At 44.4% G+C, this 288358-nt stretch overlaps 1 protein-coding gene, 2 long non-coding RNA genes and 1 pseudogene across 6 annotated transcripts; 2 read left to right on the top strand and 2 right to left on the bottom strand.

Annotated features, from left to right (window-relative positions):
- Window positions 1-104459: 104459 nt before the first annotated feature.
- LOC306643615 lies at window positions 104460-156197 on the bottom strand. Of its 2 annotated transcripts, XR_013759010.1 has the most exons (6): window positions 155744-156197; window positions 125375-126965; window positions 111618-111876; window positions 111125-111258; window positions 106352-106433; window positions 104460-104766 (listed from the first exon to the last, which is right to left on the bottom strand). It is a non-coding gene; the product is annotated as an uncharacterized lncRNA (long non-coding RNA). The 2 variants fall into 2 exon arrangements; XR_013759011.1 differs by lacking the exons at window positions 106352-106433; window positions 111125-111258; window positions 111618-111876.
- On the top strand, window positions 126962-128394 carry LOC306643614 (small ribosomal subunit protein uS3-like; annotated as a pseudogene). The gene has a single exon. The product of its transcript is annotated as a small ribosomal subunit protein uS3-like (transcript).
- On the bottom strand, window positions 135155-137367 carry LOC306643616. The gene is made up of 2 exons (XR_013759012.1): window positions 135634-137367; window positions 135155-135601 (listed from the first exon to the last, which is right to left on the bottom strand). It is a non-coding gene; the product is annotated as an uncharacterized lncRNA (long non-coding RNA).
- Window positions 156198-156732: 535 nt separating the features above from the next.
- SPRED2 (sprouty related EVH1 domain containing 2) lies at window positions 156733-281057 on the top strand. 2 transcript variants are annotated; one of them, XM_079109826.1, is made up of 7 exons: window positions 156733-156867; window positions 160773-161409; window positions 248390-248567; window positions 256966-257134; window positions 259612-259676; window positions 275253-275390; window positions 277786-281057. In XM_079109826.1, the coding sequence occupies exons 2-7, from the start codon at window positions 161384-161386 to the stop codon at window positions 278449-278451; spliced, it is 1242 nt and encodes a 413-aa protein (XP_078965952.1). In that variant the 5' UTR covers window positions 156733-156867; window positions 160773-161383; the 3' UTR covers window positions 278452-281057. The 2 variants fall into 2 exon arrangements, with proteins under 2 accessions (XP_078965952.1, XP_078965953.1); XM_079109827.1 differs by lacking the exons at window positions 156733-156867; window positions 160773-161409 and adding an exon at window positions 227161-227324.
- Window positions 281058-288358: the final 7301 nt, after the last annotated feature.

Genomic DNA, 288358 nt, shown 5'->3' with positions numbered 1-288358 from the left:
GCTCAGCCAGGCAGTACTTCCAGGGGGGGGTACTTTGGATTTTTTTTTTTTTTTTTTTTTTTTTTTTTTTTTGGTAATGCAAGGTCTTGAAGGTGTCCTGCATGCCAGGCAAGTGCTCTACCACTGAGTTACATCTACAGTCCCAAAATAGGAAAATTGGAAAAATACCATAAAAGTCAAAAATAAGTTGAAATATTAGTCCTACAAGTAATTATCATTATCATTCTAGTGTGTTTCCTGCCCATATTTTTTTCTATGTATATGCTTAGATAATAAATTTTCAATTTAGACCATACTCTCTATGTAATTATGTAGTCAGGATTTTCCATTTATACTACATTACAGTTTCTTTTCTGAGTCTTTAAAAGAGTCTTGATAAATATTAAGATGCCTCAATTTTTAAATTGCTATTATATATAATCAGAAAAAAAATTAAGAGTCAACTTGGAGTTTGTTTAGCAAATTGTTACATATCCTACTAGGAATCAAGGGGAGAGAAAATGTGGGATGTAATCCCTTCCCTCAAACATTTTAGTTTCACAGATGAATCTGGAGTTAAAACATCTGTACATACAGAGGAGTTGGAGGTGTACCCCAGTGGTCTAGCCCTTGCCAAGCATGCCTAAGGCCCTGGGTTCAATCCCCAGAGAAAAGAAAAGAACACAATCAGTCAGACTCAACGGAAAATAAAGAAGAAATGCTGGTCCAAATCAGCATCTCCCTAACCAGAATAACAGCCTTGAGAAATAACACGAACTATGGACTCTCTCTTGCCCATAGAGAGAGTGAGAACTCTATATATATGCCTGATTCTGGGCATCCAGATTCACTTCCACAAAACAAAGCTTTCTCCACACACCAATACCTGAGATTTTACTGTCAAAGATTAATCTCCTTATTTCATATTCTCTATTCCTCTTACAAAGCAAATGGACCCGGAAGTGCCAACACATAACATTGGATGGCACCCTTCCCGTCTGCCTGTGCCAATGACAGACATCACTAATCAATCTCAGCACTGCTGCCTTCAGAGATAATCTCAGAGTCCTCAACACAACTCTCTAGGCAGCTACTGCCCAGTGAGCAACATTGGACTGTGAGTAGAAAACTATTTGCCATCCTCTATTAAAGTGATGGTAATAATAAACATATATCTAAACAGGACTTGAGAGTCTGTTACAGAGTTCTGTCACATCCATAATCTCATTTGAGCAGATGTTTTTTTCTATTTTTTGCATGCCAACATGCAGGATTGAAGATTTTCACAGATCATTCAATGGCCGCTCTTAGAAGGCAGCTCTCAGGTTGCAATCTGGATCCCCACACCTCTGCTTTCTCGAAACACTGCCTTCGCACATCAGTATGAAAGAGCTGCCCTGTCCTGTTCTGAGAGTCAGTATGGAAAGGGGAAATTATGCAGATCCTAGAAAACACTGAGGATCAGAAAAGAGCATTCCCTACAAACACAGGATGTCAGAACACAGAGACTGTGGGCAAAAGAGGCACATAATTGTGCAAAAACCCAGCTCTTTCCCCTGGAGGGACCAAGAAATAAATTCACATTCTACCCACTGGGTAGAACTGGTATCTGACTGGAATTCCACCAAGAATCCCATTGTGGGTGAGACCAGCCCCACCACAAGAAAGCCCTGCGAGGACCGAGCTGGGCATGAGCCTCAGTGCCTTAGGCTGACTAGTGACTGGGGCTGCTCGTGCCAGTAGCCAAGCGGCCTGCTTCCTCTGTCTAGGCTGGGAAGGAACAGAGCCAGCCGTACAGTACTCCCAAGATCTTCCCCAATTTCCAAATACCCAGTGGAAAGCCACATCCACCAAGCCACTTTCTCCTTTGGTGTCTCTGACTCGACGCTCAGACACCCCTGGGCTGCTCCATGAGCTACAGGTCCCGGCGTCTGGCTCCATTTGTCAGTATACAAGGGGCTCTCCTGTGGATGTGTGCTCACACATGTGTCCAAGGACACCCATCTACTCTCCCCCAATCTAATCCGATCCAATATTGAAAGTGCAATGGTCCTAAAAGTGTTTTAAAACACGAATTAGATAGCGTGTTGAATTCGAGGTTAACATACGGATTTTTGACTTTAAAAGGCTAGATTTTCACAACAAACACGCGTTGCTATAGAGACAGCATAAGCCTATGTAAACTTTCAGGCATTCATATTCATAGAAACTCCTGAAGCAAGACCAAATGTTGGCCCTAACATTCTTGTTCTTGCCAACTTCCAAATAGTGCGCAAATTATGCCAAAAATAAATGGGTGTGACTAATACAAGCTTAGAACATTTTTTTTTTTAATTTACCTTGAGGGCAGCATTTGTTGATATAGGAGCTGGGTGTGTAAAGCATACTTCCCCCTCTATAAATCCATCTGTTTTATTTACACTTCCTAAAAGACCTGCGTGCACATTTTTTCCGTAAATTGTGCAACTGCTAGTAATCACGTATCATTTCAATCTGTGCCCGAGTTCTGTTTTAACGTTGCATCTCTTCCTTTTTGTTTGTGTTCTGTGAAGCACATACTACGAGCAAAGCAGTTAAGACTTCACTCTTCTGGTCCCAAATACACACGCCAGGGTTACAGAATTGTCAACCAGTTTCTGCAGAGGTGGCACCTCCAAGGTCTGCAAGCCCAGGGTAAATCCTATCACAAGCTCAGAGATAGATGTCAAATTGGTTTCTGCTGTTGACCTCCTTTCTTGTGACCTCTGCCCCAACCTTCCAGGGCCCCAATCCCAAATCCCTCATTTCTCCCGCACCAAGGTCAACCTGTATGACGACTGTGCTCAGCCCTGAATCTACTCTATCTGGTGCTGGGTACTTGCTGCTAATTATTGTAGTCACACTTCTTAATTCAACAAGCGCCAGGCGGCTGGTTGCCATCTCCCCAGTGGGATGGGTCACCAGCTATCTCATGCAGGTCACTAAGTCGGCATTTATTTCCTGATAGGAGATGGCATTACGAGGTAGCTGTTCCAACATGAATGGTAATCAACAATAATTAAAAGTGATACACCCATTCTGACTCATAAGATAGTGATAAAAAATAATCCAAGAAGGTTGGGGGAAGGAAGGGGGAGAGAGAGAGAGAGAGAGAGAGAGAGAGAGAGAGAGAGAGAGAGAGAGAGAGAGAAACTGCTTGGCCATGGCAGGTAGACTTTTCATTTCCATGTAGAATTTCTGGGCCTTTGTTTCCTTTCCACTGACACAGAAAGAGTATGTCCCACAGTGACCACAGTGCAAAGTAGTGAGTTTGGATTTCCCATAAAGAAATGTTCTCTCTTGCCAGGTGTAGTGGTACACACCTGTAATCCCAGTGACTGGGGAGGCTGAGGCAGGAGGATGGAAAGTTCAAAGTCAGTCTCAGCCAAAGCATGGTGCTAAGCAACTCAGTGAGACTCTGACTCTAAATAAAATACAAAATAGGGCTGGGGATGTGACTCAGTGGTTGAGTGCCCCTGAGTTCAATTCCTGGTACTCAAAAAAAAAAGAAAGAAAAAGAAAAGTAAAGAAATGTCCCCTCTCCCAGGGTGAACCCTGTTGTGTCACATCAGGGAAGCAGCTGATCAGAGACTAGGCTGCACTTAGAACCTCTGTGCCTTCAGAGACCATAATGACTGTTTCATGCATGATGCCAACTTCCAATCTTGGAAACAGAAATCAACAATGGCCAGCCTCTGTCACCAGGAGTGGTCTGGCCTCATTCACATGGACTGACTGTTGCCCACCCAGATTCTCAGCACCCACCTCCAGCCCTCCTTCCTCTAGAGAGGACTGGCAGCCCCAGTCCCACACTGAGTTACCGAGCCATGCTGGTAAGCAGATACTCAGTCACCCCCACTCTGCCCTCTGCACAAGTCGGAGGTCACCTGCCTGCAGATCCACCCTATGCAGCTCTGTTTGACCATGGTTGGGTATTGTCCCAATCCACACCCTCTTGCTGCTGCTGCTGCCCTTCTGTGACCCATATCTAAAGCCAGACTCCCCAAAGTCAAATCCTGGGACGAAGATTCACTGGACACTAACATAGCAATGAGGCTTCTCAGCAGAAACTGGAAGGAAGCAGGGGAAACCGAGTAGGGATGGGACACAGGGAGCCAAGCACGGGTGTGATTCCAGGTCAAGCCCAGCCACAGCCTGATTCCATACAGAGCTCTGGAGCATAGTGTCGCATGGCAGCAAGGGGATCAACGTTTACTCCTCCTACACAAGCAGTTATTTGCTACTGGCCACCTCAGGACGGACAGAAACACCCAGTACTTCTGGCTTCTGTGCCATGACCGAAGCAGCTCCTCTGAAGGCAGCTTTGGGTGCCGTTCAGAATCCCAGTGAAGCTGGGTGATGGACTCACGGAACTGATTAAGAGTCCTGAGGGCACAGGCAGGGTCTGTTACAAACCTGGAGAAATGAACACTGATATTTTAACCTTCATTTCCTAAAGCACTTCTTAATCTGAAAATCTTAGTGGAGGTAAAAAATCAGGGGAGAGATTAGAACTTCTATACAGGAAAACATCACAATGGAAAGTCTACTTATCTGATGCCACATCTGGACCAGGGAGTAAATGTGAGACCTGGACCTCCTACATATTAGTGCCATGTCTTGAAGCATCTGTGCAACCTTAAAAGTGCCATTTGACCCCTGCTCCCACCATCTGAGCATGATTCTCCAACTCCTCCTGGTAGCAAAATGTAAGGGACTGCCTCCTATGCTCAAGACAGCCTCTTGCCCTCTGACTAGCCTGCCTTCCACCTCTTACTTACTTTGGCCATTTCAGGGGATATAGAGAAACAGAGGGCAAGAAATTCAAAGGGGCCCACATGCTCCGCATGTTTGCCTTGATTGACTCTAGTGTCCTTGTTGAAAAGGGTCATCAGACTGGGAAGAGCATGTGATATTACTGACGCCTCTGCAGATGCAGGATGAGGAAGTTAAGACCATTCCTGCAGGACGGATTATACCAGAACCTTCTCTACCCTTGCCTTCCAAGGTCTGCCCCATATCGCATACATTTTTCACGGAGAAAAAGGAAAAAAGTAAGAGTTTTAAAATGTTTACAATGTTCCGTATAAAATTTGGAATCAAAAATTCCCTGGGCTGGGGTTGTGGCTCAGTGGTAGAGCATTCGCCTAGCACGTGTGAGGCACTGGGTTCAATTCTCAGCACTGTATATAAATAAGTAAAAATAAAAAGGTCCACCAATAACTAAAACAAACTTTTTTTAGTTCCATAAAAATAAGGCATATTGTTTACCCTAAAGAAATTAATCTTAAGAAGAACCTAAGACATAAAGAGAGCAATTCTTTTTCTTTTTTGCCAACTATGACAGAAAATTTATTCATACATTGCTGTAGTTTTATTAATTATTACTTTATGCATTTTTTTATTTTTTATTTGTTCTAATTAGTCATACATGACAGTAGAATGCATTTATGCATTTTGATAAATCACACAGAGTATAATTTCTCATTTTTCTGATTGTACATATTGTAGGATCACATCAGTCATGCAGTCATATATGTACATGAGGTAATAATATCTGTTTCACACTACTAGAGCAATTCTTAACACACACACAATGAACTGGCAAGATAAAAATGAATTTCCTATGTTCAACCACAAGAATGGGATCCTAATAAGAATAAATTATACTCTGTGTGTATGTCAAAATATACTCTATTGTCATGTCTAAAAAGAACAAATAAAAAAATTAAATTATAAAATTTATAATTTATATAAATTAAAGGATATAGTTCAGTTGGTAGAGTGCTTGCCTTAAAAGCACAAAGCCCTGGGTTCAATCCCCAACACCCACAAAAAAATAAAATAAAATAAAAAATGAATTTCCAAACACTAATCTCATGAATTTCAGGTATCCAAGCACTTAATCTCATGATATGTATAAACTAAGTTCTGTGTGTTCATGAAGTAAAGAGAAGATTGTTCTAGAAGTATAGGATGTGGAATTTGAACTAAGCCCTGGAGGGTAAGTTGGATTTGCCTCCGAGAAACAAGAGAGGAAGGACTTGTGACTCAGTGGGGAGAATTAGAGAAAAGGAGCCACCTTCTCGGAATGCCCAGTGAAGCCCTTGAAGGTTCCAAAGTAAAGAAAATTATCCTGGGGTGCTACACTCAGAAACAAAGCCATTTCCTCACCTGCCCGCCTCCCGAGCAGCTGCCAGGGAGAACTTTCACACAAAGAGCTGCTCACAAAGAATGATGGAGCTCAATTTGCCAGCTGCTGGTAAGAACCAACTGTGAAATTTCAATGTCCCTGTGCTGCCCAGCCCAGACCTGGGAAGCCCAGCCAGGATGTAGCCTCTAGCTAACACCTGAGAATATCCAAGCATCCCCCAAGGATAAGAATGGACTGGGATGTATCTCAGTGGTGCTTGCCTTGCATGCACGAAGCCCTGGGTTTAATACAAAAAAAGAAAAGACAAAAAACAAAAAACAAAAAAACAAGGATAAAAATAAACAGCAAGAAGGGAAAGGAAACAGGGTCTTTTCTCTTATGCTTCAAAGAGTAGTAGAAATAGCCCCTGCCCTATAGGACGAGTCACCCCCATAAACACCCACCAACCTCCTCTTGCTCCCTTCATGATTTATTTTCCAGCAATTGGCCCATAGTTAATGAACTCTCACCAGAGTAAGGACACTAATCAGACCCAGGACCTAAGCACCTGGAAGCCTCCTTCCTGCCTGCCCACCCACGCCCAGGACTGACAAAGGTGTGAGCAAACAGAAGCAGACCAGGAAGGGAGGGCCCAGGCCTGGACTTTGGCCTCCTGTTTCCTCCTAGGTCGATTCCCCCAGATGCTTCCTCCATCTCTCCCCCCAGGAGCCTTTCTCCCCAAACTCAGCCTAGGCAAATGCCAGGAACCCCTTCAGCTTCCAGAAGGTTAAGATCAGGTCCAAGCAGAGACTTGTCCTAAAGTAATGGGGATGGGGGAAACAGAAAGTTAAAACCATTGGCTCCCTGTCATTCGACCATGAACCTGCCAAAACAAAGTGTGCCATTTTTAGAGGATTGGAAGGATCTGGAGTGGGACAGGAGGCGGTTGGGCGGGAGGAGCCCTTAACCATTGGGATTTTTAAGAACAACTTTTCATTCCATTCATTCACAGTGTACACTGATGAGGATTTTTTTTTTTTTCTTTAAAGCAGAAAAACCAATAAATGATACCTCTTTCCAGATTGCCCCCAGTCTCCTCAGCGATGGCTCTGTTTTCCAGAGGAGTGCCTCTCTGACAGCTGTGGATTAACAACAATAACAGTTTGCATTTGTGAGGAGCTTTTAACTTTTCAGAGTCCTCCTCCATCCATCATCCCACTTTATCCTCCTGACAGCCTGGTGATGCAGGTGAAGCAGGGATTACCAGGGCCAGCCTCTAGTGTAAGCAAAGTAGCTTATGTACTCAGTGGATCTAGGGGCCCAGGAAAGGCCTGGGAGAATCCCTCCCAACAAATTGCACCTGAAAATTCCCTTAACCAAAACAACCCTTCCATTTCACAATGCAGATGAGGCTTAAGAAGCAAATACCCTTTGGAAAGATAGCTCGTCGACCAGTGTGTGATGGGGGCAAAGCGCCAGCAAGCCTTTCCTGAGAGCAAGTTTAAAAGAAAAGAAATGGGACACTCAAAGGGAGCATAAGGTAATCCTGGAAGAATTAACTCAGGTGGCAGTGTACCTGTGATGGCCCCAATCATTGACCCTACTTCCCAGTTATTAAGACACAAAGAGGGCAAGTCACCCACTCATTCACTCCCTCATTCCTTGATTTACACAATTTTATAGTAGCTCCTGTTATACCAGCGAAACCTGGAGGTACAAGATAAAGACTCTGCCTTCAAGGAGCTGGCTGTGGGGTGAAGGGGCAGTAGGAGCATCAACATGGTATTGGAGATCCTCCCCTTGCTCTGGGCAACAGGGATGGCCTTCTATACTCACCGTCTAGGACAACCCAGTCCAGGACAAACATGAAATTAATTTCAGAATAGGTGTTTTACACACATAATAAAGGTGTTTTTTTTTGTGTGTGTGTTTATTTTTTTAAAGAGAGACTTTGGAATTCTAAAATCTTGATTTTTATATCAAAACTGACTTCTAGCCAGATGTGGTGGCACATGCCTATAATCCCAGTGGCTCAGGAGGCTGAAACAGGAGGATCCTGAGTTCAAAGGCAGCCTCGGCAACTTAATGAGGCCCTAAGAAAGTCAATGAGACCCTGACTGTAAATAAAATATAAAAAGGGCTGGGGATGGGGCTCAGTGGTTAAGTGCCCCTGGGTTCAATCCCTAGTACCAAAAAAAAAAAAAAAAAAAAAAGTGACTTCAGGCCATCTGTCTCAGAGCATAGAAACAGGGTCATAAATAACAGAGCAGAGAAGAATGCATGACAGTGGAAGTCTTCCTCGTGCTAGGAATGGGGCCATCCCACCAGCCAGCCGTTCAGAGCAGGTGAGTTCCTTGTGACCCCATAACATGAGAACACTGACCCCAAGGGGTTTGGGTGAACAGAAACCCTCATTCACGGTCCTTCAAATTTTGATCATGTGTCATTTGGTAACAGTACTAGTGACTTAAATATTTTTCTCCCCTTCATGCAGAGGAAACTGTGATATGGGTCTTTATAAGTGACACATTTTCTATAGTTGGTTTTGTGTTTGTCTTTCAAAACTGCCTTGGTATAATTTATTCCAAATATGATGAGATTAGAATTTCTGATTGACTTTTTATAAATTGTAGCAAAAAAAAAAAAAGTACCACCTATGACATAAAATTGCCATCATAACCATTCTTGGCTACAGGCCAAATTTATGGAGCTGCCAATCTTGGACATTCAGCCTCCAAAACTGTAAGGGAAATATACCTCTTTTCTTTAAAAGATACCAGTCTCTGGTATCTTGTTATAGTGGCAAAAAATGGACCAAAACATACCCAGAAATAGAATTGTTGGTTCATATGGTAGTTCCTTTTCAATATTTTGAGGTATTACCATACTCTCTTCCATAGTAATTGCATCATTTTACAGTCCCACCAACAGTGCACAAAGTTTCAACTTCTCAACATACCCACAAAACCAGCACTTCTCTTCTTTTTTCTTTTTTTTATAGTAGCTGTCCTAAAGTTTATAAGAGTATATCTTAGCGTGTGTTTGACTTACTTTTCTCTGATGACGTCGTATTGAGCATCTTTTCATATGCTTGTTGACCATTTGCAACTCAGTAACCACATTTAAAAAGTATGATTTTCAAAGTTCTGAAATCTAGTTTCCTGTTTGGGAGCAGATCTCAGTTCCATCTTTCAAGCTGAATGTCCCCATGAAAAAGAGGCAGTATCTAACACAAAGCAGAATTTTTCAACGTTATCACGGTTGGTATCTTGGTTCTCGAAGTTCTGTGTTTTGGGGAATGCCCGGGCATCCCCAAAATGCAAACCCTGGCCTCGGGGTGCCCATAGCACTCCCTACTCCACTTGAAACAACAAATGAGGTCTCCTAAGGAGGGCGGGTAATGCTCCTGGATTGAGAACCACTGGATTACAGTTTGCAAAGTAGCATGTCTAAATCAGCAGACATAATCATTTTAAATCTCTGAATCGGCATTAAATGTTTTTGAGATAGCCTGGCTTCCCTTGAGAACGGAAAGGATTAGGCCATCCTGGGCCTGCGCTGCCCCATGGTAAAAATCGGCTGGACTGAGCAGCTATTGCTTCACCCAGGTTTGAGTTCCTGCTCTTAATAGAGTCCATAAAACAAGCCCTGTTCGAATGCTAGCTAGATAAAGCTGCTTCCAATTTCTCGAGTGAAATAACTCTAATTTGCCTGACTTTTCCTACAAGTACGTGATTACATAAAATCTCAGATCACCTGACCAAAACCATTTGAACTCTCTCTCTCTCTCTCTCTCTCTCTCTCTCACACACACACACACACACACACACACACACTCACACACACTCACACTCACACACAAGGCAACACAGGTCACAGAGAAAAAGCACTGAACTAAAAGTCAGAATAACAAATTCTAATCCTTAACCTATGACCTTCATTGAAAGCCTAGTATATGCATACTATGTGAAAGATTTCAAGTGCAGGCCCAGACTTTTCTGCTTCTTTATCTAACCCAACTTTCTACTGAACACATGAGTTCTAAGAGCTGTTTAAACTCTAAACATCTATGATCCACACACAAACATAACTCAGTGAAACCGTGCCACTCCATGAGAACCGAAGCAAGACTGGAGAAAGAGGACCAGAGTAGATTAGTGGACAGATAGAGAACCTTTTTAAATCTTTACATTTTTTCACCTTTAGGCAATTGTGCACACTGATCGGTGGTGGACACTGGGTGGTGTGGTACACAAGGGGGTATACCACCCAGATCCCCCCAGGTGGGCAGGACCTACTACCCGCCTGTCGGGCATGTGCACTTCCAGGTCTGCCTCGGCTGCAGAGAGCTGCCTTGCCCTGTTTGAATGCTAACTAGATAAAGCTGCTTCCAAGCTGCCCACATCTGATGAGTGGGTTCATGGGTCTAAAGTCCTGGCCATTGCTGCCCCATGCACAGATGGGCAGTACTCACCCCAGAACTTTCCTCCCATCGCCCAGGACCTTATGACACCTGCAGTACTGTTCAGCTTTTCCTCTGCCCGGTCCTGCTTCCTCCATTTTCCCTTCACTGCAATTGAACCCTAATAACATTTTGTACCCCGATCTTTGTCTCAGCATTTTCTGCTGGAGAGCACACACTTCAGCTGTTGGCTATTATTGGATAGCCGCACACATATAAACACATGTGCATGATTTGTGTCAGGGACCCATTTCTCCCCCACTTGACCTAGGAGTAAATCCTGATTGGGCTGCAATTCTAAATAGTCCAGGTGAGCACAGTCACCTCACTACGGGCTGACTCAGGAAGGGATGGTGACCCAATCCTGGACAACGATATGTGACAAGAAGTGTGCAGAGGGACTTCTGGGGAATGTTTCTTCAATGACTAAAAACAACATATTGGGAGAATTTCTTCTGCTGGACATAGTCATAGTCTGTTTTAATGTCCAAACTCTGGCAACCATCTTGGTAAAAGGAGAAGTCACCAAACTCAATGAGAAGGAAAAAAATAGAAAAAATGGGAGACACTTGGGACCTCTTTGAGGTGCAAATTTTGAAATTCATCCTGGAAGTTTGGCCTTCTTATTATGCAAGATGACAAATTATTGATATTGTTTAAACCATCCTCACCTGGGCTTTCTGCAACTTGCAGTCAAAAGCATCCTACCCTATGTTCTGGCAAATCAAGTAGAGCCTCGTAGAGATTTTTGTAGGGACTTTTTAATGAATACATTAAAAATCATAAATGCTATTCCAATATTTTCTATGTGAGGTAATCAAAAATTTGTCAAGAGCAATATAAACATGCCTTTGAAATCCCATTGTGCTTATCATACCTTAAAAGAACTTGCCAAACAGAAACAAATCTCACCCCAATTCCTGCTCATTGTTGTTGATGGTTAAATTATTCTAAGTCCAAGGTAACAGCTTTATGCTTAGGGCTTCCTAACACAATCCATCTAAAGTCACTGACCCAGCCAGTGTGTCCAAGTTATGTCCTGAAATTCCAGAGGGACCTTGTGGTAGCTCCTAACTCAGATGTCCAGGGAAGTATTTCTGGGTCCAAAGCCAGAATTTACTGAATGATTCCCTAACTAACTACATTGAATGGGCTTCTTCTCCAAACAAGGAGTAGCTTGCCCCCAGAGAGATTCTATTTCTGTTGTGTTTTCCAAAAATATAACTCGTTAATGACAAGCCATTAAACTTCTAGTGGGCTAACCAAAAGCAAAACTCTAAATGGAAAGAAATGCAAATTTCTACACACAGGCCATGTGCACAGGTCAGTGGGGCAGTTCACTCTCAGGCTGACTGAGTCAGCCGGCTCCGGCTCCCCAGCTGGACATGGGCAATCTGTCTCCTGTCTCCACCAGCTTGAGGCTTCCAGGATTTGGGCTCAGCGACTATTCCCTATGCCAATTCCCTTTGGCAGGAAAGACACCTTCTGGCATCACCAGTGCTATTCCCAGTCCTTCAACCCTGCCAACCTCCTCATGTTTTATCTATTTTTATTTGAATTGGTGATCAAGGGATTAACCCAGCTTATACAAATCCCATCTTCCAAAAGCCATTATGGCAGAGTTGCCATTGTGATATTTCACTCTCCAAATGAATCGAATTGGATTTTAATGATAGGAGACTCCATTAAGCAACACCTGATTGTGTTATTTCCTGGAAATTTCATCTGCATGTTTTCTCCTTTCCCTGTTATCCAAAAAACACAGCAGGAGAGCTATCGGGGCTGTTGCCAACCCATATTGGATTATCCTTGAAATTGTAGTCACATTTTCTTCTGTTTCTAACAAGTAAAATGTCCATTTCATTCATTCATTCTACAGGATACCCTCAATACAGTGTTGACTTCCATTGAAAAAGGAAAAAAAAAAAAACTTAAAAAATTGTTGCAGGTTACCTAGTCATTGTAGGGGACTATAATTCTTCACCAGAAACTCCTATTATGGGGTGTATCATATACATGTCATTTTCTATACTTATCGGAATTTATTTTGAACTATCTTAAAGCACTTTTATCCTTAGAATAGAAAAGCCAATTTGATTTTATATTTATTTATATAACCCAACTTCTGTCTGTGTGGGTCAAATGAAGAACAAAACGATTACTCGGTGGAGTCTGTCTGAAGACATCCATTTTTCTTCTGACACCAACAGATGTTATAGCAGTTCACTAGCCTCTCTACCAAGAAGTGTATTTAGGATTTAGCAGAGCCTAATACTACAAGTCCCCAAGAGCCACAGTATGTTTATCTTGTCCCCACTATAACTCTGGGGCTTGCAATGCCTACTACACAATAGGTAATCAAACATACTATTTGGAAAAATGAAAACAGCTAAGAAGTGTCCACACTATGGATAAACTACCTTGACAGTGTCTCCAACCAATCTGCCATCCATTTCACCCTGGTAAGAAAGGGAAAAATGATAAAAACTGTCCTGCATAAATGGTTATATGAGTACACCATAGGGGAGAGATGAGAAAGATATAAAAGAAATAGTAACTTTGTCTTTTACCCCTAAATACTCTGATGTGGTTTTCACTTCACCAAATAAAATCTTCATAAAATGAAACCCAATAAATGAGCTTCTTTCTTTCTTTTTTAAACCAGAGATTGAACCCAAGGGTGCTTAACCACTGAGCCACATCCCCATCCTTTTTTATATTTTATTTAGAGACAGGGTCTCCCTGAGTTGCTTAATGCCTTGCTTCGGCTGAGGCTGGCTTTGAACTCTCCATCTTCCTGCCTCAGCCTCCTGGGATTACAGGAGTTCACCACAACCAGCATAAACATTTTCAATTAATCAGAAGTTTTTTAACCTTTCATAATAAACAGTCCAACCACAACTGAATAGGAGACAGCAAAGATTTACATCACCCCCCAAAAACAACATTTGGGCCAGATCTCAGTGTAGCAGATTTGAACTAATCTAATGTCAATCTTCACTTTTAACAAGGGAATGTATTTATTTATCACCTACTATGTACTATCCTACCAATGATACAGAACACAGAAAGTACAGGCTGCAGACTGACATTCTTCAGTGAACTTACAAAGAAGCTGGGGAGATAAGACATGTGGAAATAACCAAAAAACACCACAGTGATTGATTCAATAAGACAAAGCATAAAACAGATAGGGTAATGGGCAAAAAATAAGTGCTACATTTGAGAACTTTGCACAATAAATCTCCCTCTTACTGAAGAAAGCAGACCAAAATGCAAAATGTTTTAAAGCAAATCCTAAATGATAAATTATATATTTTATTATAAAAATGCTAAATTAAGAGTATTAGCCATGAAAAGAAAGATTCCCAAATTTCTCACAGGAGGAGGATTTTTTACCTCATGCTGGTAAGTACTGCAGAAGAAATTATTTGCTTTCTACATTAATTAACTGTGGATTATTTCTATAACTTATGTGAATATTTTTAAATATTTAGGGACAAAGCCTAATTTAGGTTTCTAACCTTCTCCTGAAGTCTATTCTTTCTCAGCATTTTTCATGTTAATAGGACATATTAAACTGAATTTGAACAAATGTTCAGCATGGAATATTTGAATAATAACCTTCTCATGTTTTGATAAGTGCTCATTCACATACCGTAAGACAAAGCACAACAAGTTGGAAAATAAATGAATTCTGACACATCAAAAGCATTTTCCTTCCTCTGATATTTTATCTGTTTGTGGTCTGGATTTTGAAATACTGGAGAATGTTATCATGAATTCCAAATATAATTATGTGTTTCTAGAAAAGAGACATCATTATTTGATAGCATAAATGGCTCTGGTATGATATCCAATGTCATTTCCCCCACTTTGTTCTCGTAAGTTATCCTAATTGAACACTTGGAGGAGACTCAGGCTCTGTCCACACAGGCAAAATCAGAAATGGCATTAAAGCTATGATAGAACATCCTACTAAAAGATTACTCCTACAGGCTAATTGAATCAGAAGCCAGACTTAAAGGTGGGGGACAAGTACTAATCTCATATTCTTCTCCCATAAAGAAAATGACATCACCCCAAAACACAGGAGGTTTGTCTTCTATAGGTATTAAAAAAAAGAAAAAGAAAAAAGAATCAGGCTCACATTCTAATCTTGATTTCATTCCAAATGGAAAATAGGCCCAGAGAACTCTGAGCAGGGCATCATATCAGGTTAATACCAATTCACTCTTTCAACTACAAGATTAATACATGCACACTGGGCAAAATATCACATACATATAAATATCCCTGGGCACTGGTTTTTGTTTAAACAACTATTCTGCTTGGCTACTTACTAGCATCCTAAACAGTTTGTGGAGGTTTTTTTTGTATTTGCTCACATACATGCTGGCCTCCATGGAGGTGGTACAAACAGCTGGAACACAGGTGCCTCAGAAAGTTGCCATCTGCCTGGGCCGATGACCAGCATACAAATGCTCCTGCTTGAGCTAACTGCTCAGAAATAATAAGAAGGGAAATTCTTCTGTACCTGTTCCTGCCTTCCTGAACAGAAACCACCCGCTCCTTGGAAAATAGCCAGTGGCTAACTATTTCTAAAAGGGGTTGAAATAGTTCCTCTCTGAGTTTGTGACTGTGTCCTCCTACTTCTCTCTCCATGACAGTCTGTGAGGAATCCTGGACTGGAGGAGAAGGCTAATTGGAATCTATGTCTTGATGCAAATTGTCTCTTTTTTTTTTTAATTTATTTTTATTGTAAACAAATGGGATACATATTGTTTTTGTTTGTACAAGGAGTAACAGCATACCATTTGCATATTCATATATTTACATAGAGTAATGATATTTGATTCATTCCATTATTTTTTTCCTTCCCCCCACCCCTCCCAACCTCTCTTTTCCCTCTATACAGTCCCTCCTTCCTCCATTCTTGTCCCACGCCCACCCCCCATTAAGTGTCATCATCCGCTTATCAGTGAGATCATTCCTCTTTCGGATTGTTGAGATTGGCTTATCTCACTTAACATGATATTCTCCAATTTCATCCATTTGCCTGCAAATGCCATAATTTTATTATTCTTTATAGCCGAGTAATATTCCATTATATATATATACCACAGTTTCTTTATCCATTCATCAATTGAAGGGCATCTAGGTTGGTTCCATAGTCTGGCTATTGTGAATTGAGCTGCTATGAACATTGATGTGGCTGTATCTCTGTAGTGTGCTGATCTTAAGTCCTTTGGGTATAGGCCAAGGAGTGGGATAGCTGGGTCAAATGGTGGTTCCATTCCAAGTTTTCTAAGGAATCTCCACACTGCTTTCCAGAGTGGCTGCACTAATTTGCAGCCCCACCAGCAATGTATGAGTGCATCTTTCCCCCACATCCTCTCCAACACCTATTGTTGCTTGTATTCTTGATAATCACCATTCTAATTGGGGTGAGATGGAATCTTAGTGTAGTTTTGATTTGCATTTCTCTTATTACTAGAGATGTTGAACATTTTTTTCATATATCTGTTGATTGCTGCAAATTGTCTCTTGTGTGGAGGGATAGACTCAACTCCTCCCCACGCACTTGGATTCTAAGACATCAGCGTAATAAGAACTCCACATCCTCTGGGAAATGGGGATCACACACAAATAGAGATAGGGAAACCAGGTCAAAAAGATCTTTCACAAGCAACAAAAGTACCAAGATGAAAATAAAATTCTACATGGTGCAATTCATATAACTATAGATCAGAGGGTCTTAGGCCACCACGCATACCCACTTCAGGAACTAGAGGGGTTTCATGAAAGATATCTGGTACCCTGTTTACATAAAGGCCTCTGAGTCTCTTTGGACCTACATGATGTGGGGATTTTCTGTTAGAAAGCTAGACATTGAAAAGTGAGACACTTCATTATCAGCAGATATGCTGATAACGACTGCCTTAAATGACCCAAGGGGAAGAGAATCTGGGAATCTGGGTTTAGCTTCTGTGTCAAAGTCTGTGGAAGAAACACAGCAGAGAACTGGGTGTAGCACAAAATTCATTGCCCATGCCCAAGAGAAGCCAACGTTTTCTCCATAAGGGAAGCTATAGAGAGAGAAAAGGAGGCAGCAATGGAAAATCCAGGGCTAATAAGGCAAATGAAAACAGCCATCAACTTCAAGAAGCAGCTCCTTCCTACTTGGACTAAAGAGAAGAAAAGAGAGTATGTCATTGGGGTCAAAAAAAGTTTGGTGACTTTCAAAGCCAATCAAGATGGAGTAAATTAGGGCTGGGGGTATGGTTCAGTGGTAATCCATTTGCCGAGCAGGCATAAGATTCTGGGTTCAATCCATAGCACCAAAAAAAAAAAAAAAAAAAAAAGGAGTAAATTGAATCATAGCCTCCTCTTTCTCTTACTACAATTTAAAATCTTCATGGAACACAAAGAACAACAACCCAAGGGTTCTGAAAAGTAAACAGCAGAAGGAAACTCAGAAAGGGAAGTCAAAACTTGGAGAACATTTAGTACATACATGAATTTTGTCCATCTTTGTCTTCCAGCTTTGACCCAAAGGGGCCCAAGTTGTAAAAGTGTAAAGCAAGAGTGAATCGCAAAACCCCAAGAGAAGTCATTTTCTGGTCAGATGACAGAAAAAAAAAAAAAAGACTCTCCTGGAGTCCTGAGAGTGTAGAAAGAAAAAAACATTTGTTTATATTTATATTCGTATCTATCTTTGTCTCCCGGGCCTGACCAAGGCCAGTTTTTGAGATGCACTACCATCAACACACAGAAATCTAAAGCCCTCTCTCTCCCCACAGGAAAAACCATCCCTGGGGTCCAAAGAACGTGGAGGGAATCCTTGTTACAATTTCTCCCACCACTTTAAGCTTGAAAGCAGCCCCAGTGATGCAGAATTGCATGAGAGAATGAGGAAGAATGGGTTAATTCCAAGGAAGCCCTCTTTCTGGCTAGAAGAACAGAAAAGAAGAGGTCCTCAGTCGAAGGGTTGGATAAAGGGATCCCCTAATTCTGTGTCTGAACCAACACAAATCTGAGCTGCACATGTATGAAACCAACCCAGAGGAGCCTGTCAAAGGCTTTGAGAGCTGGCCAAGCCCCAGACTAATCCCTAAGTGGCACAACTTCAGGGAAGACCGAAAAGCATAGGAAAGTGTTGAAAACTGAATCAATAATGAATTCTCTGCCCACAGGATGTGGGCCAGAACTCCCACTCTGAACCTAACAGGGTTGACTGCCTGCTTTAAAAAAAAAAAAGTAATCAACATCCCCCATAGGGCTCAGATTCATGCAATATCCATGCAATATTCAAAATATCCAGGAAGCAATCCAAAACTGTTTGACACAATAAAAATAGGAAAATCTCACCAACTCTCAAGGGAAAAAAATCAACAGATGCCAGTCCCATGAGGCCTCTGGATAGAATTCTAAGATGATGACTTTTAACCAGGTGCTATGGCCATGCTACATAACCACACTGTAAAAGTAAACACTACTATTTAAACTAATTAAAAGATAGACATGCTCAGAAGAGAGCCACACATTTTTACTGAAAAGAACCAAGTAGAAATTTTAGATCTGAAAAATACAGTATGTGAAGTAAAAAGTGCATTGAATGAGCTCAATGGCAGAATGGAGATAACATAGGGAAGAATCAATAAACTTGTAGATAGGTCAACAGAAATTATCCAGTCTGAAGCATAGAAAGAAAACAAGATCAGAAAGAAAAAAGAACAAAGTCTCAGGAACTTTCAGAAAAATATCAAAAAGCCTAATACCTTAGGATTAGCACCTTAGGATCTCAGAAGAGGAAGAAAAAAAAAGATTGATGAAGAAAAAACTATATTTGAGGGCTGGGGAGATAGCTTAGTTGGTAGAGTGTTAAGGAAAATGGGCTAAGGAAATGAACAGACGAAGATCTACAAGCAATCAGCAGATGTATGAAAAAATGTTCAACATCTCTAGTAATAAGAGAAATGCAAATCAAAACTACCCTAAGATTCCATCTCACCCCAATTAGAATGGCAATTATCAAGAATACAAGCAATAATAGGTGTTGGAGAGGATGTAGGGGGAAAGGAACACTCATACATTGCCGGTGGGGTTGCAAATTAGTGCAGCCACTCTGGAAAGCAGTGTGGAGATTCCTTAGAAAACGTGGAATGGAACCACCATTTGACCCAGCTATTCCACTCCTAGGCCTATACCCAAAGGACTTAAAATTAGCATACTACAGTGAAGCAGCCACAACAATGTTCATAGCTGCTCAATTCACAATAGCCAGATTGTGGAACCAACCTAGATGTCCTTCAATTGATGAATGGATAAAGAAACTGTGATATATATATATACAATGGAATATTACTCAGTCATAAAGAAGAATAATATTATGGCATTTGCAGGCAAATGGATGAAATTGGAGAATATCATGCTAAGTGAGATAAGCCAATCTCAAAAAAACCAAAGGGTGAATGATCTCCCTGATAAGCAGATGATGATACATAATGGGGGGTGGGGGGGGTGGGAGGGAGGTAAGAATGGAGGAAGGCGGAACTGTATAGAGGGACAAGAGGGGTGGGGGGAATAACAGAATGAATCAAACACCATAAAAAAAAAAGACCCTAGATTCAATCCCCCCAGCACTGAAAAAAAAAAAAAAGTATATATATATATATATATATATATATATATATATATATATATATATATATTTGAATAAATATATATATATTTTTTTTGAGCAGCTCAGGATTCCAAACAGGATTAACTAGACACACACACACACACACACACACACACACACACACCAAAAATAAAGAAATGTGTATATATATATATATATATTTGAATAAATAAATATATATATATTTGAATAAATAATGGCAGAAATCTTTCCAAATTTGTTGTGGAAAATTACAAGAAAACAACATTAAAAGAACATTCTCAAAATGGAGCAAGAAGGCCACCATGGAAACAGAATTTATACACAATTGCAGCTGCTGCCTAGAATATGCACTTTTTTCTTTATCTTCTGTTGGTCATGTAGTCCCTATTCCTTCCCAACATGTGAGCTCCCACTTTTCCTTTCTTCCTCACAACACTGATTCAGAACTCTATGAATCCATGTCTCACAAATTGCAATTCCTAAGACCTCAAAGTCCTTCTGTGTCTGTAGCTTTTGAGTTTGAAATGTTCATTCAATAAGTGAAAAGATACGAATTTAAAAATTTGAGCAGCTCAGGATTCCAAACAGGATTAACTAGACACACACACACACACACACACACACACACACACACATACACACCAAAAATAAAGAAAATGTCTTGAAAGCGGACAGTCAGAAAAAAACAACAATTTACATTTAGGGAACAGATCACTGCAGATTTCTCCACAGAAGCAGGAGAGGCCATAAAGCAGTGGAACAACAGCATTAAAGTGCTGAAAGAAAAGAATTTAATACTGAATTCCATAGCAAAAATATCTTCAGAAAAGAAAGGAAATAAAGATGTTATGGTTTTAATGTTCCCTCCAAAGGTCATGAGGGCAGAGGGCTCATGATTGTATCAATGTCAATATCATGGGTGTGGGTTAGTAGTCTTCTGATAAAGGATGAGTTCAACCCCAACATATCTCTCTCTCTCTCTCTCTCTCTCTCTCTCTCTCTCTCTCCCCCCTTCCCTATCTCCCACCCCACCCCACACTCTATCATGATCTCTTGCCCTTCTACCTTCCACCATGGAGTAATGCAGCTTAAGGTGTTTGCCAGATGCTGACATCAACAGACTGTTGATCTTTCAACTTCCATAACCATGAACCAAATAAATCTCTGTTGTTTATAAACTACCCCATCTAAGGTATTTTGTTATAGAAGCAGAAAACAGAATAAGACAAAAAATATTTGTGGATTAAAAGCATACGTACACACACAAAATTCATTGTCTGAAGATCTGCTCTAAAAGAAACAGAAAAGGCTGAAGAGAAGTGATATCAGATGAGTCATGGAACTAAGCAAATAAAAGAAAAGCAACAGAAATGGTAAATGTCTGGGTAGACATTTCCTTTTAAAATATTTATGGCTGTTGACTGCAAAAAAATAATAACATTGGGTAGAATTTTTGATATGTGTAGATACAATGAATATGGCAATTGTAATGTTCAGGTGGGCTGGTAAAGGGAACAGATAACAAAGGAGAGCAACAGAGAACAAATAAGAAAATGCTAAACATTAAAACAACCATATAAAATACAAATGGTTTAAACATGCCACATAAAAGATAAAGATTGTCACAGAGGATTTTTTTAAAGCCTCAATCATGCTAATACCAAAAAAAGCTTATTTAAATGCAATTATCTAGATGAATCAGAGGTAAAATTATGGAAAAAATATACCATGCAAGTATCAATTTTAAAAACCTGCTGTGGTTATATGAATATCCAAAAAATCAACTTCAAAAACTCAAACGAGAAATTTACCATGGATAAACAAAATTTGACAGGATAAAAGAGTCAACTCACTAAGAAGACTTAATTCTAAATGTGTAGGTACATAACAATTGAGCATAAAATACATAAAGCAAAAACTGATACATTTAAATAGATGGAAGAAGATACTAGGATGGCAAATAAACACATGAAAATGTGCTAGACATCATCAGTCAGCAAGAAAATGCAAATTAAAACCACATTGAGATATTAAACATCTATTGGAAGGCTCCTCTCCTCTAAAATATGCCAATATCAAGTACTGACAAGGATAGGCAGCAACTGGAACTCATATATTGCTGGCAGAAATGCGAAAGGGTACAGCCACTTTGGAAAACAAAGTTTGGCATTTATTTATAAAATCAAACATTTACTTGTTATGATTCATCAGTCCTGTTCCTAGGTATTTAGCTTGAAGAATTAATGTTTACAGTCACACAAAAATCTTTACATGAAAGTTTATTCATAATCGCCAAAAAACTCTAAACAACCCAAATATCTTTTAGCTGGTATATTCAAACAAACCTTGGTAGATCCATGCAATAGAGTACTACTTAACAATAAAAAGAAATGAACTATTGATGAATCTCAAATGTTTTGAGTCTGAATGGGCCAGACTCCAAAAGCAACATCCTTTATAATTCCATTTAGACACAGACATTCTTGAAAAGGTAAAACGACACCGTGAAAGAACAGATCTCTGGTTGCCAGAGTGAAGTGAGTGAAGAACAGATCACTGGTGGACAGAGAATTGACTTCAAAGGGACAGAATGGAACCGTATTTTGATCTCAATGGTGGTTCCATGACTGTATGCATTTGACAAAACGCATTGAGCTGAAAACCACAAGGAATTGATTGGAGACTACATGTAAATTTAGAGCAAATTTTATAAGGGAAAAAAGTGTGGTCAGTGTCTATCGGGGTCTAAAGTAGTAGCTTTAAAGTCTGGAACCACCTGGAATCAACCCCCAATCAATTAAATCGGAATCTCTGAAGAAAGGATTCAGGCATCCATAATTTTTAAAGCTTCCCAGTTGATTCAAATATATAATAAAGGCAGAGAAACTCCATAATCAGGACCAGCAGCAGCAGCATTACTTAGAAACATGTTGGAAATATAAATTCCTGGGGTTGGGGGTGGCTCAGTGGTAGAGCATTTACCTAGAATACAGGAGGCCCTGGGTTCAACTCCCATGCACCGTGGTGGCAGGGGAAGAGCAGCAAGTTCTTGGATTCCCAGCCCTAACCAAAACTCGAGATGGGGCTCTGAAATCTGCTTTTTTTTTTTTTTTTTTTTTTCTTTTCTATTTTGTTTTTGTTTTGTTTTGGTTTGGTTTTGGTTTTGGTTTTAGTGACACATAACATTAGGATTTGTTGTGACATAATTATAAAAGCATGAAATATAATTTGCTCTAATTCAGTCCCCAGTACTTCCCCTTTCCCTGCCTCCTTCCCTCTACTCTACTGAAATCTGCATTTTAACATACCTTCCAGATGATTCTGTTTCTTTCTAAGTTCAAGACCATCATCTATATTCATCCTCTATGTTTCCTACAGTGTTAGGAGAATCTACCACGTGGGTGGCCCTGGCTCCAGGCTCTTCCTCCCCACTGGGGCTCTAAAGGGTCAGTGTACATCAGTACCCTACTCTGAGCTTATCTTAGACTCAAGGGGCAACATGGTGGACACTTGACCAGCAGTCCTACTGTGGTTGTGACCTTGAACCTCCTGGTTGTGTTTTGTTCACTCTCTGTACCCTCTATTGGTAATGTGAATTCTCTGGGCTGCTTTTTCTAGCCCAAAGTCTACAATCCTATTTTTAACTCAGTCCAGTAATGGACCTCCAGGTACACTCTGCCACTATATTATTCTGTCCTTCTGTCAGCACTCCCATGCCATCCACTACATGCCACCATGAGTTTTGGAAACTTTTGTGTGTGTGTGTGTGTGTGTGTGTGTGTGACCAAGGATTGAACCCAGGGGTGCTTTACCACTGAGCCACATCCCAGTCCTTTTTATTTTTCATTTTGAGACAGGGTCTTACTAAGTTTCTTAGGGCCTCATTAAGTTGCTGAGGCTGGCTTTGAACTTGGATCCTCCTGCCTTAGCCTCCCAAGTCGCTGGGATTATAGGCATGTGCTACCTGTTCTGCAAGCTCAGTTGGATTTCCCTCTGCCAGTAAGGCCACCTGAGCTATTTCCTTGTTCCTATTCTAACCCACCTTAGAACTTCCTGCTGCTGATAACACATCTCACATAGGTCCAACATCCTCAGGTCACATTCATAGCAAGAGTGATCATCTTTTAAATTTTCCTCACTCCTACTGCTTTTTGGTTTTTTGTTCTTGTTTTTGTTTGTTTGTTTGTTTGTTTGTTTGGTACTGGGGATTGAATCCAGGGCCTTGTGCTTGCAAGGCAAGCACTCTACCAACTGAGCTATCTCCCCAGCCCCTGCTTTTTGTTTTAATGAAGCATCGGAAACTTCAGTTGTTATAAACTCAAAAAGACACAAGTCAACATAACTCACCTTTAGTGGTTACCTTCCATCAAAGAATAGGAGAATTGTCCCCTGGCCATTTCTATTCTTAACATAAATGACATTGAGTTTTTAGGTCTAAGAGGAAAGAGAGAGGAGAGGAATGGGCTGCAGACTAGATCTATCAAATCAGCCCATACTGGGAGGGAGCCAATCTATGCACAAGGAACACCATCTTCACAAGAGTCATTTAACAACAGCATGGTAAACATCTCCGGGCCATGCGACAACCAAAACTGATTGAACACATTCCAACTCTTCTATTTGGCAGGAAGGAATGAAAGACATTTATTCTTTGGGATGAGTAATTGCACATGACTGTTCTGTTCTTTTCTTTCCATTTCCCTTACCACTAGCCTGGTACAGACTCTGCATACTACCCATTAAGGAATGTTGTTGCAGCCCCTGGCTGGGTGCTCTCCCATTTGAAGCCCCCCTCCTCTAATCTAGAACAACTCTCCTAAAGGGAAGCTGGGATTGAATTACTCCTGTGCCAGCAGTCACCCCACCACCCCCAAATGCTTCCTGATTGGGGCCCTCAACAAAAAAAGGTCAGCCCACCTCCTCCAGCAAGACCCATCTCCAGCCAGCCTGGCTCTCTCCTCCACAGGTATTACCTCCACCATAGCTTGAGGACTCTCTCAGTCTCCTCCACTCCCTCCTGATATCCACACCCCCAACACAAATTATTTTCCCCAGTAAATCTGTTGTCTCCTCCCATCTCCGTGTCTGCTTCTTTGAGCTAACATAAATGGAGACTGAAAAACAGAACAAAATCAAAAATTTCTGGACGAGTTTGTAAATTCATCCCAGACTTCGAAGAGTTGGAAAGCACATGGAAATTCTCACAAAAACACTCCATTCTCAATTTACCCATAATCTAGCTCATTCTTCCTATTGATGGCTACATTCTCCCACTTTACAGACACAAATCCTAAACCTCAAGAGGTTGAATGAACTGTCTGAAGGTCACAGAACTCGGTGATAAAATCAGGGGTCTTGTCTCAAAGTCCCGTTGTCCGTCCAACTACACTTTAGTGAACTTGAAATCAGCCGCAGGTGTTTGGATAACAGTATGCCACCATCTAATGTAAGGTAGTGTGAGCCATTACCCTCATCACCACCGTGCTAATATCTCCCTGAGGCTCTATGCAGTAAAGTGAAAAGCAGGATGGCTCTGTCAAACCAAATATGGAAGACAGAGTAATGGCCCCCAAAAACATCCCTGTCCTCACACCCCGAACCTGGGGTTATGATAGCTTGGATGGAAAATGGAGCTTCACAGACATGATGAAATTAAGGATCTCAAAAGAGGAAAGTTATCCTGGATTATCCCCTGGGCCCTGTGTCATCACAAGGGTCTACAACGCAGGAGGACCAGAGGCAGATGTGAGGACAGAAGTCAGAGAGTCAGTGGGAGCTTGAGCAGGGATGCTCCTTTGCTGGCTCTGAAAATGGAAGGGACTACAACCAAGGAATACCAGCAGCCTCTAACAGCTGGAAAAGGCTAGGAAACATTCTCCCCTACAGCCACCAGAGGGAACATGGCACAAATGACACCTTGATGTTAGAATTTTTGATTTCCGGAACTGTAAGAAAATAATCGATGGTTGTTTTCGTGGTCATTTGTTACAGCAGCAATAGGAAACTAATACACTGAACACCACTCACCCAGGAGACACATGCATGCACACAGGCATATGCACACATACACACTGTCACACTTTAGCCTCAACCTGCACTTCCAGTCTCATCGGGTTGTTTGTTTGTTTGGTACAGGGGAGTAAACCCAAGGGTGCTCTATCACTGAGCTGCATCCCCAGTCCCTTTTATTTTTTACTTTGAGACAGGGTCTCACTAAGATACTGATGTTGGCCTGGAACCTGCTATCCTCCTGCCTCAGCCACCTGAGTCACTGGGATCACAGGCATGTGCCACTGCACCTGGCAAGACTTGTGGTTCTTTCAGTTCCCCACCCTCTCCTTCCCTCCCAGGACTGTCCAGGATACCCTTAAGGACCCTCCATTTCCAGTCCTCAATTTCTTCAGCTCTAATTCATTTACCAGTGGAGTTGTGCTTTTGATTAAACAAAAGGAAAATATCAGATTTCCCTAGTTCATGCCCAGGAGTGGTTGTTCCACAGAAGGAAGATATAAAAGGCCTTATATCAAAGACTGGAAAAAACTCAAGCTTCCTTAAAAAAAAATACAGAAGCCAGGTGCAGCAGCCCACACCTGAAATTCCATCAACTCAGGAGTCTGAGACAAAGGATTTCAAGTTCAAGACCTGCCTCAGCAATTTAGCAAGACCCTAAGCAATTTAGTGAGAGCCTGTCTCAACATAAAAAATTTAAAAATAAAAGAGTTGGGAATGTAGCTCAATGGTAGAGCACCCCTGAGTACTTCCTCCCAAAAAGGTCAAAAATAAATACACAATAAGTATGAACTTCCTCCCGGGAAGCTTTATATAAAAGTAGATCACCCACAGTAACTTTCTGAGCTGTTTGGAGAGCCCCCCCAAAAGAAAAAAAAAGTATTCCTGGCCTGCCTTGGAATTCTACCCCCTGCACTTGGGAAACTTTGGGACTTCAAGTTCAGCAGGACTCTGTGTGGTGGCTTCTCTGGAACTTAATGAGGAGGAGGGAAGCATCGATACAGGATACCCTGTAGAGTAACCTTGAAGCCTGTAGATAGATGAGGGACAGCTGACAAAATCCCAAGGACATTTCACAGGACCCGGTTTGAAGGCTCCAGTGACAATGCAGTTCAATGACAGGATCCCTGGAATTAACAGCAACTGTTCTGTGACACTGTTAGCAAGGCGTCCATTGCTCCCTTTCCATTGATTTCTGCGTGGTTAGTGCTGATTATTGTCAGGAAAAGTAGGAAAGAACCACATGATAGCTCTGGCAGTTTCCAGCCTGGGGTCTGATGACATAATTCTCCCCTGAGTAGGGGTCATAGAATCTATTGCATTAGATAGCTTAGCAAATGAATTTATAAACTGCCTGAGCACAGGATGCTTTAGTTAATACCTCATTGGAGAATTAACATTTAAACGCCTATCTCATCCTAGTGTATGATCAACTTTCAATCAGGGATAGAGAGAATTGAGAAGGAGGACTATACAAATAGTCTTTATATAGTCAGTGCTAGCTTAGGGATTTCCAAGATTTTTTATTCAGCCTAAGGAAAATAATAATGTTTGTGAAAGCTCTGGAAGAGAAATTATTTGGTGAGCAAAGGTACAGAGTATTTAGAAAAAGTATTTAGAAAAAAAATCTTGCCTCATATGTAATGCTGCACATACAGGTCTGATATCCTCCTTTAAAAAAAAAAACTGGGTGAGGGGTCGCACCTATAACCCCAGTAGTTCCAGAGGCTGAATCAGGAGGAATGCAAGTTCAAGACTAGCCGCAGCAACTTAGTGAAACCCTAAGCAACTTAGCAAGAACCTGTCTTAAAATTAAAAGTTTAAAAAGCGTTAGGGATGTGGCTCAGTGGTTGAGCGCCCCAGAGTTCAATCCCTGGTACAAAAAAAAATTAAAGCCCTCACAGACACAATATCAAAGATAAGAAGCATGAACCATGAAAGATAAAATTGATACACATCATCATACAATTTTTTTTTCATTTTGCAGGTCAAAGAAATTATATAAAATTAAAATATAAACCACAACTAGGAGAAATCATTACAACATAAAGGCAAATGTTCTTAACATACAAAGACCTCTTTACTCAAGAAAAGACATGTCCCAGAGAAGTAAGCAAACAAGATGTGATGGTTTGAATGTGGAATGTCCCCCAGAGACTCCAGTGTTAAAGGCTCGGTCCCAATACATCAGTGTTCAGAGGGAAAGGATTAACTCATGAGGGCTCTGACTTCTTCAGTGGACCAATCCACTGGATTGAAGATGTGATGGCATTATTGGGAGGTGGTGGATACTGCAGGAGGTTGGGCCTAGTTGGACGAAGCAGGTTACTAAGGCTCTCTCTCATTTGCTGCCACTCATTCTCTCTCTCTCTGCTTCCTGACCGCCATGAGCTAAGTAGCTTTCCTCCGCCATGTCCTTCTGCCATGTTGTCCTACCTTTCCTCAGGCCACAGCCCTGGAGCCAGGTGACCATGGACTGAAACTGCAACCATGAGCCAAAATAAACCTTTCCTCCTCGAAGTTATTTTGTTGTATTGTTGTTGTTTTGCCGTGGATGTTGTCGTTATTGTTGTTGGGGGGGCTTTTTTGGTTCCAGGGATGGAACGCTGGAGTGCTTAACCACTGAGCAACACCCCCAGCCCTTTTTATTTTTTTTATTTTGAGACAGGGTCTTTCTAAGTTGCAATTTAGCAAGAACCTAGGGCCTCCATAAGTTGCCGAGGCTGACCTTGAACTTGTATTCCTCCTGCTTCTGCTTCCTGAGCCACTGGGATTACAGATGAACACCACCACTCCCAGCCCCTAAGTTGTTTTTCTCAGGCATTTTGTTCCAGCAACATAAAGCTGACTGACACATGAGGCAAAAGAAGGAAAATGAATGATCTATGAATATATAAGTTATAGCTAACTTTATTAATCAAGAAGCACACCTTAAAACAATAAGTTTTCCCATTGGGTAGACTTTTAAAATGGATGGACACCTTCTCACATATCACTGGTAAAAATAAAATTTCACACATTTCTGAACAGAAATTTGGAAAAATACATTTAAAAACCTTAAAATATGCATTCTCTTCTGAGCCAATAATCACTTCTAACACTGATCATCTCAGTTCCATGACTATTCTAAGAAAATCATTGAGGATGGGAGTGTAAGACGTGTTTATAATGGTGAAAAATTGAAAAGTACTTAAATATTTAAAATTTGGAATTTAATACGTTATGATACATCAAACAATAGAATTCCATGTAATTACTTAGAGAAATGTGTTTTATATATTGATTACAGAGAAATAGTCATGACATGCTGATAGGCAAGAAAAGGAGTTATATACAGTATAAGTCCAGTTAGTATATACAGTATAAGTACAAATAGTATATACAGTATAAGTCCATTTTTGTAAGATAGATTAGATAGATAGGTAGGCAGATAGATAGATAGATAGATAGATAGATAGATAGATAGATGATAGATGATAGATAGAGAAAGAAGCTGGGCACAGCAGCCCATGCCTATAATCTCAGCTGTTCAGGAGGCTAAGGCAGGAGGATCACAAGTTAAAGGCCAGCCTGGGCAACTCAGCAAGAACGTGTCTCAAGACTTAAAAAGGGGATGAGGATATATGTAGCTCAGTGGTAGAGTGGCCCTGGGTTCAATCCAGAAAAGGAAAAAAGGAAGGAGAAAGGGATGTCCAAATGACCAAAGGATGTCTGCCCAGCAGCCATTCCCCACTCCCAGGTTCCCAAGAGAATCCAGGTTCCCATGTTTCCACTGGTCCTCCACTTACCATTTAAGTGAATCCCACCAGGGGACACTGACTTAGGCCCACTGGCTTATTCCATTCCCCTGATCTCGAGCCATTGCTTCATGAATGATCAGGCCACCTGGGCTGGACCAATTGGGCGATGACTTAGAATCCTGGGGGTTAACTTCTTTTGATATCTGACCTCAGACACAGGGCTGGGTAGCTTATAGCTCTGGGGGTCACTGGTCAACTTAAAATGCAGCTGACACTAGGGAAGTTTAAATAGAGAAAGCAAAAGAAAGACAATCAATCTAACCAACCCAAAGCCAGAATGGATGCTGGGCAAACCCAAATAATAAAGATAATGACATGGCAGAAGGCATTCAGACAGCTTGGATTCAGATCCTGGACCTGCCATTGCATAACTGGGTCATTTGGTAAATGTAGCCTTTCTGAACCTCACTCTCCTAACATTCAAGATGCAGATAATAGCCAGGCACAGTGGTGCACACCTATAATCCCAGCAACTCAGGAGGCTAAGGCAAGAAGATGGCAATTTTGAGGCCAACTCCTGCAACTCAACAAGACCCTGTCTCAAAACAAAATATAAAAAGGGATAGGGGACATGATTTAGTAACTAAAAATCAATAAAAAATAAATAAAATGGGGATAGTACTTCCTCCTTGGGTGACTGAGGAAGAGATGAGATTATAAGTGTAATGCCTGGCACTGTGTTTGGCTCCAGGAACTGCTGGGCATGGCTGCTTTGATATAACAAAACACCTCTTGCACACTGCTTCAGAGTCTTGGCCCCACATATCTCTTTGTTCACTCCAATCAGTTCCTACAGCACCAAACTCAGGCCCACACTAGTCTTTCTTATCTATTTTCTCTATGATGTTCTTACTCAGACCCAAAAACGCAGGTTTGAACAGCCTGCGGATAAGTACCTCCCCACCCCTCCCACTGAAAAGTCCCCATACATGGCACAGGCCTCTGTGTTGACTGGGGATTAAAACAAGCACTTTGGCCAGGCATGGTGGTGGCACATGTCCGTAATCCCAGCAACTCAGGAGGCTGAGGCAGGAGGATCGGGAGTTCAAAGCCAGCCTCAGCAACTTAGGCCCTAAGGGACTTAGTGAGAACCTGCCTCTAAATAAAATATAAAATGGGCTGGGGATGTGGCTCAGCAATTAAGCACCCCTGTGTTCAATCCCTGGTACAAAAAAAAACAGTACTTTGGGCACGCTATACTTTGAGGGGTCAACCAGTTGCCCTCAGCAGTGGTTAAATCAGGGGTCAACCAGTTGCCCTCAGCAGTGGTTAAATCAAATATACATCATATCCATCTTTTCAGATTCCCCTCCTAGGCCCCTGTCCCTCACCTCACCTCTCTTTCAGTTTCTTCTTTCTGGGAAACCCAGCCAGGCACATTGTTACGGTTGGTTCTTCTTTTTTTCCTTTCTCCCTATCCCTCTCCCTCTCCCCCTCCCCCTCCCCCTCCCCCTCCCCCTCCCCCTCTCCCTCTCCCTCTCTCTCAATGCAGTACCAGGGATTGAACCCAGGGCCTCGTGCAGGCTAGCAAGCTCTCCAGCACTGAGCTACAAGCCCAGACCTCCCTGGGCCCTACTTTCTAATTAGTCTTACAAAGCACACATCTGCATCTCATGATTTTTAAGTCTTTTTTCCCTCGAGCCTATAATCACATCTTCAAAGTAAGTTGACCTTTGTTATAAAAGTAACATGAAATGAGGGTTAGGTTAGAGAGAAAGTGTGGAAATGTGATATTAATCATTGCTAGCCAAAATTAAAATATCCAACGTGCAGTCCTTGCAGGAAATGGACGGAAAATAGGAGAGAAGGAGCCGAGTCACTCTCCCTGGTTGTCCTGGACGCTCCGCAGCCAGCTCAGATGGCTGTCTCTCAGAGGAGGGCGGAAGGAGGGAGGCGAGAAGGGCGTCCAGCTTTCTCCTTTGTTCTGCAGACTGGCTCCCGAGGTGGGAATGAGGAGCAGGGCCCCTTCTGCTCCAGGCCTTCTGTTCCGCAGAGGTGCTAACTGGTTGACAGGCCCAGGTAAAGGCGGGCTCAGAAGGGGGAAGGGGAGTGACAAACTGGGTGTGAAGGCCCCTGGCAGAGCAGGAGCGGAGCGAGCCATTTGCCTGTGGCTCCGAGGGCGCTTGGAAGACACTGAGGGGCAGCTCTGTGCTCAGGAGCAGGGAGTCACCCCAGGGGGCTCATAATTAAAAAGCAGGGTGCTGATTGTGGGTGTGCTGAATGGAACTTGGGTCCTGCTGCTTTAGTGTCCGCCCACTCGCCGAGAACCAAAGCACTCCCATCCTCCCGCGTCTGTGTGTCTGAGTGGCAGAGAGGAGCCCGCACCCGAGGCTGGAACTGGGCTGGAGGTTCCGACGGCATAGGAACTGGACCGGATGCCCCAGAACTTCATGGCAAGATTGCCCTCTAAATCAACCACGTAGAGCGTCATAAATCAAAAATGACGCGAGAAGCCGCAGGAGCCCTGCCTCGTTGGGCATGACCCACACGGAGGACTTTTTGTCATTCTCACTAATGGCATTTTAAAATTATGATTAAGGTGTTGGTGAGGATGTGGGGGAAAGGTGCACTCATACATTGCTGGTGGGGCTGCAAATTAGTGCAGCCACTCTGGAAAGCAGTGTGGAGGTTCCTTAGAAAACTTGGAATGGACCCACCATTTGACCCAACTATCCCACTCCTCGGCCTATACCCAAAGGACTTAAAATCAGCATACTACAGAGATGCAGCCACATCAATGTTCATAGCTGCTCAATTCACAATAGCCAGACTATGGAACCAACCTAGATGCCCTTCAATTGATGAATGGATAAAGAAACTGTGGCATATATAGACAATGGAATATTACTCCGCCATGAAGAATAATAAAATTATGGCATTTGCAGGCAAATGGATGAAATTGGAGAATATCATGCTAAGTGAGATAAGCCAATCTAAAAAATCCAAAAGACCAATGATCTCACTGATAAGCAGATGATGACCTGTAATGGGGGGTGGGAGGGGGACAAGAATGGAGGAAGGAGGGACTGTATAGAGGGAAAAGAGAGTTTGGGAGGGGTGGGGGGAAGGAAAAACATAACGGAATGAATCAAACATCATTACTCTATGTAAATGTATGAATATGCAAATGGTATGCTGTTACTCCATGTACAAACAGAAACAACATGTATCCCATTTGTTTACAATAAAAATAAATAAATAAATAAAAATTATGATTAAGAGGGCTGGGGATATAGCTCAGTTGGTAGAGGGCTAGTCTTGCAAGCACAAGGCCCTGGGTCAATCTCCAGTACCGGAAAAAAAAAAAAAAAATTATGATTAAGAACACAATACATAAGATTTATCATCGTAGCTACTGTTGAGTGTGCAGTCGTGTTATCTCTACATACATTGTTGTGCAAATCCTCTAGAACTTCTTCAACCTGCAAAACTGAATCTGTAGACCCATTAAACAACACCCATTTCCCTCCTCCCCTGGTCCCTGGCAAGTACCATTCAACGTTCTGCTTCTAAGAGTGGCTTCTTTAGGCACCTCATTCAAGTAGAATCGCACAGTATTTGTCTTTCCATGACTGCCTTGTTTCATTTAGCATAATGCCTTCCAGGTTCATCCATGGTGTAGCCCATGACAGGATTTTTTTTTTTCATTTTCAAGGCTGAATACTATTCCCTTGTATATGTAGCAAAAAAATTTGCTGCACTTTATACTGGTGAAGCATGGGAAAGAATGGCCTTTCCAAAATACAGTTGTATGGATTCGTGTCTGCCCGCAAAGAGGGAGACATCACCTCTGGGGAGCCGAACATGAGAGTTGTGGGTCATACATTTGTCCTTGACCTGTTTATATATCAAGTATGTTCTGAAGCCTATAGTGTCTCACTGTCCTGATACATGAGAGAAGACAGAGCACCTGCCTTCAAAGTACTTCGAGACCCACAGGGGCCAAAGTCACACCAGTGAGCCCAGAGAGGCCCAGTCTAATGTCACAGTGAGCAGAGGCCCAGGTGTGGACAGAGCGGGAGTGAGAGGTGGCCCCTGGGTTGGGAAAGAGAGTGGGGAGCCTTTCACGGGGATGAAGGAGGATAGGTGTGGGAAGAGGAGCAGCTGCGGATACAAAAGACTGAAGAGCCCAAGAGCAGGCCTGTTGTCACGTGGCACACAGTGCCGCCTGCAAAGTCTCCTTGCCAAACCCAACTCGAACCTAACTGAACCTCTAAGTCATGGTTTCCCAACCTCAGCAGGATACACATTTGGGACCAGATAATTCTTTATTGCAGGGGAGGGTGCGTTCCTACATGTTGTAGAATGTCCGGCAGTGTCCTTGGCCTCTCTCCATGAGATGTCAGGAGGTCCTGCCCAGCTGTGACAACCAAAAGTGCTTTCAGATACTGCTAAACTTCCTTTCAGAAGCAAAATTGTCCCCTGTGAAGAACTACTGTTATACCTGAGGTAATGAGGTCTTCAGGAATGGTTGGATCAGGGTTCTGTTTCCCTCCATTCCCCCCCCCCGCCCCCATCAGTTACCCTGTCCCTGTGTCAGCATCATTCCAAGTCTGGCTTTGTTCAAATATATCAGAATGGTTGCTGCAGCTCCAGATCTCACATCCACATCCATTGATCAGAAAAAACACGAGTTCTCCTCCCAACCACTAAGCACAGGTCTGACTTTGTTCTTGTTAGGCTAACTTCAATCCTGCCTCCTTTCCTATCTGAATCTCTGTTGCCAGGGGAAAGGCTGCACTCACTGACTTGAGCTCACGTTAGATGTCTATCTGAATCAATGCATCATTTCCTTTTGAAGGCAGGACTGGGGATGTGTATGCCTAGCATATACAAGACCCTGGTTCAGTCCCCAGCACAACAACAAATATAAACACACAGAATGCCTACTGTTACAACCCCGTGTTTTCTTCCAGTAAATTCTCTTTTCTGTTTAACTTAGTTGGAAGAGGATTCAGTTATTAGCAACCAATAAAAAGATCTTGAGATAGTCTCTATCTGCAGCATTTTGAGAGGGAGCTCCAACAATCAGGTAATCCTAAAATCAGTCCTTGTGTTAGAGTTCTCTAAAGGAACAGAATCTATAGAATGTATATGTAATCATAAATGGAGATTTATTAAAATGGCTTACATGATCCAGAGGCTGGATAATCCCACAGTGACTGTCTGTAGGCTAGAGAATTAGAGAAGTCAGTAGCTACTCAGTCCAAGAAGCTGGAAATCGCAGAACAAGAGGGACCAAGGATGCAGCCCCAATCTGAGACTGAAGGCCCGGAGTCTCCCCAGACGTCGCTGGTGTAAGTCGGAGTTCTTTGGTTTGTTTTATTTTTCCTTCGTGGTTCTAGGAGTTCAACCCAGGGATGCTCTACCACTGAGCTACATCCCAGCCATTTTTATTTTTTATTTTGAGACAGGGTTGCCAAACATTGCTCAATCTGGCCTTGAATTGCAATCCTCCTGCCTGGGCCTCTCCAGTAGCTAAGATTCCAGCACTGCGCCCAGCCATGAGTCCAAGTTCAAAGACTTGAAGGGGTGGGAGTCTGATATCCAGCAGGGATGGCGCTACAGCAGCTGAAAGAAAAAAAGAGAGAGGGAACCTGCTTGAGAGGAATCCAGCTTGCAGGCCTGGGCGGCTTCCCCCAGCCTATTGGATGGTGCCGCCCACATTTAGGATGGGTCTTCCCCACTCAGTTGGCTGACCCCCATCACCCGCTCACAGACACACTCAGTAGTGTGCTTTTCCAATTTTCTCTCAATCCAGTCAAGTTGACAGTCAAGGTGAACCAACACAGTCCTAAAATAACCAATATACTGAATAATCACGACACCTGAAGAAATGCTCAAAACAGGCTCACTTGTCTCCCACATCCCTTGAAATTTTATTCACAAAGGAATTAGCTCCTTCTCAGATGAAAATATCACCAGTTCTTTTTTTGCCCACTCACAGGTCAGGGATAATCCTGAGGTCACTGTAAATCCCAAACATGGTCTTGGCTCCAAATTAAGAATGCTAAGTCAGTATAATATGGGGGACATACTTATAAACTGTTTATTCTTGGTCAACAAATACATGAAAAAATGTTCAACATCTCTAGCAATTAGAGAAATGCAAAGCAAAACCACACTGAGAGTCCATCTTACTCCAGTAAGAACGGCAATTATCAAGAATACAAGCAACAATAAATGTTGGCGAGGATGCGGGGGGAAAAGGTATACTCATACATTCTGGTGGAACTTTCCACTCTGGAAAGGTGTATGGAGATTCCTCAGAAAACTTGGAAGGGAACCACCTTTTGACCCAGCTATCCCACTCTTCAGTTTATACCCAAAGGACTTAAAATCAGCATCCTACAGTGATGCAGCCACATCAATGTTCATAGCAGCTCAATTCACAATAGCTTAATTATGAAACCAATGTAGGTGCCCTTCAACAGATGAATGAATAAAGAAAGTGTGGTATATATATGAAATGGAGTATTAATCAGACATAAGGAAGAAATAAATTATGGCATTTGCCAGTAAATGGATGAAACTAGAGAATACCATGCTCAGTGAAATAATCCAATCCCAAAAACCCAAAAGCTGAATGTTCTTTCTGATATGCAGATGCTAACATGCAATAAGGTGGGAAGGAAGGAAAAATAGAAGCACTTTGGATTAGACAAAGGGGAATGAAGGGAAGGGAGGGGGGATGGACATAAGACAGTTGAATGAATAGGACATCACTTTCCTATATTCATATATGAATACACAACCAGTGTGGCTCCACATCATGTACAACCACAACAATGGGATCCTAATTAGAATAAGTTATACTCCATGTATATATAAAATGTCAAAATACACTCTACTGTCATGTATATCTAAAAAGAACAAATAATAAAAAAGATTAGTTCTTAGATTGGAGAAAATGAAAATATTGGATACTCACTATGTACCTATAAACAGGAAAAAAATTAATTCCAGATGTGTTCCACCACTAAATATTTTAAATACATAATTTTAAAACAAGGAAGGCTTTAAGATTGTAATAGAGAACTTTCTAAGCCTAAAGGTAATGAGTTGGGGGCAGGGACAGAATAGGTTAAACTTCTCTTTTTACCAAAAACACTTAGATATTAAGAAACTGCTATTCAGCTGGGTGCACAGCTGTAATCCCAGCAACTCAGGAGGCTGAGGCACGAGGATCACAAGTTCAAGGCCAGCCTCAGAAAATTAATGAGACGCTATCTCAAATTTTTTAATAAATAATAAAACAGGGTGGAGACATAGCTCAGTGGTAAAGCAACCCTGGATGGAGTCAATCTCCAGTACAAAAAATAATAATAATAAGCCGCTGCTTGATTGAGCCTTAGGAAAATCTTCTAGGATCAGAGGCAGTAAAGACCATAAAAAATGAACCCACACCACAGAATAAGAAACATCTTTCTTTAAAAGTCCACAAGTCACTTTGAACTGAATCTGCTGTATTCTAAACTCTTTCCTGAGATGTGTGGATATCATGTATCTAATTAACACAGCCCAAGAGTGGACTATTGTCTTACATTCATTCATTCCACAAAAACTAGTATGAGCCCAGACTCCAGCAGAATAGATTTCATTGAACACGTTATTCACCATTGACGTGTGGTTTTCGACTTTGTATTTTGAAGTAATAGAGAAAGCTTTTTTAAATGCCTGGTTCCCAGTCTCAAAAAGTCTGTCGCAATATGGGGTGAAGTCTTTTTTCTTTTAATCTCATTAAATAATTCTAAAGTGCAGTCTGAGAACCAAAGAAATTACCACTAGATGTCGCTGTCCCCAAAGGTTTGTTGAGAGTCCTCAGGTAGCCGAAGGATAATTTCCCACAGTTTTAATATGGCCAGATTTGGGATCCAAAGAAAAACTCAATTTTTAAAAATTTCTCCATCTCTCTTTGGCCTGAATGAAGCAAGTGACACAAAACCCATGTATATTTGTTTTAGGGCTGCCATAATAAAATACCACAGACATTAAAAATAATTTTTTTATTTATTTATTAAATAAATAAAAATAAATTAAAATACACATTAAAAATAAATGTATTAAATAGATATTTATTTTTTTTACATTTCTGGAGGCTTGCTTGTCATGGTGTTGCAGGCCTGTAGTCTTAGAAGGCTGAGGCAGGAGGATCGCAAGTTCAAAGTCAACCTCAGCAACTTAGTGAGGCCCTGTCTGGAAAATTTTAAAAAGGAAAAAATAAAAAGGGTTGGGGATGTGGCTCAGTGGTAAAGTGTCCCTGGTTCGATCCCCAGTACCAAAAACAAAAACAAAAATACAATTCTGGAGGCTAGAAGTCCAAAGTCAAGCTGTTGGTCGAGTTGGTTTTTGCAGAATCCTCCATCCTGGGCTTGCAGATGGCCACCATCTTGTGGCTCCTTCTCATGGTCCTAACCTCCACTTTGTGTAAGAACACCAGTTATATAGGATCAGCACCCACCCCATGTTAATGGAATCACCTCTTGAAAGGCCCTATCTCCAAATAATAGTCACATTCTAAGACATGGAGGGTTAGAGTTTCAACACAAAATATGGAGGGTCAGAAAACAATAAAGGACTTAAGACCAAGAAGTCAAAACCCAAACCAATCCAGTTAGTGAACTGCAAATGTCATTTCCCATCCATTCACAGGTCCAAAGGTCTTTCAACATGGCAACTATTGAGAGAATAGCTACATTCCCCCCCACCCCACCAAAGGTCACACCTGTTATTCAGTTTTAATTCAAACTTGTCCAAACAGCCCATTGGAACTCAGAATTAAAGTATTCCTATTGTTATTGAACTCTTATTTCCTGACCAGAACTCTTGAACTTAAAAAAAAATCCAGAGAGAAAGGGATCAGAGTGTGTTGAAGTGATAGGTTTTATTCTCATTATTTTTACAGTATAAGTGATTGTATCTTCATTGAAGGAAATTTAGAAAGTACAATACAAAAAAAATTGCTTAAAACAATCCAAAACTCCATTACCAAGTAATACTTAGAATAACATCCATCAGGATATGTCCTCACTGTGTATAACTGTGTGTCCTCAAAAAAGGGACTATGTGGCTGTGTTTGTAACCTGATTTTTTTCACATAACAAAATATTCTGAGCAATAGTCAACAGTAATACACTAAAGGCTTGAGAGAAGAGGTCTGTAATCATTTTGTGCATTTAAATAATAGTTACACGGGTTCACCTTCAAATTTTCAAACCATGCTGGAGAATATAAATATGAAAACTCCCCTTCTCCTTTCCATTCCCACTCCCAACCCCCAAATGCTTCTTTCCAAGAAAAAAACATAAAAAATTAGGACTGTCCAAGAACCCCATAGGCTACTCCTTAACTCCATAGGACATTGATCCCCATGCCCTATAACCAGGCCACAATGTGAGACATGTGTGCTGAAGAGCTGAAAGTTACAGGTTGCCAAAAGTCCCCACCCACAGCAAACATGCCTACAGCTGCCTGCTAGGGTGACTGAGGATCCCATTGCCACCCTTTCCCTGTTGCCTAGAAACTACCTCGGAGTTAAGTTTGATTGACCTTGGAGACCTTGCTCATGGTGGCACATGAGCCACAGTCTGTCTGCTGAAAGCATATTCCTATCCTTCGCACACGACCTAAAAGGACCCCTTAGGTCTCCCCAAGACACTAGCCACCAATGCACATGGCTGTTGCAATTTAAATTAGTTAAAATTTAAAATTCTACAAACAGGAAGTCCTTTTCTGCACCCTGCCTCCTGGCTCTTACTAAGTACCACGACCCCTGTGCATGGGGTCCACCCAGCTGGAAAGAGGCAGAGCGAGAAAGGAAGTGGGAGTCAACAATCTTACCACCATGCCTGGAGCTGATTCGGCCTCCAGGACCCCTTTTAAAGCTCTCTGCCCTGTGTCAGTTTGCATTTTGGTAGAAAAGGAACCAAATAGGACCTCCCCAGGAATCCCGAGCTGTGTGAACACAACCAAGCAAGGCTGACAAGAAGGGACCTCTTGGAGGAGAAACTCCCACCTGCAAAACCCAAACCCCAGTTCCCTCCCCATCCTGAGCCACACGCAAACTTGCAAGGGCCTGAGCTAACGTGCTGGGGAGGCTCTTCAAGTCAGAAGTCAGAGCTGAGACAGTCTCAGTCCCAAATCAGAGCTGGAGTCACATGTCCAGACCAGTACTGAACAGCCTGGCTGTTGGCAGAACAAAGAACACCTTGCTCAGGGTGCAAAATCCATCTGCACAAGCGGCACCGGAGGAATTCCAGCTCTGTCGGAAATTCACGCTGAGCCCCCAGGAAGGGATTCACTCAAAAGAGAGGCTGACACACACGCAAATACCAAACCAAATTAGCTTCAGGACTCGGGGCGGGGGGGGGGGGGGGGGGGGGGGGGGGGGGGGGGATTACCTAGAACTTCTCCTGGCAGGAATGTGTCTAAATTGCCACCACTCCCCGCCCCCCCCCAAAAAAATCCTGCCAAACACCGACAAGAGAGCAAATTAACTTGAACTTCAAGTTGCCGCATGCCTGGTGAGCATTCAGAGGAACCAAAGACCTTTTGCCAACTCTAAAGCACGCCTGACACTCTCTCCTTCCCACACCGTGCACACTCACATGCACACACTCACTCGGTTGAGTGTTTTCACGGCAAGTGAAACACACCCTGCAGAAAGCTCCTCTTCTTACATTTTCCTTTCAAGTTTCAGTACAAGCCACGCACATTTCATAGACACCGAGAAATCACAGTAGCACATTTGTATCTCTTCTCTGTCCTGCTTCCCCACCTTTCTTCTTTCAGGTCCTCCTACCTCCTGCCCAAATCAGCTGTACCAAAGATAGCAGCTTGAGCATCCTGTGAAGCCCAGAATCCACTAACTTCACGAACTCACGGCCACCTGGACCAAGGAGGAAAGGGAGCACGTTTAATCATGCTGAACAGCAACACAGGGGCTAAGAGCACCTTCACCAGGGTGCAGGAGGAAGTAGCAAGTAAACCCCATCTGAGAGCCAGGCTGTGGTCCTCCCGACTCAAGAGGGCAGCTTGTGAGCTTCCATGGCTACTGTCCAGGAGGAGGGAGAAGGCCTGGCAAGTTTCAGAACATTCTACGCTGCTAAAACATGCTATGGACCAAATGGCACAATTGTGGGGAACAGAAATCAACCTGCCTGGCCCCTCTCAGTACTGAAACCTGAGCTTTCAGCCATTAATTTCTTTAATAATCTTTGGCCTTAAGAGGCCCTCAATTACAAAGCAAATGGCCACGAAAGGGAAAACCTTCAGGTTTATCCAGGGTTATGAGGAAATAGGAAACGGGCTACCAGAGACCTGAGGACCAACCAGGGGTTCAAAGAAAACCTCAAGAAAAAGCCAGGAGAAAACTGGAGCAAGCAGAAGCATCTCTGACTGAGGCTGACCCTGGATCTCCAAGATGACTAAAAGCTACCCAGTTCCCCTCAAGTCCAAGTTCAGGGCTCTAACATCTAAGACCACACATGGGTTGGCAAGGCTTTAGCCATTTCATCATGCTGGAAACAATGCCTTTTGATGGACAATTGGGGAAACAAGACCCAAAAGAACCAGAAAAGTCAGCTCTTGGCCTAGCAGGAGCCCTTGCCAAGGAGGCTAGATACGGAAGCCTGGGGTGAATGTAACTTGCAGATGCAATGGGTTTGTCTGATACAGTTATTGGCCCATGCACAGTTTTTAAAATTTGAAATAGATGCCAACATTTTAAAGATTGAAAGATTTCACCTTTTAAAAAAAAATTCATCCCAATACAAAACCAACAAAAGTTCAGATTATTGAATCAGCTCTCAGGCTCCTTTAGATTCACTCTCCAACCACAGCCGGAACATGTCTGTCCCTTTACAGCTGAGCACGTGCCCTCCACAGTCCCCCACTTGCTGCTGTCTCCCCAATCCTGGAGCTGGTTGCCACCGGTCATTCATCTCAGCTACAGCTGTGGCTTCACTGCTGACTCCCAACCAGCTTCAAATGTGTGTGATCTCTCTGGTTGGTCAGTAATGGGCTGTGGCCACGCCCTGTTGGTGTGAATAGTGGCCACACCTTGGGGGTACAAAGAGGCCATGGAGGTTTCAATGGCCCCTGACTGGGTTTCTGGGTTCCTCAGAATTTCACCTAAGGAGTCTCAGCTGCCGTCACCCAAATAGAGGAGTCTGCAGCATTGGTGTCAATATCAGCATTAGCCTTGGTCCGGCTGGGGTGTAGCTCAGTCATATAGTGCTTGCCTAGGACACTTGAGGCCCTGGGTTCAATGCCCCAGCACTTGAAGTAAGCAGGACTTCACTCTCATCCCCTGGCTCAGGAAGAACCAGGTACCCCTAAGAGGCCATCTTGGCCGACCCTGCTGATGGTACTGCCCAGCAATCCTCAGGGTGCAAACACGGCTCAACAAGGCCACAGCACCCCTGGAGAGGCAGGAGTTGCTAAGAGGTGGGTGAAAAGACCCAGTGGTATTGGGGTCCCAGGGACACCAGAGGATCACCCTTATGGGATAGGGTGTTCTCCATGAAGCCCCCACTTTGTGTGAAAAGAAGTGAATGGAACCCTCAGAGGCAGGGAGAAAGCTAAGGGTGCTCGTCACAAGAGGATTCACAAGATCTGCTCGCCCTGAGGGAGCGCGCCTGCCTCCCTTCCTGGGGAAGGAACGCAGCCCTAGCTCGATCTTCAGGTGTTCGTAACACGCGAGAGTCAGTGGCAACATCCCTGCCTGATGCTTGACCCCATCAAGGCTTACGGCAGGATGGCCTTCAGAATCATCTGATGGCGTCTCCTCTATCAAGAAGAAAACTGGCCAGGTGTGGTAGTGCTGTAATCCCAGCAGCTGGGAAGGCTGAGGCAGGAGGACAGCCAGTTCAAAGCCAGCCTCAGCAACTTAGAGAGGCCCTGCCTCAAAATTAAAAATAAAAAGGACTGGAGATATGGCCCAGTGGTTAGCATCCCTGGGTTTAACCCCCGGTTCAAAAAGAGAGAGAAAGGGAGAGAGAGAGAGAAGAGAGAGAACTGAGGCACAGGCGATCAAGGAAACCCCCCTGGAGATCGACCTAGTTTCTGGCAGAGCCATAACCCAGGAGCCCTGGCTTCTGACTCAACTGCTCCTACTCCCCCACACTGCTCCGATCACCTGGAAAGGAAATGGAGCAAGGTTGCAGTTTTAAATTCTTACTCCACTGAGCCCAGATTTCTTTCAAACTAGCTTTATTTATTTATTTTTTTTTCCTAAAACTTGAGCTGTCCAGAATCCTCCCACACAAGCTTCCTGGAAGCCTTGAGGGCCCAGCCATGATTTTGATCCAAGTTAGGGCTGGGTGACCAGTAACCAAATGGGGTGAGTTATCCTGCCAAGGGAAATCTACAGCCAGCAGGAAAGCAGAGTTTATATGATTACAGAGGCTGAGACATCTCCCACCACAGGCTGGCAGCAGGCTGGGGACCCTGGGATGCCTATAGTATGGCTCAGTCCAAGTCCAAGGGCCTGAGAACCTGGGGGGCTGCTGGTGTAAGTCCTGGACACTAAGGTGGGAGACGGGAATTCTGGGGAACAGCAAAAGAAGAATAACCCAGCTCCAGGAGAGAGACTAAGTCACCGCTCCTGTTTTTCTTCTGTCCTGGCTTCCAGCCAATTAGATGGTACATGTTGATTTTGAGGGCAAATCTTCCCCACTTAGTTCACTCAGATTCACATGCCAATCTTCTGGAAAAACCTTCACAGACACATCTAAAAACAATGCTTTAGGCCAGGGTGTTGGTGCATACCTGTAATACCAGCAACCCAGGAGGCTGATGCAAGAGGATCTCAAGTTCAAGGTCAGCCTGGGCAACTTGGTGAGATTTTGCCTCAAAAATAAAAAAGGACTGGGGATATAGCTCCATGGTAAAGTACCCCGGGTTCAATTCCCAGTGTTAAAACAAAGACAGGAGGGAGGGAGGGAGGGAGGGAGGGAGGGAGGGAAGGAGGGAGGGAGGAAAGAAAGGGCAGGAAGGAAGGAAAGGGCAGGTGTAAAATAGTTATGATGAGACTGGGGTCTGGGTATCTGAGAAGAAGTAAGCAACCCATGGAGGGCAAGTCCACCATGCCCAGGTTGGTGACGGGTGCATTCAGGATGGCCTGGGAATGGGGGAGGCTATGGCAGAGAACCAGCAGTGCAGAGCCTCTTGGTAAGCAGGACAGACAGAGGCTCCTGAGTTCACAGTCAGAACTCAGCAGGGCAGAAAGAACCAGTAGGCACAGTTGTATATGAGGGGTCCCCCAAAAATTCAAGTGCAAGACAATGCAGAAATGTTCAGAGGCAAAATGATTAGATTACAAGAGCTGTGATCCAATCAGTGGATTAGTCCACTGGATGGATTAAGAACTCGAATGGATTAATGGGTGGTAACTGTAAGCAGGTAGGGGATGGCTGGAGGAAGTAGGTCACCAGGGGCATCACCAAGTAGGTCACCTTGGGGATTATATTATTGCTGGCTCCTTCCACTCCAGTTCTCTCTGCTTCCCAGCTGCCACATCCTGAGCTGCTTTCCTCCACCACTCCCTCCCACCATGTTCTGCCTCACCTTGGGCCCAGAGCAATGGAGTTGGCCAAATGTGGACTGAACCTCTGAAACCATGAGCCAAAATAAACTTTTCCTCCTCTAAGTGGTTCTTGTCAGGTATACTGGTCACAGTGTTGAAAAGCTAACTGACATTCAGCATATGAGAACATCATGGTAGAAACAAGATTGGATCAAGAGCAGCAGCAGCAAACAGGCCCAGCCCTGGGCAGAGGGCCACCTGGTTACCACCAAGTCACAGTCAGGGTACAACAGCCACAGCCAAGGACTGGATGACCCACAAGACCAAAGGAGCCCTGTCTCCTGGCCACAGCCCAGAGAGAAGAAATCTCTAGCAGGAAATGGAGAGAAAGCCAAAAGGAGATTGATTTCAATCAAAAGAGACCAAGTTTTAAACCAAACACCAGAATGAATTTGACTGGCAAGATAAGGGTTTCTTCCGAAAGAGGAATCATAGTTGGAGAGGAGACAAAATCTGTTATTGAAAGTGGTTATCTATTTCCCTTACCGGGACTATACTAAGTAAATTGCAAAGCTGCTACAGTTTTATCACGGAAATGGATGAGGCAATGTAACTGTCATCGAATATCCTTCCCAGTGGCTTTTTGGAAATAGCCCAGCTGTTAAGTGTTGCACTCTGTTCTCGAGAGAGCAAGGTGTGCATTTGACGTTCCTGTCCTGGTCTAGTTTCTCAGCCTGGGAAGGACGGTCACCAACCACATCCAGGTCACTGCTGCAGGAGGAGCTGGCAGAGCTCAAAGAGGGGTGTCCCAGGCAGGCGCCACATCCACTCCTGCCTGCTCCTTCACAAAGGGCTCTGAGTTACAGTTACTCCCCAGCCACCAGGCAAATGTCCAAAGCCTGTGGAGTAGCCCAAACATTGGTCCTGTAACATGAGCAGGAAGAGAGCAGGCCTGGGGAGGGGAAGAGCGGACCCCCCTCATTCTGTGAAAACATAAAGCAGCCTTCCAGCCAGAGGATTCCAGGGCAGAGGGCACCCTTCAAATGTTCACAGCAAGCTTGAGTAAAAGCCCCTGGGCTGCCAGTCTGCAAGGATTTTGAGGATTACCTAGAATGTTCCATAAATGCTGGTTGATTGATGCTTTTCATGTTCTCTGAGCTTTTAAGAGGAAACTGCCATTTCAAGATAAATCATCTTGTTTCCCGTCTCTTGGGATGGCTGTGTAGGGACCAGAGATTGACAAGTTCTTACATGTTTTCCTCTGACTTCACAAGTGTTGCTGTTCAGATTATATAGATGTATACAGGCGTCTTCTCAGACACCTGCTACTCAGGGATATTTGTTCTGGACAGGTTGTGTTTTCTTTCCCTGCTGGGAGAAGGGGGACAGGACACAGGCTGCTGCCTGCAGAGAGGGGACGACCTGAGGGGGGAGGTGCTGAGAGAAGCCACCTGGAGCAGGGTTCTTCAAGGTCCCAACTCCTGAGGAGAAAGAGAGGAAGGAGAAAGCACTAAATAGGAAAGTAATGGGGTATGAAGATCTTCCTCTTCCAATGTGTACAATGTGGGGTCCTCTCTTCCACATCCCTTGTGGAGGAGGAAAGGGTTAACTGCCGGAGGAGGATGTTGGTAGTTTCTCTATTACCCAAAAAACTTATCTACTCAATGAACACACAAGAGCCAATACTCTTTTACTGAGAGGTCTGGCCACATCAGCTCTGGCCTCTTACAACCACATGGAGTTGCCCAACTGTCTTTTATTAATCACATACAGGTAAAGGGGGTCAGGACCAGGAGGAGCTTCTTCTGTGATGGACAGGATGGGGTGGAGTTAGGGAAGCCATTATCTTAGGGGGAAAATTCCAGAAGGAGACAGGGATTCACTCCCACGCAGTGCCACGTGCTTCCCAGCAGTTCCTAGAAGACAGGCCTCTGCAGCCCATGGCTCAACCTAGTCTGATTCTGCTAAATAAGGACGGCTTCCCACAGTACATACGTACCATCTTGTTTCTCAGGGCTGAGTGTGGTACGTAGACTATTCCACAGCTCCCAAGTCCTGCCCAGCCCAGACCCATCAGTGAGGAAACCACAGAATTTATCTCCTGGCTTTGACAGAGCAGGACAGATAGGTCTTCCCCATATTACTCTGAAATCCATCTCTGCAGTCCACGTCCACGTAACAGAGTCCATGATCTCTCTCTTCCACATTTCAGGACTTGAGATAATGAGTGATTTTTTTTTCCCCAAAGTTCCTTAATAAAGCCATTGTTCACGGAATTCATCACCATCCAGCATGGTCTGGGTCACCTTCTGAGACATGGTGCTTAAGATCTCAACATCTTGTCAGGGGAAACTGCACTTCCATCAAGCTTGCTAGGTGCTTCAGCTCTGCCTACCTAACCTAAGAGTCTGCCAGCCTCCTCACCTTCGTACTTTTAAAAATCCATTTTACTAACCCTAGAGTCTAGCTCATGGAATTTGACCAATAAATGAGTCCTAATTAAATGCATGACTGGAATGAATGATGGGCACATGTTGAGCTTTCTGTAGACCCATTTTAAAACATCTGCACGTTTTAGGATAGATAGTGGTAACGGTCGCACAACAATGTCTATGTAATTAATGCTACTGTGCGATACATTTAGAAGTGGTAAAATGGAAAATTTTATGGTGTGCTTTTTTAACCACAATAAAAATATTGCAAAAAATATGTTGCATAAATGTTTCCCCTAAAGCATACCTCCTCGGGCTAGGAATATAGCTCAGAGGTAGAGTGCTAGCCAAGCATGTGCACAGTCCTGAGTTCAATTCCCAGCACCACAAAAAAAAAAATTTTTTTTCATTTTTAAATGACTCACCTCTTCCACCCAGCCCCTCCCCCAGTGTAACTAAGGATTAGCAGAACTGCACAAGGACCTGACATCCCCAGAAAATGCCATCTTGCTACACATTCAGAATATCAAACATTTATTCTGATTTCTGTCATCCATCCCTTCTGTTCTGTGTCATTCACAACTTGATGACAGTTGTTTCAGTCAGCTCTCTCACTACTGTGACTAAATAACCCGACCAGAACGATTATAGAGAGGAAAGGTTTATTTGAGGGTTAATGGTTTCAGAGGTCTTAGTCCATAGAAGGCCGGCTCCATTCCTCAGGGCTCCAGGTGAGGCAGAACATCATGGTGGAAGAGCGTGGCAGAGGGAAGCAGCTTACATCATCAGGAAGCAGAGAAAGAGAGAGAGAGAGACTCCATTCTCCAGATACAAAACATATACCCCAAAGTCACGCCCCAATTCCTAGCTCCTCCAGCCACACCTACCACTTCAATTAATCCCATCAGGGATTAATTCACTGATTAGGTTAAGATTCTTACAACCCAATCATTTCTCCTCTGAACCTGCCTGCATTGTCTCACACGTGAGCTTTAGGGGACACCTCACATCCAAACCATAACAACAGTGCCTTCAGTACTGGCAGAGGGCAAAAGAGCAAGCCAGCACAAGACTGCACAAAGTCTCTTCTATGAGGACCTTAATCCCACTTCGGAGGGAGGAAGCCCTGATGGCCTAGGCCTCTTACAGACCCCACCCTTCAATATCATCCGTTATCCCTCAGGATTCTACGCCTGTGTTTTGGAGGAGACACATTCAAACAATGGCATGCAGCGCCCAGGAATCTGCATTTCCAACAAGTCCCCTGGTGATGCTCACGCTGCTGATTCAGGGACCACGATTTGAGACCAACCAGAGTAAGAAGTTCATAGCAACCTGCAGGAGGATGTCTGGGTTCTTAGGTTTCCAGAGCCCAATTTCTGGTGGGTTCTCAGCACCTCCCAGATGCCTCCAGGAGAATCTGCCTTTCTCACAAACTCTGAAATCACTCCAAACCTCCATTTTGTGACTGGGTGACAGAATACCTCTGAGGAGAGGTGGCAGGACAGCAGATCAGAATGACAGAAGAAGAAAGAAACTACCACCCACAGGACCTCAGTGTCTACAACGAACACACAGCCAAGGAAGCCGATGTTCCCCCTCTTCTCCTTCCAAGAAGAGTACAGGCAGGTGTCAGGTTGACCTTCTGGCGTTTCTTACCCATCCTCGGGCCGAATGTTCTCCCTTTGGAGTTCCAGGCTGAACCTGGTGCCCATTTAAAGCTGACTCCCTCTGTAGAGTGGCCAAACCGAGCTTGGCCTGCAGCGGTTCCTTGTGGCACTGGCCCGGGTCTCTTGAAAGTGCCAACCTAAGTAGGTGGGTCCAGGAAGGTGATTGAGAGAAAAGGGTCATGGTCTTCACTGTTCTACTGTTCATGGGTCCACAGACCAAGGGAGGAATCTACATAAAACACCCACAAGGTGCCAGACACCTCTCACTCCATCTTTACTACCATATAGTACCCTTGGTCCTGCCAGGATCATCAGGTAAACGCCAAGACAACTAACCAAGGCCAAGAATGACTCTGTTCTTGCCAAATGGATGAATTGGGTCCCATCACAATTCATATGCTGAAGTCCTAACCTGGGTACCTCAAAATGCACTCTTTGGAAATAGGGTCTTTATAGAAGTAAAGAAGTGAACCTAAGGTCAAGAGGGTCACCCTCCTCCAATAAGACTCGTGTCCTTACTAAAAGGTGAAAGGTGAAGGCAGACACATAAAGGGAAGATGATAAGAAAAGACAGAGGGAGAAGATGGCCATCCAGAAGCCAAGGAGGGAGGCCCAAAACACATTCCTCCTTCATGGTCCTCAAAAGAAACGAACCCAACATACACTGTGATGTTGGACTCCGGAATTGAAATAATAGATTTCTCTCATTTAAGGCACCCAGGCTGTGTGGTACTTCATTAAGGAAGTCCTTGAAAACTAATACAACTCCCAGGTTGTGTTCAAACCCAGGTATGAAGCCCAGCCTCATGGTGCACACCTATAATCCCAGTGTCTCAGGAGGCTGAGGCAGGAGATGGCAAATTTGAGGCCAGCCTCAGCAACTTATCAAGGCCCTAAGCAACTTAGTGAGACCCTGTAACAAAATAAAAAATTAAAGGAGCTGGGGATGTGACTCATTGGTTAAGCACCCCTGGGATCAATCCCTGGTACAGAAAAAAATAAAATAAAATAAAAACCTGATATGACTCACATCATGGATGGGCCCTGTGACGATCCATTCAGATTCTGCCCAGACCTGACTGGGTCTGGCAGTCCATTTTCATATCAAAACCAAAACCATTGAAATCATCAAAAATGGAAGCACGGAGGCCTGTCCCTTCAACCATGTTCCTCCCACCCATCTTATCCACCCGCCTCACCCCTTCTTTTCCCCTAGCTGGTTCCTTGGGCCACTGACAGCCGCCCCAACCCTTCTCGTGGAACAAGGACTCCAGAGCGTTCTCCCCACCCAGAACTTGAAGACAACCTCCCTGCTTCTCAGCCTTGCTGTGGGGCATGTCATCCCCCTCCTGCGTCCCCAGGTGGGGAGCTGTGCATTCTCCCACATTCCCAGGACCCAAGGCAGGAAGACAGTGGGTAGGCTTCCTGTTCGCAGGCGCTGCTCCCAGGACATCGGCCTTCCTCCTCAAACATGCTTTTCCTCCTCTGACACTCCCAGCCGTTACCACGACCATCATCCCTCTTTCTGGCCCACACCTCACATCCAGTGAGAACCTCAGCCCACATCACCCCAAGAGATTCCAACATCCTGGGAAGGACCCGGCAATCCCCGGGCGCAAAGTTCCTCAATTACCAGGACTTTCACCTCCACTCTGTCTGCCTACCTTTGCGGCCTCGCCCTGACCTGTGCCACCCCCTGAATTGCTCTACCTCTGGACACCGTGAACTGTGGCCTGGTGCCCTTTGACCCCTGTCACTTCCTGTTTTTGGGTAGCCCTGCCCTCTGGTTCCAGCAGGAGTCTTGTGCTTCTGCCTGGCTCCCCCGGACTCCATCCCTGCCCTGGGCGTGATGGCTGTTGGCCAGTTGTCTCCCACCAGCCCTCTGTCTGTCTTTGCCTTTTCCTCCGAGTGGCCTTTGCTCATCTGTATTTAAACAGCCAACTCCTTCTCATCTTTAAAGAGAGAATTCTGTAGATATAAAATGTTTCTGAAAGAATATGTACGAAACCGACCAGCCTAGTCATGTAGCTCAGGGGTAGCGCACAGGCCTCGCATGTGTGAGATCCTGGGTTTGATTTCCACCAGCTCCATAAAAAAAGAAGAAATCTTCATAACTATAATCTTCAGAGAGAGAGAGTAGTAACCAAAAAAATTTTTTTCTTTCCTTTTTGTGCTAGGATTACAGTTCAGTGTTAGAACACCTACTTAGCATGGACAAGGCCTGGGTTTGACTCCCAGCATATATATATATATGTATATGTATAAAAGACAAATGTATATATATCCTTTTTTAATTGAGATATAATTTACATATTGGAAAAATATACTAGTTTATAGTTTATGATACAGCGATTTCTAGCATATACTCAGAGTTGTCTAACCATAATCACTATCTAATTCCAGAATATTTTCATAACTTCAAAAAGAAACACCAAATCCATTAATAATCTCTACCCATTCCCTTTCTTCCAATCCCTTGCAATCACAAGTCTTTCTGTCTCTATGGATTTGCCTATCTGAACTTTTTTTTTTTTTTTTTTTTTTTTGCAGTGCTGAGGATTGAACCCAGGGCCTTGTACTTACAAGTGAAGTACTCTACCAACTGAGCTATCTCCCCAGCCCTATTCTGAACATTTTATATGAATAAAACTACACAATTTGCAATCTTAGGATCTGACTTCTCTCATTTACCAGAGTGTTTTCAGAGTGTATCCATGTCGTAGCATCCTCGTTCCTTTTCATAGCTACATAATATGCCATTGCACAGTTCTAGCCCCTTTTATTTATATATGCACCAATGGTCAGCATTTCCACTATTTCTACCTTTGGGCTATTATGATTAATGCTGCTATGAAGATCCCTATACAAGATTTTATGTGGTCATGTGTATTCAATTCTCTTGAGTGCATTCCCAGGAGGAGCACTACAGGTCAGATGGTAACTCTAGGTGACCTTTCCACAAGGTCAACTTCAAATCCTCCCCAACACCTACTCTGTTCTTGCCCACATGTGCTTTTGCTCATCTTTTGTAGTATGGTCATTCTTGTGGCTTAAAATGTTTTCCTCCTACCTTGACATGTGCCTTGACCATGACGAGGAAGACCAGGTCTGTATTTAGAACCACGGTTCTTCTTGGTCTCTATATTTGAATGTGGGGTGTGGGGAAAACATACCACCTGCCCTCTTCTCTATCCACCCTGGACATGTCCTCTACCTCAAGGGCCCCTGCATGTGTGTGGACAGCCCAGCACCACCACCCAAGCTCTATCCATACACTCGCCAAACAACCAGCCTCAGGCCTGGGGTCTGCACACAGCAGCACAGCTGGACGCTGGGAGGAAGAACCCAGGGAGGAGGCCCCTCGGCCCCTGGGCCAAACTTCTCAGGGTCTGGGGTCAGGGGTGTGGGCTTTCCGTGAGCACATCCCCTGGCCCCACAGACCTCTGGCCAGGGGGGCCTCTTGCTCACATCTGAGAAGGTACTTCCCATGCCCACACTATCCCTTCTTTGTAGAATGCTCCATGTCCCTGGAAGCATCTCATTTTTAAAACACAGACCAGAAGTTCCATCACATGGGAAACCTTCCCTGACAGTCCTTACCGTGTGCCAGGGCCTGGGGACACGAGGGGAATAAGGCACAGTTAACTGCTGCCCAGGGGAGCTTGCAATGGTGACAGACAAGTAAACTGGCATCGACAGAGTGATCAGTGAAATGCTAGGGTGCGGCCAAGGCGCTGGGGCTGGGGGAGGGGAGCATGGCAGAATCAGCTTAGCGGCCTGGGCCCAAGGAGGGCCTCCTGGAGTAGCCCACCCGACCCGGAAGGCAAGCCAGATTTAGCCAACCCACTAGCAGGGACATCCCCAGTGCCCAGACCTTGCTGCCCGTCTGCCATCAAGATCGAGGACCCTCCTGGTTCAAACACAGAGGGCGAACGTGCTGGATGCTGGCGCACCCGCCCTCACATGGCGGGCTGGATGGACACAGGGATCGCTGCCCATCCTGCTCCACCCGCTGCTGGGCAGGCAAACCATGACCCAGGCCCCTGGCTTCTGACCCTCCGCAGTTACATAACTCATTTCTGCTTGGGACAAGGGGGCCTCAGGGCCAGTGTGTGCGCTGTGAGGAACCTGGGCCAGACCCAGGGGCCTCCAGGGTTGCTGGGCGCGGACAGCAAGGGAACTGGAGAGGCAGATCCCGCGTGGAGGCCCTGGCCGCTGCAGGACCCAGGAAGCCTGGCCAGCCTGTGGGGAGGGCGTCCAAGCCCAGGCCTGCCGGAAAAGGAATCCTGCCCGGGCCGTTTGAATCATTCCGTTTCTGCTCCCACTATGGAGAAAGGAAGAAGGGACAGGAGCTCTCCCCAAGGGTACATTCCTTGTAAATAGCCTGGGCAGGGAGGTTAGCCATGCGCACACTGAAACCACTGGCTGAACTTCCGTTGGTTCATCTTCTGCACATTCCAGTTATTTATGCTCCCCCATCACCCTCCACCGGCCTCCACCCCCCTGTTTTTGTAAAATACAGCAAAATACAATTCCATCTCAGCCCCTCTCTCTCTCTCTCTCTCTCTCTTTTTTTTTTTTTTTTTTTTTTTTTTTTTGGCGGGGTCGGGTGCGGCGGCGGGGACAGAGTTAGCCCAGGAGCACTTAACCACTGAGCCACATCCCCAGCCCTTTTATATTTTATTTAGAGACAGGGTCTCACCGAGTTGATGAAGCTAACTGAACTCGCGATCCTCCTGCCTCAGCCTCCCGAGCCACTGGGATTACTGGCATGCGCCACTGTGCCAGGCTCAGACCATGTTTTGCAGACTGAGTTTCCTGGGGCTGTTGCAGTGAAACAGGATTTGCCAGTACCACCCAGACCCTTCTCCCTGTGTGTCTTCCCCCCGCTTTCCACCAGAGGGAGCCAGCAGGTCCCCTCTACATGCCCTGTCAGAGCCTGCTGCTGGTCAACCAAGCCAGCGCTCCCGATCTGGTGAAAGACACCACGTAGGGCCCTGGGATTTTTTTTTTTTTTTTTTTTTTTTTTTTTTTTTTTTTGGCAAGTTATTTAAAAGAGAGTAAGAGGCAAAACGCTATTCTTTCGTTTTCAATTTATTTTTATTTTATTTATTTATTCATTTTTGCAGTACTGGGATGAACCCAGGGGCACTCTGGTACTGACCTCCAACTCCAGCTTCCCCTATACTCTTTTTTTTTGGCCGGGGTTCACTCAACCACTGAGCCACATCCCAGCCCTATTTTGTATTTTATTTAGAGACAGGTTCACTGAGTTGCTTAGCACCTCACTTTTGCTGAGGCTGGCTTTGAACTCTCCTCAATTCTCCTGACTCAGCCTCCCAAGTTGCTGAGATTCCAGGCATGAGACACCCCACCCACCCCTCCACACACACACACCTTTTTTGAGACAGTGTTTTGCTAAATTGCTGAGGTTCTTGTAAATTGCTGGCCTCAAATTTATAATCCTCCTACTTTAGCCTTCTGTAGCTGGGATTACAGGTGTGTGCCACCATGCCTGGCTCATTTATTCTTTTTTTGAAAAATGAGGGTTGGGGATGTAGATCAGTGGTAGAGTGATTGCTTAGCATGCATGAGTCCCTGGGTTCAATCCCCAGCATGGGGGGGAAAACAAATGTGATCCTGGAGCAGTGGCACCCACCTATAATCCCAGTGACTCAGGAGGCTGAGGCAGGAGGATCACAAATTCAAGGCCAGCCTCAGCATGATTTAGCATTACCCCGTCCCAAAGTAAGTGAAAAAAAAATTTTAAGGGCTACGGATGTGGTTCAGTGGTAAAGCACTCCTAGGTTCAACCCCTGATACAAAAAGAAAAGAAAAAGAAAGAAGAAAGAAAGAAAGAAAGAAAGAAAGAAAGAAAGAAAGAAAGAAAGAAAGAAAGAAAGAAAGAAAGAAAGAAAGAAGGGAGGGAGGGAGGGAGGGAGGGAGGGAGGGAGGGAGGGAAGGAAGGAAGGAAGATAGATCTGGCAAAAATGAACATTAGCCTCTGTTCATTATAGTCCTTCATACTGCTGTATGTTTACTGGTGCTTTTTATTCTGAAGAATATGAGAAAATAATTCTACATGGTGACTATAAATTAACTGATATTTTAATGGGATGCAACCCTGAATTTTAAAGTAATTTTTTAAATATTAGGGAATGTAAAAGGTGACTCTCATTTTGTGATCGAGGGCTGTTTCTCGATGCCACAGTGAAACGTTTTGAATAGCACGTGAAGGAGATGGGGAGTCTCAAATACTTGCAGACAAGGAATTGTGTGGGCCAGGAGGAAGATTTACTTGGTGGCAGTGAACTAAATGATCTAGGATTGGGCCTCAGAGACCAGGTAACGGCCCTGGTCATCTATGAGCAGAGGAGCAGGAAGAACAGACGTGGGTGACAAACATGGTGAAGAAAAAAAACAGATGTGAGATTCTGAAGGAGTAATAGGGGGGAAAACTGAAATTAAAGTAAGTATCAAAAATTCTGAAAAAAAATAAATTGACAGACCTGGCTCCTGATTGAAGAGGTAAAAGTGGAAGGAACTGGAAGCTAGCTAGGAGACAGATCCAAAACTGGTGTGGAAATAATAGAACATGCGTTTGTGAGGTATAAGAAAACCTGTCACACAGGTCACAGAGTCTCCCAGTATCTCTGCAGGACCTTCTACCCCAGCCTGGGCTTTACAGTGTAGCACGTATGTGACAGTAAAAGGGATTTGTTATGTGGTAAGTGTCAGCACAGGGATTGTCCTGGTATTCTTGTTCCAGTGGAGCAGAAACAGGGAGGCATCTCCAGAGGGGCTAGGCTGGGGTTGGGGGAGACCCAGGCAGCCTTCAGCTCTTATGCCTGGGGTGGACTCCATCCTCTATGGCCTCTCCATCTCCTCAAGTCAGAATTCCCTCTGTTGAAATGAACCTTTGCAGTCTTCTGGGCTCTGGTGGCGATCAAGGGTGGCGAGAATGACTGAGTCGCCATGACCAGATGCATTTCCTCCTTCTCCACAGCTCCCTTGGCAGGACACCCTCGCCCCAGAACTGCCCCCTGAGCCGGGCTTCCTGAGGCCGGATGCGGAGGCTCTCCTAGAGAAATCTTCAGGTCAGCCATGAATAATCACGATTGAGCAAGAGGCCAGTCCATCCTAGTCACTGAAGTGAGTCTGTCTGTGGAGGGGGAGGCAGCACCCGAGAAGCCAGGACAACTGAACGCGCCATGAGAGGAAGGTGGACAGACCCATGGGGACATTTACCTCTCCCCAGACCTGCTCCCCGTGGACAGGGGCAGTTGTCGAGGACCGAGGCCGGCATCCAGCACGGCAGCTGAAGCCGTGGTTGTCTAAGAGCTCCAGCGTCTCCTGGGGAGCTTCCCGCCCAGGACAGGAGAGAGTGGCTGCAACCCGTGGTGTGCCCACCGGCTGGATGGGAGCCGCCTGCTGCCCCCAGCGGCTCCAGCCAGCCTTGGCTCCCACTGTGCCCGGCACACAGAGGTGCTCTCCAGAGGTCTGGTGACAGTTTCACACAAAGGCAGTCCACAGGAGGAAGAGAGTGTGCATGTGCCACTGCTGTGCTCTGGGGTCCATTCATAGCAGGGCTAGCGTGACACTAGTGGCACTTAAGGCTGGATGATCAGGGTGGACCTGTGTATGGAGGCTCTTTAGCAGTGTCCCAGCCTCCACCCATTAGAGACCAGTCCTGCCTCCCTTTCAGCTTCACAGCCAAAGCTGTCTCCAGCCATAGGTAAATGTTCCCAGGGAAAAGGTCACACCCCCCCACCGAGACTCACAGGGTTCCAGCCTTTGTGACATTCGACTGTCCCATCCTCCCGCCAGGGCCCTGTGCTCTGGGATGTTTCCTCTGTTTCCTAGAAAATTATTCTTCCCAAAATCCATGACCTCAGAATCTTATTCTTTTCAAAATATTGATCAATTAACATGAGCGAATTCAAATTAAATTTTTTAAATACTTCTTTAGTTACCGAGGAACCTTTATTTTATTTATTTATATGTGGTGCTGAGAATCGAACCCAGTGCCCCACACATGCTAGCTAGGCAAGTGCTCCACCACTGAGCCACAGCCCCAGCCCCTCAAATTAAATTAGTAATGGAAAAAGATACCAGCAACTTCCTCGCCCACACTGACCTCCACAACCCTCTATTTGTTACTGAAACAACTTACTAGGACTACTTGGAAGCAGTCCTGTGACATAGTGTGCGTCTGGTGACATCAACATCCAGGGTGGCACACAGGAGACACCCAGGACAAGATCTGATAAGACCTGCTCCAACAGGCCACCAAGCACCCGAGCTTCAGCTCAAGAGAGTGTGCTGGATCCCACCTGCCAGAAGCACAGAGCATGGCTGAGGGGCCCATGACACATTCGAAAGACCCGGAAACCATGACTTAAAATGATAGAATTTTAAACAGCATCCAGGTCTGGCCCTGAATTCAGTTTCCAAATTTCTGAGTGTCCTGCTACAAAGAGCTGACCTCAAGGTGGGATGAGGGTCACATGCTCTCAAGGACCCCTTGAGACCTTGATTTTCAAGCATTTCTCACAAAGATCCACTGGTGGGATCTTCTGGAGAGAAGGCCAGGTACCCCAGGTCAGCTGCAGAAGTGACCCCTCAGGAAAGTGCTGGATGGATTCCCCCTCAGGCATTTTCTGCTTCTTCCCTCTTGCTGGAGTCGCCTCTGACATAAAGACATTCCTGTCCCAGTCCTTTACCGGCAGTGAGTCAGCTCAGCCCAACAACACTAATTCAATGCTTATTCACAAATTATAATTTTAGTACAATAGGGCACAGCTTTAAATAAGAGCTCTGAGAAACCCACCCACCTATGACACGCCAGCGAGCTGCTCATCTCCCATCTTTGGGTGGACGTTCTGTTAGTCATGGAGAGTATCTGGACCAACTCACTTGTCTCCCGCCCCCTACCCCCTTTTTGTATCTCCAGACATTTTACCAAATAGACACTGAGTCAGAGTAAGTAGCTTCAGCAATTAAAATCTGTGTGGAGGCTGCCTTGAGAAGCATTTGGTGGACTTGGAAATATTCCTCCACTGCAAACCAAGCATGCATTCCGAAAACCTGAGTGTGATAGGCGTGAAGACACACAGGGATGAAATCTCATGATGTGATCTCTTCTCCCTCACCAAGGAACATAAAGGACTTCCATTCACCTGCGGGATAAGCGGAGGGATTTGGAGTGGAATTGTCTCTAGGTACAAAGAGTAGTGAGATCCTGTCAAAGGAAGCATCTAGCTGGTTCTGAATAAGCAGGTTTCTAGCAGAAGCTAGTTCAGGTGAGGAATACCCCAGACAACACCCCAGTGCACTGAACCCAGAGAGTTCAACCAAGACAGGAGGTTTGCACACCCACAATTTCCAGCCAGTACTCCCCTTCAGCCTCTGGAAAGTCAGGGCTGGGTGGTTATGTGTTGGGAATGACCCTGTATGGGATCTGGGAGACCCCAGCAGCACCTTCTCCTTGCATGAGGTAGGAGCAAAAGCTGCCAGTGATACAGCCTACACCTGCCAGTCTGCCACCATGCCTAGGAGATGGTCCTCAGGATGCACAACCTTCCTCCTGTGCAGGTGTGCGGTGAGAGCTACTTGCTCCTGCTGGATTTGGCTGGAGCCCTGGCTTAGTAAGGCCAAGGCTGGTCTTCATTTACATGAGGATCACAGAATGTCTCTTTTATAAAGTTCCTGGATTACAGACTGCACCTCCTACCCCCGGCAGCTGGTGCAAACATCTGCCACCCAGGATCCAGGCAGATCTGTTCTCACACTCATACACACACACACACACACACACACACACACACACAGCAGAAGCATTTCCAGAGTCTGCCACAGTCTCTGACCGGCACTACAGCCCCTGTCCAAGTGTAGGGCTTGGAGCCTCTGGTAGAACTGGCCCTGTCATGAGGGCATGAGCCACCATAAAGTCAAATTGTCTCACGTTCCAGGCTCCCCGAAAGAGCTCTTGTTTTTCTGTCTAGATGTCCAAAGCCACCTTGCAGCTGGCATGGCACCTAGGCTAGGTTGGACTTCCACTCTCAGTATAAAGTACCGTGTGTGTCACACCTTATGAGATATCAAGGCAATACGCGTTCAAATGTCTCAGTTCATAGGATTCATTGCTGATGGTGCTTAACAATTTTAAGTCGTAGGCTCTTCTGAGGAGCTGAGAAAAACCAAACACTTTTTGCCTCCCAAATTCCACTTTCCCACAAAATTGATAGTAAAATTTCAGGGAGGTTCAGAGAAGCCCTGAAAACCATCTGTGAAAACCTCTTCCCTGGTCACTGAATTTTAAAGCAAGAGGACATTTCCTGCATATGAGACCACCCCACACTGCCTGCTTCAGCAGGTAACTGCAGATAAACCTGTGCTTGCTTTGGGGTAAAGCAGCAATATTTCCTAGACTGATCAAAGGTATAGCAGGAACTTTCTGGCTCGCTCAGCTCTGTGTCTGCAGTGGACAAGACCCGCAGCTGCTGCAGAGATGACTGCATGCTGGCCCCAAGCAGGGCTCTTGTGCATGTGGCCCTTTAACTCTCACAACCCTAGTATGACACTGAGGTTCAGTACCGTCCCCACCAGGGCCACAAGTTTCCAGGGGGACTGCCGACAGGCTTAGGTCCTACAGATTGCACCAGGCATGGTCAGCCAGAGAAAATGTCTTTCTCTAAACCAATAAAAACAGGCTGAAACCCCAAAGTACTTGGTGAGGGAGTTGCCAAAAATTCTGTTGAACTTTGTTTGCAAACTTGAACTGCCTTCATTTTCATTTGCCTTTTGACTTCGTGTTTGGAGATGAAAACAAACTCATAACTTTCAGGAGGCCCACTCTTCCTGAATTTGTAATGGAACCACAGAAAAGCTCTGACTTCATGGAGGAAGCCTCCATAGCCTCATATAGATCAGATGTGTGTTGACGAGCAACCAGGATGAAGATTTAGCTCAGTATGGAACCTGATCGTGGGTACATTGGCTTAGCTATAGTCATATAGTCACAAACACTAAGAAAACTAGGAGTTTTGAAAGGGAAAAGAGGAAAACAACTCCATTTGCAATAGCCTCGAAAAAAATAAAATACTTGGGAATCAATCTCACAAAAGAGGTGAAAGACCTCTACAATGAAAACTTTAAAACATTGAAGAAAGAAATTGAGGAAGACCTTAGAAGATGGAAAGATCTCCCATGTTCTTGGATAGGAAGAATTAATATTGTCAAAATGGCCATACTACCTAAAGTGCTATACAGATTCAATGCAATTCCAATTAAAATCCCAATGACATAGTTCACAGAAATAGAGCAAGCAATCATGAAATTCCTCTGGAAGAATAAGAAACTCAGAATAGCTAAAGCAATCCTTAGCAGGAATAATGAAACAGGGGGTATTGCAATATCAGAATTTCAACTATACTACAAAGCAACAGTAACAAAAACGGTATGGTATTGGCACCAAAATAGACAGGAAGATCAATGGTACAGAATAGAGGACACGGACACAAACCCAAATAAATACAATTTTCTCATACTAGACATAGGTGCCAAAAATACGCTATGGAGAAAAGATAGCTTGTTCAACAAATGGTGCTTGGGAATGAACCTGTGTGGGATGGTGCTGGGAAAACTGGAAATCCATATGCAACAGAATGAAACTAAACCCCTATCTCTCACCCTGCACAAAAAGCAACTCACAATGGATCAAGGACCTTGAAATCAGACCAGAGACCCTGCATCTTATAGAAGAAAAAGTAGGTCCAAATCTTCACCTTGTTGGCTTAGGATCAGACTTCCTTAACAGGACTCCCATAGCACAAGAAATAAAAGCAAGAATCAATAACTGGGATCGATTCAAACTAAATAGCTTTCTCTCAGCAAAGGAAACTATCAGCAATGTGAAGAGAGAGCCTACAGAGTGGGAGATTATCTTTGCCACTCATACTTCAGATAGAGCACTCATTTTCAGAATATATAAAGAACTCAAAAAACTCTACACGAAGAATACAAATAACCCAATCAACAAATGTGCTAAGGATATGAACAGACGCTTCACAGAAGATTTACAAGCAGTCAACAAACATATGAAAAAATGTTCACCATCTTTAGTAATAAGAGAAATGCAAATCAAAACTACACTAAGATTCCAACTCACCCCAATTAGAATGGCGATTATCAAGAATACAAGCAACAATAGGTGTTGGAGAGGATATGGGGAAAAAGGTACACTCATACATTGCTGGTGGGGCTGCAAATTGGTGCAGCCACTCTGGAAAGCAGTGTGGAGATTCCTTAGAAAACGTGGAATGGACCCACCATTTGACCCAGCTATCCCACTCCTCGGCCTATACCCAAAGGACTTAAAATCAGCATACTACAGAGATACAGCCACATCAATGTTCATAGCTGCTCAATTAACAATAGCCAGACTGTGGAACCAACCTAGATGCCCTTCAATTGATGAATGGATAAAGAAACTGTGGTATATGTATACAATGGAATATTACTCAGCTATAAAGAATAATAAAATTATGGCATTTGCAGGCAAATGGATGAAATTGGAGAATATCATGCTAAGTGAGCCAATCTCAAAAATCCAAAAGACGAATGATCTCGCTGATAAGCGGATGATGACACTTAATGGGGGGTGGGAGGGGGGCAAGAATGGAGGAAGGAAGGACTGTATAGAGGGAAAAGAGGGGGGGGGGGGGGGGGAGGGGAAGGAAAAAATAACAGAATGAATCAAACATCATTACCCTATGTAAATGTATGATTACACAAATGGTATGCTGTTACTCCATGTACAAACAGAAACAACATGTATCCCATTTGATTACAATAAAAATAAATTAAAATAAAAAAAATAAAACTAGGAGTTTAACATGCTTTCTCTCTCTCTCTCTCTCTCTCTCTCTCTCTCTCTCTCTCTCTCTCTCTCTTTCTCTCTCTCTCTCTCTCTTTTTCTTGGTGATACTGGGGATGGAACCCAGGGGCTTCTCCACTGAGCTTCATCCCAACTCTTTTTATTTTTTACTTTGTATTTTGAGACAGGGTCTGACTCAGTTGCTTAGGGCCTCACTCAGTAGCTGAGGCTGGCCTCAAATTTGCAGTCCTCCTGTCTTAGCCTCCTGAGTCACTGGGATTACAGGTGTGCACCACCACACCTGGCTTCCAGGTCTTTTAAAATTTTATTTTAAGACAGGGACTCACTAAATTTTCCAGGCTGCCCTGGAACTGATAATCTTTCTGCCTTAGCCCCCTGAGTAGCTGGGATTACAAGTGAGGGCCATCATGCATTATTTGACATTGGCATTTTTAAATATTGTTACCAATTTGGGGGAAGTCATTTCACAAACAAACATTTAGACAGCACCTTCTTTGTGCCTGACACATGCTGAGCCCTAGAGATATGGAGGAGAGAACTCATCATCCAGCAGGGAAAGGAGGGGAAGGCATGTGATTAACTGGACTATCAAGGTGATAACCACTCACTGGGGATCTGAGCCGGAGGCCAAGGGCCAGAGAACAGGAAGTGAGTAATACTGGGGAAAGGACAGGCAGGGTCTCAGAGGTTCAGGGAAGGTCTCAGAGGTTCAGGGAAGTCCTGGGAGGTTCAGGGAAAGTCTGTGGGAAGAAATCAAGAGTTTCTGGGAATTTGGAAGGGCACTATGAACACAGGACTTGATGTGAGTTGAGACCCAGAGGGTGACCCACCAGGGATGAGGACTGGCTGAGGTGCAGGCCCAGGGTAGGCAGCGGGGTGTGCAAGATGCAAGTCAAAAAACAAAAGCAGGAGCCAGATGGTGAAAACCTTTGAAATTTATGAGGAGACATCAAAGAGAATTTTTTGCAGTGGAGAAAGGGTTCAATGACTTGTGTATTCAGGAAGACAGCTATGGCAGCCACAGGAAAGGAGAAACAGGAAGCAGGCGATGGGATAGACATTCCCCGCACCACTTAGGCCAAGGATGAGGAGGGCTGCCAGCCCTGCAGGACCTTCATCACTAAGCATTCACATAGGAACCAGCAGGGTCTGATGGGGACAGGCAAGGCAGACAGCAGGGGGGAAACGCCTCAGGTTCGGAAGTTGAGCGGTGGTCGGTGGTCGATGGGATGCTGTTCAGAGAGAGGGAAACGGTGCAGAGCGGGGAGACATTGAGGCAATGAGCTGCATTTGGGACAGGTTGGTTTAGAATAGGTCAGTTAATATCAGACCTGCAGATGAAAGCTCAGGGGGTGATAAGCATCCATAATGGTGGCACAAATTGAGGAGAGACCCTGAGGCATATTACTTTTTAAGGGCGTGCAAGGAGCCAAGGGCCAGGAAAGGAGGTGGTCATGGGCATCTGAGGGGAGGAGTGGCTGAGACACCTTCCGAGGAGTGGCTAAACACCAAGAGTCGCGGAGGGGGCAGATGACAAGACCCAAAAAAAAGTGCCTGGATTGGGCAGTTAGAAATTCTGAACTGGCCCAGCATGGTGGCACACGCCTGTATTCTGAGTGGTTTGGAAGGCTAAGGCAGGAGGATTGCAAGTTCAAAGTCAGCCTCAGCAACTTAACAAGCAACTTAGTGAGATCCTGTCTCTAAATAAAAATATAGGAAGGACTGGGGATATGATTCAGTGGTTAAGTGCCTCTGGGTTCAATTCCTGGTACCAAAAAAGAAGAAAGAAATTCTGAACTGACTTCAACCTCAGCAGAACCTCATGGGACTGGGAGTGGTAACAGAAAGTTCATATTACTCAAGAACTTTGGCCAAGGCCAGGAGGAGAGAGGTCATCCACCCTTACCATAAATCTTTCTCCTTCCTGGAGTGAGTGACCTATGATGGGGACATGAACCCCACCGGCCTGGTCACTGATGACTTGAGTTTGAGCAGGATTCATATGCACTGGCTAATGCAGATGGGGCTGGTGTTGACTCTAGTACTGCTGACTGCTTCAGTGGTCCCGGAACACGTGGGGTAACTATTGCTCAACACTCCAGAGAGGTTGAGGCTTAAATGGCCAATAGGAACAGAAGTCGCATTTTTTCAGAAAACACAAAACTAACAGTAAAAGGGGCAAAGGTACCCTCGTTGCTAATTGTGATAGTTACTACTTGACGTTTCTAGAAAGCAGCACTTTCAGACAGCACCATTGATCAATGGCATGACCTTATCAACAGTAATCAGGGTTTGGGAGTGTAGCTCAGTGGTAGAGCACCTGCCTAGTGTTTTAGCTTTTTCACTGCTGCTTTTTCACTGAAGGATCTGACCAGAACAATTTTAGGGAAGGAAAAGTTCATTAGAGGGCTCATGATTTCGGAGGTCTTAGTCCATAGAAGGCCAGCTCCATTCCTCGGGACTCAAGGTGTGAGACGGCAGAGGGAAGCAGCTCACATGATGATCACACAATAGAGAAAAAGACTCCACTTGCCAGATACAAATATGTACCCCATAGCCACGTCCCTAATGAACCACTTCCTCCAGCCACACCCCACCTGCCTCCAGTTACCACTCAGTTAGTCCCATCAGGGATTAATTCAGTGATTAGGTTAAGGCTATACCCCAGTCATTTCTTTTCCAAACCTTCTTGCATTGTCTCACACATGAGTTTTTGGAAGACACCACATCTAAACCATAACCCTGGGCTCTATCTCCAGGACAGAAAAAAAACAAAACAAAAAAGCCCACCAAGTAACAGAAAAAGGAGAGGAAAAGCCTAAAACCCAGCATACACTTTAACCCAAAATCATCCTATAAAAGTCAATAATAGGCCAAACATAGTGGCATACACCTGTAATCCCAGCAATTCCATAGGCTGCAGCAGGAGAATGGCAAGTTCAAAACCAGCCTCAGCAACTTAGCAAGACCCTGTCTCAAAAAAAAAAAAAAAAAAAAAAAAAAAAAGAGCCAGGGATGTGGCTCAATAATTAGCACCCCCTGGATTCAATCTTGGGTACCAAAAAAAAAAAAAAAAAAAAAAAAAAAAAGTCAACAATAGATATCTGTAAAAGATTTATCTACAAAAATGTTCCCCATAGCTGTGTTTATAAGAGTGGAAAACTGGTAAAAATGTAAATTTCCAACAACAAGGAACTGGTCAAGCACATTATCATACATCTCCATAGGATACAATACAAGGCAACCTTGTAAAATATTGGGGGGACAATATATTATTGGGGGACCATGACATATTATTAAAATTTAGTAATTGTTCACAAAAGATAGAGTACATTAAAAGTTTATATATATATATATATACACACACACACACACACACACACACACATACATATATATGCACTTTTATATACTCAAACAAGACTAGAAGTCTGAACACCAAAACAGCAACTGTATCAAAATCTCTGGATGTCATAACTATGGGTGGTTTTAATTTGCTTTTTTTTGCTTTTCTGTATTTTCCAAAATATTTATAATAAATATGCATAGCTTTTATAATTAAAAATAGTCACTTATTTCTAAAAAAATAAAATAAAATAAAACAGTTCTTTAACATGAAAATTGAGACAAGAACCAAGAAAACCAGGATAGATAAAACCATTCTTTCCTCCTCTTCCACTCAAACTAGAACCTGGTATTTCAAAGAACAAAATCTGGATTGGGAATGTAACACAGTGGCAGAGGAGTTGTTCAGCAGGCACGAGATCCTGGGTCCAGTCCCCACTACCAAAGGAAAAAAAGTCAAATGACAAAATCTGAAGGAACAGAGAACCCTCTGGAAGATGCAGCCTAGATTTGTTCTCCCAGGGTTTTATTATAGAGAAGTAAGTGGTCCCAGGCTTCCTGATCTGGAAGGCCAAGACTCCTTGGGTCAGGCGGATGCCTGTTAGCGCTCAGAAGGTTCTCTGCACTGCTGGGAGAGATGCCAGGTGCAGATTCCCAAAGGAAAAGGAACCAGAGGCAGCCCAGAAAGCAGGGATCCAGGCACAAGTCTAGGGACAGATGGGCCACATGTGGGAAACATATGGGAGGTTGTCTCTGACAAGGACAGGCACCCTTAGCGCTTAGGACACTCAGCACAGGCCAGACGACAATTTCCAGATCCACACATTAGTGGGAGAGGAGCTAACAGACTGCCATGCCAGGGGCTCCTGAATGGCAGCCTGGCCCCGATCGAGCCTGCCATGGATAATTATTGCTGACAGCTGGGTGGAGCCGTGACTGGCAGGGACTGATGCAGAAGCCATCAGGTAATGCCGAGTTGAATCCTACTAGTCCATTTCAAGATTACTACATAAAATAAGAAGCCCAGTTTAAGAGCAGCATGGCCAATTGAAACAGCCAAGCCTGCAACATTTCCTCCCCCTGGTGGAAAATGACCAGGTTGCTGGATGGACTGAGTCCTTGGAACCCCAGTAGTCAAGCTCCTCAGAATTTGCATCTCAGCCAGGCAATGAGGCCCAGGCCTTGGCTGGAGAGCCAGGAAATCCTGACCTTAGGTCTCTTCGCAGACCCCCGGCACAGCCAAGTCCTCCCCTTCGGCCGCCGCTGACAACCCATTCTACTTCTCAGCCCACATCTTCGGAGCAGGCTGTGTTTACTCAGCTCTCAGATCATTTTCCTTTGGTTGCACTTTAAGGTGGATGATTCCTAATGACCTAAGTAGTGTTCTTTAATTTCACCAGTAAACTGCCCTGAAAGGACATTAACACCCAGGAAGTTGTATGTAAACACCCCGCCCCCAATCAGCTATAATTTGTGGGCCCTTCTGATCCTTGTTGAGTCAATAAATATCTCGATTAAGCATCCATTTAATTCCTTACACAATACCAGGCACAGGGAATACAAATACAAATAGTGGATTCCTATTTCTTTCCCAAGTAGGGGGTCCTGGTGGGCTGGGAAGACAATATAGATAATGTAGAGTATGGAACAATTAGAGATAATGCTGATAACATTGTAGAGGTAGTGAATGGGGTTCTGTCCAAGGCACCATGGGGTTAGAGTGGTCCAAATAATGAGATCTGAGTAAGGGCTGAGTTATGGGAAATGTAGCAACATTGGGGTTGGAGCTAGAAAGAAAATTCCCAAGTTCAATGATTTATTTTTTCCTGGAACTGGGGAGTTAATCTCAGGGGCACTTGGCCAATGAGCTACACCCCCCAGCCCTGTGTATTTTGAGACAGGGTCTTGATAAGTCGCTGAGGCCGATCTCAAACTAGTGAACCTCCTGCCTCAGCCTCCTGAGTCACTGGTATTACAGGCATGTGCCACAGCACCCAGCTGAGTTCGTCAATAAGACACACGTTCTTCACATTTTCACAGGTCTGAGTAAGTGTGCGTCATGCAGTGGTTGTTGGTTGGGTAGGTGGGTGATCACACCGGAGTCATCACTGCCTGACACCACAGGACACAACCGGGAACGTGTCAGCACCTAAACTTGCAAAATGGGTGTCAGTTATCTAGGAGAAAAAGTGGGGGACAACAATGGGGAATGCTTTGAAGAACATTGGGACTGGGGTTGTGGCTCAGCGGTAGAGCACTTGCCTAGCAGATCTGAGGCACAGGGTTTGATCCTCAGCACCACATAAAAATTATTTTTTTTTTTTTTTTTTTTTTGCGGGGGGAGAACAGCCACATCATCTGACAGCAAAGAGGATGGTAGAGTGATAAAGTGATAGAACAAAAAAATGTTCTGTTAGGCAACAGCCACAGACCCTATGAGTAAACCCCCAAACCACAGAATGGAACACTAGAAAAAGAGTATCTCTGATGGTACGTGAGTTGTAGCTCGGTTTTTTTTTTTTTAAGTAGGAAAACAATTTAGGGGGATTAGGAAAGTTCTAGAGACAAATGCTGGTAATAGCTGCACAGCAATGGTGAATGTCCTTCATGTCACTGAAATGTACACTTAATTGTTTTTAAATAATGTTTTAGTCATAGGTGGACACAATACCTTTTTTTTTTAATGTGGTGCCAAGGATCGGACCCAGGGCCTTCGCACATGCTAGGTGAGCATACTACCACTGAGCCACAACCCCAGCCCATACACACTTCTTAAATGGCTAAAAAGGTATATTTTGTGTTATTTTATATTTTACCACAATATTAAAAAAATGTGGGGTAAGAATCTCCTCCAATGCTTTTCCCCACCTACTTACCAAACCATGTGACGACTCAGACTGTTTCAAGAACTCCGTGGGAGAAGTGTTTGTAGCTGAGGACCCTCATGTATGACAGGTACAGGTGATTTAATAATAAAAGCAGGAAGTTGTAAAGTTGATAAAATATAATTTGATCGTTGCCACCCTCCAAAATAGCAACGGGAGGAGTAGAGACAGATGCCAACCGTCTGTGAGGACGAAACCTTACCGTTCTGAATCGACCCCCAGACTTCTTAGGGTTAAGATCTCATCACCAGCATGAAAATAGCAGAGTCCCCTCCGTCCAGCGTGGCCTCGCCCATGCTGTGGGCTGCCTGCCAGCGTAAAAGCCCAGGTGAGAAGACACAGCACACCCCAAGGTCTTGCCTTCTGAATGCCCGAGATGAGAACGTTTTTAACAAATAGCTGGCCAAGAGCAGAGCTCTCTGTGCAAGTGACCTGTGGGTGATGACTCAGTGGCCCCACCCTGAGACTAAACCGCAGGGCCCATACTGACCGGGACCTGGGCGTCTACACACTGACCACACAGGGCTGGGGCCACTGTTAAGAACCTCAACTCCCCGAAGCTTCATTAACACCCTAGAAACCATCCAGGGAGAAGGAGCTCGTTGCTGCCCTTCAAACTCAGCACTCTGATCTTTGGAGAAATCTGGGCTCAGGTTTGACTCAGTCAGTTTTGTCATTATCACTTGTAGCCATTTTGCCATTCAGCCCTAAAGATTCTGTTCTGACCAAATGTTCACCAGTTGGAGATGAATGCCATCTTTGTTCAGGGCCCACAACAGCACCCAAACTCAGATGCTGCCTCCCAAAGCCAGGGCTGGCAGCTGCCTGCTGACAGGCATTCCCATCCTTGGGGAGACTAGGTTCTTCTCGCTTCCAGAGCAGGCCGCGTCTTTGGAAGCTCTGAGAGGGTTAGAGGCAGAATGACAAAATAATTAAGAGCTTCAATTTCGGAGTGCAGGGGACCTCAATCTCTATTCTGTGCACCCTTGGGCCATCAATTTAATATCTCTAAGACTCAGTTTGTAGAATAGAGATAGGAGTAATATCCACTTCACAAGGGGGTTTTTTTCGTTTGGTTGGTTTTGTTTGTTTGGTTTTTTGTGTGTGTGTTTTTGAGTACCAGGGACTGAACTCAGGATCACTCAACCACTGAGCCACATCCCTAGCCCTATTTTGTATTTTATTTAGAGTCGGGGTCTCACTGAGTGGCTTAGCGCCTCGCTTTTGCTGAGGCTGGCTTTGAACTTTCCATCCTCCTGCCTCAGCCTCCCAAGTCACTGGGATTACAGGCATGAGCCATCACACCCGGCTTCACAAGGGTTCTGGTGAAGGTTAAATAAGATAATACTTATAAACTGCTTAGCACAGTGCATGGCACATTATAAATATAAAATAAGATTATAATACCGTCATGGATGTGTTGAAAGTGGGTGAAGTTTAATGGGCTTCTCTATCTCGGCCATACCAACTACAGCCAAAGGATATGGATTAAGCCACATTTTTCAATGTTTTGCACACAATCCCAGTAACAATACTTTTATATTGCAACCCAGTACAGATAAACATAGATAGAGGATTATAGCAAAACAAGTTCACCAAATAATAATTATGTTTACTATGATAATATGTGATGCACTTTGGAACTTTTAATTCTTTTATGAGTCTACTTTGTTTCCTTTATTTACTTCTGAAGTTTTTCAAACCTAACCTACAGAATAGTTGCAAGAAAGATCGGAAGATACCCCCTAGAACAGAATTTTTCCATCTCAGCACTGTTGATATTTTGGGTCAGAGAATTCTTTGACATGGGAATTTTTTCTGTGCATTGTAGGGTATATCTAGCAGAATCTCTGGCCTTTACCCACAAGATACCATGAGTACCCCATACACATACCAGTTGTTACAGGCAAAAAATGTCTCTGGACATTGCCAAATGTCCCCTGGTAGGTAAAATCATCCCCCATTGAGAACCACTGACCTTCACCTACCAGTGGTTAACATTTTGCCCTATCACTTCATCTTTCTGTCAATACACACCCGTGGACACACAGAGGCACAGCTTTTGGTTGAACTATTTGAAAGTAAATTACATGGTTTATGATACTGGTCATGGAAATAGTTCGTCATGCAACTCCTGAGAAGAAAGACATTCTCTTATGCAACCACAGTGTAAAATTTTAACATTGATTCACTATCTCTCCTCCTTGTTCTGGGTTGTTTGGAACCTTTGAGATTAAAAGAGAAGGTGACAGAAGAAATAGCGCTGGCTTCACCTGGAGATCTTTAAAAGGCAGAAAAGAAGCCCGTCCTTACCAGCCGGAAGGGAACATGCGTGAAGCCTCAGCGCTGAGCGCACTTTTACAGGAGTCTTAGCGACACACCCTGCTGCTCTCCCTTCCTTCCTGGATCACACACACACAGCTGCTGCCCTGGGAGCGGACGACCCAGCCAGTCCCACCCTGCAGGGGACCGGGGAGCTCCTCCAGGCGCCGGCGGGCACCGTGCAGTGTGTGCTCTGGCCTGTCTGCCCAGGGCTGGTGGGTCCTGCCGAGCTGGGTGCACAGCAGCCTGACCACATCACAGGCCCGGGCTCGGGCTCAGGCTCAGGCAGGCCGCCCGCCCCGTCCCTCTTTGCTAAGCGCCTTTCCTTTACCTGCACTGGCTCCAGGAAAGTGGTTACAAGTTGGTCCAGAAACTGCCAACAGACCAGGGCCGAGAAACATGAAAGCGTGTGAGTCACTGGCCGTCTTTGATTCCCCTGACCTTATAAATCTGGCCTTTGAATCTAGCATCAGGTTCCAAAGAGCAGAGAAACTTGAAAACGAACATGACCAAAAACGAGTGGGGAACGAGCCACCAGCCCCACCCCCACCCTGCTACCAGGTCCCCATGGTGGCCTGGACCGGTCAGTGAGGGTCAAGAAGAGGCAAGAGGGAGACTCCAGGCCCTGGCCAGCACTTCCATTATCCAGGCAAGGAGGCCCATGGTGGCACTCTGACTTTTGTTTTCTTGCAAAGGCCTGAAACCTGTGTAGGCCAGACTCCTCGAAGCCAGGGGCTTCTCCAGCTTCTCAGCAGCAGGGGAGTTAGATCCACTCCCATGTTCCAGGAGAAAGAATCGACTCAGGAAAGATCCCCTGGAAATGACAGCCGCTGCAACAGCACCCCATGGCCCTAAGAAGAGCCCAGAACGCAGGTTCCACACCCCCACACCAAGAGTGTGGGAGAGATGTGCCACCAGAGTGGAGGTTGCAAGGATGGGGCCACGCGGGGGGATGAAGTACCCCAGAAAGGAAGAAATGCCATCTCCATGACTTCCCCCACCCTGTCCCTGGGAATCAGGACAGAAGGGAAGAAGCTCTTCTCAAAGCTGGTGATGAGCTGGGACTGTTGACAGGAGGGCAGGGGGACACCCCCCATATTCCCTGACTGCAAACTGCTCCACCCACCGTCAAGCCCCCAGTAAGCTCCAGGCCATGACCACCAACCGACACTGTCTCCTCTATTTACTTTGTCTTTTGTCGTCTCCACTGAATGACAGGGGCCTGGGAGCCTTGTCTACTCCGTTCATCATCGCGTCCTCACGCTGAGAACAATGCCTAGAACACAGAAGCCGCGCTCAGAAGGGAGCCAATCCACGAGTGAGTGAGTGAACCCGGAGTCTTGGTCTGCCTGAGCTTCAGTCACAAAACACCACTTATTCCTCACCATTCCGGAATGTGAGGATTCAAAGTCAAGGGGCTGTCAGAGTTGGTTCCAGGTGAGGGCTCTTTTCCTGTCCTGCGTATGCTTTCTTCTCAGTTTCACACAGCTGGGGTGGGAGGGTCTTCAGACATCCCCTCGGCTAACGCCACGACAACACCTCCCTCGCGACCACATCTAGATCTAATTATATCTCAAAGGCCCCCATCTGCAAATGGGGGCTGTGTTCAAAGTATTAATTTGCAGGAAAAGAGGGACACGAATCAATTGATTGCACCATCGCTTCTCTTCAACTAAGCAAGTCAAGTTCAGTTTTCCTCTCAGAAAATAGTAAAGCTCAGGGTCATAGTTTGGATCCTAAGTGTCCCCCAAGGTCCGTGTGGTAAAGTCTTGCTCCCCGGGGGTGCTGCTATTGTAGTGGAGGCTTTAGGAGTGGAGCCTGGTAGGAGGACTTTAGGTCATCAGAGGTGCACTTGAAGGGGACTGTGGGACCCCAGTTCCTCCTCCGTCTTCCTCTTTGGAACCACCACCCTAGGTGACTAGTTTTGCTCTGCCACATTCTCTCACTACAGGTCTAAAAGCAACAGAGACGAGTAATTATGAACTGAACCCTCTGAAAATGAGTCAAATAAACCTTTTCTCTTTATAAGTTGATCATCTCAGGTGCATTATAGTAACAGAAAACTGATTAATACACCCAGAGATGTCAAGATCATCTAGCTAATCAGTGGTAAGCCAGGGCCCCAAAACCCAAACTCTTTATCTCTGGTTCCTACACTGGAACCAATAGAGATACAAAACCAATAAAGATACAAAAGTCATTTTTATCACTTCTTTCATCCCCATGGGTCCTACTCAAGGATTCGCAGGACAATCCAGGCAAGATGGCTTCGCTTGCCTCAGCTAAAATCAACAAGATACTTTCTCAAACTCTGAGAGGCATTCTTGGGCCCTTTCTCCTAAAGGCACCCACAGGGAGCTCAGGCCTGCCTGAGAAGTGAGTCTAACTTGTCTTCAGCATCAGTACAACCCTTCCCTGGCCCTAAAAATGCTGAATGCTGAAGGTTCTCCCTCCAGAAGACAATATCCTGTCGATTACAGTCTTTTACATTCAAAGTGTGGTGGACTGATGCTGGAGGAGATTAATTACATAAGGACTTAACTTTCAAGAGACCCAGAGAGATAAAGTGATTCAAACAATGTCAACTAGCCAGGCACCACGGTACATGCTTGTAATCCCTGCTTTGGGGAGAGGCAATCTCAAGTTCAAGGCCAATCTGGGCAATTTAGAGAGACCCTGTCCCAAAAGAAAAAAGAAAAAAGGGCTGGGAAAGTAGCAGAGTGTAGACCCCTCCATCCCCGGGTTCCATCCCCAGTACCACACAAATAAATAAATAAATAAGATCACATAAAGTCACAAGGGGGTCAAATCTCTCCAAACGAGTTCCCGACACAGCACTGTTTCCAAGGGAACCACCTAGATAGGCCAAAGGGGACACAAAAAGGAAACAAACACACAAGAATCCTAGAAAGAGAAACAATATATATCCTGTAGTGTTTCCAATATTTCGGATTAGGACGTGGGAGAAGCAGCATTTCAGGGCATTTGGGGACAGGGGGACTTTCCTAGAGCCTTCCTACGGTTGACACAGCATCCATTTCCTCCCTCCCGCATCCCACCCCCTTTCTAGTTAAGGCACAAAGTGCTGAGAACCCAAGACTTGATGTCACAGGGATGTTGTATAAAATCAAGCTGAACATCGAAATCCCCTAAAACCGGGCAGTCACACGCGCACACTTTGCTGTTCTCCTTGTCCCCATCCCTATCACCACCACCGCCATCAAGAACTCCCAAAGCTCAGCCTAGAAAAGGCAGTGGCTGTGCTGTCACTCTCAGGCAGGGCTCTCTGAGGATTTCAGAAGTCCCTAGGCATCTGAAGCTAATCCTTGCCCTGCTCTGAGGCAACCCCACCCTACAGAGAAGGAGAGAAGGGACCCTCTGTCTTAGCCTCTCTCTTGGGCCCTGGCCGCTGCTTTAACGAATGGTGTTTGATTCTTTCCCAGATCCCTTTGTAACAGACGAGTAGATCGCCACTCAGAAAGATCAAGTTCCATGTCAGGAACACAGCTAAGAATCTGTCTCTGAAGCTAGCTTTGTTTCATTCAACCACGTTCTTCCCCAGCGCATCACTCTAATACATTCCAAGTTGAAAACACAGAGCTTCCTATTCCCCAAAATAAAACCGACTATACTTACTTGCAACTAGAGAGTAAAAAGCTTTAAAAAAAATTAACCACCGATAATACTAAAACGGCAAATTCAGACAAAATGTCAAAGGCAAATGCTAAGATCTTTATGTCAATGTAGAATGAACTTACATAGGACTGAAATACTTAGTAGCCGAAACCTTATTCTTTCCCCAACTAACAGCGTCCCTGGCTCTTAGGAGAGAGAGAGCAGACCAAAGCAAAAACAGGTCCCCCGAGGGTAACACCGGCCTCCTCACCAGGCTGGGCAAAGGTTGACCTTTCTGACCTTTCTCATTACGAATTAGAGAAGAGTCAACATTTTGTCCTGAATGGAAAGCAGCCTTGCACCCTAATAGGCTGCTTTGAGAGGAAGGGGAAAGGACAGGTAGCTGATTATCAAAGAAAAGGAAATGGGTAGGTAACACTTTCCATCAACCGTGGCTAACACCTCCAGGGCAGGAGAAGGATCCGGCTTTCCACACAAGCAATCCCCCGCGGCTCTTCCTGCCTTTTGGTCCCGAAGGCAAGATAGGAAAAAACCTGAGATCTACAGAAATGCAAGACACCCCCACTCCCATGGGCCTCAGCTCTGAGTCCCTGACTAGGCTCCTCTCTAGAGGAGGAGTCTCTCTCCCTCTCTCTCTCTCTTCTGCCTTGTAAATAAAGTTTGTGGACTGGGGCTGTAGCTCAGTAGTAGAGCACTTGCCTAGCAGAGTGAAGCTCCTACTTTCTTGAAATAAGCCGATCCCAAAGAAATAAAGGCCGAATGTTTTCTCTGATATGTGGATGCTAATTCATAATGGGGGGGGGGGGCAGGGAAGAGAGGGGAGGGGGGATGGGAGTAGGAAGGGCAGTGGAATGAATCGGACATTATCACCCTATGTGCACATATGCTTACCAGACCGGTGTAACTCTGCATCATGTACAACCAGAAGAAAGAGGAGTTACACTCCATTTATGTATGATATGTCAAAGTGCATTCTACTATCATGTACAACTAATTAGAACAAATTTAAAAATCATTTAAAATGTTGAAAAAAAAATTTTTTTTTTTGCTTTCTACTCTTGCTTTGGCATTTCTCAGGTGTTTAATCCTCAACACCTGGGGAACAAAGACCTGATTCTGATTTTCAAGACCGGTATCAATAAGGACCAGCGTCCTTCAGTTGAATATAATTCAGGGAACAAGTATGGGGGTGAAGTGGCTCACACAACAACTCACTCATTAAAAAACAAGCAGGGATGGTAAGTTCAGAGCTAGTCTCAGCAACTTAGCGAGGCCCTGACTCTAAATAAAAAATAGAATGGACTGGAGATGTGGCTCAGGGGTGAAGCGCCCCTGGGTTTAATCCCTGGTACCAAAAATAAAATTAAATAAATAAAAAACAGACAGTCAATGGTCCAAGAGATTCCTGCCAGATCAGGGCAGGCCCTTCAGGTGAATTTTTCATCTATCAGTGGCCCCAGAGGTTCACAGAAGAGTTACCAGGGCTGAAAGAAGGTCTCATGCTATTGAAATGCACCCAATCCAAGGTCAACATCAAAATGTGACTCTGTGAAGTTACAAAGAGAAACAGAACTCCACCTGAGCCCAAATCACCTGTGCCAGCATGATCGGCATTATTCACTCTGCTCCAGCAGCTGGGGAAGCCAAATCCTGACCCGGGGCTACTCTATTTGCCAAGAACAATCCACATCACAAAGACCAGAAACGCTTAAAATCTCTACGATCAGCAATTTCATTGTCAGGGATCCAAGTGTGAAAACAAATTGCAGCTGAAGGTGGCTTGGTGAAGGGGGGGTACATCAGAGCAAAGGTGATTCAATAAATCAAAAGTTTAATGGCCTCAGCCTAAGAGCCTGGTGAAGGTTGCCCATACGGAGCTGCCTTGCTGCAGACTGGCCGCCCTTTCTCCTTGAAGTTCTGGGGTGAGAGCTCAGTGTTCCCCTGGACAAAGCCATGACACACCATGTGGCTGCCCAGCACTGCGCTGAGAACCACTTTGCCTTCAGATGCATCCGTCCATTTGATCAGGCTACACACAAGAATCCGGTGGGCCTGGAATCTTCTTGTCTTTGTCCTTCTAGTAGTTCGTGGCCTTCCTCTCATCCAGCACTGGTGGCTCTCCCAAAGATAGTCTAGCTTTTTAGGTCCAGGGTTCAGCCCCTCGAGTACTCTCACGAAATGAGAATTTGAAGCAACTTTGGGGAAATGCACTTCGGTCTTGATCCGTTCAGATAAGGCAAAAATTACCATACAGCATAGCATGTCAGCAAAGAGGTTTATGTAATGAAATTCTGCAGGGATGACAAATGAAATGATGGTGGCATATGCCTGGAATCTACTGGCTTGGGAGGCTGAGGCAGGAGGATCACAAGTTCAAGGCCAGCCTCAGCAATTTAGCAAGACCTTATCTCAAATTTAAAAAAAAAAAAAAAAAAAAGAGGCTAGGGATGTGGCTCACTGGTTAACCGCCCCTGGGTTCAATCCCTGGTACCAAAAAAAAAAAAAAAAAAAGAGTGAAACGAAATTCTTCAGTGTAAGACCCAGATTTCCCAAAGCTATCCAACCACAGTCCAAATAAGATGGAATGTAACTCTCCTTTTTCATTAGTCTGAGGATAAACAATTCTAGAACTGACTCAATGGCACCTTGGTTTAGGACCCAGGCTCTTTCGATTTTGTTTATCTACCATCCAGGGACAGAACTATTACCAAATCGGGCCTCTTTTGCCCAATGTACAGTAACACAATTACTGAAAAGACACATTTGTGAAAGAGAGAGTTTATTCATGAAGTGATCATGTGTGGCTATGGAACCAAGTCTCAAATCTGCCTCCCCAGGAACAGCGTTTGTGGCTATGTATGGACTGAAGTGTGGGAGAAGGTGAGTGGAGGTAACTGAGAGCAGGCGAATCAGGTTACGTCGAGAAGGCGTACTGGGCTTTTCCCTTGGTTTCGGAGTCCCCATTTCCATGGACCAAGATGTCTCATGTGAAGTCCAGGCTTTGGTCACTAACAGCAGAGTCGAGGAAAGGGGAGGTGCAGCACAATCTCCCTCCCTTTAAAGGCAGGACCCGGAAGTACACAGTTTACTTCTGTCTGTCCCCTTGACCAGAACCGAGACCTGACCTGAGACAGATAGACTTCAGCTGGGCCCCTTATCCTCAGCTAAAAATTCTGTTTTTTCCTCCATAAAAATGGAAGAGTAGATATGGTCTCTGCCCAGGTTTTATCTCTCCTCTCCCTATTTCCCAGTTTTCCCTTTTCCTATTCCCAGTAAAGGACACGGGGAAAGTCAGGTTGAGAACAATAATTACCCACTACATAAAATCAGATTAGGAATATGCTGAATTATTGAGAATAAAGATGCCACATGGATTCAAATATGCAACATTCACACAATATCCTTCTCAAATTCCAGACTAAGCGTATTCTTCGATTGATACACCAGTGGGGAGCAAGTCCACTTGAGAAATGGTTACGTGAAGGAGAAAAGTGGCAAGCAGGACAGGAAAAGGAGTTGGAGGTCCCATTGGGGAGGTCCCCATGGACAGATAGGAGGAGAATGTTCTTTCTCTCTTCATGCAGGCTTTATTTTTTGTTTACGTGTTCAGGTTTAAAGAAATTATTGTGTTTCTAACCAGGTACATACTGGCTAGAAACATACTGGAGGCTGAGACAGGAGGATTGCAACTTCAAGTCCAGCCTCAGCAATTTAGCAAAAACTGTCTCAAAATTAAAAAAATAAAAAATAAAAAAGGACTGGGGATGTAGCTCAGTGGTAGGGCACCCCTGGGTTCAATCCCTAATACCATAATTTAAAAAAAAAAAAAAGAAAGAAAGAAAGAAAGGAAATTATTGTGTTCTTTATAAATAGCTAAGGGGTACGTGATATTGGGTTTTCCTGGCTCTTCAGATTGCATCTGTTTCTGAGCAAGGGTCAGTTGTATGCTCAGCTGTCATGAACTAAGGTGTACATCCTGATTGGCTGTGACCAAGGCAATTCCATTGTCATTCATCCTCTGGCCCCGCCCCAGTCATCCATGAAATGCCCTGCACTGTTTTTAGCTGAAAGGGAAATCACGGAGCTCTTTAAAAATAAATGAAATGAAAATGAGGCATAATTATGTACAGTTGCAACCATAACCATAGGGTTGGTTGGTATAAATGTTGCAATATTTTATTGGTCAGCTTCTGATCTACCACATGAAACATTTTTTTTTTTTTAAATGTCAAACCCTTCTCTTCACTCTCATTGACTCCATAATCTGTTCAACCACTGTTGCCAATGGATGAAAGGGGGTTTCTGGCACTATACAGGTAGCATGGGGTGGGGGAGGTGAGCAGCAGATCGTTGTCTTTTGCTGAAGAGGGGAAGAGACCTTTAGAGTTGATTATTTTAATATTAGTTCCAGCTCATCTTTCCTGATTAGAATAGCTCAGTTAATATAGCTCAACTCTCTGTGGCTTTGGGCATGAACACACCAGATTTCAAAACACACGAAACAGAGGGAGCAAAGTGTCTATTTAGTTTGAGGAAATTGAATTCCCAAATTTTATTCCTTTGGTCTGAGTGTATGCCATCAACCTGAGATGTTCTTTCAACAAAAGAAAGTATTCATCCTTCTCCATTGTAAAATCTATCCAATAAAAATGTTTAACCAAGGAACAGAAGAAACTAGAAGAAAGAAAAAAAGGCAGAGCAGGGAGAGGGAGGGAAGAAGGAAGGAAATACACACAGTTCCCCACAAAAACCCAGAGTGTAGACTGAGCCTGCTGAAGCAAAGGTCACCCCTCCCCTCCCTAGAATCTTCTGAAAATATACTCCTCTCTTCCAAATGGAAACTGTGTACTCCTTCTTTAAAAAAATATCCCACCAGGGAAGACCATATGTGCTTGGAGTTGGTCAACAAAGAAGACCCTTTCTGGGTTAGTCAGCCCTTGTTGAAGACTACAAGCTGGAAAGATCCTGGAGGCTGAAGGGGGAACTTCTGCCCCCAAGGAAAGACTGAATTCAATCCAGGGATTCTTTGGCCCTGTTTTAATAGCATGTAGAAACCTCAGGAAGGGGGGAAAAAAAAAAAAAAACCAGCTGAAAAATCAGTTTTTTCTTTCTCCCTCAGACTTTTTGGAGTTACAAAAGCAAAAAAGGAAAAAAAAAGAAAACAAAAACTCCTCCAGCACTTTGTAAGGTATTTAAACCTCCACGCATACCAATTAATAACATTACAAGCAAATCAACTTGTTTGTCACACAGTAATATATATTCCTAAATTAACAATGACATTTTGGAGCTATAAAGATAAGTCATCAGCTTTTTGAAAATTGTTTTTCATGTTGTACACATTCAGATTTTCCCAACATTGACACATCTAGCAATATCCAACATTGTCTTCGTATGTCAAATTCATTAAAAAAAAAAAAATCACTGAGTTTCTTTTAGGTGCCAGACACCACCCTAGAGCCCAGATATAAAACAGGGATCAGATAAAGACACAGCCTCCACCCTGGTAAAGCCCAGAGTCAAGTAGAAGAGATGAGTTTTTAGGCAATAGTTATTCAAATTCATTTTTTAAAATTCTCACATTGATCTTAAACCTGGAATCAATTTGGATCTACCCTGATACAAACATGTCACTGCTATGTGACATCTCCCTGATAGAAGGGGTGCCGGGCACAGGCTTGCATTCAGAAAAGGTGTAATAAGTGATTTGGCAGAAGCTCTCCAAGCCACGCCCAGTTCCCTCTCCCTCACCATTCCCGGGCAGCTTCCCAACTTCCAACTGCCAACCTGCCTCTCTTTGCCTGAGGGCTTTCATTGCCTACTGGACCCACTCTTCCAGATAATTAACACCCACCAGCAGCAGCCCTCAAAGAATGGGCAATGGGAGTGTGCTCCCTCACCTCTTGGGCAGCATAGGAATATGTTTTCTATTAGACTCTCTTTTTCTATTACGAGATGTTTTCTATGATACTCTGCAAAACTTCCAAGTGAGAATAAGCTCCAGTCACACATCCTAGTAACTTGCTTGATAAAGCACCCTTCATTGGCCACCCCCGCTCCCTCTCTCTCTTCCTTATTATTCCATAGTTGTTTTCCTGAAATGATTTTATTAAATCAATCATCATTTAACAGCTGCTACTGAGCCCTAACAAATGGAGCTGGGAGTGGGGGATTAAAAATACCCTTAACCCTTACCTCACACCATATACCAAAAGTAAAACACACTGGATCAGAGCCCTCCGTGTACGAGATAAAACTACAAAACTACTAGAAGAAAACATAGGAGATAATCTTAGAGTCTTGGGTCAGGTGAAGACACTAAATAGGACACCCACAAAAATCGCAAATCAATTGTCATCAAAATTTTTAATTTCACTTTCAAAAAGACACAGTTTAGAAACAAACCAACAAAGACAATCAAGGAATCTAGAAGGAAAGCTAGAAACCTGCAGAAAATATTTGCAAAATAAATATCTGACAAAAAAAAAAAAAAGCTTGTATCCAGGGCACATCAAGATCTCTTACAATACAATAAGAAAAAAACAACAGGCAAATATTTTGAAGAAATTCTTCATAAAAGATATAAATGAAAATTAAACACATGGAAGATGCTCAAAACCATTAGCCATTAGGGAAATGCAAATAAAAGCAATAATAAGATACCACTGTACACATCTATTAAAATGGCTAAAATTAAAAAGACTGATAACACCAAACACCAATGAGGATGGGGAGTGACTAGAACTCTCCTACTTGCTGGTGGAGACCTTAAAAAATCAATAAGGTTGTTTCTTTTGTTTCTTTTTTCCTGGTTTTTTTTTTTTTTTTTTTTTTTTTTTTCTGGTTTGGTTTGGTTGTCTTTTTTATTTTTTTTTTGTGGTGCTGAGGATCGAACCCAGGGCCTTACACATGCTAGGCCTACCTAGCATGTGTGGTTGTGACTCTACCACAGAGTCACAACCCCAGCCCAAGGCTATTTCTTATCAATTTAAATATACACTTATCATATGTCCTAGTGATTCTACTCCTAAATATTAACCCAAGGAAAAAAAAAGCATATATCCATTTAAAATGTCCATATTCATAACTGGAAAGAACCCACCTATCAGCTAGCAAAGCACTAAAAATACTGTCCATCAGTGAGTCACTACTCAACAGTAAAAAGGAGTGAACTCAAATCTCAAATCCATTGCCAAGTCAAAGAAGCCAGACTCAAAAGGTTACAAACTGTATGATTTGTTTGTAGGAAATTCTTTTTAAAAAGCAAAAAACTAGGATGATAGAACCAGATCAGTGGTGGTCAGGGACCTGGAGGGGAGGGGTGAGGAAGGACCGAATGGGAAGAAAAACTTATGTGGGTAACAGGGCATCTTCTGCCTCTGGATCATGGTTACACACACACACATCTGTCAAGGCTCATCAAACTGTGGACATGACACCAGGGAGTTCCAGACCTCAATAAAGCTGACAAAAATAAAGGGGGAAAAAGAAAATAAATAAAACCCTGCCAATCCTTTCTGCCCTTCCTGGAGTCATTCAGTTCTTACTTTTGTATTGTATACAGCCTGGGTGGCCTTCTTGGAGGTGTGAAGTTTTTTTTTTCCAATTGTAATTCTAGCTGTTAATCTTTCTAGATAAACTGCAGATTCTCTGAATGGAAGAGTTGTTGCAGATGAACTTGAGGCCGTTCTGGTTTACACAACATTGGCTCTGATTGGTGCAAACAAGAGCCTCTGAAGAAGCTGGAAGGAGGTGAGGATCAGCCACGTCCCACACACTCCCTGTCCCATTACATAGAAGGGAACTCCCAAGCCAAATCTTGCCTCCTATACAAACATGTACTAAAGAACAGCTTATTAACAAGCAAACCAGGACAGTATATAAAGCCTGGTCTACATGCTCCATGAAGTTCAAGCTCTCTACCCTTTGACGTATCTTGACCATACCTTGTAAGGAGGGCTGATTAAAGACACAATCGACAACATTCCAGAAATGAGATACTGTTACCCTGATGAGTGGCATCAGGCAACCAGACATGGTCCTAAACCAGTGGCCTGATTCAGAGTGGTCTATTTAGAGATCAAGCCTCTGTGTCTTTCCTAAGGGTATAGGCCACAGACTTCCTAAATTCTTCTACTGTGTAGGCAAGTGGCTCTAAAATATTTTCTCACATCCACACCTTTCCAGTGCCTTCAGTTACACCCAATGGAGAGCCTATGTTCATCATACAGGCTACTAACTGCTATGTTCAGTAATAAACCCTTTCGGCATTCATACTGCTAAGCAAACATACGGCACTGATCAGGATGGATGGGGATGTGGCTAGCACTGGTGCTTACAGTAGCTGCCTGAACTTCCTGATTGGAATGGAGCTGGCCTCACCCTGACTGTACATTTTTGGCAAAATCTACTGCCCTTAAAGTTATTGCTGAAACCAAATAGCACAAACTTTATTTTCTCTATCTATCCCAAAGTTTTGGAAAGTAAATTATAAACATCTTACTGAGAACATACCCTCTCTTCTTTTAAACCCGTCACAACATTTTTGACTTCTAATAGATGCTTACAAACTGGTGATGACTATAAGCCAAACAAATTCAGAATGGAGAGCTTTGCCAGGCGCTGTGGCACGCGCCTGTAATCCCAGGGGCTCGGGAGGCTGAGCCAGGAGGATCTTGAGTTCAAAACCAGCCTCAGCAAAAGCAAGGTGCTAAGCAACTCAGTGTCTCTAAATAAAATACAAATAGGGCTGGGGATGTGGCTCAGTGGTCGAGTGCCCTTGAGTTCAATCCCTGGTATCAAAAATACAGAAGGAGGAGGAGCAGGAAGAGGAGGAAGGAAGACAGGCAGATTGGTTTAAACCCCTTCATATTGTTGCTACGTAGCTTCCAACCCCCAGATCCTCCCCAGATGTGGACACTCCACCCTGAGCTATGTCTTGGCTTCCAGTCCAGCTTTCTGGGAAGCCTTGGGGTCTGGTGGGGTTTTTCAACAAATCCAAAAATAAGGAAATGACCTGCCTGTGAAAAGCCTAAATCACTCTGTAAATAGAGCTGGGAAATTTCTGGAGTGAGAAATAATTGCCAGAAGCTGAGGAACAGCCTCAAATTAGCCTGACTGGTCCCAAGAAGCAAGACTCCTGTAGGTCTGAGTTGGCCATTTCAAGGAAGCTCCACACCCCAACCAGCCACCTCCTGGATCTTTTCTTCTGCAAGTGCAGTCTGAGTGGTCCTGGGCTTGGAGTTTCTCAGTGTTGAACTCAAAGGCAGGAAGGGAGGTGATGTGAACAGGCAGAGCACCAGACTCCAAAATTACTCTGCCACCTGACCTTAGGGTCATTTTGACTTGATCTGTTTATGGCAGCGTGGCACAAGCTTTGGAATTCAAATCCTGGTTCTGTTGCTGTGTAGGTCTGTGATCTCAGGCAGATTATTCGGTCTTCATGAACACTAGGTTCCTCATTTGTTTAAAAAAAAAAAAATAACAGCAAGAACAAAACATCAGCAAATCAAATAGGCAGCACCTACCTACTGCGGCCATTTAAAATTGTTCTCTGTCCAATATCCATCTTCCATCTGCCTATGATAATAGCACCCCATTAATTTTAAGTGGTGGTTTTAAAGTGATTCAAAAATAAGGAAACGACGCCATCTGGAAAAAGGTTAAGTCACTCAGTGTAAATGGGAAGTTTATTTGCACAGTTCTGGTGAGGCAAACTCAACCCCATCCCCCCACCCTTAGCTGGACAGGTTGCCACGTGACCGAGATCTGCTCATCAGCACCTCTTATCCTGACACCACAGTGAAACGTTCAGGTGTAAGCCCATCACCCAACTGAGCTCACGGAGACTCAGCCCTGAACACCTGTGCTAGAACTATCAGAAGATTCTCTCTCTTTGAACTTGAAGCTGATAATGACATGGATCTAGTGTTGCCAGACTCACCACATAAAAAGAAATTGCCTGAGAATGAAACTGATGAAACTGAGATGAGGAGAAGCACCAAATCCTGATCCTCGAGCACTTGGACAAAGCCAGGCCTGAAGCGAGATTCACCAGGGACAGGCGGTTTGACATAAGCTGGTTTGAGATGAATTTGTTATTGTTGTTTTTTCAATCATCTAAAAATGCAAATATTATGGACTCTGGAATCATAATAACTGAGTTTAAATTGTGGCTTCATCATTTATTAGCTATGAGAACTTGGGCAGTTTACCTTAGATCTTTGTGCTCCCGTTTCCTCATCTGAAAAATTAGATAACAATAGCACTGACTTCCTAGCACTGTTGTGAGGTTTATAGAAATGCTGTGCACATGGGCTAGGGATATAGCTCAATTGGTAGAGAGCTTGCCTCGCAAGCAAAGAAAGAAAGAAAGAAAGAGAGAAAGAAAGAAAGAAATGCCGTGCACATAGAAAACTGTCTTTGGTCTGGTCACATGTGCACATACCGGTAATCCTGGCAAATTGGGAGGCTGAGACAGGAGGATCACAAGTTCAAAGCCAGCCGCAGCAAATTTGCAAGGCACTTAGCAACTCAGCTAGACCCTGTCTCCAAATAATATATAAAAAAGGGCTGGGGATATTGCTCTGTGCTTAAGCACCCTTGAGTTTAATCCCTGGTAAAGATAAAGAAAGAGAGGAGGGGGGGGAGGGAAGGAAAGAAGGAAGAGAGAGAGGGAAGAAAGAAAGAGCTCTTTGGTATTAGCTGTTGTATTGTTATCATCAGACCATTAGTATTAATATATAATAACGGTAGTTATTATTATTATTTCTACCTCATAGGTTTATATGATTTGGGGAAATACAGCCAATGAGCTTGAGTGAGACTAAGAACTGTGCAGGATAGAGTACAATGTTTAATTTTCACAGAAGGAGGAAATCTCAAATTCTACCTCGTCCAACCTAAGGCCCGATTAGGCTTATTGTCTTTTCTGATATTGATCAGATTTGCTGGACAAGGTCGTGCACAGATGCGTTTAGGATGTATCGTAATAAAAGGCAGAACTTCCTTAAGATCTTGATAACGTCTACCTGGTTGCCATCAAGAACTGAGGTTAGCATATTTGGCTAACCAATAAATCAAGCCTCAACTGAAAAGGTAAGATCTGAGTCTGATGTGGAGGAATAGAGGGCGTTAATCTTTAAGATACCTGGGAGAAGAGTATAGCGCCATGGAACAGCCAGGGCAAGCCTCGGCCAGGCACTGTGGAGGAACAGCTGGATCAGAGAGCAAGTGGGTGGACAGCAGGAGGAGGAAAGCCTGGAGGGAGAAGGGACCTTGCTACCTGGGGGATCTGCCCCAGGGTGAAGACGTCCATTTTCACTCTGCATGAGACAGGCATGCAAAGCTCAGTTTTGAACAAAGGGGTAACACTGACTTTTGTTTTTAAAGATCGTTTCAGTCCCAGCCTTGAAAGTAGCAGGCATAGAAGCAGGAAAACAAAGGAGAACGGGAGAGAGAGAATGCCTCTTTCCCAGCACGTTGCCTTTACTGAGTTTTCTCCTGATAAATTTAGGAACCGCATCAGCTGGTTGCTCCTACCATGCTTATGACCTGAGGGCAAAGTCCTTCTTCCCTTTCATTCAAATTTTAAAAACAAGTCGAGAGTGTGGTCCAAAGGAAGTCTCCCACCCACTCTGCACCTCCCTACCACAGGCCTGCACGCATGGAAGGTGAACGAGTCGCAGCTAAACACGCAGATGACTACTTGATGGATTGATTCTATGGAACTATCGCAGGACCTCATTTCATCCTTTTGTCTTTTGTACTTTATTTTTATTCATTTATTTATTCCTTTCTTTCTTTCTTTCCTTATTTATTTATTTATTTATGTCAGCATCAGGGATTGAACCCAGAGGCACTTAACCACTGAGCCACATTCCCAGGGTCTCCCTGAGTTGCTTAGGGCGTCTCTAAGTTGCTGAAGCTGGTTTTGAACTCGAGATCCTCCTGCCTCAGCCTCCCAAGCCGCTGGGATTATAGGCGTGCCCACCACGTGGGCCCAGCTGCCTTTTCAACTTTATGACCAATGATCATAAGTGCAAGGTAACTAGATGAATTCCACAGGAGTGGCCAGTAGCTGCAAGGAAAGCATAGGGTCATACCCAAAGAATTGAGTTCCCTGCCTCAATATGATCATCTTCTTGACTTAGAGGTTTCTAGACAATGAGAAGATATGTATTGCTTGAATTTTAGGCAATATATTTGCAATCAAAAGCAATGGTATAGCAATGAATGGTAAAGCAATGAAAGAAGTCTTATTTCAATTACTTTATCAACATTTTTACCCCAAAAATCCCAGCAACTCAGGAGGCTGAGGCAGCCTCACAAGCTCAAAGTCAGCCTCAGCAACTTAGCAAGGCCCTAAGCAACTTCGAGAGACCCTGTCTCTAAATAAAATATAAAAATGTTTGGGAATGTGGCCCCCGGGTTCAATCCCAAGTACAAAAATAAATAAGTGGGACCTTTGACCATACCGAATCAGAGAGATAAATTCAGACATATTTAAAGTCATTATAATTATTAGCTCCCACATAATACAAGCAGGATTAATAAAATCCTGTCACCTCAGTTCTTTACCTCAAGTCTGCGCTTCTAAACCTTAATTGGGGGGCTGGGGATACAGCTCAGTCAGTAGAGTGCTTGCCTTGCAAGCATGAGGCCCTGGGTTCGATCCCCAGCACCACAAAAAAAAAAAAAAAAAAAAAAAAAAAAAAAAAAAACCTTAATTGGAAAATGCCTGTGTGAATACATCAGAACCAGGAACTGGAGTTCACCCAAACTCTGAACAAAAAATTGGAAAAGATCACACTCATTTGGGAAATGCAGTACTGAACTGAAACAAAACACTGTTTTTTCCTAAATTGTGGATTCACCCAAAAAGATTTCTATGAAAATTAATAAGATCCTGAACTCATCTGAACTATAATTGAACCAATGTTTTCTAAAATGACTAAACCAAAACATTAAAATATTATCTGAATAAACCAATACTTTTTTCTATTTGCACCTCTTTAAAGGCCTTCATATTTTTGTTCTGGTGACTGCATATCAAAATGCAAAAAATATCAATTATTAATTCTTAAATTTCCATCAATTATTAACTTTAAAATTCTGACAGTTACTGCTAATTGCCTATTAAATAACCATTTCATCCTATTTAAAAAAAAAAAAACCCCTCAGATTCATTTAAGGAAAGAATATATCCAACTTTCATTTTCTAAGATTCCTTGGAACCAAGTGTGACTGTGTGGTGTACAAAGCTGCTCCCACGCCCTTTCTGTTGCAGCCATTTCCCCACCTCCCAACCACTTGTCAATCTGTGAACATCCTGGCTAGCTATTGGTTCATCAGTCAGCTTGCAAGTATCCTTCTCCGTTATTGGTCCCCTGTTAGCCCAGCGGAATTCAACTGCTGCTGTAGCTACCCCGCCATCTTTTCTCATCCTTCTGTCTCTCCTCCTCACTTTCTCTATCCTCCTGGCTTTCCACTCTCTCTAGCGGCGCCCTTTCTTTTCCTTTCTCTTTTCCTCTCATTTTCACTCTTACCCTGCAAGGAGACACTCTGTTTGCTTAATAAACTCCCTTATGTGACTTCCCGAGTCCGGTGTGGTTCCGTGGGATTCCTTACCACATGTCTAAATTTCAAAGTATGAGATTTAAGTGAAAGTGGGGAAGAACTTGCAGGAAATATTTTTGCCACGGACTCATTCTATACTCTTCCATCTTGGAATTCAGACATATGACTAGAGAGTTACAGTATCATAAGATCAATCTAAGGATGGAAGCCATGCACCAAGAATGGCAAAACAGAAACGCAGGCGATGAGAACATGTTGACATCTTAAAGGTCCCTTCCAGTTCCAAACTCCTTTCACATGAGAGGTGAATAAAACTTGATTGCATGTGAGTCATGATTTTGGAGGTTTTCTATTATATGTAGCCACATGTTTCCAAACTGCTTTAAAAAAAAAAAAGGTACATAGAACCTAGGTACATGGATGTTTTATAGAAAACAACTCGCTGCCTGTAATCCCAGCAATTCAGGAGGCTGAGGCAGGAAAATCACAAGGGAAAAGGCCAACCTGGGCAATTTAAGGAGACCCTGTCTCAAAATTTAAAAAATAGGGGCTGGGGAGATAGCTCAGTCGGTAGAGTGCTTGCCTTGTAAGCACAAGGCCCTGGGTTCGCTCACCAGCACCAAAAAAAAAAAAAAAAAATTAAAAATAAAAAGGACTGGGGGATGTAGCTCTGTGGGAAAGCACACCTGGGTTCAATCCCCAAGAGAAAGAAAGAAAGAAAGAAAAAGAAAGAAAGAGAGCCAGGAGAGAGGGAAGGAAAGGAAGAAAAGAGAATTTCAGCTTTTTACTTATATCTTATATCGCACATATGCATATATATACACACATTTTACTTTTTATATTTTTAATTTTATATTAACAATATGAATGTGGTTTTTTAGTTGATAAGCTAATTCTATAATTTATTTGGAAATATAAAAGGCCTAGAACAGCCAATTTAGCTTTACAAAAGAGAAATAAATCTGAAAATCTGGTGTGGTGCCACAGCGCGTGCCTGTAATCCCAGTAATGAGGAGACTGAGGCAGAAGAATTGCAAATTCAAGATCAAAAACAAATAATTAAAGAACTAAAAAGAGCTAGGAACATAGCTTTGTGCACAAGACCCTGGATTCAATTCCCAGTAACACCCCCCACCAACACACACACACACACACACACACACACACACGCTTCCATGTATTGAAAGCTGAAACTCAGCCCTTTTTCCCCGCTTGTCTCCCAGAACCTTGGCAGCAAATTCTATCTCCTCTAGACAGAAGACTCTTCTCTGTAGGCAATCTTACTGGCCCAAGAGGAAAGACTTAAGCTTTTTTTTTGTACAAGGCATTGAACCCAAGGTGCTCAACCACTAAAGTCACATTCCCCAACCCCTTTTCCTTTTTATTTTTTGTTTTGAGACAGGGCCTTGCTAAGTTGCTGAGGCTGGCCTCAAACTTGTGATCCTCCTGCCTCAGCCTCCCAAGCTACTGGGATTACAGGTATGCACCTCTGTACCTAAGGAAATATTTAAACATTCTGCCATGGGGGTTAGCATTGCCAGATAACTGTGGTGAAGACGGCCATCAACAAGCTCCACTTATGAAACCAGAACTTCTAACTGGTGTTTAAATACCCCACTGTTAAATATGAGCAGACACCTGAAATGAGTATTAAACTAGTCTGAGACCATGCAAGGACAAGGAAGGTGCTTATACAGGGGGCTGGGGGCATAACTGGAAAGATAAGTCAGCATATTCTTTAGAGAGCAGTCCTTAGAAGATGACACAAACAGGAAAACCAAGAAATAGCAACTTATGCATATTCGTTCAGATATGCAAAGATACATCTTAAAGAGCCAATGGAAAGAATTGAAAGTGGCTTCCTCCTGGGAAGGGAAAGTGAGCAGGGACGAGGAAACTGCTGTAGAACAGGACGAGGAGAATCATGTGACTGAATCATGTGCCTGTGCAAGGAGATGAAAACTGAAAAGAAAAAGTGAAAGAAAATCAGAGATAAAGACAGCTCCCAAAGACTCAATGGAGAGGGGGACACGGTGGCTCATTTCTGTCATCCCAGAGATTTGGGAGGCTGAGGCAGGAGGATCACAAGTTCAAGGCCAGCCTCCGTAACTTAGTGAGACTCTGTCTCGAGATAAAAAAAATAAAAAGGGCTGGGGGTGTTGGTAAATGGTTAAGTGCTTCTGAATTAAATTCTCAGTACCAAAAAAAAAAAAAAAAAAAAAAGTCAGTGGATAAGATGACCACATGCCCCTGTTTGCCAGATATCCCCCACTTTCCTCCATTAATAGCATTCCCTTTTACTCTCCAAATGTCCCAGTTTGACTGACTTCACAATAAATATGTCAGGCCAGCTCTTCCAAATCCTTAACATCACCTCTTCTTCTGACACGGTGTCCTCCTGAGGTGACATGATCGGAAAGACACAGTGCCACCTGTGGAACATTCTTGCAAAAAATGACAACAAAAAAGGAATTTGAATCTAATCAAGTCTCCCCTTGAGGTTTCTCAACCTCAGTCCTATTGACATTTGAAGACATAATTCTCCCAGTAGGGGGCTGGTCTGTGTTGTGAGATGTTTAGCAGCCTCTCTGGCCTCCACCGGGTAGAGGCCAGTAGAACCTCCAACTGGCAATTGTGAGGACCAAAAATGTCTTCAAGAAATTGCCAAATGTCCCCTCAGAGGTGAGGGGAACAAAACTGCCCCCAGATGAGATCCATTGCTCCACATCTTAACGACAGGAAGCAGGATGCAGGATGGAGGAAAAGGTTCAAGGACACTAGTAAGGTACATCAGTCAAACTGGGAATGAAGGACAGATGGACCGGTTTCTTTAACAAGCGTATGGCATGGGGAAAGTATGGGAGGAGGGAGTGCTCGTTTTAAAAGCCTTTAAAAAATCAACAAATAATAGTCAAGCATGGGTGGCCCACACCTGTAGTCCCAGCGAGTAGATAATCTGAAGAGGGTTATACATTTGGGGCCAACCTCAGCAACTTAGTGAGACCCTATCTCAAAAAAATAAAAATAAAAAATCAGCAAATGTCATGTGTGGACCTTCTCTGGATCCTGATTTAAACCAATTGCAAAAGACTTCTTTTTTTTTCTTTCCTTTTTTTTTTTTTTTAAACCCTCCAGGATAGGGGATGGAACCCAGGGGTACCCTACCACTGAGCTATCTGCCCAACCCTTTTTATTTTTTTATTTTGAGACAAGGTCTTACTAAGTTACCCAGATTGGCCTCGAATTTGGGATCCTCCTGTCTCCGCCTCCCGGGTCCCTGGGATTACACCGGGCTAACACACCAGGTTGCAAAAGATATTTTGACACAATTGGAGAAAATCAGGTATGAACTGAGTATTAGAACACTAAGAACTATCATCAGTTTTGTGTGTGTGATAATGGTACTGTGGTGACATTATTTTTTAAAGCTTTCTGTTGGAAACACATATATACTATGTTGGGGATAAAGTAGTATGAAATCTCTCTGGTTCAGAGGGAAAAGGTGAAGAATCAAACATTAAAGCGGCAATGAGGGCTGGACTGTGGCTCAGTGGTGGAGCGCCTGCCTAGCCCGTGTGAGGCACTGGGTTCCACCCTCAGCGCCACACAAAGATAAATCAATAAAATACAGGTCTACCAACATCAAAAAAATTTTTTCAAAAAAAAACAATGATTGTTGAGATTGACTAATGGGACAAACCAAGGTCCTTCACTATAGTCTTCTCTACATTTTTGTGCATGTTTGAAATTTTTTAATAATAAAAATTTAACCAAAGAAATAAAATTTAAGAATTTAACAAATCATGGCTTAATGGGGACCCCAGGGACTTCCAGAATTTGGGATTATGATTTCAGGTCCTGAATCCTCTAGTCATTTTAAGCAAAAAAAAAAAAAAAAAAAGTCACTTCTCTGATCCAAAAGAAGAAAGATATTGAATTAACAGATTTCCATGGTCTCATCTAGGTGAGGTTTTCAATGACTGTACAGCATCATCTGGAAAGTCCCCAGCAACCGGGCAAGGTGGAGCACGCTGGTAATCCCAGAGGCTCTGGAGGCTGAGGCAGGAGGATAGCGAGTTCAAAGCCAGCCTCAGCGATTCAGTGAGGCCCTGTCTCTAAACAAAATACAAAAAAGGGCTGGGGATGTGGCTCGGTGGCAATGTGCCCCTGGGTTCAACCCCTAATGGATAAAAAAAAAGAAGGTCCCCAGCAGCCCTGGGGGTTTCAAAAGCCTGGGTTTGTGCTGGAGAGCCTCGTGGTAAATTCAAATTCTGGCCCAGATTAAACAAATGTGCCTCCTCCTTGGCCCCTCAATGAGTTTAGAAGTCACAAGACCAACTACATCGGGACATTCCGAATTAGGAAGCCAAGCCAGCATCTGCAGACAAGGCTTGCGTCAAACTCCTCTTTAAGCGGCTGTGACTTTCAGTAACTCCTCAGGAAAGTGTGAATTACAAGTCAGAGGAAAAAGAAAAGTGTTTCTCTTCAGCCTCCCAAAACCAGCCGAGCAGGAGGGAAGCTCTGCATAATAAAGCAGCCAGGCATCTGAGGCAAAAGTTTGCTGGCCCTAATCCTCTCCCTCCGCCTCCCACCTAAGTCCCTTTCCTGGGAAACCAGATGCAGCCTCCCACAGGTTCAGCAGGAAGACAGCAGGAAGGGGGCAGGTGCAAAGGGACAGAGCAGCGGATTGCCACACGTAGGTGAGGGTGCAGAGCCTGACCAGGAGTGACGAAGTCCTGGGCCCCCACACCCCTGCTGAGTCCCCTCGCTGCAGGAAGGGAAGATTGGACCCACTGCCAAATGCCACCAAGTAACCCTTATTACAGAGAGCTCCCTGGAATGTTCCCCTCCGCCCCATCCACATCCAGAAGATCTCGGCCCTTGATTCCGAGAAGGCAGAAAAGTGGCTTTGCCACCAGATGTGGATCATGGCCCAGGGGGAAGGAAAGGGGAAACCCCTTCACTCCCACCCTTGGGCCCTCCTGAGAACTCAGGTTCACAAAGGGCTCCCAAGGATCCTCCCGCCTGGCCAAGGGTGACCTTCACAGAGACCAACCTGCCCAGGCCACTGGCTCTCTTTAAGGTAGCGCCGTGGCTGTGGGGATAAAATTCTGGGTACAGGACTTCTAGGAGAGGCAGTAAGGACTCGTGGTCGAAAAGCACCCTCAGAAATCCCAGGAGATACAAGACACCCCCAACCGCCAACTGATAATTCTAGAATGGGTTTCTTTACAATCCTGGTGTCAGAACCAGAGGAATCTGGCCTGGGCCCTGGGGTTTAGCTTTAGGCCTGCTCCACCTCACCTCCCCCACTCCCTACCTGTCCAGTCCTCCCAGACCTCTTTTGTTACCAAATGGCAGGTGTCTCCCTGCAAAAAAAGAAAAGAAAAGAAAAGAAAAGTGGGGTGAAAAAGGCAGATCCAAATAGCGGGTCCCCTGCTTCTCAAGAAGGGGATGGAACAGCCCCGGAAGGGACAGAGGGTGCGTTCCAAAAATCCTGTTCACCTGAGTCGTCAATTAAAGCAGTTCAGAGGTTAGAGGAAGAGGCCAAAGAAGAGTCTGGGTGGACGAGAGTCTCAGGGAGTCTGCATCAGGTGGATAGGGTCTATTCTGGAGATAAACTTCAAGTGTCTGAGGCCTTAACACACGAGGGCTGGCAGTGTAGCTCAGTGGCAGAGTGCTGAGCATGTGCAAAGCCCTGTGTTCAGTCCCCAGCACCCCCCCACTTACCCAGTGTCTAATTATACATGCAACTAGTTCACGAATAAATTCCCCTGAGATCATATGTATGTCATATTATCAGATTAAGCTATGATAGGGCGTATTTAATTGTAACAGAAGGACTGGCTAACTATGGTTTAAGTGATAAAGGCATTTAAGCAGCTCAGGTAACAAGAAGCTTGGAGAAGAGTTTCTGTTTTGAAACAGCAGGCTGTCTCTGCAGTACGCCTGGCCTTTCCTTCATGACCTCAACGGGTTCCCGTATCTCCAAGGGTCACATTTTCAAATGTCACAATCCCAAGGCACGAAGGAAAGGGACAGGCAGAACTCTTTTGTTTTGGTGTACTCTTTGGTTAGTAGAGCAAAAATGTACTTCCCAAGAGTCACCAGCCGGCTGGGTCACTTGCCTACTCCTAGACCAATCGCAAGCAAGGAGGAGTGACACAAGCACATTTGCTTCCACCTGTGGTGACGTGACACCTGACCTACTCCACCTGAGCACAGAGCTGCTCTTCAATAGCTGAACAAAGTTGGGATTGTGAGCCCTGAAGAAGGGAGAGGGTGGGAAATGGACACCCTCTTAGGCGGTCAGTAGTACCTTCCACAACTGAAGTCTCCTGGGATCACCACCCCGTCACCTCCCCAGAGCAAGCTACTATTATCAATTGGAGATATATCATGCCAGACTTTATATAGTATACCTACACATGTACACCAAAGGCCATTATAGACTTGGGATATTTCGTAGATTCGTGTAGCTGGGGGTGGTGGCACTCTTCTGTAATTCCAGCAACTCAGGAGGCTGAGGCAGGAGGATCACAAGTTTGAGGTCAGTCTGGACAATTTGGCAAAACCCTATCACAAAATAAAATTTAAAAATTAAAAGAGTTGGGGCTGTAACTCAGTGCTAGAACTCCTTTGGCTTCAATCCCCAGTACCACAAAAAAAATAAAATAAAATTTAATTTAAAAAGATTCATGAGATAGATGAATGGTTAAAGAAACTGTGGTATGTATACACAATGGAATATTATTTAAACATAAAGAAGATTAAAATTGTGGCATTTGTGGGTAAATGGATGGAGTTGGAGAATATAGTGCTAAGTGAGATAAGCCAATCCCAAAAAACCGAAGTCCAAATGACTTCTCTGATAAGCAGATGATGATACATAAGGGGGGTGGAAGGGAGGCAAGAGTGGAGGAAGAATGGATTGTATAGAGGAAAAAGAGGGTGGGGAGGGGTGGGGGAAGGAAAAATAGCAGAATGAAACAAACATCGTTACCCTATTTACATGTATGATTACGCAAATGGTGCAACTCTAGTTCATGTACAACCAGAGAAACAATAGTTGTATCCCACTTGTGTACAATGAATCAAAATTTAAAAAGATTCACAAGAGTTCGTGTGTGCACACGCATGTGTTATAGGCATGCCCTCATCCTCTAGCCTTTGTTCTGTAATTTGCTTCTTCACTCAACAAACAATAGTTCTCAGCAATCTTTCCACATCAGTACTTAGAGATCTATCCTGTGTGTGTGTGTGTGTGTGTGTGTGTGTGTGTAACTGGGGATTGAACCCAGGGGCACTCTGCCGCTGAGCTACATCTTTAGCCCCATCCTTCCCTCTTTCCTTCCTTTCTTTCCTCTTTCCCTTTTTAAAGTTTTGAAACAGGGCCTCACTAAGCTGCCCAGGCTGGCCTTGAACTTAAGATCCTCCTGCCTCAGTCCTCCAGGTTGCTGGGATTACAGGCATGCATCACCTATTCCATTTTCTACTGCTGCGTGGTATTCCCTCGCATGACCACATCACAGTGTATTTAGATACTACCCTCTTGATAGTCTCGTGGATTGTGTTCACAGGAGTTTCTAGGCTCTTCCCTTTGTCCCTCCAGCTCCATCTTTCTTCGCTCTGTCTCAATGGCTAATGGTTACAGATAAACATTATACCATCTATGACAGGGTTGTTTCAAAAAATCATGTAAGATAACACATCTGAAGATCTTAAACCCAAGCCTGTTCCATACAGTCCTCCATAAGTGATAATAGATAAAATTTTCTCAATTCCATACAAGTCACTATGGGAGGAAAAAAAGACATAGCTCCTACTCTCAAGGACCCTGCAATCTACTTTGGAAGATGGTGAGAACATTTTTGTAATAATGAGCAACACAAATGGCCCCATATGGTTAAATGGTAAGTTATACAACATCAGTCCCAGTGCAGCGGCATTGAAATTATCCCTTCAAATAGCTGTCTTTTCGAATTGCCTGTGAATTTCTTGAGGCTAAGCAGCAAGCATTATTTTGTAGAATAATCATGTTCTCATTTGTATAATAATTAATCACTTCGTGTAGCTGGGGTGTGTGCGCGTGCGTGTGTGTGTTTTACTGGGGATTGAACCCAAGGGCATTTTACCACTGAGCTGTCTCCAGTCCTTTTTTATTTTGAGACAGGGTTCCGCCAAATCACCCAGGCTGTCCTTGAACTTGCAATCCTCCTGTCTCAGCCTCCAGAACAGCTGGGATTACAGGTGTGTGCCACCATGCTTGGCTTTAGCTGTGGCTCTTTGTATACGGTTGCTTAGCTCACAGCAGGCATGCAATCACAATTTCTCAAAATACTCTCAGAATACTTCTATAGTATGTTAGATCAAGTTCTTAGTTATTTGCAAAGCACTGTGAAAGTCAAGCATCATTTAATTTTCCCTACAACCTTGTGAGAGAGTTATTATTTTCTTGATATCCCACTGTGGCTCAAAAAAACAATGTTAAATTTCTTATTCAAGACACAGGCCAGGTGCACTGGTGACACACACCTGTAATCCTAGCTATTCCAGAGCTGAGTTCAAGGTCAAGGTCAGTCTCAGCAACTTAGTGAGACCCTGTCTCAAAATAAAAAAGAAGTGGAAATGTAGCTCAGTGATAGAAAGATCCTGGGTTCTATCCCAGTACCAAAAAAAAAAAAAAAAAAATTACCCACAGTCAGGTTATGGTGGGGTTGGCCTGAGACCCAAGACCTTGGACCGTAAGAGTGGAGCCTCTTCCTATGAGGGCCACAGAAGCCCATAAGCCGAAGAAGAAGCTTCTTCTTCTTCGACATTCTTGCCAAATGTCTTTTTCTGGCCCCAATTATATTCTTTTTTAACCCTCTCTTTGTTTTCCCCAACTGAGACCATTGGCTCCAGTGTTTTCTTTCGGCCAAAGGGAATCCAATTCATTAGGATTTCTCTGGAGGAAGGCAGAGGCTCTCCTGTTTATCCTAGCCTCTATCAGACGTATAAATGTATAATATAGTCATTAAGCCCAGAAATACTTGATACAGTCATAACCACACACCAGCTATTAAAAAGTTCGTTACCTCCAGTGGGAGACAGTCACTGTTCTTTGTATTCTCTCCTCTTGGCAGGACCAGCAGAGAACATGAGCTCTCTAGTTGGAGGAGATCTTTTATTTTCGTTAGGAATCCTCATAAAAGCAGCTATATTGCTGATAAATCCTAGTATATTTGTATGCTTCTGAATGTGCTGGAAGGTAATCACAAGAAGTACTGCTTGCTGTTTGGGGTGAGGGGGATTAAGCAATTCTGAAACACGTAAAGTAAAAACTGAATGTTCTCCAGAGAAGGAGAAGATAGGATAGACTGGGAGAAATTATTTGCAAAAGACATATCTGATAAAGGACTGTTACCCAAAACACACAATGAACTCTTAAAAGTCACCAATAAGAAAGTGACACCTCAGCAAAGAAGAGGCGTAAGATGGAAAATGAGCATATGAAAACATATTCAACATCAAGTGTCATTAGGGAATTGCAAATTTAAAAGACAGTGAGAACACTGATGTGGCTACATCTTTGTAGAATTCTGCTTTTAAGTCCTTTGGGTAGAGGCCGAGGAGTGGGATAGCTGGGTCAAATGGTGGTTCCATTCCAAGCTTTCTGAGGAATCTCCACACTGCTTTCCATTTCCCACCAGCAATGTATGAGTGTACCTTTTTCCCCACATCCTCGCCAACACCTATTGTTGCTTGTATTCTTGATAATTGCCATTCTAATTGGGATGAGATGGAATCTTAGGATAGTTTTGAGATGCCCTTCAATTGATGAATGGATAAAGAAACTGTGGTATATTTATACAATGGAATATTACTCAGCCATAAAGAATAATAAAATTATGGCATTTGCAGGCAAATGGATGAAACTGGAGAATATCTTGCTAAGTGAGATAAGCCAATCTTAAAAAAACAAAGGAAGAATGATTTCACTGATAAGTGGATGATGACACATAATGGATGGGGGGAGGGGGCAAGAATGGAGGAAGGGTAGGAAAAAAATAACAGAATGAATCAAACACCATTACCCTATGTAAATGTATGATTACACAAATGGTATGCTGTTACTCCATGTACAAACAGAGAATCAACATGTATCCCATTTGTTTACAATAAGAATTAATTAAAAAAAAAAAAAAGACAATGAGATACCAGGACAAGCTGATCAGAATGGTGAAACCCTGTAATACCAACACCACCAAATACCAGACAGGACGGTGAAGCCACAGAAGCTGTCTGTCACTCCTTGCTTGTGACGCGTGCAAATGCGAAATGGTACAGCTACTTTGAAAGCCAGTGTGGAACTTGGCTGCAAAATTCATCATATTTTTAACATCCGATCCAGCAATTGCATTCCTTGGTATTTACCCAAATGAGTTGAAAACATGTCCATGCAAAAACCTACACATGAAAGTTTATAATGGTTTTATTCATAATTGCCAAAACTTGGGAACAACTAAAATGCCCTTCAGTAGATGAGTGGATAAATAAACTGTGCCAACACATTGCTCCATACTAAAAAGAAATGAGCTGGAGGGTGCAGTGGTGTACACCGTAATCCCAGCTACTGGGGAGGTTGAGGGAGGAGGATCGCAAGTTCAAGGCCAGCCTCAGCAACTTATGGAAACCCAAAAAATAAAAAATAAAAACGTTGGGGGATGTAGCTCAGTGATAAAGCTCCCCTAGGTGTAATTCCCAGTCCTGGGAAGAAAAAAAAAAAACAAACTGGTTTTATTTCCTTTAAGTCTTTTCCTATGCCTGCCTACGTTTACCTTACATACGCCATACTTAAGAAATGTTATGGATGTACTTATGTTTTCTCTGCATGATATCCTTTTATCATGTCAATAAACAGTCATCCATGACATCATTTTTAATGGCTGAACAGAATTCCAGTGTCTGGCTAAACCATACTTTATCTAACCAATCATCTATTGTCAGGCATTTGGGCCCTTTCCAAAGTCTTGCTACTATAAACAGAGCTGCCAGGAACTTCCGTAGAGTCATGCCCTGAACTTCTGATCCTCTTTCACAGAAGGGTGAAAGAGAACAATGAGCTATTTGGTCAAGTCCACTTTCACCCCAAACAGCCACCCCCTCCTCCCCAGCCCTGGCGATATTTGGTCTTCTGGAGCCCAGCAGGAGGAATCCACGGTCAGGACTTTGGATTCTTGAGGATTCGCCCCAGTCCCAGAAGGAGCTCCTGAGTCTTTTTGAACCCACATAATAAGACGTGAGGGCCTAGAAAGCAGGCAAGTTCTAGCCAAAACTGGGAGGAAACTCCGCAGGTCTGGGCTCCCTGCTGGGTGTTTCTCTTCCCCAGTCCTGTCCTCCATGGAGGAACCGCCCAGTGCCCCAAGTCCCTTGGCTCTGCTGTCAGTTCAGGGGCCCTAATTTCTGCTGTGGTCATGTCAGGCTTGAAAAGGCAAACCTTCCAGTAACACAGACTTTCTTCTCTTCTTCCTCCTCCTCCTCCTCCTCCTCCTTCTCTTCCTCTTCTTCTTCTTCTGGTTACTGGGGACTGAACCCAGGAGTTATCTACCACTAGGCTACTTAGTGAGACCCTGTTTCAAAACAAAAAAGCGCTGGGACTGTAGCTCAGTGATAGAGCACCCCTGAACGCCAGGGGGTGGGGAAAAGAAGGAAAGAAAGAAAGAAATTGCTATTAGGGCTTCGCATGAATATGGGGAGGGGGACTTTTGAGCCTGAGGTGTCCCATCGGCATCCTGAAGTCACTGTGTCTTACACCTCCTAGCCTGGCTATGCCTACAAGTCAAACTATTAACGTGAGGCCCCTAAAAGTTCCTGTGGCATAAGGAATACGCCTTGAATCCTCTGCAGCTCCACTTGCAACCCTGTTCCCTTTCAAATGTAGGTTCTGGAGAAAATCATGGCGGCGACGAGGCGGACCTCGATGAAGTCTAGCCAGGACAAGTGCAGCCTTCCCTCTGACTGGCTGCTCTTCACACTCTTCTTTCCCTTTGTCATTGCTCTTTCAGGTTTTAGAAGGTGGGATGTTGCAGGAAGTAGCACTACCCTTTTTGAATCCATGAGGTTGCTCTTTCCTGCCCCAGCTGTGCCCCGCCCCTAACACAGCAGGTGACAAACTCCAATAGGGGTGAAGTCTCTCTCCTTGGGGCACGTGCAACGGTCTGCATTTGCAGAGCTGAACTCTGGAACTGGAGAGCCTGGCAGGGGCTGAGATTTGAGAGCCAAAGCATCACAACCAACCTTTACAGAGGCAGCAGAGTCCCCATATTGTCCCTTGAGCAACCTTAAGAATGTTTTTTACCCCCTCCACCGGGTCTTATGAATGACAGGAGCAACTTGTGAAAAGTGCTTTCACATAATGTCCCACACATAGGCCCCCAGCGCATTGTCTGTGGGGACTAGGACCTTGACTCCCTGGCTTTCTTCTGCAAGTGTCTTAGGCTCTTGGCCTAGGGACATTCTTGAGTTGCCTATAGAGAATGTGCTGTCACACAGGGAGGGTTTGGGGAACAGCCTTCTAGCAAGGGATACAGGAGGAGGTGAAAAGGATTCCAGTCTTTGCACCCTTCTGGCAAGGGGACAACTCTGAAGGTGGCTCTGCACAGCCTCCTAGAGGTCGCCAGCAGGACTGAACTCCATTCATCTAAGCCGCTCATGAGTGTATCCTGATTGTCTCACTGCCCTCCTCCTTACCTGGGCTTCCTGGGGTCACCTCCCAAATAATCTTTTTGGACTCAAATCTGTGCTTTTAAGTCAGCCTTCGGGGCCACCAAAGTTAAGTAGCACACTTATTATGCTCATGTGCATGTTGGTCGTGAGCCTCCCCAGGGAGAGGCACCCAGCGGTGTTACTCCCAGTACTGCCCACTGGCAAAGTGCTGGAGACCTAGTACCTCATCTCACCTGCATGGCAGCCCGAGAGGCCACCATCGCTGTAACTATTCCCATTTTACAAATGAGGAAAATGAGGCTTAAGTTGTTTGCCCAAGGTCACATAGCCTAGAAGAAGCAGAGTTTTGAAGCAAGGTGGCTTTTCTGGAATCTATACTATCAATGACTACAGCTATGGTCTGGATGTGAGGTGTCTCCTGAAAGCTCTTGCTAATACAAGACCATTCAGAGGTGAAAAGATTAGACTCTGAGAGATGTAACCTAGTCAGTCCATCCTAGTTTGAATGGCGGTAACTGTTGACAGGTGGGGCATGGCTGGAGGAGGCAGGCCACTGGGGGTATCCCCTGAAAGGGAGCATCGCCCCTTCCCCCACCTCTCTCTCTCTCTCTCTTTCTCTCTCTCTCTCTCTCTCTCTCTCTCTCTCTCTCTCTCTCACTTGCTCGCTCTCGCTCTCACTCTCTCTCCTGGCTACCACAAGCTGAGCACTCTTCCTCTGCTAGGCCCTTCCACCATGATGCATTGCTGCACTTTGGGCCCAGAGCAAAGGAGTCAGCCATCTATGGACTGAGGCCTCTGAGTCCCAAATAAACTTTTCCTACTCTAAGTTATTCTTTTTGGGTGTTTTGGTCACAGTGACACAAAAACTGACTAAAACAGTCTATACTGTCATAATTACTATCGTCAATTAATATTTGTGGAAGGAAAGGAGATGACAGCAAGCATTGGCACACAGTGCTCATTATGTGGATGGAAAGGTGTCAGTAGCCTTCCCCAGAGTCTCATGAGTCCTTTTTTCTATTCACTTATTGATTCAAGAGGAGTTATCTACCCTTATTATGTCTAAGGATACTAGAGCAGGCTCTAAGGAAACTACAAAGAAATTTGAAGCAAATTCAAGGTGCTTATAGCTGGGCATGGTAGCATATGCTTGTAATCTAGCTATTCAGGAAGCTGAGGCAAGAGCATCACAAGTTTGAGACCAGTGAGACCAGTCTGGGCAACCTAAATAAAGTAAAAAGGGTTGGGCATGTAGCTCAGCGGTAGAGCACTTGCCTAACATGTGTAAGACCCTGAGTTCAGTCCCAATACTGGGGCCAAGGGAGGAGTTTACAGTCCACGGAGGGTGTGTGGGAGAGGCATAAGGATAAGATGGAAGAACCTGAAAAAATAAATTAGAGGACCAGAGCTGTCATCAGGCAAAACTGATTCATGGCCAAGTGAGTTGAACAGAAGAGTAACATGTTTTCAGAAGACAAAGTGACCTTTGGGGACTAGAGTGGACAGCTGCCCCGGAGGCAGAGAGGCTGACAGAATGGGGGAGTGTGCTGTCTGAAAGCAGGGACAAGGGAGAATGACAGACAAGAAGCAGGAAACAAAGCCAGGAAGCTCGGGATACCAGGTGATTCCCTTCACCGGCTCTTTCCCTCCTGTCCTAGAGTCAAAAGGAATGGGAAGAAAAAGTGAGCCATTGAAAAAGGTGTTGACCAGGAGCAAACCAAGTTTAAAGAGACCATGGCCGGGGATCATAATACCTGGTCATTCAAGACATGCAGGGGACACAAACCGCATGCTGAGCAGGTGGCCTTTCCTTCAGCTCAGAGAGGGCTGATTGAGTAAGATTACACACGTGGCCACCACGGCTCCCCACTCAGAAAACTTGGCAACAGAAGACACTGAGTAACCGCCAGCTCCCACCATTGCTCCTGGATCCCACCGCCGGGAATAGGAGCCCCACACTCTGGGGGTTGAAGACCCTTCACTGAAGGTTGGGCGGGGGAGACCTCGCTCACCGCCCCCGTGCTGGGAGAGGGTTTCCTCTTCCCTCGCCTTCTCTCTTCTCGCACGTGAGGGAGTGAACAGGCCAGACGGGTACATTTCATCAGAAGGGGACAAGGCCAGCGGAGGAGCACTTGGCCAGCGGCACCAGGGAGTGAGTCTGGAAAGCCCTGAGGTCTCTGGGCTTCATGAGAAGAACTTGCTCAAGAAGAGCCTCACTCTAAGTGACAGCATCAGAGATAACAGCGGGACTGGGAGCAGAAGGCTAGATGCTGCCCCGTTTCCTCTCCCCCTACCTGAGGATGTTCCTGAGATGTATTTTGTAAAGCTCCTCAGAAGGTCCTGCACAGTGGTGGCCAACTCAGTAACTCATTCCTACATTGAACTCATTGGAAAGGCGACCCTGAAATACGGTAGCTTAGCATTTGAGAAACAGCAGAAGCAGGAGGTCTCTCCAAACTTCTTCCCTTCTCCCTCCAAACAGGCCATAAAAGAATTCTCTGACATTCCCAAAACAGGCCATCAGACCATCATTCCAGAGGTGCCTTCCTTATGCCCATTGAAAAGGAATGTCCTTATCTCTGAAGACACAGGGACACAGGAGAATCTGAACATGCGGCCTTGCCATGATTATGACCATTAGATTGTAGTCCCTTTGTCTAATCACCCTTCTCCATGACTGTCACTCTTCATTAAACCGTAGCATAAAAATATACAGGTGCCCCTATTTCTTTTGGTCTTCATTTCTAAAAGCTCCCAAGTCACATAAAACTTTTTATTTTCTTTTTCACAGTACTAGGGAATGAACCCAAGGCCTTGTGCATGTTATCCACATGTTCTACCACTGAGCGACATCCCAGACCTTTTCATTTTTTATCTTGAGACAGGATCTTGCTAAATTTCTGAGGCTGGCCTCAAATTTGCAATCCTTCTGCCTCAGCCTCCCCAGTCATTGGGATTACAGGTGTGTATCACCATACACCAGAGACATAAAACTTATACTAAATTAGTTTGTATGTTTTTCTCTTGTTAATCTGTCCTTCATTATGGGTGCCTTGGCCATGAATCTAGCTATGGATAAGAAATCTCTTCTCCCCTATAATTGGCTCTTCGTTCTTCACCCTTTCACTCATAAATATACCACTCAAGAGTAGCCTTCTTATCAGACTCTGCTTCCAGGAGATCCCAGGCTAAGGCACTCAGGAATCTCAAAAATTTTTTCTTAGCCCAGGCATGGTGGTGCATGCCTATAACCCCAGCAGCTCTGGAGGCTGAGACAGGAGGATCATGAATTCAAAGCCAGCCTCAGCAACTTAGCGAGGTCTTAAAGCAACTCACGAGAGATGCTGTCTCTAAATAAAATATAAATATGGGCTAGGGATGTGGCTCATTGGTTAAGAATCCCTGGGTTCAATCCCTGGTACCAAAAAAAAAAAAAAAAAAAAAAAAAAAAGTTTTTCTTGGATCCTTGCAGGACATGAACGATTCCGTTGTGACCAGGCATTAACCCTGAGGTTCTCAGTACACTCAGACCAGAGGAGAAGATGATCCCTTTACCTAGAGTGGACAGACCTGGCAGGTGGTTCTCTCCACCAAGTCCTGTTCCATCTGTTGACTCACTAGATCCCCACCTGTGGGAGGGCCCCTGACTCACCAGGCAAAAATGGGAAGAACAGTTTCATTAGAAGTGGGATGTTTCACACTCTTCTCACACCCCAGGGCACCGAGCAGGGTGACGTGGTTTGGCTGATGTCTAAGTACCCTCAACTCAATATGGAGATCTTAAACCAAATATAGCTGGAGGTTTCAATAGGAGGCTTCGTCTCCCTCTTCTGAGGCAGATGGCAGGTGAGAATAAGAGAGGGGGTCAGACAAGCAGGGGAGGCTACGACCCAAGTTAAAATAAACCTGAGAGGAACGAACAGCAATCTACACAGGGAAAGGGAAGAACCTCACCTGCACCTTCTTCTGATTGAGGGTCTGGGTCTGACCATAAATGGCTTTCAAAGTGACATAGAAAACATCCAGAAAAATACACATCATGAGAGGGAAAGTTGGGCTTTGTTTGCAGTAGAAGAACTAAGATTACAAATAGAAAGAGAGAGAGAGAGAGAGAGAGAGAGAGAGAGAGAGAGAGAGAGAGAAGTGTTTATTTTTTAGCATGTCACAGATAAAAATAACATTTTAAGATTTTAAACTGATTACAAAATTATTAATATCTCTCTCTCTCTCTCTCTCCTCTCTCTCTCTCTCTCTCTCTCTCTCTCTCTCTCTCTCTCTCTCTCTCTCTCTCTCCCTTTTCTGGTGGTGGTACTGAGAATCAAATCTGGAGTCTCAAACATGCTAGGCAGACTGAGCTGCATCCCCAGTTCTTTTTATTTTATTTGGGCATGGGGGCCTCGCTAAGTTGTTGAGGCTGGCCTAGAACTTGTGATCCTCCTGCTTCAGCCTCCCAAGTAGCTGGGACTATAGGTGTGCACCAGGACACCTGGCAAAATTGTCATTTTTGGTATGTTATAAATGTAAGAACTAGCCAGGCATGGTGGTGCACACCTGTAATCCCAGCTGCTTGGGAGACTGAGGCAAGAGGATTGCAAGTTCAAAGCCAGCCTCAGCAACAGCAAGGTGCTAAGCAACTCAGTAAGACCCTTTTTTTTTTTTTTTTTTCCGGTGCTAGGGATCGAACCCAGGGCCTTGTGCTTGCAAAGCAAGCACTCTACCGACTGAGCCATCTCCCCAGCCCAAGATCCTATTTCTAAATAAAATACAAAATAGGGCTGGGAATGCGCCTCAGTGGTTGAGTGCCCCTGAGTTAAAAAAAAAAAAAAAAGTAAGAACTAGCTGGGCCTTGAGGTCACATCCCAGGAAGGAACTTGCATAGCTGAGACTTGCAAGTTCGAGACCAGCCTCAGCAACTTAGCAAGACCCTCGGCAACTTAGAGAAACCTGCCTCCAAATAAAAAATAAGCCTGGCTCAGTGGCACACGCCTGTAATCCCAGCCACTCGGGAGGTGGAGTTGGGAGGATGGCAAGTTCACGACCAGCCCCGGCAAATTAGCTAGCCCCTAAGCAACTTTGCAAAACTCTGTCTCAAATAAAAAATAAAAAGGACTTGGGATAGCTCAGTGGTTAAGCACTTCTGGGTTCAATCCCTGATACCTAAATAAATAAATAATAAAAATTAAAAATAAGAATTAGGGATGTAACTAAGTGGTAAACTACCCCTGAGTTCAATCTCCAGAATTGTCCCCACCAAAAATAAAGTGAAAACTAAAAAAAAAAAAAAAAAAAAATTATTTTTGAGTTTTTTGAAGTATGTAAACTAAAAATCTTCCTTTTCTCCTGCTCTCTCCTGGCAGTATGGTGCCATTGATGTCCATCTGAGCATACAGCTAACATCTTGATGTGTGTCCAGTTATACAGCATCTTGGAACCTGGTCAGAAGCATAAGCTATGTAATCCTAAGAAATGAAATCTTACATTCACACAAAAGCCTGTACACAATGTTTATGAACCTTTATTCACAATCCCCCCAAACTGGATACAACCCAATGTCCTTCGAATGATGAATGGATAAATAAACAGCGGTACATTCATGTGCTGTTTCTCTGCGCAGACGATTTGAGAATGAATCTCAGATGCAGTTTGCTACGTGAAGGAAGTCTCCAAAGGCCATCTGATTTCATTTATATGACATTCTTGAAAGACAAAACAAACCAAAAATGAACCACTGGATGACAAGGGCCAGTGACAAACCTAAGGAGAGGATCGAGGGAAAGGGGTGTGAGGGAATTTTTGAGGGTGATGGAGTGCTCTATAACTGGACTGTGGTACAGGTTACACACCTGTATGCGCTCATCCATGCTCATAGAATCACACACCACGAAAAGGGTTGGATTCTACTGCACACAAATTACGCTTCAACTTAAAAAAACAGACATGGGCTGTGGAGTGATCAACCTCAGTCCCCCGCCCCATTTCCTTAGCTATGTGACTTTGGATAAGTGACTTAAGCTTTCTGAGCTTTTGTTTCCTCATCTGGCCCCAGGACAGTATCTCCTACTCCACGGGTTTGTTACAGGATTTAGTGAGTAAAGTACGTAGCACAGCCTGGCACCCACCGGGCATTTGATCTCATTGTGACCATCCATTCAAGGGGCACAGCATGAAATCCTTCCCCAGGAGGGACTGACATCTGTCTGCCTGTGCGCTACCAACCCAGGTCTCCTCCCTCCACTAGCCATCTGCTCAGACTGGTTTCCTGGGGAGAAACTGATGCCATCCCCTGAGGACTCTGGGAAGTAGTCTGGGATTGGAACTTGGTGTTACCAAAACCCGATTTAGAGGCCTGATTGTCTCAGAGTAGGGGACCTACATCTCTCTTCCATAGTCAGCGGCTGTGCCCCACAGCCAAGCCAGTAAGTTCCCAAGTGCTATTCCAAGCAAAAGGTATGCTTCCACAAACCTATGATTTTATATTATTATTCTCTATTTACTGGCACATAGTAGATCTTAATAAAGGAATAGGAGGTACCACCCTTGGGCAAATAGTCTCCTGGCATTTTATTGGACTTTGCTAAATATTGATCGCAGGTTCCAATACTTTCTTTCTTTAGTTTTGGGTGTGCAGATCACATACACTGGCTAACATTTCCTCTTAAAAGCCATCTGCCCAAATGAACTGTTTTGTTTTATTATTTATTTGTTTATTTACTGCAGTACTGGGGATAGAACCAAGGGGCATCCTACCACTCAGCTACATCCCCAGCACTTTTTTTTTTTTTTTTTCTCTTTGAGACAGGGTCTCACTAGGCTGCTGAGGCTGGACTTGAACTTGCCATCCTCCTGCCTCATCCTCCAGAGTGGATGAGATCCACATCCACAAGCATGCACCAAATGAACTGCTTAAACCTCTCCAGTCGGCTTTTCTGTCTTTAAGAAGTTATGTGGAATATTCCATTGATTATATTAAATAACCAGACAAAACCTGTCCTAAGAGATTTTCGTGAATGAGGATGAAGTTCAAGGCATGAACCATAGGTACACTGTAAGACTCGACCGCACATCCATTCACTAGCAGGGTCTAGTGTGCAGCAAGCATTTCCAGAGCCCCTCGGCTGTGCCTGGGTCTGTGCCTGGGGTACTTGGTGTCTAGGGAGGGTCATGCAACTCCATCACGCCCATGAGCTTGAGTTTACAAAGCACGGACATGTCTCCCCCTCGGGGTGCCATTTTCTCAACTAAACCCAGACCCATCCATTTCAGGACCAGCAACCTATGAACCTGGAAATTAAATTGCAAACTGCGGTAAATAGAGATGTGCTTCACGGGGACTGATGATAGTGGTGGCAAAGATGACAACTGGCTGACCCGAAGAGGAAGGAGTTAAAGGAATGTTTTCAAAGGAGGTAGCTAATGTACAACAGATTTCCATTTCTTTTGCTACTTTGAGACCGTGAGGGAGTAAAAAGCTTCAGGGCCCCTGGATAGAGCAGGGAAATGGGGGAGGAGCTCCAATGATATTTGTAATGATTTAGTCCTTAAATTTTCTTTAAAAATGGAATTCAATAGAATTAAAAGTTAAACCAGGGAGTTAGAAGTTCCTATTCATGAGTTATATTGTACTTTTTTGTATATATTCCAAACATATGAAATGTTTACTGATTAGCTTTTGGTTTTTGTTTTTTTTTTTTTTTTAACTGGGGATTGAACCCAGGGGTGCTCTATCACTGAGCTACAGCCCCAACCTTTTTATTTTTTATTTTGAGACAGGGTCTTACTAAGTGGCCCAGGCTGGCCTCAAGCTTGCGATCCTCCTGCCTCGGCCTCCTGCAAGGTTGGGATTACAGGTGTCCACCACCATGCCTGGCTCTCTCCTTTCTTTTTTAAGTAAACTAAACCCTGGTGTGGGCATTTTGCATCCTAGAAAGGGTCTTTCTGTGTTTGCCTGAGTGACTGGGTTTGCCCTTGGAAATGACACCCTGCTGCTTCATCCTCAGGGACGCTGCCTATCCTGACTCTCGAGTGAACAAGTGGCCTGACGGTGAAATCGCGACAGGCTGAGCAGCGGTACTGAAGCCGCTCCAGACCTTTCCTGTTGGTAGGTCAGCTCCACCTCCACACCCCTGACAGAGGGCCGGACGTCCTGCTGATGAAGCAGCTTTGAGCGAGTCTTACTCAAGGACAGCTCCCAAGAGCACGTGAGTGAGTGCCGGCGGGCTGAGGAATAAAAAGGACTCCACATTTCAAAGGAAGGGTGAGGGGAGGGGTGAATCAGCCTCGCCTCAAGGGCTAAAAATAATCCGGCTTTGTAGATTTCTTCGTCCAACCAGTCTAGGCCGGAAAAAGGGAGGAGGGATGAGAGATGGGAGGTTATTTGCCTCAGTCCTGACAGTTAAGTATGTGTGGTCAAAACAGAGTTAATGGGGGCCTCCACCCCAGGCTCTCTCCCAAGTCAACTTTTATTTTTTTCTTTTTTGGTACTGGGGATTGAGCCCAGGGGTTCCTTACCACTGAGCTACATCCTCAGCCCTTTTCATTTTTATTTTGAGACAGGGTTTTGCTAAATTGCTGAGGCTGGCCTCAAACTTGTGATCCTCCTGCCTCAGCCTCCCCCTAGTTACTGGGATTACAGGTATGTAATCCCATCACACTTCTCTCCTAAATTCAACTTATAACTAGGTCTCATCATTCATTTTTTAAAATAATAAGTGCAATAATAAGTTTCTCCTTTTCTGTCCCATAGTTTAGAGAAAAATCCCAGCAACACAGGGGTCAAGATATCCTCAAGCGCACCTGAGTCTGGGCACGTGGCCTCTCTGAGTGCAGAGTGTGTTTGCTAAGGTGGTGGGGAGCCATTGAATAATCCCCTCTTCCCCTAGAAGATTTCATAACAAAGAAGATAATGGCAGGAGGTCCTCTTGGCCTCCCTGAAGATATCCAAGTGATGTTGCAGGCTCTTGTGGTCAGATGCAAGCTGTCCTGCACACCAGGGATGGATTTTTCTCCTCCCTGGGTCTCTTATTCCTAGCCTGCAAATTCTCTTAGTAAGTCAAAGACTCCTTGCTGCCAGGATGCTTCTCCTATAAACACTCCTATTGAAAGTTCTGGAGGAATGATTTCTCTTACAAATAAGACAGAGCAGTCCAGGAAGCCTGCTCATTGGCCAGCACTTGAGCATGATGTTGGAGCTACAGGCTCCCCGTGGGTCCCTCAGTTGGACATTCTTCCCTGGAGCAGTAAGAAAAATGGTGGATCTGGTCCTTAGATCTAGTGATTAAAAATTTTCCTTACAAACTAGCTCTTCCTATGTGTGGAACCCCACACCGTGACTGGCTCTGGTACGTTCACCCTGCAACATGGAACTCTTGGCGCACAAAACTGCCACATAGCCAATTTCCCTTTTCTTGGAGCATATTCCACCCCCACTGGGTTTAAAGGAATATCAGGGTCTCCAGCCTTCTTACCCTAAACTGCTACTGTGAAGTATTTACCCAGACCTAGTATGTGGCAGAAACACTTCAGCTTTTACACAGGGGAGTTTTGAGTCAGGAATGTTCCACGCAGGTTCCACATGAGGGACGAAGGCACTCAGTCCCCAAATGTGGACCCGGAAAGGCTTCAGGTTCCATACCCATAAATCTCAAAATTCACTTCTTTGAATTGCAAAAAAGAACATGAGGCCAGGTGTGGTGGCCCACACCTGTAATCCCAGCAGCTCAGGAGGCTGTGACAGGAGGATTGTGAGTTCAAAGCCAGACTCAGCAATGGTGAGGTGCTAAGCGACTCAGTGAGACCCTGTCTCTAAATAAAATACAAAATAGGGCTGGGGATGTGGCTCAGTGGTCGAGTGCCAAAAAAAAAAAAAAAAAAAAAAAAAAGAAGAAGAACATGAACAGTGAATATCTCCTGAACACTTACTCTGCAAGGCCCCGTGCTAAAACTTTACAGTATAGTCCCCTATAATGTAAAGTTTAGGGGACAGTAAAACCTCAGTTTTACTTTCCTCAGTTTTCATTACCCATGGTCAACTGAGGTCCAAAAATATTAAGTGGAAAACTCCAGAAACAAACAATCCATAATTTTTAAATTGCATGAAAACTCATGTGTACTGCTCTGTCCTGCCCAAGATGTGAATCATCCATTTGTCCAGTGTATCCATGTGTTATATGCTACCTACCCATTAGGCACCTAAGCCATCTCAGTTACCAGTCAACTGTCTGGTATTGTATCAAGGGCTCAGACTCTTTGCTTTTGCCTGCAAATGTCTGTTGGGTGGCTAAAAGTAAGATTAAAGACTTGGCATCTTTGCCTTCATTTTGCATCTGCTTCCTTTGCCCTTGAGTTACCTTGGTTTCCGGGAACAACAGATCTGATCAGTAAGCATCTTGTGAGGAGTTGAAGCTACCCCTCCCCCCCAGGCAACGGCAACTTTCTTAGGGAACAAGGCCTCGCCTAACCACTCCTGAGACAGTGATGGATCAGACCATACCTGATCAAGATCACCTGCTTTGGGCTGGGGAGATAGCTCAGCTGGTAGAGTGCTTGCCTTGCAAGCACATAGGCCCTGAGTTCAATCCCCAGTACCTATCACCTGCTTTGGCAACTGTGAAAAGCTTCCAGCTATGTAAACCCCCAGCCCTTGCTATCATTCCCTTTCTATAAAATCTCAAAGCTATTGTCAACCCTGAAAGACAGGGCCAAGGACATGAGTTCTCTTGTCTTCCTGATGTAACTCTACCCATTAAGGCTCCTCATGCTTTTCAGTGTTAATTTTTTTTTGGGGGGGGGGGGGTACTGGAGATTGAACCCAGAGGTGTTGAACCACTGAGCCACATCCCCAGCTCTTTTTTGTATTTTTTTGTAGAGACGGGATCTCACTGAGTCGCTTGGGACCTCCCTAAGGTACTGAGGCTAGCTTTGAACTAGTGATCCTCCTGCCTCAGCCTCTCGAGCTGCTGGGGTTATAGGCGTGCACCACCATGCCTGGCCCCCTGTGACCTTTTTTGTTTGGTTTTTTGAGGTGAGTGGCCAGACTTGATTGGTTGGACCTCAGAGTCAGGTCTCTGACCTAGAACTCTGGTACTAATGTGACAGCGTTTGTGTTCACATAACCCTTATTTGACTTAATAATGATTCCAAAGTCATTATGAAGAGGAAAAGGCTGCCAGAATCCCCCAGCCTTAGAAAGCATCCTGGGCAGGAGAAGGCCCTTTCTAGATCGTACCTGCAAGGCAGGCCCCACCCCCAGCCTCCCCCCACCCTTCCAGTAGACACAGTCAACCCAGGAATCAACAGACTTGAAACAGGCCTAGTTACGTTCCCAGCCTTCAAGGGCTCCATTGAGGAAAGCATAACTCTTTTCTAGTTGGTGGAGGCTTTAAATCCAGAAAGGGATATTTAAGGCCTGGCAACTTAGGCGGGTCTTGAAGAAACATCTTCTAGAAATATTGCCATCAAGATATCCCCAGGCCGGGTGTGATGGTGCACGTCTGTAATCCCAGTGCGGAGGATCACAAGTTCAAAGACAGGCTCAGCAACTCAGTGAGGTCCTAAGCAACTCAGGGAGACCCTGTCTCTAAATAAAATATTTTAAAAAGGCTAGGGATAGGGCTAGTGGTCAAGTGCCCCTGAGTTCCATCCCCGGTACCAAAAAAAAAAAAATCCCCCAAAAAAAGAGAGAGCGAGAGAGAGAGAGAGAGAGAGAGAGAGAGAGAGAGAGACAGAGAGAGACAGAGAGAGACAGAGAGAGAGGTGGGACAGGCAGACCCTGAAGAGGCCCCACAACAGGCATCATGTGTCTTCAAGTTTGATTCATATCTTTAAAGATACATGCAAAGTTTGCATTTCAGAGTTTCCCATACCCATTTGTTCTAATAATCTTTTTTTTCTTTTTAATTACTTAGGCAATGTGCTTATTGTTTTCCCTAAATCTCTGAATAATCAGTAGTATTTAGTGAACACAGTGCAGGAACTTTACAGGCCTCATCTCGTTTTACCCACTTGACCCTAACAGGTAGGTGCTGCGGCTCCTCCGTTTATAGTTGAGGAACTCACCATCCACTTCGCTGCCACCTCTCCTTTTCCTGTCCAGAGGGATGTACTGGGTTTAGTGGTGGCTTCTCCACCTGGGGCATTATGGCCGAGTGCCTTACCTGAATTAGGGTTGGATGAAAGAGCCTTATTGTCACCTTTAAATACAAAATAAATGTCATGGTAAACATAATTTCCTCAAACTACACACTTCTGTAAGACTGAGATGGGGGAGGGAAGAGGGGAAGAAAGGAGAAATAGGGAATGATATTGGCCAAACTATATTGTTACATTGTGTGCATGGATGCATATGTAATTACAAATCCCACCATTATGTGCACCTATAATGCAACTATCAATTTTTATATTATTCAGAAAAGAATAAAAAAGACTCAGATGCCTCTCCTACCCTTGAGTATTGTGTTGTTTCTGATTAAAACGCCATTTTCCCCCATTTTTTATTTGCTCTTTTTAGATATACGTGACAGTAGAGTGTATTTTGACATATTATACATACACGGAGTATGACTTATTCTAATCGGGATCCCATTCTTGTGGTTGTACACGACGTGGAGTTTCACAGGCGGTATATTCATCGATGAACATAGGAAAGTGATGTCCAGTTCATTCTACTGTCTTTCCTGTTCCCATAAAGATGCTATTTGATGTGGTGATTAAGCTGCTAGGACTGAAAGCATGCACTCAGGAGTTAGGAACCCCGACTCGGCCCCTTCCTGGTTATGTGATGTTAGGTTAGTCATTCACTGTCTTGGCCTCTGTTACCCACGTGTAAAATGGGAATAATGTTAGTATCTATCCCACAGGGATGTTGGGAGAATTAAGTGAGCTAATGCACAATACATAGTGGCTGTCACAGAGGAAGTGACCCATATACACCAGCTGCTTTTCTTTAAAGAGACGGTAGAACTGGGTGGGGTGGTGCATGACTATAATCCCAGCTATTCAGAGGCTGAGGCAGGAGGACTGCAAATTCAAGGCCAGCCTGGTGAACGTAGTGAGACCCTGTCTTAAAATAATTTTTTTTTAAAGGGGGTGTAGCTCAGTGATAGAACACTTGCCCAATGTGTGCAAGACCTTGTGTTCAATCCTCAGAACCATCAAAATTTAAAAATAAATAAATAAATAAAAGTGGCAAAATTTTAAGAGGTGGAACCTAGTTGGAAACATTAGGTCAGTAGAGAAATTCCCTTCAAGAAATTACTGGGGGGTTGGGGAGATAGCTCAGTTGGTAGAGTGCCCGCCTTGCAAGCACAAGGCCCTGGGTTCAATCCCCAGCACCGAAAAAAAAAAAAAAAAAAAGTTACTGGGACCCTTCCCCTTCCCTTCTTCCTCTCTCCTTCATACCCAGCCATGAGTTGAACAGGTTTCCTCTCTCCCGCCATGATGGGCGGCCTTGCCATAGCCCCCAAAGCAAAGGGGCCAACCAACCCTGCACTGAAACCTCCAAACCTTTGAGCCAAAAGAAACCTTTGCTCTTGCAATACTGATTACCTTCTGTAATTGTTATGGTAATGGGAAGTTGACTGTCATAGAGCGGTCCCCTTGGTGCCATGTGGAACTGAACCTTGCTGCCTACAGATAGTATAATGAGAACCCAGCGACCGTTTCTGGGGAGAGGCCCTAATCACCCTCAACCCTAGATGACAATGCCTACTCTGACCTGGGCTGCACCGCCCCTCCAGCTCCCAAATTCTTGTCTCTTTGCTGCACTGAGAACTCAGAGACCAGGCCATGAGGCTTTGCTCGTGTCTGGACACCCGCCCCTGGCACACAGTACATGTCCTGTAAACATTTGCAGAACTAATTTATGTGAGGCTGTAAAATGCTTTCCTCTCTTCTCCAGGGTATACCTGAGTAACTAGTGCCAGTCCTGTGGCCTAGATGTTTGGGTTGAAAATAGTACCTTCCAGCTGAGTGTAGTGGAGCAAGTCTATAATCCCAGAGACTGGGAAGGCTGAGGCAGGAGGATCGCAAATTCGAGAACAGTCTCAGCAATTTGGCAAGACCCTAACTTAGTGAGACTCTGTCTCAAAATTAAAATATAAAATGGAGTTGGATATGGTGGCACACGGCTGGAACCCCAGCAACTCAGGAGGCTAAGGCAGGCGACTGCAAATTCAAAGCCAGGCTAGATTATTTATTTATTAATTTATTTATTACTGGGGATTAAATCCAGGGGCGTTCTACCACTGAGCTACATCCCCAGTCCTTTTTTATTTTTTATTATTAAGACAGGGTCTCTCACTAGGTTTGCTGAGGGCCTTGCTAAGTTGTTGAGGCTGGCTGGGCACAATTTAGTGAGACCCCATTTCAAAATAAAAAATAAAAAAGACTGGGAATGTAGCTCAGTGGTACAGCACCCCTGGGGGTTCAATCCCCAGTACCAAATACACATACCCCAAAACAACAACAAAATGCCTTCCAGCTCTTAAATACCCTTCTTTTTCCACATTGGTGCTAACCAAGATTCTACACTTGACCAAACTTTAACCAGGCTCCCAGGCCCTCTCCTAGGCCTGTCTCTGTATTTTCTTATAAAACCCAGTCTGAGACTCTGGTAGATGGCTTCACCCAGAACCCCCACTCCTCTGATCACCATTAATACCTGTTAGGACTCCTCATCCTCCAGCTGTCACAGGTGATGTCCCATCACTCAGTAAGAATTCTGTTGGGTCAGTTTAGCCAGAATCCCTCCTTACACCTGACTTTTCCTCCTACTAATTTCCCATGTACCAATCCCATTCTGCTCCTTAGTCATAAACTCCCACTAGTCCACACAGCATTCTGAGTGGAGTCCCATTCTCGCCGAGGTCTCTTTCTTCCCCCATCCCTATTGCACTAGGCCTGAATGAAAGTTCTTTTTACCACTTTACCATCCAGCTCTGGATTTTCTTTGTCAGTACGTACAGATAAGGTGACCCTTATCTAAGACTCACCTCAAAGAGTCAGGTCATTCAGTCACAATCATGATATTCTTTATATTTTAATTGCATAAGTAGGTTATCTCCCTGGTATCTTCTTTCCCAAACATTTCTTCAGCTGGACTGCTTAAGCCAATAAAAGAGCTAATCTATTTTGTGTTGATTATATTAGCGTTGGTTTCTTGATCCAGTTTCTGCATTGGGGGGAAAATGGGAAAGGGGGCACCTCTCCATAGCCAGGTCAGCTCTGCCTAAGGAGAGGTCTTAGGAACTGTGATTGTTCTCTGACTCTCATGTGAGCATGTCCTTCTCTCCTCATCCCAATTCTATACATGGAGATAGCAGAGAAGTAACACACCTGCATAAACTTAGTAAGAGCTAGTAAGAGCTTCTCTCTGCGGACCTAAGAGGCCTGGGTCTCCTATCCATAAGAAGATTAGTCTGGCATCCTGGCAAGGACCCTGGATTCTTCATCATGAGCCCTGCCTCTCGTTGTGACATTTTGGATGGGTAATTGCTTAACCACCCTAGGCCTCAGTTCTTCATTTATAAAAACAGAATCAGCCTAGAATATTCTTTATCTTCTCTGTCATGCTGAAGACTAAAAAGCATTATACCAACATGAAGAATGATTCGTCTTCCTGCAAAATGCCTTCCTTCTCCCTGAGAACACAAGCTGGCAGGAGGATCTGAGAGCAAAGGTCCGTAGGGAGAGACAACAGGCCAGATGATCACAGATCAAGTTCAGAATAAGAGAGGCTGCAGAACTCTCCAGACACATTTATGTAGGCAGAATTTTCTCCCAGAATCTTGTGGAGATGTGAGAATCACCCAAAGTTATCTTCCCATGGGACTGAGCTTTAAGTATCAATTGCCCTCAGGTCATATAAATGGAAATCTTTGTCTCAAACTAGAAGCTTCTAATATATTAACTGATTTCTCAACAGACTCTTTAAGAGGGCAGAATATGTCAAATGTTGCCTAAAGAACTAATAGTGCAATTCTATTGTCTGAAGTTATTTTGGATCTTTTAAACCATAAGTGCAATTAAAAAAAAAATCAATGCTCTCAACAAATGAAAGTCAATCAAGTTACTTAAGCCTTCCTCTGACATGTAGGACCATGGACTCTCTGGGAGTCTGGCTTCAACATTGGGGCTTTAGGCAGCAGATGAAAAAAATTGGTAGCTCCAATGGTCCAATCAAGAGACTATTAAAATGTGGGTCATAAATCTTTAGTTCTGCCACAGTTTCCCGAGGACAATCTGGTGATCTTCCAGCCTCACTGGGAGGCAGCTCTGTGGAGTCAGGCTGGCTAGGGTCTGTCTTCTCCTCTTAGTTGTAGCCTGAGATCACAATACACAAGTATCATCACAGGTCTCTTGCTTTCTTACCTGAAAAGGAGTCTGTTTCCACCCAAAGTACCTGGGAAGTGTTTGCCCGTGTAGCCTCTTAGCCTCAGCCTCCATCCTAAGTACGTTCCCCCTCTGGAATTCCTGTGCCATTGGTCAAAAGTAGGCTTCTAAGGTCTCTTCTGTGAATCCTGTCCCTGCTCTCCCAAGCTGGAGAGTCAGAGGACAGAGGAACAGTGTCCACCTTTGGACCTGAGCTCACTGAGGATCTGTCCTGTTGCCAGGGTACCTGGGAGTAAAGTGACAGGGGGTCTTCTGAGGAGGTGACTGACAGGGCTGTCCAGGATACTGGGTCCCATCCCAGCACCACTAATGCTGAGGGGATCCATAGCTCAGCATATGTCACCTACTCAGAGACCCAGTGGGAAACTTTGCTGCCAACGCTTGGTCCTCTAAGTACAGTTGATCTCTCTGCAAAATGGGAGACTAATATCAACTTCACTGGGTGGTTGACTCCGTGAGACAATTATGGAGGCCAAGGGCCCAGTACAGTGACTGTCACACAGCAGGTTCTTGCCCATGGTGATGCTTTTAGCTTCCATCTTCCTCTAAAGTTCAACTGCTGAGTGAGGCTCACACAAACGGTCTGACAGTCAGGCGTAGTGGTGCACACCAGTAATCCCAGCAACCTGGGAGGCTGAGGTAGGAGGATGGCAAGTTGGAGGATAGCTCGGGCAACTTAGCGAGACCCAGTCTCAAAAGTAAAAGAAAGAAAAGGGCTGAGGAGGTAGCTCAGTGGTAAAGGGCCCCCAGATTCAATCCCCAGTACCAAAAAAAAAAAAAAAAAAAAAAAAAAAAAAAACCATGGTATGACCCATAAATATCCACTCCTTGATGGAGACTAGAATAAAGGGTTCATTTCAGCCTTTCATATATAAGAAAAGTTATTCAACTGGAAAATAAAGCCAAAAAGATTACAGCTGGCACTCCATATCCTTGGTTCTGCCTCCATAGATTCAACCAATTGCAGCTCAAAAATGGTTTTTTTTAAGCCAGGCATAGTGGCACATGCCTACAATCCCAGCAGCTTGGGAGTTGGAAGCAGGACGATCCTGAGTTCAAAACCAGTCTCAGCAACTTAGTGAGGACCTAAGTAACTCAATGAGACCCTGTCTCTAAATAAAATATAAAAATGGGCTGGGGATGGGGCTCAGTGGTTAAGTGCCCCTGACTTCACTCCCTGGTACTAAAAAAAGAGTTTTTTTTAAACTGGGTGTGGTGATGCATGCTTGTAATCAGAGCCACTCGGGAGGTTGAGGTGGGAGGATCACAAGTTCAAGGCCAGCCTAGGCAGTTTAGCAAGACCCTATCAAAATTAAAAAGAATTAAAAAATCTTTAGCTCAGTGGTAAAGAACCCTGGGTTCAATCCCTAATACCAGAAAAAATATTTTTTAATGTTTCTGTACTAAATACATACAGACTTTTCTTGCCATTAGTCCCTAAACAATTCAGTAAAACAACTATTTACCTTGTGTGAAGTATTATAAATAATCTGAGATGAATTAAAGCATACAGGAGGATGTGCATAGGTTTTACACAAGTAAAAGACTTTTTACAAGTAAGGTTTTACACAAGTAACAGGCTTGAGCATTTGCAGATTTTGTTATCAGCAGGGGTGTCCAGCAACCAATCCTCTGCAGGCACCATGAGACAGGTGCACTGCATGCCCTTCCAAAGTCATCCTGGAACATTTTCTAACAAACTCACCTAAAGGTTCTACGACAGAAATTCTCAAAGCATAGTGTCTGGATCAGAAACATCAGCATTTGTTAGAAATGGTAATTCCACCCTAGACCTACTGAATCAGAAATTCTGGGGCTGGGCCCTCCAATCTGTTTCACTGGCCACCCAGGACTGATGCACTGGGCACAAGGAAGCATGATTCTGTGTTTGCAAAAGTGTCTATTGCAAAGTAAATGCCATATCAGTATTTGGCGGTAAATACTGATGGATATGCATTGGATCAAAGGCACAGTCTGAAGACTGGAGAACTCTCAGACCTGACCAAGAGCAGACACTGCTACAGAAGAGGCAGGCAGAAATCAGGGAGGCAGGGGGCAGTGTAGTCATGTGGTTGACCAGAAGAGGGACATTAGCGTCAAGGTCTGGATGGAACAGACTGAGCTGGGATGAAGCCCTCTCAGCATACCTGCGATGGCTCCAAGCTGTTTGGGGACAACTCAGGCTTTTAGCTGAGAAGACTCTGGTCTCCATGGGCTGACACTCCCAAGTCGTAAAGGTTCCAGGCCCAGCTGTCTGTCCTCTCTCTCCCAAGTTACTAGCTGTATTCCTTTTCTCACAGCTAAGAGCCTCCAATGGTGGCACTGTTATCTCTGGAGGCAGGAGGACAGCCCAGAACATTGAGGTCCCATCCTGGATCCTACACATCTTAATTTTTTCAGGCTGCTGTAACAAAATACCACCCTGGGTGACTTATAAATAAATAATGAAAGTCAATTTCTCAGAATTTTGGAGACTTTCAAGATAAAGGCACCAGCAGATTCAATGACTGACCGACCCCATTTCCTGGTTCTGTGTCCTCGCGTGGCCGTAGGGATGAGTGGACTCTCTGGGATCTTTTTCATTTTTTTTTTTTTTTAATTTATTTTTATTGTAAACAAATGTATACATGTTGTTTCTGTTTGTACATGGAGTAACAGCATACCATTTGCATATTCATACATTTACATAGAGTAATGATGTTTGATTCATTTCATTATTTTTTTCTCCCCCCCCACCCCTCCCACCCCTCTTTTCACTCTATACAGTCCCTCCTTCCTCCATTCTTGTCCCACTCCCACCCCCCATTAAGTGTCATCATCCGCTTATCAGTGAGATCATTCCTCTTTTGGATTTTTGAGATTGGCTTATCTCACTTAACATGATATTCTCCAATTTCATCCACTTGCCTGCAAATGCCATAATTTTATTATTCTTTATAGCTGAGTAATATTCCATTGTGTATATATATACCACAGTTTCTTTATCCATTCATCAATTGAAGGGCATCTAGGTTGGTTCCACAATCTGGCTATGGTGAATTGAGCAGCTATGAACATTGATGTGGCTGTATCTCTGTAGTGTGCTGATTTTAAGTCCTTCGGGTATAGGCCGAGGAGTGGGATAGCTGGGTCAAATGGTAGGTCCATTCCAAGTTTTCTAAGGAATCTCCACACTGCTTTCCAGAGTGGCTGCACTAATTTGCAGTCCCACCAGCAATGTATGAGTGTACCTTTTTCCCCACATCCTCTCCAACACCTATTGTTGCTTGTGTTCTTGATAATCGCCATTCTAATTGGGGTGAGATGAAATCTTAGGGTAGTATATTGATTTGCATTTCTCTTATTACTAAAGATGTTGAACATTTTTTCATATATCTGTTGATTGCTTGTACATCTTCTTCTGTGAAGTGTCTGTTCATATCCTTAGCCCATTTGTTGATTGGGTTATTTGTATTCTTGGTGTAGAGTTTTCTGAGTTCTTTATATATTCTGGAAATTAGTGCTCTATGAGAAGAGCACTATATATTCTGGAAATTAGTGCTCTATGAGAAGTATGAGAGGCAAAGATATTCTCCCACTCTGTAGGCTCTCTCTTCACATTGCTGATAGTTTCCTTTGCTGAGAGAAAGCTATTTAGTTAGAATCTATCTGGGATCTTTTTCATAGGTCCCTTCAGGAGGGCTCTACCCCTTGTGAACTGATTGCCTTCCAGAGGGCCGATCTTCTAAAACCAACACCTTAGGGGTTAGGATTTCAACATAGGAATTTGGGGGGTACACAAACATTCACACCATAGCATCACCCACCGTCCTTCCCAGATGAATCTTCCCAGCTCTCATAGCTTCATGGAAGTGAAGTCAGTTTCTTCTTGGGGCCAGAGGCCAAAGAACAGAGTTTTCAATCAGAGCACTGATATTTACATAAAAGATGACTAATTAAAAATTTTTATCCCAAACTAAACAGGTGGCCAGTGCCTATAATCCCAGCTACTCAGGAGGTTGAGCTAGGAAGATTTCAAGTTCAAGGCCACCTTTAGGCAACTTCACGAGATCCTCTCAAAATAAAATTTTTAAAATGCTGGTGATGTAGCTTAGTGATAGAGTACTTGCCTAGCATGTGTAAGGCCCTGGGTTCAATTCTCTATACTACAAAACAAAAAGCAAAAACTGTCTTGGCCCCAATTTCTGGTGCTTACTACCTTTGTGATGCTAAATAAGTAATTTAAGCTCTCTGTGCCTTAGTCTGTATAATGAGGTGGTATTGCTACAATTGTTAATTGCTGAATTAACAATATAATAATAATAATAATAAATGTAATAATAATAATAATAATAAAAATCCTTTGAAGAAATCTTGACACATAATAATAAGCATTATTTATGTTTCCTGTTGTGATTTTTATTTAATACCTTCTCATGGACTTGAGAGGATATTTCATTCATTCCTAATTGATGGAATAACAACATAGCAAAAAAAATGGAAACAGGAAGAAAATAGATTTGCAAGGTCTTTTGGTCAATTCCTTTAAAAGAATACAGTCTTAAGGATCCTCCAGCATCATTTCTTAGTGAGTCAATAGAAATTGGTCTTGGCTAGCACCATTAACAAGCTTCTATTCCAACATGGCTCTTACATCTTTACCCCTAGGTGGTCTAACACCCCAGAGAGCAATAGATGGACGCCATTATCAGGGCCAACCAAACCAGCTCACCGCCATGAGAGGGATATACACACACACCCCCTGATGGGGGAGATCTGCAAACAGAACTTTTGACCTTGAGAGCCATCCAGGGTAAGTGAGTTTCATGGCTGGAAGCCATCAGTCCATCTGTCTGATAAGCCATTCAGAACAGTTTGCCATCTTCAGGTCTTTAAAGATGAATGCTTCATGGCCTAATGGCTGGAGCTATGTGCGGAAGCCAGGAGTCCCTGACTTCCCTCCTTGGCTCAGATGCCCCTGCTAAAAAGCCATCCAAGGAAGTCACTTAACTACTCAGTTTCCTTATCTGCAAAAAGGAAAAAGCATTTGGTGCCCTTTGTTCCTACTTATCTCCCTAGAGGTTCCTGCTATCTGTGTAACTAGCGCTCAGAGGATGTAAAGAATCCTATCTAAAGCATCCGAGAGTGCAGAGACTTGCAAAATGCCTGGTGAATTTATTTTGGATTCATTGATGTTTCCGAAATTTGAATGACTGAGTGATGTGGAAATAGATGTCAGGTCTGGCCCTGTATAGCAGGTCTCTGGAAATCTGGTAGTTTAAAGAAGAAAGAACATCCTGAACACACCCTTTCTAGAAAACACTTTCCTCAAGCATGGGCTTATACCTGGCCTATTCTTGCTCACTCACATATTAAAATAATTTATTTCATCTTCTTTGCCCCTGGTGCATAATAAGCTTAAAGTGGTGCTGCTGCTGAAAGTATTGCTTAGAGACTACTGCATTATAAATGGGTCTTCCAAACTGGGTTTGGGGTGGGGGTTGTTTTGTTTTTTGGTTTTCTGTTTTTGTTTTGCAGTACTGGGGGTTGAACCCTGGGGTACTCTATTACTGAGCTACATCCCCAGCCCTTTTTATTTTTATTTTGAGGCAGGTTCTTACTAAATTGCTGAGACTGGCCTTAAACTTGAGATCCTCTGCCTCAGCCTCCTGAGTACCTGGATTACAGACATGTGTCACCAGGCCTGAGTACCTGGATTACAGACATGAAGTCACAGGGTGTGTTAGGGGTGTCCCACCCCAGCCTTCTTCAGCATTTCAATTGGAACAACTAGGCCGAAATCAGAGGACTTAAGGTCACCAAATAAAGCTAAGGAAGAGGTGAAATGAGATCATCGTAGGGGTCTGCATTTGGAATTTGTTATGGTTTGGATTTGAGGTGTCCCCCAAAGCTCACGTGTGAGATAATGCAGGAAGATTCAGAGGAGAAATGATTGGGTTGTGAGAGTCTTAACCCAATCAGTGAATTAATCCTGATAGGGATTAACTGAGTGGTAATTGAAGGCAGGTGGGGTGTGACTGGAGGGGCTGGGAATTGGGGCGTGGCTTTGGGGTATATGTGTTGTATCTGGAGAATGGAGTCTCTCCCTCTCCCCTCTCCCTCCCCTCTCTCTCCCCCTCCTCCCTCTCTCTCTCTCTCTCTCCTCTCTCTCTCCTCCTCTCTCTCTCTCTCTCTCTCTCTCTCTCTCTCTCCTCTCTCCTCTCTCTCCTCTTTCCCTCCTCTCTCCCCCTCCTCTCCCCCCCTTCTCTCTCCTCTCTCCCCCCTCTCTCTCCTCTCTCTTCCTCTTGCTCTCCCTCTCCTCTCTCCTCTCTCTATCTCTCTCTCTCTCTCTCTCTCCCTCTTCTCTCTCTCTCCCCTCTCTCTCTCTCCCCTCTCCCTCCCTCTCCATCTCTCTCTCTCTCTCTCTCCCTCTCTCTCTCTCTCTCTCCCCTCTCTCTCCTCTCTCTCTCTCCCCCCTCTCTCTCTCCTGTCTCTCTCCTCTCTTTCTCTTCCCTCTCTCTCCTCTCCCCCCCCCCCATCCTGATGTTGTGAGCTGTTTCCCTCTGCCACGATCTTCCACCATGATGTTCTGCCCCCAGGAGCAGAGCTGGCCTTCTATGGACTAAGATCTTTGAGATCTTTGGAACCGTGAGCCCTCAAATAAACCTTTCCTCCTCTATAACTGTGCTGGTTGGGTCATTTAGTCACAGAGGCAAAGTAGCTGACTAAAACAGGATTTATGGATTCACTTCCTGTGTATCAAACAATGCCCAGGTTGACCACAATTCTGACCTTATCATGCATCATTTATGTGTACTGCCAGGTCTGCCTTGGTAACTGGGTGCACGTATGTGCAGGCATGCTAGGGACACGAGATGTCCAGCTGAATCACGTCATCTGCTATAAACAACTTCGTGGTTTCCCCAGCTCCCAGAATATGAAGTAGATAAGCCTCAGCTAATGATTCTCAACCTGGTTGATTTACCTGGAGAACATTTTAAAAACACCTATCTCTAGTTCTTCCAAATGAATCAGAATCTTTCAGTGTGGGGCCGAAGTAATAAGTTTTGTAAAAGTGTCATGGTCCAGCACTTCTTGACTCTCTAACCTCTCCTCCACTACTGTTTCAGTCAACTTTTTTGCTACTGTGACTTAAGAACCTGACCAGAACCATTGTAGAGGAGGAAAAGTTTATTTGGGAGCTCACAGATTCAGAGGTCTCAATTCATAGGCAGGAGGCTCCATTCCTCAGAGTTTAAGGTGAGACAGAACATCATGGCAGAAGAGGGTGGTAGAGGGAAGCAGCTCACATGGTGATCAGGAAGCAGAGAGACTCCACTCGCCAGATACAAAATATATACCCCAAAGCCATGCCCCAAGTCCCACCTCCTCCAGCCACACCTACCCCTTCAGTTACATTCAGTTAATCCCTATCAGGGGATTATCAGGGGATTAAAAACTGATTGGGTTAAGGCTCTTGCAGTCCAATCATTTCTCCTCTGAACCTTCTTGCATTGTCTCACATGTGAGCTTTTGGGGGACATCTCACCTCCAAACCATAACAACCACTCTCTCATCCCTCATCCCTCACTGGCCAAGTCTCTGATACCAGACCTGGCTCAGGACATGTGCACAGGCTGCTCCCCTGTTGGCTTAAGCATTCCTTCCTTCCCTGACATATGGAATTGGAGAGTGCTCCAGCGCACACCCTCCTGGCACCAGCCCCCACCTCCTTAGCATATCTCACAGCTGCATTGTACGTTTATTTGTGAGAGCCTTCAATTAATATCTGCCTCCCTATGGGGCAGAGAATTTTTTTTTTTTTTTTTTTTTTTTTAATTTGCAGTTCTGGGCATTGAACCCAGGGCCTTAAGAATGCTTAACAAGTACTCTACTGCTAAGCTACATCCCTAGGACACCTGCCTTTTTATTTGGACAGGATCTTGTTAAGTTGCCCAGGCTGGACTGAAATGTGATTCTTCTGCCTTAGCCACCTAAATTGCTGGGATTACAGGTGCATACCAGTGATTTTTTTTTTTTTTATTTCTATTTTTTGTTCATTTTTTTTTTTGTTGTTGTTGTTTGGTACCAGGAATTGAACCCAGGAGCTCTTAACCAGTGAATCATATCCCTTTTTATTTTTTATTTTCTGACAGGGTCTTGCTAAGTTGCTTAGGGTCTCACTAAATTGCTGAGGTTGGCTTTGAACTTGTGATCCTCCTGCCTCAGCCTCCTGAGCTGCTGGGATTACAGGCGTGAGCCACCTTGCCCAGTTAGGCCATGAGTTGTTTAGGATCAGAGACCAGCTGTTTTCTGTTCGCTATTATGTCTTCCCCAACCCCAGTGAAGGGCCCGACAAATAAGATGCTCAACACTGGTATCGAATGTGGGAAGTGAATGGTAGGATAGAAGATGATCCAATATTCTTTGTCACAGGTTTTAAGAGATTCAAAAATGTATTTTTTTAAAACCATGTGTCACTAGGAAGGACTGTCACAAAACACTGAACCCCATTTAATCTTAGCTACAGCTCCCCCAGCCAAGCTTCAAAGACAAGCATCATTTGGAAAATAAAATGACAGAACTAATATAACAAGCCATATCCTGTTGAGAGTTATTTTGGGAGGTGCCTACAAAAGGAGAGTTGTATGCTGCCTTCTCAAAGCTGGGACAGGGATCCACAGTTTGAGGCCTCTCCTCCAGAGCAAGAATGTTCTGAAAGAAGAGTTAGGTCAAATGGTACCAGCGACTCTGCCTGACTGGGGCCTCTCTGTCAGTTAGTTAGTTCATAACTAATATCTGTTTCTAAATTCAGAAAGGGGCATCAACCATGAGTTTGGTTCACATTGTAGGCCTACTGGAGCCACCCCTCCTCCAGGCTTCTGACAAAAGTCAAAGCTGGTGATCCTGAGCACAGAGGCTTCCAGACCAAGCTGCAATGCACAGCAGAAGTGGATTCGTAAAACAAAGAATAGTCTGTGCAGGGCATGGTGGGTCTTAGATTTCAGATTCGAGATGAATACAAATGGATGTATCTGGGGTATTTGTATTTGAAAAACTGGAGGCAAATATTTTAAAGCTATAAACTACCTCTAGTTCTCTCTTGTCTGCCCTCGGCTATTAAGACGTTCCTGCTTGAGAGGTGGGGGTTCAGATGGCCTGAGCACTAAATTGTCATTACGGAATATGTTGTGATGTGCCCATCTCTCATCCTGGCACAAAAGCCCCTGGGGAGGTACTGGCCTGACCCAATTATTATCACTCAGTAAACCAGCTGTGTTTCCTAGACCCAAAGCTGCATAGAACTTTGATGTTTGGCTTTAAGCATCCTTCCTCTCCCCTCCAGAAAACTTCATGTTCATTCCAGCCAGCTGGAAGTGTCCCTAGACACCTTGTGGCCACTACAAACACCCAGGGATGAGACCTGAGCCCTGGGATCCCCACTTTACCCAAACGGAAAAGACAAGAGGACCACTGGGAAAGCTTTATAAAACATGGCAAATCCCACTTGATGTCCAGTAAATGTTAATTCCATGTGTGGAAGACTTCCTCCACAATGTCAAAACTTCTAGTGCTCGGGTGATTTGCTCTCAAGTGAGCAGGAAATCATCTGAGAATGTAATTTACACAGCAGTGAATAACTAAAATGGATTTCCTATCAGTTTCTCAGTATATATGGAGGCACTTTCATATACCTTTTTTTTTTCAGTACTGGGGATCAAACCCAGGGACTCACATGTACTAGGCAAGGACTGTACACTGAGCTACATTCCCAGAACTTTTTATTTTTTATTCTACTATTTTGTGCATGCATGTGCGTGTGTGCGTGTGTTACTGGGGATCAAACCCAGGCAGGTTTTACCACTGAACTACACCCTCAGCCCTTTTTATTTTTCATGTTGAGCCTTGCTAAATTGCTGAGGATGGCTTCAAACTTACCATCCTCCTGCTTTGACCTCCCAAGTAGCAAGGATTACAGGCAAGCATCTATAGCTGCAAGAAAAAAAAGGAAAGAAAAGACAAAAAATGATGAACACAGAATTATTAGTAGCTACCAAGGGAGAAAAAGGGGTGTTAGTAGGAGTGAAGGGGGTTTGATGATATAACGGCAGCATGAAGACTCCCTGTAGTGATGGCAATGACTTTGTGGTAAGACTGGATATGTGACTGGTTGTGATATTTTACTATTGTTTTAGTTGCCACTGAGGGAAATGGATAGAGTACATACGATGACTTTGGATTTTCTTTTATAACCGCATGTGAATATACACTCATATAAAAAAGTAAAAAATAAAACACATTCAAAGGGTGAGAGACATTTAGAAAAGTAAACCCCAGCACAGTGTCTAAATACCAGTGACAGGTTGTGTAGTAAACACCAGCCTGAGCCCAGATTCAGACTGTCTGGGTTCAGACTCTGCTTTCCTCCCCTGATTATCAACAAGAGACCTTAGGAGAGCACTTAACTTTTCTGCACCTAGTTTTCCTTATCCTTAAGAAGAGTTTGATACTATTAGTATCATATCTCATGGAATGGTTGGTGGTCTGAGCAAATTACCATAAAACATGTGATGTATTTAGAACAGTGCCTGCCCCATAGTAAGTGCTCAATAAATATTAGCTGTTATCAATTTGAGCATAAGGTGGGATTCCTAGGTGGTTGATTCCTTCCCCAAGCCCAAGCCCAGTGCTCCCTCATCAGATGGCCTCATGCTTACAGGGAGGGAGAACCATCTACTTTGCTTGGAGTGGCAGTGCCAAACTACATGAGAAGGCCCCCCACCGTTTAACAAGGAGAGAGTAGGTGCCAGGAGAAAAAGTATTATTGCCATCAGAAAGAAGTTAAGAATTTAGAAGAAAAGTAGGAAATCATTTTCTAAAGCTCCTCATGCCATTGATACCTGGTGCTTGCATCTGACACCACACAGAACAGAGCACTTTTATATCCTTTACTTCTTTTAGGTTGGGTTCACTTTACCACCAACTCCTATTTTCCACAAAAGACCCCTATCCTGCCACCCTGTCTGCTCTAATGGCTAAGGACCAAATTGTGCAGGAAGAGAGGAGAAGCAAAGGGAAAAGAAGCAGCTTATTTAAAGGGCTCTTTTTTGTTTTTTGTACTGGGGATTAAACCCCAAAATGTTCTACCACTGATCCTCATCTCCAGCCCTTTTTATGTTTTAATTTTGAGACAGGGTCACACTAAGTTGCTGAGGCTGGCCTCAAACTTGTGATCCTCCTGCCTCAGTCTCCTGAGTCACTCGAATTACAGGCATGCATTACCATGAATTCTACAAGTTCTATCAAAAGAAGTTTTGTATATTCTTGGCGTATTAGTTTGCTAGGGATATAATAACAAAGTACCACAGGCTGGGTGGCTTAAAGAATATAAAATTATTTTCTCACCATATGGAGCCTGGAAATCCAGGATCATGGTGTCATCAGGGTTGGTTTCTTCTGAGGCCTCTCTCCTTGGCTGGTATATGGCTGACCTCTCCCTGGCTTCACGTGGTCTTCCCTACATGTCTGTCTGTGTCAAGAAGGGACAACTCCTCATAAGGACACCAGTCACATTGGATTAGGAACTATCCCGATGACCTCACATTAACTTAATCACCTCTGTAAAGACTCTTGTCTTTGCCTTCCTTTTGGGGCACACAGCAGCAAGATGGCGGTGCAAGTTTCCAAGAAAAGGAGCTTTGTCACTGATAGAATCTTCAAGGCTGAATGAAATGAGCTTCTCACTTGGGAGCTGGCTGAAGATGGCTCCTCTGGAGTTGAGGGCTGAGTTACACCAACCAGGTCAGAAATCTTTATCTTAGCCACCAGGACACAGAATGTTCCTGGTGAGAAGGGGCGGTGGATCCGGGAATTGACTGTGGTCATCCAGAAGAGGTCTGGCTTCCCTGAGGGCAGGGTAGAGCTTTATGCTGAAATGGTGGCCACAAGAGGTCTGTGTGCCATTGTCCAGGCTGAGTCACTGCGATCCCAACTCCGAGGAGGGCTCACTGTGCCCCTTATGGTGTTCCGGTTCATCATGGGGAGTGGAGCCAAAGGGCTGTGAGGGCGTGGTGTCTGGACAACTCCGAGGACAGAGAACTAAATCCGTGGAGCTCGTGGATGGCCTGATGATCCACAGTGGGGACCCTGTAAACCACTATGTTGATACCGCCCTGGCACCAGGTGCTGCTCAGACAGGGTGTGCTGGGCATCAAAGTGGAGAGCATGCTGCCCTGGGCCCCACGGGGTAAGATTGGCCCTAAGAAGCCTGGGCCAGACCATGTGAGCATCATGGAACCCAAAGATGAGATCCTGCCCACCACCATCTCAGAATAGAAGGGTGGGAAGCCAGAGCTGCCTGCCATGCCCAGGCAATCCTGCAGCATAACAGGGTCTCCTTGGCAGGTGTATCTGGAGTCTGCCTGTTGCTCTGTAAAGCCATTTAATAAAATCTTGTACAAAGACATAATGCCTGACGGGCTCTCTGTTCACTGTTCAAGCTGAGTTATGTCGGCCTGTGGAACATGACTTATGCCTTTGGTTTCGGCCATATTTGCAGTATTTGCAGGGCCAGGACTGGAGGAACCAAGCAGAGCTCACCAGAGAAGTATCCTGTGGGATTGTGAAGACCGCAGCTGGCAGGGCAGAACCTAGGTTAGTCATCTACTGTTCAGGATTACAGGTTTAGAAGAATTTGGTTTGGATGGTGGGGAATGAGCCTAGGGCCTTGCACATGCTAGGCATGCACTCCACCACTGAGCTATGGGGGTTAGGATGATTTTTTTCCCGATGTATAAGGAAATCCATATTGCACATAAACACAGGTACATGTTTTTGTGTCCTACTTAAAAAAAAAAAAAAAGACTCCCATCTTCTTCAAATACAGTCACATTCTGAGGTACAAGAGGTAGGTCAACTTTCAAACTTCAGAGGGACACAATTCAGCAGGCAACAATTGGTTAGGTGACTTTTATGGTTTTTGATGATTATTTTTAATGCTCTCCCATATTCTTTTTTGCTTTAATTATATATGACAGTAAAATGCACTTTGATACATCATATATAATGGAGTATAATTTCTCATTTTTCTGGTTATACATGATGTAGACTCTCACTGGTCGTATAGTTATATATGTACATGGGTAATATTGTGGGTTTTTTTTGTTTGTTTTTTGTTTTTGCTGGTGCTGGGAATTGAACCCAGGGCCTTATCCATGCTAGGCAAGCACTCTACCAACTGAGCTATATCCTCAGCCCCATAATACTGTCTGATTCATTCTATTATCCTTCCTATCCTCATACCCACTCCCCTCCTTTCACTCACCTCTACCTAAAGTAACTCTATTCTTCCCTAGCCCACCCCACTCATTGTGAATTAGCATCCACATATCAGAGAAAACATTCAAACCCCTGTACCAAAAAAAAAAAAACCACACAACTATGTAAGCAATAACCCACTTTAGAATGCAATTAAAAATACAAGAGAATTAGCATCTGCATAATTCACCTGTATTTTAATTGTATTTAATTCTCCTGTATTTTTAAGAAGAGTTAGGTTTAGGGTTAGGGTTAGGATCGCATTCTAAAGTGGGTTATCACTAACATAGTGTGGGGTTTTGTTGGTTTGTTGGTGTGTGTGTGTGTGTGTGTGTGTGTGTGTTGGTACTGGGGGTTTGAACCCAAGGGTGCTTAACTACTAAGCTACATCCCCAGCCATTTTTGCCCTTTTGTTTTTTTCACAGGGTCTCACTAAGTTGCTTAATTCTCACTAAATTGCTGAGGCTGGCTTTAAATTTGCAATCCTTAGGAATGGGGAGATAGCTCACTTGGTAGAGTGCTTGCCTTGCAAGCACAAGGCCTGGGGTTCAATCCCCAGCACTGCAAAAAAGAATGAATAAATAAATTTGCAGTCCTCCTGCCTCAGCCTCCCAAGCCGCTGGGATTATAGGCATGTGCCACCGTGCCTGGCAACATAGTTGTTTTAATCACATAGTTGTTTTAATCAGCATTTGTATCACTGTGACCAAAATACCCAGCAAGAACAACTTATAGGAGCAAAAGTTTATTTGGGGCTCATGGTTTCAGACGTTTCAGTTCACAGACGGTGGACTCCATTGCTCTGGGCCCAAGGTGAGGCAGCATATCATCGGGAAGGGCCCAGCGCAGGAAAGCTGCCCAGCCAGAGAGAGAAGAGGGAAGGAGCCACAGGGAAGTTGTACCCTTCCAAGGCATGCCCCTCCCTGAAGTTACCAGCCGGGCAGTCCATGCAGACTAGAATGGACTGATGAGTTCACAGCTCTCAGGATCTAATTGTTTTACCCCTGAATATTCCTGGAGCCTCTGCAGGACACTTCAGATCCAAATTGTGACAACAGTCAAATGTCATTGATTTTTATGCATTGATCGGCCATCTTCCTGAACTCATTTATTAGATCTAATTCTTTGTTCATTGTTTCCTTTGTCATCCAACAATGACACATTTAACTGATTCATGTCACATGCTATCCCCTTTCTTCACTAGCTTTGTTTCCCAAGGACCACCATTTCCCACAGGAGTCCTTTTCCCTTTTTTAGTTAGATTTTATAGACACCTATATATGGCAGAATCTAGAGAGAAATACAAAGTCAACCATGGGATATTCTGCTTTTTAAGATGAAAGACGCTTAAATGGCTATCAGAAAAAGGCATTGGGTAAGAAAGTAACTGAGGATAGGAGACGGCAAAGGAAGTGATTTGGGTACACTGGAAATCTGAACGAGATTATAGCTGAGACGGCAGGAGTAGTCTTGGACAGGAATATGGAAGAAAGCAAAAGTGGGAGGGCATATGGATAAGACAGCAGGTGGGTACAGAGACAGGTCATGGGATCTGTCTGAGGGTTTCACCTGCAGATATCTGTGGTAAGGCACAGGAGTGTGGGCGAAGGGAAAGGTTGGAATACGGATGGAGAACTGAGAGAACCATAGAGGTTTGTTGGAGTCCCTTGTATTTCTGTCACCCTGTCATGATTAGTGATACGTGTTTAACTTAAGGAATACACTACACCCTGATTTTACCTCCATGAAAACTGAGAATGAAAGATCTTGGCCAAGAATTTAGTCAAGTCCCTTCCAGAAAGTTCAGGAGTTAAAGACAGTGTCCAGGAACAGATCCATAGTACCTTTCTTTCTCCTGATAGCTCGTGCTGCCTCTGGGAGATTGAGCTTATCTTTGGGAGGTGAATGTGAAGTTGGGGTATTTGCAGGTCCCAAACCCACCCAGTGAGATAGACAGGAGAATGACTCTTCATGCTGCAGCTGATGGGAAAACCTAAAAGTCAAGCCAGCTTAGAGAGACGATGCCAACACCCACACACCCATTCCCTTCACCTTGGACCCAGAAGGAGACGAGGGGAACAAATCACATGGCACTGTTGCAAGGAGAACGAGAGATGCACGCATCACAACTAGATCCAACCCGAAGTTCAGAGCTCAGGACCAAGGGCCAGCCTCGTTCAGTCCAAGTTGTGCTCCATCTGTAGACCCATGAGTACGAAAATGAAGAACTGTTGTTTTAAGCACTGACCGTCTGGATAATTTGTTAGCCTACCTATAATAGTAGATGACAAAGACACCACTTTATGTCAAAGGAAGCACACTCTAGAAAAGGAAGTGAAGAGCACAGGCTGATAAATTTTAGTTACATAATGGTGAGTTTCTCTGTTTTATCAGGTAAAATTTAGTCATTCACTTGTTTATTTATTCATTCACTTGAAGGCATCGAATAAGCTGTGTTTTGGATCTTGGCAATAAAATGTTGAATGAATCAGAAGTTCTGCCCCATGGAGCTCAGATTCCAGTATGTGAGAAACATTAGCTACAGGCTTATGTGAGCCAAGAAATGGTTTTAGAGTTTCTTGACCTTGCCAAGCATGGTGATACATGCCTGCAATCCCAGCGGCTGGGGAAGCCGAGGCAGGAGGATCTCAAGTTCAAACCAGCCTCAGCAATTTAGTGAGATCCTAAGCAACTCAGTGAGACCCTGTCTCAAAATAAAATATAAAAAGGGCTGGGGATGTGGCTCAATGGTTAAGTGCCCCTAGGTTCGATCCTCAGTACCCAGGGCAGGGGTAGGGTAGGGGACATCTTGATTTTGCTTAGATGGCCCACGTGCCTTGGTTTAGCTCCTACAACACACGCTGTTAATCATGTATACAATTCTCTTCCCCATGTCCCTTTCAAAAGGGGTCACTTGCCCTGAGTGCCTATTTGACAAGCACTAAAACCACATTATGCTTAACAATTACCCAGTCTTTAGAGTGGATAACAGCATTCCTATTGTAGGCATGAGGAAACTGGAGCAATTTGTCCATGGTCATATAGCTGGGATAGACCTGGGTTTGAACCCAGTTGTATATAGTGACAAAGCCCTCATTCTATAAACCGTATTGCTTCTCACAAGCTTGGCATTGCCCTAGAAGGTTCTAGGCTAAAAGAAAGTATTCTTGCTGAATGTGGTGGCTCATTCCTATAATGCCAGTTACTTGGGAGACTGAGGCAGGAGGATCGTCTGAGCCCAGGAGTTTGAAGCCACCCTCAGAAATTAGATAAGACCCTCACCCACCTCCCAAAAAAAGAAAAAAAAAAAAAAAAGTCTCTAAGGTCAGCTAACTTTATGCTGCATTTTAAATGGTGGTCTCTAGGACTTCATCTTTTCCTACTAAATAAATCTGTTTTTTTTTTTTTTCTTTTTCTTTTTTTCCTGAATCATTCCATAAGCATTTATAGCTTAAGCCAACTAGAAATTCCTCAAATAGCTACACATGTCAGAACATATAATCCTGGTTAGTTCTTCAAATTTCTTATCCAAAATCTAGTTTCAAAACCACTCCAAAAAAATAAAATAGCCAGACACAGTGGCACATGGCTGTAATCTCAGCAATTTGGGAGGCTGAGGGAGGAGGATAGCAAGTTCAAAGCCAGTCTCAGCAATTTATCAAGGTCCAGCAATTTAGAGAGAACCAGTCTCAAAATATAAAGTAAAAACAGGGGCTGGGGATGTAGCTCAGTGGTAAAAGTGCCCCTGGATTCAATTTCCAGTACCAAAAAAAGTTTTAAATTAAAAATATATAAATAAATTAAATAAAATACAGTTGTCTTACCCACAGCACAAAACAACTGTTTACATGAGAATAACAATTCTAGCTGTTGAGTTGTGAGAGGTGGCATACACCTGTAATCTCAGTCACTGGGTAGGATGAGAGGAGAATTGCAAATTTGAGTTCAGTCTCAGCAATTCAGCAAAACCCTATCTCAAAATAAAAAGGAAAAAGAACCAGGTATATAGCTCAGTGGTAAAACATCCCTGGGTTCAATCCCTATTATCAATAATAGTAGTAACAACAACAATACTATTTTTTAATAAAATAAAATGGGCTGGATATATGGCTCAGTGGTAAAATCACCCTGGGTTCAATTCCCGACACACCCATCAACATTCCCTTAGAAGTCAACACAAATAATCAAAAGTTAAAGGTGGCACACACCTGTAGTCTCAGCGACTCTGGAGGCTAAGGCAGGAAGATTGCAAGTTTGAACCAACTGGACAATAGAGTAACACCTTATCTCAAAAATAAAATAAAAAGGGGCTGGGGTTGTAGCTCAGTGGTGAAGCATTTGCCTCTCGTACACAAGTCCTTGGATTCAATCCCAAGTACTACCCAAAACGGAAAAAAAAAAAATTGTTTTGAAACCATTGATACAATAAATGCTTTGAACAATGATCATCAATAGTTTTTAAACCATAGGGTGAAAGATTTTTAAATAATGGGATAATTCCCAGACTCAAAGTGTTACCACCTTTTATCCCATACTAATTGTAAAGGGTGAAATATATATACATACATGTGTGTGTGTGTGTGTGTGTGTGTACTTTTTTTTTTTTTTTTTTTTGAGATAGGGGCTTACTGAATTGCTCAGGGTATCACTAAGTTGCTGAGGCTGGCTTTGAACTTGTGATCCTCCTGCCTCAGTCTCCTGAGTCACTGGGATTACAGGAGCACACCACCAGGCCTGGCTTGAAAGAAGTAATTTTACAGATAGCACCTGACCAAGTAGTAAAATGTCACATCACTAATCATGGGATGAATTAACATTGTATACCTCCTGATGACTGGCAAGAGGAAATACACCAAATCTCCCATGTAATATTCTTGCCAAAAAATGTTTAGCCAGTGTCTGAGCACAAAGCAACAAACTGCCCAGTCATGGTAGCACATGCCTGTAATTCCAGCTATTTGGGAGGCTAAGTCAGGAGGATCATAAGTTCAAGGCCAGCCTGGGCAACTCAGTGAGACCCTGTCTCAAAATAGAAAATAAAAAGTACTGGGGATGTAGCTCATTGGTAGAGCACCCCTGGGTTCAGTTCCCAGTACTGCAAACAAAGAAAATAAAAGTGATACTTGATTGGATTTGAGTGTGTGTTGTGGGGGCGGTGTGGGTCTTTAAAAGACATATTTTGGATAACTGGAAACACTTGGGCTATATTTAATTAAAATTAATTAATATTAAACTAACATTAAATTTAGATTCAATATTAATGCATTATTATTATAATGATGTTAAATCTTGTGGAAGTGATAATGACATTGTGGTGGGTAGGAAAATGTCCTTATTCTTAAAAGATCAAAGAAGCCAAGTGATGAAGCTGGGTGTGATGGCTCATACTTGTAATCCCAGCGGCTCAGGAGGCTGAGGCAGGAGGATCGAGAGTTCAAAGCCAGCCTCAGCAACTTAGCAAGGCCCTAAGCAACTCAGCAAGACCCTGTCTTTAAATAAAATTTTAAAAAGGGCTGAGGATATGTCTCAGTGGTTAGTGCTCTGGGTCCAATCCCTGATACCAGGGGAAAAAAAAAAAAAAAAAAATGATGAAATATTTAGGGTAAGCTGTCAAGTTGTCTGCTATCTACTTTCAAAAGGTTTGTCACAAACATCTATAAGTGTAAGGATGGATGGAAACAAATACAACAGAGATAGACAGGCAGGTAGACATCTTGAAAATAAGAGAAAAATAAAAAGAAATGGAGAGGGACTCAGGGTGTAGCTCAGTGGTAGAGCATATGCTTAGCATGTGGGAGGCCCTGGGTTCAACTCTAAACAAAGTGGGATCATGGGGCCAAAGAACAAAGACTTTTAAGAGCTGGAATGTGGAGGTGTGGAGTAGGTCCCACATAGGAGGGTGGAGTAGGTCGGGTGGGGGTGTGTGTGTTAGAACTGCTGGGCCTAGGTGAAGATTATATGGCTATTGTTGGAAGAGATGCTGTCTCTAGCCCTTACCTTGCTGGAATTTGAAAAATGCTAAGATCTGAAACAGATCATCCTTGTAGCCACCGACCTGCCTGACGCCTGAAGTCAGGTTAACGCACCACAAAACCACAGAGTCCACTCGCCATGCTCAGGAGCTCATGGAAAGGGGCTCCAACTCCCTGCCACTTCTTCCAGGTTGGAGCATTAGATGCTGATGTGAAAGATGGCTTTGACAGACAAGAGGATATCTGTGCAGTACTGGGGAAGACTGGGGAGTGTGATTCAGAGACTAGGGAGGAGACGAGGCGGCAGAGATGGCATGTTTGCAGCCTGGAGACAGCTCAGGGAAGGTCCGGGAAATGCAGAGGAGGAGAGACTGGGAAGGGGTGGAGCATAGGGGCTTACCTGAAAACCCTTTAATACAAAACAACAGGGGAAGACTTATTTGGTTTTATTTACTTAACACCAGTTGATTCCGTGCAGTTGGTGAACAGCACCTGCCCACGTCTTCTCATCTTTCAAGGGATGCAAAAAGCTTCCTTACAAGCTCTCATCCAAGCGCTCCTGACCTTGAAAACCAGTGGCTTTCTTCACTGTAATGTGCCCAGGACGTGGACAAAGAATTTTAAGAGCTAGAATGTGGTAGAGGCGTAGGAGGGAAGGGTAGACATAGTTCTGGAGGTTTTTGGAGGTCATCCATTGACTGATGAAAGCGGTCTGGACTGGGGGTTACAAAGGAGGTGGTGAGGATATCTGGATTCTGGTAGAAGTTAATTGCATTCCACTGCTGCCTTGTTTAGAAATATAACTGGCCTCTCAGATTTCCCTTCAGTATTCCTTATCTCTGTGGCCTTTGTTCTTCTTTAACTCAAGGGCTGGTTTCTTAGAGCAACAAGGCGAACTGGAGAATAGACAGATGAAGCAAATCGATCCCTGATCTTGGAAACACTATTCATTTACAGGCATGCCCTCCAGAGGGAGGTTGGTCAGTCAATCAAAGGAAGTGGTGTCAGGCTCAACAGTCCATGTTTCCAGGAAGCTTTACTCCCCATGGTGTGATGTCTTCCTCCTGTGGACTCAAGGGCAGTCTCCTCTGTTGTGATAACAAACCACCTGACATGAGTATAGATAACACTTGTGTCATGGTTTAGATAGGAGGTGTACCCCCAAAGTTCATGTGTTAGACAATGTAAGGATTTTCAGAAGTGAAACGAGGTTACAAGAGCTTAACCTAATCAGTGGGGTAATTCACAGATACGGATTAACTGGGTAGTGATCGAAGGCAGGCTGGAGGAGATAGGTCACTGGGGTTGTCCTTTGGGGTTTCTGTTTTGTCCCTGGTTAGCAGAGCTCTCTGCTTCCCGCCCTGAGCTGCCTTCCTCTGCCACACACTTCTGCCATGACGTTCTGCCCTCCCTTGGGCCCAGAGCAACAGATTCAACCATCTGTGAACTGAGACCTCTGAAATCATGAGCTCCAAATAGACTTTCCTTCCTCTAAAATTGCTCTTGTCCAACATTTTGGTCACAGCAGCAATAAAAGCTGACTAAAACAACTTTATAACTGTTTCACAACCTCTGGGGAGGTCTTTCCCAACCCCAGCCTAGGCCGTGCCCCAGCTTCTATGTTCCCATTCACCTTGTTCTTCATCTATTAAAAATTTTCATCATATTTTATTGTAAATGCTTAATTATCTTTCCTCTAGATTGAAAACGTTATGAGGAAAAGATATTATATTCTTGGTATCTAACAGTGCCGAGCTCATGAGAGACATTCAGTAGAGCTATCAAATGGACCATTAACTCCTTCAATCTTCAAAACAATTCTTCTAAGATGGGTGGTGTTTTCTCCACTTTTTTGAAGAGGTTGTCGAGAGACTGCAGTCACAAAACTAGTTAGCAAAGGAACTAACTGGGAATGGTACCCAGGTTAGGTTCTTTCCACTCTTTCTACTCCAGACCTAGAAGAAACATCCATTCATTTAATTCATTAACAGACACCTACTGGTTATCCTATACATCAGACTCCACTCTATGCTGAGTGGAGGGACATATACAAAAGCGTAAGGTTTACGTTCAGATACTGGAAACCAAAGGCAGGGAAATGGACACACAAATACACAATTGCATTCTAGTGTGATAGTATCATGGGAGCTTCTTGGAGGAATGTCTAAATCTGCTTGGCTGGAGGAAGGTCTTAATTGATTTCATTTGCTCTGGGTTTTAAAAGACGGTATGCTGCTAGCAAGAGGAGAGAGAAGGTTATTAAAGGAAAATGCTAACTGGGCCCTGCAGTGCATATCCGTAAGCCCAGACACTCAGGAGGCTGAGGCAGGAGGACTGTAAGTTCAAGGACAGCCTCAGCAATTCAGTGAGACCCCTCTCAAGATAAAATGAAAAAGGAAGCTGGGCATCGTGGCGCATGCCTGTAATCCCAGTGGCTCGGGAGGCTGAGGCAGGAAGATCAAGAATTCAAAGCCAGCTTCAGCAACTTAGCAAGGCCCTAAGCAACTCGGTGAGAACTTGTCTCTAAATAAAATACAAAATCGGGCTGGGAATGTGGCTCAGTGGTTAAGTGCCCCTGAGTTCAATCCCCAGTACCAAAAAAAAGGAAAAACGATGGGGATGTAACTCACTGGTAGAGCATACCTGGGTTCACACCCCAAAACTGAAAAAAGAAAGAAAGAAAGAAAGAAAGAAAGAAAGAAAGAAAGAAAGAAAGAAAGAAAGAAAGAAAGAAAGAAAGAAAGAAAGAAAGAAAGAAAGAAAGAAAGAAGAAAAGGTAAATGCTAATAATGGCTGGTGCCTGAAAAGCTGGGTCACCTTGCTTTCTACTCTTTGCTTAGGCTCTCAGCAACCTACTCCAGCAGCTGGCATTGGGATATGGAAGAATCAGTCCTAGGAGCCCAGGTTTGATGAACTTGAAAACATCCAAGAGGACGTAGCTTAGTGGCGGATCACTTGCCTAGCATGTGCAAGACGCTGGGCTCAAACCCCAGCATCACAGAAATAAAGAAAAAAAGCAGCCAAAACAAGAGACGCACAGTGCAGAGCTGGGCTGAATGCAGAGGGTCCCTGGAGGTGACCCACCTAGACAACACGGACAGGAGACAGGGCGGGCTGGGTGAATGGTGTGTGTTGCTGTCAAGCAGTGACCAGCCATCACCATCGCCCACAGTGGCCCCGAGGCCTCATTTTGATCAGTGAACAAAATCTATCTTTGTAACAAGTGAAAGAACACTGAGGGTTACTTGCCAGTAAAGTGAAACACAACTTGTTGGAAAGAGAGGATTAGAACCAAAGAAGATCACTGGCTTTGGGAGATGTTGCCCTAGAATAGACTAGAAGAGGGTAAACCAGTCGCAGTATCAATAGCCCTTCTCTCATGGAGACAGGGCCCCTCAGGACAGTCAAGACAAGACGAGCGGAGCTGGGGTGGTAGCTCAGTGGTAGAGCGTTTGCCTAGCACATGTGAGGCACTGGGTTCGACCCTCAGCACTGGGTAAAAGGAAAAAATAAAATAAAGGTGTTAAAAAATGGAATATGAAACGGTCTCAAAAAAAAGAGAAGGAAAAATCCTGTGAGCATTATATACCAGAGTAGTAACTGTGAGGAAAAAACAAAACTATTACCATAAGAAGTTGAAGTGATGACCTGGGAGGCTGAGGTGAGAGTCCCAAGTTCAAAACCAGCCTCAGCAACTTAGTGAGGCCCTAAGCAACTTAGTGAGACCCTGTCTCATAATAAAAAATAAAAAGGACTGGGGGGTGAGGCTCAGTGATTAAGCACCCCTGGGTTCAATTCTGGATACAGAAAAAAAAAAAAGTTGAAATGATAGGAAATTGTTGGGTAAGAGAATATGGTGATATCTATATTTTAGAAAGACAATTAGTATGTGTTAGAGGAAGAGAAGACAGAGACAGAGGGATTGCTTAGGAGGTTAATGTAAAGAAACACCAGTGACAGATGATGAAGCATTGACCTGGGTAATGGGAACGAGGAGGAGGAGAGGGATTCAGAAACTATTTAGGAGACAGAGTCATCAAGATCTGGATGACTAATTGCATGGAGGGGGTGAGAAAGTAGGAAGAGGAGAGCATGATGACTCCTGAGCTTCTGGTTTGGGGGAAGTGCCTGGGTAATGGCTGGAAGAACTGTGTGTGTGTGTGTATGTGTGACTGAAAAGACAGTTAAGCCTTGTAACTGTTTGTGTTGACTGTAGTTTGAGGGCATTTAGGTATCTAGTAGGTAAGCAGGATACATGGTTTGTAAATCAGGAAAATTTTCAGGCTGGAGATAGTAATTGAGAGCCATCAGCTTCAGTGGTAAGTGGGAATGGGTAGTGTAGCCCGAGGTGATCATACAGGAGGATGTGAACTTGGGGAACATCGACAGGTAAGGCAGGGGTTGTGGCTCGGTGGTAGAGCACTTGCCTAGCATGTGTGAGACACTGGGTTTGATTCCCAGCACCACATATGAATAAATTAAATAAAGGCCCACTGACAACTAAAAAAAAATTTTTTTTTAATTTTTAAGGGCAGGTGGAAGCATTTATTCATAAAGAAGATTGAGGGAGCAAACCGTATACTTTAAACTATAAACACCACTGGGAGTCATGGATGCTTTAGCCTAGTTGGAATTGCATTTGGTTATACATAACAGAAACCTGACTTTAGGGAGTTATTTAATTTCTTATCTAGAGGAAAGTAATCTGAGGCTGATGTTCTATGAAGTCATTACGATCCATGCTACTTCCTGGTCCTTCTGTCCTCCCTTTTTATCAGAAAAACAATAGTTTTCTGACAAGTTCCATCCATCAGACTAAAAACTACAACCCACTGGCCAGAATTCAGTACGTGGATATCTCACTGAATGTCTACATGGCCAAAAAAAAAAAAAAAAAAAAAAAAAAGTTTTTCTTTTTTAACTCATTGTTTTTGAAGTAATTTTAAACTAAAAAAAATCTGAAAAAGTAGTACAAAGAATTCCTGTATACCCTTCACTCAAACTTTCTGATTACTGCCAGGCACAGTAGACCCTACCGATAATTCCAGTGACTTGGGAGGCTGAGGCAGGAGGATCAAAAGTTCAAGGCCAGCCTCAGCAACTTAGTGAGACTCTCAGCAACCTAGCAAGACACTGTGTCAAACTTAATAAACAAAAAGGTCTTGGAATGTAGCTCAGTGACAAAGCAACCCTGGATTTGATCCCCAGTACCAAAATAAAAAAGTCTTTCCAATTAACATTCACCACATAGACTTTATCATTTTCTCTAGCTTTCTCATGCACACATGATGTCCATTTACTTCTAAATAGTTCAATGTGTACTTCCTAAAAATAAGGACTTCCTCTTACATAACCACAGAACAATGATCAAAATCAGAATACTAATATTGATTAGATGCTATTATTTCATGTACAGCTTTTGCTAATTATCCCACTAATGTCCTTTATAGCAAAGAAATTTTTTTTTTCTATTCCAGGAACAAATCCAGGACCATATATTACTTTATTAATTTATTTATTGAATTTATTTTTTAGGTACTGGGCTTTGAACTCAAGGGCACTTACTATTGAGTAACATCCCCAGTCCTTTTTAGCTTTTTTTTTTTTTTTTAAATTTTGAGACAGGGCCTCATTAAGTTGCTGAGGCTGGCCTCAAATTGGCAATCCTCCTGCCTCAGCCTCCCAGCTGCTGGGATTACAGGCATGTACCAACACATCCAACTACATTTCTCTCTCTCTCTGTTTTATTGGTACTGGGGATTGAACCCAGGAGTCCTTAAACACTGAGCCAAATCCTCAGCACTTTTTTTATATTTTATTGAGAGGCAGGGTCTTCCTGAGTTGCTTAGAGCCTCACTAAATTGCTGAGGCTGGCTTTGAACTCACAATCCTCCTACCTCAGCCTCCCCAAGTAGCTGGTATTACAGGCATGTGCCACCATGCCCCACCCTACTTCTCTTTTGAAATGATTATTTTTAACAGGGTACATTGCTACATTGATAAAAATCAGGCTCTGTTAGTGAAGAACAAAAGGAGAAATAAAGATTATGTGGGCCATCAGCAGTGTTTACTGCCTACTTTCTCACCAGCCAAGAGGTGGTGGCTTGAATCCAGACTAACAAACTTGCTTTGTTCTAACAAAACAACTTTGTGCCACATTCCAAAAAGAGCCCAAGGCCATTGAATTCTATCCATTCCTCTACTAGCTGTAATTCTGTATCACCATCCAAAGTGAGTGCTTTGAGGGCCAGGTCCCTGAGTCACACGACTCCAGGGGCACCCCTACTCACATTGTGGACTATGAATGGTGTGCTAAGGCAGGGGCCGGCCAAGTTTTTTTTATAAAGAATCGGATAGCAACATGTTTGGTTTTGTGAACCAGATAGTCTCTGCTGACAGAACTCCACTCTGTGGATACAATGTGAAAGCAGCAGTAGACAGTGTTAATTAATGGATATGGCTGTGACCCAATAAAAATCCACTTATGGATACTGACACTGAATTTCACATCAGCTTCATGTATCATGAAATATTCTATTGGGGGGTGGGTACCAGGGATTGAACTCAACCACTCAACCAGTGAGCCACATCCCCAGCCCTATTTTGAATTTTATTTAGAGACAGGGTCTCACTGAGTTGCTTAGCATCTTGCTTTTGCTGAGGCTGGCTTTAAACTCTCCAACCTCCTACCTCAGCCTCCTGAGGTGCACGCTCTTATTTTCATTTTTAAAAAAACATTCTTAGTTGATGGGCTATACAAAAATAGGCAGTTGGCTGGATAGGTCCCTAATCCACCAGGCCCCGCTCTGCTCTGTCTGTCATAGGTAGTGTCTCTGCCTCCAGCAGGTCTCGTCTACTTGACCCTGATCTCCAATCTACCATCCTGCTCTGGGCTTCCTCTCTATCTTCTGTCCTCTTCCTTCCTAGGTCTTTTGTTCTATACTAGGGAACCTTCATTCAATTGCAAAGCAATTTCTTTCCACTTCTAATCTGCTAACTCCTTCCTTATTTCCTAAGGAACATTCTTCCTCGAGTGAATTCTAGAAAGGATGCTACTTATTTTCCCAGGTCCCAAGGGCATGGGAAGTGCTACTGGCCTTCTCCACATTCCTTGGTCTGACTTCTAGCCCTTTACTCTCCCACCCTCCTGCAAAACGCCCTCCCACCTTTGAAGTTCTTATCTGACTCTTTGCACGATAGCTAACCACATTGAGCAATATCCTCACAACCACCAGGAGACAGGACCATTATTATCCCCGTTCTGCAGAGAGACAGAGGTTTAGGTCAGGTGCTAGTAAATGGCAGACCCGGGACTCTTCCCAGCAGTTCATGCTTATCCCCAGAATGCTATGCTGCCTGCCTTTCCCCTGTGATCACTTAGCTTTCGTCAGAGGGTCTGGATTCCAAGACCTCCTGCCTCCATTAGGTATCAGGGCATGCTCGACCTGGTTCATCTGAAGGTCATTTGATGGAAACTACTTATAAAGTGTTTCATAACTTTTTTTTAAAAATTGCCATTCACACGAAGGAGAACATTTTAATTTATATTAAATTTTCCCTAACAAGATTTTGTAGAATAGGGTTGAGTCTTGGGAAACAAAACATTTTAATACCTAGAAGTGTTTTCCCCTAAAGAATCATGTTTTGTCTCCCTCAGAAGGCTCAGCGTGGGAAAACCTCCTGCACAGTGCCACCCTCTGCCACTAGACGCTGACATACCACCTTGAGGCCTGAAGTGTCCAAGGAGGACAGGATTACTGGAAGTCAGAGACGGTGAGTGCAGAGGACTGCAGGACAGGAATTGTGACTTCCTGTCAACAGATGGGTGTGGCCAGAACTGAGGAGACGTCCAGCCCACCTGACCTAAGCCATTTTCCCCACTATGGTGAAAGTCATCTCTCTAACTGGAAATAGTGGGTATCTCTGGGACAGGGAAGTGGGTGGCTGAAAACGGGCTGGGGAGGGGGAGACCTTTTCAGCTTTTGACTATTGTACAATATGCAGGCAACATCTAATTTTAAAAGAAAAATGTAATTTTAAAAATTGACCTAAAATGCAAATATGGTCATTCTTTCCCATGCTCAAAATGCTTCAGTGGCCCATCTGCCACCAAGTTAAAATCCAAATTTGTTCGCATGTCACACAAAGCCCCCGGCATACTTCTTTTGCTTCATCTCTACCACTATCCACCTCAAACTCTGTGTCAAGATGCTGAAGTTCTGACAAGCGAAGGCACCGCGGAAGGAACTCTTCCTTTGCTGCCAGTATGCTCATCAGGCCGTTCAGTGTTAGGTTTTCGTACCTGACATTTCAGGTTCTAGAACTTCTCCCTTCCCTCTCCTTTTTTTGTTCATGGTGAATTTTTTATTCCATTATTCCATTTTTTTAAATTCCATTATTCCATTTTTTTGGGTGGGGGTACTGGAATTTGAACCTACACCTAGGGGCACTTTATTTTAAGATAGGGTCTCAATAAGTTGCTGAGGGTCTCCTTAAGTTACTGAGGCTGGCCTGGAACTTTTGATCCTTCTGCCTCCGTTTTCCAAGTCACTGGGATTACAGGCATGTGCCACTCTGAAAACAAATTCTTCATTCATTTATTTATTTTGGGTACCATGGTCGCTTAACCACTGAGCCACATCTCCAGCCCTTTTTATTTTTTATTTTTGAGACAGGCGTTGCTGAAGCTGGCTTTGAGGCTGAGATCCTCTTGCCTCAGCCTCTCAAGCCACTGAGATTATAGGAATGTGCCCACTACCAGGCAAATTCTTCTTCTTTTTTATTTTTTCTTGGTACCAGAGCTTGAACTTGGGCACTCGACCACTGAGCCACATCCCCAGCCCTATTTTGTATTTTATTTAGAGACAGGGTCTCACCGAATTGCTTAGCACCTCACTTTTGCTGAGGCTGGCTTTGAACTTACAGTCCTCCTGCCTCAGCCTCCCGAGCCGCTGGGATTACAGGCGTGCACGATGGTGCCTGGCCAAATTCTTCATTCTTAAAGATGCATTTAAAATCTGGGTGGGGTGCAGAGGCACATGCCTATAATCCCAGCAACTCCAAAGGCTGATGCAGGAAGACTGGAAGTTTGCAGCCAGCCTCAACAATTTGGCAAGACCTTGTCTCAAAATAAAAACTAATTTAAAAAGGACTAGGGATGTGGCTCAGTGGTTAGAAGTCCCTGGGTTCAATTCCCCCAACCTCATACCAAAAAAAAAAAAAAAAAAAAAAAAAGCCTGGCAAGGTGGTGCATGCCTGTAATCCCCACAACTGAGGAGGCTGAAGTAGGGTAATGGCCCGTTTGAAGCCAGCCTCATCAATTTATTGAGATCCCCGTCTCCATATAAAAAATAAAAAGGCCCGGAGTATAGATCAGTGGTAGAGTGCTTGCTTAAAGGAAGCCTTGGGTTCAATCTTCACTACTGAAAAAAAAAAAAAAAAAATCGACTGAAAGTAACCTCTCCCAACTTCTGTAAGAGCTGGTAACCTTTTCTCAGTCACCACTGTAGAGGGTAGTGATGAAGAATACTACCCTGATGCCAGACCATGTGATTTTTAGATACTACATTTGTCACTAACCAATTGGTAACCTTGGGAACAGAAGGTTCTGTACTTTGATTTCCTTTCTTATAAAACAGGGATTGAAATAGTTCCTATCTTGGGAGAATATTTGTTCATTGAATATCTGCTGAGTATTTATTTTAATATATCAAAACAGACTAAAATTCCTGCCCTGGTGGAACTCAGATTAGACTTCAGGGGCATAAGTTTTCATTAAGCTTGTTCCAGGCCACATTTAGCCACTTATTTTGTAAGTAAAATTTTACTGAACCATAGCCACATCCTTTCATCTGTGTATTGTATATTGCTGCTTTTGTCCTACAAAGGTCAAGGTGAATGATTGAGACATAGGCCATTTGGCCTGCAGAATTGAAAATATTTACTATCTAGCCCTTTAAGAAAATGGTCACTGCCCCCATTCTAGTAAGATAGAGAAGATTCGTTCATGCAGACACGTAAAGGGCGTAAAAACTTAAAACTTTCCCTGCCAGCTTTAATTTCACTGCATACCTTTACTGTAAGCCTTATCGCAGGGTCTTAATAAAATTCTGGATGAATACATGAATAAACAGAGAAGTAAAGAGGAACCAGAAGTCAGAGTCTGGAAGTCACAGAAGGAAGAGTTTCAAGAAGGTGGAAGTGGTCAGCTATGTTAAGTGACAAGTCAGGCACCGAACAAAGGCGGTCAGATTTGGTAATCAGATGAAGTGACATGACCAAGGAGCAGCTGTGGGAAGTGGTGGGGACCAGAGCTAGACTGTGGTGGGGTTTAGCTGGGAACTGAAATGAGAAAGACCTGGGAAAGTAGATTAGACAGCTGAGAGTCAGTAAGTATCAAGACACAAACGAACACCTTCGGCCTCCTACCTGAATTTCAAGAATCTGCTTACCAAAAACATCAGGTTTGTTGAAATAACTGGGATATAGAATGACTCTTCCATTTATCTTTGAGCTGTTCGGTGGTTGGGTAAAACTTTGAAGCTAAGATTCAAGTCTAGAACTAGCAGGCAAAACTGTATGCAGCACTTCCAAGTCTACCATTAAAAGATTGATGATGATGATGAAGTAGATGATATCGTTGATGATGATAAAGCAGTTTCATCTTAATCTTAGAGTGATTTTTTTGGGGGGGCTACTAGAGATTGAACCCAGGGGTGCTCTACCACTGAGCTACATCCCCAGACCTTTAGATACTTAATTTTCAAACAGGGACTTGATAAGTTGCTGAGGCTGGCCTTGAACTTGCCATCTTCCTGCCTCAGCCTCCCCAATCTAGGATTATAGGCCTGAGCCACTTCCCCTGTCCAGTGGTGTGATTCTATTTTTATTTATTTATTTTCGGCTCCAATGGCAACTATTTTATACCTACACCATCCCAACGGTGGCCTCAGTCAGCTGGTATCTGACTCAAGTCTGGATATTCATGGTATCCCATCTCCCTGACCACACACAGACCCCAGTCCCAAACTGTGCCAGTGAAAGTTCTTTTTTTTTTTTTTTTTTTTTTTTGGTACTGAGGATTAATCCTAGGGGCTTTTAACCACTGAGCCATTTCCCCAGACCTTTTTATTTTTTATTTTAAGGCAGGGTCTCACTAAGTTGCGTTAGGGCCTCAGTAAGTTGCTGAGGTTGGCTTTGAATTTGCAATCCTCCTGCCTCGGTCTCCCAATTTGCTGGGTGTGTGCCAGCACCTTCTACTCAGTGAAAGTTCTTCACCAAAACATTCTTAGCTGGAATTGGGAACAAGAGCCACTCCCCCTGTGGCAGAAAGCTGTGAGGTCCAAGCTGTCAGCAGCCATGTTTCCTGCCATGTGAAGGAGAAGGAAGTTGACACTGAGTAGGAGAGGTGAGGGCCACGGGTCCTGAGGGCTTTCAGGTACCTTGTTGCAGATGTCCCAAGGTCCAGTTTTGTCTCTGGTCTTCTTGCAGGTTAGCATTTCTAACTTTCTTTGGAATCCTGCTTTCAGTTTTGTTTTTAATTAAATTTCATTTTCTTTCTCTTACTCTTGCATTCCCTCCCTCCCTCCCTCCCTCCCTTCCTTCCTTCTTTTTCTTTCTTTCGGTACCAGGGAGTGAACCCAGGGGCACTTAATCACCAAGCCACATTCCAAGCCCTTTTTCATATTTTATTAGAGATAGGGTCTTGCTGATTTGCTCAGGACCTCGCTAAATTGCTGAGGCGGGTTTTGAATTTACAATCTTCCTGCCTCAGCCTCCCGAGTCGCTGGGATTATAGGTGTGCACCACCATGCCCAACTCTTGCTTTCCTTCTTGTCTAGATCTTTTGGAATTTTCCATAGTGTGATTCTAATCAGTTTGAAATAAGAATTTCAATGGAGACAACAGTGTAAATCTCCCTATAGAGAGTAATCCTAGTGTGGTGGTGCATGTCTGAAATTCTAGCAATTTGTGAGGCTAATCACGAGGATTGCAAGTTGGAGGTCAGCTTCAGCAACTTAGCAAGGCCCTAAGAAACATATCATTTAAAAATAAAAAGGACAGGCTGGGGATATGGCTCAGTTGGTAGAGTGCCTGCCTGGCATGCACAAGGCCCTGGGTTCAATCCCCAGCACCGCAAAACAAACAAACAAACAAAAAAGGACACGAAATGTAGCTCAGTGGTCAAGTGTCCCTGAGTTTAATCCCCAGTACCAAAAAAACTTAAAAACTATATAAGCATGCTGCAGGTATAGCTCAGTAGTACAGGGCTTTCCTAGAATGCACAAGGCCCTGGGTTCAATCCCCAGCACCACAAACAAAACAAAAAACTATATATTTTTTTGTTCATTCTATAAACATTTACTGAACACTCTGTATGTACTAGGCATTCTGGTAAATATAAATACATTGGTATAGGGCTAGGGTGTGACTGTGGTAGAGTGCTCCCCTGACATGCGTGAGGCCCTGGGTTCGATCCTGAGCACCACATAAAAATAAAATAAAGGTATTGTGTCTACCTATAACTAAAAAATATTTTTAAAAATATGTGGGTATAGACCTTAATTTGATCATTCCTTTCTCCACCACTTTCAGAAATTTATGATTTAATTGGTGAAGAAAGTTAGTTAAGCAAATAGGTTCAATATTTATTATAGATGCTAAGGTAGAAATTTAGATGGGTTACATGGGGGCACCAAAGAATAAAATAGCATTAATCTATTTCTCCATCTTTCAAGAGCTGTATACATATGTGTCATTAAAATGAAAAAGTATAGTATTAACTCATAGATACCATCTTGAAAACATGCAAATGACATTTAGGATTTTGGACACATGCATATTTTCACTGGTTGTTTGCTTCTTGTTTTGTGGTACTAGGGAATGAACTTGGGGCTTCCTACATGCTAGGCAAACATTCTTCCACCTGCTACATCCCCGGCCCTTCCACTGAGAATTTTTTTTGCGGGGAGGGGTGCTACTGGAAGTTAAACCCAGGGTGTTTTACCACTGACCTATTTCCCCAGTCGTTTTTGAGACCGTCTTGCTAAATCACGAAGGGCTTTGCTAAATTGTCGAGACTGGCCTTGAAATTACAGTCCTCCAGCTTCGGCCTCCCAAGTTGCTGTGATCATAGGCACGCCACTGTGCCCAGGGCCTTGTGCTTGCAAGGCAAGCACTTTATCAACTGAGCTTTCTCCCCAGCCCCACTGAATTTTTTAAAAGTGTTATAGAAGAGTATGTTTAGGGTTGGGCACCATGGCACATGCCTGAAATCACATGAGGCAGGAGGATCATGAGTTCAAAGCCAGTGAAACGACTCAGTGAAACCCTGTCAGTGAGAATCCTATTCTCAGTGAGAATAGGGCTGGGGATGTGGCTGGGTGGTTAAGTAAGTGCCCTGCTTGGTACCAAGAAAAAAAAAAAAAACTTTAATATGATAGAAAAATCTATAAAGGTACATACATAAAATATTATCAGGGTTATATCTGGGTGGTAGGATTAGTGGGATATTATTTTCTTCTCTATACTTTTTTTAGGGGTTGTTGGGAATAAGGAAGGAAGAAAGAGAGGGAGGGAAGGAAGAAGGAGAGAGAAGAGAAAGGGAAGGAAGGGGAGGGGAGGGATCAGCAGTGTCCAGGAGAAATTAACATGGGCCATAGGTGCAAGCTGTATACTTATCAGAGTCAGTTTGGGAAAGCTAAAAGCACATCTTCATTTCTCCTTCAGAAATGAGTTACAACCTTGGCCAGCAACATTGCCTTTCATTGGCATAACCGAAATGCGTGCCAAGGGTGCCACCAGGGCTACAGCAACAAAGGCACCTTGGCTAGAATCTGGACCTGGAGCTCCTGAGTGATGGTTCCGGATGGACCCTTACTCTGTGTGGTCTTAACTGAGTCGCTTTGCTTATCTAGGCCTATTTCCTCATTTTAAAACAGGTAAGTTCCTTAACGTCCTCTTGAACTTTAGTGCTGTACCACTTTATATTACTGTTGTAATGGGACCTGCCCAGCCTGTTATCTGACACCAGTAGGCCCAAAGAGCTTGGGGCAGAGACAATGAGAAGTCATTCTGGACAATTTCTCTGATGTCATGGAGCAAAATAAACATTTATTTTAATTAGCAATACTGGGAACTGAACTCAGGAGCGCTCTACCACTGAGTTACATCCCCAGTCCTTTTTTTTATTTCGAGAAAGGGTCTCACCAAGTTGTTGGGAATGGCCAAAACTGGCCAAACTGGGGTTCTTCCTGCCTCAGCCTCTGCAGACATTGGGATTACAGGCATGTGCCACGGTGCCTGGTGAAATGCACTTTCAGGGAGAAAGAAAAAATTTCAGCATGGTGGCTTGCCCATCATTTACTCAGTATTACAGGGTGCCCACTGTGTGCCAGAGTGAATTGGGATTGAAGAAAGGGGGGAGAGGATATGGTCTCTAAACTGCCCTGAGTGAGTTTATAATCCAGTTGGAAAAAAAATAAAGAGAAGTAGATAAGCAATTACCAAAAGGTCTGCAGAGGTCTAAGATAAAGGAAGGAGAGGGTATAGCACCTAGCCCAGCTGAGGGGAAGTGAGAGAAGCCTTCTGGAAGGAAGTGATACCCAAGTGAGGTCTGAAGGAACAGCACTTGGTTCTGTCTTCTAATGCTATGGAAAGTGACCTAGAGGGCATCTCATGTTACACTACCTGCTTTCCTTCTCTGATTCGTTGTTTTTCTGTTCCTTTCTCCAATGCACTTACCCAGTTTTCTATGCAGCCTGGAGTCTGGTGGGAGGACCATGTCCTCGGTAATGCTGCATCGGTAAACTCAGTTTTGCATCAGTGAACGGAAGGCTTCTGTTTCAGATCCTTCCACCATGTCCGGAACCGTCACTTTCACAACCACCCTTACAGTCCTCCAGCACCGTCACCTCTACCACCACGAGCACTAGCACCACACCTCTGCTACCATCACAAAAAGGTACAAACCGAGCCTTGTTTTAACTACTCCCAAAATTAGGTTTAAAATCTGAGTTGATCTAATGAACAAATTAAGGGATGATTATTCAAATTATTCAATCTAGAGCAACTTTAAATAATTAGACTTCCCCAGTGTTTTTTAAATGTGCTTTGGTTTACAAACATTTTAATTGCCCAGATCTCTTTGGGAACATACCTACTTTAAAGAAGTCCACATCAGAGACAGGATTTTCATGCTGAGAGAGAAATGCAAGCATAACAAGTTCATAGGCCTCTTTCTTTATTCACTGAGCTAATTGAGAGGAGTTTTGTAGCATGCACAAATCTAAACAGTAAGCAGTTTAGTTGGCCATAAATCAGTAATTATGAAGGCAGAAGTTAATTGTATCAGTACAACTCATATAAAAATAGTATACTTATGTAAATATATAGGTATCATCTTTATATGTTCATACTTTATATTTTCATAAATATACTCTGTAGTATATACTTCAGTGTTTTCAGAAGCATACTGTTATTACAGATGTCTTCTAGATTGTGAAATTTAGGTTAGGGGTCTAAGTAGATTATAAAAATGGCTATAAATTCTCCTCATCATTTTTTTTTTTTCTTTTTTGTGGGGCTGAGGACTAAACCCAGGGCCTCACACATGCTAGGCAAGTGCTCTATCACCGAGCTGAATCCACAGCCTTTTTGACTTTTTTATTTTGAGACAGGGTTTCACTAAATTGCCCAGGTCGACCTCAAACTTGTGGGCCTCCTGACTCAGCCTCCCTCAGTAGCTGGTATTGTAGACATGCACCACCACACTGGCTAAAGTCCTTTCATCTTGCATGCGTATCCCTTGCAATATGACTTTACGTTCTTTTCACCAAGGAGAAAAGTCTATTCCACTCCTGGACTCTGACTCCGGGTTGGCCACGTAGGAGTTCAAGGATGCCAAGATGGCAGAGACAGTATAAGAAAGATACCGCTGGAGGACAAGAGTCATGTCTGGACTAAACCCAGGGCCTCATACATGCTAGTCAAGTGCTCCATCACTGTGTTTAGTCATGTCTGTGTTTAGGATGAATTCCATTACTGTGACAACTCCCACCACTGAGGGCTTAATCACCATGTCAAACTCCTGCCACAGGTTAGACATTTTAAAAAGACCAATGAAGGTAAAGTGGGCAGTATTCTAATTAGTTATTCTAAAGTAGCCAATGGGGGGAATGCTGGACATATTCTCATCAGGTATTATAAGGTAAACCAATGGGAGCAAATGGGCTAAGGTATTCAATTTGGTCCATATAGGGAAGAGAATATCTGTGTATGAGACACTAATTTCCAGACATTGGGGCCTTGAGCCTCTCTGGCACATTCCATTCTACCTAAGGGAGTGCTACTCTTACCTTCAATAAATCTGTACTTTGTTACTTGTGTGCATCTTGTTCAGTTCTTTGTTTGGGACACCATGGACCTGGGCCCCAACTGGACACTCCAATGATAACAATGTCTTTGGCTAGTGGGGTATTAACACACATGATGAAAACAGAGCCTTAAAAAATGCATACATATTAGAGTTTTACCTCTCGATGGCCTGGTAACCCTGCCATGTCACTGTGATTCCATCTGGGCTGGCTAGCTGGAAGATGACAGATCATGTGGAGTAGCCCAGCTCCAGCCATAGTAGGTCAATCAGCTTGACAATCATCACATCTGCCAGTGAGACCATTCTACACCTTTTGGCCTCAGCTGAGGCCGGGGCCAAAAGAGTCACAACAAGCTGACTGAACAAAGACTCATAAGAAATAGTAAAATATCTGTCCTTTTTTTCCAGTACTAGGGATTGAACCCAGGGCCTCATGCACGTTAGGCAAGCACCCTTCCACTGAGTTATACTCCCAGCCCTTCTTATTTATTTTGAGACAGGGTTGCCCAAGCTGGCCTTGAATTTGGGATCTTCCTGTCCTTCCTGTCTTAGTCTCTGAGTAGCTGGGATTGCCACTACCCCTGGCAAATGCTTGCTATTTTAAGCCTCAATATTTTATCATGGTGGTTTGTGATATGGCAAAAGTGAACTGATATACAGAACATATTTTTTTTTTCCTTTTTTAATCTTTATCCATTCCAAAAAAAAAAGACATTTGGTTTGGGCTGGGAAGGTAGCTCAGTTATGTGAGTTCAGGGTTCAATTCCCTGTACCCCGCCCCCCCCAAATGTTTACTGAACCTACAGTTGCCACAAATATGTGGTCTGTCATTTCTTTCAATCCTAAAAGCACTGATTCTCAGCTGTTGTTTTCATGGAAGAAAAAAAATGGAGAGTAAAGGCAAAAATGAGACATGATATAATGAGAAGATAGGACCCAAGTTCAAGGCCAGCCTGGGTGACACAGGTGTCTAAAAAAAACAAAAAAGTAAGAGAGTTGGAGATGTGATTTAAGGTGATAATGGCAGGATACTATGAATAAAATGATTGATCATTACAACCCATGAATTGTTGATTAACTCCAAAGATAAGTTTGTTCTATTAAATCAGAATTTCTGTGAAACTCCCTGGTACTGACCACAGATGGCCCTATGTTAAATTGCAAACTCACATTCTAAAATTCCCCTTCTGCTCCATTCCTTAGTTTCCTCAATCTATCTTGCTATTCAAGCTACGGATTTCTATTTTAGTAGGTAAAATTTTTTGACTATAAGTGACAGAAATCAGACCTAACCTAGCTCAAGGAAAAAAAATGGAAGTAGCTGGGCACCATGGCACTTGCCTGTAATCCCAGTGGCTTGGAAGACTGTGGCAGGAGTTCAAAGCCAGCCTCAGCAAGCAACTTCGAAGAGAGGCCTTAAGCAATTTAGCAAGACCCTGTCTTAAAATAAAATATAAAAAAAGGGCTGGGATGTGGCTCAGTGGTTAAATGCCCCAGGGTTTAATCCATGGTACCCCCCCACCAAAGAAAATGGATATGTGTGTGTGTGTATATATATATATATATATATATATATATATATATATATATATTTTTTTTTTTTTTTTTTTTTTTTTTTTTTTTTTTTTTTTTTTTGGTACTGAGGATTGAATCCAGGGGTACTCTACCACTGAACTACATCCTTCCTGGTCTTTTTTTTTTTTAATTTGCTACCAGAGATTGAACCCGGCGGTGCTTAACCACTCAGCCACATCCCCAGAATTTTCTATTTTGAGATTAAGTTGCTCAGGGCCTCATTAAATTGCTGAGGCTGGCTTTGAACTTGGGAAAGGATCCCAAATCATGAGGATCCCAAATGACTAGGATTACTATAATCCCAAATCACCAGGATCACAGGTGTGTGCCACCACACCTGTCTTTATATTTTATTTTGAGACAGGGTCTCACAAAGTTGCTGAAGCAGACCTCAGATTCGAGATGTTCCTTTCTAGAATAGCTAGGATTACAAGCATGTGCCACTGAGTCTGGCTTATATTTTACATTTTAAAAAGTCCAGATCATCCCTAAGCTTCCAAAACAACTAAATCCAGCTGCTTAAATCATGTCCCTAGGGAACTGTCTCCTCGTCTCCATCTCTGGGTCTGGCTTTCTTCAGTCTTGGCCCATCTGTATCCCTCAATTCCTGACTTATTTTCTGGGTCTCAGATTTGAGTGGTAGCAATTGCCAGTGGTGCGTTTCCATCTTCAGTGCCAAAGCCCTCCTCCTCACCAATTTCCCTAATCATGTTAAAGGCACCAAAGAGGTACCGAATTTTCCAAGTCAGAAACTTGGAAATTATCCCAGACCTCTTCATTAGTCCTTATATCTAACAGATCAAAAGGCCGAGTCATTTTCTACCCCATTTGTGTCTTTGGAATTGGTTACCTCTCTCCATGGCCACTGCCACTGTGCTTTGTCACAGTAGAAAACTTCTAATTAGTTTTTGCTTGGCTCCCTAAAAACCATCCTCCATGCCTGTAGTAATCAATTTATTAAAAAGTATAAAATCTGAGTCTAGCATTGCCTGCTTTAAAAGTTTGGTAGTGTGACTTGCTATGTTCCACAAATTTGGGGTACAAGCATGATCCTGTTTGGGGACTTTTCCAGCTGATCACTTGAATGCCCAACTCCCCATGTGGCAGATAGCCTACTATTTTAGGTGAGTTTCCCTAGAAACAGAGCCTGAGCTGGGATAAGCCTCAGTTGTTATTTAGGAGCCTTACTCTTCCTGTCACTGGGCTGTGATTAGGCCCGTTCTATTGCACCCTGCCTGGGCTGCCCACCTAATACAGAATTTGTGGGAAGGAGACTTAAATTGATGTCTTTCCTCCCAAGAGGCCCAGGGCTCCTCATGCAAACTGTTTTACCCAGTGACAAGCTCTACCTACCTGGGGGTCTCAGAGTGGGGCTTGATCCAGTCACAAAACTTTCTTTCATACCAGGGGTCAAAAACTCAAATGCCTCTAGGAGCCAGAAGCTGGAGCAGCTGCCTCTTAGCAACAATCAGTTACTACCAAGCAAGAATTTGGCACTCACAGTTGCCAGATCTTTCATTTTTTCCCCCCTCAGGAGGAACCACAAATCTTAAAATATTCTAGTTTTAAACTGTTAGCTTAAGAAAAAAAAAAAAAAAGGCAGGCAAAATCAAACTTGTCTAGGGCCTTATCTGGCTTAAGAGCTGTCAGTGTTTGAATGTGGTTTGATTCCCTAATCCCAGAACAATGGATGCCCACTTGCCCTACATTTGCATAACTATGGAGGCCACAGCAATGATCTGGGACTGAATAAAGATCAGCTGTGAACCTACCACAAAAGGTTCCTGACTTAAAAGTCTAGCCTCCTTTAGTGCAGACTGTCTGGCCTTCCCAGTCCAGCTCTTCGCCTTCTCCCCTTTCTGTTGCCTCTTTCCTCTCGCTCCTGATACCAGCTCATGCCTCCGGGCCTTTGTGTCCACTGGGCTCTCCATCCTGGAGCCCTCTCTTCCAGTTATCAAGGGCACTCCTACCATCATGCTATCCCTGTGTGGAGGTGCACACCTGTAATCCCAGCCACCCGGAGTCTGTGGCAGGAGGTTCCAGGTGCAAGCTCCAGACCTGCCTCAAAATAATAATAATTAAAAGGGCTGGGCATGTAGCTCACTGTGAGAGTGCTTTGGGTTCAATCGCCAGTGACATGTGTGTGTGTGTGTGTAAATTGGCTCAAATATCCCTTCCTCTAGGCAGCCTTCCTTTGACTTCTGCTGTCTCTTCTGTTTACCCCAATTTTCAGTTACTCTGCTGTCCACTTGGGTTCTTCACATGCCTGTGGCCCCACCTGACACTGTCCCTACAGGACAGAAACCTCTTTTCTTTCCTTCACCTTGGTATCTCCGTGACCTTATAGGATACCTGGCACTTTAAATGGAAATTGGAGGACTGTGTACCCAACATGAAAAATAATGACCTTGACCACTGCCTTTCACAGGATGGAAATCCGTTAAAAAAAAAAAAAAAAAAAAAACACACACACACAAAACCTGACAATCTTAAGAAATGAAGTTGCAATTTGGTGTTTGGCAGAGGGGAAACCCCTCTGCATACTTTAGCTTTTAAAAAGATCACATGAAATGGAGTTGGAAAGAATACGTTCTTAACCTCAAGCTTTGACGTAACTGAGGCTTCTGGGCAGAGTTCTAGAACTAGCATAGGTACAGTGACTCTCACTCGCTTTGGAGTCTCTCAAGGTCCCCAGGGCTCTCTAAAAGTCGGCGGGGGACGGCGTGGGGGTTTGCTGCCCCAAGGGGTGGTCAGGAGAGGTCGGGGCGGGGGTAGGAACCAGCTCCTCCGGATGAAACAGCACTTCCTACAGAAGCAGCGGCCTGCGGCAGGAGGGCGGCCAGCCACAGAGGAAAGACCCTTTTGCATAATCCATTCTTAAATTGACTGAGGCTAGTACAGTTGTAAACTGAAACTCCAGAGGCAAACCCCGAGCGGTTACATTTTCTTAAAAAGAATGTTTCCTTCCCAGCCCTATCAATCATTTCTTACTTTCTGTCCCCACCCCAACGCGCGCGCACACCCAACTTTTGCTGGGGCCGCTGGGTCGACATTGAGCCTCTCTCCTACCTGAAGTGGAGACCTCGGGACGCGGCGGGGTTGGCGTTTCATTCATAATACATGAACTCAGGGGAGGAGGGAGGCGGGGGCGGGGGCTGGGGCCTTTCATCTCAGCTATTTTAAATCGCGGGATTGCAGCCCAAAGGGAAAATGACCTGGGAGTGAACGGCACCGGCGCTGAAGCATTTTTGCACGATAACGGTACAACCGAGCGCGTCAGCAGCCCGCCCGCTGGCTATTTATACCGCGCAGATTATGCAATCGCGCTCCAGCCATTCATGCCCAACAGGGACGCCGCGCGCCCGGCTGGGGGGGCACATTCCCGGGAGCCGGGTCAGCTTCTAAGTTTGCATCATCCCCTTTCTCGCCAGAGTAGCTTGGGTTTCCACTGCTGCCAGCGGGAAGCCGTCTTGGGGGAGACAGCTGGGCCACAAACGCACTTGGCACACACTGGCACACACGGCTGCTTATTTAAAAACCTAACAATAAAGACAGCCGAGCGCCCGAGGCGCGGCCAGGCAGGGCGCAGGGCTGGGCCGGGGCAGACCGGAAGGAACTGATAAACCGAGCGCTAATGACACCCCTCCCTCCCGCGTCGGAAGTGTCCTCGCAGCGCGGGTCATTGAGAAATTCCGAAGGGGCAGGGTGGGGGTGAGGCCAGGACAGGCCCCGGCGCCGCTGCGCGCGCCTCGCGCGGCCCGGAGCAGGGTGCCGCGGCGGTGGGCGGCTGCTGCCGGCAGCGCGGCGCGCATCGCAGGCCCGGCGGAGTCCTGCCCGCGTCGCCCCCTCCGCGGGAGCTTTATCAGATCCCACCTCCACTCCGCGGCTGGGGGGACCTACGCACCCAGCGCTCCCCGACCCCGGCGGGCGACAAGGGGCGAAGGACACCCGCGAGAAGGCGGACGGCACAGGAAGCTAAAATGTCCGCTTCTCCCAGCACCCGTGCGGGCCGGGAGGGGGCGGGGGCCGCGGCCCGCTTCCGAGAGCAACACGACCTGCGGGGCTACTGAGCATGCCCGTCCCTCCGCCGCCGAGGGTCGCTCCGGCTCCGCGCTCCGGGCTTTCCCGGCCGCCCTCGGGAAGGACGCGGCCGAGGGTGCTTCCCCCGCCCGGCGCTCGGGATTGAGAGGCTGGTAGGTGGGGTCCGGCGGGGGGCTCCGCTGGCTTGGCGTGGAAGTTGTGAGCCGTTCGATGTCACCTTTAAAGCTTTACGAGGCGACACTCTTGATGAGAGTGTTTTCAGAGCTGCCTGCTCCCTGTTTTCCTGGATGCGGGGAGGGACAGGGAGGGATATGGGTCCTTAACTCGTTTCATCGGTGTCTTTAAAGCTCTTAATCCGTGCTATTCCGTTTTCCCAGTTACGATTCAGTGGACTTTGCTAAGACTCTGATGTTCAATTCAATAAACATATCCGAGTTATTCACCCAGGATACGCATGCATTGTGTGAAGATGCAGAAATCAGATTCACCTCAACCACAGTTAATCACTGATGGGAAAGACTAAGACGTGATCTGCTAGAATCCGTTTGTACCAAAAGTCCCCTCTGAGTAACTAACAAAGCAAGAAAAGAACTGGAAGGCTTTCTTTCTTTATTGGAACTGGGGATTGAACCTAGGGGTGCTTAAATCACTGAGCTACATCCCCAGCCCTTGCCCTTTTTTTATTTTGAGAAAGGACTCACTAAATTGCACAGGCTGGCCTTGAACCTACAGTCCTGTCTCAGCCTCCCCAGTAGCTGGGATTACAGGCATGCTCCACTTCACCCAGCTGTAAGGCTTTATTTAAAGGAACAAAAAGAGGCTGGGGATCTAATGCAGTGGGCACTTGCCTAGCAAGTGCAAGACTTTGGGTTCCGTCCCTGCCACTGGGAAAGAAAAGAAACAAGAAGGACAAGGAATCAACTGAAGAGAAGGAAAGGTTGTCAGGAATTTTTTTTTTTTTGGTACAAGGGGTTGAACCCAGGGAACCTTAACCAATGAGCCACATCCAGCCCTTTCTTATATTTTAGAGTTTTAGACACAGGTTCTCATGAGTTTGCTTAGGGCCTTGCTAAATTGCTGAGGCTGGCTTTGGACTCTTGATCCTTCTACTTCAGCCTCTACCACTGCGCCTGGCAAAGGAGTGTCTTATCTACAGTACCTTCACTGTATATAGCTCATTTCATCTTCCAGCAACCATATGTTGGGGTTATTATTCTGACACAAAGAGTCTGAACCCAAGGCTAAAAAGAATCTAAGCACCTTCTCAAGATGCTCCTGGCTGAGTCTAGCACCAGGATATCTCAATAGGGACTTTGTCACTCCTGGATTTTAGAATGATTTTTTTGTCCACCTGGCTGCCTAGCCCACGAGCTCGACCAGTCTTTCACCATAGACAGCTGGCTGAGTGAGTAGGGTTAAACCCATCCATGTTTCTCATAGTTTGTCAACCTGCAGGCACTAATAATCACCACAACTGCCATGGTGCTCTACTGTGCACTCTGAAACTAGAGAGATGCCTGTTGGGTGGGTGATTTTGGTGTGAATAAATGCCTGTGTTCCTGGAAGTTCAGGAATGATTGAGAGTAGGATTTCTTTCAACACACCCAGGGAGAAGATGAGAACTTCTTGAAGGTGAGAACTGGGTATGTACAGGATTTAGAGAACATTGAGATCTTGCCTTTGTCTAGTTAGTGCTTTGTCTTAGACTTTTAAAAATATTTTTTTTAGTTGTAGATGGACACAATACCTTTATTTTATGTGGTGCTGAGGATTGAACCCAGTGCTTCTCACGTGCTAGGCAAGCGCTCTACCACTGAACCACAACACTCTCTCTTTCTCTCTCTCTCTCACCCTCCCTCCCTCCCTCCCTTTTTTTGGTACTGGGGATTCAACCCAGGGGTGCTCTAACACTGAGCTATATTCCCAGCCCTTTTTATTTTGAGACAGGTTTTCACTAACCTCACTAACTTTCCCAGGATGACCTGAAACTTGTGAACCTCCTGCCTTAGTCTCCCCAGTACTTGGTAGTGCAGGTGAGCACCACCGGGCCTGGTTTCTCTTAAGACTCTTGACCTGAAAACAGAAAAACTCCATTGGCTTTGTTATCCTTGTGAAACTGAAGAATTGATAAAAGCCTCACTCAGGGTCTCAGGTGGGCCAGGAGAAAACCAGAACCCAGGTGTTCCACCCAGTCTAGGGCCCTTCTCACCACTATACATCACCAGAACTCAGTATCAAAGGGATTGAACCTCAGTCTATGTCCACAAAGATCATGGATGTGATAAACAGGAAGCTGAGTATAAGCTGTCAGTTTCTCTTGACTCAAGGTGAAACTTACCATCTTTGGAGCACATAGGGCTCTCCATTTGCATATACCTTTTAGGTATATCATACCTGAGGCACATGCTTATCTTCTAATTTAATAGTTCCTGTTTTACTAAAATCTCTGTGGATTGTCTCATGGCACATTCACAAGTACAGAAAAATTCTACTGTGCTTGTGGAGCAGCAAGGGACAGAGACTAAGTCTCTTGCTCCCTGGCAGGATCCCAGAGTGAAATACTCCATAACTATGTAATTTGTGGGACCCAGTGCAAAGTGAAAAATGCAGAGTCCCCTTATTAAAAAATTATAAAGGAGTCCAGTCCAGTGGTACACAATGGTAATCCCAGGAACCCAGGAAGCTGAGGTGGGAGGATGGCAAGTCTGAGGCCAGCCTCAGGAACTCGGTGAGGCCCTGTCTCAATACAAAAAATAAATAAATAAAAAGGGCTGGGGCTGTAATTCAGGGCTAGAGCACCCCTGGGTGTGCTCCCCAGTACTATATATATAATTTATATATACATATAAATATGTATTTATATATATAGTGGGGGAGGGAGCTGGGGATGGAATCCAGGACCTCATGCAAGCTACCACTGAGCTACATCTCCAGTCTTACTTAGTTTCATCTTGAAGCAGAGTCTCCCCTAGTTGCTAAGGCTGGCCTTGAACTTTTCTGCCTTCTACGTAGACTCAGCCTCCACAGTAGTTGGGATCACCAGCGTGGGCCGCTGCGCCCTGGTTTATAAAGGATTTCAGGATTGCAACAACAGAGTATGAAACCAAGGACGGACCCTCTGTGCAACTACACCAGCTGCACACCCAGGAAGCCAGTCCTGCCCATTGCCCTGAGATGATGCTTTGTAGACTCTGGGCCCACCCAGAAAACCTCCAGCAGGTCCCAAGCCAAGGCAGGAAAAATAAAACCGGGGGTGTGGTGGGATGGGGTGGGGAGTTGATGAGCTCCTCACCTCCCTAAGCCGAAGTCCATACGACCGGTAACCTCTGGCCCGTAATTATGGTCTTCAAGGGCCTAACAAAATCCATCCTTCACCAGCAGAGAAATTCACTAGATAGTTTCAGAAATATATTTGGGATTATCTTTTAACTCTATCATTTCTACAAAAATGCAAACGTTTCTGGGTTGTTCGGGGGCCTTTTATTTTTCTATGCACAAATAACGACTCCTTTAAAATGCCTGCTCATCAAGACGAAAAAAATTACAAGACTCCCGTGAAACCGAAAAGCGTCTGCCATTCAGAACCTTGGCAAAGTCTGAACTCCCTCTTTCTGGCTGGCTTGGGGTGGAGGAGCCAGCCGCTGCCACCTGCGCCGCCTCCGCCCTCGCCGTGCGGGTGGTGGTTCCTCTGAGCACGACCACCCCTCCTGCTGTTTAACTCCAGTCCCTCCCTCGAGCTTTCCCATCTTCGCCCCCCTCCCTCCCTCGATTTTCAACCCTAGGGTTTGGATAGAGGGAGGGGACAAAACGGGAGCCAGATGTGTTCGAGTCCCCTGCTCCCGCCTCCTTCGTCCTCTTGGGCTTCCTAAAACCCGGAGCCATAGTCGAGGAGGATTCGGAGCCAGGCAGACACGGCGCAAACAACTCCGCTCCGCGGCTCCTTGGGGACTGGAAGCCAGGAGGGAGGGGGAAAGGAAGCTGGGCATGCTCAGTAGGCGGGACAAAGTTTTTTTTTTTTTTTTTTCTCCTTTTTTTTTTTTTTTTCGGTCGCAAGTAGGAAGCTTTTTGCACTCCACCACCTCTGGCCGCTGGGAAGACGTCATCGCTTCCGCCCTACTTCCTCCTCCTGTTGGCGGCGGTGAGAATCCAATATGGAGTAAATCGGTGGAGTCGAGAGATGGGGCTCGGACGGGGCGCCCTGCACCGCCTCCCAGGCGCACCTCCCCCGGCCGCCGACCGCTCCCCGGAACCGTGATTGGCCCGGCCCCCGGGGCGACCCCGGGCCCAGCCCCCGCCCGCCGCCGGACCTTTCCTCCTCCGAGCAGTCCCGCTGCTCCGGGCGCGCTTGTTTTTCTTCTGCTCTCCCCCACCGCGGTCCCCTGCCCAAAGCTCGCCCTGCGCCCGCTCCGAGCCCCCGACCTCCACCCGCCTGGCGCGCGGCGCCGCTCGCTCCCCCGGCCGCTGGCCGGTGCACCCCTTCCCCAAGCCTCACCCCGCGCTCGGGTCGCCCAGCTTCCCCTTCTGCCTCCGGCGCCCCCTTCATCTCTAGCCCCCTCCCCCCAACCAAATCAGGCGATCTCCGGAGATGTGAAGAGGGGGGTGAGCGGACAGGAAGATGAAGGGAGCGGAGCTGCCCGCCGCGGGACAGGCGTCTAGGTGAACAAGAAAATGACCGAAGAAACACACCCGGACGAGTAAGTTCGGTCGTGGGGTGGGACGAGGGTGCCCCACGGGACAGCACGGGGGCCGGGGCCGAGGACGCCGGCGGGGACTCGTTGGGTGAACTTGGCGTGGGATGCAGCAACTCGCTGACCTGTCAGGATTGGGGCGCGAGATTTCCCTCCTTGCTGAATCGAGAAGGGGGCAGAAACTGTCGCGGGCAGGCAGGGGCACGCTTAGGGTCGGCGGGCTGGTGGCCGCTGCGGGGTCCAAGGGCGCGCGGGTGACCTCGGGGCGGTCCCCGCTCCCTCTCCAGGGACCTCCCCCCTTCCTTGGCGGCCGAAGCTTCAGATCGGACACCCCCACTCAGGCTTCCCGGGGTCGAGGGGCTATTACGTGGTGGTTTTGTGACTCGTGCGCTGCCGGCGGCCCCGCGGTCCCCTCGCTAGCCCACTGGGGCCCAGGCTCCGCCATTTCGTTTTCTTGAATCGCTCTCATTTGCATACCACATTTTCATTCATAAAAAACACGGTGCAGTCAGGGGAGGACGGGCGCGGGCAGCGCGGAGGTCTGGTGCGCCGCGGTCCCTGCACGAGCTGGCACACTGGAGCCGCCCGAAGGGTCCCGCCGCTCACGCTTGCGTGTGTGTGTGTGTGTGTGTGTGTGTGTGTGTGTGTGTGTATGTGCGTTTGCGTGTGTGTGTGTGTGTGTACACGCGCTTGTGGGCCGGCACGCGCGCCCCGCAGGGTCGGGGTAGCTGGAGGGGCGGATCCGGAGCGTGTGCAGCGGGGGCGGGCGGGAGCGTGCGGGGCAGTGCGCTGCCGGGATGGTGGGGAGAGAGAAAGAGAGTGTGCGTGTGTGTGTGCGCTGTCGCTCGCGTGCACGCGCGTGTGCCCGGCCCGCGGGCTGGAGGGGAACAATGCTCCGGGCACTGCGCCGGAGGGGCTCGCGAGCCTCCCTGCGTGGGACCGGTGCCCGTCTCCATCCCCGGCCAAGGTGCAGCTCCCTCCCGCCTCGCAGTGGCGGGGTCGGGCTCGGCTTTCCTCTCCCGGGCCGGAGGCGTTTCCCCTCTGGAGTGCGCCGGGGGCGGGGCGGCTGGGCCCCGCGCCTCGAGTCTGGAGCCTGGGGTCCCAGCGGTCACCCCACGGCAGCCGCTGTCGTTGCTCAGTGGCTGTGCCCGCCACCAGCCACTTTTTCTTCTTTTTTTCTTTTTTTGTGAATAAGACGCTCTCCTTTATTGTCACATGATATCCCTCCTCCCTTGCACATTCATAAATCCGGAGCCAACCTCGGCTTCTTTCATTCAGTGCTGCCATTAGCTAAGGTAGCCTTGGCGCCGGCTTGGGCGCTAAGAGCCGGTCTGCAGCCGCGGGGGCGCGTCCCAGAGGGAGACTCTGCACCGGTCAGCGCCTGGGAGTAGGGACTGCGGGCTGGGAGCTCGAGAGGCCCTGAGTCTCCCCGCCTCACACCGCCACCCCCTCCTCTGAGAGCACTGAGACTCAGGCGTGCAGGGAGGGGAAGTGACTCAGGGCCGGGCGACTGGGAGACTTGAAGGTCTTGCAGCAGGTGACGGGATGCTGTGCTCTAAGAAATCTCACTTCTTTTTAAGTGCTTCTTTATCCTTTGGTGTCTTGCCTGGCTGGGTTGGGGAATGGGAATTTCCTTCCTGTGGATCCCCAGGGATCTTAAACTGTAGTAACCCTTGATATGCCGGACACCAGTCACTGGGGAGGATCCTGCCTGGTGTGCAAGTCAGGGAGGCTTCACCGCATCTGTTGGTATTTCTATTTTAGACATTTTTACTTTGCCTTCACATACCTATCTTTAAATGGTAAAGTGAAAAAAAGTTGTGCTTTTAGTGCTGAAATATAGAGGAGAAGGAATATGCTGCCTAGTCTTTTCGGTGTTTGAACTTGGCCAGTACACAGTCCTTCTTTGGGTCCTCACGTGTGCCTCAAGTAGCAGTAGGAGTAGTGAGGGACCGGCAACATGCTCTGGCCTTGAGGGTTCTTGGAGAGGTTTGACCATTCTACATTAAGTTCCTTGACTTCATCCCTTCACAACAGCATGTCAGCCTTGCATCCTTCCCCATCAGCTATCCAAAGCAAAAGGTGGGATCACCAGCAATAAGTAAATATCTCCAGTTCCAGATTTTCAGAGCAAGTTCAGAATCCACTGCTCCACTGCTGTCAGAAACCCAGTTGAGATGTGGATATTTGAGGACAGGTTCTGGTTTCAGTTAGAATCAGAAGACCTTGGCGCCTTCACCACTGCAAAATGGCCTTCTGGGGTTTGTATTTAATGTGGTGCCCTTGGCATGAGATATTAAATGCCTGGGAAGAAAGCAACCTCATGGGCAGTAAACTGCCATTGTAGTCATCGTCCATTATGTTGTTCAGAGTTCTTATGTAATGACCCATCTGAAAAATTCCTTTTAAACCCTACTGCCAGGAAGAAGATTTCTCTTTCTGAGTTACAAAGCTTGCCATAATTGCTTTTTTGTTGTTGCCTTTTTTTTTTTTTTTTTTTTTTGTCACCCTGCCTGGAAGTTCAGAGCTTAAATTATTGCTTGATTATGGTAACTACATTAGCCTAGATTTTTGCTAGATTTATTTACTCTTCCTCTATGTGAATTTTGATCTTCTGTTTTCTAATTTTTTTTGTTGAGCTTTCCATACTTTTTGGAAGGAGGCCGGGTATGTTACTTAAAAGGAGAATTAGTGACAAACTGGAGACTTGGGGAGATCCATGTACTTGTACCTTAGGTAAAAGAAATTTTTTAATAAAGGAAATGGTCCGGATGTTTACATATATCTAGCATCAATGCAGAAAATAAAAAATCTCTTATCATCTTGTCTTTTTGTTTTGTTTTGTATGTGTGTTACCAAGGATTGAACCTGGGGGCACTTTTAGCCCAGAGCTACATCCCCAGCACTTTTTACTTTTGTTTTTCAGTCCTACTTGGAGCATTTCAGTAACTGGGGTTACGGGCATAGTCCACCCGTCCCAGTCCAGTGTTCTTCACATCAGTTTAAAACTCCTCTTTACAGATATGGTCATTGAGGAAAGCGTGTCTGTTCTTGTTGAAGATGATCCCAAAAGATTGTGGAAGATGGTTCCATGTAGAAAATACACTGATGGTTCATTCTCCTTTGATCTCTCTCCAGACAGAACGCATCTTTTTGTTATTTTGCGGTGCTGGGGATTAAACCCAGAACCTGCAGCATGCTAGTCAAGGGAGGGCTCTACCACTGAGCTGCATTTCCAGCCCCACTGACATCTTAAGATTTACATTTTCAGATTTTTAAAAAATAATTTTAAAAGTGGGAATGGGGAGGTACCTCCGTGGTAGAGCTCTTGCTTTGGCTGCAGGCTTTGGGTTCGATTCCTAGCACCTTGCTAAAAAAATAAATTAAATAAAAAATAAATAAAGCACATCAAACTTTTGAAAAGTGATCATTTGTACATAGTAGTGGGGGACAAAATTAAAAATCATGCAATTCTGTCTGGGGTTTTTTTTGTTGCTTGTTTTGTGTGTGCTTTTTTTTTGTTTTGTTTTTGTTTGTGTTTTTTTGTTGATGAACCCTGAGCTTCATGTATGCTAGGCAAGTGCTCTATTACTGAGCTACATCTCTAACCCTTCGCATTTATTTAATTTTTAAAATTGAGACAAGTTTTTTCCAGTTTGCCCAGGCTGGACTTGAATTTGTGGTCGTCCTGCTACTTCAGCAGCTGGAATTACAGGTGTGGCCCACCACTGCGGGCTGTATCTTTTTTTTTTTTTTTTTTTTTTTGGTCTGTATCTTTAAGGCATTTGATCATGGCTACAAATGACTTGAAAATTTGTAGACAAAAAGATAAAGCAGGCCTCCTGAAATAAGATCTAATTCTGGAGACATGGGTCTGCTATCTAGTTTTTTTGTTCTTATGAACTCTTCTCTGTAACGAAATGAATGAATTTGTAGCTTTGCCCTCAGTCGTATTTTTCCTATTGCCGAAGGTTCTCCATTAAAGAGGAAAAAAAGGCTTAAATATTTTTTGCTAAACCTGTGTCAAAGATGTTGCAGGCGTTAAGACTCTTAGAACTAAATACTTGAGCTTACTTCTCAATAGATAAGAATACTTTCCTGTGAAATCGCAGTACCATTATCATACTTTACAAAATTTAGGAATTCAGAATTTAAGAATTATTCCCTGATGTGTTTCACACCCAGCCTGAAATATATAAAAATATCTTTTATAACTAGTTATTCAGCCAGAGACCAATCAACCCTGAGTTAAATGCAGTTGTAACATACACTTAAGGCTCACTGCTTTGCCATTTCCTCACTTCGTGATCTAAGACAAGCTATTTACACATCTCACCTTGGTTTTATGTAAGTGAACAGAACAGTAATAAATACTACCTTTTTCTGGGTATTATTTATAGGGAGGTGCTATGAGGATTAAATGGGATAGCTTATGTGAAGCTTACAGTACCAAACATAAAATAGGGTGTCCTGTATGGTGTTCTGTAGGGCTGTGAGATAGGTGTCTTACAGGCTTAGCTTGTTACATTCAGGTAGCCTGGTGAATTAGTTGTTAACCCATTTAACTGATGAGGAAGCTTAAATAAAGTTCCTTGCCCAAGACAGCAAATATTTTATTTTATTTTACTTTTTATTTTTGAGACAGGATCTCTTTTAATTGTGGAGGGTCTTGCTAAATTGCTGAGGCTGGCCTCTAACTTGCAGTCCTCCTTTCTCAGCCTCCTGAGTTGCTGGGATTATGTGCTACCATGCCCAGCTGCAAATCTTTTTTATAGCACTTTATTCATTTAGTTTTCTCAGCAGTCCTGTGAAATACATAATATTATTGTCCCCATTTATAGATAACGAAATTGAAGTGAAGAGAGGATAAGTAGTTTGCCCAAGGTCATGTCATTAGTAATTGAAAGAACTGGCAGTTGAGTACCCCAGTAGCCTGCTTCAGGAAGGACTGTGTTCCTAACTGACCACCATGAATTGGGGTGTCCAGCCTTCATAAACCCAGGGCCTCACACATACTAACTAGGCAAGTGTTCTAGCACTAAACTACATTCCCCGCCCCCAGCCTTAGTCATTCTGACCTGAGTTTTCATCTCATTTCCACCAGTCATGCCGTTGGTCCATAATTCTGATTTGGTGACAATCTTGTCATTGCCATGATTTTTCTAACTTCAAATCTTTCTTGAAAATGCTGCGAGGCACGAGGGGCATACCGAATTAAGATGAATTTAAGTAAATTGGGCGTTGAGAATTCTGTGATTCACCTCAAGATGATAGGGGATATGTATATATCTATGTGTGAATTCAGAATTGGATATTAGATCTGTGTTAATTGAAATAACAATTGTGAAAATTAAGCCCATATAAGTATTGATCCATTTTCTTTGCATTCAGGGGTATGTTTCTACTCTGTGTAATTGGTGTTTGTTTGTTTGTTTGTTTTGATGCGTGGGATCAAACCCACAGGTACCTTACCACTGTGTTGCATCCCCATTCCTTCTTATGCTTTTGAGACAGGGTCTCACTCAATTGCTTAGGGCCTCTCTAAGTTGTTGAGGCTGGCCTTGAACTTGACATTCTCCTGCCTCAGCCTCCCCTGTGTTTGGGCGCCCAGCATAAGTAGAATCCTCTAATGTTAAGAATATGGAGTTAGACTGGGGTTGTAGCTCAGTGGTAGAGCACTTTTGACTTCAGAATTGGAACCTTGGTTCATTCATCAGAAAATCCTAAAAGCAAGACAAAATCAAAAATCTTAGGAAGACCTTAGTTAGCCAGGACCTGTCATTGTATAAATTTTTGTCAGCTGCCAGGCTGCCCAGCTAGTTAGGTAGTGGGCCCAGACTAACCTCCATCTGTTGGTGGCTGTATGGATTTGTTTCCATAGGGATATTAGCAAATGCTACCTCCTTTCTGACTATAGTAGATGCCCTTTAGCTTTCAGTTCCTTTAACCAATAAAATATAATTAAAATGAAGCAATGAAAATACCAAAAACATTTTCCTTAGCAGTTCTTTGCTCTTTTTTGGGTGTTTTCTTTTCATTCTTTCTTTCTTTTTTTTTTTTTTTTTTTTTTTTTGGTATCAGGAATTGAACCCAAAGGGCTTAACCACTGAGCCACATCCACAGCCCTTTGTTATTTTTTATTTTGAGAGGGTCCTCGCTAAGTCACTGAGGCTGGCTTTGAACTTACACCCTCCTGCTTCAGCCTCCTGAGTTGCTAGGATTACAAATGTGCACCACCCCACGTGACTCTTTTTGTGGAATTCTTTTCTTCCTTCTTTTTTTTCCTACAGGTACGTTCCACTCCTTCACCCAGCCAGCTGTGAGCCATTCCTTTTGGGAATTCCTCCTTGCTTTTCCCATCTCATATCCACTCTCCAAATAAAAATTGATGAGTCTACTATTTTTGCCCCCTGAACTGTGTGGCAGTTATCACCATTTACAGTTGGGCTTATGCCCAGCTAGATTCTGCATCAAAATATGGGATTTGTGGATTCGGGGTTACTGATCAACTGCTTAGTTTTCTAGTTGTTGGCCCAATACCGTTGAGTATGTCATGGTTGCTTAGTAAGTATCTATTGAAGAAAATAATGGATTTTAATTATTTTTAAATGCTCTTTCATTCCTGCAAGCTAATGCCGTGATTATAATTGTGGAATTTGGTTAACTTAGGGTATATGTAAGCCTCCTTCTTAGAAGCCCTGGATGTGTTTTGTGAATTGGGTGCAGAACTATCTGGTGGTGGTGATCTGCCTTTGGCGACTCAGACTGTTTTGATTCTAGTCATTGTTGTGGAAACTGAGAAATAGAAGATCTTGAGCACAGTAAGACAGGGCCTGTGTTTCTGCCTCTGCAGGGGAATCTGCAGAAATCACAATATTAACAATTTGTAGTAGCTGCAGGGTTCTGGTGGAGTCTTAACACTTGAAGTTGGAGACAGCTGTGCTGATGAACTCCGGTATTGGCATAGTTCCTGTATTTCAGACTGAACACAAATACACAATCTAGCAGCAGAATCCTCAGAAATTGAACAAGATGATAATAGAGGCAGAGCAGGAAGTTTTGGTGTGTTTGGTTGTTGGTTTTGGCTCATTTTCTCTTAAGTAAATTGGGCTGACTTTTTTAAAGACACAGTCATGTTGATAAACCTGATACTTTACTCTTAGAAGTGTATCTCTTTTTCTTTGATCGATTTTTAAGGTTAGAACATGGATAGTTTTCAGACATTTTCTGAATAGAAGCAATATTTTGCATTGATGGAGCAAACCGGCTTTCTGTATGCTTGCTCTGGGTAGGTGGGAAGGATGCACGGCCTGACCTGTGTCCCATGTCAGAGAAAGGACATCAGGCCAGGACTGGTAAAATACATGGTATTGACTGGCATAGGACTTCATTAAATCAAGTATCAGCTGTTTCATTACTACTGATTTCCCTTTCTTGGGTCACCCTTTATTAAAAGTATGTTTACATGTGGCTCACTGCACACATGCTGTCAAATTACACTTATGTTTTTCATGGTACTCTCAAGGTAGGGGACTATTTAAAAACAAAATTTCTCTGTTTACTTGCACTTAGAGGATAGAGGTAAAGAAATAGATTTTTACTTCCTCTAGCATTTAGCACTTGTGATTGAAGAACTCAGAACAACTTTGCAAATGTACCACTGCGGCCCTTCCATGTACTGAAATAATGATGTTTTTCAAAACTGGATCTTTTCTTTTCTTTTCCTTTTTTTTTCTTTCACTTTGGTATTGAGGACTTGGTACAGGGACACTTTACCACTGAGCTATATCCCCAACCCCTTTTATTTTTTTATTTTAAGACAAAGGCGTCACTAAGCTGCCCAGATTGACCTTGAACTTGAGACCCTCCTGCCTCAGACTCGGTAGTAGCTGGGATTACAGGTGTGTGCCACTGTGCCCAGTTTAGACATAGTGGTTTTTGTTCTTGGGTATGTGGTCCATTCATAAATGCCCAAAACTTAAAATATCAGGTGAAGTTTTCAGATTCTTTCCTTTGTTCATCTTGTAATAACATCTTTGTCTTTTCGTTATTTCTTCCTCTTATTTCTTTTTCCCACTGCATTGCTGTGGCTCTGGCCTCCAGTGCTGATTTTTCAGATAAGCACTGAATGTTTTGCATTTACATCCTACCCTGAGAATGCACAGGGAAGCTAGCTTTCTGCCCTTCTAGGTGTGGGAAGAACTAACCCTTATACCAATGGCCTGGCAGAGTGCTGAGCACATAGTAGGCTTTCTGCAAACATTTTTCCCCCCACAGTACTGAGGGAGGATTGAATCCAGGGGTGCTCTCCCATTGAGTTATACCCCCAGCCCTTTTTATTTTTTTTTATTTTGACACAGGGTCTTGCTAAGTTGCCCTGGGTGGCCTTGAACTTACCATCCCCCAGTCCTTCTGATCAACAACCTCCTGAGTCTCTGGGATTACAGGTGTGTGCCACTGTGCATGGTCCCCCAAAGATTTCGAGGTTGCTTTTTCAAACCACCAAAGGGAATGTTGCCATGACAGTAGTAGAAATGGGCTTTGTGGTCATACTTTGCCTTTGCTCCCTTGTTGACCAAGTGTTCTGAGAATCCTGAGTTAGGAAAACGAGGTTCAGTCTGCTGATTTGGTCATAGGCTGTTGAAAAGTGGAAATGAAGCAAACTGGTTAAAGCATTTTAACGCATGCATGCTAAATTGGGACTTCAGTGGCCCCCACCTCTGGTATGTCTCGCATGGTATAACAAAGTACTATTTCTTTTTTAAGAAATATATATTTTTTAGTTGTAGGTGGACACAATACCTTTATTTTATTTTTACGTGGTGCTGAGGACCGAACCAAGTGTCTCATGTGTGCTAAGTGAGTGTTCTACCACTGAGCTACAACCCTAGTCCCACAGGTACTATTTCTTGTCAGAATTTACAAGGCAGAGAATATCCAGGAACCATGTTAGCCTCCCTTGACCTTTTGAGGCAGAAAACAAGATTCCCACTTTATACCTAAGAGTGGAAGTGTGACTTGCTCAAGGCTCCTTGGGAAGTTTGTGGGAGGACAGTCAGAGCCTAGAGGTCATGTTCTGCTGTTGTTTTGCTGTTCTGTTTGCTTTTCAGTACTGTCTGGTAGATCCCTCTAGATTAGCGCCCTTTCTTGTGGGGGTGGGTACTGGAGATTGAGCCCGGGGGCACTGAACCACTGAGCCACATCCACAGCCCTTTTTGTATTTAATTTAGAGACAGGATCTCACTGAGTTGCTTAGGGCCTCACTAAGTTGCTGAGGCTGGCTTTGAACTTGCAATCCTCCTGCCTCCAGTCTCCTGACACACCACTGGGATTACAGGCATGTGCCGTGGTGCCCAGCCTAGCACCTTCATTTTTGAAGTCAATGATGCCCAGTTACCGGGTACCGTGCTGCACGACTGTAATCCCAGCAACTCAGGAGGCTGAGACAGGAGAATCTCAAGTTCAAAACCAGCCTCAGCAACTTACTGAGGCGCTATGCAACTCAGTGAGACCCTGTTTCTAAATAAAATACAAAAAAGGGCTGGAGATGTGGCTCAGTGGTTAAGTGCCCCTGAGTTTAATTCCCAGTACCAAAAAGTAAATAAATAAATAAATATTGCCCTGCTGACTACTGACCCCTTTGCCCTATGATCCTAGTTGGTGGTTTTTTGGGTTTTTTTTTTTTTTTTTGTGTTTTTTTTTTTTTTCTTTTTTTTAAGATTCTGACTCTTATTGCTATCTGTTGTTACTGTCCTCACTGTAATATCATCCTTGGCTCCCTTGCCATCTATGCCCCATTCATCTATGGCCTAGAAATGTGATTACCAGTAGCTTTCAAATTGTTTCTAAAACAAACCAGGTATGGTGGTGCACACCTGTAATTCCAGCTACTCAGGAGACTGAGGTAGGAGATCACAAGTTTGAGGACAGCCTGCGTAGCTTAGTGAGAACCAGTCTTATAATAATAATAATAATAATAATTTTTAAAGGGCTGGGCTGGTGATGTAGTTCAGTGGTAGAGCACCCTTGGGTTCATTCTGCCAGTACTGGGGGGTGGGGGTAAAAAGTTTCTAAAACAAAAGTCAGTAGGCTTGGTGGGGCTGAAGGTTCCCTCAGGAGCAAGCTGGCTTATGACATGTTTTGTCTACTTGCATGCTATGTTGGTGTTTCATTTTATATTTTAAGCCAAGGAATAAAGTAAATGAGGGTGTGGGAATACCGACGTAGTGCTGGGCCTGTTTAGTTTAATCAACATGCAAGTAACTTTATTCGTGTTGCAGACCTTTTAAAGCTGTGTAAACGTAAATAGTCTTAATATAATTATTAAATCTCTCTCCGTTACTTAAGATTAAGACAAATCTGTTTTTTCTCAGGCTCAAAATTCCAAAGCAAATCTGCCCCACCAGGATGGTGTGCCCTGGTTCCCCAGCACCCTCTGCCTTGAATGGTCATATTTCATTCATCTGCCTGGGAATGGATTTCAGAATAGGAGTCTTCTGTTTGTCAACCCACTTTGAGGCCCTCACTGTCCATTCTTAGATGTCTTAAGTACTAAAGAAAATTAGGATATTCTAGATAATGGGTTGATTTGTTGGAGTGTGGTAGACTTTGAATCTTAAGAACTTGAATTTTAGAATGTACTTAGACCTCAGTTGCAAAACAATGTATAAATTATTGGATTGGACTAAGTAAATCACAGTGAGGGCGAAACCAGAAAAAGAGTGACTAGCTTCTTAGTGAGTGCCTCCCACTTACTACAAATGCAGACCCTGTGATCCACCCAGCTGTGGTAGAGCTGTGACTCAGGAAGTCCCTGGCCTTGGGGAGCTTAGGTTTTAGGGCATTAGACACTCATCTGCCTTAAATGTATGAGGGCAGTGTTATTTATCTATTTATCTGTTTAGTCCTGGGGGTTGAACCCAGGCTAATGAGCTATATTCCCAGCCCTTTTTATGTTTTCTTTGGAGACAGGGTCTCACCAAGTTGCTGAACTTGGCCTCCAACTTGCAATCCTCCTGCCTCAGCCTCCAGAGTCACTGGGGCCACAGCTTGCTCCACCACACCCAGCTGGCAATATTGTCTTGATGAGTGACTGATTGATCACTAGCATGTTATCTTTCTTCCCCACCCTCCTGCTGGCCTCTTCCTGAAATTGCAGCCCAGGAAGGCCACCAGCACGGGGCTCCCTACACTTGAGTGGGGCTGCTCTTCGTGTAGGCACTGAAGGACCTGCACACCCTTGCCATGATCCCCTAGGGGCACGTTCTTCCAATTGTTCTTAGGGTGTGAGAGTAAAGAGTTTGTGTGTCTTGTGCACAGGCATGTGCTCGTTTACCTGTGGGTGGAATATGTCTGATACTCAAGTGTCCACATCCTACAGGTGAGGAAGAAATTCCGAAAGGTTGAGTATCTTGCCTGAGGTTACAGAGCAGTTACTATTTTTTTTTTTTGCCTTTTTTTTTTTTTTTTTTAAACAAATGGGATACATGTTGTTTCTGTTTGTACATGGCATAAAGGCATAACATTTGTGTAATCATAAATTTACATAGAGTAATGTTTGATTCATTGTTATTTTTTCCCTTCCCCCACCCCTCCCACCCCTCTTTTCCCTCTATACAGTCCTTCCTTCCTCCATTCTTGCCCCCCTTCCTAACCCTAACTCTAACCCTAACACTAACCCCTCCCTCCCCCCACTATGTGTCCTCATCCACTTATTAGCGATATCATTCAACCTTTGGTTTTTTGAGATTGGCTTATCTCACTTAGCATGATATTCTCCAATTTCATCCATTTGCCTGCAAATGCCATAATTTTATCATTCTTTATGGCTGAGTAATATTCCATTATATATATATACCACAGTTTCTTTATCCATTCATCAATTGAAGGACATCTAGGTTGGTTCCACAATCTGGCTATTGTGAATTGAGCAGCTATGAACATCAGAGCAGTTATTTTTAACCCAGGTCCTTGACTTCAGATCCCTATCTGTGGAAGGACTCAGTTTTCCTATGTGAAAAAGAGTGTGTGTGTGGTTTGATTTCTATCATTATGAAGGAAATGCAGTTAACACTGCCCTTAGAATCCTGTAAATACTTCAGAACCATGAGGTGATGTTCCTCCCTCAGATTCCCACTCAGCTCTGTGGAGTAAGGAGCCAGCGCTCGTTAAGATGGCCTTTGCTGCGTTGAGATATGAACAGCAGATACTGGTTTTGGCAAGAGAACGAGCCCCCTCCCCCCTGATGGAGAGCACATGTGAGCAGCATGACTGATTAACTGGGACCTGTATTGTGGCCCAGCTGTTTAAGCGGAGGATCTTGAAAAGGTTTCTTAAACTTGAACTTGCATGGGGCCGGGGGTCTGGTAAAATGAGGATCCTAATTCAGTAAGGTCTGAGAGTGTCTAACTCCCTGGTAATGATGGTGCTGCTGGTTGAGAGCTTACCTAGGATTGTGACGATGGTTTGTGTCTTCATTGTTCAGGTCTTAATGTGAAGGTGACCAAACACACTTGGGGTTAGGAACTCATTTGTTGAAGCTCACTGGACAAGAAGGTGGTGCTTATGCAGAGAGATACAGTATCAAGCGCATGCCCTTCCTCATTCCTGGAGGACTTGCAGCTTCAAGGTGAAGCTTGAGTTTTGATGGGAACGAGCAGGAAGACTTTTTCCTTTTTCTTTTTTTCTCCCCCCCACCCCCCCGCCCTCCCTACTAGGGATTGATTGAACCCAGGGAACTTAACCACTGAGCCAGATCCCCAGCCCCTATTTAAAAAGTTCTTGATGAATGCCAGGACCCCCAAGAAAAGAAATCTGTCACTTAGATATGTAAAGTCCCCAAACTGTGTGTAATGCCTAACAATCATCTGGCATTCTGCACCTCCCAGGGAAAGCCTGCCGCCCTGGGAAGAAAGCAAGCTCAGCCCTGTAAGAAATCACAGGAAGTAATTAAACAGAGAAGGTCAGAGAAAGAGGAAGTGGTTGTGTTGTTTCTGATGCGAATAGCATTGTTGTTACTGGGGATCAAGACGATGATGTTTAAGTCTCCTGGAATGTGACTGCTTGGGGATTTGATTGTATTTAAATTACGGCCCTTTTAGTTTATTCTTTTAGACAGCAATCTAGTTAGGAAATGAATTGCTTTTAGGTCTTATCAGGAATCCCCACGTGCCTAAGCAGAAGTCTTAAGTGAGAGTTGCTTATAGCTTGGCAAATTGCTCTTAAATGGAATGAATGTCAAGTCTATTAGAGGTTAATTTTAGGTGTCTGGAGTTCTCCCTAATTCTCCTGATTAAACACTTTAACATAATAGTTTCCTTAATTGGAATAATGATGGAATATTAGCATGCATATTAAACCATTTACCCAAATTTGAATAGGGTTAAAATGCAAATTATCCATCACTTGTCAGTGCTTACTCTTTAGAGATAATTCCTGGTGAGAAATGGGGAAGAGATTGGAATATGAATTGGAATAAGGCCTTCTATTTGAAGCAGCATTGTTGAAAGAGCCAAGAATAGACCAGAGGACTGAAATAAGTGAGAAACCCTTTGTTCCCCAAAAGAGAGGTACTAAAAATACAAAAACTTGTGGTATCAGTTGTTCAGTGTGGACTTGGGTACAGTGGTACCCTCTGATTCGGTCTTCATGGCTTCTCTCATTTTTCTTTCAAAGGAACATGTAAGACTTAAGGTCCCTCCCCAGCACTTAGATACCCCCAGGTCTTAACTGACTGCCACTCAGTGGTTCTCAGACAAGTGGCTGGAAATCCATATGAACTTGAGGTGTTGTCTGAACCTGATATGCAGTGTCATCCATATATATATATGTTGTTCTTTGTGCATAGCTCTATTTATAGAATAATAAAATGCAACCTCATTAAAATACTGAGTTTTCAGTGGGTGTTTGTATATTTTTCTCAACCCATAGTTATTAAGAACCCTAACTCATCCCCAGGAAGGGAATTGGTCAGTAAATTTCTTTCTTTGAGTCCTTATACTTAGAGAATTGGGAATTAGTCTTCCTACTCTAGGGCATTGAGGAGATTTGGTGGGAGATGTGCAGGAAACTAGAGGACAAATTTAGTTGGAAATGGATGTGGAGAGTCAAAAATGAGTCCATACTGCTTCCCTAGAGACCAGGCATTAAAGTTAGGTTTGCTGGTTACAGGAGGAAGAGGTGGGGAGCGAATTTTCTATCTTCCAGCTTTATGCCCCTCCATTCTTGGGGTCGGCATTTATCTGAATATCTGGTCAGTGAGTGCACAACTCTTTGTAATGGAAGAGAGGATACGCCCCACATTAAAAGCTCACAAATGAATTCTAACCAGCAAAGAAGATAGGTCTCCATTTGCCATGTATGGTAGGTAAATAGGATTCAGGAGACTTAGTTCCTGTCCCTTCTTTGCTACTAACCTGCTCTGTGGCTTTGGGTGCACCATGGTGAGCATCCCTAGACTCAGTTTTCTCACCCACCCCCAACCCCATGTACACATTTATTTGCTACTGAAAATTAAAATAGCACATCAAAATTTCCTTTTATTGCAACTCAATTTTTCAAAGACCAGAAAATCTAATTATCTGTTCTAATTATTACACTCTAATCAAACTACCCAGTATTCTGTTTATATCTCTTCTAGTTCCTGAGTTTTATTTCATGGATTTTAATTTTAGGTTTCTAAAATCCACAGGAAGACTTGAGACCTACTAGTACTTCTTTGGGTCAAACAGAAAAGTAAAACTAAATATATTGAAATCATTTATATATATTTTAACTGCACAGATTCCTTATAAATTACTGGCATTAAGACAAGAAGAAATCCCCAATACACACACACACACACACACAAAGTAGAAAGAGATGCAAAAGAATAAAGGCATCACAGAACTCATACATAAGCTGTTCAGAATTACCGGTATGCGGTCTAAGCATAGAAAAGTGTGCCTAAAATTACCATCATGAAGAACAAGATCCAATTTATGCCTATAGTGACTGTGTCATGATCATTCCCTGTTCTAGCATTCTCAGAAGAATCCCATCCATGATATATGCAATAACTGCAGGTACATTTGAATGGTACACTTTGTGACTCACTCTGAACTCCCTTAAGATTGTTGTCTCTTTGTTGTTCTCTTTCAAGCTGGGAAAATCTTACGCTTAGGAGATATCTCCATTTTGCCACACTTTCTTTCTGTGCAGATAACAATGTCCCGACTCCTTGCCGCCTGTAGAGAAAGCCACTTCTGACCTCCCATAAGGTCCTCTCACTTCTGTCCTGTAACTGGGGCGGAACTTCTGGTAGAGGTAAAGGACATTTAGCCTGAGGATTAAAAGTCAAGTTATAAAGTTGCTCTGTTAGCATTTCTGAGCTGACTGGATGAGAGTCCACTGAATCTTTCAGGAAATTTTCATTTTCAGACATTGGAAAAGACTCCTGGGTCAAGGTTGGGTTAAACTTTTGCAATGAGTCCATTGGGAGGTGAGCTGAACCCTCAGAAAGTTGCTCCAAGGTTGCCTGGGAGGAAAAAAGACTGTAGCCCTGAAAGAGACTAAAACCTCACGAACTTCAGCAGATGGTGAGATGAGCCAGTCTAGACTGTTTTCTTATCTCTAAAATAAAGACGTTGAATAATAAAATAATTAAAGAACTCTTCTAGTTCCAATATTGTAAGGAGACTTCACATTATAAAAATAATAAACTTTTTTTTTTTTTTTTTTGGTATTGGGGATTCAACCCAAGGGTACTTTTATAATTTAACTTTATCCCTAGTCTTTTTTATTTTTTAAATGTTAAACAGAGTCTTCTTAAGTTGCTGAGCCTTGCCTTGAAGTTGCAATCCTCCTACCTCCTAAGTTGCTGAGATTACAGGTATATGCCACCATGTCCAGCTAGAAGCACGATGTATTTTTTTAAATAGAGAAAAATATTTTTTAAACATTAAATTTTTATTGCTACACTAGCCAGGGGAGAGTTCCCTTCCCCCAAGGTGGCTCTTGAGTTGAGTTTTGAAGGACTCTGGAAAGGATAATGCAACTCAGGAGGCTGAGGCAGGAGGATCACAGGTTCACAGGTTCAAGACCAGCCTGGGAAACTTAGTGAGCCCTTGTGTTAAAATAAATGAAAAGGGCTGGGGACATGGCTCAGTGGAAAATTCTCCTGGGGTTTAATACCCAGTTCCAAAAAAGAAAGATGATGGTGGCATGTGTGGGGAGGGGTAAGTCAGGCAATATGTTGAAGGGGTGTCTTGTGTCCAGAAGTTTCCTCCACAGGCAGGGACACTCCGCCTCCAGGTTTATGCTGGGTGAGGCCAGAGAAAGAGCTGGTCAGGTTCACTGAGGTTGAATTTGGGAGGATACTGAGTGCCTGGCTGACAAAGTAGGTGTATGCACTTCCGGTCTTTAAGTAGAATGCCGTTCTTGAAGGAGAATAGAGCTTAATTTTGAGTCTGATGCAGAGAAGATAAAATGATAAGTTGGTGAAACAGAACTAGTTAATTAGACGAGGGTGCAGACTGGACCAGACTCAGGGAGATCACTAATAATTTTGTTTTGACATATCTGGATGCGACTTTTCTCTCTAACTTTAGTTAAACATAGTGGGCATAGATGAAGAAACCTGCTAGAGAGGTTGTCATCGTATCTGTCAGAAGGTGGTCAGGGTTGCTGAGATGTCCCCTACGAAATTAACCAACTTGCTATGCAGATCACATGTACAGCTTAGAAATAACCCAGGTGAGGTTTTCTGGTTCGGCTTGGTTTCAGTATTGTTGTTCCTCCGGGCACACTCATCGGTTACAAATGCCCTGGTCAAGTGGCAGATGCCCTTGTTCTCCCTAGGGAGAGACGCTTGTAGCCTGCTCACGCTTTAAAACTGGAGAGGATCTTAGGGAAGACAAGCTCAGCTCCCTTCTGTGACACATACACATTTCAATTTCTTCCCTATATTTTTCTCCATTGAAAATACATTTATGCTTTAGAGTTTTTGTTTATTTGCTTTTGTTGTTGTTGTTGCAGTACTGGGGATTGAACCTAGGGCCTCACACTTGCCAGGTAAGCGCTCTAGCACTGAGCCACAACCCAACCCTTGTTATGTTTTTAAATGTGAAGTCTCCTGCAATTTATGCAGACAAGAGATGTCAGGACCATACCCCTAGTGGGTGTTTGGATTATGTCAGTGAGATGTCGTGACCTTGGTTCAAGTCCAGATTTTGGTGCTATATCAAATATTCATGACTTTGGTTACCCCTGAATTATTGAACCCTGAGGAAACAGGAAAGAGAAGGTGGAGCTCAATTCAGATCAACGTGACTGATGTAGATGTTGAATGATCAGCACTGAAGAGACTGCTAGTCTTGGTCACACCCTGTAAAAGGGTGAGATAGATGAGCTTCCCAAATGCTGTTCCTGTGTGGCTTACTTGTGGATGGCAAGAAGGACCTGAGGTGTGATTTGCACGTTACCTTTCGGGTACAGGAGTATTGGGAGTAGAGGCAGGGAAGGGCCTCTAGCTCCCTGTCCTGGGAGAGAGAAGATAAATAGTTCAAATACATGTAAAGTTCCCAGGTTTTTGCACCTGGGCACCAGAAAAAAAGTTTATGAGACATTACCTATGCCTGTTCTTCCTCCCCAGCTCTCTCTCGCCCTCTGTTCTCCCATGTGTTTGCTTTTGATGTTAACTGCCAAGTCGGTGTGGTCTTAGAGCAGGAAGTAATATGTGATATGCAGGTCTCCTGGGGGAGGGGCTGGTGGCAGCCAGGATAGGAAGGGTGGTGGTTTGGGCACATGTGAGAACTTTGTGCACTTATAAGCCAACAGGTGCTGTTAGAGCAAAGGGAGGGAGAAATTGACCAGCTTGTCATGTAGGGAGCATTTTTTTTTAAAATATATTTTTTAGTTGTAGATGGACATAATACCTTTATTTTAGTTATTCATTTTTATGTGGTGCTGCGGATCGAACCCAGTGCTTCACGCATGCCAGGTTAGTGCTTCTACCATTGAGCCTCAACCCCAGCCCTAGGGTGCATTTTTGTGGTAGCTTTTTACTGTTAGGTTTTTATAAGGTCACTGCCCCATAGGTTAACTCCAGATAAAGTTGGGATCGTTCTCGGTACTGAATCACATAGCTAGTAAATGTCATGGCCACCGTGGTATATAAAATGTAGGTGTGGTGGCTCATGCCTGTCACCCCCTCAGGAGGCTGAGGCAGGAGGATCTTGAGTTCAAGGCCAGCTGAGTAACATGAGACCCTGTCTTTCAAAACAAAAATAAAAACAAAAGGGCATATGGAAACCTAAGTTTAGTAAAAATGAAAATCCCCAAACCAAGACACTGTCCCTGAGAGCCCAAGGTTCAGCAGGTAGCATGGAGAACACACCCGGCTCCACCGTGGTGAGACTTGGTCCATCTCTCAGTCCTACTTTGATAAATGTGATTCTTTTCATCCCCTTTCTCAGTACTATGTAAATGCTCTACCACCGAACTACACCCCAGCCCCCAATCCTACCTTGAAAAACTGTTTTTCAGTCAGGATTCCTCTTAAAATTAACAAGATTGCTGGTTTAGGGTGGGAAACTTCTATTTTCAGAACGTTTCCTCCTCATGGGCTTCCAGCCCCACCCGTTGCCCAAGGTTAAGCCCCACTAGCTGGCTTTTCTTACTCTTAGAGTTAAGGGTTCCTTGCGGGCCTAACTGATAAATGTTTTCCTGCAGATTCCCACCTCCCCATTTCTCTTGTTGAGGGTTGAGCAGTCTAACAGCGAGTGACCAGGTGAATTAGAACATGTGACCCACTCTTCACCCCTTCTGAGTGTGGGGGTGTTGATTGGCATGCTGCCTGAATAGCGCCCCCAACAGTCTAACGAAGACAGTTAATCAACATTAAGAAGAGACTCGGAGGCCCAAGAGCAATATGTGGGGTTCATTGGAATGATATGGGGGAAAACACACTTCCATCCTTCACTGTTGTTCCTTAACCTGTCTCATCCCTAGTAACAGACTCACACCCACGCTTCCATATTCCTGGGTCAGTATTTTAAAAATCCAAGAGATCCTAATCTGCCTTAGACTAGTCAGGGGTTGGAAGGGGGTGACCCCAGCCAAACCTAGGGCTCCATACCGACACCTGGGGATTATCAACCAGAGGCAGCTCTGCTGTTCAAGGGTCCCCTTGATTCTCCAACTACCCATTAATTTATCCTGGTGAGCATGTCCTACAGAAAGGTGCTCAAAAGGTGACAGACACCCAGATTAGTGAGGACAGGTGTTGTGCAGGACCCTGCACCTTCCCCTTGTCCATTGTTCTTTCAATTTAGATAGCAGCCTGCCAGGGAGGACTGCACCCAATTGATGTTGCCTGTGAAGTGAGAACCTAAGAGACAATAAAAAGTAATTCTAATTATTGATCCCAAAGATCTTTTTAAAATTTAAAAAAAAAACACACACACAAATTCTGAAGCACATGAAAAAAAAAAAAAAAAAAAAAAAACTCCAGCTGGCCAAAGTTACAACGGTTATTTATTATTTTTTTAAAAAGGTTTGGCTGAAACTTTAAAAGCCCTATTAATTTTTTTCAGAAGTTTTCTTTGGTGATGTAACACAGATGCCTTTAGGATCTGAATTTAGTGCTTTTAATGGTTAATGCAGTAAATATACTGTTTTTAGATTTTTGCCCTTTTTTTTGGTACAGTGGGTCTGAAATTTAACAGGAAACTAGACTAGTTTTAAAATTTGATTTTTTGACGAACATTTATTAACATGGGGTTTATATTTGCTTGAATTTAAAGGAAAGCAGAACTAGAGTTATGTGCTTTTACCTAGAAATGAAAATAACATTGATTTAAAACAGATGTGTCTAACAAAAACTGATGCCAGGCTTTCAGAGTATAGCTTGTCACCCACAAGCATTGGCACTGCATGCAAATGCGAAGAAGGCCCCCCAATTGTTTTTTAATATCTTAGCATAAAATGAGAAGGGCACACTCAGAAATGGGACAGAGTCCGACACATCTGTGTGAATGAGCTTAATGCCACTGGACTGCACAGTTAAGGCTTAAAATGAGTTGGGTGCCTTGGCGGACACCTGCAATCCTAGTTACTCAGGACACCGAGGCAGGAAGGCTGCAGGTTGGAGGCCAGCCTCAGCAACCTAAGAAAGCTCCTGTCCAAAACATAAAATGAAAAAGGATGGCTGTGTGTGGCTCAGTGTTAGAGTGCCTGCCTAGTGTGCCCAAGGCCCTCGTTTCAATCCCCATACCACCAAAAAAAAAAAAAAAAGTTAAAATGGTAAATCTTGTTATGTCCATTGTACTACAGTTTTTTTAAAAAGTTTTTTAAATGGGACAAGGCCAACTAACAATTTGATAGGAACTGAAGAAAACCTTCTCTGCCAAAAAACAGAATCCTGAACAGTTACCTTAGGCTGCGCTCCTCAGAGTCCAGAGTCTCCCTTTTACATCCCTTTTTGCAGCTTTGTAGCTCCCACGCCATCCCTGCCTAGTCCCTGTGCCCCTCCCTTCTGCTCCCTGAAGCTCCCTTCACAGAAGTTTGAGGGAGATGAACTTCGAGATCTGGCCAGTAATGCCCAAAGTCATGCATCCCCTTTAAGACCCAGGGTTCACCAAGCGTGTGCATTTCTTTCTATCTTACTATTGTCTTGGCCGGGGGTTGGACCCCTGAGAAAGAGGTCCTGACAATCTTGCAGAACTGACAGCAGAGCTCAGGCGAGGTGGTGGGTGATGGAGGTTCCCAGGCGCACAGAGACCAGGGTTGAAGGGAGACCTGTCCACAGTGGCGGCGGATACCACCATGAGCAAGCACGTCCATCCACAGAGCCTCACGATTCTCGAGGGCAGCAGGAATGTCCACTCTGAGGTTGTCACTCCATGGCATGATCATGCACAAAAGTGTAGTACTCACACGGGGCCAGCTGACCACGCAGCTCATCTTCTACTCCTCTGTTTGGAGATGGGGAAATTCATAATCTGGCAGATGAAATTCAGAACCACGTCATTGAAACAAACCCCTGCAGAACGGATGTGCCTTGTGGCGCGTGCCTATGGAAAAGCAGCTTGTTCTTTCACGGTGCTGAGACCCCTCCACCTTTTTTTAAAGTCTTGACATTTCTCCCCTTACGTCATTTCACCAGAAGAATATTGGTGTAAATTGGATGGTTCGTGTCTCTGAGGTGGCATACCACTAAAGTGGGATTATTAACCATTTACGGCTTTTGTGAATCTTTCAATGAAACGACACACTAACTCTTATCAACAAGTGCTCATTCTTGACTGTTGAAAATTGAGACATTCATAAACTGTTTATGGATTTGACACTTTCTAGCCTTGGGAATACTTTAAGCCACCACATTTAATACCTAACTGGGCAACCTGCGTCCAATAGAAAAAACAAATGTGTGATGATCCACTCTGATAAGGGTAGGGTTAGGGTTACTTGTGATGGAGACACATAGCCCTTCCAGAAACTGAAACACAGAATCCGAAAATCTTAAAAATGAAGGGACTGAGATATGTGCCTATCTTACCATGTGAGATGGCCCTTCAGTTTTTGCTTAGACACACCTTTTTAAAGAACCCCGGCTCCCCCGTTCACAGTAACTTGGGTATGTGACTCTGCTGTCAGTGAGTCCTTCTACCAAAGCATGGTTCTCTGCACCGTGACAATTGTTTCCTGTTGTTTTGCAGACTCCCGAGTACTTTCTGCTGACCACACATCATCCCTGTACCTCCATCTACACAGTTCTGGGGGCCCAGAACCGATACGCTTAGACACTGTGTGTAACTCGCCTCTGTGCAATCTAGAGTAGCTTTGGGACTGCGGTCACCGTGAAGGCACCAGGCTGTTTCATGGAAAATGCCTGCATGTGTTGGTCACTGTCAGCTTCTGGGTCTTCAGGGAGCATATGTCCCTCTCCTTGAAAGAAGGCCTTCCTGGTGCAGGGTGGTCACTTGCTGGGCAGTTTATTGGCTCTTACCGTACTGAATAGGGATGGGGAAGGGAGTCCCCTCCGACTCCAAGGAACTCTCCACTTCTAGGTAAAAGACTCTGGTCTTTTGTGTTCCTTGGGAGGTAGTCTTTGGTAGGAGTGAAGATGAATGAGCTGCTTATAGAATCAAAATCATTTCTTGAAACTGCTTCTGGGCCACCTACTCAGAGTCTGTGCTCAGGAGGGATTGTTAAAATACAGATGTCTGTGGCCACCCAGACCTCCAAAATCAGTCTCTTTGGGCGTGGGGCCCAGGGAATCTGTGTTTTTGAACTGATCCCCAGGTGATTCCTGTGCCTGCAAGCCAGAATTTGAGATCCCGCTTCCTAAATTATAATTACATCCTTGATATTCATTTTCCTAAATGTCTTACTACTGAGTACTCAGGAATCTTAAAGGCCACCTTTGTGCCTTACTGTAGCCACCCAGTGCTTTTAATAGTTCCTGAGTATGTGTTTACACAATCTGCATTTTATGAAGTCCATAAAGACATATTTACCCAACAAGTCACCAGAGCTCCAAAGGTCAGCTTTCCTAGATTTGTATGAAAGGCACTTAACTCAAAGCCAATTAACACTAAGATAGAAGCCAATTAAGGCAAGGAAGTGAGCTGTTCAGGCCAACATTCCATCCGTCACTTTTGTTCCCTCTTGTAGCTTAGTTTTACAAGTCCCTTTAAACCGGTTAGTTCACACAACTTATGCATGGGTGGCCCATTACAGCATACAGGTAAAAGTGCCATTTGTCATGTTATTGTGTGAGAGTGCTATTTAAAAGCATGTGAGTTAAGTAACTATTATGTGTTAGGACTTTCGCAACTGACCAAATTGCTCTCCTCACTTCAAGCAGCAGGGATGTCATCAGAATGTTTGGGAGGACAGGAAGGGGACTTAGTCTGCCTCAGTGCTCCTTTCAAAGGCTGCTCTTGAATCCTTCTGGAGGATTCGATGAAGTAACGTGGGTCAGGTGCTCAGCACAGTGCCTGATACATGGTAAGCAAAGTTACCAAACAGGTAGCTGCTGCAGCTGATGATTATTATAATATAAAAGCTAAAATCCCTGAATGAGAATTAACTTCCTGAGAACTAACTCCTGTTAGCAGTAGCAGTAAGGAGCATCCTCAACAGGTTTTTCACAGTGAAGGCACCTGAAACAAACAGCCCTGGGTCCTTATGTCTGGGCCAAGACCCTCTTCCAGGTGCTAGTTATGTGTCCTTCCTTGCAAACTCCTCCCCAAAGGGTAAGGATGCACAGTAGGCTTCATCCAATTTCATGTGGATCCTGTGCCTTGACTCTCCCAACCTTGCTTATCTGTAAGAGCCTCATCTTTAGAGGAAAGCTAGCCACCCCAACCCCACTCTTGTAGTACTGGGGATTGAATTTGGCCTTGCTAGGCACATTGTGCCACTGAACTATCTTCCTAGCCCTAGATTCTGTTTTGTTTTGTCTTTTTTTTTTTTTTACTTAGAAGGGAGTTCTAGTATTGCTTTTTTTTTTTTTTTTTAAGTTGTTGATGGACCTTTATCTTATGCATTTATTTATATGGGGTGCTGAGAATTGAACCCAGTGCCTCACACATGCTAGGCAAGCGCTGTACCACTGAGCCACAACCCCAGCCCTTCTACTATTGCTTTTGAAAGGAGGTTCTGCCTGAGGTGTAATTAAGTGCTATGAACTATGCTAAGGACCCTAGCAGGGAGTGGGGGACAGCCCCTCGTAGGCTACTTACAGATCCTTTGGCACCTACACACATAAATGTGCATGTTTTTGGCACTTAAAATTGTTCTTAAAACTCTTCATCAGGAAACAGAATTCCTGTTCAGTGATGTGAGGCTATCAAAGTATCTTTTTAAATAGTGCTTGAGATGTAATTTGCTAAGAACTGTGTTACAGGGAGGTGGTAGGACGTCTTTGTAAAGCCAGTAGGATTGGGAGTCACTCTGAACCTGTTCTGGTTCTTGGGGATACCTGACATAGAAATTGTTTTTTTGCTCATTTAAATTAAATGTTGAATAAAACAAAAACCAACAACAACAAAACCATAGGATTTAGATCAGTGCTGTTTATTAGAAATAATAAGTCAGGTCATTTAATGTGACTTTAAATAGTGGTTCTAGAAAGAGAAAGTAAACAGAAACAGGTGAAATTAGTTTTAAGTTGATTTTATGTAATGTATCCAAAAATGGTCATTTCAGCATTTATTCAGTATTTTAAAATTATGAATGAAGCAGGTGTTCTGCCTCCTTCCTCCACTTCTTGGGAAAGGCAGTGTCTATTGCACTTACTGCACATCTCAGTTCCCTGTGTTCAGTGGCCTCTTGTGGCTGGTGGCTGCTGTGTTGACAGTGCACCTCTCAATTGAAAGACCTGCGTGAGCTTCACAGGGCTCCCGAGTAGCTATGTGACCCAGGGATGAATTGCCTGAACCTCCTGGAGCCTCAGTGCCGTTGAATGTCAAAGAGGCATGTGCTCCCTTCCAGGGCTGTGGAATCAGTTCTGTGTGTGTAAGTGGGTCCATGAAGAGGCGTCACTACGTGGCATCTGTGATTTTTGAGATCTCCACTGTTGGTCGTGGTCCCATACAGGGTGAGGATTAAGGGATGTGTTTTGATGAGAGCCAGCATTTGGGCATATTTATAGGCTGAGGAACAACCATCCTCCTACACTCCTACCTGATTTCTGGGGCCGGAGACAGGGATTTTGTGTACAGACATTGGAAGGGGCCCTGGTTCTGGTTGCAACATACTGTGCTCTTGACCAATTCAGAGAAGAGTGGGGTACCTGGATTTCCCATGGTAATAACTGGGTATCATAACAGCACTGCAGCTTCAGAGGCAGGGGAGTAGAGTTCAAATCCTATCTCTGCCTCTTCCATTGCATATTCTCTTTCCAAACTTGGGCTGTCTCGCCTGTCAAATGGGACTAACACCATGAGGACTTGTGAGGATTAAATTAGACATAGGACATGAAAGTGCCTTCACTTTCACAGTTTACAGGACATGCCATGCCAAACGAGTGTTACTGGCCTCTGGAAAGCAGTGTCAACCCAGAGCTTTGTTGAACGGGCCCAGGTTCTAGACAGGGAAGGATCTTGTTTGTCTGATAAGCATCCTGATAGATGGAATGGGGCCCAAGAGGAGCTACTTCTGGAGCTGAGAACAGAAAAATACCATCTAAGCCAGGCAAGTGGGCGTGGAGGATCTAGAGCCACTCACCTATTTGCTTCATTGAATTCCCAAGGTTCTGGCAGATTCTAAGAATTTGTGACTGCACTCAGGAAGAGAAAAGGGGCATGGCCCGGGTTGGTGATACTGGGAAGTTAATCCGCACGCGCCCAGGCCACGTCAGTATCTTTTTTATTTATTTCTTTTCCTGCCCCTTTGGTCTTCTGGTCTCCTTGCCCAGCTTTTGATATTTTGTTGTTTGTCTTGGAAATAAGAGTAGAGCTAGAACATCATGCCCTCTCACATTGGTGGAGATGGTCCCAAGACCCAAGGGAGCACTGCTGTCAGAATGGGGTTCTGGGGTGGCGACCCGTGCCCTGCCTCCACCCACTCTGTTCTGGGATGGCGACCCGTGCCCTGCCTCCACCCACTCTGCTCATGGGAGACAAAGCCTGAGCAGAGTCCTCTCGGTGGCAGGGCGCTGTGGTCTAGCTGTGATCCGGCCAGCTAGAAGGCACAGTCACTCTTCAGATTTAGGCAAACCAGACACTCAAATATAGATCGGCAAAGCTTGAATGGGAGTGCACGTGACAGTCACTGTGCACCAAGACTCGGCAAAATATGGCTTTAGATGGCGCCATCCTCCCCCCACCCTGTGCTGAGAAGAACTTCGTGTGCTATCCCGTCCTCCATCCATCTCCCTGTAGCTCTCCCGCTTGTGGCCGGGTAGCAGTAGATGAGAGCCCCTTCTGCTGCACATCTAGTGACCAGGATGATTGAAGTGGTCCTGCAGATTGTCGTTTGGTGGGTGTTCACTGCATTGTTGTCCCTGTCCTGCTCTGCACTAGGGTGCACGCACAGCCACAGCCACCTCAAGTTCCTGTTAAGGAGTTATGGTGACTCGGGAGTTTTTCCGTTGTTCGCTCACATTGTCTGAAGCTTTGTCTGGGGATCTGTAGGCAAGACTAAAGGAGTCGAATCCTCCTTTTGAGAAAGAAATGGAACTTTCTACTAGTTCAAGTTGGTGTCCAAAAGCTAGTGTAAGCCTTGAGACAGGGAGCTGGGTGCTGAGTGCTGGGTGGAGGCCCCACCTTGCTCAGCTCTCAGGAAAGGGGGATCTTATCTCTAAGGAAGTGGCGGCTCGGCTCCGGCTCCCTGGTCAGGCCATTCTGGTGGAACAGGTTAGCTCCCAGCAGAGGCAGGTAGGAAAACTTGTGTTAACTGTTTCTGACCTGTCCCTCTGGGCAGCAGGGTGGGCTGATATGGCAAGCAGAAGAAAGTGAAATGTGTGTTCCTGCCTGCCCCCTACTTCCCTGCCCATAGATACCTTCCCCGTAAATGGAATGTCAGGTCACCTCAGGTGAGGTGCACCAAAGGTACAATGACCCACTTTATTTCCATGGCCATGTAGGCCCTTGTCAGTGCTTTCCAAAGCTCCTTGCAGTCTTGGAGAGAAACTTGAGTACACAGGCTTGAATGGGTAAAATACTGGGTACCATCTAGCAAAACCAGGCTCTTTGATGAAGGCTGGGGAAGGGGGTGCTGGCATTGCTTTCTGTCTTCGACATTTTGATTTGTTACTCTTGTCCGCCATCTTGGATCTGATTTGTTACTCTTGACTGCTGTGAAGAGTGAGTTATAAGAAGGGGTAGGAGGATCAGAAAGTTTGTGGGGAGTATTAAGAAATCCTGGTTCCTCAGCATTTTCTTTCTTTCTAATACTGGGGATTGAACCCAGGCCACTCTATTATCGAGCTATTATCAAATCCACCATTTTTATTTTGAGACGGGGTCTCACTAAGTTGCTGAGGCTGGCCTCAAACTTACGATTCTCCTGTTTTCAGCTCCTAAGGAGCTGGGATTACAGGCATGTGTCACTACTCCCAACCTGAAGCACCACTTTAAAGATGAGCACATTTGGCTGGAGATGTAGCTTGCATAGCGTGTGAAAGGCTCTGGGTTCTGTCCCTGGTACAGCAGAAAATAAAAATAAAGATGAGGACAGTGAAACTTGGGAAGTGAAACACAGGTCACACATTGGGTTGTGGGACATTTCTTGTTGGCCCCATTTTCCTACAGGACTCATCAGACAGATGCCAGGCATGGAGTGGCAAGTGCATTGCCTGTTGTGGGAGGGTCATCTTGGAGAATTTGAATTCCTGAGAGCCTGAAGGAAAGGGGAACAGTCATTTAGCAAAGTGGCCCTGGGCTCCTCAAACAGGAGCACTCTGGGTGGGAGGAGGAGGGTGGATAAGCCTGAGGACTCGTGGAGAAGCTCAGATGTAGCTGCTTAAATTAGTTCAAAGTGAGAAATGTAATTACTATACTTGCTCCAACCAAATGTCTGAACATTGTTATAAAATGAGGTGTAATCACAGAAAAGAAGATTGCAGCGCTACATCACTCCCACAAAATAGCCTTTGTGTTCCTGGGAGCCCCACAGTGCTGATTAATCTTCCGGGGGGGGGGGGGGGTGGCAGTTCCATTAAGTTCAGGTGTGTGTCCTGGACTTAATTGGGGAGTTTCGTCCTGCTGATTTGGACACTCATTCAGTTATTTTGCATTCCTAACCAGTGTGTGATAAGAGGAAAAAGGAATCAGCCTTAAGGATTTTAACTAGGAATATTTGGGATCAGAAAAAAATCTCTAAGCTAGAGGGAAAACAAGGTGATTTGTGCCAACTGGCCCTGGCGAATGCTGTTTGAATGTAAAAGGACATTTCAGAAACTCCCGGAAGTCAACTTCCTCTATCTGTCTTTTTCTATCAACTCTTACTTTTTTCCACCAAGCTGCACGGTGCTGTAAGAAGGCCCTCGAGTCCTGATTCTGCTATTGGTTAGTCTTGTGACCCTCAGGCAGTTATGGAAACTCCAAGCTTTAGTTTTCTCTTTGAAAAATGAATTGATGTGTATGTAGCTAAATAACACCTGTTCGTCAGTGTAAGCAAACTGTCGTTAATGTCATTAATGTTCCTGATCATGTTTATGACACGTGTGTAACACAAGAAAAACATCACCAACTATAGCAACAGACGGGGGTAGTGTGAGGGATGAAAGGTCTGTTGGGGAGCAGGTGCCCCGAGCTGAGTCAGTCCAGAAATTGGCCAACAGAGCCTGTTGGAGGGAGAGACTTGTTTGGCAGAAGGGAAGAGGGAAGGGCACTCTGTGCTGGGCAAGGAGTACATCCATGACTGAGCTGTGCTTTCGTCTGTAAGACCTGGGCTTGTGGCTTTTGTAGACCTACAACCCGTACCGTTTGCCGGCTACGTGGCTTCTCCCTGATCTCAAATTTCACAGGGTCTGTGCCTCCAGGTCCCACAGACCCTAGGTCTCCACTTAATAGGGTTTAGTTCCAGAAGAGCGAAATAGTGGCTGTTCTCTTCATTGCTGTGTTCAGTGTCTGGCGTAATCGGGTCTCAAGGGGTATCTGCCGGATGAATAATTATGGTGCAGTATGAATGAGCATTCACACTGCATGTGCTTCTTGAGAAAACAGACACTGTCCTTACTGAGATTATCTAGCGCCTAAAATTTGAGTCGAGAGAAACAACTTGGTTCGATCATAGACAAGTAGTTTAAATTTGCACTTATACTGTGTTACCATGCATTTCACCAATATGTTTAATATATATGATAATAATAAATAATAAATGATCTTGTGAATATATTTGATTATAGATTTTAACTTCTTTAACACAGTTGCCTGCCTACATAATTCTTAAAACAAGAAGGTGCTACAGGTATAGCTAGTGGTGCTAAGGCCTTGCGTTTGATTCCCCAGCACCCCCGAAAAAATCAAGGAAAGCATTTTTAGCATAAGCATTCCTTTGGGGTGGTAGGGGTGGGGTGCTGTAGATTCAACCCAGCCTTGAATGTGATAACAAGCATGCTCTCTTCCACTGAACTATACCCGCAGACCCAAACTTTGCTTTTTTGAAAGCCGACTGTGCTGCTGCTTGTGGACTAGAGTGTCCTGTGTCAGATTTTGAGTTTGGTATTCAGTTGGTGATGGTGAGTGAGTTTGGTATTCAGTTGGTGATGGTGAATGGTGCAGTGGTACCCAGCGAGCCACCTATGTCCAGGCCTCCCAGCCTCACTGAGGTTCTAGCTAAATTGCAGGTTCTCTCTCATTCAGCAAGACTGGGGTTGGGGGCTGCTGTTCTGCCTTTCTAATTCATTCTCAGATGCTACTCGGGCTGCTGACCCTGGAACCAGATTTCAGGCCTCCAGACTTTTGATTTGTCTTTAGTATTTTAAGGTTTCTTTTTGTGTTCTAAAGGAGTCTAGCATATCTTATTCTAAATGTTGGCTTTCTGTATCTAATCCCTTCTGGAAATAGTCATTTCCTGGAGGAGGGCTGTTTGACTTACGTGCACTAATATGGTACTGCCATGTTTTTGTGTAGCTTGGAGCCTAAGGGTTGTAGGGGTTCACTGTGGACCCAGAGAAAAGTCTAAAGCCTTATATTTGACTTTTGGGTATGTTTTTTGGATTTTGGATGCAAATCTAATGTTATTAGTTTCAGTGTTGGTAAAAGTAGATTGTGCCAAAACATTCTTTGGCAGAAATGTAAAGTGCCCCAAACATGGTAGATTCCTTTGTTTTACTCAGTTCAACCAAAAGGGCTCATCATTGTCTAACCCCTTTTTAGTTAATACACATTAAGGCAAATCTTCTGTATGTAGTCTTAACAAAATTAAAACCTTCATTATGAATTTAAAAAAAACCAAACTTTATTATGATTCTTTGCATGTCTGTTCCATGCCTATTGATTTTAATAATTTCTGAATCGTCAGAGGATTTCTTTGGATGCAGCTGCTTTGTGGAATTACATTAATCAAATTCAGGCAATAATAAGGGTATGAGTTTAACTTCTAGTTTGTGTCCAGATGCCATAATTCTCTCAGGAACTCTGGTACTGTGCCTTCTTAAAGTTTCTTCCCTCTGAGTACTGGAGTACCCTAGGAACTCCAACCTAACCCCTTCCCCTCTTCTTTCTCTACAGCCTGTCTGGGTGGCACCTTGTCCAGTGGCTTCACATATCATCTGTGTGCAGATAACTCTTGGGTTGATTTCTCCAGCTTGACCCTGCCCAGCACTCTAGATTTGTGGTAGTAGCTCCATAGGATGTCTAACAGGCATCTAGCTTTAAAAGTCCAGAAGAGAACTTCCCATCCTAGGGCAGAAGAGAACTTCCCATCCACCCGACCTTTACCACCTAGGCAAATGGCACCGCCACTCACTCAGGGGGCCAGATCCCAAGTCTTTGATTTCCTTCTTCCGCATTGCCTGTCCACCTCTGATCCAACAAGGCTGCTTTTCCTCCGCAGCACAACCCAAATTTATTCTCTTTGCAGATTTCTTCTCTTTGACTCCCTTGGCCAAGTTGCCCCAGTCTTTCACCTGAACTATTGTACAGCCCTCTGGCACCCCCATCTCACTCACACCCCTGCATAATGCGTTTCCTAGGAAGCCACATGATCTTTATGGAAAAAACACTGCTGATGTCTCTCCTTGCTTAAAACCTGCCAGAAATTTCCCATGGGACTTCGATCCTTGACCTGGCTTGCTGACCTCTGATCCTTGCCTCAGCCTGTGTCACGCACTCTGCTTGTCTCATGCCATTCTCTGGCAAGCCAGGCAGTTTCTTTTCTTCTTCTTCTTCTTCTTTTTTTTTTTTTCCCCCTTAAGGTCTCTTTTTTTCCTTTGTCTTCTTTTTAGAAAAGGAAAAGTTTATTTATGTTCATGATTTCAGAGATTCAGTCCATGATCTCCATGACCCTCTAATTCTGCCGCTCTGGGCTCAAGGTGTGGGAGAACATCATGGCGGAAGGACATGCTTAAAACAGCTGTCAGCTCATGGCGGCCAGCAAGCAGAGAGCGCTGCCTGGGTTTTCTCTTGGGATCTTTGTGTTTTCTATTCCTTCTGACTGGGATGCTGTTCCTCCCGCTCATCTTATCACTGGCTCCTTGACAGTTTTATCTGAGTTTAAATGTCAGCTCCTCTGGGACTCTAACTGACCTCAGTAACCCCTCTTATGTCACCCACCTTTGAATCTGTGTGTACTTGACACATTCGTGATTGTCTTCCTTTGCATGAGTAGAAACCTCATTTGGTTGTTTTGTTGTGTGGTTTTTGCAGTGCTGGGGGTTGAACCCAGGGCCTCGCCTATGCTGGGCAGGTACTTTACCAGCCTTCTTTCTTTTATTCTGAGACAGTCCTGCTAAGATGCCAAGGCTGGCCTTGAACTTACGATCCTTCTGCCTCAGCCTCCTGTGTCACTGGGATTACAGGCATGCACCACTGCACCCAGCTTCCATTTGTTTTTCATTAGTATATACTAGTTCCCAGAAAGTACCCAGACATAGTAGAATCTTTTTTTTTTTTTTTTTTTTAATACTCAATGAACCTACACTAATACACCGTCATCACTCAAAGCCCATAGGTTTCATTAGGGTTCGTGCCATTTTTTTTTTTTAATCTTAAATATTTGTTGAATAAATGAATGACTTGATCTAAAATAGGAAGAACTTTAGAGTTCTACACATATTACCATTTATTCTGTACTGTCTTGACAAAATGTAACATAATAAAATAACCATATTACTCCTCCAGATTGTTTTGTTGGTGTTGTAAAGAAGCAACTTTCAGAGAACGGCACAGAGTAAGCACTGCCAGACAAACCTGTCTCTTTTGGACACGTCCAAGTTGCCATGAAACCTGTGTCTTTAGAATTACCTAAGAAAAATAGATGTATTGGTTGCTGTGGCACACGCCTGTAATCCGAGAGGCTGAGGCGGGAGGATCACAAGTTCAAAGCCAGCATCAGCAACTTAGCCAGACCCTGTCTCAAAATTAAAAATGAAAAGAGCTGGGGATGTGTGTCAGTGTCTGAGAGTCCCTGGGTTCAATCCCTGGAACGAACAAACAAATGAAAGGCAGCTATGTGTATGCTTTACTGTTCTGTTCTGATTGCTTTATAATTTATAACCTATGGGAGGTTTAGATATTAGCATGTAGTTAACTAAAACACTGACCAAGCATAATTGGCAAACGCTCTTTGTTCTATTTATACGTTTCTCTAGTTAATGCTAGCAGGGGGGGAAATGGCATAAAACAGGGCAACTGACCTTGTAATTCTGTTTGTAAACACCGAGGCCTTGATTTCTGGTTAAACATAGTAAACTGAACAAGTGTAAGTAGCCCTGCTTCCTCCTGAAACTCTAGTAAAATGACAGTAAGGAATAAAAGCAGTATACACCCAGAAACCTATCAGAGCAATATCAACCAAATTTTGCAGGATGAAATGCGAATGCCTAAATGCTGATTTAGCCGAGCAGAGAAAGCTGGAGTGGCCTGCCAGGTGGGTGGTGCGAAGCCAGGGCTGGGTTAGATGGAGTTTGCTACAGAATCTTAAAGGCTGGGATCGCAAATGCTGTAGTGAACCCACAACCACCGAGGGAGAGCATGTACCATTAGAGCAGAGAGAGGAGAGAGCAGCGCAGACTCCTGGAAATACTGTCCACATGGAAGTGGGGTTTAGGGAAAAAAGAAACGCCGGCTTCGAAGCCACGCCCTTGGGACCTTCAGAGCAGGAGCTGGGGATGGATATTCCCGTGAGCGACAGCACTAAGACCAGAGTGCTTTTTGTTCCTATTCAGAGAACGTTTTTCAGCTCTGGCCCAGTTTGTGGATTAAATAGTGACTTATACATAGTGCTGCTTTTCTGCAGTGCTGGGGCTTGAACCCAGGACTCTGTGCATGCTAGGCAAGTTCTCTACCACTGAGCTACAGCCCTCGATGGAAAGAGGCACTTTTTAATACAGAAATAAAACACAGTTTCAGGAAAGAAAATGCAACCATAGAATATTCCAAGGTCAGCTCTAAATATTTACATAACCATGACAGTGTGTCACCAAGTCTTGATTCAGTTAAAACACCTACCACTGTTGAAGAAGGAGTCAGGGGGAGAATCGTGAAGGGGCCAGGGTGATATGAGCGAGCGGGACATCAGAAAGCTGGTAAGTCGGGCTGGAGAGATAGCTCAGCTGGTAGAGTGCTTGCCTTGCAAGCACAAGGCCCTGGGTTCAATCCCCAGCACCACAAAAATGTCCGAGTTTGACATCAGAGGGTTTCACTGGAAAGCCATTCACACCTGTATATGTGAGGCTGCAAGGCTGAGGGTCTGTCAGGTGCCTTGGCAGGGATGGTGTGTCTAAAAAAAGATGGAGCTAAGATGTGGCTCCTGTCTTTAGGATGTTGGTAGTCTAGTTGGAAGGGCCTGGGTCTGTGAATTAAATAGAATTATCTTGAATTGTGAGTGAAGGTCGCAGAGAAGGGCGCCAAAAAGATTGTAGGAATTTGGTAGGGAGAGACGAGATCATCTTGGTTTAGCCAGTTGGGAAGAACTTCACAGAAGAGGAAGGAATCGAGTTTGGCCACTAGAGGATTTAGGTAGAAAATGAGAGATAAGTCTCAAACCCCAGCCCACTCTGGTTGCCAGTGAGAAAGATTGACACTGCTCATTTGTTCAAGGCGATGGCAGCGAGGGCTGTGTTGTTACTTTCTGCTGTCTTGGCTGATTTCTGATAGGCCCATGTCATTTTCAGAATATTCATGAATAAACATCAGGACGGGTCTGAGCATCCTCTAAGCCTGATGCCAGGAGGGGGCACGTATCTGTTTCTCTATCACAGTGTTTCCATTTTAGTATTTCATTTAAAACAAGGAGAACAAAGTCAGACCTTTTTCCTTTTCCTTCGTGCCTGAATGGTTCTTGTGTTCTTATTTAAAAGAAGAATCTGGCACATGGCAGACCTCCTCAAGCTATCTTTAGTGGGTCGTGGGGTGTAAGTGATTAAGAATGCATCTGTACTTGCTACCAACACATGGTTTTAAGGAGTGATCTGCTAGGCAGACAGGCCAGGTTGGGAGTTTAGAAAAGCCTCTTGGGATCAAAGATTTAATTTTTCAAGTGTGTGGTACACCAGAGCCCCTCCCCTCAGGACTGAAGCCTGGCAGGCTGTTTGCTCCAGAGGCAGTGTGACTTATTTGTTTAAAATGCGGCCACCCTTGGCTTTGAAGAGTCAGCCATGCTTCACTTGAAGTAGACAAGAGGAGGCTGACTTCACGTTACTTTGTGTAGTTTGGCCCCAGAGCTCCTTTGGAATACAAAATTCTTCATTTCTCTAGTGTGTCCCTGCAAAAAGCCATCTCTGTGTTTGTGGCTCAGTTACATTGGGGTGCTGGTTCCTCAGTTCCTTAATTTTGGTTCCTCCCAAAATGTGTTCTTTCAGTCAGCAAATATTCACGAAGTTTCTGCCACAGGCTGGGCAGTGTGGAGAGCAAAAGATGAACCAGATGTGGGGACATCCGCAAAGGTGTCAGTCAAGTGTAGGACGTAGGGCCGGCACAGGGGGGCTTCTACTCTGAAGTGCCCCAAAAGAGCATGCTGTGCTCTGAGTATTTAGTCTGGTGGTGTGTGTGTGTGGGGGGGTGTTAGTTAATGGGTAGGTTTCACGTAGACTCTCCTCGTGGAGAGGATGACGTTTGAGCTGATCCATGAACAGACTGGTGTGCAGAGGATATTCTAGGCAGAGGATATAACACTGTAGGTAGAAAAGGGGGGGATGGGTGGAGAATAGGAAGAAAGTCATCAACATCCATTCAGTTCTTAGTGTGAGCCAGGTACTTGTCTAAGGCTTCACTGACATTATCCAGTTTAAATGTCCTAGCAACATTTTGCCTTTTAAGAAAACTCAGACTGGACATGGTGGCACACACCTGTAATCCCAGTGACTGGGAGGCTGAGGCAGGAGGACTACAAGTTTGAGACCAATCTCAGCAATTTAGCTTGACCCTTTTTCAAAGTAAAACATAAAAAAGGGACAGGGGATTTGGTTCAGTGATTACACAGCTCTGGTTCAATCCCCGATACCAAAAATAATAATAAAGAAAACCAAGACCTGGCGTGTTTAAATGACTTGTCAATGATTTGAACCCAAGGCAATCTGACGCCAAATCTCCAATCTCTAATTTTTAGCCTTTAGGCCAGTGTCGGCTTTAGCTACTGCAAAAAAAGAGAGAGAGAAATGTGTGGTGGGGGAAAGGAGTAATTCGAAGAGGTAAAGTTTAGAAAAAAGCGTTTGAGGGCAGACGGGGTGGCGGGGGGGATCTGAAGTGTTGAGCTGATTATTCTGTAAACTGCAGGGAGCCCAAATGCAACTGCAAAAGCCTTTGAGTTTATCATTGTGTGGCAGAATGATTCCAGGGACCCGACTTTCTACCCTTCTTTACTCCTCCCAAACCCTGTGAGTTGGGTGCTTTTAACACCAATTCTAAAGAAACTGGGTGCAAGTTTAGGGAGATTCAGTGACTTGCTAGAAATGGCATTGAGATGAACTTGAGGTCAGAGGCAAAGAGGTTAAGTCAGGCCAGTGCAGGAATCCCTGTCAAGAGAGTGGAGAAAGGATTGGGGGGGGGCATGTGAGAGAGTTGGGATGTCCCTGAAGGGGCTGAGAGTCCAGTGGCAGAGGCTTTGACTTCTGCCCTGTTAGGATGCTGGTTTTGAGGAGAACCCTGAGGAATAGAAGAGGAAAAAGTGGACGTTCCCTTTCTTTCTAAACCCGCAACAGACTCCGCAGGTGGGGCTGCCGGTCTGACCTAAGGGAAGGTGTCAGGTGGTTTTAGCAAGGATGAAATCGTTGGAGGACTCGAGTTGGTAAGCAGAGTGTGTGGTGGCTGGAGAGCTGGGGGCACAGACAGGACTCACTGGGGATCACTGAACAGTTAGATCCAAGGTTGCATGGAATGATGGTCAAGTAGGGTGTCTTAGTCCACTTTCTGTTGTTATAACTGACTACTCCACACTGAGGAATTTATTAAAAAAATCAAGGTTCATTTGGCTCACGATTCTGAAAGGTGGGAAGTTCAAGATCGGGTGACTGCATCTGGTGAGGTCTTTCCTACTGTCGAGGACTCTGCAGAGTCCTGAGGCAGCACTGGGCATCAAGCGGCAATTCAGAGCCTCCTTGCTCAGGTTTCTCCTCCTCCTGGCACAAAGTGCTAATACAGTCCTGGGGACCACCTTATGGTGGCACCTAATCCTGTTATGTCCCAGAAGTCCCATGCTCACATTCCATTAACATATGACTTTGGGGATCAAGTTTCCAAACCTGAAATTTGGGGGACACTAGCACAGGAACAAGGATGGGTGGTCCCTGGGCTGGATACCTCAGGAGACCTGGATGATGGAGACAGATAAGTGGGTGTGGCCGATCCCAGTCACCGGAGAGCACGTGCATGATCTACCCTTGCCAGTAGAGTTAACCCCAAGCCGAAGCAGTCTCCCACTTTCCTCATTCAGAAAATGGAAAAATATCACCATATTGGCATAAATTTATCTAGTAGAAAGAAATAGTATAATGTAAAAATATTATATTTAAATATAGTGTGTTTTAATATAGTGGCTTGTATTTTTAATATTTTAATTTAATAAAAGGAAAAGCCTGTTGGCTGCTACTTGAATGTCCCTGTAGTCCATTGCATTCACCTTTTTCTAGCCTCTCTGTGCTCAGAATTGGGCTGGGCATCCTGGGAAATGAAAATAATAACCAGATCCCTCGTGGGCCCTAGCGATCTTAGTATGAAGACAAGACAGAAACTCAGGGAGATGTGGGACTGAGGCGCCTGCACAGAGGACAAAGCCCTGTCTCCCCAGGTGCTCAGTAAGCACCAGGGGAGGGGTCAGTGGGGCCTGTTCTCTTGAAGTTCAAGTGAGTTGGTGATATGAAAGTATGTGCTTCCCCGTCACATTTGGCCCAGAGGCAGTTCTCAGTTTTTGTTTTTATTGAGGCTGCTTTGAAATAGAGGTCCATTAAGCCAGCCCATTCACAACTGCCTCCTGGTTCCAGACAGATAGCAGCGGGCACAGGGCGCCAGCAGCCACCCCCTATCTCTAAATGGAGCACCCTTTGCCAGGCGCCTGTGCATTTTTAAAGCAGGGATTCATCTGTGCCATCCTCTTCCTCCACCTAATGATGTGTAATTGTTTTGAGCTGTGGTTGGTCTATTTCTAGCAGATTAACTACCTGAGAGGAAATGAGAATTTAAATCATTTGCTGGACTTTTAGAAATTTACATATAAGGGAGATATTTCATTGTAGATACTGTGGTCACAGGACACAGGCGTCGCATAGCAGCCACTATTTATTTGTTTTTCTCTCTCTATATTTTTTTTTTTTTTAACCACTTTCCTATCTTTTTCTTTCTTTTTTTTTTGGCAGTACTGAGGATTGAATCCAAGGGTGCTCTACCACTGAGCTGCATCCCCGACCTTTTTTATTTTTTATTTTGAGACAGGTCTCAGTAAGTTGCCCAGACTAGCCTTGAATTTGTTATCCTCTTGCTTCAGCCTCCCAAGTTGCTGGGATTACAGGCGTGTGCTACCCACCAGACGGGTCCTTCTCACCTATTCTTAATGGTCCTGGGAAATTTTAGTGTAGTTTCATTCCCATTTTAGAAATGAGGAACCCATGTTCAGAAGGTTAAGTAGCTTGCCACCCACCCACCCTGCCCCCAGGCTGGCATGTGCCCGAGCTGGAATGGAATGCACTTCCCTCAGACTCCATCATGGCTTTCTGCTCACTTATGAGGAGTAGCTCAGCAGTTGACAATGTCGATAATGAATGAATGAATGAATGAATGAATGCATACTCCAGAGAGAATCCAGCCACGTGCCACAGAACGATATTTGTCAACAACAGACCCACGTATACTAGAGTCGTCCCATAAGATTATAACGAAGCTGAAACATTCCTATTGCCTAGCGCCATCATAGACATCAAACTCACATGTTGTGGGTGCTGCTAATATGAACAAACTCTACTACACTGCCTGCGTGTAAAAGTATACAGACATGCAGTAGGCTATACCATAGGTTTGTGCAAGCACTTTGTGATATTGTACTGTGATATCTTCTAACAACACCTTTTTTATCCTCTGTCCCCTTTGTTAAGCAGCACATGATTCTAGTTCCTATCTTCCCTATTATGAGAGAATATTTGTGGTGTGCTCGGATATGTTTGAAAGGCACTAATAAATCTTCCCCATTTCTAGTAAATCCCTTTATAGTGACTAATAATAATGCAAGAAGAAGAAACTGTGATTAGTCCATAAACAGTACTACATAAAATTGCAGTTTCAGCTCTGGATTTTGGGAAAGGGAGTAGGGATTGAAAATCCAGTGGATTGGAGAGAGATACCACATTTCTGATCTTGAGTTTTTCACACCAGCACCATGTCTACGTGCGGAATCTAAAGTGGTTGAAAGCTGTACTCAGGATTGATTTAAATAATATGCTGCCTTGTTCTCTGTAGCAATAACTCCCACCCCGCATACTGAGGATTGAACCCAAGCCTGTTCTCCACTGAGTTCCAACCCAGCCATTTTTATTTATTTTTAAGTATTTTTAGTTGCAGATGGACATAATACCTTTCTATTTACTTATTTTTATGTAGTGCTGAGGATCAAACCCAGTGCCTCATACACACGTGTGAGGCAAGTACTCTACCACTGGCTACAATTCTAGCCCCCTTTTTATTTTGAGACAAGGTCTCACTGAGCTGCTGAGCCTGGCCTGGAACTTGTGATCCTCCTGACTCAGCTTCCTTAGTGGCTGGAATTACAGGCATGCCCCCCTGTGCCCAGTTGTGGCAATAACTTTCTATAAGAAAACTGGCTGGTTCCATGGTCTTTTTAAAGGATGCAGGGTGAGGATTGATCAGGCTCCTCAGCGTTGCTAAGGAGGCAGAGGCTCACTCATGGAGTTCTGATGGACCTCTAGTCCCTCTTTCTCTTTGTGTGCTACTCTGCTGCCGTGTCCCTCTCCCATCTTCTCCATTCAGTTCCCAACAGTCCATTACAACAGCACTTAGAGAGACAAGGGCTTGGAGCCAGAGGAGGGCTGAGTATTCCTCGCACGTTCTGATTAATCCTATTCATTGTCAAGTACAGCTTTTTGATGAGCTGATTCATTACTGAGAGTAGGTCTCGTGCAGATCCCCAGCTTGTATCCTGCGGGTTTGACTTCTGACAATTTCCTCATTTCAACACAACTCCATTGTACCATGAGCTTTATGATATCCTTGTAATGGAGATCCTCACCTCACATTTTATTTCAAAATTAAGGTCTTAAAAATGAAAACCTTAAGAAAGTAAACTAGAACACATAGGTGAACATTTAACTCCCCTTAAGGAAGCAGGATTGTCCACACATGAAAGTTTCAGAAGAACTTACAGAAGAAATCACTGATTTCAAGTTTCCAAACTTGAGTTTGTGTGATATCATAAATTGAACAAATGTGCAAAAAAAAGCCACAAGTATGAGACATATATATATATAATATGTATATATAAAAAATATATATTATATATATATATATATATATTTGGGGGGAGTACTGGGGATTGAAATCAGGGATATTCAACCACTGAGCCGCATCCCCAACTGTATTTTTGTATTATATTTAGAGACAGGGTCTCACTGAGTTGTTTAGCGCCTCACTTTTGCTGAGGCTGGCTTTCAACTTGTGATCCTCCTGCCTCAGGCTCCGAGTTGCTGGGATTACAGGCATATTTAATTTATATATATGTATACATATATTTATAAATACATACATATAAATATATACGTATATACATAACAAAATTGTGAAGAGTTCAGAAAAAAAAAAGGAGACACTAAGTCAATCAATAGAAAAGTAGTTTTTTAAAAAACTGCCAAGTTACCAGGCCAAAAGAGAAATATATAGTTGGCTAAACACACAGGTAGTTAACCCCACAGGTTATTAAACTAATGCAATGAAAACATAATAGCAGCTTTTCAACTATTATTGTCAAATGGAAAAATGCTTTTATTTTTCATACACTGTTGGAAGAATTTAGTGCACCCTTTCTGGAAAGCCGTTTGGTCATTTTTATGCCCCTCCCCCAAAGTTTGGCCTCTATCAAAAAATTTCTCTGTAGAAATTTGAACATGAAGCTGAGCAGTGGCGCACCTGTAATCCCAGCACTTTGAAAAGCTGAGGCAAGAGGATTACAAGTCAGAGGCCAGCCTCAGCGACTTAGCGAGACCCTGTCTCGAAATAAAAAAATATTTACAGACACGCACATATATAACTGTTCAAGCATCAAAAGTCCTCTTCTGGACATTTGGTCGCTCCAGTGTAGATGCATGTATGTATTTATGTGTATTCAGATGAGGCTGTGCCACTTGACAGACCATGCTAACAAAAGTGACACACTTACGTGGCCCAGGGTGATGGTAATGAGGCAGTAGATTTTCTGATGATAAAATGAATGATGTGCCATGTGTGGTGACCCATTCCTGTAATCCCAGCAACTCAGGAGACTGAGGCAAGATGATGGCAAATTTGAGGCCCGCCTCAGCAACTTAGTGAGGATTTGTCTCAAATTAAAAATAAAAAGGCTGGGGTACCTTTTCAGTGGTAAAGCACTCCTGCATTCAATTCCTAGTAAACCCCCCCCCCAAAAAAAAAAAAAAAGATTAGTTTCAGAAAGTATAGGAAAAAACTCTGCACAGACTTAAATAATGCTCACATGTGGCCTTGTTATTCTAGATGCCTTTGGTCATTAACACTGTGATCATCACAGCTCTGTGAATGCAACCCTGTTTGCTGAGGTGCTGAGGGATGAGGTGATTCATTCAGGACCACACAGCTCTTGATGGGGTCTGTTTTGAACCCAGGCAGTCTAGATCGAGTTCAGGCTGTTGGCCCAGACATGCCACATGCATCATTGACCTGGCCAGGTTGAACTCACTGTCGCCTCTTCAGTCCAGTCTCAGTGCCATGGCCAGGATTGCCTTTGACCTTGCAACCAGGAAGCATCTCCCCTGTCTGGAGGGAGCCGGAGGGGATTTCCATAGAAGAGTTACTGATCTCTGGTGATAGAGCTCTTTCAGTTTTGCCACATGATCTTGTGATCAAGGACTGGATCCAGGTGCAGACATGGTTATTTCTGGAAATATTCCTCCTTTTCATTTATTTTGCCAAGTCTGGCTCATCAGGCATCTTCCTCTCTGAAGGTGATTTTGGCTCCTCTGCCTGTATCATCAGACATTTCAGTAGGTTGATAATCTTCCATGAGGGTTCTTCTGGACTCTGTAATTTCAGAAAGAATCCAAACATAGGAAGAAATAGGTATCTGGGTATTCATCCTCAGCTTTGCCTAACAAAGACCCCCATGATTACACAATATTTTGTAAGCAGTGGTTATTTTCTGATAGTGGATTACAGGTTTACAGGTTGCATATCCCTTATCCAAAATGCTTGGGACCAGAAGTGTTTTCAATTTTGGATGTTTGGGGATTTAGGGATATTCACATATAGAAAATGAGATATCTTCGGAATAGACCCAAGTCTAAACAAAATATTCATTTGTTTCATGTACATCTTACACATATAGCCTGAAGGTAACTTAAATAATATTTAAAATAATTTTTATACATGAAACAAAGTTTGACAGTGTAAAATTTCCCATTTGTATTATCACATCTGTGTTCAAAAAAGTTTCAGATGTTCTCATTAGGGATTTTCAACCTGTATATATTCTTTTTGTTTACCTGTTTTTAATTTTCTTTCTTCATTTTTTTTGGTGCTGGGGATTGAACCCAGGGCCGTGGGCATGCTAGGCAAATGCTCTTCACCTAAGCTACACCCCCAGCCTCTGCTTAGCTGTCTTAATCATGTCTTCAATAAGCTTGCTTTTCTTTCTTTCTTTTTTCTTTTTTGGTAGCAGAAATTGAACCCAGGGATCTTAACCACTGAGCGACATCTCCAACCCTTTTTTATATTTTATTTAGAGCCACAGTCTTGCTGACTTGCTTAGGTCCTGAGCTTCCTGATCTGCTGGGATTATAGGCACACACCACCACGCCTGACTGTAAACTTTTTTCTTAGCCAGGTTTTAAAAATGTATTTCTTGGAGGCACGGTGGTACACAACTGTAATCTCAGCTACTTAAGAGAGAGGCAGGAGGATAGCAAGTGCAGGGCTAACCTGGGCAACTTAGCAAAACCCTGTCTCATTTCTTTCTTTGCTCTCTTCCTTCTTCTTTTTCTCACTTTTTAATTGCAGGCCTGGGGATTGAACCCAGGATCATTCTTCCACTGAGCTATACTCCAAACCGTTTTTTTTTTTTTTCTTCCTTGAGAGAGGGTCTTGCTAAGTTGTGAAGGCCGGTCTTAAACTTCTGATCCTCCTACCCCAACCTCCTGAGCTGCTGGGATTACAGGCATTCGCCACTGCATGGGGCTCTTTTGGTGGTGGTTTTATTTTTAAAACTGCATTACTAAGTGCAGTTTTACTCCTACTGCAAAAGTTCCAGCTCCTTCAAAAATCTGTGTATAGCATAGATCTTCCTAACCATCTTTCAAGTTAGAGCAACTCCATTTATGTATCAAAAAGAAATATTTCAGCTATTGTCTGAACTTGTACCTTGTTGAGAACTATGCCAGAGTCTGGTTAATCGCTTGTTTTGTCACATTAGTTGAACAATGGGAGGACACTACATTCCTTACCCATGAGGTGGAGACACAGAATTGTAGGTGTGGGAGATGTTTTTGCCTTTAAGTCCTAGAAATCTGTTATTTAACAAATAATAAAACTGAGTTTTAGGTCCTTGTTTGTGAGATTGTTAAGTTTAAGCTAAAAGTTTAAATTTGGACCATGTGTTAGGTTTCAGTAAATCTTTTTGTTTCTCTGAAAAGGATTTGTCCACCCTCTTCCACTCAGCAGACTTGGGGGTCTAACAGGAGAAATAATGTAGAAAAATTAAATTCTTTCTCGAGCATAAAAGAAGAAATATAAATGTAGGGTGTTTTTAGAAATTTTAGTGTTCAAAGGAAAGATTGTGCTTCCCAAGGCAAGATGTTCCTTTAAAAAATAAGTAATAACTAGGCCTGGTGGCACACGCCTGTAATCCCAGCCATTCCAGAGACTGAGAGAGGATCGCAAGTTCAAGGCCAATTTAGTGAGACCGTGTCTCAAAATGAAAAGGATTGAGCATGTGGCTCAGTGGTAAAGGTCCCCTGGGTTCAATCCCCAGTACCAAAATGATAATAGTAAAAAAATGCTGGGTGTGATGGCATAGATCTATAATCCCAGCTACTCAGGAGACTGAGGCAGGAGAATCACATGATCCAGACCAGCCTTGGCAATTTAATGAGACCCTGTCTCAAAATTTAAAAAGGACTGGGGATATAGCTCAGTGATCCAGTGTCCCTGGGTTAATCTCTAGTGCTGCAAAAGTAAATAAAAAAATAAAGATTATTGTATCTTTGTATTGCTACCTCTCTGGAAGTGGGAAGAGGGAACAAGGCATCTGTTTGGGAGAATTACTCAGGGCACTGACCAAGTGGATTCATCCTTCAGGGGAAAGAAAGCTAGGGGCCTGGGAAGCTGGAACTTCCATCCATAGGACATGGGGTAGCTGGACCAGGAAGGATCCCTAGGACCCCGATGCCTGCTGCTGTTTCCGCAGGGCCAGCATTACTACAGAGTTGTTGGGAATGCACAATCGACCCTCATGCCTCACCTGTTGATCCCAGTGTATTCTGGGTTGGGCTGTGGATATTGACAGAGACACTGATTTATGGGGCTGCGCAGAGAACAATTTATCACTAAGCCAAGGAGAATTGGGGTGGGGGTGAAGATGGGACTAGGTACTAGACTGTGAAAGATCATTTGGTTAAAGAATAGGGCATTTCTAATAAGGGATCACATTTCTCAGGGTTTGGATTTTGCTTTGGGTACCTAGGAAATGTCCACAATAGGAGTTTGTGTGTCTGTGTGTGTGTGTGTGTGTGTGTGTGTGTGTGTGTGTGTGTGTGTTGGAGAAAAATTGCTTCTTACTCCCTCTTCCTCCTGGTTTCAGTCCTTTGTCTGCACTGGTGGAGTCACTGGAGGTCACTGAAGGACTTCCTGTCCCATTGGTAGCAGCCCCTAATAGTACTTTGTAAATGCCCCAGTGAGGAGACCAGGCCACTTCCCGGTTGTCCTCATGAAAGCCCACGGTAAAACTTTTTGAGGTCCTCACTGTGTTCTCATGTGCAGTCACCAAAAATGGAGCCACAAGCCTTTGGGCCTTGGCTCTTTTGCAAGGCCCAGGATATAAAGAGGAGCAGGAACCCTAGCTGGGAGCCAGGCACGGGGCTGGGCGGAGAGGCCCTGCCCACATGTGCCCCGGGCTGGCATTACCTCACCTTCATTTGCTGGGCACTGATAAATGTCTCTGGCCCTGCCCCTAATGGGAGACACGCGATCTTTAACTTGAAGGCTCAAATTCAGAGTTTCATAAGCTCTGGATTCACTCGGGTTGAACTTTCTTCTTCCCTAAACGTGTTTTGTTAAAATAAAGTGACTGAGCATAGCTTTGTGGGTAAGGTGTTGGCCTCTCTTTGTGGCTTTGTGATGCACTCACCTTAAGACCGAGCCTCACAGATGAATCGTGGGCTTTGAGATATTTGCTCTCTCTAGTTTCTCAGTGTTTGTAAACTCCTTTTCTATCTAAATATGCTATACACACACAAGTTTATAGCGAATTTTAATTTCAGTTCAATAGTCTATTCAGCTCTAAATTAGAAATATTTTGATATTTCTGAATTTGTTTTAATCAAGTTCTGTAGTGTCTCCACTCTGGAGTTAATCTGCACACAGGTACCTAGCTTTTTCAGTATGGATCCCTGTTTACTTCAAAAATAATTTTGAAGCATTTACAGGTATGTTTTGAAAACTTCAGATTCTTCTTTATTTGTTGGTATCTGTTGAATGCATTGAGCTATTACTCTTCATTAAGTAACCTGAGAACTGGTGTGCCTGTCATTGTGGGAAAAGCTGTTGCGCCTTACCTTACACACACTAGGTATTGAAATGAGAGGGGGTCGTGCTGCCTTTGAGGCGGTCATTCTGGACTTCTTTAGACCATGTTCCTTAAGGGAGCGCAGCCAAGAGCCCCTGTAAGGACGGAGGAGGAGATTGCTCTGCTCGCCACTTGGCTCTTCCATTTCCCATGTTCTGTGACTGCAGCCACGAGAACCAGCACTGGGGGAGCTGGTTCAAGGCACAAGGCAACCTGCACAAGGCAGTTGAGCATGCCTCACAGACACCCTGTCGCAGCAGGAGGACTCCTAGCCTCCATCTAGGGTTTTAGGTGTTGGGGGTATTCATTGCTTTACAATTGAAGTATTTCTCTGTAACCTTAAAACTTTTTTTTTTTTTTTTTTTAATTTAAAATAACTCTTAAAGAGTTACTTCGTCAGTGTGAACTGATGTCTGAAATAAACACCGTAAAGGATATTTTCATGCCCAGGCGTCCTAAAACAGCAGAGGGCTCCAGACACGCAGGATGACAGCTGATGAACCCAAACTTGAAGCACCTCCCTTAGACAGCCAAGCAGGTCACATGATCTATCTTCCCTGTAAAATGGGACCCACCATAAGGTAAAGACAACATAGATTTGACAGATGCGTGCTCTCATGAGCTTACTAGTTTGTAACACCATGCTGGGCCTCATAATCCTAAGCCAGCTTACATTCCAGAGAGGAGAGATGCAATAAGCGTGGAAGCAGGTAAACAAGAAAAGTGCAGATGGCCTGGCCCTGGGAATACTTGACTCCACAACCTGGTCTTGTTGCTGGGTGTCTTCGGGTGGGTGGGTCCCTGATCAGTGTGGTGAAGACCTTCTTTCAGAGGGCACACAGAGGGAAGGCCTAAGCTTCGATACGACCATCCCCCAGCATGATCTATTGACAATGCTGGGAAAATCAACTTTGCTTGAACATTTAGGAAGCTATTTGGGATCTCCAATGTTTTTCTTCCTCTTAAAAAATAATACAGCACAGGTGTGCACATTTCAGGGCTCGGCGGTCACCACCCTTGTCTGTGCTCCCTCACTCTGCCTTCTTGCTCAGAAGGAACTTGGGGCCCCCAGCATTTTTGCTTTTCCAGGGAAATGAGATTTCATTCAAGTTTCCACTTGGTCCTGCTTTTTAGTGGCAGTGGGAGGGAATCAGCAGCAGCTTGCCTTCTTCCTCTCGGTTTACCCGCCCCATCAGAAGAGGAGGGCCACGGGCAATCCTGTCTCCTGCCTCCATGTCTCCACCACACCCCTCACGCTGGCCTGGCCACCTCTGAAGGCCCAGCCAGAGTCAACACAGGCGGCCTTTGTGTCTGGCAGCAGGTTTCATGATGGCAGATAGCGAAGTTCCTGTTCAGATGCCCTTAGCCTCTCCAGAGGGCACAGACATCACCTCTTAGGTGAAAGGAAAATCTTGGAGGGGGGTGGAGTTCTTATTTTTCCTTCCACGGGTTATTTGTCAAGGTCATAAAAGGCTTTGTAAGTGTCCTTTAGAGGAAAAGAGCCAAAATCCTAGTAACCATTCAGTAGAAATTTATAGCAAGACCCACTGTGTGCCTAGTTTTGTTCTGGACAGGTGTGGGGGAGGGCACAGAAGTGACTAAGCAGTGAGCAAGGAGCTTGACGCCTGGTCTAACGGAAGAGTACAGGGGTGACAGGCAAATAATCAAAAGGGGCATGTGAATGGGGCACCTGGGAAGGTAGAACCTGTCTCCTTGTCTTGAAACCTTCCTCACGGGGAAGGATGTGTCTCAGTGAACTTTCGGGGAGGTGAGGAGGGTTTTCCTCGGCAGTGGTAGCTACAGCATCTGCTGCCTTCGGTGGTGGGTCCGAGGACGGCATGGTGAAGGGACAGGCCTCGTGAACACATGCTGTGCTCTCACTTTGTTTATTGACAGTGCTGGGGCTTGGAGCCCAGGGCCTTGCACATGCTAGATAAGTGCTCTCCACTGAGCTATTTTCCTGGCCCCTGAACTAAGGCTGGCCCTGCAGAACATTTTCATTTTGTACCAAGTCCTGCCAGTGATAGAACTGGTCCTGCAGATTGAGAGGGAACTGACCATAAAGGTGGGTTGGACTGGATTGTGAGGAGTTTTGTCCATCAAACTTGAGACCTTTTGGCTTTATTCTATAGGCAACAGGAAGGTATGGTGTGGCGTAGTAGAAGGAGCCTTGGAGACTGGTGAGAACAGAGAGGCTGGCAGTCACCCGGGGAAGCTGGTAACATCACACTGTGACGGGGCAGATACCAAGGCTACCATTCAGGGGCCTGGTGGAGATGGAGGCTTTGGGCACTGTGGTGGAAGGCAGAGGCTTTTGGACACTGCAGATGGCTGAGTTTTCTGGCTGGGCTGGGTGCCACCCACCAACAGCAATGCAGGGGAAAGGAGTCTCTCTGCCTGTGGCAGCAAAGCAGCTGTTTTGCAGGAGTGGGGTGAGCCCTTTCCAAAAAGACCCAGAACTCTCTGGTAGGACAGCTTGTAGAAACGTGCAGTGCAGCTGCTCAGCTGCAGCAGATGACCTGCAGATCAAGGTCTTTGTCAGGATCGAGAGCTTCAGGAGAACAAATACTCATCCAAAAATAAACTTCCCGTTCTTCCTGTTTTTATAACTTGCCTATTTCCTCTGAGTTTGAGGCTGGTCTCCAGTTCCGTAGGCTATTAATCTTCAGAGGATCAAGACCTCTATAGAAGTATTTCCTGTACATGTTTATCTACCCAGCCCTAAATTATTTAGTCCAAATGATAAGAGAACTTTTCCGTACTGGCGTATCAGACCTTTCCTTTGAAAGATTTTTGGTTAGGCACCCCTGGGAGGAAGACTGGGACCAGAAAGGCTTATTCCAGATCATAGGAAACCCAGGTTGAGGTGGGGAGTGACTTTTGATGTCACTATCTACTCACCTCCTCCAGCTTAAAGGTGGCTTATTTCTGGCAGAGTCCTGATGATGATAGAAAGTGATAGCTCTAGAGGGCCTTACTTGAGGAAATTTCGAGTTCCCTAGTGAATACCATGGGGGGACTATTGGCTAAAGAAGTTCTGCTCCTTTGAAGAACTCGAGGTACCCCTCACTGGGCCTGCATTGTTTCTTACAACATCTGCAATCTGTAAACCGGACCTGCATTCACACACGAGGCAATCAGAGCGTACCTGGTGCTTGTGACTGCTCACTGTGCACTGAGAAAGGGAGTCGCACTGAAGCTTCGGCCAAGTTCAGAGCCGATTGACAAATAGGCTCAGTTGTATAGGCATGAGCATTTTACTCGTGGACCCCAGTCCACCTGCCTCAGGGAGCCCTGCTTGCTCTCTTACTCTATGTGCTTTCAGATTCCAAGCTAGCATGCTAGGGAGTATTTTTAAAATGTAAGCCTTCTTGTATGACTCTTGCTGAGAGGCCGCGGTGACCGGGATGCGTGGGTGGCAGCCTGTGCCACAGCGGAACTTGGAGGGAGGCCAGCTGCCTGCCTTCCGAGGTAGAGCTGGGATGCCACATTTTCCAAACCAATGCCACTGCCCCTTCCCTTTGGAGATCCAGGTGACTCCATTGGAAATAACTGCCCCCAGACCACAGCTCAGTTCTGCAGGTACTAGCTCTCTGGATTGTTAAGCCCTTGACCTGAGAGCCAGCATGAACTAAGTGTAAAAGGCATGTTGAATTTTGAAGCCTAATTACAAAGAAAAAGAATGTAAAGCATCTCAATAATTATTTTGATTACTTGTTGAAATAAAAAAATTTTTGATATATTGAGATAAGTCAACTTATATTTATCACTTTTTTTGCTATGACTACTAGAAAATTTTTTAAAAATATTTTTAGTTGTAGATGGACACCATATCTTTATTTTATTTATTATTTTTATGTGGTGCTGAGGCTCGAACCCCGTGCCTCCCACTGAACCACAGCCCCAGCCCCTAGAAAATTTTAAATTGTATGATGTGGCTCAGGTTACATTTTTGTCGTCTAGTGCTGCTTTTCTCTGCCGTGAATTCAGCCACCGGTGCAGCTATTTTATTTGTCTTATTTACCTATTTATTTTTTTAGATGAAGTCTCACTGTGTTACCCCCCAGGATGACCTCAAATTCCTGTACTGAAGTCATGTCCTGCCTAGCTGCATCTAGAGGCTAGAGGTGTGCACCACCACACCTGCACCAGTGTGGCTTTGAAGGGAATATATTCCCAGAGGCCTTTCTCCTTGGTGGCCTGGCTTCGGGATGATCCTGTCCTAAAGCAGTGGTGGAATGGAATGCTTCCCTGTAGGCAGAAGACTAATCACTTAATAAGCAGCTGCAGACATTTCTAAATATCCTTTCAAAAGCACCTCTCCTGGCTTAATTTTTTTCCTAGCCTGTTTTGCTGACCTGCCTCCTTCCAGGAAGACTTCCCCCTCTCCCCCTTCAAATTCAGCATTCTTCCTGATCTTCTGCCCCCAGCTCAGACTCCCATGGCTGCCTCAGGAACTCACTGCCCAGTCTCAACCACCACCTCAGACCAGCTCCTCCCTCCCCCTTCCCTCTGGAGGGGTTGCTCAAGTGTAAACTTGTGCTGGGGAAACTCAGGTGAATGGGAGCTTAGGAAACTCCCTCTTGGGGAAATGCAGAAGTAGAGACCCACAACCAGCCTCCCCATGTCCGGCTGGTGTTTCAGGAAAAAAGAGGGGGTGGATTTCACTGGTGCCTGAAAGCCCCAAATAATGCCCTCTTGTGAGGAAGCGATGCACACTGACCCACGAGGTCCAGGAAGAACCTGTTGAAGGAATGGTTGTCACTTACCAGGGAGTGTCACAGTGATGTCACCGTACGTGGTCACAGTGTAGTGGCCCCACACAAAGGCACTCAGTACCTCTATTGTCTTTTGTATACCGACCCTTCATTGGTATAATCAGAGTAGGAGTAAGCATGTATTAAGTGTTTGCTGTGTAAAGGCACCATGTGAACCGTTGACTGGCATGACAGACCCTGAGGGTCTTGGGTGAGACACTCTTGTTTCCCCGTTTGCACATGGAGAAACTGCTGTTCAGAAAGATGAAATGAGTGCCCTCAATGACGTCAGTGGACTTCAGTGGACCAGGCATGTGACTGGGGCTGTGCAACTCCAGAGCCCAGGGTTAGGTCTTGGATTGCTGAAACAGCTGGAAGGACACACAGACGTGGCCTTTAAAAGGCTGCATGCTGCAGAGGCTCCTCCACATGGCTGTGTGTCCAGGGAAGGGTACTGGGCTGTCTGGAAAGAGGTCTTTCTGGTGCTCTGCAGCTGTTGTGTTGATGGAAAGCGGGCAACCCTGTGGCCAGCCGGCTAACCCAGCGAGGTTTTGGTAATGCTCTGGAGTCACAGGTTGGGTTCTTCATTCTCTGGGGGACAGTTTCCCCAGCTCTAAAAGGGGGATACTAAGAGAACTGCTGTGAGAATGAAAGAGGACACGGCAAGAGGGTGTCCTGGCATATCAGGTAAATGTCAGCTGGCATTTCATTATGATTACTAATGCCATTTAATGCCTCGTGATGGATCATGGTCATAAAATGTAACAAAATATAATCATGTGGCTTGAATTTTTTGCTCTTTTAAGGGAAACATATCAGAGCATGTACCTGTGATCATACAGGTTCCTTTGTCTGAATGTTATCTTTCAGAGCCATGATCTCACCTTGGGAGGTTCTACTCTCATCTTGATCTCAAAACCAGCTGCTTGAAACACTTCCAGAAGCCTTTTTGGAACACTTTTCAGAAGAGATAAAAGCACGACAATACTTGGCAATATTAAATATATATATATATTTTTTTAATGCAGGAAGAATTTTCACTTTGGAAATGGCCATGAGTTCATTAGAGCTGAGTTTTGTGACTAACAAGAACAAGCTTTCATGATGGATCTACTAAAAATTTTTTCAAAATGATTCTTAAAATTAACAATAAGAGTTTTTATTTTTTATTTTTTATTTTTTACTGGCTGACTCATTCATTGTAAGACTAGCTTTGAAAGCAGTTTGAGAAGTCTTCCAGGCAGCTTTTAACTGAGGCGGCATCTTCAGAACAAAAGTGTTAAAGAAGGGTTCTTCCAGAAGTGTTCAAGGCAAGGGGTTGGGAGTGAGTGGATAGTGTTGACTAAGATCTATAAGGTTGAGATTTCGGCATAAAAATTAGGCTTATTTACACCTGCTGTATTAAGCAATATGCCAAGTTAACCTTGCATTTGGGACTTGTGTAGCCGCTAATGGGACCAGTAGCAGGGAAGGTTAACTGCATCTAAGGAGTAGAAACCCAAACCTGACTTTCCACCTAGGTTGTCTTGCATACTCCTGTGATACACAGAATAAAGATCTGAAAGAGTGTGTGTCAAGGGAAGGGCCCTCAGGTTGGTGTCCTCAGAAAGGACTTTGGAGTTGGGTGAGGCTGGCCACATGCTGGCACGTTCCTGTGGTCCTAGCTACTCTGGAGGCTGAGGCAGACAGATCGCTTGAACACGATCTGACGCTAGCCTGGGCAACACAGGGAGATACCATTTCAAATGAACAACAACAAAAAATTGTTGGGGTTTTTAAAGAACTGAGGCTGTATGGCCCAGTGGTAGAGCACTTGCCCGGCATACACAAGACCCCAGGTCCTTGTGATCCCTAGGACCGCAAAAAATAATAAAAATGAAAATCGGGTTGGGTGTGTGAGAAGCACTGACCCTCTGGTATGGTGCTGTGGACGGGGCAGCTGGAAAGCAGCACCAGTTGGGGTCCACCCGAGTGGAAGACCAGTACCTGCCCTGTGTAAGTCAGGAGGGAAAGTTCAGGGGGTTGTATCTTCAGGTTCTCTCAGGAAGTTGGCGTGACCACACAGCCCCTGGATTGTTGCCTGTAGGTGGCAAAAGAGGTGCCATCAGCCTGTCCTAATGGATGTCTTGGAGGGCATGGCTGTAGGAAGAGTACAGGGCTGGGGAGTCCAGGTAGGTCAAATTCCAGCTTCTGCTCCCTACTGCTGCACTGCCTCAGGCATCATAACTAACACAGCCTGGGCCTCGTTTCTCTCATCTGCCAGGTGGGAACAGGGTTACACTTCAGGGTTGTTGGGAGGGAGGGTCCAAGTAGTTCACATACAGAAAGGGCACACCCTCCACCTCTCCCAGGCCGCTGAGAATGACACGATTGACCCCACTGCCACAAGAAAGCGGGCAGAGGCTCACAGTCGCATATGGAAACATGCCACCTGGAGCAGGAAAATGTCCCCGATTACTTTGGGAGGCCAGGCTTGCTCTCCTCGGAGAATTACCAGGCCCTCTCTGTTTGAATAAGGCCAGGCTGTTAGGCCGCTAAAACAAATGTGGATACTTAGATCCTTCAACCTGCCGAAACAGGTCGGTCTCAGCGAGATGCATGTTAGCACTTAGTGCTCTGGTGAGTTGGGGAAGAGTCCGTGGAGCAATGGCTGTGAACTGCAGTCCTGAGGTTGATAACAGGTCATTTCCCATGTGGATGTAGAGTTGGCCCATCCTCTTGTTTTAACCAACCAGGGACTGTTTTTGTTTGTTTGTTTTTGTTTTTTGTCTATCGAACCTGGGGTCGAACCCAGCGCCTTGTACGTGCTAGACAAGTGCTCCTCCTCTGAGCCACTGCCACAGTCCCTTTTATTTTTAATTTTGAGGCAAGTTCTCACTGAGTTATCCAGGCCAGCCTCAAACTTGCAATCTTCCCGCTTCAGCCTCCTGAGTCTCTGGGATTACAGGCACGCACCACCACACTCTGCTCCTAGATTTTACTGTCACTCTAATGTCATTCTTGATTGCACCAGTAGTTTAGGAAAGCTTGGCCCGGGCCCCAGAGAGCATCCATCTGCCATTGTCCTTTCACATCTATCCCTCACTTCCTGAGCCACCCTGTTAGGTTCTCAGAGCACCGATTCTTAAACTTTGCTCTACATTAGAATTACCTGGGGAGCTTTAAAAAATCCAGAAATTCACACTGCATCCCAAACCATTAAACAAGGTACCAATTAAAAGAACAGCAACCCCACCACCCCCTAGGTGCTTCCAGAGTGCAGTCAAGTTTGAGAATTCAGTGGCTTAGTTGGCAAAATGTAAAATCCTCCGGTGCAGTTACTTTCTGAGTAGACTGACTTGTGTGATCAATAACTCCATCATCTGCAGATCATCCCATGCAGAGGTATCGCTTCTATGGGTCTGACTTCCTGTTCTGGTCAGTAGTGAGGTCTTGTGGCATATAACATTATGGCAGCCATTTTTTTTTCTGCTAACTATGAAACATTTTAAAATTCACAAAGATAGAACATCTAATGTCCCATGCTGGTACCCCATTCATCACCGAGCTCAGCTGCCATTCATGTCTTCACCCTTCCCCACACACTTTTGTCGTGCAGAGGGGGCAAGTTTGTTTTGGTTTTGGTACCAGGGATGGGCCCAGGTATTTAACCAATGAACCACATCTCCAGCTTTTTTTTAAATTTTGAGACAAGGTCTTGCTAAGTTGCTTAGGGCCTCAGCCTCACAAGCCACTGGGCTTACAGGTATGTGCCACAGCACTTGGCTGAGGGGGCAAGTTTTAAAGCAAAATCCAGATATATCATTTCATCCACAAGTACTTCAATATGTATCACTAAGAGATTAGGACTTAAAAAAATAACCGCCATACGTCCCATTATCACGTCTATCAAAATAGTAATTACTATTACTTACTCTCGTCTAATACCAAGTCATTTTCAATTTTTTCCAGTCTCAGAAATGGCTTTTTTGGCTGGGGATATAGCTCAGTTGGTAGAGTGCTTGCCTAGCATGCACAAGGCCCTGGGTTCAATCCCCAGAACCACCAAAAAGTAAATAAATGGCTCTTTGGATTTGTCTCATTTCTTTCAATTAGGTCCCAAACAAGTATAATTTATTTTTAAGAATTTAACCTCAGGGTAATTAAACTGTCATTGTGTATACACACAGAGGCAGTGATGCTTGTGCACTTCTGAAAAGAGGTGTCAGTGGCCTTTGGGTGACTGGTGTTTACAGAATTGTCTCTCTCCTCATCTTCCTTAGCACTTCTGGTGAGACCTTGACGTGTTACAGAGGAGATGCTAATTGAGACCCCGGCTATAGCCTCTTCTGTGCTTTGCTTCTGCCTGAAGGCATGTTCCCTTTGGTAAACTTAGAATAGAACCTTCAGGATGCTTGTGGATAGAGGGTATGAGTCAGCTACACGGGGAGCTTAGAATTTCCTGCTTCTTTACTGGAGGCTGTGGCAGAGAAGGGCTGGCACTGCCTTTTGGACTCAACTAAGAGGACCCGCTTTGACAGTTTCCTGGGGCTTGGGCTTTGATGGAGGGGCTAGCCAACACGGCCCTATCTTGCTTCCCTACTGGTGTAGATGGATCTGTATGGACTTAACTCTAGCTAAGCCTCTGGGCACATAGGGCCCCAGCCTCCCAAGCCACTGGCATTACAGGCATACACCACTATGCCCTGCTGTTAGAATTTCTTCAAAGAACAGATTCCAAGCTGGCCCCAGGTTGAATGGGTGGCAAGCTTTTGATAGGGGGTAGGGACTGGCATGAGGGGGGCAACCTAAATGATTGCACTGACTCCTTCCACAGATGTCAGTTATCTACTACGTATACATCATATGGTTTTCTAACCCATTCAGAAAATCAAAATCGATTTCATTTTCTACAGCCATGTGTACAAATGGTGTGTGCACGTGCTTTCTCCTGATTTTGGGTTGATTTACAGTTGCAAGGTTTTCTTTCTGTCTGTATCGCAGTCAGGTGGTTACAGAACAATAAACAAACATCTTACTATATAAAGGCAACTCTAATATACAAGGTTATTCATGACAGAATTGTTAAGCAAAAAGTTTGGAGAAACCTAAATGCTCATTAATAATAGACTGGTTAAATGAATCATGGGGCTAGGGTTCAATCTCCAGCACCTAAATAAATAAGTTTTCTCCTGAGTGGTAGCAAAATCCACTATATCCTTATAGTGGAATACTGTGTCGATGTAAAAAGAAAATGAATTTGTTCTCTGTGTCCTAATAAAGAAAGACCACAGAGGTAAAAAAAAAAAAAAAAAAAACAAGGTCCAAAGCCTGTGAATAATATGTTATTTGCCGGGAGGGAGGAATAATATTTGTATTTGCATATATCCTGGAAGGATACAAGAAAAAACTTTTAAAAGATGGCTACTATCAGTTTGTTGGTGGGAGAAATAATGACCCAGATGGGATGTGGTGGGAGAATACCTTTTTATATTTTTATTTATGAATCGAACATATGTATTGCCTATTCAGAACAGTTAACTAAAAAAGAATTCATATGTACTTACATTGTGTGGACAAATCGATGGCTTCATTATGCGCCAATCTATTTTATAAACTTCTGACCACCACTTATTTGCACTTCAACATCCCAGAATCTGCTCTGAAGTGGCCCAAGCGAGGCTGTGACCAGCCCAGGACTGTGAGTCCTCTTCTTCCCATGATGCCTTGCTCAGCAGCAGATTGTAAATATTTGGTTCTGTCCTGAGGCTCATGGGCTTTTCCCCTTCCTCACCCTGAAATGTAAACTAAGCTGGCAGCATCTAAAGTTTAACTGCAGGGACAGGGAAGACAGCCTGTATCTTCAATGTAGGCAGCTGCCCTATTCCTGGGGCAGGAGGGGTGGAGCTGGTGTGGCTGCAGCTCCCACCCCAGCCTCTCCACTGTCTCTTGCTCGTGTGTTGGCATCCCAGGCACCATATTGTCTATGTGTTTGTGTTTGTTTCCAACTTCTCCTGAGTGGTAGCAAAATCCCTTTGAGCCGAACTGGTCCCACCCTGGTAGTTTTGGAATGTTCCAGTGTTAAGACTTGCTCTTCACACTGGGCACATTCTTAGCATCAGGAACAATTCCTCCAGGGCTCACAGGAAACAAACAAATGAAATCCACGGAACTCTACGTAAGGGGCAGAGAGGATCTTTGGAGAGGCTTGAAACAAAGGACACGTGGGAGTGAGCCTTGTAGAAAAGTGCTTTTAAAGATGAAATTCAGGGGTGCTCAGAATCTGTTCTTGGCTCTGCCACAAATGCACCTCTGTTGTATCCCAGTTGGTGCTTTACTATTCGGTTTTTAGTCTATAAGTAGGTGAAGGTCACGTTCATTATCCATTCTCCCTCCTGTTCCCTCTAAGCATCTAATACTTAATTTAATGAAATGGGAGAGCTGTGATTTTAAGTGGCAGCTAAATGAAATCCTCCTTCCCCTGCCCCTTCCTGAGTGCTACGTCAAGCACTGAGGTACTGTGTGGCCAGGGACATGCTCTCTCTTCACTGTACACAGTGAAAAGTGCATGGGTCACAGCTACCCTTGAATGTTCTGTGGGACACCGGCATGCAGCCCTTGCACCCCTCCAATGTCGGGAAGGATCAGTATTTCTGTGGTGGGGCGCAGATGAAGTAGTTGGCTAGCACTTAGATACCACGTTGAAAGGTGAGTACGTATGGCATCCGTAAGCACTCAAGTCAGTCATCAGCGATGGCAAGGCATAGTACTCAGGAAAGCATGTGGACTGGGGATCCCCAAGTCTCAGCCAACTCCAGGCTCTGTGTTCCTTCAGAGGAAGGGCCTCAACTCTCTAAGATCAGCAGGCTCTTCCTTCTGTCCTCTTGCTGAGTGTGTGCTGAATTTGGAAGGTTAACAGTGTGCATCTAAGACTCCCCGATAAGGCCGCAAGAGGAAGCCCTCTTGATGTGGTACTTTGGACACCCTCCTTCTGGTTTTATTGTTGTTATTTCCACAATCCCAGAGTGCTGGGACTCAAACCCAGGCCTCCAGCATGAGAGTCAGGAACTCTAGGAGATGAGCTAAATGGCCTGCTCCTTCTGGTTTTATTATGACACTCTTGGGGTCTCCTGAGAGGAGTAGATACTTGAAGCAAGAATGCTGTCTGAACACGTCTTCCCTATGCAGAATTCACGTAAGGCATAGAGAGAAGGTTGGGGCAGACCTTAAGCTTTCTCAGATGGTTTCCAGCCTTCCGAACAGTGAGCCTAACTTAGGTTCAGTGTTTTTTTTTTTTCTTTCTCTCTCTCTCTCTCTCTCTCTCTCTCTCTCTCTCTCTCTCTCTCTCTCTCTCTCTTTCTTTCTTTCATTCATTTCTGATAGAACCAAATGTTTATGGCAAAGCCAAAAAGAACTTTCAAGGTATTGAGCAATTTTGGCTGCCCTTCTGAGAGATTTATTTAACCTGGCACTGAGAATTCTAGTCAGGGTAAATATTCCAGATATGGGCATCTGCTTTTCTTGTTCTAGATTCATCTTTAATTGATTTCTTTTCAGAAACCAAAAAGTAACATGTGACAGAATTTAGAAATTCAGGCCACACAGAAATTTTGGTCTCTGTAAAATTATAGTTCTGGCCCCTACAACTAGTTTTCTCATCTGTCAAGTGTGGTTGCTCAAGAATTAGCTATCTCTAAGGACCATTGTAGAATAGTAGGCTGCTCTTCCAGTTTTTTAATGGATCTAAGGTCCACAGTGTAAAGCCCACTAATAAATAGAAAAAAAAATAGGGGAATATTATTTCCTAATCACTTTTACATGAGATTCAGATAGTGGTGAAGAGCACTTTAAATTAGCAGAATACCTGTAATACTCTTAAATTCTACCGTCTAGATATTCAGGGAAATGATTTTCTTTGCATTTCCTACAATGCATTTACTGCTTTTTGTAATGAAGTCTGGGGAAATACAAAAGTTAGCTACCATCTATCTGTCATTTCCTTCCCTAGCATAATCTTCATTTCCACCCCCTATTTCAGGCACTAAAGGATAAACCGTGCTTGTCTGTTGAATGAATGAAAGAAACCCAGTTTTTCAAGGGCTTACCATATGGTTATAGCATGTTTTATAGCAGATGCCAAGCTACAAAAGTAAAAAAGAAAAAGAAAAAACCTCAAGAATCTCGAGTCCAGCAAACATGACAGGCAAGTCTTAACAAGATGCTGTACTTACAGAACCAGTTGTCATGAAATCGGAAGAGAGTGTGCTAGGCTCCATCACCTTGTCTTGAGTCTTTGGAATAAAATTCTTGTGTGATTCTAAGACTTGGTACTAGTACATGATATAACTGTGGCTAATGTTGACTCCGCTGCTTTTCCTTTGTTCTTTCTTTCCTTCGGACACTGGGGATTGAACTGGGTGCTCTCCCACTCTGCCTCTGAGCTACATCTCCACATTTCTTCTTTTGTTTTATTTTTAGGTATAGGAGCTTGAACCCTGGGCCTTACACATGCTAGGCAAATGCTCTACCACTGAGCTATATCCGCAGCCCTTTTTATTTTTATTTTGAGTCAGAGTCTTGCTGAATTGCCCATTCTGGCCTTGAATTTGAGATCCTTCTGCCTCAGCATCCCTAGATACTAGCCTTACAGGCATTTGCTACTCTTGTTGATTAGTGTCTTGTATAAGGAAAAGCCACTTCTAGCTGTGGGAAGAGATTGACACACATATATATGTATGTGTATATGTGTATATGTGTATATATATATATATATGCATTTTTTTTTTTTTTTTTTTGTACCAGGGATCTCCTCCCAAGCTGCTAGGATTACAGGCATGTGCCACCGTGCCCATTGTCCTAGACCCGTGAGTTAGTTTAGTCAGATCTCTAAGATCCCAGGGTCAGGACACAGTTTTCCTCCCGACCCCCTGGCAAACAGTGCCCAGCTTTCTTCCACTCCTCTCCTCTTTGACTACTTGTATTATTTAGCTGCATTAGTCCATTCCTTATAAAATTTCAGAGCTTCACGAGCTGAACTAGTTTAAACCATTTTGGGAAATTGAGGCTCAAGGAAGTGACTCTGCCCAAGGTCACATAACTCACTGCAAAGTCAAGTTAAAGCTATGCCCTCCAGGTAGATTGAAGTTGCAGACTTTCTAATGCCATGATTTGGCTGCTATTTACACAGGTAAATGATTAAAGAGTATTGTGGAGAGTTCTCTGAAGAGATTTCCATTTCTAGCTGCATATCTGCCTAGCGATCTGACAGACAAAGATAGCTTCCACACAGAAGGCTTGCTTAGCTAGGCAGCTAACCTGGCATTGGAAGAGTTTTTTGGAGTGAGAGCTGTAGACTGTTCCTGGAACATGCAGCCCTGGAGCAGCTTCAGGTGCGATTGGGGCTCAGAGATAACGAAACAACAGAGTAGGCTGAGCAGGCTGATGGCAAGTATGGGTCCTGCACCTCAAATCTGCCGTGATCCTCAGGTATAAGCTACCTAAGGAGTAAGTCATCTGCCTGGAGTGGATTTCAAGTGCTGACTTCCTTGTTCAGCCTGGCAGGTGCTAAATACATTGAATATTCACCCCTAGGCACCCCTCTGTCCCTTTTCCAGGTCTTGAGCCAGCCCCATCCCTCAACTTAAAATTTCACCTCTAGATCTGGGTTTTGACTTCTCCCTGCAGCCCGGGTCTCTGGAGAAGCTAGGTTTTGCCCGGTTGGTCCTCAGCACTCCTCCAGGCTTGAAGAGAAGATGGTCTTCTCATAGACCCCTGGCCTCCAGCTCAGCTAGAAAGCCAGCGCCTGAGCACTAACTTTTCCCTTCTTGCTCACGAAGCCCTTGGCTCCTCCCGTAATTTCCCAGAGTGACTTTACCATATTTCTAGTATGTTTAGTTTCTGTCTCCCTGTCCTGGCTGTGTAACATCCTGTGCCAAAGAAACTTAAAGACTAGCTAGACTAAATCTGCCGCTAGTTTTGCCCCCTATTTTTCCTCAACATAGGCCAGGAACAAATTTGTGGGTGTGATGATAACACCATACAAAGCACCCCACACAGAGTGGGCCTGTGGATGTGAGTTCCCTTTGCCTTTTCCTGAGGAAACCTGGGCTGAATCCACGGTCCCAGCTCTGGAAGATCCTCCCATCCTAGGGTCATGCGTTTTTTTCATCTGTTTAGCATAATATCTTACATGCATTTCATCAGCTCAGGTCTTCTGGCTCTTGCCAAGCAGAACATCTCCAAATTAACCACGGATTTTGGAGACAGCCTTCTTTTGCCTCTCCTGCCAGCCGATTAGACTTTAAGAAACATGGCCACTCTGGTACTGTCTCCGAAATCCTGCTCTCAGCAGGTAACACCAGAAGTCTGCCTCCTGCTCCCTCTCTTGGCCAGCCCTCATCATTCCTTGGTATTAACAAAGGCATCTCTTCAGTATATTCCCTTCTTAAAGGGGTCGATGTTTCCCGGTAAGGCAAAAGAGTGACCACCAGGAAGACCCGTGTGTATCTAAGCACACCCCAGATTTCATCTCTGCCTGAACAGCTGGCCAAGGCTCCCCCACCCAAGAGATCATAACTGAGAGCAGTTAGAATGGTTTCTTTTGTTCATATCTTCCCTCCTAGAGATTAGCCCCAGGAGTCCCTTCACCTGCGTTATCCATTAATGCTGTGCATTCATTTTCCCCAAATAAACAAGTTTTCCTGCCAAAGAAAATACGCATCACGATTGGATGCAGGGATGTGTCCTGGGACTGCTCTTGAGACGTGCCTTTCATGTTTCTGGATTGGCCCTCCGTCTCCTCGTTGGCCCTCGCTGCAGCCCTGATTTCCCAAGGCCCTCTGCTGCTTTGCTGCTCCTACATGTGGCCATCCAGCCCCCTTGAAGGCATCCTTCATGTCTGTTTGCTCAGGTTCCTGAATGCCTCTTTCAGATCATCTTTCACCTCTTGCTTCAAGCTCTGGGGACACATGTGGTTTCTACATAATGCACAGATGTGACTCGGGGGGAGGGGAGGCCTGGCCGTGGACTCACATACTACAGCTGGTGCACTAAACTCTGAAGTAGGGAGGGGTCCTCTTTGGGTAGGTCAGGAGAGAGGGGATGCAGAAAGACCAGCAGGCAACCTCAGGCTCTGCAGCTTTCCCCACCCGCCTGGAGACTGAGAGCTTGGATTTTGCATTGTAAGAAAAGCAGCTGGTGTGGTTCTGATCATCATAAATAACACTTTGATATCAGCTTGTAAATTGGAACCTGAAGCAAAATGAAGGACCAGTGACTTAAACTTCTATGGAGAAAAGACCTATAGAAGGTCTTCATCCTCCCAAGTGTCGATCACCAGGGTCAACAGACTTTCTGTGAAGGTCCGATAGTAAAGCTTACGCTTCGGGGACCGTATGGTCTCTGTCCCAGCTGCTTAAGTCTGTCTTTGTAGCTCTCATAGACAGTATGTAAACAGATGAATGTGGTGTCTGACCACAGTTTGCCCACCCCTGAGAGTCTAAATTCATAATGCCTACAAACATCCTCATCACTGTTTGCATAAATTGAAGAGCTTTCTGCATGTGGCTAGGCTCTACGCTAAGTACTTGTTGGGAGTGATCACATTTATCCCATTCAAAACAATTGGGAGGTTATAGTAGTATACCCATTTTACAAGTAAGGAACCAGAGGCTCAGAGAAGTTAAATAATGTATGTAAAGATAGACATGGTGGCGCACACTTATAATCCCAGTTATTCAGGAGGCCGAGGCAGGAGGATTGCAAGTGAAGGCCAGCCTTAGCAACTTAATGAGACCCTGTCTCAAGATGAATGAAAATTGCTGGGGGTGCAGCTCAGTGGCAGAGCATTTGCCTGTCGTGTGTGAGGCCCTTGTTCAGTACCACAAATACTAATAACATGTAAATAAAAGCAAGACTGGATTTTGAACGGACAGCCCCAGGTGCATGTGCTTTTCCATCATACCAGACAGCCTACAGTGTTCACAGTACTGATACCATGTTTGTTCCCCACTGTCACCGCCATCCTGAGGTTTGAACCCAGGGCCTCACACATGCTTGGCAAGTGCTCTACCACTGAGCAACACCCTCAGCCCTGCTTCTGAATCTTGACATCAGCCAGTTTTTTATTTTTTTATTTTTATTTTTATTTTTGATATTTGGGGCACTTATCCACTGAGCCACATCCCCAGCCCTTTTTTGTATTTTATTTAGAGAGAGGGCCTCACTAAGTTACTGAGGCTGACTTTGAACTTGGAATCCTCCTGCCTCAGCCTCCCGAGCCGCTAGGATTACAGGTATGCACCTCCTTGCCCAGCAGTATCAATTTTGGATCTTTAATAACAACAGCAAAATACAGATAATTGCTGAAAACCCTAACAAATTAATTCATAACAATTCTTTTTTTTTTTTTTAAAAAGTTATTAAAAAGATGAAATTAGAAACCATGTTCTTCATACAAAACCAGGTGGTTTTGCTTCTTTGCTCCCAAGAATGCGTGCTAGGGAATGAGTAATGTGAAGGCCTAGGGAACTCAGGCAAAAAGTACCCCAGCTGGTTTCCAGATTCCCAGACCCAGCGGTCTGAAAGTGATGAGGTGGAGCCAGTTCTGGAGAGCTCTTGCTCCTTGGGACGGCCTCCCCAGGGTCAGCCACTTGCCAGGAATGCCCACACTGACCTGAGCTGCCAGCCCATCATCATGAACACAGGCCCCGGCTGCCACTGCTGGAGGCATAGTCCACTCTAGCATGAGGCTGGATAATTGCAAAGCCAGGTTGTTTTCTGACTCATGGTCATTAACTTGCAGTCAGCCATCCAGTAGGTATGTTCCTGAAAGATGGCAGCACCAATCTTGGATGTCTTTTATTGTTGGAAGAGAAATTAGTCTCGAGAAAACTTAAAATCATTTAAAATGTCCCAGATTCCTTCACCTCCAGCCACGTTTCCCAAAAAACGCTTTGTTCAGGCTCATCACAATGGTAATAGGTGTGGGGAAGGAGGGTGGAGGCAGGGGTCTGCAGTCAAAAACACATTGGGAAATGCAAGACCAGACAAACTTAAAACAGCATTCCCAAGGATATTGTCCATTGTTTTCTGAAAATATGTTTGGTTTGTATTTTATGTGGAGCTTCCTATAAGGTCAGTTGCAAGAAACACCGTTTGAGAAACCTGAGCCCAGAGGCAGTTCCAAGAATTAACATTTTGGTGAGTTACTTTATAGTCCAAGGCTTTCCAAATGGGTGGCCACATCAATAGTAGGTACTATGGTGGTTATCAAATTCATAATTTTTTAAGCAGGGGTCTTGTATTTTCTTTCGTATGTTTGTATGTTTAGCCTTACTTTGAAATATTTCATACTTGAGAAGTTACAAGAGTAGTATGAAGAACTCCTCCATGCAATTTCCTGTATGTTAACATTTTACTGTATTTGCCTTATTCACAGTTTTTGTGTCTGTGTGTACACACGTTATTATTGCTGGTATTTTTGTATTTTGATGAAATCCAAATCATAAAATTCCTTTTTTCCTCCCCAGTTTACTAGGTGTTGCACAACTGAGCCATATTCCTAGCCCTTTTTATTTTGAGACTGGCCCTTGCTAAGTTGCCGAGGCTGGCCTCAAATTTAAATCCTCCTGCCTCAGCCTCCCAAGTCACTGGGGTTACAGAACATGCCAGCACAGCCAGCTCAAAAAATTATCTGATGAGCTTTTTAGATTTATGTCTTTAAGATTCTGATAGAGACTCCTTATGCTGGAAGTTTGTTAACCCCCCTATTTGTACCTATCATATTAAGGTATATTATACTTTGCAAGTATGTGAAAGGTCATGAATTCTGAGGGAATATATTGTTTTGTTTTTTTACAGACTGCATTTTGATTCATTGTGCACAAATGGGGTACAACTTTGTTTCTGTGGTTGTACACAACGTAGGTTCACACCATTTGTGTAATCATACATGTACATAGGGTGATGGTGTCCATCTCAGTCCACCATCTTTCATACCCCTGCCCCCTCCCCCGCTCATTTCTCTCTACACCATCCAAAGTTCCTCCATTCTTCTCTTACCCCCACCCCCATTATGTATCATCATCCACTTCTCAGGGAAAACATTCGGCCTTTGGTTTTTTGGGATTGGCTTCTTTCACTTAGCATGATATTCTCCAGTTCCATCCATTTACCTGCAAATGCCATAATTTTGATAAACTTCAGAGCTTGCTGTCCTTAGGAGGAAAGAATTTGTCAAAATCAGAAAGCCTTCGTTTCAGGCTCACGCTCAGTCCTAATCTTTCTGGATCAGTGAGATTGTAATTTGATGAGGTGTGAGGATTGTCCCAGCTACTCAAAGACAGTCTGCGGTTGTATTAGACCTGGGCCTTTGGGGTTGGCTCTTGGCTGTGGTGGGCACCTCGCCCTGAAATAGCCTGCTGAGGGACACGGCAGAGGTGCGGAGTGCCAGCAGGACCTCTGTGGTGGCTTGTCGTGCTTCCACAGCACATCAGTACAGAGAGCTTTTGAAGTGACACCTGGTTTTGACAGGGGTTTCGTTTAACATACGGGGACGCTGGTGATTAGCTCAGTGGTGGAGCTCTTGCCGAGTGTGTGCCAGGCCCTGGGTTCAATCCTCAATGCTGCAGAAAACAAAAAAATGCTGCTTATGTTGAGGATGAGGGTTGTTTGTTTTGTTTCTGTCCATGAACTCAAAGCCTCCTTCCTCCTCCAGCTGGTGTAAGTCCCGCTCTGAGCACAAAGTGAGTCGCGCCAACGCTGCCACCTTACAAAGGGCTTTGTTGGTATGAGGGACTCTGGACTCGACTTACATAACCTCTCATGGAGCATTTCCAAAGCCATAAAAGGAAGCTGGAAATGGTCACCTCTCCTTCACAGTGTGAACACTGAGCTCGTGAACAAGGCTGGGGCTTGTGTCCTCAAAGGAAGCAGAAGGAAACAATCACCAGGCAGACTGGGGGGAGGCTTCCAGACGTCTGTTGGGGGGTGATACAGCCCTCACGATGGCCTTAGGACACGGGTATCACCACCCAGCTGGAAGGCCAAGTCAGCGCCCGCTCCCACACCCACAGGTGTCCCCTGGGAACGGGCTCCTCTTCTTCCCCTGTTCACAGACATGGCAGCTTCAGGTGTTTTGTTCAGTACCAATTAGATTGTAGGGACTGGGCGGGGTTTTTTTTTTAATTTAAAATTTTTTATTTAAAAATTTTTTTTTAAATTTCTATGAAAAGTTTCAAAGGTACTCAAAGAGAAAAATAGGGCCAACCTGCGTATACTCACGACACAGGTGCAGCTAATTTTGCCACTTTTTTTTCTTTTTTTTTTTTTACTCTTTCCCTTTTTATTTAATTCTTTTGGCTAAAATATTTAAAAGAAATTCCAGATACCATATCATTTCAGCCATAACATACTTCAAGAGGCCTGTCTAAAAAGGAAACATTTTATAAATACAAGGCTGCCATCCCACCTAACAATCCATCCGGGAACCACAATTTTGGCCTGTAGTTTTTTCTTAGCTCCCGCAACTGGATAGCCTTACCACCCAAGAGTCACCAAGGTGCCTGGGCTGGTTCACCTGATGGCTCCGGAGGGGAGGCTCTTGCTCTCGGCTCCAAACAGAATTCTCTGGGCTGGGGGTGGGTGAACAGCTCTTGCTTGTGGGTCCGCAGACCGTGATCTCCAGTATTGAGCTGTGCTCTTTGCTTCCTGGGCATTTCATACTCTCATCAATGATTGATAATCATAACTTACAGGAATTTTTTTAAACACTATTTTAATTGGAAAAAGCATCTGTCAGCTGCCAGGCTTCCAGTTTCCACTTCTGAGAAGCAGGATGTTGAATGTGAGTAATGACACAACAGGCCTGTAAAATGCGGACTAACCCTCGGATGACTCATCCAGTACAATGCAGTATATTTGTCAAGGAGACTGAATCATATATGGGGGAAACCGCTTCTCAAGCAGCCAGCTGGTTCTCAGGTCAGCAAGAGACTGTCCATTTTTATCGGAAGCTTTATAGTAGCAATAATGCTAAGACCCAGCACTTGGGCTCTACGATGTAGAGGAGATGGCATCGCCTGGCAGGTATGTGCTTACTGTTTACATGAACTTTAATTTCTCCTTCTTCTCTTTTGCTTAACCTTTCTGGTGTTTGCTTTCAACATTTTTCTAAAAGAGGAAAATCATTCTAATTGTAAAGAACTGAAGTGTGTATGTGTGTGTGTGTGTGTGTGTATGAGTGTGAGTGCACATGCCTACCCACGTGCAAGGACAGATAGATAACCACTAATCTGTGGATGGCCGTAGAGTTCTTATTCACTCGTCCCCTTTCTGAAAACAAATGCCTCCTTAGATAATTCAGATAAATCGGTTCTAATCCATCCCTTTTATTGATTCTGAGTCTAAAAGGTGCCCCCTAGGAAACAGCTTGCAGGGGTAATACACCGTTTGGGTGGGTAGCTTAGGGCTTTGAAAAAAATGAATGAGCAGAGGGGGCTGAAGGAGGCGATCTAATGCTAACTGTTGTATTATGTTAGGTTTCTTTCGGTATCAGGCTTTTTTCTTACCCCCAAGATGCATGGCTTAACACAAGAAAGCTTTATTCCCCTCATGACTGAATATGGTTATTTTTTGCAGATCACAATTTGCTCAGACTGAATTCATACATTAACTTTTCCAAGGTGGGAGAAAGGGTAGTGGGGATTTGGTAGCAATATTTAATTATAGCTTTCACATGATCTAAAGGATCATTCTGCATAATTGGAAGGCCGTGTCTGCCTGTCTGACCTTCTCTCTTCACTCACTAAATTTAAACAATGCCTGACTAGTTAAGGCACATATCTTGTTTATTTGAGTATATTAAACATTCCTATGTGTGTTGACAGTCTATTCAGTGTTTTTAAAAAGGTCCTTTTGAGTCCTACTTGTTAGGGACAGATGCTATAGTTAGTTTATAGCCATACTATTTATGCTTTCTGGGGCTGTCTGTTCAGCATGGCTGGGTCAGGACCTATAACACCACTCTGCCCACAAATTTGCCTAAGATCTCACATTGGTGGAGCAGCCCAGTCTGTGATGGTAAATCCTGTTATCATCTGAGAGTATTAAGTAGATCTGGAGTAACCAAGCCGGAAAAATAGGCAGTCTTTGTTCCTCTTCCTCTTTCTTGTAAAGCCCATAATAATGACTTTCTTTCCTTGAGGTGTGTGAATTTTAAACTGTTGGTAAATGCATACTATTTAGTGATTCAAATAGCTTCGGAAATTCATATAATTTAGAAAGGACTTTGATGTGTTTCTGTTTGTTTAGCTGATTAAGGGGTACGCTTTTTTTAGTGACCAGTTCGTGTTTGGAGAGAAGACCCATCTCCAACTCCAAATTTCATTAATTTTGCATTCTATAAATGAAAGCCACCTGTTATGCTGTAACATGCTAATTATGGTAGAGGACAATAATGAGGAAGAATAGTATTTGAAATATGTGGGGGTTTTGCTAAGAATTTTCCTGCCCACATCTGTAGAGCTTATTTTTATATGCATTTGTGTACACATACATATATAGTACATATTTAATAATAGCATTTGGTGATATTAAAAATACTTCAGATTCAAAGTGAAAGGCCTTTTCTGTTGCTTCTTATTAAAAATTTTTTTCAAGCTGTGGAAGGAAAGCTACTTAAAAAATGTTAACTTGAACTGAATAAAGTGTATGCTTTGCAATGTTATAGTAAACAGGGTTCTCTCGCAGTTTTGGTGAATACATGCTTAGCTTGGCGTTTACTTCGTCAAAAGTTATCTGAAAAATAGTGCAAATTGATTTTGTTTTATCTTGAAGGCAGAAGAACCTGTTTCTTCTGATTTCACTGATATGTTAGGTTCTACCATTTTCCCCCCATTGAGGCCTACAGAAGGTTATAGGCAGGGATATGAAAATAGCTTCTTTAAACACTCTTGACTTCCTGGTGTTTTCTGTGACAATGTCTTGTCTTCTTGTGATTTGAGTCATCGACACTAATTCAGGTCCGTATTCTTCCTAAAGCAGCATAGACCTCTCCAGCTCTACGTAGGAGGTACCCGGATCACTGAGACTCAGCAGTGTGACCACCGCTGGGCTGTTTCTGCTGCCCTTTGGAGGCCCGTTGCTGTGAGCTGTCAGTCCAAGTGACCACATGGTTTTTAGATCCTTCTTTCCCTGTTGAAGGAAAGAGAATGCAGGGGCATGGCTGGTATGGAAGGTCTCATGTCATTCAGGTCGGAAGCAATACTGGGCGAGCCTCTGCTTATGTTCAGAGCCTGTGCTGGATGGTGTTAAATCAATAAGTGCTTGAGATCCAGGCCCAGCCCTGTCCTTGCTTCAGTGCCTGCCTTGTTGAGATTTATCATTATCCGTAACAGTTCCTCCCAGTATTTTCTTTTATTCATAAATTTACTGGAACCTGTGATCCAGAGCCACTAGTTGCCACGTCTGTAAGAAACTTTGAGCTCTTCCCTTTTTGATGCTTCAGAAACTAATTCATCTCGGATAGAGATCAAGAAAAAACTGTCCTGCTCAAAAGTCAGTTTGATAGTTTTGGTGACCATGTTTTCTGAGCCAAGCAGAGTGACTTAATCTTAAGACAAAAGCTTCCGTGTCTCCATTTCTTGTGGGGAATGTCAGGGAGAGCATTTAAATCCTCAAAGATTAGTGTCCAAAGTATTTCAGTGGAACGGACTATTTTTTCTAGTCTTTGCTGGTGTGAAGACCCCTCCCGTTTTCAGCCTCTATTAAAATTGTATTCTAATGACTCGAAGCCTTTATGAATTCAGTGACCAATTCATAAAAACACATTTATTTAAAATAACTGTAGATTATCTATCAACATTTAAAAATACTCATTTGCATTTAGAGAGACCCTTTTATAGAGTCTGCAGTCTGTTGCTGTTCAGATGTATGATTTATGACTGTTTGGCCATGACCAGCTCCCATGGGAGGGCTCAGCCTGTCTGTTGCTACCATTCCGCTGTCACATTTGTCCTCCCACATCTGGAGTTATGTGCATTCTGTCTGCAGAGTAGGTGGGATTCATAACCCTTGTAGGTAAATCTTTTATCATTATCTGGAAATAGCCACCCTCTTCTCTAGCTCAGAAAAGCCAGAGGCAAGCATAGCACAGACTTCTTAGGACATAAACCTAACTCTTAAGAACAAACAGGACACAAGACCACGCTTGTCAAACCAGTGTAGGCTGGTTTGCTGACAGCTTTTTGTATTGATTGTGCCCAGATTGTCAGAGCAGGTTGGGGGTATTATGGAGACCATCCCCGTTCCTAGTTGGGTTCCCAGTCAGTCATTAGTGTTTCTTCATGACTAATGATCACCATAGAGAAAGCAAATGCTTCAGAACCAAGCTGACACTTCAACCCTCTTGGAAAGAGTTTTTGGCTTGGGATAACAGTGGTACCTTCCTGCTGCACTTGGATAGCAGGGCAGGGGGTTAGCTGTGTCATCTTCAGATGTTGAGTGTGCAAGGAAGCACAGGAAGGGACTGTTTCTTTCCAGTCTCAACCCAAGAGATGACTTTTTGTTAATTCATGGGATTGTAGAGATTTTTCAGATTGGGCATGTCCCAGTGGGGTTTGGTGTTTTTTGTGGTTTGCTGTTAAATACATGTTCCTTATCCCTATCCAGCAGAGGAGCTGAGTTGCCTGCCATTGATCCAGCCCCGTGGGTCCCACTCTTTTTGACTGGACCTCTTGAATTCCATTAAATGGAGCACAGACAGCATGTGTCATAGAGGCTGCTTGGGAAGGGTGAAGAGCAAAATTAGTGTCTGTGGGTGGGCATGTGTTCTCATCACATCGCCAAAGAACGGCAGTGTGCAAAATCTGGCAGGAACTTGTTCCAAAGGAATAGAAAACAGCCCCTTTTTTCTACTTTGAGTAATATTAAAAAACATCAGTAACCCCCATGTAGAAGAAATGGAATTGTTAGAAAACCCTTGTGATTGTATGTATGTGTTTAGTAATCTTTAAAATTGAGGTTAGAATAGGAGAAATAAAAAGGAACTAATCATAAAAAATGTTCTGGGGGATTCTGTCGTTTGTATTGTAAACTTAGTATTCTATAAGAATATTATTGTCTAAGGCTTAGGGGATTTGTTAGTGCTAACAATTAGGGGGAAATCTATTCTGTTTAGCTCTTTTCTGTTTTTTGAAATGATTTTATAAGAAACACCATTTTTTTTTCTCAGTAAAATCAATACCAAAGGGAACGTTTGTGTTTTTCATGTATGTGAATTGCCTTGTACACCAAGGAACAAAGCAAAGGCAACATTTCCATTCCTAATTGAAGCATGAGATCCTCCTTTTATAAATCCCTTGAGAAGTTCTTACAAATTTGCTAATCTTTCCTCATAGAGTAGAACATTTCTTTAAAAAAAATAGTGGTGATGTGTGTCATTTGTATAATGAACATTTATTATTTATTTGTACATATGTTACTTTTATAAGTATGGGGAAGTTGATTTTTAAATGGTGGTGATGTTTACTTCTTAAGGATTACAGAAATGTTCCCTAAGGAAAATCAACATTTCTGAACTTGAGGTCCTTTAGTATACGTAATTCAAGTGGCCCACCTGTTTTGGATTGTGTGTGTGTGTGTGTGTGTTAAGAAAGACAACACAAGATTTACATCTTAACTATTTTTAAGGGTGCATCTCAGTACTGTTAACTATATGCACATTGTTGTGAAACAGATCTCTAGAATTGTTTTCATCTTGTGAAACTGAAACTCCATACCCATTAGAAAACTCTCCCAGCCCCAGGCAACCACCAACTACCATTCCACTTTCTGTTTCCATGACTTTGACTAGTTACATTCAGGTACCTATATGAGTAAAATTAATAGTGCAATGTTTGTCTTTCTTTTTTTTTTCTTTTGTCTACAATACTGGGGATTGAACCCAGGACCTTACCTGTGCTAGGTGGTGTTGTACCACTGAGCTACACCCCCAGCCCTCCAAGACCTCTTTTTAATTTTAAGACAGGATCTCAGTAAGTTGCCCAGACCGACTACAAACTTGGAATTCTCTTGCCTTAACTTCCAAGTGACTGGGATTGTAGATATGCGCCACATAAACTGTCTTTCTCTGACTTGCTTACTTCCCTTAGCACCGTGTTCTCAAGGTTCTGCCCCTGTTGCTGCGTGTGACAGCGTTTCCTTTTTTATTAAGGCCGAATAATATTTTCTTGTATATATGTGCTATATTTTGTGTATCAATTCATCCCTTAATGGACATTTGGTCATTCCCATCTCTTGGCTTATGGTGAACAGTGTCGTGAATATGGGTTCAAACTGAGCAGTCTTTTGAGATAGAAGTTGCCTTATCATGAATATTAAAGTTGGGTATGTGCAAGCACACAGGACAAAGCACCATCACTTTGTATCCCTTTGTGTTCATCTAGTCTTTTCAGTTCATGCAGAATTTCCATATACTGAGTACTTTACTCACTTAGGAAATTGCCGGGTACAGGGTGGCATTTTATACTGCCTTCAGGGGTATGACTGTCCTAGAGAACCAGGACAAGGTGAGGTTAGTCCTGGGAGGTGCCTGAAGCACACCAGTGAATGAAATGAGCTGGGGTTTGTTCCTCTTGATCAACATTAGTTTGGGGGTCCTTTTTATTCTTTATATTAAACACAGCTCACAGGGATGGATTTATGACAGCAAGGCTTTGCAGTAGTGTAATTACATCTGGTCGACCAGGTAGGTCAGCATCTGTCAGTAAAGCTCTCTGTTAGAAATTGCCTATGGCCACTTGGCTGTCCTGCCTCAGGCTTTAGCCACCTCTGAAGGCAGGTCTTAAAACTTGGTTGGGATCCCTACTGCAGGGATCTTATAATGTCCAGGAAAACCCAGTTTCAGCAACTTAGCCACCAAGGTTCTCAATTTTCTGTGAAAATCATGAGTCTTGAAATAAAATGCCTTCTAGTGCTGCCACAATCTGGTGGGCTTTGGAAGTTGTAGAAAGCTCTAGTGTTTACTGGAGGTTCTTTTTGAATCAGGTACTTCAAACTGGAATCCTGTCCTATAGAGAGAAATATTTCAATATGTTAAAACTGTGGGCAAGCTGGGTAACTAGCTGACCTGTACAGTTTCCCTACCTCCCATTTCTTTTATGGCAGGAGAGTAATTGAAGATAATATGTGTACTGAGTGGATAGCTCTGTTTTGTTGTAAGTTGGAAGGAAATTGCCCTTGTTCGAATCCTGTCCCTCTGCATAGTCAACTTGTCAGGAACCCACTGCATCGTGATCATCCTATAAGCCCGACCGACCCTTGCCTTCACTGCTCACTGACAGTGAGTTTCTAAAAGAGAATCTTCCAGTAACTCTGAATTTGGGAATAATGAACTGTTTTAGTTAGCTTTTTCATTCCTGTGACTGAAAGAGACCTGATAAGATCAGTTTTAGAGAGGAAAAGTTTATTTGGTGCTCACAGTTTCGGAGATGTCTGTCCATTCCTCAGGGCTCAAGGTTAGGCAGAACAACATGGTGGAATTGGCTCAAGACGTCACACCAGGAAGCAGAGAGAGCGAGAGCTCTGCTCAACGAGGACCAGATATATTACTCAAAGGCGCACCCCTAGGGACCCACACCTTCAACCACACCCTACCAGCCTACATTTACCAACCAGTTACTCCCTATCAGGGAATTAATGCACTGATTATGTTAAGGCTCTATAACCCAATCATGGCACCTCTGAACTTTCTTGCATTGTCTCACACTTGAGCTTTTGAGAATATCTCATATCTAAATCATAAAATAAACTATAGCATTAATGTGGATACCATTGATAAATTTGCATTTAAACAAACCATTTGAACCTGGGTATGTAAGTGCTTTTCTTTTTATTGGTCAGCTTGCTTCATAGGCCTAAATATTTCTCAACCTTATCAGCCAATCACCAGGTTGTCTCTTTTAGAACCATTCTAAATCTGGTGGCAGTCATATTCCAGGGACCCCAGAATGAAACCTAACACAGGAGTTTAAGAATTCCTCCTTGCTTAACTTTTCCCCCGCAACCCACACCCAGATCAGAAAGTTCTGGTTAAAACCCAGCCAGGGCAGAGTAGAGCTGGCTGACCATTCTCACCAGCAGTGGGGTAGGTCTGATACTTTATTAAATTCATTACAACTCAGTTTTCATAATTGTGTAATGATACTTGCCCTGAGAGAATGTGTTTGTTAGTTTGTCGTTGTTACAGGTCTTTGTGGTACAAGTTTTTTTCTATTTGAAAGATGTTTTCAGTTGCCTTTTACTGGTGAAATTTTTCTGATCTGCTTTTGTGGAATATTTTCTTGGTATATGTTTGTTAAGTTCAATGGCAAAACTAAAGAACTATGAGGCCATATTTTTCTTTTTTAACACAAAGGTGAAAAGGGACCTCAAAGGTCATTTGGCCCCTACTCCTCAGTGTACATATGAAGAAGCTAAGGCTCAGTAGTAGAGTCGGTGTGGTACCCCGTTGTGAGGAGGAAATGGAGGGTAGGCTAAGCCCCCTAACATCCCAGAAGGAACAACTCCTGTTGGTGAGAAGCCACTCAGACGGTTAGGTCTTCCCCGCCCCTCCCTTGAGCCCTGTCCCTGTGTCATGTAGCTGTGCTATTAGTTATACCACTTCATTTCTTATAATTCCTTCACGGTCAGCTGCCTTGCCAGCAAACCTTAAGAAACCTACGAGAATCACTTCTTTTACATCCTTCAGAACAGCAAGCATGGATACGGCAACTTTTCACAACACAACCCTTTAAAAATAAAAACCCACAGGGGTGGCTACAGAAACTGAATCCTTTATCTGTCTGTAATGTCAGTGACCTTGAAGAAGTCCCTTTCCCAGGCTGTGTTTGCATTTTTTCATATGAATGAGGGTTCTAGAGAAGGTGGTTTCTAGAATTGATTCATTCAAGAAGTATGTAATCCAGCTCCTGGAGAGGTTGAGGCAAGAGGATTACAGATTCAAGACCAGCCTCAGCAACTTAACAAGACCCTGTCTCAAAATTTAGAAAGCAAAACAAAGGGCTGATGATGTGGCTCAGTGATTAAGCACCCCGGGTTAAATCCCCAGTACCCAAGGAAAAAAAAAAAAGAAAGAAAGAAAGAAACAGAATATAAGGGTTGACTAACTTGCCCGTGTGGCTTCACTGGCCGTAATGAAGACCTACGCACTACCTTCTGACCCTTCTCTTTCCCAGTCTCCCCCTGGGTAGTGAAAACAAGCCCCACATTCTTCAGGGAGAATAGATGTCTGAGTGTGCTTTATATGTTTATTGTATGTATGTAGTTTTTCATCTCTAGTGAGGGAGGTGACAGAAGCCCCAGGAGAAAAAGAAACCAAACGAATTAGTAATTCTTGCCACCTGAAAGGACACCCATGCCCAGTGGATCTGTTGGGAATATAAACAATGAGAGTTGCAAAAATCCTGTCTGTGGCTATCATGAAAATTCTGTCTATTGCTACTACGATGTGCTGACTTTCCTTCCTTCCTGTGGGGTAAATGATCATCTCCTTTTGTTTAGAATAGGTCTTAGGAAAAACTGGCTTGTAAAAGATTTTGTAGGTTCAGAATATGGTATTAACAGTTCTGCAATTTCCTGACCTTTTGACCACAGTTTGCTTGGGACTGGGGCAGGGGGTGGCAGGTAAAAAAAATCTGTGCCCTGGGTCACAGGAGAAAGAACCATACTCTCCAGGACTGTTATCAGCATCTTAATAGATTTAGAATTCCGCGGATATCAGTGCAACTTCTCGCTCACATTTCAGCTTGTGGATTTTTAAGTACTTTTTCTTTTGTTTTCTCCAATAATGAGGAAAAAAGCAAAACTATTCTGAGAAAGTCAGGCACAGAAGTTCAAGGGCTACGATTTAAAGCCCTGAATTGGAGATTATTAACTTTAAACAACTCCCTTTGCCATTTGTGTTTTGAAGTACCAATTTTTCTATTGCATGTACACTTTAATGTGGTGAGAGTTAATTTTGTTCAGTGATCCAGTATTTCCTTTAACTGGCCTTTGGGGGTTAAACGTGGATCGTAAATACCATTTGTGTAAGGGTGTGTAAAACAGAGGGAAAGTCAAAGAAAATTATTGCTTGCTGGGTAAAAAGTAGGAAAAGAAGAAAGAGTTCTTGGGGTGTGGGTTATTTTGTTTAAGTTGGTGGTGCTTTGAAGTTGATTAATTACGCACTGCACTGAACCCCAGGCCCGGGAGAGCAGACGGTAAAAACAGGGTCATAAACCTAGATTCAGACTTTGGCCACTCATCTCCCAGGGCTCCCTTGTTCCCACTTTTTGCCTTGTAAGCACCCTGAAACTCAGCCCTTTAGGACAGACTATTTAATCTATGAGAAATGGATGCTTTCTTTTTTTGGCTTGAATAAAGTGAATTTTATTTATTGAAATATTTCCCTCATCCTGTTGAGTGTGGTGGCACTTGCCTGTAACTTCAGCTACTCAGGACTGACACAGAAGATTGCAAGTTTAGTGCCAGCCTGGGCAACTAGCACTGCCTCAAAATTTTAAAAAATAATAATTAAAAAGGGTTGCAGATACAGCTCAGTGATAGCTCAATCCCTGGTAGCGCAAGCACACTCACACAAACGCACATGCACATGTCATTTGTTTATGTCTTAGTGATTTTTTGATTAAAAACTCAGAACTGTCTCCAGTAGATACCGTATTAATGAATTATTAGGATAAAATCTTCCCATAATTTCCTAAAATGTTTTAACAGACCTTAAAATATTCATGTTAGCATTTAAAGAAGCTATATATAATTCTGTAATAAAATTACCATAATATATATATATACATATTAATATATACCATTATAATATATATATTAAAACACATATATACATGTCTGTTTTTATCTTGTTACTCCAGTAACTCTAGCAGGTAGGACCCCTGGGCCTTTCAGGTAAAGGAAGGCATGGAGGGAGACAGGGTAACATGGCCCACTGAGTGGCCTTGTCTGGCACAGGGGATTTACCTTGGAGGGAAAAGCCTGAATATAATTCTCCACCTTGTGCCTGTATAATGCATACCTTGGACAGAGCCAAGAATGATTTGATGGTAGGCTTTTTTTTTTTTTTTTAATTTATTTTTATTGTAAACAAATGGGATACATGTTGTTTCTGTTTGTACATGGAGTAACAGCATACCATTTGTGTAATCATACATTTACATAGGGTAATGATGTTTGATTCATTGTTATTTTTTCCTTCCCCCCCACCCCTCCCCATCTCTCTTTTCCCTCTATACAGTCCCTCCTTCCTCCATTCTTGCCCCCCTCCAACCCCCCATTATGTGTCATCATCCGCTTATCAGTGAGATCATTGGTCTTTTGGATTTTTGAGATTGGCTTATCTCACTTAGCATGATATTCTCCAATTTCATCCATTTGCCTGCAAATGCCATAATTTTATTATTCTTCATAGATGAGTAATATTCCATTATATATGTATACCACAGTTTCTTTATCCATTCATCAGTTGAAAGACATCTAGCTTGGTTCCACAGTCTGGCTATGGTGAATTGAGCAGCTATGAACATTGATGTGGCTGTATCTCTGTAGTATGCTGATTTTAAGTCCTTTGGGTATAGGCCAAGGAGTGGGATAGCTGGGTCAAATGGTGGTTCCATTCCAAGTTTTCTAAGGAATCTCCACACTGCTTTCCAGAGTGGCTGCACTAATTTGCATCCCCACCAGCAATGTATGAGTGTACCTTTTCCCCCACATCCTCTCCAACACCTGTTGCTTGTATTCTTGATAATCGCCATTCTAATTGGGGTGAGATGGAATCTTAGTGTAGTTTTGATTTGCATTTCTCTTATTACTAAAGATGGTGAACATTTTTTCATATATCTGTTGATTGCTTGTACATTTTCTTCTGTGAAGTGTCTGTTCATATCCTTAGCCCATTTGTTGATTGGGTTATTTGTATCCTTGGTGAACAGTTTTTGAGTTCTTTATATATTCTGGAAATTAGTGCTCTATCTGAAGTATGAGTGGCAAAGATATTCTCCCACTCTTTAGGCTCTCTCTTCACATTGCTGATAGTTTCCTTTGCTGAGAGAAAGCTATTTAGTTTGAATCGATCCCAGTTATTGATTCTTGCTTTTATTTCTTGTGCTATGGGAGTCCTGTTAAGGAAGTCTGATCCTAAGCCAACAAGTTGAAAATTTGGACCTACTTTTTCTTCTATAAGATGCAGGGTCTCTGGTCTGATTTCAAGGTCCTTGATCCATTGTGAGTTGATTTTTGTACAGGGTGAGAGATAGGGGTTTAGTTTCATTCTGTTGCATATGGATTTCCAGTTTTCCCAGCACCATTTGTTGAAGAGGCTATCTTTTCTCCATTGCATATTTTTGGCACCTTTGTCTAGTATGAGAGAGAAAATTGTATTTATTTGGGTTTGTGTCCATGTCCTCTATTCTGTACCATTGATCTATATGGTAGGCTTTTAAAAAGAAATGTTTTCTTTATAAAATATTTTGAACTTTTCTTGAATTCCAAGGAATTAAAAAATTCTTAAGTTCTTTTTTCCACATCTTTTTTTTTTTTTTTGCAGTGCTGGGGATCGAACTCAGGGCCTTGTACATGCAAGGCAAGAACTCTACCGACTGAGCTATCTTCCCAGCCCTTTTTTCCACATCTTATTATGTTTACTTTTAATTCTATGGATTTGTTGCTCTTATTGGTGATTTATTAATTTCCTGGAGCCAGTGTTTTGACACTCAAAAATAATTTTACCACCCTCCCATCCACATACACACCAGCCCCGCAAGCCCTGTACTAGGAATTGAACCCAGAGGCCCTTACCCTTTTTATTTTGAGACAGGGTCTCACTAAATTGCCAATGCTGGCCTCCAACTCGTGATCCTCCTTGCCTCAGCCTCCTAGGTCACGGGGATTACAGATGTGTGCCACAGTGCTGCACTAAAAAATAATTTAAAAATGGATTCTAGGGCCTACTATGAAGGCCATTTACCCACTGCAGTACAGAGATTTAACTGATACAGATGTCCTCTCCATGGTTGACCAAGAAAGCCACCTAGGATTTAGGAGACATTATGCCCAAGAGTCTCTAGTTTCTGGTCCCTCTGGGTGAGAAAATTAGAATTTGGGCTATTAGAAAGGATGAAAGCAGAGCACTTTCAAATTTCAAAAAACAGGGTACTGTCTTGTTGACTGTATGTAAACCATAATCTGGAAACTGTCATCCCTGTCCTGCTCCATCTCTCCATTTGACCTGCTCCATCTCTCCACCCTCAACTGGGCCATCTTCCTTCTGGGCACATTATTCACCTCAAGAGGTAGGTAACCTGCTCTGGGAAAAGCCACATCGACACAGGAGAGTGGCCAAAGAGCCATTTTTTTAAAAACCTGCCTTAAAACAACTTCTAAAATTGCCTCTCAGGTGGTGAAGCTAACATTTAAACACTTCACTGCCTGTTTTTAAGTATCCCATGTTCTAATTTGAGGTTGCCATGGCAGGACAACCCCGATGCCTTTATCTTCATGAGGCCCCACGTGTAGGTCACTGTGGATTTGGGATTTGTAGTACTCTTGGGATCTCTGCGTTTAAGTGTGGAATTTGAAGGTTGACAAGAAAAGTTTTGTTGTCTAAAAAACTACAGCTGTTCTTAAGATATTTTTGATGTGTTAAAGTAAAATCAAAAGATTTTTTTATTAACATGGAGGAAGGAAGGAAAAGAAATATGGGTAGAATCCAGTTGACTCACTCTTCCTGTGTAGGATTTCTACTTGTCCCAGACGGTAGGAGATACCTGCTTAGAAGTTAAATTAACAATTGCATGTTAGTGCAGGGGAGTGAGTCTAATGCAACGTATAAACCTTGATGAAAAGTAAACCAGAGACCAGCATTGTATGCGGGGCTTTCCAGCGTGCATACCCACTGCCCTGCCTTGGGCAACTCACCTTCATTCAAGTCCCTGTGGATTGACCCCCAGTACTAGGGCTCTGCGTTGGGGGCTGCTGTAGACGTCGGAAGCTCTGAGCCTCTGGGCCACAGCAGGTCTTCCCAGCTCTCTAGAAGTGTCAGTCAGCACTCTCATGCTGCATGGATATCAGAGGGTCCCTAATTGCCTGCTGGTATTTCCCCAGCGATTTCCTCCAAGGCCTCTTAAGTTTCTGTCAAGCCCCCATGTTTAACTTCCCCATGTCTTTGCTTCATTTCCTTTTCTTGGCCATTATGGGTCACAGGACACAGCAGAAAAGAAAGGAGAGACCAGACTGGTGACCAGCACACTGTCTGGTACCCCTGCCTAGGGACAGCCCAGCAGAGTCTCCATTCGTGTCCCAAGGATGCCTGGGGGCGGGGTCCATGGCTGTGAGAGAATGAACCAGAACATTCAGTGCACCTGCTGCCTGAAGGTGTCGGCAGCATCCAGAGATTGAAAAATAGGAATGTTTCAGCACATTATAATCTAAAGGAAAGTATTATAGAGGCACATAACCTGCTAAATTAGAACTATATCTTAAAACAAGATATTGGCATATAGTTTGAAGTCAGAATCACTTGTTTCTAAAACCAGAAGTCCCCAGCCATTGCAGATTTTTTAAAGGAATATTTTTATGGAAATCTCAGTAGAAAAATAAAAATAATGAGGCCCACACCTAATAAACTTTGACTTGCTAGGAATAATTCTCAAGACTAATCTATACATTGCTAAATTTAATAATCATTCGTATTTCCAATATCAATTATACTCCTGGTACAAAGGCCCTCTAATGTACATCAGAGAACAGTGTGTGGGTGAGGAGATTTACATGCTTCAGTGTAGCTAGGTAGCATCAATAGCATAGATGCTGGGTTTATCTGAGGCACATAAGGATGAGGGTAGACATGCCCGTAGCCTCCCCCTCCAAGGATAGGACTTGGACACAGAGGGCACTAGTGACCTTGTAGAATAGCAGAACTTCTGGCTTGTGGCATAAGACTGCAGTGGGGTTTCTAAAATGTTTTCAGTGGCTTCACTCACAGATTCTAAGCCCAATACAGAGTGAAGGAAGAAAATCTATTCAACACTCCCAAAGGGGCCCAGGATTCCAACAACATAAGCAGGTTCTTAGATAAAATGTAGGTCCCTAGTCATTGGAAAGCAAAAGACCACACATACACACACCTTTTAAGTATCATATCGTTTTGGAGTTTTATTCCTGAAAACTTACTCCATACCTTTAAAAAAATACCTAAATGGATTTTGAAGATAAAACACACCAAAGCCATCTTACAATGGGGTTACCCTGCGTGGGCAAGATCAGCTGCAGCATCTCAGAAACGCAGAGACACAGTGAAGTGGACTGATGGGCCTGCTTTCTTTCTTCCCTGTCTGGTCTTGTCTGGCATAGTGCTCTGGCACTGCGAGTTCAGACTACCTGCTCAGGTACGTGGGTTCTTTTACCAGCAGTTAGTGGAGTAGGGCTCTTTCAAAGATGGCTCTCCAGGTATATTTTGTGATTGATATCACTGACCTTAACTGTACGTGGGGAAGCTTTTTTCTTAAGTGCTCTTAGCCCACTTTTCAGCTTTCTAACTGTCACCGTGCACACCAATCCTCTTTATGAAGCAAATGTTTAATGTTCAGAAAGTGTCTTCTGCTTCCCCGTGCCTGCTCATCAGGGTCTGAGAAGAGGGCTGGCTTCTTCACCAAGCTCGTCACTGCCAGAAATGACATCTTTGCAAATAAGTCTTCTACTTATTAGTGAGCTTTTCCTAACCCTGTCCTGTAATGGCCTAACCAAACATATAAACAGTACACATTTTGCTAATTAATATAGACCTTATTTCCTGTAACATTAAGCACACAGAACATGTGTTCTGCCTTAAGTGGTTTGTGCAGAGCAGAAAATGTTACTGTCATCCACAAAACCACATTGTATATAACTTTCCTTGCCTATCAAGTTCAGAATATATAAATTTCTAAAACCAGAGCAATTCACTTTTTGAAAATTCTTATCTGACACAAAAATGAGTACCCACAAAAGTACCACCCAAACCTAACAGACCTTAACCTGTACCTTTGACTTCTTAACACATTTACTTATGCTGAAATAGTTTGTTGAACCATTTTATAGATCACCAGACACATTCACATCTGTATACATTTAACAAACATATAATACTATTTATATATATGTAATTCGATGTAATCTAAGAGCCTTCATAAATCTATAAGCACAAGGAGGACTAGGGCGTGGGGATGTGATTAAAATAAAGCTTGTGTGCCCAGCTCCCTGGAGAAGCTGGTTATATTTGGCTCAGCTGGCGTCTGGGAGTTGGGCTAGAGAGGCTGGGATCTCCAGCTAATCCCTCTCAAGGTCTGGTGAAGTGGAGAAGAGTGGAAAAGAGGCCAGAGGAAGTGAGTCTAATGTTTAGCATATTGGAGAGATAAAGGAACCGTGTAATCAGATAAGGACTGGTGATAAGGTGGGGGTCAGGAAGAATTTATGGGGCATATAAAAGTTCCAGTCTCCATTCCTGAAAGAGAAAAAAAAAAAACACTAGGGGAGGGGCAGGAGCAGAGGGCCAGCTCACAGATGGTCAAGGAGGTCCTCTCCTCCATAGGTGTGCCCGCCTGCAGTGTGCCATCAGCCCTGGTCTTTACGACGCTGACTTCTGCGAGATGCTGGAGGCCAGGTTCAGACGTTCCCCTGCTGTCTGTTCCTGACAGCATCCCTGGCTCTCCACTCTGACAGCTGAGAGGCCGGCAGTCTGTAAGCCCACTCAGTGGCCAGGGGACTGGGGTTTAAAGGACCTGTTTCTGCAATCAAAGCCAGCCTTTCAGCAAAAGTAATGATGGCTGCAACTTATCAAACTTCTCTGGCTCTGGCACTTGACCTTTCTCACTGCTTTTAACCAGCAGGGTGGATCTTGTCTTCATTTTGCAAAGGAAGAAACTGAAGCTCGAAAAGCAATTTCTTTAGCTACCCAGGAGGCAGGGCACAGCTGACCCGTCTGCTTCCTTTGTTTATTTCTGTAACGTGTCCTTCAAATTTGGAGAAAACTTATAACATACACGCAGAGATCTCTGAAAACTTCTACGTGGGGCTGCTGGTCTACTTCTGAAATTGTTCTTTCTTTGCCTTCCTCTCCTGCTGGAGGGTGTTACTTGCTTCTTTTTCATATTGAGTGACCAAACCACAAAAAAAAAAAAAAAAAAAAAAAAAAAGGGCCTGCATGTTGGGAACATAAAGCTTTCCCTTAAATGGAAAATTCTACTTCAGCCAGTTTATTCATAAACCAACCGAGGAATATGCTGTTGTTTGAGTGGTAGTCAAACACCATTGGCGATGACACTGGTCATTTGAGGCTGTTCTGGTCGGATTCAGGCCCGCCTCTGAGGCTCCCCAGGTCCTCGCAGGGCCACTGTACAGCAGTTGCCAATTTCAGCAGCGCGTGGTTGTTATTTTTGACAATGGTAGCGTGTTTTGAAAATGTTTCTAAAGCATCCCAGCGGCCTTTTCCTTGCACAGATTTAAAAAACGAAGTTGTCCTTACCCTTCCGGCCCATCCTCCAAATAAACCCCTGCATCTGTTTTAAACAGATGTTGTTTAATTCTTTCCAGAAAGTGTGGGGGGAGGTGGGAAGGGAGTTTTCCTCCCTTATACCTTTTGGTGGTAGAGTTCATTGTCCTTGCTCTCTGGGGTAGGGGTGAGGTGCCCGAGTAACGTCAGTGCTCCGTGGATGGGAAGCCGTTGGCCAGCTGCCATGCAGCTGGACCATGCAGACGGCCTCTTGGCTTTCAGTGCAACACCTCACCCACTGCCTTGTCTTAAATAACCAGATGCCGCCGTTAATGCTGGCTGTCAGGGCTATTGCCAGAGGAGACCAAAGGGGCTTCTTCCCACCTGCCCCAAACTGCCCACCTCCTCCTCACAGAGGTCTGTGCCCTGGGGAAGGCCCTGCTGGGAGGAGTCCGGGCAGGAAGGAGGATGCTGTAGAGCTCAGGCAAAGGCACAGTCAGCCTTTGTGGGCTGGAAGCAGAAGGGTGGGTTCTTTTTTTTTTTTTTTTTAATCTCTAATAAAAGTGTTATTTGGGGTAATAAGTGAGACTAACACAAGTAATGCAAACTTCTCTTTTTCACATTCGCTTAATCTTCTCAAAGGGAAAACAGCACCACTATAACACAAAAAGTAAAACCATGTTTTAACAGGAGGTGTGTAGAGTTTCAGTTCTTTCAGTTCATGTTGGTTATTTCCTGAGGAGATGAACGGATAGTAGGCTCATCAAAGATTTGAGAAAGTTGTGTTGTACACTGGAGAACCTAGGAACCCTTAGTTTTTCTGGAATCAAGTGGTAAAGAGACAAAAATGAATCTCCTCCAAAATTACTTATACGCAACTAATATAAACACATTATCAAATATTCTTATCTCTAGGATCTCAAGGTTTGTGCATGTGGACTCCTGAGATGAGTGGATCAGTGACAGATGTGCATGTGCAACCTGATTTTTGCATGTACTTCTACATGTGCAATTTGTGATTTTTATTCCATTTACCTGTTAATGAAAAGGAACTCTTTACCATTATCCCAACTAAACTACTATGGTTCATAAGCAAATGAGTTTTTTGTTTTTTTGTTGTGTTGTTTTTTTTTTTGGTTTTTGTGGTGCTGGGGATTGAACCCAGGGCCTTGTGCTTGTGAGGCAAGCACTCTACCAACTGAGCTATCTCCCCAGCCCAGCAAATGAGTTTCGAACACTATTTTTACAAGGATTCTGTTAGCTGCAAATATATTTCTTAAAATCAGTTTTATGTGCGTATGACCCATTCGTTTCACAATCTATTAACATATCTGATGTCATTCTAGGCTCCAGGGATATTACAGTGAACAAAAGGGCAAAGTCCTTGCTCTTAGGAAGTTCACATCCTAGTAGGCAAATAGATATAGGCCAAGCAGGGTGAGATGATTTGAGAGGTACAGGGTGCTTCTTTGTGTAGAATGGACAGGGAACTCTTCTCTAGTGAAATCGTTTCCAGCAGAGAACTGAATCTTGTAAGGGAGTGAGCCTCGTTGGTGTATGGGGTAAGGGTGGGAATGCTGTTTTGGTTTGGTTTGGGGTTTTTTATAGTACTGGGAATTAAACCCAGGGGTGCTCTACCACTGAGCTAATCCCCAGCCCTTTTTATTTTGAGACAGAGCCTCATTTAGTTGTCCAGACTGGCCTTGTACTTTCGATCCTCCTACCTCAGCCTCCCAAGTCTCTGAGATTACGGGTGTGCATCACTGTGCCCAGCAGGAATGAGGTTTTAAGAAGACGGAATAAATAGCAAGTGCAGAGGCCCTGAGGCATGAGTGTGACCAGTGGGACTGAAGGAAAATAAGCATTTTGGCTTTTCTCAATATGATGTAGGAAGCTGCTGGAGGATTTGAACAGAGTCATAATCTAACCTGTTTTCTGGGAAAGTCAAGCAAACAGGGAAGAAAGGATTCTAATTAGGAAGCAGTTGTGATAATCTCAGTGGAAAGTGATGGCAGGCATGTTGGGCAGTGTTGATGGGGGTGGTAAAAAGTGGCTTCTAGATAGAATTTGATGGGAAAACCAGAAGAGTGGGAACATATTAGGATCAAGAGTTCAGTCTGATACATATTGATTGCAATGCCTGTGAAACACCCAAGCAGAGAACTCATAACTCACATAAGAGAACTCACTCCAGAAGACACCTGGATGGAAATGTGAATGCCCAGAGCAGGTAACTGGAGGAGAGGGCCTCAGCCTGCTCCAGGGGTGGTTTAGGCAGAGTTGCAGGAGGACAGGCACAGAGTACTGGTACCAGGCAGGCAGCATGATGGGTGCAAGGGCAGGGTCTCTTCTGACTGCATCTGGCTTCTCAGTGAAACAGGCAAGCTCTTCCGTAATCCAAGAGCCTGGAAAAGAGGCCGGGTAAAATAGTCTTCTTAGAGACAGCAGACTGTGTAGCAGGGTGCCAGGTCCCTCCGGAGCCACTTGAGATAAACAGTCATGACTTGAAAACAGGGCCTGTGAGCAAGTAGAGTGGGCTTTCCCCCCTCACATGTTCAGCAGTGTGGGTTGGAGCGTGGAGTAGGGAGATGGGGGATTTAGCAGGTCCGGCTCTAATGAAAGCACAGGCGTTAAGGTTACGTGCTGAGGCGAGTCATGGCTGATCGTGGAGCTGAAGTTGGGTAGAGAATCAAAGTGAGAACCTGAGGCGCGTTGGGCAGGATAAAGGGCCTCCAAGGTGATGGTAAGAGCAGACTGTGATGCCAGATGGTTATTGGAGTCTGGAGGGAGCTAGAGAGTAAGGGGGTGATCGTTGGAAAGTGGTGTGCTTAAAATTGAGGCATGAAGGTGGTGCAGATGCTGGTGGTAAAATTGAGAGTTGACCTGAGCGTGGGTCGCTGTGGCTGGGTACCTGACAGAGGTATCGGAGGGAGAGAATCCCAGAAGCTAAGAGGCCAAGGAGTTGGAAGGATGCTCAGAATCAATAATGAAACGACCAAGAATTGCGGCAGGATCTTGGGAGGGAAGTGGAAGGACAGTGAGCCTGGTTCCAACCTCTCCAAGGGCTGAGAGTTAAGAGCTGAGGCCGAGACCCAGAGCTGCAGGTAGAAAAAGAGCATGGTCAGGTGTGTGAGCTGCACAGGTACTGGAGGGGAGGGCGAAGAGCCTGCAGCGGGCTCAGTCTCTGCCTCACATCTAGGCTCGGTGGAGCCATGCTAAAGAGAGCAGCCTGAGAGAATGGGCGACAGAAGGTTAACAAAGCGAGAGGAATGTTCATGAAGTGCCCAGAGTAGTCACATTCACAGGAACACCAAGTACAGATGATGGTTGCTGGGGGCTGGGTGTGGAGGGAGGAGAGGATGGGGAGTGAGTGTTTTCACAGGTACAGAGTTTGGGTTTGGGATAATGAAAAAGCTCTGGAGATGGATGGTGGTGTTGGTTGCCCAAGGATGCAAATGCAGTTAATGCCTCCGAACCACATTAAAATAGAAAATTTTGTACATTAGATACATTGTACACACTTTTTTAAAAACCATAGGAGAGGATGAGGAAAGCAAGGGCTGTTGGACCTTCTGGTCTGTGGACTCGGTGGAGGAGGGGCAGCTGGTTCACAAGGGAGGCTGAGCCTTGGGGGGTCATGGAAAATCCCAGTGACTTGTCTTTGGGGTGAGGAGGTGAGCAGGAATGTGTAGCAGCAGGACCATCTCTGTGTGTCCTGCAGATTGTGGGAACCAGGCTCTTTCTGGGGCAGGGGCAGCCTTCCCTGGGGCCCAGGGCACAAGAGGATTCTCTGTTACTCTGCATCTTTGTTTCCTTAGAATCCAGCATAGCATGTGGCATACATAAGATATGAATATATGTTCCAATGAGTACAAAATGAATTCTGTCCAAACAAAGAAAACGCCAAGTGAGAATTTAATGGCCGTGCTGAAAATCCAAATAAAATTCCCCAAAAAGTGATGAAGAATGAAAAGAAACTGGAATTGGTCTCTGAAGGAGAAAGGATTGTTGGCAAATGTGCAAAAGAACTTATTGCAAAATCGAAGTTTTAGAATGGCAAAAATAAAACCATAAATAAGAGCCTACAAATGTGTAAAGTGTTACTTGAATTAAAATGTTTCCCCACCTATATAAATGATTCCATGCAGAATTTGTGATTTGGAAGTGGATTATCTTATTTTTGTGCTAAGTAAGAAAATTATTAGTTTCATAAAGTTAATAAGACTTGTTGTTCATTATAAAATAAGTTTACAATGAATATCCTCTTAAGTTATAGGTTTGTCTTTTCAACTTATAGATAGATACCAAATTATAGATCCGCTCATTTATTGTTAATATTTAACACCCGAAACTGGAGAATGAGATGCCTTGCTTACATCAAAGACTCACAGGTAGTTTTTAATGATTAGATGTCTTTTTTTAAAAGGTACTTCCTTGTTGTTGATGTGTTTTGTTTTTTCCCTAAAAAATCTTGAGATGGGCTGCCTCTCAAGATTATTTCCAGGCACAGATTTTCTGTTGAGTCCAGAGAAGTGCTGGCTGGTGGTCATCTTGCATTGTGAAACATATTCTGCAGCTACCAAACCATTGTCATGCCCCGTTCTTCTTGTTGTCGTTTTAGTGACAGCTATATTGTGCGTGTCAAGGCTGTGGTTATGACCAGAGATGACTCCAGCGGGGGATGGTTCCCACAGGAAGGAGGCGGGATCAGTCGCGTCGGGGTCTGTAAGGTCATGCACCCCGAAGGCAATGGACGAAGCGGCTTTCTCATCCATGGTGAACGACAGAAAGACAAACTGGTAATGGCAGACATGCAACTTGTGGGTTAAATTAGCAATGACTGATTTCTTTTCATTACATCGTAGCCCTCTTCACTAGCTATTTTTAATTTTTTTTCTCTGACTTCAAACTCTTGCAAAACCTTCAAAAGTTAGAATTCTGGATCTGGTGCCAAATTTTAAAACATAACCCTCCCTTTTTTAGTGAAGTCTCTTGTCCACCTACCATGTCATGTAACTCAGATTATACTGAACCTTGAAGCCAGAGTTTTCAAAATGTTTATTCACAGAGCTCACCATTGAATTTAGAAGGTGGAAATTTTACTTGAGAATGCAAAGGCAGAGAGAAAATGTCATCTGACATTTGGCTTCTTCTAAATAAGTATTAATCTAAAAGATACCATAGCTTTTATTTCATAAGTGATGAATAAAGCTTGTTTGGAAAAGAAGTAACAGAAAAGTAGTGGTTTCACACTACTACATAATTATTCTATAAATAATTATGCATGCTCATAAAAAAATACCTGGAAGAGGGATCACTACCTCCGGAGAATGGAGGATTGGTCGTTCATAACGTAGTGTCATGAAGAAGCTGGGCTGACCAGATCTGTTATGACAGAGTCTACAACAGGAAGGAAAATAGAATGTCCAGTCTATTTTCAGTTAATGGCCCTAAACATGGAAGACTACTCTTATCTGTATCTGTTCATGGTGTGTATATTCAGAAACCAACAGATGATTCAGAAATGTGCAGGATTGTACAGGAACTCACAGGGAATGCAGACTGTGCAAGAATATGTCGGTGTTACATTTGAGACCCTTTATAGCAGCATCTGTTGAGTCTCCTGTGTTAAGTGTACAAATTTAATCTTCTTTTGCAGCCACTTCTTAGAGTTTAAAAAAGTTACACAGTAGATAAACAATTTGTAAATGTTACATGTGAATTAACAGAAATGCCATTATCACACTTGATTCATTTCTGAAAATTGGAAGGGAGAATACAGCTAATTTTAAGAAGAATCTACTTAGGAAATTCCCTGCATAGTAGTCAGATGACAAAAACATTTATGAGATTTTGGGAATAAAGGCAATATAGTCACATTACCAACAAAAGTGATAAAACTGTCATTTATCTAGTTTACCATGTGCTAAGGATTACCATGTTAATCCTTTGGTTAGGTTGTTCCATTGTATGCTTACAACAACCATTATAATTATTTATAATCATTTATGTGTCTCATTTATTTTGCCCAGACATTCGCATAATCAATATTTGGAGCTAGGTACAGTGATGCATGCTCATAATGCCAGTGACTTCAGGAGGCTGGGGCAGGAGGATCAGAAGTTCAAGGCAAACCTGGGCATCTTGGACTGACTCAAAATTAATTTTTTTAAGGGCTGGAAATGTAGTGCAGAGGTCGAATTCTTCTGGGTTTAATTCCAGTACCACAAAAAGGAAATTTGGGGGATTGAAGGTGTATAACTCAGTAGTAGGGTGCTTTTTGTCTGCACAAGACAATTGGTTTGTTCTCTAGAACCACCAAAAAATAAAAGTAGGCAGGCAGTAAATTTTCCATGTTGTTGATATTGGTGTGACATTCTGTTACTTACTTGGCCATCCTCCTTAGTGTTGAATATTAAAGTTCTCTCCCCTCTGCCCACTCTGAAGAGACACCTACCTGCATTTTCCATATTTACTACTTGGGGGGGGGGTAATTTGGAGAAGTCAATTTATATGTATAGGGGGCTACTGCTAGCATATGAGAATTTCCTTTAACACAGTAAAGGTCATGTATTTTAAATCCTTACCAGTTTGACAGAATAGCAGTGGTATCCTTGGTACTTAATGATCTCAAATGATTTTCTCTTTGTTTCACAGTCGTGACTGTGAATTATCATTAATGTCCTTTGCATACTTTCCTATCAGGGTCTTACTTTTCTCCTTGATATATATAACTCTCTTGTATAATAAAGATATTAATCTTCATCTGCCATACTTGCTGCAAATATATTTTTATAATCTGTTGCTTGGTTATTTTAGTTGGTGTTCTTTTCCTACAAAATTTTGATAGAAAAAGTTTTTTCACTCACCCCCTTTTTATTTTTAATTATTCTGTGTTAACAAATTAGCTTATGTGGCAGGAGCTCTTGCTTAATATGCACAAGGTCCTGGGTTGGATCTCCAGCATCAGGGTGTGGTGGGGGGAACCTACTTGTGTAAAGGGTTAATAAGATTTAGGGCTATTTTTCATGGAATTTCTATGGTTTGTCATAGAGTATTTCAACCTAAATAGCCATTTAGATTGTCTAGCCCAGCCCCTTAATTTTACAAATGCATTTATGAACTTGTGTCTTACCTGTGACTTGTACATAAGAATCACAAGTTTTTATTATTCCTTCAAGGCTCTTGCTATACATGGCATCATTAAACCCCTGCCACATTCCAAAAGAAGATATCGCAGTGGGGAACTTAGTGCCCCAAGATGTGGTCCCCTTCCCGGGTTGAGGGCATGCATTCAGTGTCTGGGCTGCCACTGGAACCGTTTCTTTGTCAAAGCCTAGCGGGGCAGTTCCAGTCCTCCGTCCCCCCTGGACGTGAAGATCAGCTTCTGTCTTGTTGCGGTTGCGCGGGATCGTGCTGTCCTAAATGTCAGTGGCGCTCCCTCTGCCATCGTGCTTCCCCATCTCTCCATCCCTCTCCTTGGCAGTGAGTGACGGCACTTCCAGGCTCTTACTGTCCACTCGCACACACCTGTGTACATACACACCCCACACCCGTGTGCTCCGTTGCACTCTTAGCTTCCCAGCTCTCGGCTTGCCCATTGCACACTCGGCATTCTGGATCCCTGCCCCCACAGCACATGCACACCCCTCAGAGACCCAGTGACCTCTCCCTCGGCCCCCCGTGCTTCTGCAGAGCAGTGTTTCTGCCCAGTGGTGGTGGACATAGGCCCCCAGGGAGCTCTGCTGTACGAGATGGAACGGTGAGAGAGGTGGAGGCCATTGTTGGGACTCGGAGGGTGGATGGATCAGAATTCCCAGTATCCCGGCTGGGCCATGAAGTGCTCTTCCTGATGGAAACAGTGTTGGGAATGGTTGCTCCAGTGTTGTCCAGTTTTAGGTTTCATTGCATTGGAGAGGGTTTTTGTTGTTGTTGGTTTTAGTTACATATCGGGGCTTGTGAGCTTAATTGTCATTGTTTCTGTGGGAAACCGACTGTTCCAGACACCCATTCACAAATAGTTATCCAGATAATTTTTGTAAGCTGAGGACAAGCAAGTTTTCTTGAGAAATTTCATAAGTAGACCTTTTCAACTTGAATATTACTTTAGATGAATTAGAGGAGTTTACTCCTTAAATCCTTTGAGAAACCACTTTATAAAGACAGATCACAAAATACAGAGTCGATCCTTCCAAAGACGGCCATATATAGGTTAGTGAGCATTATCACATAATGTTTTGTTGAAATTTGAGCCAGCAAAACTTGAAAGACAATTTGGCAGGTTTTTGTTTTGTTTTTTTGTTTTTTTGTTTTTTTTTTAAACATATACATTCATACTAGGGATTGAACTCAGGGGCACTTTACCACTAAACTACACCCCCAGTCCTTCTTTTTATTTTGAGATAGTATCTCACTAGGTTGCTGAGGCTGGCCTTGCATTTGGAATCCTGCCTCAGTCTCCTGGGATTATTAGGTGTGTGCCAACACACCTATTTGGGATTTTAATTTTAAACCTATATAACTTTTTATCTAGCAATTCATATCTAAAAATGATCCTACAGAAAAATAGATTTGTGCAATAGTTCTTAAGCTTTGTTGATCTCAGAATCCATATGTACTTTAAAAATTGGGGGCTGAGGCTATGACTCAGTAGTAGAGGACTTGCCTTGCATATGCGGGGCACTGGGTTCAATACTCAGCACCACATATAAGTAAAGATTGGGCTGGGGATATAACTCAGTTGATGGAGTACCTGCGTCAATATGCACACAGCCCTGGGTTCAATCCCCATCACCATAAATAAGTAAGTAAATAAATAAATAGTGTCCATCTACAACTAAAAAATTTTTTTAAAAATTTATAGCAATCCCCCCAAAATTCTTTGTTTTGGCTAGCTATAGCTATTAATCTTTACTGAATTAGAAAAACTGAAAGAATTTTAAGCTCTCAAATAACATTAATATGTTACTTTTTTCTGACAAATACTGATATAGCTATTTTTCAGAATAGTAATTCATGAGAAGAATGCGATTGCTTTACATTTTTGGAAATCTCTTTAGTGTCTGGCTGATAAAGAGCTGAGTTCTGTTATCCACTCCTGCTTTTTAATCGGTCGTAATATGTCATTTTGATAAAGTATATGACAATATATGCTAGAAAAGGGAGTAATATTTGATAGTCCTTTCAGATAACTATAGATATTTTTCTTTGATATTACATCAAAACTCAACCAGTAGCAGTTTCTTAAGTGTGGAATCTGGAACCATTGATACGAACTTTTCATTAAAATCTATTGGTTTTGCCAAGCATGATGGCGCATGCCTGTAATCCCAGTCGTTCAGGGGCCGAGGCAGGAGGATCACAAGTTCAAAGCCAGCCTCAGCAACTTAGAGAGACCCTATCTCAAAGTAAAATATTTTTGAAAGGGCTGGAGATGTGGTTCAGTGATTAAGCACCCCAGAGTTCAATCCCCGATACATTCCCTCAAAAAATCCATTCATTTATTTTTCACTCTGAGTGGATTTTTTACTTATGCCTGATTTGGTAACATGATGTATTAGTCATCTGGAAAATAATGGTTTACTGAGTTAAGCAGAACTTCCAAATGTTGACACATTTTATCCTACAATATCGAAAAAATTACATTTCTTAATATCACCAGTGATCTTATTAGAACACTATTTAAGATTGGGAAGCTGTCCAAAATTCTAATTTTCACTTAGAATTTCAAATTTTATTATTGGCAACAAATACCTTCAGTTTTCCTTGAAGTGACAAACTCTTTTTGTTCATTTTCAAGAAAATGTCTGCCAGATTCCCAAGTATGATTAACTATGATTGGTCTGTCATTCTTTGAATAAAAACGGAAGTTCAAGCAATAAGCAGTTAGTTCAGCTTGCAACGAAAACAGTCACATAAGTACTTGAGACGGTTATCCATAAGCAGCAGAAGAGAAAAGGCAAGTATAAATACTCTCCTTTTCCAACTGTGCATATGTGCAAAGCTGGGTTTTCTTATTCTTAAACCACAGCAGCACATTATAGCAGGTGGAATGCAGAAGCCAATGTGAGAATCCAGTTGTATGTCCTTCCCATTTCATCATGAAATAAAAGCATATGTACACAAAGGTCAGGGTGTAGTGAAATAACTTTTGCTGCTTCATTAAGGACATTCTTAAGCAAAACTGGCATTTCTTACTTAGACCATATGATGATGATGGAGAAATCTGATGGCTTTGGTACAATTGGGTGCTACCATGCTACCTTGATTCATGCAGCTGCCCAGCAGTGACACCCCCCATTCCTTTTTCACCAAGAACAGAAATGTTAACACAGTGAAAAAGGCAAAAAATGTCTTCTTATGAAGTTAAAGATAGTTTTCCCATGTTGGATAGAGTCTGCAGACGGGGGACGCTCCCAAGGACCCGCAAACCTAACTTTGAAAACTTAACGTATAAGAACGTAGATTGCAGTGTTGTCTTTTTTAAAAATGACCACTTGCAAATTACCAAAATGTTCACTCTTATGGCTAATGGCTGGAAAAAATCTCATACAAACACACCAAGGAATACCACATAGCCATTGGAGAGAACCATTATTACCTTCCTATGTCGCTAAGACCCGTTGTTTTTATTGTTTGGGGGTTTTTTGGTGCTGTGGATTGAACCCAGGGGATTGAGCATGCTAATAAGCACACGTGATACTATCACTGAGCTACAGCTCCAGCCCCCATATTTTTAAGGAAAATGAAAAGCAAGTTACAGGACAGTTTATAGGTACAGCTGCATTTAAACACACACAAACTGTTGTGTGTATCTGAAGAAGAGAGCAAGGGAGCTAGGTGTTGCCCACCATAATGGCAATGGGTGACGCTGAAATAGAGAGGCCTGAGGGTGAGGCAGGAGGAAAGCAGAGGTTAAACTACTTTACCTCTTTACAGTGTCTGTTTCTTGTGTCAGTGTTTTTAAAGCCTCCAACAGGAATATAATCATTTTGGGGCTGGGTTTGTGGCTCAGTGGCAAAATGCTTGCTTAGCATGTATGTGGCACTGGGTTCAATTTTCAGCACCACATATAAATAAATGATAATAATTAAAAACAGTCCATTGACAACTAAAAAAAATACTTAAAAGAAAAAAAGAGCTGGGGATGTGGCTCGGTGGCTAAGTGCCCCTGAGTTCAACCTCTGTACCCCCCCCCCCCAAAATCGCTTTTTTCCCCCATGCCTGTCCTTTAAAAAGCCTTTTTCAAGTTTTATGTTAATGCCTAATTGTGTGTATATCAAAGCTTTGACAGAGGGTTTATATCTGTGGTAAAGATGAAAGCATCTGAACTTTTTTCATTTTTGTTGTTAAACTTAGATACATAATGATGTTAATTTGCTTAAGAGGACATCAAGAGATGGGATCTGATTTCTCTGTCTCCGAATTTAAGGAACAAGCTTGTTTTAACTGAAATTTTCTATGAAAATATACATTTGGAATAATGTTAGTATCAACCAAATACTAATTTTTTTCACTCTAGAAATATGGAAAAACAGTCTGTGTTTTTTACAAAACGTTTATTTTGAGACTTTCAATTGAGACTATTAAATTCTAAAATAGATAACATTTGTTAGTTAAAGCCTTGGTTATTTGGATTTCCTCAATTTGGAATGGGGCTGGGCTGACATTTAATCATTGCCCTATTCTTAGGGGGAAATAGCCATAATAAGCAGTTTAATCATAAATAGAATCATGTGAGTGGACTGTTGTCCTTTTTCAATACAATGTTGTAAAGTCAACTGCTTTGGACCACTATGTAATATACCAAATTGAATATTATTTTTATTTACCAACTTTGGGAATGTTTATTAGGCAGCATTTAATTTCTTTTTGCTTTGAGGTATTCTTTGAAATTTATACCCATTTGAAGACATTGCTTATTTAAATTTACACGAATTTGAACAGGCTTTTTACTTTGACCCTTCATTTAGTCTAAATTAACAAGATCACATTGTATTAACTGCAGAACTTTTCCAGAGCAAGATTGAGGCTATTAAAACTCAGCAGAATCATTATGATGTTTATAGTGAAAGAATAAATATTGTAAAATGTTTGGTTTTTTTCCTGAATAAAGAATGGAGTTTATAGTCACGTGATTGCAGTACTTCTTGTATTCTATAATATTAAACAAACTCTGGTATCTTTGCAGCACTGTGCTAGACACAGAGGGTATTACTTTATAATACATCTTGACATCTATTAGGGGAACAAGATTAATGGGTGTGAGGCTGTTAGAATGATATGAAATTAGATACCCAATGGTGGAGACAAGAAGAAGGATGAGGGAAGGCTACGGCCAGATGTGAGGTACTCTGAGGAATGAGTGTGGCCCTGTTAAGTTTCTCATTTATTCAGTGTTTTCAGAGCATGTTCCTGTCTCACTGATAACTTTGATGTTATTTCCATCTTAGAAATAAAAAGATGGAGGGACTTGATCTAGAGAGAAAAAGATCAGTCAAGGTTATAACTCAGCAAAAGCCAGTTCTAAAACTACATTGTTAAAAATGTGGAGCTTGTGCTAGTAATCCAGATGTAAAGTTAGCAATCCCAGATCAGGGTGGTAGCAGCTGAAATGGGGTTGATAGAAAAGATATTGGAGGAGAAGTGAAGTGGACTTGGTGATTAATCATATAGGGGACAAGAGAAAGCAGAGGAGGCAGAGATGACCACAGAGAGTATGAGCAGAGAAGGGTTGGCATTGCCAGATGGAGGGAAGTTGGAAGGAAACCCATGGCAGAAATTTCAGAATGACTAATTTTCAGCTTGTTGAATTTAAGAATCATGGGAGCCACCAAATAAGATGGTGGAGGGCAGACTGAGAGCCATCAGTACAAAGGCCACAGCATGGGGCAGATCAAAGACCTGGGCCTCAGCTTGGTGCTCCATGGTCAGGGCAGGGGGAGAAGAATCTGTGAGATGGAGAACAACATGGTGAAAGGACAGGAGGGCTCACAAGAGCCCAGGGGCAGGGACCACAAAGATGAGGTGGTCAATAGGAAGCAGAGGACTCTTTCCTCGTAGAAAGATGTCCAGTGCAGGCAGAGGTGGCAGGTTTATATTAGTTAGCACTGGCAGGGGTTCCCAGTGAGACTGATGCAACCAGACACCATCATGGCTGCTCCACAAGTAACCAGGCTGTGTGTTTCAATCCCTCAGGTGGTGTTGGAGTGCTATGTAAGGAAGGACTTGGTCTACACCAAAGCCAATCCAACGTTTCATCATTGGAAGGTCGATAATAGGAAGTTTGGACTTACCTTCCAAAGCCCTGCTGATGCGCGAGCCTTTGACAGGGGAGTGAGGAAAGCAATCGAAGACCTCATAGAAGGTATCGAACTTGTCACCGTACCCTTAGTGGGTCTATGGGAATTTTCCAGATTCTTTGTAATTCCAATGGCCTGCCATCATATATTTATAGTATCTTTGCAGGAGGGATTGGGGCCCAGTGGATGCCAAAGCTTTTAGAACTTCCAAGGAGAGTGAAGTAACAGTGCAGGGGAAAGGAGATGGATTTCAGAGTAGGGAGTGATCCTGATTGGTTTTTAGACTGTGCCCTGGGCACTCCAGATTTCCACGTAGATGAATTTTGGACTTGATTTTTTTTTTTCTTCTTCGTCTCGTGCTGACTACTGAAAAGACTTTGGTCTGGTCTATCTTGGCTCAGAGGTAGAGAGTGGATTCTGGTGCACCAAGATTGCCCCAGGTCTGTCCACTGTTCCAGAATCAAAACCTGGAGTATACAGTGGCCATTGGAAATGAAAGGGAACTGTCACTCCCTGGGTGCTGGTTTGGTGTAGGCCATTCTCTGGGTGAGTAGTAGGCATTGTTACATCTGGTCCTGGTCCAGGAGGGCCTTGGGCCATCAGCTCTCATGGTGACCATGACTACAGTCCCCAGGTGCAGATGGACAAATTTCTGCACTTCAACACATTCAGTTATCACCTCAGAGGATTAAAGGTACCACGGCCAGAGCCCTGTGAAGAAAGAAATAACAAGCAACACGGGTTAATACCAAATTCAGAACTAGGGGAATCGAATCACAAAAGAACATATATTTTGCTTGCTTAAGAAATGGAACTGTTCCAAAGTTATCGATTGTGAATGGGGGGAGAAAAGCAAGTCTTAGAAGTCATTTAACTTCGTAGTCAACAGCTAAGACAATTCTAGCTAGAACATGAATCAATTAATGAAAACCAGCAGATGGCCAAAAAGAGATTAAAAACCAGGGTCACAGCGCAAGTGCCAGATATTTTTAGGTGTTGATATTAAACATAGTTTTTCAATGTTTGCAGAGAATCGGCTCCTGTAGTATTGGTTGGAGTTTGCACTGCATCCATGTACTTTCATCACTGGCGTTACATATAAGATTTGATTGTCCCGCTTGACATTTTTTTCTCTATGCACACACTACCTAGCTGTTCTTTCTTAAACTAGAACTTTAAAGACTAAGTCATTCCATGATGGAATAAGCTGTGTTTCTGACAGAAGCCTTAATTTTGACCTGGAAAAGCAAAGGAAACTCATGTGCCCATTGCCTGGATATCTGCCAAGAGCATGGCTCCCAGATTTGGGATTTCAGAGGACAGTCTCTGAATTTGGACCTGGAGGAGCAAGCATTGGAGCTCTGTAATCAGAACTTCCGCATTGGGAGATGAAGAGGCTTACCAAAGCCAAATCCTGTTTCCACAGGTCTGACTTGCAGGGAGACTCAGTTCAGTGCTTTTCCCCCTGCACAGCTGGGACCCCAAGATCACTACAGAGACTGGACTTACTCTGTGCCCCTCAGAGAAATGGGCAGGTTCTCCTTTTCCCCCATTGTGCTTCTCTGTGTATTCTTTAGTGGCCAGTGCAGAAGTTTGAGAGATTAACTGAGAACAATAGTACACAAAACCAATTTAAGGAGCATCCTGGCAAGAAGCAGTTAAAAGAATAAATTAAAAGCTGTTAATTCAGCGAGGCATTGTGACGCATACCTATAATCCCAGTGACTTGGGAGGAGGACTGAAAGTTAGATCAGCCTCAGCAACTTAAGTGAGACCCTGTCTCAAAATAAAAACGACTGGGTATGTGGCTTAATGGTAAAGCATCCCAGGGTTCAATCCTCAGTAGAACCAAAAGGGGCGGAGGCATGGGGCATTAATTCCCCAGTAATTTGTTTCTGTTAGTGATTCACGGACAAAAAGGATGGAGTATACTACAGAGACACTGCCACATCAATGTTTATAGCAGTTTAATTCACAATAGCTAAGCTATGGAACCAACCTAGGTGCCCTTGAACAGATGAATGGATAGAGAAAATGTGGGTTACACACACAATGGATATTACTCAGCCATAAAAAAGGATGAAATGCAGTAAATGGAAGGATCTGGAGACTATCATGCTGAGAGAAATAAGCCAATCCCCAAAAAACCAAAAGCCAAGTGTTCTCTCTGCTATGCGGGTGCTAACACACAGTAAGGTGGGGAGGGAAGAATAGAAGTTCAGTGGATTAGACAAAGGGAAGGGAGGGGAGGTGGGAAAAGGAAAGACTGTGAAATGAATGGGACATCACTTTCCTACGTTCATATATGAAGACATGACCAGTGAAACTCCACATCGTGCACAACCACAAGAATGGGAAGTCATACTCCATGTGTATATAATATGTCAAAATACACCCTGTCGCCTAGATCTAAAAAGAACAAATTAAAAAAATGAACAAAAAGGATGGAATGTGGTTTTATTAGTCTACTCTTTTTAAGTGATTAGATGCAGCTTATATACTCTGTGGAAACACATTTTTATTACATTTTTCTCTCTTTCAGGCTCTACAACATCATCTTCCACTATCCATAATGAAGCCGAGCTTGGTGATGATGACGTTTTCACAGTAAGTTCCCTTTGTCCTTTTCTGTCCACGTTAGTTGATGACTAAGGACAGAAAGCTTCTGTCATTGCACGAGACACCTTGCACTGTGGCATTAGCTGTCGCTGCCTGGATGCCGTCAGGAATCTGTCTTGCATCCGTTTTCTGTGCACTGGGTTTGCCCCTGTTGCTCACATGCAGCAGTACTGTCTGCCACCCAGCACAGCAGTGACAACTCTCCTGAATCCAAATCCTCTTACATCTTCTCTGAAATCTAGAGTGACCATCTGCTTTGGTGTGCCAGGACAGTCCTGGTCTTAGCACCCAAAGTCTCTAGTCCTGAGGAACACTCGGTTCAGGAAAACCAGGACAATTGGTCCCCCTGCCTGGAATCTTCTGTTAACATCCCCCTGGCTTGGAGAGGAAGAGCCTGAGGTAACCCTTCCGTTGGGTACTTTGCATCAGATGAGAAAGGCCTGGAGGCTGAGCCGAGGGCAGGCCAAGGTGCTCAGGGAGGAAAGGGCTCAGACGTTGTGACACAGCTTGACTCAATGAGATGTAACTGAAGACGAAATGATTTCTCAGCTTGCTTCTTCATTTAAAGCCTGTGCTTCTAGAAGTTGATTAACAAGTAGTTCATTGCCTGCCTACTGTGAGCTTAGAAAAGTGAATGACTTTGGGGCAGCAGTTTTGTGACCCAGGACACTCACATCAACAGATACCTAAAGAACAACGTAATGAATACCTGTGTGCCCTGTACCTAGATTCAGCAGTTGTAAATTCTGGCACGTTTGCTCGATCTGTCCCAATATGTGTAATTACACATGTACATGTGCACGTGAGCCCCTGTGCACACATTTTTTTTGCTACACCTTTCAGTTCGTTTTGCTTGTGAACCTAAAACTAATCCCCCAAAAAAGTCTAATAAAGATGTTTTTTAAAACAATAAGGCATTTCCCTATAATATAATGCGATTGCAACACCATTACTATTCCTAAAGAAAGTTATTAGGAATTTCATAACATCATCTAATATCTACTTCATAGTTACCCAGTTCTTTTGTAAACTGTTCTTTGGTTCATATTTTTAAGTATTGGGAGCGACCTCTTGAACTTTTTTCCCAGGTCACTCATAGTTTGTAGCTAGAGAAATGAAAGACGCTGCTTGGGGACTGCAGTGGTGCCTAAGCCAAGGTTCCAGGGCCACTGGAGGTAACGGGGTGGTCTGCAGAGATGGGCTAGACCCACGTGAGGCCTGGAGACTGGAGGCTGGACTGAACCTCCGTGGCATTTGAAGTTCTGGAAAAGGCTTGACCATAGGGAGCCAGAGGGGCAGAGGCAGAAGCAGGGGTGTGGGTGGTGAGTTGCCTGAGCTTCGCGCATCCCAGCCTGACGTGAACAGAGCGTGCGTGGGGGTTTCAGGAAGTGAACTCCGTTGTCCTTCCTTGGAGCGCATGGTGTGATGTGGCTCTGAGCAGGCTTCCTCTAGTGCTCCGAGCAGATCCTCTCAACAGTTGGCATGTTGCTTACATCTGTTCTTTTGTCACGTTTCGGGAGACAAACAACAGCAGGCGGGTTAAAAGGTGGCTTCCTGTGCTCCAGAGCAAAACTGTCCTTCGCAGCTGCTTCCCAGCTACCTGCCAGAAGTGATTTATGGAATCGAGAGAGGGTGAGAGGGAAAGGAATGATGGAAGCCAGAATCTGTCCTGGTCTTGTCCTTCAATCCACAGGGGATTCACATAACACAGAATGCCTGGAAAAAAAGGGTTAGAAACAGCCCTGCGCCTCCAGATGTTTGGAAACTCACTGGAGAAGGAGCGCTACTTAATGAAGTGCCTTGCACGTAGTCCCTGATGTCAAGGGTCAGTGGCCCTCCATCCATTTGTTTACAAACAAGGACCTACTTATAATGGTACCTCTCTTCCCCAGGAAAAGCTCTGTCTTTAGGCTGTGGATTTTTACAAATACACCCTAGGAAAAATGGGGTGGGGAGGTGCCTACATGCCAGGTTTTCGTTTGTTCAGAGTTCCCCGTCTCCAAACTTTCTGTCCCAAAACAGTAAATAAGTGTGAATCCTAGAGCCAAGGAAACTAGCAACTGCTTTATCTCCTGTGTAGTCTACAGTTTCCCAAGTTTTGTTGTGTCCTGAAACTTAATAATTGGAAGACAGATGTTTGGAACTTGGAACTCATTTATCAGAGTATAAATAGTGGTTAGACCCTGCTACAGCTTACGATGGGCCAGGATTGTAGTCATTTTCCAAGAGAACAGCATGTGAATGGGAAACCTTTAGAGTTGTCACTTGGGGAACCAGGAATATCACTGGAGCCAGGGGGGTTTCTGTTTCAGGAGATTCCTTGGGACCAGGAGGAAAACAGGCTACCGTGGACAGTGTGTGGATGCAGGAGCAGCAGCATTCCCTAACATTCTACTCTGGGGAATGCCATGGTTTGGGCATGGTGTGTCCCCCAGGGGCTGTGTGTGGAGCTCAGTCCCCAGTGTGTGATGTTTGTAAACAGCGGAACCTGGTGGGAGGTGTTTAGGTCATTGTGGGCACTGAGTTCAGCTTGGCTCCTGCAGGACCCCTGGATATTTTTGAGAGCGAGTTGGTATAAAGGAGTAAGCCTGGCCCTCCCCAGCCTTTCTGCCGCCCCCTTCTGCCGTGTGAGCTCACTCTGGCACGTGCTCTCACTGGTTTTCATATGTGTGTATTTTTAGTTGTAGGTGGGCACAATACTGTTTTTTATTTATCTTTATGTGGTGCTGAGGATGGAACAGCTCACACATGCTGGGCAAGTGCTCTGCCACTGAGCCACAACCCCAGTCCTCTCCCACCACTTTTGAAATGCCATCTGCAGTGGTGCCCTCACCAGAGCCAAGCTGATTCTGGTGCTGTGCTCTTGATCCTCCAGAATTGTAAGCTAAATCAACCTCTTTTCTTTATAAAGTAGTCAGCCTCAGGTGTTCGTTTTTAGTAATGGCAAACAGACTAACACAGGGAATAAACCTCCAGCAAGGGGATAGCCACTTTGTCCCCCGATGAGGTGGTTGTATGGTGGGTGCTCACAAAGTGAGCTATTTGTGCTTGCGCCTTCCCAGCTCTTAGAGTTAGTCCCAAACCAGCTTGTCCTCCTCGCTTCTAAGGATAGGAAAATAAGTTGCATTCTTAAAGGAAAATGCCCAGCCCGGGCACTTTGTGGCCAGCTCCAGCAGCATTTCCTCTGCGGGCCAGATTATAAGCAGGTCATTTGTCGTTGAGTCTGTAAGCTGGTGAAACCTCGCTCTGTAGGTGTTCAGTGAATGGGGAATCTGAACCCCGGATGTAGTGTATCATTATCCTAAGTTTTCATGTCTTATTCATTTGCTTTATTGTTATCCTCAAGGATTGTTTAGAGTAGGTGACTTTGAGGGCTGCTCTGTAGGTTCATGTTGTGATTTGGACTGTTTTCTGCCTGTCTGGTTGGGATCCGAGCCCCCAGGCAGCACTGGTGCTCACCACAAGCTTGGCCTGCTCAGGCTTCTGTCCTCCCAGCTCCTTTCTCCCTTGGGGCACAGTCCTTTCATAGCCCCCCCTGGGGGCCTCAGTTATAATGATGGGTCCAGCTGAGCACAAACACCTAGGTAGCAAGGGTCTCCAGCATTATGTGTGAATACAGGAGGGATCCCACTATCCAAGTCATTTGGTACCAATTTGTAAGATGAATAATGTAAAGAATATAAAACAAAGTGGCTAGCATTCTGTGACAGGGGAGGTTTTTGTTTTGTTTTTTTTTTTTTTGTTTGTTTGTTTTCCCCCCCTCACTTCAGAGCTAGGAAACTTGAGAGACAGAGTCTAAAGCCCCAGAGCTGGTGCCCTCTGTTGTCCTTTGGTAACTGGAAACCTAGCATGCCTGGAGAGGGCCCAGGTAGGCTTGGGCCACCAACACGTAGCTCTGTAGATGAGCTAAGCTGGTTTGGTCCCCAACCTAGAACTGACTTCCAGACGCCTGTAGTTGAGGACGGTTTGGGGCTGGCAAAGAAGAGGGTTGTTGAAGATGGAGGTAGAGAGAGAAAGCGGGCTGTAGAGAACTGGAGACACTCTGAATTTGGTGGCCATCTTTATTTTCAAGATCCTTGTCGCTAAGGTCTGGTCCATTAAAATCTGGTGCTTTATTTATTGCTGCAGAATCTTAAAATCATTTTTAAATGTTACCAGCATCTTCATAGAGAGACAAGGATAATTTTGAAATGCTCTGGGGAGGATGCAGCTGCAGTGCATGCATAATTCCAGAGAGGCTAATCCAGAATCAAGTCAGCTGTCCTTGTGCCGAGTGGCTGGACTCTGGCTCTCCAGCTGGGGATTAGGGAAATAGTTGCTTCACAGGAAGATTCTTGGGGGTGTATAGTCAAGGCTTCATCTTCCATAATAAGAAGTCCTTAAATAATTGCTAAATCTGAAAGGCAGGAAATAGCAGTACAACCATGGCATTTTAAAAATGAAGACAAATGCCAAAAGAAAGGGCCACAAGGATCGAAAGTAAATGGGAATGGGAAGCTGAGATGGAGAGGCGTCGGCTGAGGGGTTGCCGTGTGGTTTATTAAGCTCCAAACTGTAGATGTGTTCTTGTTGGTTTGTTTTTGGCTTTGTTTTTTAAGAAGGGAAGGAAGATTTGAGGGGGTTTTCTCTAGGGGGGCAGGGGAAAAGGCAGAATGGAGAGACTCACCTGAGTCACAGCACCCTGATGCCCGCCCCCATCTCAGGGTTCAGAGAGACCCAGCAGAGGGTGGGTTCTGTGACTCCGGCACTTTCTAGTGGCTCTCGCTGTTCTCCCTGCCCACTGTTAGGAAGCAGTGCCCTCGTGCCCATCCGCTCCACCCCCTGCGAATGCAGAGATCCTCTGGTACTCTCATCCTTAAATAAAATGGCCCGGTGTCACTGGGCAGGGTGGTGCGCACCCGTAATCCCAGCGACTTGGGAGTCTGAGGCAGGAGGGTCACAAGGTCCAGGCCAGCCTCAGCAACTTAGCAAAACTCTGTCTTAAAATTTAAAAAGTAGCAAGGGCTGGGGATAGAGCTCAGTGATAGAGCACCCCTGGTTCAATCCCCAGTACTACCAGGAAAAAAGAAAAGAAATCCTGTAATCAGCATATATCCTTCCCGTGTACTTTAACCATCTCTAGGTTATTTGTAATACTTAGCACAATGTAAATGCTATGTAAATATTCATACTACATTGTTTAGGGAATAAGGACAAAAAATGATGTCTCTACACATTCAATATAGAGGCCCTTTTTCTCCTAATTATTTTTGATCTGCGATTGGTTGGATCCATGGATGTGGAACCCATAGACACAGTGGGTCAGGTGAATGGTCACCAGGTACATAATGGCACATTAAAGGTAGACTCACTGGCAGGAGCCAGCTGGAAATGTTTGCTTGCTGGGAGGCAAGGAGCGCTGTAGCCATGCCAAGGCCTTGGAATTGTACGAGTTGGGGTCAGAAAGGATGGCAGGTTCAGCTGCTCCAGGCTCCGTCCTTCTGGCACATGGAGTAGGATGTCCCCCATTTTACAGAGTTGCACAAGCAGCCAGGAGTCGGGGGTGACTGGCCTAAGGTCACACAGCTGGCTCTTGGTGAGGGAGCCACCAACACCACCCACCAACTTCCTTGATCAAATAATTACCTGTAAGATATTTCAGCTGTTCCATTTCTAAAACAACAACCATATGCAAGAGTTATATTAGAGAGTCTCCTGGACCCAGGTCAGAAAGGGGACAGATAAGACATAAACATGTGCTCTGTCAGCCTGTTCCAGTGATGGACCCATTGCAGTGAATATTTTACTCCCAAGGTCCCCAACATGGCTGCTCCAGGCTTGACCACAGGAAGGCCTGCCATCTGGAAGAGTTTTAGGTTTTTCTCCTCTAGGTTTTCACCAGCGAAGTACTTTGTTGCTGCATTTGGGCAGCCTTCTCAGCCAGAATTTCTCATCGAGCCCTAGAGCCATGCAGCATCCACCGCATGTAATAAATTCGCTCTTCTCCTGTGTGCTTAAAATGATCCCAACTGTGATTCATCCTTTGCAAAAAGGAGAAGAGTCCTTCATCTGGTTTTGTGTGAGGCTTCATGCTCTCTCAGGACCAGCTGGAAAGGGCTGTACTGGGGTTATTTTTGGTGTTTTATCATACCTTATTTTTTCCTGTCGGCAGTTCTTTCATACAGGAAAAATGCCCTGTCTCTGCAGTAGCATCAGCTTCTGGTCATGTTTTTGCCTAGACTGGAAAACTTGGTCCTTCCTCATGCCCTACGCTTGAACCTCTGATATCCTGTTTATTACATTTTATAAAGCATTATTATAACTTTCTGCCTATTCAGAGCGGTTGTCCCTAATGACATCTCAGAGTCCTCATGTCCACCCCAGGTGTTCTCGAAAGCACACGGTTAAAAACTAAAGCACTGCCAGGTCACTCACCTGTATTCCCGGCACCTCAGGAGGCTGAGGCAGGCGGATCACAGCTTGAGGCCAGCAACTGGAGACCCTGCCTCCAAGAGGAAAAAGATCCAGAGAGTGTTGGGAAGTCATTTGTTTTATCCTAAGTGGGCTTTTGTCCTAATATGTGCAAGTGGTGCTTATTTCCATCCTTTATTCAGGGGAGACAGTGAACTGGGTTTTATAATCTTCCAGGTGTCCCTTACAGAAGGGCAGGAGAGCACATTTTCTTTTTTCTTTTTTTGTTTTCCTTTGGTACCAGGGATTGAACCCAGGAGCACTCAGCCACTGGGCCACTACTTTGTATTTTCTTTAGAGACAGGGTCTCACTGAGTAGCTTAGCAGCTCGCTGTTGCTGAGGCTGGCTTTGAACTCATGACCCTCCTGCCTTAGCTTCCCAAGCCACTGGGATTACAGGCATGCGCCACCGCGCCTGGCCACATTTTGCTTTTTCTTAAGTGTTTTTCTACCTACTTCACCCCCAGCAGACATTAAAGCAAAAGGCAAATCTGCCCTTTGGGTAACAAATGAAGTTCTTTTATGGTTTTTCTAAGAAGGGTAGTTTTTCTAAAGGTGAAGTGGGGGGCAGTTCCAGAGTGTGGACTCAGGGGAGTGGCCTGTACTCAGCTTGGTTCTGCCCTTAGTTAACTGTGACCACCGGCCCTTTGGACTTGAAACCTTTTCAGAGGAACGTACTCCTTTCTAGTGCCTACTTGCTGGCCCCAGGGATGTGGAGTGCTCTGTGCCTGGCCGGCACTGCAGTACGTGACAGTCCCTGCGGCTGGCCTGTGGGGCACCTATCGACACCTCCATCTTGACAGAGAGTCAGCGAAGCAGCCTGTGCTCAGTTCCACACTGTGCTCACCTGGAGTGCAAACCCCAAACCTGCTGGCTGCCTGCCAGGGAAGTTTAAGAGAAGGAAGTTTGTTTTTGTTTTGGGGAGAGAAAAAAATGTGTATATTATCACATTTATAATTCAGCGTAGTTTTTGGGTTCATTTTGACAAAACCGTACATGCAGGGAACTTCATGTCAGTCCTCGCTCCCCTCCCCTCCTCTCCTCCTCCTCCCTGGTCTCCTTCCTCCGCTCTACCACATTGCTTCCTTGTACGTATACATAAAGTGGCCATTCCCTTTGGTAACTTTAGTTATGAATATAACCTGAGTTCGTTAAATTCATCCCGTACTTCTTCCCCTTTTCCTTCCTTCCTCCCCACTCCTCTTCTCTTTCTTCTACTCCACTGGTTTTTCCCTGCATCTTTATGATCTCTGATCCCCTCCCCAGCCACTGAGAAGGAAGCAGTTATTCAATAAGTCTCAGAAAATTCTCCATGCCAATGTGCCATGTCCCTTTAATGGCAGAAGAGCTGCCTGCATGAGGGCTTTCCAGCTTGTCCACTGCCACAGCCCCGTCTCCTCCGGTGAGGTCCCTGGTCCCCCTCGGCATACCTGAAAGCTCCTGTCTCGTTTTCAAAGATCAGTTGATCAAAGTGGTTTCTGTTCTTTACCTTTGGAATTAAGGGTTTAGGTCCAGAGTATGGGGGAAAGGAGAGCAGTAAGTAAAAGAGAAAATACTTTGAAAATATAAATAACTTCTCCAGAGTGTCGCTAGTGAAACTGACCTTCAGTGGGTTGTTAAGAGAGGCAAAAATAGGGGACTAGGGTAGAGCACATCCCCTGGGGCACAAGGCCCCAGGTTCCACTGCTGGAAATGAGAAGGAGACGTTTCAGGGGGGCCGTCCTCTGCTCCAGGTCGACCCAGGGCAGCACGCGCACCCTGCCTGAGACCAGCAGGAGGTCTAGGAAGGCGGGTGGACGGTCACCATCCAGCTCCCACCACATAGAAGGGGTTTCGACAACATGCAGTACCTACGGTGGCTAAATGAATACAGCTAGGTGTCCAAGGACGCACACCAGAGCTTGAAATGCACTCAGGAAGCCATGGGCTTTGCTGGGCCTCCCACTGGGTCTGTCTGTCTGTACATGTGTCAGCTCACCTTTTTAAGGTGTAGATGCGAAGCCCCTCTTCTTCCCGTTCCACTCAGTCATACGGAGCACATGCTCAGGGTTGCCTGAACCCCAGCCCTCCCCCTCCCAACCTCTTGGCCTTCAGCGAAGTCACAATGAGTTTTGTCCGTCCTTTCCTTTCATATCATTATGTCCTCCAACCTCAAAGTTCAGAAATGTGAAGCCCGTGTGTTGGGAGTGGGTGTGGGGTGGAGCCCAGGGCCTCACACCTGCGGGCCAGGCAAGTTCTTTACACCCAACCACACCAGCCCTAAAGCTTTTCTCAGAAATTGTTTTTGTTATTATTTTTCACAATGGAAGAATCATCCGGGTCCTGAAGAAGGACAGTCATCTCTTTCCCTTAGCAGCTGCTTCTCAGATCCAAACTGCCTGCTACCGAGAGCATAAAGAGTGTGGGTCTGGCCTGTTTCCTGCTTCCCTCTTTGAAAGAGGACACCTGGAACCAGTGTAGGCCCTCAGGACAGGTGAGCTGGAGCTACCTGTTCCCTAAGACCTGTTGACAAAATAGCTGGCAGCTTTCTGTTTGCCCAAAGAGAGCGTTCTGGCCGTAGGTCTGTCAGTTCAGTGGGTGCCGGGCGAGGCCTCGGGCTTGTTCAGGCAGCCCGCACACTCCTGGCCTGTGCTTAGGGTGTGCGGGGAGTGGCAGTCATATCCCCGCCCTGCCCCCAGTACTGGGGACGGAACCCAGGGGCACTCAACCTTTGTTTTTATTTTGAGACAGGGTCTTGCTGAGTTGCTCAGGCTGGCCTCAAACTTGCCATTCTCCTCCCTCAGCCTCCTGAGTAGCTGGGATTACAAGTATGTGTCACCTTGCCCAGCTTTTTTTTTTTTTTTTAAATAAAATGAGAATCCCTTGCAAAGGGACAGATACTACTTTGGTTGTACCAGCTGCTCGACTGTTTGATGGTACATTGCAGCAAAAATCATGCAAATGTGGCCATAAGTTTTAGTTAGCCTCCTTTAAAAATTCACAATATCATCAGCATGAGCAGAGAGGGCAATTCTGCTTAAGTGACACTTGTCACTCTTGAACCCGTGCAGCAGCAGGCTTAGGTATCTGACTGTGCGGTCCTTCAGAGGCGGAGGGGTTACACGTGAAGTCGCTAGAGAGCTCACATAGACCTTGGAGATCATTTGATCTCCAAGTCATTGATCTCTTCAGTCAACGCTTGTGTTCCTGGGACACAGGGATATTTGTTTGCTTGCCCCTCCGGGCCCCTGTCCTGGGGTTGGAACCCCCAGAGGCACTCAACCTGAGCTCCGTCCCTTTTTTATCTGGCCATAAACTTACAAGCCTCCTGCCTCTGCTCCTGAATCACTGGGATTGCAGGCCTGAGCCACTGCGCCCAGCATTTGCTTACCTTCCGAGAGGTGGGGTGTGTCCCCATTTGTCCCCCTCCCCACAGAGAAGGAAATTGCCAGTTGCCTGCCTTCACCTAGTCCCTGCTTCACAGGAACATCCTGTTTGAAAAAGCTGTGAACCAGGTGCCCCTTGCCAGTTCCAGGTGTTCTGAGAAAGCAGCCGCAGGCACAGTGCTGTCTGCCAGCTGCAGCTGCAGCTCTGCCCCTGTCCTCATTTGGAACAAAGAGCAGGGAAACCCAGGGGGATTGAAGGGATGTACACAGTCCCCCGAGCACGGGTGTCACTTTGAAATGCATAGTCCTGTTCATCCTGAATGCCCCCAAGCACTTGGGCAGCCGCCAGGATCCGTCCCAGGTGGAAAATTTTAGGCAAACTGTCTCCTCAGCTGGTCTGGCCCCCTCAGTTCTTTTCCTCCCTCCTCAGACATCCCTGATCAAGGAGGTTGGCCTTCTGAATGAGGAAGGCTTGCTCCTGGCCCAGGACCCCTGAAAAGATGCATGTGCCCCTTTAAGAATTTCTGGGTGAACTTGGAAGAATAGCCAAGCCTCCAGTAGTGAAAGATCACATTGTTCAAAGTGGACTCAGCACGAGGGAGCTTGTCTGAGTCAGGTTCAGCATTGGGACAGACCTGGCAGCCTCCTGCCTCCATTCAGACCAGTTCCCATCCTCACCAGGCAGCACTGACCCTGGAGAAACAGCCAGTTCACAAGTTCAGGCAGCCTGGTGTCTTTTGCACTTTAGATTTTGATTTATTGTCACGATAGCTTAACATTAAGGTCACTTTTTTTAAACTAAGTGTGTGGTACACACCTGTAATCCCAGTGACTCAGTAGGCGAAAGCAGAACAATAGGAAGTTGGAGGCCAACCTCTATAACTTATCAAGACCGTGTCTCAAAATAAAAGATAAAAAAGGACTGGAGATGGACTTAGTGGTATAGCACCTCTGGGTTCAATCCCCAGTACCAAACAAACAGATAGTCAGGTTTTTTGGGTTTGGGAATTGAACCCAGGGGTGCTTTACCACTAAGCTATATCCCCAGCCCTCTTATTTTTGTGACAGGGTCTGACTAAGATGTTGAAGGTTTCGCAGAGTTGCAGAGGCTGGCCTCAAACTTGCGATCCTCCTGCCTCAGCCTCCTAAGTCACTGGGATTGCAAGGCATGTGCCACCCTGCCCAGCAGGCACTTGTTTTTTCCCTGTCCTGCCAGAAGCCTTGCCAAAAGATACACTAAGGCAAGGAATAGATGGTACAAGTATCAGAAAGTAGACCAGACTATCCTTTATAAGTCAAATAATATACTTAGAAAAATCCAGACAAACTCAATCAAGCTTGTGAGGTTTGTAAGGAAACTGCCTAAGCAGAATGACCAGGTATAGAAATCTGTAACTCTTCTGTAGATCAGCAGCCAGTTTTCCAGAAAATGGTCATTTTAAATGTCATTTCATTTTTGTAGTAACCTTGAGGAAGATTTTAGCTCCATGTGATAGAAGTAAAAAACGGAGTTAAAGATTAACTTGACCAAAATCGTGCACCTTGTAATTAACAGAGAATGGTTGAAATCTGGCGTGCCTGAGCCACGCTCCTGTGTTTCTAGCACTGTACTCCACCATTTCTGTTCAGTGCCTCTTATTAGGCTGGACATTTCTTAACTGGGCATCTTTTTAATAAATGGCCATTGACACCATGTCAGAGTGAAGCCCAGAGGCCGGATTTCTTTGGAGGTTATTAACGTGTGTAGGTGGCCAGGGCTGTGCTGGCTAAATCATGGGGACAAGACTTCCCAGGAGTCTGCCGTGCCCAGAAGACAGTGCCGCCTCACTGTCCACAGCTGGCATTAACGGCAGGCTCTGCTCTCATTCCCCCTAGAAGCCTGAGGTCCTGAGCCCAGAGTCCTGGCAGAGTCCCAACGATTCAGAGAAACCCACCCAAGAGAGCAAGTCAAGTTGAAACCATGGCCACAGGCCGCACAGGCTGGAGCTGGCAGTGAGGGTGGCCTGTCCGCCTGCTGCGTTGGTGGGTGTCCTCTGTGCACACGCAACCAGCAGGGCTGTGTGAGCCTCTCGCCCACTTACACGTCCGCGGTGTCCGGCGCTGCTCTCCTGCGGCTCCCGGGTCACAGGGAGCCGGTGTCCAGGAGCACACGGTAGACGTCGCCTCCTTTCGTACATTCCGTGTGTGGGTCACCTGCCGCCCTGGGGGTCTGTCTGATGGCGCAGATCTGAAACAAGCCTCGGTCAGCAGTGGAGCCGCTCTGTCGTGCCCTCCCTCCGGGTTCACACAGACCCACACAGGTGCACATGGATGGCGTAGGCCAAGCTGGATGTCCCCTCCGCTGGGCCCGCGTGGGGCGGCAGGCTGCAGACATGCCTGTCGGGACACCTGGTCTCCTTGCCCCTCTGTACACATCCATCAGCAGGTGAAGAGCCGCTGAAAGTCCTCTCCCAGTCCCACTTGCACAGGCCAACGTCTGGGGACTCTGCATGTGACTGTGTGGTGGGAAGAGGCCACCAAGGCCCAGGAGGGGGGCGGATGCGTTGGAAGGGGTGCTTCTGCCTGCCTGGTGGAGGCTGGGAACACGGGGTGTGCCTCGCTTCTGAGGAGGACGTCCTACACTGCTAACCCGAGCGAGGGTCACAGGAGATAGGATGGCTCGTGAGCGGGTGAGTAACAGGAGGCGACTGGGATGCGCTGCCTGGCTTTCTGGGAATTGGAGGCTGGGAACGTGTGGCCGTGTTTGACACAGGTGCCGGTGTTAAAGTCGACCTGTGAGGTGACTGCGGTGTGGTGCTGGGCAGGGACGTCCCTCTCCAGGCTGGAATCGCGAAAGGGCCGGTATCTGCTCTCAGAGATCTTTCCTGAGAGCTTTAGAGACCTTCCAATTCCGAGACGGCACCCGAGCCTCCTGGGTTGTGTAAAGCAGGGTTTCCCCTCGCTTGGAGGAGCTGTGTTCACATCCACCTGAACAGAGGCCTCCCAGGGTGGGATCTGGGAGGGGGCTCGCCTCGGGCAGCAGTAGGAATTAGGAATCCCACCGGGCTTGTGGTCAGGGGCCAGTGTTTCCATCCCTGCTGTGCCGGTGGCTTTGTGCTGCACTGGGCGAGAGCCCACATCTCTCGGAGTCTCCACGCACCAGTGTGTCACCGGGAGACACACCTGCAGGGATCTGCTAAGGGAGCCTGTTCACCTGAGGCTTAGAGCCTGGCATGTTGTAAGCACTCAGGTGACACAACACTGTGTGTGTGTGTGTGGTGATGAGGGTCCTGGGGATTTAACTCAAGAACATTCTGCCACTGAACTATACCCTCAACCCTTTTTTTATTTAGAGGCAGGGTCTTACTAAAGTTGCTGAGGCTGGCCTCGAATTTGGCAATCCTCCTCCCTCAGCATCCCAAGTAGCTTGCTTGTATTACCGGCATGCACCACTATACCTGGCATCCTGTCTGAGTTTTTCTGAATCAATTGAGAAAAGAAAAAAAAAAAAAAGAGGCCCTCTGTTATGGATGAGGCTGGCCCTGGTTTACATCTGCAGGAAGTGGATGTCTTTGGACTGGACCTGGGATTCAGCAGACCTGCCCCAACAGGCCCACGGGAACTGGAGGGCAGGCCCTTGCCCTTGCCCTCCAGGCAGAACACTCAGGCATGCGATGGCTGCCAGCTCGTGCTATTTGTCAATCAGGTGGCTCTCAAGAAGCAGAGGAGGGACGTTGCGGGCTCTGCCCAGTTCTTCTCCAGCCCTCTGGGGGAGGAGAATGAGGACAGAGAGAAGCCAGGAGCATGAAGCGGGCAGAAATGCACCAGAGAGGGGACCCGAGGTGGGGGAAGCACACCTAAGTGACAAGCCTCATACGTCGTGCCTAAGCTACACAAGGATGCGCGCACCTCACTGAGACATCCTAGAGTGCACGCTGCGGGCGTGCCTGGACCCGGAAGCTCAGAGCTGCCTTCTCTTGGTTCTGCTTTACCTCACCCTCAGACGGGACCCTTTCCTGTGCCCTCGCCAGAATCTCAGGCTTAAGGGACCTTAGATCTTTACTTCAGAGGTGGAGGCAGCAGCTTTCTAATCTCCCCGTCAAGTCTCTGTATTGCCCAAAGAGGACTGTGAACACAGGAATTAGCACTGTGGATTAGGAGACTGAAACAGGCACCAGCCTTGCATCACAAGTAGAGAAAAATCCAGAAAAGGCCTGGGGATATAGCTCAGTTGGTAGAGTGCTTGCCTCGCAGACACAAGGCCCTGGGTTCAATCCCCAGCACCACACTCACACACACACACAAATCCAGAAAAGATGGGTCCCCGAACTGCTGCTGGACATCTCTACCAAGTTTTTAAAAATTAACAATAGTTGTATCACATAATAGAAATAGGGGTTTGTTTTTTCTTTTTCCTGAATTCTTAGTCCCATTTTTACTGAGCATATATTACTTCTAAAAATAAGGGTGGAGGATAAAGAGAACTTTTATAAGTCTACTTGTTTTAACCTGGCCTTGCCCCCAAGAGGATTTATGATAGTTAATAAAAAAAAAAAAAATAGATAAATGAGACAAAGGAAATAAAACAATAAGAAGCAATAGCTAGGCATGGTGGCACACTCCTGTAATCCCAGCATTTTGGGAGGCTGAGGCAGGAGGATCACAAGTTCAACGCCAGCCTCAGCAACTGAGTGAGGCCCTAAGCAACTTAGTGAGATCCTGTTCCAAAATAAAAATATAAAAAGGACTCAGTAGTTAAGTGCTCCTGGGTTCAATTTTAGTACTGCCCCCCCCCCCCCCCCAAAAAAAAAAGAGAGAAGCAGCAGCAGCAACATCTAAGAAGGAGTTTCTGAGATTTTCCAGAATTACCAAGAAAAAGAAGCCTTTTCATCGGGGTGGGGGGTGTCTGTCACTCTTAAGGAAACAGAAAATACAGTGGGGATTCTGAGGGGCCCTGGGGTAGTTTCAGGTTTTCTTCGGGATGGGGGGGTGCTGGGATTGAACCCAAGGATAACTTACCACTGAGCTGCAGCCCCAGTTCTTTCTATTTTTCATTGTGAAACAGTGTCCTGCTAAGTTGCTGAGGCTGGCGTCGAACTTGGGATCTTCCTTGCCTCTGAGTTGCTGAGGTTGCAAAGTGTGCATCACCATGCCCAGCTCTGAGAGGCCCTGGCTTCAGGCGGTTGCCAGCCACACTTAACCAAGCCCCTGGTGGAGCAGTCGCCGTCTGGGGTCCGCTAGCCTGCTTTGTGGGGTCTCAGGTGTAGCAGTGAGGCCCCCAGTGCCCACGGGGTTGCATGGGCTCTGCCCACGGCCACAGACCACACTGATACCTGATCACCTCCAAGAGAGGGTTATCTGGACTCCAGCCATGCATTGTCAGCTCTGCTGGGCCATCCTCCTTCAGTCTGGAGCCCACCAGGGGGCCTGGTGTACTGCTGATCCCTCCCCCACAGCTTGTCGCTACTCCCATGTCTGTCCCAGGGCCCGGTGCGGGGGTTTCTCCACTTGTTGGGCCAGCCATGTCATGCTTAGACAGTCTGGCCCTTCGGGGGTCTCCTGCTGAGGCCAGGATACACTCAAGACTGTGGAAGGCCAACGCGAAGCCACAGCTGGCGGGTGGACAGTACTGGAACGGTGCATGCTAGGGTTTGGTGTGTTTAACTGTTTCCTTTCTGCAGCAGTAGGGTTTGGAGCCAGGAGTGAGTGCTCCACCAAGCGATGCCTTCACCCTTTTTTATTAACTCTCGGTTACTTCCCCTCTAAACAGACAGCCACAGACAGTTCTTCTAATTCCTCTCAGAAGAGGGAACAGCCTACTCGGACAATCTCCTCTCCCACGTCCTGTGAGCACCGGAGGATTTATACCCTCGACCCATACCCCCCGGACCATTACCACCTCGACCAGGTGAGCAGCAGCCTCGTTTCCAAGGTCACCAGGGCGTGTCCTCCTTCCACTCCTGCTCAGCTAAATGTCCCCAGCCCAGGCCTACTCTGTTGAGCTTTGCACCCCCACCCAGTGTTGAAGGTGGTTTTGATGGTGGCAACTCAGCTTAGAGATTTCGGGTGCCGAACACCTTGCCACACCCTTTATCTGCTTTGTTTGGTATAATCCTCTGGAGCTACCCCACAAGCAGGTCATCAGAAACCTGAGTTCATAGATGTGGGAGTGGTAGGGATGTGGGGTATCTGACAAGGAATTCAACCCACGTCTGTCCCCACCCAGGGTGCCACGAGTCCTCTGTGTTCTCTACCTGGAGGGCCTCTGGCTTGCTGTGACCTGTAATCCCAGCAACTCAAGAGGCTGAGGCAGCAGGATGGCAAGTTGAAGGCCAGCCTCAGGGACTTAGCAAGGCCCTGTCTCAGAAAATGAAAAGTATTGGGGGTGTAACCCAGTGGTACAGCGTCCCAGTACCAACCAAAGAAGGCTGCACACCTGGCTCGAGCTCCCAGCGTGGCGGGCTGCAGGCCCAGCCTTGCTTAAGGGAGCGGGAGCTGGAGTCTGGAATTCACCGATTCAACAAATATTTACTGAGCGGCCGCTTTGTGAAGGAGGTTCCCAAATAGTGAGGCATGGCCTGGTGCCCGTGTAAGGTACCGTGGCCACCACACTGTTTGGAAATGAGAAGAAAGGAGCACCGGGCAAGTGAGTTTTTTAACAAAGCTAGATTTGATTCTTTCTAAAAAAGATTTTATTGTGTGCTTCCTAATATTTTGACATTAAAATGTGCTTTTTGAAAAATTACAGTAGCGGCAAAGGGAAGTGTATTTTTTTTACTTTCCTTTCTTTGCAAAATAAAAAATAAGGAAGACCCGAGATTTGTTCAAATTCCTTCCAGTTTGCGATTTTTCAACATCTTACAAACTGATTTGGAGACTCTGACAGGAAGTAGGGAAAAGCTAGTGAGCCGGCCCCCGCCCTCAAGAGGCTCATGATCTGGTGGAAAATGTGGCTAAATCTGTGGTACCTGATCAGTTCTGTTGGCAGTATTGTAATGACAATGATGACATCAGGTGTCAGGCCTCCTGTTTGTCGGGCACTGAGCTGACCCTGTGCGTGGGTTATTCCATTCATTCTCCCAGCAGGCCCATGCAGTCAGAGGGAAACAGAGTCTTCATGACCTGCTGGCAAATTCTCTAGTACTCATGTGACTGTAGCAGGTCACTCAGAGCCGTGCTCCACTCCTCTGAGAAACCTGCATGCCCAAAGCCTTCAAAGGCAAGAATTCTCTGCTGCAGCTGAGACCTGGGGCAAGGCAGGAGCACATGCACATAGCCATCGGCCAGATAGTGTTCAGCACCTGCCGTTCTGGAAGAGGTCCAGTTGCAGACTACAGCAGGAAGGACTCTGCCTCAAGGAATAGTGCAACTTGGCTTGGCCCAGAGCCCCCCGGGGCTTTGAACCCCGTCAGCAGCTTCCAGGGCCTTTACTCTTACCCCTCTCTGATCTATGCAACTTCTCCCAACTGGAGTCTTGTACATATTTACATTTTATATGTATTTATATATATACACACACACACACACACTCTACACACACTTTATTTCCTATTATCCCTTTTTGCTTTCTTGTGAACATGAGCCAAAGTGCAAGATGCATCTTATATGGTGACCTGGTTTGCACATTTTGTATATACATAAGGAAGTTACCAGCATGCAGTGTATGCTGGTATCTTTTTTTTTTTTTTTTTAGAACCAATCTTATGAAAGAGATCACGCTGTACAAAAATGGGACCTAAACTGTTAGAAATCACTCCAGGGTGCTACTGCCTGAGGAGGTTAGATGAAGCAGACAGGTCCAGTGCCACCTCGCTGAGGAGTAGTCAGACCGTACTACTGTGATGCGCACACTTTCCTGTTTGGTAATACTGCAGCGAAAAAGGAGAAAATGCCGGTTCCCACCCATTTAATCAGTTTCTGGATCCCGTAATGGATTTAGACTCACAATTTGAAATACTTCTTGGACCAACAAGATGTTGAGTAACTACAGAAGGGGTTGATTTCTTCAAGAAAGGCCCGGGACCACCAGTGACACTCCACATCATGTACGACCACGAGAGTGGGGTCCTAATTAGAATTAGTTATATTCCATGTATGCATGTCAAAATACACTCTACTGTCAGGTCTACCTGAAAAGAACAAATTGAAAAATTGGAAAAGAAAGGCCTTAGTTGAGGTGAAAGGTGCATTTTGGAGGCTTGGGGAGGGTTTGTATGGGGGTTTTCGGGGTTTGTTTTGCTTTTGTTCTTCCTTTTCTTGTTCGTTTTTGGCCGTAAAACGACGTCTGGTTTTTCTCTGGACAGCGGATGCCAAGGCCCTACCCCCAGGTGAGCTTCCCCGACGACGACGAGGAGATCGTGCGCATCAACCCGCGGGAGAAGATCTGGATGACCGGCTACGAGGATTACCGGCACGCGCCGGTCCGGGGCAAATACCTGGACACCTTGGAGGACGCGGACTCCTACGTGCGCTTCGCCAAGGGCGAGGTCCCTAAGCACGACTACAACTACCCCTATGTGGACTCCTCGGACTTTGGCCTCGGGGAGGACCCCAAAGGCCGCGGGGGCAGCGTGATCAAGACGCAGCCCTTGCGGGGCAAGTCCCGGCGGCGGAAGGAGGACGGCGAGCGCTCACGGTGCATGTACTGCAGGGACATGTTCAACCACGAGGAGAACCGGAGGGGCCACTGTCAGGACGCGCCCGACTCCGTGAGAACTTGCATCCGCAGGGTGAGCTGCATGTGGTGCGCGGACAGCATGCTCTATCACTGTATGTCGGACCCCGAGGGAGACTATACAGACCCTTGCTCGTGCGACACTAGCGACGAGAAGTTTTGCCTCCGGTGGATGGCTCTTATTGCCTTGTCTTTCTTGGCCCCCTGTATGTGCTGTTACCTGCCCCTTCGGGCCTGCTACCACTGCGGGGTGATGTGCAGGTGCTGCGGCGGGAAGCACAAAGCAGCCGCGTGACTCCGTCCCCACCCCTCCCGCCTCCACCCACAGCCACAAGGGAACTTGTTGTCTCTCACATACTCTCATCTTCTGCCCTGCGCCCTTCCACTCCCAGGGGCGAGGAGTGCAAGAGGCCTCCCAGATCCCTGGTCCCTTGAGGCACCATTCCAGCCTGGGGCACCTGCGCGGTGGACTCTCCACCCTCCTGCACCCACTGCGTCAGCCACACGCCCATACCCATGCTCGCCCAGTGTTCTAAGGAAAGAAACCTCCTGCATAGACTCGCGTTCTTACCAACCCGTAACCTGTCTTATCCACGTCTTGATTTCCCGTCTCTCCTCCCGGCCTCTTCCAGTTCGAATGAGTCTGCAGTGGAAACTGCTGATTTTTTGGTGGGTTTTGTAGTTATTCTTCCCGAGAGCACAGAAGACTGTCCCTCAGTCTGGCTAGCCTGTTGCTTGCAAGCGTCAGGTTCCAGGGGAAACGGGACGTCAGAGTGCTGAAACCCGCCCGGAAGAGTTCTCACCTGCAGTCAGTTGGCATGTATAGGAGGTGAGCTAGTTAACCACCTTGTACCACAAAACAATATCGCTTTAACTTTTCTAAAGCCAAATTTCCCATGTAAGCTGCAGTTTCTACCCTTAGCCCATTGTCATTTTCTGCCCCCCCCCAATCTGTTGAATTTATTCACTGATGTAAAACATTCACCTATAAAATGACTGAGAATTGAGCCTTAATTTCAGATTAACTTGTGAGAATCAGGAAAAATTCCTTAAACTGCATCTCATCCTCTTGGACCAGGGCTAGAAAGGGGATTTCAGGTTTCTATGAGCCTCCCCAGTTAACCCCTAAGATAGAACTTTTTAAAATTGTGTTGCCGCCACTTCTCAAAACTTAGCAATATTAAAATAAGACGTTAATGAAGTAAGAAATTTTGCTCATCGTTTTGCAAACCGAATAGTCTATTCAAACACAAACCAGTGTTCTTTGAGAAACACGAAGGTTGTGACTAAAACCATAGGAGCTCTCCCACCCCACCCCCAGCAACTATTTTATATCAACCGGGGGATTTTAAATGTCATAAATTTGAAGAGTGGTGGGTTGCATTTTGTTTGTGGGTTTGTTTTGTTTTCATTTTGGACTCAATTTCACATCACCAGATTCTTCATTTATACTTGGGAAAAAACAAGGCCATATGTAAAAACCCTTCCAATGCCTAAGTGTCTTCTCCTGCAACTCCACACCCAGACTTGCCACTTTGGGTGCATAGATGGTTAGGTCAGCCGACTTGAGTCTACCTGTCACCTTGCTGTGTAGGAGGCTTCTAATTAGCTGAAAAAGAGTATTTTTCTAATATATTGCGAAGAATAGCCAAATCTTCTTATTGAAGAAAAAAGAAAAATGAACAGTGGTTACCTGTACCTAGCATAGTACAATCAGAACCTCGTGGAGAACACAGGGGCCAGGCTTGCCGATGCTGGCTGTTCTTCCCGCCACGATCTTCCTATGGTCATTGCCAGCTGAGGGCACAGCCTGGTCCCACTCTCCTCCCTCTCCCCCTCCCTTCTTTATTGCACACAGGACAACAGTCTTCAAGGAAAGGGACTTTCTTCCAGTCTGCCATTCGTACTGGGAAAGTGCTCGCCATGCTTACCTTCATGGGAATGCTATCAGCTCGCCCGAGAGCCCGTCACGCTTCTTTAGACAGATCATCCGTGTAAATACCCAATGTGCTTATGAGTTAGTTGGTAGACGTTTTCGTTTGTTGGAATGACTAGTTGGGGCTTTCCAGTGTGGAAAAGGAGCAGAGAGCTGTCCGTCTGGATCGATGGAAGGAAAGAGAACCCCTTCCCTGCCAGGAGAACACCCAGCCAGCCTCCGATGCTGTGGAGGACCATCTGCCCCAGCCTGAGGTGTTGGCTCGGGGCCTTTCTCTAAGGTCACCTCTCTGCAAAGCACAACACTAATCTATGTTCACCAGACCTCAGTTCAGTGCCCCTATTTATTTCAGTGAGACACACGCATCCCAGACGCTTTGTTTGTTACCTGTATTTAGTCGTTCCTTGTTCTCTCTCCCCTTACCCCTCGCTGGTTTCCCCCCTTCTAAAGAGTTATGCTAGTGAATCGTGGACCGCATATCCTTTTTGGTTTGCAAAGGCAGCGGTTAAGGGCACAAAGACAGCCATGGGGACATTTATGTAAATACGTCTCTCCAATTGCCACACTGCAGCTGAACAGTGTGTAGTATTTTCCCAGTCAGCTTTGCCATACTGACGTCAATCATTTGAGAGAAATTATTCAGATTTTATTTTTGTATCTGTGGTAACAAAACATTAACCAAAAGATTTTCTGTTCAGAAGCTTCCCCAGCCCTCCCCCAAGCTATTTGCTCACATTAACAAATTAAAAGTGCCTGAAGCATAATTCATTCTTTACCTGTGTACTAAAAATCCTGTTGTATTGATTTTTTTATAATAAGCCTTTTTACCTCTGTGTAAAAAATATATATACAAGTGTATGATGTACATTTTAGTTCTTAACTTTTTTTTATGGTTTCTAATATGTATGACCAATGTAGCCATTGCTTTAAAATGTACCATGTAAATATAAACACATCCTATCAGATGCCTGGCTTTGGGGTGTTTGTCTGGCTGGAGACGCAGTGGCTGTTGAGCCTCGGCAGACCTGGGAGTTCTCCCACACAGGATGGGTTGGCGTTTCCTTTGCAGAAGGACGTGTGGACACCAGTCTGTGTTTGTGAGGCCCTTCCCGCCTAAGGTTATGTCATATTCCCAAGGGGAGACTGCATCTTCGTGGCCTCCACTGCCTCAAGTGAAAGGAATGCTTCGTGTCACCGCCCGGGAAACACCCCCTCCTCCCAGGCCTGGCTTCCCCACCAGCGCTCCTCAGAGGGAACAGCTGTACTTCCTCCGAGTTGTTTTCCACCAGTTCCTGCTAAATCTCAGGGGTGAGAGAGACTGTGTGTGTGTGTGCGCGTGTGTGTAGTTTGGAAGACAATTTCTCACAGAAGACAATTGTTAAAACCGCATGACCCTTGGTCTCCTCGGAGCAGCTTTCTTGGCTCTTTGCCTTTCCAAATGGACTCTTTGGATGCTCAGAAGCTACAGTGATGATCCCCAGGAGGAAATAAAGCAGGAGGTCTTTTGAGGTTCACAAAGGCAAAGTTTCGACTCCTCCTCTAGAGAACCAAGTAGGGTCCCTAAGAAGAGATGAACAGAGGGTCCCTCCATCTTAGTTTAACTCTTCCCTGAAGAAGAGGTAGCTTTTCCAAGTGACCTGGGCAAAGAAAAATTCTGGAAGTTGGGGAGTGAGAGAAAAACATGGAGGACTTCTCCAGAGCTGCAGGGGAGAAGGCGTCCTAAGATTATACTTGACCCTCTTCCTTCCTTCCCATTATCCCTGGTATAAAGTTGAGGAACTGAAGTTTAGAATGGGAAACTAAGGCGACATTCAGTCATGAGAGCGCGGGATTGAGCCGGCCTCCCCGTGGCCTAGCTGTGGAGTCCAGGCTCCTACAGGCCTTGCCCCAGGCCTCTGCTTCCCTCCCTCCCTGCCTAAGGGCTTGACAGTGAGCCGAGACCAGAACCTTGCCCAGCCCTAGCTGCTCGGGCTGCCTTAGGAAGAGCTCGTCGTCTTTGGTGACCTGTGCATGGTGCCAGAAACAAGTCCAGCTACATTAGTCATCTTCAGCCTCGCGCTTCGCACGTGAGGAAGCCATGTACGGAAATGACACCACTCAATCAGGGCCATGGGACAGTCTTTCTGCCACTGCAAGCCAGTAGCCCTTGAGCAAGTGACATCTCCCTCCTGAGTTTCTTCTGGTGTGTAACTTATTGGACCCGCATGACCATCAAGTCAAGAGAGAAGGTATTGAGGTAAGGAAGGTGACTATTCAAAAGAAGGCTAATCAAGATGAAGAAGTCTCTTGTACATCATCTGTCTTGCCAGAAGGCTGGTTTGTATGGGAGATGGCTGATGGCAAACTGGTAGGCACATTTTCACAGGTGAAGGCTTGTGACCAAATGATGCACCTCCGATCCTAATCACCTGATCACAAGATGCTTTTTAATTCTGCAAATCTCAAGAACAAAGATCTTTCGTTCTTCCAGCTATTCTTGTCACTGGTGAGTTTGCCCACATGCAGTTCCTGACATATTACACAAAGGACAGGCTGGAGGGGCAGCTGCCCCAGGCCCTCTTGCTGAGCACCAAACTCAGCAATGAAAGAAAACATACTTCATCTGTTGACTGTGGACGACAAGGGTCAGGTGAGGTTCAATAGGGAGTTGGGCTCTGGATCTGGCCTCAGTGCTTGGCTTCGTAAGGAGGGGAGGGATACCTACCCTTAGCACGTTTTGAAGGTCCCATGACACGCTAGTTACAGTGCCACATGCAGGAGGCACTCCCAAAATGTTTGTTCTTTTCTCACTTCCTCCTCTCTTCTGGCCCTGAGGAAATACGGGACTCAAGAATAAACCTGTTCCAAGGGACAGGAGGCTAGGGCACCAGTCACAGATATTCTGTAAGTAGAACTACAGCCTGCTCATTGAAATTTCTTTTCCTCACCTTCTGATTCTGAATGTGGTTGGGATTCCCTGCTGTGTGTTCATGGCCCAAGTAAGAGTCGCAGAGGTGCACTAGTCCGGCTGGATTCTGGGGAACCATTATATGGGGCTTGGCAAACGTCAACAGCCTGTCAGGGCAGTTCTGCTGAGAGAGCCGGATGGCACTTACTCAAGGTTGGGGCACATTGTCTCCTGGGTCCTGCCTGCCTGAACTTCCCAGCCCCATGTCTGGCCTTTGGTGTACCCACTGTACACTGTATCTGCTTCTCCCCAGATACTGGTGGCCACCACCCCACCAAATGGTGGACAGCCCCCAGAAGATCAGGCCGCCTCCCAGGGGAAGAGCGTTGTTGGGTGGATCCTGTTTTACTGCGACTTGCAGGGCAGTTTCTTTGAGGTGCTCAGGCAGGCAGTCACAGGTGGCCCATTATCTTGAGGAGGAGACAGAGCTGGTACAGGTGTGTCCACAGGCGTTCTCACAGCAGGCCTGCTGGGCTTTCTGATTTGTGGGGTGAGAAGGTAGACATGTCCCTCTTGGTTGGTTTCTTTGTTTCAGTTTTGGGTTTTGTAGAGCTTTCTAAATGCACACACTTTTCATACTGAGCAATATACTCCGCCTCCTTTCGTTTAGACCTGAACCAGATGCATGGCATGAAGGGAGATCACCCTGGTCCCATTCTGCTGACTAGATACAAGTTGTGACTGCAAATCAGGGCCTGTACCATGTCGTGAGCTGCAGTGACCATCAGTGCTAGTGGCTCTGTGGAGTTGGACCTGCCACCTAAAGGGCAGTGCAGGGGTGAGGAACCGGGACAGTGGGTTTTGTATATTTGTAAGGGAAGAAAATTTATGAGGTAATAGTTATACCTGGTATCCTTTCCCTCTCCTATGTCCTCCCTCTCTCTCTCTCTCTCTCTCTCTCTCTCTCTCTCTCTCTCTCTCTCTCTCTCTCTCTCTCTCTCTCTTTCTCTCTTTCTCTCTCTTTTTTTTTTTTTTCTTTTCAGAGTGGGCCAAAAATTTGGGGAGGAAAATTCCAAGTATAGTATGAAGTAATATCTATGGTTGTAAAAATACCATACATTGTTAAACTATTCAAAATGGGAGTTTTCTTATATTCATTTATCAGGGATGCAAGTAACAGTATCACAAATTAGATGACTTAAAACAACAGAACTGGGCTGGGGCTGTAGCTCAGCAGTAGAGCGCTTGCCTGGCATGTGTGAGGCACTGGCTTCAGTCCTCAGCACCACATAAAAATAAATAACAGCAGTAAAGGTATTGTGCCCATCTACAACTAAAAAAAAAACCAGAATTGTCCCATAGTCCAGGTCAGAAGTCCAAGATTAGAGCATCAGCAAGGCTGTGAGGGAAAGTCCCACCCAGGTCCCTCTCCTTGGCTTCTAGATGGCCACCTCCCTGTGCCTGTTCATGTCTCCTTCCCTCTGTGCACATCTGTCAGATTTGCTGTTGTTATAAGACACCATTCATATTGAGTAAGATTCACCCTGATGACCTAATTTTTAACTTGATTACCTCTATAAAGACCCTATAAGGTCCTATTCTGAGATCCTAGAGGTTCGGAGTTCCTAAGACTTGGGGGTAGGGGATAATTCAGTACGTAACACTGTCACACCAAAGGTAACTGGTGTGTGTGCTCAACTGTCGTAAGCACATATATATAATTGTATTTATGTGTTCCCTCATGGAAGAGGAACGAATAGAATCATGAACCCTACTATCCTGTTCAGACACCCATTTCTTCATTGCTTTCTGCTGCTTTTTTTCAATTTAAATTATGTCCTGGGCACTTTTATATATGTTGCCTCTACGTGTACCTAACCCTTTTCACAGCTTCACAGTGTTCATAAGGCCGGGGCTGGGGGTGTAGCTCGGTATGAGGTTCTGATGATGAGGCTAAACTATAATTTACTGACCCAAACCACTATGGGAAGGTAACATTTCTTGAACACCTACTATGTACCATGTGCTTCAGATTCATTACCTCATTCAGTCCTCACCCTCACCTTATAAAGGAAAATAGAATTATTACCATTCCCATCTGGTAGAAGAGGAAACCGTTTCAAGGAATAGAATATCTTTCCAGGATGTGGCTTTCTATATGGGCTGCCCAGCTGGTGTTTAACACCCATCACCACATAGAATAGGGCTATTTCAATAAATGGAAAATTGGATTCTTGGACTTCTCATGGAAATAAATCTAATTTTTTTATCCAATTAGAAAACGATAAGATACAGTCCAACCATTTGATGTTATGGATGTGTGTCTCACTGATGACAGAACTTCTCCAATGAATTCAAAGTAAATACCTTCTTTTCTGTTAGGGCTACAATGCTTTCCCACAATTCTCAGGGTCAGCAAGGAACTGAGCATCTTTTCTCATGAATATAGGCTGACCGGAAGCTCAGGAAGGTGGCGCTCCTACCTCTGAGGAGCACCAAGTCTTTTCCAGCTTGGCCCTAGCAATTTCAACTAATGCTGGCAACAAAACCAGCACCAAGTAAAATTGTCATGTAGACAAGTCAGCTTCCTCTTCCTATGCCCTTTGCTTCCGGTCCCCACAAACCCCTTTTCAAGACAAGCATCTTCTGCTCCAAAACCCCATGGAAGGAACTGGGGTTGCGACTCAGTGGTAGAACGCTTGCCTTGCACTTGTGAGGCACTAGGTTGGAACCTCAGCGCCACATAAAAATAAATAAATAAAATAAAGGTATTGTGCCCATCTACCAAAAAAAAAAAAAAAAAAAAAAAATGGAAGAGATAATAGATCTGTCCTTTGTACCATAAGATGAATTTGCTACCTGCCATCTTCTTGGGAGCATTTAGGTTTTATCTAATAGTATCTAATAAATAATGGAATACAATGTAGTGGTCCTTTTTTCTATTTTAACTCTTACTGTTTGTACTCTGTTGATGTAAGGAATATAATTTTTTTTAAAACTGGGGATTGAATCCAGGGTTGCTCTACCACTGAGCTACATCCTGGGTCTTTTTACTTTTCATTTTTGAGACAGGGTCTCACTAAGTTGCTTAAGGCCTCTCTAAGTTCTAAGTTCCTAAGGCTAGACTTGAACTCACAATCCTCCTGCTTTGTCTCCTGAGTCTCTGGGATTACAGCTACCACACCTGACTGGACTATGATTTCTAAAGTGCTTTCTACCCTTGAGTTTTCAGATTCACCGTTATAAGAACAGGCAATGTCTTTGGATGTTCCCACTTGGATGTCAGTGACTTTCTCTTGTGAATTGTTGTATCATCTGCTCAACTTAGTGTTCAAGGAAACTTGAGTAGGCTGGGGTGTAGCAAAGTGATAGAGTACTTGCCTAGTTGTTTTGTTTGGGTTTTTGTATTTTTTGTTGTTCTTGATTTGGGTACCAGGGATTGAACCCAGAGGTGCTTAACCATTGAGCAACACCTCCAGCCCTTCTTTATATTTTTATTTAGAGACAGGGTCTCACTTGCTTAGGGCTTTGCTAAGTTGCTGAGGCTGGCTTTGAATGATCCTCCTGTCTCAGCCTCCCAAGATGCTGGGCTTATAGGCATGTACCACCTCATCTGGTCAGAAAAAAAGTGTTCCGTCCCCAGTACCATAGAAAAAAAAAGAAAACGAATTAACACTTCAGGGATGTGGATATGACCTGGTAGTAGAGTACTGCCCAGCACTTCTAAAGCCCTGGGTTTGACCATAAAACAACAAATTAGCAGGCACAGTGGCACATGCCTGCAATCCCAGCCTACAATGCCAGCAACTCAGGAGGCTGAGGCAGGAAAATCACAAGTCCAAAGCCAGTCTCAGCAATTTAGCAAGGTCCTAAGCAACTTAGTGAGACAGAGATCCTGTCTCAAAATAAAAAATAAAAAGGGCTGGGAATGTGGCTTAGTGGTTAAATGCTCCTGGGCTCAATCCCCAGTACCAAAAAAAAAAAAAAGAAAAAAAAGAGAAAATACCAGTTTCATTGAAGAATGTGTTTCCTGAAGCAATAAATATTGGCCCTTGAGTTTACCATTTTTAACATTCTATGTAGCAAGATAGAACATGCACAAAGCACCTTTGCTGCAGAGGTAAGTATGTTAGCATGTCTAAAGTCTTTGTGCACTTGTTTTGAGTTACAAGCTAAACTAACTGCTTTTATCATGAGACACTGCTTTTACATGAGAGAGCAGCTGGCAGGCTGTCATTTTTATTAGGTTGGAATGGTGGAATGGTTATTCAGCAGGGGTATTTGGCAGACTTTTTTTTTTTTTTTTTTTTTTTTTTGCAGTGCTGGGGATTGAACTCAGGGCCTTGTGCTTGCGAGGTGAGCATTCTACCAACTGAGCTATCTCCCCAGCCCATTGGCAGACATCTTCTCAAAAAATGAGCAAAAACAGCCTAAATACCTCAAGGAAGAAAACCGAAAGTACTTGTAGTCAGTGATAAAATTTGAGCCTTCAAGCAAAAATTGGAAATTTTGTAAAACATTTATCTGCTACTGTTAGGTTAATAGTTTCCCAACAGACTTTTCTAATGGAATTGGTGGTGATACTAAGAAATGTCATTTGGGGGGTTGGGGTGTGGCTCAGGAATAGAGTACTTGCTGGTATGTTCAAGGCCCAGAGTCTTAATCCCTAGCACCCCCTGCAAAGAAATCTCTTTTCCAACCTCTCCTTTGTCTGAAGTCAGATTCTCTTCAGATACTTAAACCAAAACAGCATGTCACCACAAATTGAACTCAAAAGTAGATATAAGAATCCAGCTGTCTTCTACTAGAGAGATTTTTTAATTTCTCAGTTTTAATTTCTAAGGCAGTCATATCAATAGCTGTCATCTGCTTGACCTGAAGCTCTTTGGGGTCATCAACTTTTAAGAATATAAAGGGATACTGAGTGCAGGGGTTCACAGGCCGTTTCATAGTTAGTTCCACTCTGATTCTTTCCCAATGCAGCTCTTGCCCTGGCCCTGCAATTTATTTGGACAGCTCTTTGTGTCTCATTTCAGACTGTTTTATCCTTCTAAGTGCCTACTTAGACCAGTAGCACTGGGCTTATCTTCTTGCGTCTTGCAGAGGTAACTGAGCAGTGTCCCTCTCAAGTGAGCATCTGTTCCACATGGAACAGTGGAGACCTGTGACCTCCAGGCCTTGAGGCCTGTCCTCCTCCACTATCTTTTCAATGGTCCCTTTATGGTACTTCCCATTGCATGGAGAGTCCTCTATTCCGGCTCAGCCTTGGCCATCACACAAGGCAGTATCCTTAGCCTCCCACTTGGGTGTCAGTGGCTCTCTTTTGTGAATGTTGGATCATCTGCTCAGATCTTGGGATCTCTGATAAAGATGGAGAAT

The sequence above is a fragment of the Sciurus vulgaris genome (assembly GCF_902686455.1).
Source record: "Sciurus vulgaris genome assembly, chromosome: 14".
NCBI classification, from domain to species: domain Eukaryota; kingdom Metazoa; phylum Chordata; class Mammalia; order Rodentia; family Sciuridae; genus Sciurus; species Sciurus vulgaris.
This window is presented reverse-complemented; position numbering and strand designations above follow the sequence as displayed.

Excerpts from the sequence above, each read along its gene's own strand:
- SPRED2 (XM_079109826.1), top strand. The coding sequence starts at position 161,384 with ATGACCGAAGAAACACACCCGGACGA. Across the intron at positions 257,135-259,611 it reads AATCGAAGACCTCATAGAAG|GCTCTACAACATCATCTTCC; the intron begins GTATCGAACTTG and ends TCTCTCTTTCAG. Across the intron at positions 259,677-275,252 it reads GTGATGATGACGTTTTCACA|ACAGCCACAGACAGTTCTTC; the intron begins GTAAGTTCCCTT and ends CCCTCTAAACAG.